We start from the raw sequence: 240,589 nt of genomic DNA on the forward strand, positions 1-240,589 counted from the left end.
TACATTTTGACTTGGGTGCCGTGGGAAAATCTTGAAACACTAAGGGTGACGTGAAACCAAAATGTATACAAATACTAAGAATTTTAAGTTGTTCAGAATATTTATAGATTTAACATGTAAATATTGCTTTAAAATATTCATTATTTTACACGAGTTAATCCTTCATTCACAAAATCTAATTCTCACAATATCATTGCAAAAATAATAAAACTTAATACAACCTTTATCAGAAAAGTTCCAGGACTGATTTTTTTATTCTTTACCTATGATATTGAAACACAAGAAATGGGTGTTATTCAGTTAAATGATGTGTTCTGAATAATCATGGCCTTGGAAGGGTTTCCATGTAAACTCACTAGGTGGCAGCGCTGTGCTTTGCAAGAAACTTTTCGGCTTGTCGGCACATTTAGTTGAAAGTTACTCGAGTGACGTGGATTCTGAGCAAAGAGTTAACATGAAGTTCTCTGTTAAGCTAGGAAAACCTCTAGTGAAACATGGAATATGATACAGAAAGTATATGTGACAAGGCATTATTGAGAAGCCGTGTCTTTGATTGGCACACAAGGTTTTTGGAAGGCAGAGATTCAGTGCAAGACTATCCACAGACAATGTTGATCACATTTTTTATGCTAAAAGTTTGATGCACCATGAATATCTGCCTGAAGCATAAATGATAAATCAAAACTTTTATATTGACGAGCTGAAACAGCTTTGTGAAGCAATTTGGTGATGCCATCTTGATTCGTCGGCATCTTGGCAGTGGTTCTTATTGCCTGACAATGCAAGGCCCCATATTGCTTTATAAGTCCAGGAAAATCTGGCCAAGCATCGTATCTCTGGTCTACCACATCACCATATTCACCCGAACTGTCGTCGTGTGTATTTTTTTGCTTCTCCACGTGAAAAAGCTGCTGAAAGGGAAGTATAATGAAGGTATTGCAGCAATCCAAACAATTTTGCTACAGATGTGGTGACAAGCATTCCAGATCAAGCTTTCTCTGCTTGCTTCCATGACCTACAGAAACAGTGGCAACTGTGCATAGGTAGCCGAGGGGACTATTTTGACAAGACCTAGGACCATTAGTTCGCAAGTTGAATAAATTATTTGTTACGAGCTGTCCTGGAACTTTTCTGACAAAGGTTGTAATTATTCCTGTGTTCGTTGTTCAACTTGAATTGATTGATTAATTGTTGTTTTAAGTCCACCTTATGTACAGAAAGACTAATCGGGACTGGACCTACAATTTAAAGTGGGATCCGAACCACTATGTGCCTCCACCTGGTATCAAAACAGGGACCCCTTAATTACAAGGCAAGGATGTGGTGTTCAACTATTCTGTTGGGAAGGTTACTGTCAAACATCACACATGATAGTAGTTGTGGCGTTAGCGAAACCCTCCCTTTTTTCTGGCACAAAGCTCTTTCACAGATGATATGAAAATCATTAGTGGATTACCATATTGTGCCATCATTAGTAGCAGAGTATTAGTGCTTGTATTTGCTGATCGTATACCATTACAGTTACTCTTTCAGATTCACAACAAGACAGATACTTGAAAATTGTAACAATCAAAGTAGTTCGGAGTATTTATAAATTTTCATATAGAAGTCCATGTTAGAGCAATCTATGAAAGTCATCTACAAATTATGTTCTGTATTTCAGCATTCCAAATGTAATTTGTTTTCAGACAAACAGTAACATTCATTATCAGAACAGTGACACACTACCATCTCAGCCCCAAATGTTGTAACCTTTGTAAACGAAGGGTGCTGTCCTCCGAAATTTGTCTGAAAACCAATTCAATTTACAATACGGAACATCACATGGACAATACTAAAACAAAGATTACCACACCCACCATGAATACAAGAATACTCTCAAATATTCATAACTTCACAGGGGATAATCCTCCAATCACAAAATCAATTTCTCCATGTAATGTGGTTGCAAAAATTACTATAAGAAAATAAAATAATTATTCTTGTGCTTGTACTTCTACTAGTCTGTGTAAGGATGGGACAGATTAATCAGTACTAATAAAAAGTTTGAATTTTGTATAATTTCTAGGATAATTAGACTCCGTGAAAGTGTCGCGTGGCATTTTTGCAAACCCCTTGAATGACCCAAAATGGCAGAAAAGTATCGGCTCGTTTCAGTACATGAATTCCAAAAGATTATTTCCAATACCACTGGTATCAGCCAATACAGATACATTGGCATTAGCTCAGCCCTAACATTAACACACACATAATTTCCAATCTCTACTTTTTTGGTTAAATGTCTAAATATGCAGCTTTTTCCATTGCAGTCAGTTGGTAACAAAAGATAGTCAATGATCCATTCAGGTACTTCAAGGACCATTTGGAGTTTTACATCAGATTGGTAGAATATTGGTTATTGGTAAATTTTATTTCTATACTTTATCAGTATCCACCAAAGATTTCACATCACTGTAATTCTGTTGAGAGGACTACTGTCAAATATCACACATTACAGTATTTGTGATGTTAGTGAAATCCTCCCATTTCTCTAGCACAGGCTCCTCCAAGGATAATATCAAAATTATCTGTGGCATAGATTGTGCTGTCAATTTACAAATATTAACAACATAGAATTAGTTCTTATTAGGGCTTAGACCATGGTTTTTATTTATTTATTTATTTATTTATTGAGAAAATTTCAGATACAGCACGTAGCCATTTTACACTGAAATCAGTAACAATGAAAATAACAAAAAAGAACAAAAATAAAAATAGCAAAATAAGACAAAATATTAATATAAATAAGTCAAGATAGCACAATTAAATATTATTTAGCAACATATCTTCTGATGGTTGACCGAAAGGCATATTCTGTGGAAAATACATCAGCACTTGATGGGAGGTCGTTATATTGAGTGGGAAGTCTGTGGAAGAGCGATCTTTTTTGAATTTCCAGTCTTGGCTTTTTTGTGTAAAATAGATTTGTGTTGCGTGTTGAGCGCATAGGCACTCGAAAGTGGAATTCCTGGAGGAGTGTGTTGCAACGGATTTTGCCATTGACAATTTTGTAAAGATACCTAAAATCGTTCAGTAAACGGCGCTGATAGGGAGTCTGTAGGTTTAGAAAGGCCAGGAGATGTGGTGTTGGAAAGTTGCGTAATGAGGGAACCCTGTAACGAACTATAGCCAGGAAAAAGTTAAGAACAGAATCAATTCTGGAGAGCTGAGTGGAACATGCCATGGACCAGACGGGAGAGCAGTATTCTATTATTGGGGAGATGAATGATTTATAGTACAAGCACACGGCCACATACGTCAGCTGTTACGAAGAACACGTTGGCGACATTTGGGTGGGCAGTGTTGGAACACCCACCGTATAGCCCTGATCTATTGCCATGTGACTTCCGTAACTTTGGTCCTTTGAAAAAGTCATTTCAACTCTGACAATGTTTGCTACTGGTTCCAGTCTCATCCAAAGGAGTTCTACGAGAAGGGGATTTACCGCTTGGTTAAACAGTGGGACATGTGCTTGCTTACATAACTTTGGGGATTACATTTGAAACAAACCTTGTTGATTTCATTTTGTGGCATCATTTCCGCCAAAGATTTAATTTCAGCCTAATTCTGTTGAGAGGACTACTGTCAAATATCACACATTAAAGTATTTGTGATGTTAGTGAACTCCTCCCATTTCTCTAGCACAGGCTCCTCCATGGATAATATCAAAATTATGTGTGGCATAGATTGTGCCGTCAATTTACAAATATTAACAACATAGAATTAGTTTTATTAGGGCTTGTTAGAAACAGTATTTGTTTTTTGTTTCTTTTTTGTGTTTGTGTATGATTCTGTATGCTTGGGTTTCTTCATGGTTCTGTGTAGTTTAAAAGAGCCAATAAGATTTGAACTTTAAGCCCTCTTTAAACTTTAAATGCGGTTGCAAAAATAACTAAGAAAAGAAAATAATTATTCTTGTTTTTCTTGTATGTGCGCATTGCTTGCATTGTAGAATTATTTTCCTGTAGTTTACGGTTATTACAAGCATAACAGTTTTTCTTTGTGACGTTTCAGGAGAACACACGCTCCTTTCATCAGACATTTATTTTCATTTTGACTTAAGATACAGTTATAAAAATGGTTAGCAATTTTTTAAACAAAAAGAATCCGTTATATAATGCATGTTGTCAATGTTACATTGTTGTAATATAGCAACTTAACTGTGAAAAGAAGCAGTAATCCCAAATATCGGATTGTTTTTGTTTAAAAAATTACTAACCATTGTTATAACTGTATCTTTAGTCAAAATGAAAATAAATGTCTGATGAAAGGAGCGTGTGTTCTCCTGAAACATCACAAAGAAAAACTGTTTTCTTATGCTTGTAATAACCGTAAACTACAGGAAAATAATTATTCTTGTGCTTGTACTTCCAACTATTCTCTGTAAGGATGGGACAGATTAATCAGTACTCTATCGGTATTGGCCGATATAAGCATATCAGTGTATCGGTAAAATTAGCAAAAATTTACCGATGTATCTACAAATATATTATAATTTAGTGCAATACTGTGCTCTTTTGTTATAATTTTTATGGATATTAACTAAAGTCCATTTTTTTCCACTACGAAGTGGATGTAAACAAAATCACACATGTTTTAGACAAAGCTAGGATAGCCCTATTGGTGGATTCTGGCAGTAGACCCTCCACAGACCTTTTGAACCCTGATAAGATAGTCCATTCAATGCAGTCTCAAAACTAGAGTTATACAGCATTGTATTCTGTTCAAAGCATTTACTAGCCTTATCCTTGCTTATGAATTCATAACCGTTTTTAGTAAAGATCCTACAGTGACATTCACTCATTGAAATTAACGAAATACCAGTTACTTGTCCGTCACTGTGTTTTGCAGTGTTACAAATTTGCAATATTAAGTAGAGTCTATAGTCTTGAAACACCAGACTAGACAGAATTAGAAAACATGACTTCGACTGACAGTGACTGACTGACCAATCTCTAGATTACACACACGTTGATGTATATACTACAAAGATGCACATACATACTTTCAACTTCATGCGTTTTATCTAGAACGGTAAAATCAACGCAGAAACCTTTGTGAAAGCCGAAGTGCTTGGCGCAAATACAACCTGTGATGCTTAAAATCGTACGGAATGTTACTTTAGCATTTATTAAATGATCCACCTACGCTTCCTTTCCATTACTTCCCGCATAAATTTCAGAGACCTTTATAGAAACATTGTTACCATTCGGTACTATTACAAAGCTGTTTTCATATCTAATTGCTATACAGCTAACTTCACAACAAAGTTTTATTAATGTTCCAACACGGGCGTACGTAATAAAATTTTCACATTTATTGTATCTAATTAAAAAGGAAAAAAATAACATAGTTGGAGACACTACTTCTAGGGGTCAAGAATCCTTCAAAACATTGTTACCCTCAAGCTTTCCTAGACCCCGGCAAAACCTGTCATATTATATTGCCATCCGTTGCCTTCAGGTGGTTCTCAAGATTTTGCGTAGTGTTTATATTAGCTATAAGTAGGGGCATGCATATTTCATTTTTGACGAAAAAACGAAATTTGAAAAAACACACTGTAGTGTTAATTTTTATGTTTTTGAAAGGTGTGAGATTCATTTTGTGACCATATTTTGTCACGAAATAATGCGAAATGAACTGCAAAAAGCGAAATTAACTCAAACACGAAATTCAGGGTTTATTCACCGACACGACACCTTCTGAGGTCTGAATTATCCTGAGAGTTATGCAATTCCCGGAAAATTGATTAATTCTGCTGTTAATATTGGAGAAGCAAAAATGGACTCCTTTACACCGGAATAATCTTAATACTCTGATAACTACATAAATGTGCTACTAGAAGTGAAATGTTAATTCTGTGGAATAAATGTAGTTTTTAAATCAAATTTAGGATTATATTCACAATTTTAAAACTAATGTGTCTTTTTATATACCACTTTTCATCCATTTTTTCACCGCTATAACACCGATATTTTATATTATTTACCACTTTTGAACCCGAAATTGACTCAGTTTTTGTACCGAAATTTTGCTTTTTTATTTACCAAAAATATGTGAGACTAGCTATAAGTATCGTTGAATGTTGATGTGGCTTCAACAGAAAGTGTTACAAAGCATGTACGTTTGAAACCTTTAACAACTGGTGATAACAAAATTGCTGTGAAGCCAGCGTGTTGTGTTGAATCGTTAACTTCTGAATGCACAGGTGTCTTGAAAACAAGCATTTATGCGACCTGCAAGGAAATTCAACCGAATGGTATGGTAGTTACTCCGAAACAAAAAACAGCCGAACAAAAACAAGGAATGGCACATTTTAGTAGATTTTGAACTTGCTGCCATCAACAGGAAAGTGGATGTTTTTTCTTCCTGGATATGAGTGTCTACGCTGGTTAAATTATTGCATGGTTTATTTTACTTCGCATTTCTGCCACACTTGGCTAATCGCAAAGATGAGGATGAGTGACGATATTGTGAAATTGATGAAGGAATACTCACAAAGAACCCCCATGCCAGGATTCAAACTAGCGCCCAGTAATAACCACACCACTACAACGGCCAGCTGTGTGAAGAAGGTGGGCACCGCGTGCAATAATACAAATTTCGGTAACTTATTGGCCACACCTACTTCGTTTTAAAGCTGGAAACGGTACAGTGCTGAGCCTATACCACTTTGAACCAATACAGACACTTTAAAATTGCAATAATTAAAATTTGATCAAAATATTGATCAATATCGGTGTGTAAATTTTCTTCTCTAATTATATGTATCAATTTACACAGAAATTTACTTTAGAATACTCAAGAATTTTATCACAGTATTAAAATAGATATTATGTAATCACAAAATATAGTTTTCCGTGCAAAATTTATAAAAAGTTTGAATTTTACATAATTTCTAGGATAATTGGACTCTGCGAAAGTGTCATGCTGCATTGATGCGAACTCCCTGAATGACCAAAATGCCGGAAAAGTATCGGCTTGTATCGGTAGATGAATTCCAACCGATACATCGGATTAGTAGAATATTGGTTGTTGTTAAATTTTATATCTATACTTTATCAGTATCCGCCAAAGATTTCATATCACCCTAATTCTGTTGAGAGGATTACTGTCAAATATCACACATTAAAGTATTTATGATGTTAGCGAAATCCTCCCATTTCTCTAGCACAAGCTCCTCCACAGATTATATCAAAATCATCTGTGGCATAGATTGTGCTGTCAATTTGTAAATATTATCAACAGAGTATTAATTTTTATTAGTCTTGAGTTGATACTGTTGCAGAAGCTCATGGATACAGAAAAGGTGTATAAAAATCATGATTTTCATTCAAAAAAAATAATATTTGTTGATCTTTTTTTTATTTAAATAAGATTTGTTTAAAACGCTTAAAATTGACTACACAAACATAGACATATGTTTCTTTATAGAAAGGCTTTTTCTAGGATACAGCCCTGTAAAATATTTGAACACTGATTAAAGGAAATAAAAAATTATATGTGAATATACATTTACCTGTTTCTGATACTGTGTATGAGAGTGTTAATGAAACTATAATAATTTCATTAACTTTTACATAAAATTGTAACTTACAATATTTTTATAGTCTTTGTAGGTGAATTTTTGGCACTCTTTTAAATGCTAGTTTGCAAAATATTAGTTACAGTAGTTAGATAAGTTTAAGTATGTTTACAGGTTACATTTCCTTTCGTATGAGCTTCACCCCATCAGTACATTATATTTTGTTCTTTCTTTTCCATTCATAGTGTCTAATAAACACCATTAAATGATTACGAGAGTAATGTACTTTCACCGAAAGTGATTCTGATATTTACAAAATCTTCATGTACATTATTCTATAAATTATTTATTTAAATCGATCCACCTTGAATACAGGCAATTGAAAATTCCAAGAATTTTTAAAGTAGTTCAGAAAATGTATAAATTCAGTATATATGTTTACATCACAGCAATCTTCCAAGTGTCTTGCTTTCAAATAATTTCACAAGAGATAAACCTCCAATCATGACACAGATTTCTACAACAATTTCTTGCAAATATAATTAGAAAATAATTATTCCTGTGCTTGTTTTTTAACTATTCTGTGGAGTGGACTACTGTCAAACATCACACATTAAAGTAGTTGTGGCGTTAGGGAAACAGTCCCATTTCTCTAGCACAAAGCTCTCCCACAGATGATATCAAAATCTGCATCTGCACAGGACAAAGTTTTTGTTAGGGCTAAGACGATACAACTCGTAACAGATATTGATACCATTCTCCATATTGTTACTTATTCCCACGGACCTTGAAAATTGTAGCAATTCTAAGTATTTCACAATATTTAAACAATTTAATATATACAGTGGAACCCTGATTTTACGTTTTTCAGAAACCTGTAAATTAAAAATGTAAAATACGGAAGCAAAAGGAACGAGGTGAAAGTCAAATGTAAGAAATGATTGTACAAAATAGACTTTCTAGAGTGAGTCACGTATAAAAACAAATTTATCGACAGGAAAAAATAATATCTATGTCCAAGGGTAAAAGCCAAAACATGTATCGGATTAACCACCCTCTCCTGGGTCGGCCCCTTCTTAGTTGCCGTCTGTTACGTTCAATGAAGGTTTACTGTTAAATATAGACATCTGAATGGGCAAGCCATCCATTTACTCTGTGTTAATTGCTCATGGTTGATAAGTTTCTCAAGTTTGTGTATGAGTAATCATTGTTAGACACTGGAGAGAGTGCTTTATCAATGGGTACTGTAATCGAAGTGTTCTGGATTCAATTCACAGTGGAGCTAATTGTACAATAGTTTGAATTCCACTTTATACTTACTGTATGTCAATTCCCAATTAGCAGAGGCATGCATATATTGCTTTTTTGACGAAAACACGAAATGTGAAATAAAACATTCTAATGTTCATTTTTTATGTTTCTGAAAGGTGTGAGGTGCATTTTCCTTCCTTGTTTTGTCACGAAATAATGCAAAATGAACTGCAAAATAGACTCAAACATGAAATTTAGAGTTTATTTACACACACTTCTGAAGTTTGAATTATCCTGAGAGTTATGCAATCCATAGAAAATGGATTAATTCTGCTATAAATATTTGAGAGGCAAAAATTTGACCCCTTTATACAGGAATAAACTCAATACTCTGGTAACTACATAAATGTGCTATTAGAAGGGATATGTTTATTTTGTAATAAGTGAAGTTTTTAAATCAAATTTAGGATCATATTCACAATTTTAAAACCAAAATGTCATCTTACATAGCACTTTTGATCTCATTTTTCACCACTATAACACCTAAAGTTTATTCTATTTACTGCTTTTGAACCCGAAATTGACTGTTTTTGTACCAAAATTATGCTTTTGTATTTACCAAAAATATGTGCCTCTAGCAATTAGCCTATCATAATAAAGCACAATCTATATCAAACTTTTGCATATTTTAATGTCAAAACTGGGATTATTATTATTATTTAACTCTTTTACATTAATCAATGAATAATTGTTCAATTTAGGCATCTGGGGGGATAATAATCACCTGTCCGCTCATGGTTCCTCTCTACATAATGAGATTTTCTTTCTTTTTTCAATTCAGTTTCTCTACTCTTTTCTACATTGAACCATGTAATTTTCCTCCAGCACTTGAATGGTTCTGGACAAAAGCAGAGATTATATTAATTTAACATTGCTGTGACGTCAAGATAATCTCAATAGTTTCATGACTACAAAGTCTACTAAACTACTGCAAATATCTAGAAAAAAGCAACCACATAAACATCACCTGAATGCTGTAGAAGGAATTCTAAGCATATGTATTTTTTTCAGATTTTGGAATATCATGGCTGTTTTTCGAAAGGATACAAACATTCTAAAACAGGTGGTTTTGTGTCATCCAGCCGAGCTTTAAACATAGTAAAATTTAAACCACCAAATTCTGATTTTAAGACAAGATATTTGGTTTTGTACCAAAAAATTACTTCAACAGAATTACCACAACACCCCAATAAAGAAACTCACCATAACTTAACCAAATATATTTCTGTACATTGCTTCTATTTTGCATACTTTGTCACTTTTGGCTAATTACAACAATGAGGATGAAAGATTTTTAAATTAAATGGATGGACTCTCACAAAAAAGCAAGCATAACTCGAATTTACAGCCTTAACCCATTAACGCCCACCATCCTCATAGGAGGACACTTACGTCAAAAATTTCTTGACAAATTTCTATGCTATTTTTTCCATAAATTTCTACCTTCTAATGTAAATTGTACTCTTAGTATAATGTACATATTTATTTTTCCTCTATTTCTAAATATTATTATATTTTATAAAACAAACTGAATGTGGCAACCCATCAATTTGCAAACTATTACATAATATTTCTTTACTCTGTCATGTAAATTCTGTTAATTGAAAAACTAACGGAATGAACCGAGAATAGCCTAAAATTTGCCTTAACTACATTTTCTAAAATGTGCAAAATATTTCTATATGATGTTAAAAATAAGTGTCCTCAAATGAGGACGCTGGGCGGAAAGGGTATAAAAATACACAAAAAAATTCCCTTCCATCCTCGTGTAGCATGACTTGTTTACTTCCATTGTTATCGTTCTTTTCTGTCTTTGTATTATTTTGCGGCACTACAAAGACACTACTTCAATTGTCATAAAGAATTGAAGTGGAAATAACAATGACTTTGTGTAATACACTGTTGCAATACTTGAGTTTGTTTCCTTGTGAAGTCATATTGTGCCAACATGTCGTGCAAGAAGATTCGTGCTCTAACGCTCGAGGAAATAGCAGATATATTAGAGAATCCTGGGTTTCAAAAAACTGTTTGTGATGAATATTGTGATAATATTGATGTAGTTTTGTGTCCACCTGACGTAGACAGTTTAACTGATGAGAAAGAAGGCCCAGATGAATGCTTCGTTGAAGTTGAAGTAAATGATGTTCCAGGATCATTAGAAATTCAATGTGTCATCAACTTCGAGGGATGAATATACAGAAGAGATTAGTAACCTTGCAGGAAATTCACAATCAACATCGCAGAATGTAGAAGAAACTCAATCTTCGGCTGTTGCTACGTTGAATCGCAAGAAGGCAGCTCAGGGTGAAAGAGGAAAGTTTGTGAAGAAAGCGGTAGTATTTATTTTGACAACTTCTTTGTAAGCTGTGATTTACTTCTGCATCTGAGAAATCTAGGGTACCGAGTAACAGGAACAGTTAGGGATAATAGATGTGGTGACTGTCCTCTAACACCAAGTAAAGAACACACTAAAGAAATAAGAGGAACTTTCGATTACAGATTGATACGTGTGGTGAACTTTTATTCGTGCGATGGAATGACAACAAATGTGTGACCATAGCCATTAACTGTGGCACAAGTGAACCTATTAGTGCTGCTTCAAGGTGGAACAGAGCCACAAGACAGAGAATCGGTATAACACAACGGAAGGTTCTGAAATCATACAACGCACACATGGGTGAAGTAGACCATCATGATTGGCTGGTGGGAAAGTACACAATAAGTATAAGAGGAAAGAAATGGTACTGGTGCCCTTTTACTAGACTGCTTGATGTGGGTTTAGTCAATGCCTGGATTTTTATATAAGACAGTTCATGGAAGAGAATCTACGGACATTTTGGAATTCAGACGAGCTGTAACGGTACCTTACCTAAAGTTGGGATATTCCTAGAGGCATGCAAATTTCGTTTTTGACGAAAACACAAAATATGAAATAACATGCTGTAATGTTCATTTTTAATGTTTCTGAAAGGTGTGAGGTGCATTTTTCTACCCTGTATTTTGTCACGAAATAATGCGAAATGAACTGCAAAATGTGAAATATACTCTTAAACACATGAAATTTACCATTTATATACTGACGTGACAATTTCTGAAGTATCCTGCGAGTTATGCAATTCACAGAAAATTAATTAATTCTGCTGTAAATATTTGAGAAGCAAAAATGGACCCCTTTACACAGGAATAGACTTAATACTCTGGTAACTACATAAATGTGATATTAGAAGGGATAAGTTAATTTTGTGTAATTAGGGCAGTTTTTAATCAAATTTAGGGTTATATTCATAATTTTAAAATGTGCCATTTTATATAGCACTTTTTATGTGATTATTCACTGCTATAACACCAACATTTTATTTTATTTACCACTTTTGAACCTGAAATTGACTCTGTTTTTGTGCCAAAAATTTTGATTTTTCATTTACCAAAAATATGTGGCTCTAGATATTCCTAAAGAGCACAATTTCATCCACCGTACGTGCTGTGATTCCAGACATAAGGCTAGATGGAATGCAACATTTAATCGCTCCTCGCAGCTAGCAAAGAAGATGTGTGAAGCAGGGTTGTATTGCGAAACCAAGTACATATTGTAAGAAGTGCAACATTATTCTGTGCATCAAGTGTTTGCTACCGTACCATTCAAAATAAACTTATAGTCTGAGGAAAAAGGAAGATAATACCTTAAAGATGTGAAACAAAATTTATGTAAACACTGCAATGTCTTTGCAAAATTCAATTAAAATAATTATTTACTTATAACTCATATTTTTAGAAAAATCTGCTAAATGACAATTTTATCTCTCATCTGCCCAGCATCCTCATTTGAGGACGGCACATTATGAGAAAACTGTGAATGCAAAAAATATTTTTTCATTGTAATATGTGTAATATGTTTATGTAAGTGTTTTTCAAGTGAATAAAACAATAAAATAGAAAAAATGAAAGAAAAAAATCATTTGGGTGTTAATGGGTTAAGTAATCACATATTACATTTGGTTAAAGTAGATAGCACATGAAAATATTGCAAGTTGAACATGAACAAAACCAGCAGACTGTATATGTTTTGCAATACATAAGAGTACTGAATTAAAAAAAAAAACTTCTGCAATTTTTAAATAATAAATAAATAATAATCCGTCGCGCAACAGCCCATGAAGGGCCTAGGCATACCTACCGACTGCCGGTCTCCCTCCCACGCTTTCCTTCGTCACCTCTAAGCGTGGAGATCTTCAACCAGTATTGGAATAGTCGAGGGGTCAGCCCGATGTATCCCCAGCCGTTATAGTAGGTCTTCTCGACCGGATTACGCTCACTCGTTCGGAGCTCCCCAATTTCCTCACGATGGTGGGTTGCCACCGGCCCTATACATAGGCCGAATAAATTCCGACCAGAGCCGGATTTGAACCTACGCCGTCCCGCAGCGAACAATCTCAAGACAAGTGAACGCCTTAACCTGCTCGGCTACATTTCTCTAATACGACTGTTGACGAAAATGAGAAAAAGATATGCAATGAATCTCACCTTGCATGGGACTGTGTGAGGCTTTCCTATTTTGTTACCCCAATATCCTCTGCGAACAGGGACAATGGACAACTTGGCCAGGATAATGGCTCCTCTAATTGCAGTTGCTACTTCTTTGGAACACTTCACGCCCAATCCTATGTGACCATTGGAGTCTCCAATTGCTGCAATCATAGTTTGAAGTTGCAATCAAAACAACTATGATAAATGTGACAAATACTAGCTTCAACTACAGACACATACACACATTAGGGATGCCCAAATCCACATAATTTTCTATCTGGATTTCAAATATCCAGATATTTGTATTATCCAAATTATCTGGAGCATACCAATGTCCAGATATTTAAATGTGTGCATTATCCAGACAGTTTTATAGTTATCCATATTATGGGCTATCCACACATTATTTTAGCCATAGTCTTCGTACTGTATGGATTTTCTACAAATTCTTCATCAAATTTGTTCTATACAATTTCCAAATTATCCATTGCATCCAAAATATACATCAGATAATTTCAAATCGAGATATCCATTATCCAGACATTGTGACCATCCCTAACACACATAAACAGACCTATTTAAAAATCTGCAGTGATATACAATTGAGTGCAAAGAAATAGACCCACCTCACACTTTTGACATAAAAGGTTTACTTGTTATTACTTTTTCTTCCAACCGTTTGGAGGCGCTAGTGAACTCTGCATTCGCCTATCCAAATGGAACAACATACTTCATAGTTCTTTTATTGTTTTATTTGCTTATTTCCTTTTCTTCTGAAAAACATTTTATGTCAAAAGTGTGGGGTGGGTCCATTTCTTTGCATGCAAGTGTAGTAGAGTCATCCATATACATTAATGTATTGCATAGTTATTTATGCTGTTGCCGGTACTTCTTTAGGAAGGCCACTTCGGTGCAAGAATTAATTACTCTTAATCCAATCTTGTCCTAATCAATAAATTAAATGTTTAAAATATCACATTTCAAAATTTGTAGCTTTATCTTAAAGGTATTTTCTGTTACGGCAGTAATAGTAATGCTGGCAAGGGAAGTGGGGATCGGGGAACCGACCAATCCAGCATGATAAGAAACGCTGCAGCCAGTCAAAAGAGGTTCACGTAGTACTTCTTCTCGCGACCGCTGTTGTCTGGTTGGTCTGCAGCATAATCCCCACTTCCCTTGTCAGAACTAGGCCCAGCTGCAATTAGAGTACAAAAACCTATACTTAGATTCAAGGATTTTTACACTGCATTAGAAGGAAAAAAAAAAGCTGGATCGTGAATTATTCTGTTTCGTCTACCTCTGACTATTATATCTGCCCATCCCATCAAAATTATCTGGCATCACTCCCGGAGACCAAAAATACCTAAATCTCTGAATCTTATGTTTACATGCTTTAAGTAGTAGTATCGGTAGAAGTGGACAGGTCAGTTATCAATGTTGTTAGGCAAGTAGCATCATGAATTGTACATTCTTCCAATAACACACTGACCGAACGCACATGATTCAAGGATCATATCAGGCTATGGATATATATATATATATATATATATATATATATATATATATATATATATATATATATATATATATATATATATATAAATTACTAGGTCAGAAACTAAGTGCGAAATGATTTAATTCACTCAGTATTGGAGTATCTTCCCAATTTAAATCGGAATCCGAATCACTATGTGGATCCACCAGGTAGTGAACCTAGGACCCTTTGATTACAATGCAACGACCTTACCACTATGCCATCAAGGAGGCCCAATTTGATTAATAGGACCCTCTGTATCATTCAGAAGGTTGATGTACTGACTCACCTACAAATGCTTTAAACCTTGTCCTTTGACCAGCTCGAGTCTGTTTCTGAACTGGCATAATCTTCAGGACCTCATCCTTCAGAGCAGATCCAATGAAGAAATCAATGATTTCAAACTCCTGGAAAGAAAAAATATAGTACATTGAAGATACTTATCAAGCACATCAATGAGTGGTACCCATGACCCTCTAATACCCCTTTGTGAAAGTGAAATATTTTGCATGTATTATAGAATTATATTGTTTATGAACATTTCAGTTGTTTTTAATTTGTAGAGATGTGTTATTGTGAAATAAAGTGCATCTATTGCATTAGTGTGTTACTTTACCGTGAAGCAAGAACAGCCTGAAGGCTTCGCGCAAGTGAATATAGCACCCAAAACAACATTCCACAACAGCAGCTACAATTTTACATTGTTAAGTTAGATGATACCAATTTCTGACGTGTTCTTTCACCATTTTAGTGTGCATACAAATTGTTTTTACTAATAAAATGTGGCACAAGTACTCATAGTGGCAGTTTTTTACTTATGAATGCCATATCTTGGGATCATATCTCCATTATATGTATCTTCCGTATGCTGGAACCAATTTTATATTACGTAAGATATCGAAATCTGTCTATTAAAACAAAATTCTTGAGGGGGTACAGTGGGTCAATATCCCTGAATGATTAAAATGAACTAATATAGAACACAGCATTCCCAGCAATGAATAAAAATAGGATACTTTGGAGAAATGCTACTATGCAGACTTTATTTGTACTAATAAAATGATGAATGGATAAGACAGCACAATAATGCAAACTGAATAATTATTTCAAAATATAAAGTGTAGATTAACTTAATATTGGGTTGGTGCGAATGAAATGTCCGCTTTGACGTCTGGTGGGAAACTCACCTCAACAACACAACACAGGGATTGACTGAGGTTACAGGTCTAACGTCATAAACTCTGTATACGTCCAGCAAACAGGCTGGATCACCCAGACAGTCAGGAGGCAGTGTGTTGCTGAACAGGGTCATCTGAAAGTGCACCATGGAGAACACACAATTGCGAGTGATTTGTCTTTACGAATTCAAACTGGGACATTCTGCTCAGCAAGCCGCCAAAAACACTAACAGTGCATTTGGGCCAGGAATGGTAAATGAACGCACCATTCGCCGCTGGTTTGTCAAATTTCGTTCCGGTGACACAGCATTGCAAAATGAACCCAGTGGCCATCGACCAACATCATGTTTGGATGAGCTCCTCAGGAACCCCGTGGAAGCGGACCCTCGGAAAAGTGTTCATGCCATTGCAGACGAGTTAGGCATACACCATACCACTGTCGTTTGGCGGCTCCGTGCGATCAGTAAAGTGAAAAAGTTGACTCATGGGTACCACATGATTTGACACCGGTCAACAAGACTCACCGTCTGGAGGTGTGCAGTTCTCTGAGTGAAAGGAATAACTGGGATGGTTTGCTGCATCGGATTGTCACTTCAGATGAAAAATGAATTTGCTATGACAATCATAAATGATCAGGACTATGGTTGGATCGTGATCAAAGTCCAGGGCAGTTTCAGAAACCACGTCTCCACCCACGGAAGGTGTTGTTGCTGGTATGGTGGTCTATGGTGGGTGTGATCCATCATGTCGTTCTCAGGCAAGGTGAAACCATCAATGCAAATTGTTACAGTGCTGAATTCCATGAAATGCACCACAAACTTCTCCACAAGCATCCAGCAATGGTCCACAGACATGGTGTCCTCATGTTGCACGACAATGCTTGCCCACATGTCCCGCAAAGGACGGTGCAGGCTCTCCATGAGTTGCAATATGAAACCCTTCCTCATCCAGCATATTCTCCCAACCTCTCTTCCAATGACTACCATCACTTCCGGCATCTCGATCACTTCCTGACGGGGAGACCTTCGCTGATGATCGGGCGGTGAAACATGCCGTTGAGGAGATCTTTGCGTCGCAGACTCCAGACTTCTTTCGCCATGGAATCCAATTGTTGGCTGAGCTATGACAAAAGTGTGTGGCTGCAGACGGCGACTATTTTGATTGACCAGGTATTGTAGTTTTGATTTTTTTGGCCTTTGGCAATGACACACCTGGGCCGGACATTTTATTCGCACCAACCCAATAGATCCATCCATTTAGTTCGCCCTCTCTTCGGACACAAGTGCGAAGTGTCAAAAAGTGTAACAAACCAGACAGGGCTAGAATCCCATTCACCAACTTAGCACACCGTAAGAACAACTTACATGCTGGACAAAGCAGCCATATAAATACAAAACTAGGCATTCATGGGAAGGTCAAAACACACTGTTCCCATCGAAGTGTGGCATGTACAAGTACTCCTATTTCAGAACTTGTCCCTGAAGAATTGAACTTTGTGAAATACAGGGTTACAAACCAAGGGTTTTTTTTTTTTATTATTATTATTAAGATCTTGGTATGTGGCAAGCCAAGCATATTTTAATGGCATGCCCAGGACAACTGTTCCAAGCTTTTAAGGTCACAATAAAAAAAATAACCTACACCACATGCTAACATTTACTGCTGATCAATATTGGCAACAACCAAGTAGATTCTCTGTTTCTCAATTGCAGCATCTTGAGAGAAGCAAATATAAGTAAAAGGGGAAATCACTTGTGTTTGGCACTGTCTTGAAGATTCAGGGGAAAATTGTGACTTTTCCTCTACTTCAGCTTCCCTTATGATAAACTTTTGATTGCAATTCTTAGTAAAAAAAAAAAACACTTGATGTCAGTGGCCTTCTGTGTAACCCTCATATGCTGAACTTTTTACAATATGTAATTTTAAACTGAGTACTACTTAAATCACATTTAATATTTGGGAAACTAATAATAATATAATTTCTGTACACAACGTATCTCAATTTGTTCTGTATAGATCAGGCTACAAGATCACTCATACAGGACATGTATATTCTAATAATTAAATGTTAACAACTACATTTCTTCGCCAAAAAAACAAACAAAACAAAAAATAATGTTACCTTGATTGGTAAAGAGAATAGATAGATCTCCTCAAGAGTTCGGATTTTCCCATCTCTCACAAGTCGGCCTAGTTTAGTAACTGGGATCCATTCCTTCTCAGCCTCCTTCCCCCTCCCTCGTCCACGTCCACGGCCTCTGCCTCGTGCACGTCCTCTACCCCTTGTGCCGAAGCCTCCCCTGAAACCACCTCGACCTCCTCCAGAATCTGCCATTCTGAAAATAACATGAAAAATCATTGAGAATATCACTATCATTTGTTGCCAAAGAACATGGATGTACATGAGGATCAAACGAAACAGAAATTTCTTGTATCTGATTAGTTACATCCATCTTGGGTTAGAAAAATCTAAAAAATCTGCCTGTAACCATTAATACATATGAATTTCCTTCCCTACTAACAAAATTTGTTGCTGTAATTTAATTTACAATCTAAGTGATACACAGGAGTAGACAAACATAGGGCACCCAGTCATCAGGTGGCTGCATTTTCCAATTCAGTTTATTTATTTTTTACTTTTTATAATTAAGAGTTCAGTTACAGAAATTTCCATTACTTTTTCTTTGTTCTTAAATAATAAGCACAGTATATTTTTTTTCTCCATGTGTGTGGGTTTTCTGTAACACGTGTACCATTACACCAGAATCATGAACATTCCATTATAAGTTTTTGAACTATGGAACACAAATTTTAAAATATTCAGCAATATCGTAATTGGCTATATATTAGAGTACAGTATAGTTGTTCACGCTGTTACTGGTAGAACCTTCTTTAGGAACACAACACCGGTGCAATAGTTAATTACTTTTAATCCAATCTTGTATTATTTAATAAATTAAAAGTTTTAAGGTCACATTTCAAAATATGGATTTCTTTGCCCATATTCGCAAAAAAATTAAGCTGTCTTCTGGGGGAAAAAAACTGGTTATGTCTGAATTATTTTTAGTTTTGTCTACCAGTCGCTAGCATTTGTTGCCCATGAACATGGGTGTGTATATATAAAGCGAATGAGTCTAACTTATATTTGATTAGTTAATCTTTCTAACACATAACAATCTATCTGCAACCTACCAAACGTCAGTTTCCTTCACTACTCATAAAATTTGTTTTTTTTTATGTCCTTACGACACAACAAAACATGAATATAATAACACTTGTTTTATGAAGAATACGAGCCTAGAACCATGTATTGTACTAGCCACTCCACCAGAGCACCAAGAAAAAATCCATTTACAAAACACAGGTCAATTTTAATTAATGTTGATTTATCATTTCTGCTTAACATCCGCTCACCCATCCATAGCCTCGAAAACAAGGGGAAAAAAATAAGGTAAACAATGCAAAAAATAATAGGGTAAACAATGCATTTTCTCTCCTTATTTAGTGTTGGAAATTATTTTACCTGTTCCTAAGAATTAAAATCATTTTTTCACAGTTCTTTACTCCTTATTGGAGATGTACATAACAAACACTTACACTAGTATGAAATATGTCCTCCTTTGGCTACTATTAGCTGCTTGATGAAGTTTGGCATTGATTCAACCAAATTTGAACACATAACTTTGATATCACTGTCATGAAACCACACGTGAATCACACTGGTAATGACCATTTGTTTCGTTGAACAGTCCATTTTTGCAACACGTTTCTTCACAATACCCCATAAGTTTTCAATGGGGTTAATATCTGGTGAATTCCCTGGCCAATCTAGAATCGTTAAATTGTTGTCAGAAGCAAATTTCCGTACAGACCTTGATGTGTGGCAAGGAGCAAGCTCATGCTGGAAAATTTATTGCCGTCGTTAGTAGATTTTGATTGTGTGTGAGAATTCTGCGCCTCAATATCTCAATGTATTTTGAGGAATTCATCATTCCATTCACTGGTACAAGACCTCCAGGTCCACTGCAAGTAAAGAATCCACAAAACATTTGCTTGGGGGTGGGGTGTTTGACTGTCTGAATGCAATGTTCAGGTCGTAAAGATTCACCTGGACTTCGTCGCACAACAGAAGCTTTGTAGCCATGCACTTCAAAGTGAGACTTATCTGAGAATATTACCTTTCTCCAATCAGCTACTGTCTATTTCTGGTATTTCCTAGCCCATTTTGGGTGTTCTGTCTTAATTTTAGCGGTCAACAATTGCTTTTTAACCGGTTTCCTGGATTTTTTTCCAACTTCAAGCAAGCGACGTCGAACAGTTGATGCATCAATACTGATCCCAGTAGAAAGCAAATCATGTTGCAGGTCCATATTTGTTTTGTATGGGTGAATTATACTGTTTCTTAGCAGTAACGTGTCAGTTCTAGGTGTTGTTTTACATTTTCTACCATACTTTCCTTTTCGTTTTGGAGAAAAACTACCAGTTGCCCTGTAGTTTCTAATAATTTTTGACACCGCTGATTTCACAACACCAGCCACTTCACCGATTTGTCGCACAGTCATGGATGTGTTCTCACTCAATGTAATAATTCTAGAACGTTTTCTGGGTGTTATACCCATACTGAAAACACGTAGGAACACTGAGCATAACAAATGCGTGTTTACTACAGCCAAGCACTCACAGAAGTCTGTTGGTTAACAATTGGCATTGCACCACAATGACAGTAATGAAACAACAAAAATGCTTCAAACCTTGCAATTGTTGTAAACATTATCAAGTACGCATCAAAAAGTTAGCTGATACTACTAGTATAAGTGTATGTTACATATTTATTCGATTATCTCACATAAAGAGTAAAAAACTGTAAAAAAAAGTTTTTTCTCTCTTTGTCCACATTAATTTGCACAGCACTGTATATATGTTTCTGTTAAATTTCAATAGCTATTTGTAATTTCACAGCAGCTTTCCTATATTCCATTGGTAAGTTTCTGGCAATGCTCAAACTTCATGATGTGAATTGTAAATCGCAACTTAAAATTACTGTTTTAAAGTTTACACCTGTACGAGTTATAACAATTATAATTTATTTACAATACAAATATATTGGATATTTATCCATACTCGTTTACATGTTTTCAAAGATAAATATTATTTTCAACTAGAATTTAGCAGTGTCTTAAGACTTCTTTCTTTTTGACTCGTCTACATTATCTTCTTTTTGACTCGTCTACATTATCTAAAGGTTTCAGCAACAAATTTTAAATGTCTATGTAAGTATAAGTCTGCTCATTTTGGTGATATAGTGTTTGAAAACATAAAACCTCCGCCTTGCAAGGCTTCGGGTGCTCAACAACTGTTTCCAATGGAGTTGTTCAGGAAGTTTGTGGCCTTTTTTTTGGCAAAATGAATTGGAAAGGGAATATGTTACACTAAAACATCGAAGATCTTAGGAATTAATATAACAATGCAAACAGTGATTGCTTGCATTATATCTTAACTACTGTTTACTTTTCTACAATACAGAAGCTAAACGAAAATAAAATACTTGGGAATAGCCAAAAAAAAAAAAAAAAAAAAAAAATGCCTCTGCCACTACCCACACATCTCCAACATTTAACAGTTGCTGCCATCTAGTGACAGTTCTTTCAGAAGGGGCATGTGCTCCGATTTCCAGTTTTCCCCTCTTGGTTTCTCTCGGCTTCTTCCGTAGAGCTAGAACACAGGAAGAATACAGCAGAGGGAGTTCGTAGCATCAAATGTGCACCGGGTTCTCGCTGCCTAATCCAGTGAGATTTTCTTGTCAACAATCGGAGGAAATTGGTAAATCTGAAGCATTGTGAAGACTTCATGAATGAAAGCTGCTTTGTAAAATAATTATCCTGAAATGTAGTGTTTCATAAAGCAGAAAAGATAACAAATTGAAGTTTTTCTGTTTTCAGTTGGAGATTAGTGAGCTCCGTGAACACCCTTCAAGCAACAGGGTATGGGATATTCAATCAGCTACTTCTTGTGTAATCTTGACCCTTCACTGCCAAAATGTACGGCATTCTTCCACGTATTGTCATTAATTTTTTTAAGTACCAAGTGTTTGCATCATCGTGAAGGATAAAACTGCACACAAGCAAAAGAGACGTAATATTTAACATTGTTGAATTTTTGAAACATAATCGGGGGGAGGGCCTATACATACATATGGAGAACACAAATAGGAATACTGGTATAGAGAAACCAAGGGGGAAAACTGAAAATCTGAGCACGTACACCTTCTGAAAGGACTGTCAACAGATGGCAGTATACTGTACTTTCAACATTTGATTCTCTGGAGTAATCAAATTTCGGGGACTATGTCTTCAGCTTTGATGCTTAAGTTGTCAGCATGAATTGCCGTGTCATTTCACACCTACAATGTAAGCATAAGGTAACGGTTCCAGTGTGTTACAGGATTTTTAGGCACTTTTAGCCATATGGAGTAGTAGGAAGTGCTTTAGAATACTGGAAACGATTGTGGGAATAAATTCGAAGCTTGGAGAAACTAAGTAGTACAGTTAAAAGTGTTACTAAGTACTGGTTACCGAAGAAATTATGATTTTAAATGTAGCTTGCATGAGCTGCCCTTCTTGGGTTTCCGGTTGGACACAAGTTTTTGAGGGCTAGACTTGAAGAGGATTTTCTTATCAGTTAGTAAATTTTAAAAATATATTTATTAGTAACAGGATTATCCAGTCAGTAGTGTGTCCAACTGCCAGGCAGGTTACAAAGTCCTACTTCCATGGTAGAAGTTTTCCCGTCAATGTCCCTCCATAATCGGTTTTGGGGCTTTACCAGACCAGGTGGCAGAGAATGGTGTTCACCATATCACATCGCATTGCAGAAATCGTAACCACTATGTGCCTCATGGTGAAATACTTTTCAAGATAATAAAGTTGTACATTAAACATCTCAAAACAGAAAAATTGACATGGATTACCACTGTAGATCGGCTTAACTAGCGTTATCAAGCATGTGAGATGTAGACTTTCAACTTACGGATAATGAAATATTACTTTAAAATTCGGGGCTTGATTTCGGTGTTGCACCAAAACCACAAGTTTCAATATAATACTTCATGAATTCGCTCCGATTATAACTTCTTCCTATTATTAAAGTTATTTAGATAAACACTACGTTCTGAACAGACATATGCATCGAGTTTTGCCGTGCATTTATAAGTTACAAGAACGAGAAAATACATAATTCTTCTCAACAATGTATCTAAACAACAAATACTTTGATTTTTAGCTCAAATATGATAGTAAAGTACAATTTTCACTTACGATTATTCTCGATACTAACAAATACTAAAATAATTTATTACAACTTACGCGTGGGACAATTTCCTACGTTCTTGAAAGAGGGCAGCACATGAAGTCAATGTTGCCAAACATCTCAGTCAAAACGTGCTGTATTTGTAATACAGTTTCATGCAAGGATACCATGCAAGTTGACTGCTTTGCTTTATGTAAAATTTAAATAAAACCAACATCACAAATCAACCGCTTCATTATAATCAGTACAGCTTCATTTCTTTGAAAAGTGCGTAGGTTGTAAGAAAAAAATTCTTAAGAAATGCAATTGTGGTGTAGCAAAAAAAAATATTGGAGTCTCCAGAAACACACAACATTGTAGTTGTGTTGAGTTTCTACATTTGTGTTTTGTGTTTCATGCTTCCGTAGGTTTCATGGCTGCTCCTGGACGCAGGATTACAGCGCTGTAGCAGGGTTGAAAGGTATCATCTTAACAATTGACAATCATCTCGCGTTTTTCACAGTGTACTCCAAACTTGGAAAGAAGGTTACGGAAAGGAAGAGCTAGAGCGCCTGTAAAACATACTAAGGCTCTGTCCGAAAGGTACAAAGTACATACTTGACGTACAGCGCCGTACTCGAAGTATGGTCTTAACGGAAGTGACGTCACTTAGTACAGTTCGAAAGCATCAAGTTCACGAGGAATCGAGACCACAGGGGAGATTAGAGCATTTACAAATGCTATGTGATTTCTGTGGTGAGAAACAAGTGTTTAAAACGTGGAAAACCAACGTGTCCTCGGTTATATCTACTGATCGTATTTGGCACTGCAGTCGAAGTGCAGTTCGAAAGATCTTCACTTCCAGTCCACGACTTCAAGACCGCACTGCGTGCGAGACCATTCTCGCAGTATGCTCGCTTCAAGTACAGTCTTGCACCTTTCTTACACGGCTTGTGAAGTTTTAGCAATTACTTACACAAAAATGTTTTAAGATTAAGTCCCTAAACCGAAATGCTCTCATAGGTTAGGTTCTGTTAGCATTAAAATAATATCCCAAAATGCTTTTCACAATAAAGAAAAGGGGGGTTCTAAATTACTTGTACATTCATTTCCACTAGTCATAAACTTGCACTTTTCTCGTCTTCATCTGTTCTTAACATTTGTAACATTCTCTTAGCAGATGAATTACGTGATAGGAGCAAATTTGACGGTTATTCTTACTGCTGTCATGCGCGTGGCAGCAGACTCGGCCTTTATTTTACGTGCCTCCTCTCCGTCATCTTGCAACTAGCAAGCGACTATCTTGACAGCAGGTGCTGTAGTAACACCTGCAACACTTCAACCATATGCTTCAACATAAAGGTAGCAATATCATATATCGCTTTGCTCCAATATTGAGCATTTCTGGAGGCGTCCATATATTTCCCATCATTCCGTAGCCGTCCGTACTCAAAGTGATCTGCTCAAATTTGAAGAATGGCGGATACCAAATATGTGCATACCAAGAAGTTACAAGTGTCATAAGAACTATTATGTTTTTATTGCAGAATGAAGTATTGTCATCATCATTCAATCAACATTTCGATGGATACAATATAAGACAGTCAGTCCTAAATTAAATAAGATAATTACTACTTCTAGAGAATATCTAACAAATAACCGAGGTAAGTAAGTAGAGTGCAACACACATATCTTTGCCGTTGCGCAGATATCAATTCTCGTTTCGTCTCCCTCTGTCTTAGCATCACGTGTTCTACGCTGCTCGCCAACCTTTGCCATATTGTCATTCCATTCCTGGACACACTCGCGCAAACACCATTGAAAACAATTGAATAGCGCTCCAGCTCGCGGTTCACACCGTTCGGCAGGGACGGTAATGTGGCAATATAGCATGGCGTAGTGGTTGCTTCTTTTATGCAGTGCATGTCCATTGGCTAGCTAGTGACTAGTGTTGCCAAATATAGATATGAAGCATTATTTCTGTTAAGGAAGGAGAAAGGCAAACTGACGTTGAGTTTTGTTGGATTGTAAACACCATATTTTTATTTTAAGTATTTGACTGGTTTGACATTGTGTGCGTGTTTTGCGTGTGTGAAAGTGCAGGTGTTTGGTTAGTGAACGTTAAATTTCATAATGCCTCCAGTACTATTGTTCATATTTCATCACTTTAGAATTGCTCAAAAGAAATAAATTAAGCCTATGTGGATGCATGAGCATTTCAAACCTCGTCTCCGGCACCAGCACGTGTTCTTGTAGGAATTGTATGATAGAAGCTGTTATTTTTTCTTCTTAATGCCATGCATGTTGGTTTTGTGTGTGTGTGTGTGTGTGTGTGTGTGTGTGTTAATATTGGCATGTTTTGATGGGTGACAAGTTCATAACAAAAGAAAAAGCCGCGCGGCTTATCGTCTGGTGCCAATATTAACATAGGCGTGTGCAAGGGGGGTGGAATTAGTCTTTCTTGCATTATATCTTCCAGACGGCCAGAAGCACCTGCAGAGGGCAATTGTCCCCTCGACTTCAAATATTATGCAGATAAAAATACATTTTGTAAAATGTTCTTGCTTGCTTCGCTCGCAATACTTCCTTTTCTTACAGACTAGCCAAGTTCAGGGTCGGATTAAGGTGGGTTCTATTGATGCTGCAGCATTAGGCCCATTCCTGAAATAGGCCCAGATGAAAACAGACGAGAATTTTCCGAAAGCTGAACAGTTTTCTCTTGCTATATTAACTTGAAAATAAATCTTAGAATGAAATTTGGAGCCCCAATTTCGGACACCTAGACACAGCGTTACTTATTAAACAGTTACTATTATTCTTTAATAATAATCCAATAGCGCAACAGCCCAATATCGGGCCAAGGCTTACCTACCGACTGCTGGCCTCCCTCCCACGCGAGCCACCAAGGGGGCGTGGAGATCTGCAGCCAGACTAGGGGGGCGGGTGGTCAGCCCGACCGACCCCCAGCCGTTGTAGGACTTCGCGACCGGATTACGCTCACTCACTCGGAGCTCCCCAATTTTCTCACGATGGTGGGTTGCCACCGGCCCTATACTACTATTATTCTTTGCTCTGACGTAACTATAACGTCGTTGTGTTTATTGTTCACCGAAGATTTCAAGCATCAGGACCAATTTCGTCTTAATCCGGCCCTGCTCAAGTTTAGAGCTGTCGGTCGCTAGGAGGCGGCGGGAGTTGCCCTGGGCGCCGAACAATCTGAATGAGAAAAATTCTAAAAGAGAATGCCATGGTGTCCCATGAATTCTTTTGCGCCCTATTAAATCAATACTGTTTTCAATTTGAAAAAAATTGGATCGAAAATTTTTCTTGCTCGTTTGGCTCGCAATTTGGTTTCTGTAATGCAATGTAAATTACCAGAGAAAAAAGTAAGGACAACTATAAGTACTTCAGGCAGTTGCTGCTATAACACTGGTTTGGAGGAAAAGGAGCGTGCACATTTCACAGACAATTTATATCATTTTTTCTGTTGGTTTGTTATGGGGAGGATGAATTAATTATGTAATGTATTTAAATAGTATATATACACATATTTGTGCGCACACACACAAATACCCATCAATGCAATAAAACTAAAACAGTAAAAAAATAAGGTTTTTCTTTCCTGACTGAACTTTCAGCTTTTGCCCCCGACCCCCTAATCAGAGGGTCTGCGCACACCTATGGCATATGTACTTCTTATTCTTGTTGCGGAAGCCGGCATCGTTTGTAAATGTACAACAAAGGCAGCCGACTGTCGGCCATCACAGAGAGGCAATAATACTGCTTAAGGAGGAGTGTTTGTGGTCCAATTGTCGCTGTCTAACACGTTCGCAAGTTACACTGTTCTACAAATTTTCACTTTTCTCTGTTACAGAAAGGAAAGTAACTCTTTTTTACTGAAATTGACCTCCTGAACAAGAATACGAATTTAATTTTCTAAGATTGGCTCTTAATTTGAGTTACGGCATAATTCATTTTACCCATAAGCAATGCGTTGACTCTTATTTTCAAGATAGCATACTTCATGTTACATAATAATTAATCATAATCAATGTTCTCGGGAGGCAGGATACACAATAAAATATTTCTCATATTTGAAGCTTTTCACTTAATTAAAACTATACTCGAAGACAAAAATGATAATCGGGGGTAATTTTGAAGGGGGTTTGCGTTTACACCTTTATTATTTTCGAGTTCTTAACTTATTTTCATTTGAAAATTTTCATTTTCTTAAAACTTCACGATTGGCTGTAGCCCCATCAGCTCCCCCTGCGTACACCAGTGATACGTATATATTAAAGAACACAGGACGTATCTAAAAAATCGTAACTTGTGAGAATAGCCTGAAAGTTAGTAAATTTTTTTTGGTCATCTTAGATTTTAAAAGCTTGAAAATAAAATCATAAACTATATGTATAAACACAGATGCTATTCACCGGATGTTTACGAGCTGTGACGTTATCAAGGGGGTGGGTCCTTTGGGCCAGTATTTCTAGGAAGGGAGAAAAAGGTGACAAAATGAGGACTGAGAAGTATACGTAATCTCCCCTTTCGAAAATCCTGGGCACGCCACTGAGTACGAGTACTCACTGCTAGCTGCAGGTTCGTTCAACTTCAGCAGATGTTCTAGCAAAATAGCACGGGGGAAAGCGAGTGATGCCAATTACAACGTAGGAGGAAAATCTTGCTGCCACATAATCAGTGCGTCGGCAGGAAAATTGTTTGGGTGGTTTATGTAATTTTTTTATGTTCTCGGCTTTAGTTGTTATGGTTGCTAAGTTGCAATTGTCCTGTGGTTGAAATTCAATTCTTGCCCTCCCCCTCTCCAAAGAAGAAATCTGCGGGCATCCTTGGGAGGTTTCCTGTGTTCCTTTTCGGACACTCGCACCCTCTGGAGTTCTCAACCCCCCACTCAGGTTTCTGCCCTCCCCTCTCTGGTTGATAATTTTCTGGCACTTGGGGGGGGGGGGGGCTATCCCCATATATAATTTAGGTAATATACAGATGCATATTATTTCACTGGAAATATTTCAAACACTCGCCCTAAGCCCCACAGCAAATGAAAATTATAAATTAATTATAATATAATAATTATTGCTTGTGCACTTTTATGACGACTTTATAGGACGCTGGTTCCTCTAATGAAGCAACTAATCTGATTCTTCCTGACTTCATGGATTGTTCTGACGTACTTATATATAATTTTCGAAACAAAATACTGTGTAAAGTCATGTTCAAATATTTCAATCTAAAATTGTTAACAGCTATGTTCTATTCCTTTAATTATAGAATGATATTATGAAGTGAAAATACTATTTTATATGAAACTGTAAATTCACTACAGCGTCAAAATTCAACTGAAAATAAACAGAAGAGAATTACGTTAGATAATGTTATTGGATTTGGATATAAATCAAAATTACACTTTGATAGGTAAAATAATAGTTTGATATGGAGCACATCCAGTTTTGTAATTAAATACAAATGTAAAAATATATAATGAACGTCTCACCAGTGGCGTATCGGAAATGAAAAGAAACACTTAATTTTCAACGTGTTCTGTTTATTGCTCTTGGGTAACAATATGTAATACATGTAATAATGTTTATATTGTAAATATATATGACGCCTGTAGCTATACTTCAGACTAAGGAACAAAAATTTTGATTGCAGACCCGCGTATATTGAATGTCCAAAGCCCACGTAGAAATATCTAACGATGAGAGATCATACATAAGCAAAAACGCAAAAACGCAAAAACACGTTAGTGAATATTCGTCCACTGTCCCATTACTTAACTTTTCGTCTTCGTTTTTACTTTACTTCTTGTTTTCCTCTTTTCATGCCACGCTTACAACTGGCAGAGCAGAAAGATTAGCGACCAGGGCACCGGAAATTGTAAATCACAGACGGCTTACTTCACTAATTGCTGCACCCACAGTTCACATATGCACATGCGTGCTATACATGGCCTGGCCGAACAGCAGCCCGTGAATATATTCTGATCAATTCTTTTATTGTAATAGTTCTTGGAGGAAGTAACCAGTTACTTTAACGCCATAATAAGTAAATTGCTTCTCAGTAAGAGCTTGACTAGGAGTTTATTTTAGGTTGATATATTCTTTTACGTGCATGTCAGTTGTGAAATTCGGAAACGTGAATTGAAATTGGACTCCCGAGCGGTAAGTCAGGTATTCGGAACACCCAGACTCGCCGCTAGTTACACCTACTATGGTTTTTATCACTTTCATTTGTCTTTGTGGCATATTTATTAAATATTATGAAATAAGAGAAGACGAGACTTCAGTGCCAGGATCAAAAATCAGAATAACCCTCTGTGTACAGTGTTGCCACAACTATATTTCTCTTCGCCATGTGCAAATTTCCTCCTTTTTATACAAATGGTGTCCCTTTATCTAGGAAAAATTGGAATTGCACCCTGTTTGTTCCAAAAACAAAAAAAAGTTTTGCACTCCTCCCACTTGACGGAGCTTCAAGTTACCACAAAAGCATAAGTGGACAAGTATAGAACTTAGTATATTTCCATTTCTTGTGAATCTACAGAGTTCATTTTGAAAAATCAGTTTTAGTATCAAACTTAGTTTTCAAAAAGTCGAAAATTTTACAATCATTGTTTCTATCATAACTCTGATTATGCTACTTGCCAGCCCATTGTTTACATTGAAACGCTGAGATAAATTTACAATTTTCTCCTAAACGAGTTTAGAGCAGTGGTTCCCAAAGTGTGCGCCGCGGCTAGCTTACAGGAGCCCCGCGAAATGTTCCAATATATATACTGAAATGATATGATTGTTCCAAATATATGCTTATTTAGTACTTTTTATACATAAAATGTTTCTGAATTTGAAATATGTGTTTATTTTCTAACTTAAGGTAAGCAAACTAACCGCACTAACTGAGCGTTGCAAGTGTTAGATAGGCCTACTTTCTGACTTGGGCGCCGCGGGAAAATCTTGAAACACTAAGGGCGCCGTGAAACGAAAAAGTTTATGAATCTCTGGTTTTGAACAATACGATTTCCGTAATCTCCGACATTTTGAAATATATATTTATATATCCAACATAACTCTCTTTCAGAACCTAAAGCGCTAAATTACACTCCTTATGCCTTGGCGAGTGTTCCTATTGTTCGATCTCTCCTAGAGATGGCTCTGTGTGCTATAATGATTTCTTAGTACGTCTACGTGTTTGGATCCAAAGTGTTCATCCAGTGACTCTGAACTTTCAAGATCATGTCCGTCAGTCTCTAGGACTAATTTGTCCGCAAGCACCATTGGCGTATGAATTTATTCACGGTTCACTGCCAAGTAAGTTCCGTAATTATTCTTCAGGGGGTAAAATGGACAAATCTTGTCAGCTGTTGCGGAACATTTAATGCACTTTAATAATAAGTGCTTCTTATGTGGTTTACAGTTATGTAAACAATTTTAGCAGTCCATGCATGCACTCCGGCACTTAAATCATCAGGATATTACAATCGAAAATACAATTATTTTTGTATTTTGAACTGCATTGCATAGTCAAACATGCCATATATATATATATAACATTGATCAATAAAGTGTAGTGTTGGCCAGGGCCTTCGAGATTCTCTGGGCCTCACACCAGCTTCCGAGACGTCATAGGACTTGTCCGCACTGCAAAAGTATAATATTTAAGTTTTCTGACTGAATCGTCCATTCTTATTCATTCAGAATGTTACCTTCACCTCCAATACAGTGCTCGAAGTGGGAATTCGAGTGTGAGGAAAGGTGTGCAAGCACTTGAAAGTGTAGGTATTGTCCGTATTAGCCTATCTGTGCATAAAGTGGACTTAAAACAGTTGAAACAAACACGTAGTACTACTCCGTGATCTATGCATATTAACGCGCACGGTTGTAAATAGGGATACCAGACAAGTAAAGGATGTTTATTATTTTCTTACGCCATTATTATATCTTTTCATTGTCGTAATAAATCTAATGATATAAAGAAACGACGAAAAGTGGGGAAACGAATAATTAAGGACCTTCCAAGGACCTAGAATCATGTCGTCCCGTAGAGATATTCATAAAGTATTCGGGCCCTTATTTTTTTTAATTTGAATTGCAGATTATTACCAGCCCATAAGATTATGTAATAATAATAGACATTCGGTATTACAATATTTACAAAATATCCATAATAACCATCCATAATGTTTTGCAACAAAAATATATAGGATAGCTTGCATATACAATACCGAGATACAAGCAAAATATATAATGCAATCTAGAAGCTAGTCTAGACATTTGGGAGGGGAACTCGCCCTCCCTAAAGACAAGCCGATATTTTCTGGAATGACGTGCATGGCTGGTAACTAAGATATTAAATTCCTCTGTTCTTTATTACATTTCTGGATTTCTCCCATGGCGTTTTATCGTTTCGTCTTGCATGTCTAAAGCACATAATTCGTGGTTATTGCGAATATGGAGCTGCATTCATTCCGGGTTGCAATTTGTTGATTAGGTTTGCTGGTTACATCCAATCCTCTAATGGAAGGATTCAAGGCAGAAAAGTAACGTTTTATTTGATATATGAGTGCTAAATGTATCAAGGGTGAATCCGTGGGTGTCGACCGTGGCGGAGTGGTTAGCACATCGCGTTACGATGCCAAGGCTCGTGGGTTCGAATCCTGGCCTGGGCATGGATGTTCTTTGTGAGTGTCCCTTCATCATATCATCATCATCGTAGCGATTAGCCAAAAGTGGCATAAAAAGCGACGCTAAATAACAAAAATAAAATAACATTTCTCCCTTTCTTCATTTTTAAATTTGGTTTGAATCTTCGTATGTTCCTTATTCCTTAATCTTCTCTGACAAGAACGCGCAAACCGAACAAAATACATTACATTGCTGACTTCTATATTTCAACGGTCTCATGTGCACGTACACACACACACACACACACACACACACACACTATCATGTCACAAACACGTGTTCTTTTTGCAAAGTAAGTTGAAACTGTTTACAACAATGGTTAATCGTTTCTCATGTCAGCAGTGCTGTCATCTCTACTTTGTAGTTGGCATTCTGGTAGTTATCTTCCTTCTATTGCAGTACTGGAAATATTATACATTAAATACTTTCGACTATATTTTGTGGTAATTTGAAATTTCGATCTTCTGGTATGTCTGCATGTTTAAGTTCCATATTTTGTGTAAGCAATTTTCGAAATTTCTGTCAAGAAGAGTAAAATTTACTTTCAAGTCCACTTTATTGATTGATTAATTAATTTGGTTTATTTACTTCGCTGTTATGCCACTTCTGGCTAATCGCGATGAGGATGAGTGATGACATGATGAAATCGAACCCGGGGCGGGGCACTGGCGTCCTAGCGCGCTGTGCTAACCACTCTGACACGGAGGTCGGAGAGGAGGTAAAGGTAAAGTTCCCTGTGCATATAGCACCGTGCCATGAAGGCACATTCAGGGGATGTGGAGGTAGAGCTCCACTCATTCTCGGCCACTTTGGAGTTGATATGATCCTCCTCTCCCCTCAGGGTTGCCCCCAGCGAGAAGGGCACTCATGGCAATATAATTGCAGCCAGTTGCACTGTGCAAACAGGAAGGTAGGCAACGCTCTTTCTTGATCCAATCTGACGGCCCTTACAGAACATTCATTGTCTGCGCCCCTTTATTTTCTTGATTGCGATCAAGACAGTTATCTCGCCAATTGCTCTGACCTTCCTCTTAGTTTTCCACCTGGTTTCAAATCTGGGTTCCACAACTCTCCTCCGTCAATCCATCTTGATAGATTGAGTTCAAAGCCATTTTCCTTAGAGTTGCGCCAATTTAAGCATGCCGTCACACAGTTACACGAGTTTAAATTAATCGCAATTTCTGATCCAAAGCATTTCAACACATCAGGTAAAAGCAGTGGCGGCGCATAATACATTACATAAAAATCGTGTTCATACAATTTCAATCAAAAATAGTTCATACACAATATTCCCTTGATTACAGAATGAAATTTGAAGTGAAAATATAATTTTGAATGAAACAAGGTAAATTCACTAGTGTCAAAAATTCAGAAGGGAAAGTAAACGGAGATTTATGATGGAGAACATAATGGAAACGATTAAGAATTGCCACTTTGATACGTAAGAATAGTTACATCCAGTTTTGTAGTTAAATATAATGAACGGTGCACCAATGGCACATAGGTAATGAAAATAAATACTAAATTAGAAATTTTTATTAGCGTCCCATTTCACTTTCATTATTGCCCTTAGACAATAATACGAAATATAGATAAATTAACTGTTCATTAATTGTAATATTATTTACATTGTGATTTTAGGACATCTGTACTTCAGATGAAGAAACAAAAATATCTGATTTTTTCAGACTTGTGAAAAATTTTGCTTATAGGCCCCGCCATAGGCGTGCGCACGAGGTGGGGGGGGGGGGCAATTTCCTCCCTAATCATGAACGTTCGCATTATTTTTCCACGTAGGGAAAAGCAAGGTATTTTTCCATGCGGTATATTACCCCGATAATAGTGTTGCCCCCTCAAAAAACACCACTTGAAATTGAAATTATCGCATTATTGTAAATTGCCATGACTGAAATCAAATTATACGTGTGAAATATATCGATTTCTAAGGTGGAGGTGTGGCCATCCTTGCTCCCCCTTCCAGACGTCTATGTCACTATATTATTAAACTTTCACCTAGAAATTTAGTGTAGAGGAATCTTATCGCCTTTATTAAACGATATTATACTCTTAAAGAAAATAAAGCATTTTCAATCCGATTAAAGTTCAAAGCAACTACGGGGGAAGGGGGTGCAGTGGCGCAACCACAGGAGGCAAGGGGTCCCAACCTTCCACGGAAATGAATTCTAGGGGTCAAGGGGTAAAACATTGAGGTAAAATAAAGCAAGACTAGAATCTAAGAGTAGCAGGACAAAGGATACTTAAGATGGAATTAGTTTTCGTGTTTCTTGCTTTATTTCTTCCAGACGGCCAAGTGCACCTGCAGGGAGGCATAAAGGGAAATTGCCCACCCATTAATATCAAATTCTATACAAATAAAAATATATTGTAATTTTTTTGATCCCTTCGCTCGTAGTATCTGCTTTTCTTAAAATCTTGACAAGTTCAGAGCCGTAGCTAGGGGGCGGTGGGAGTTGACCCCGCAGAACAATCTAAATGAAAAAAATTGTAAAAGAGAATGCCACGGTGCCTCATGATTTTTTTGTGCCATATTAACTCAATAGTGTTTTCAGTTTGAACAAAAATGGATCTAAAAATTTTCTTGCTCGCTTCGTTCGCAGTTCTTTTCTAAGACAATTTATTTATTTCTTATGGTGCCTCTATGTTGCTGCATTATACACACACACACACACACACACACACACACACACACACACACACACACACACACACACCACACACACACACACACACCCACACACGCACGCACATACATATACCCATCAATGCAATGAAATTAAAACAATGAGATAAAATGAGGTTTTTCTTTCCCGACTTAGCTTTCATCAAGCCTTTTGCCCCTCCTAATCAGAGGGTCTGCGCCCGCCTATGGGCCGGCCTTCTGTCATTATGAAAGGTCTAGTTTCTAATTTCGCAATTCGCGAAAACATAGCTTGAACTTTGAGTTCAAGCTATATTCTTTCAAAGAAAATTTGTGCTTCAAGATATCTGATAACAATGCTTGTCTTCACAGTGTACAATTAGCTTGACAAAGCCACGTCCTTTCTTTGTATTTATCGCATGAAGATGAGACTTTCACAATACAAAAACAAGACATCAGCACATTAAACATCACATGCACAAACAACACCGTGCCAGTGTGAAACGACATAAAAGCAGGATAAGAATGATATATGGGAAGTCGCAAAGAAAAATGGCGTAGTTAATTAGCATAAAATGGAGGAAAAAAAGAAAAGTAATTTATCGTGTGACACAGAAATAAGAAAATCAGCGGGATAGTGGTACTAAAGCGTTTCTCATGACCCACCTGCAAAATAGTCTTATCGGCGTTGTGTGCGTTTTTAGTTCATTATTCATTGTCTCACAGGGAGGCATGGATTTGGAACACTGTTTAGTGCAAGTAATTTGTATAGGTGCATAGACGCCCGCAGGCACTGAGTGGGGGAAACGTGGGATTATGCTATTCGCGATTTATATATATAAAAAAATTACTACCTGAGCGCTAGCGTCGCTTCGTATGTGGCCGCTGTATGTAGGATAGATCCCTTGTTTACATATTCAGTTAGTAGTAGGTAGTAGTAGCGTGTGGTCATCAGGGACGGCGTGACAGGTGGACTCGCGCCCACCCAAAGAGAATACGAATACTTCAATAAAAATAAATTATTGTCTTGACTCCAGTGCATATTTTTCTTACAAATATTGTCGATACGAGAAAGGCTCACAAATTAACATTATATGAAGTTTCGTTGCCTTTGGACTTACTTTAGTTTACCAAATATGATAGCGAAAATCGTAACCAAAAATACCTATTATTTATAATTAATTATTTCCCATTAATCATACAGGAACAATATCTAGAAAACCAAACAAATAAATAAAAACATCTTCACATTTTACTTCCATATAATGTGCAAAAGAACTTCGATTCATGACTAGGCAGGCTTCTTTCACCTAGCATTTTGGGTAATGGGTAGCTTTCTTCGCTCGTGTGGCAATTGTCAGGAATTGAAACTGTTTCAAAGAGTTTCAAAGCGTAATGAACAAGAGAAACTCCATTTGTATGAACAGGAGAATTGCCACATAGCTACAATGATCATTTTTTTCCTACTTAACTTACTTAAAAGTGTTTGTTTTCTCAATCTCTAGGCATATTTCTATTGAACCACATCTTTTTTTTCCTGCATCAGTCAGGTCACGATTTACTTCAGCAAGTGATGACATTTTTCGATGTTCATTTTGCATATATTCCTTTATTTTGACAATTTTTAGTTTTATTTTGTGTGAAAATTCACTTTTTTATACGAGGAAAGTTTAAAGCAGAATGAACAGAAGTACTTTAAAACTTTTCTAACATGCATTAATTAAATACAAAGATTCATGCAGGCGGCTACACGTATCAAATTTGGAACACCCCTATGAGCCAAGTAAAAGGATCATTCATTAAACCTGACCGAAAAAACAGTGCCCTTTTCAGATAAGAACTCATTATTAAAATGACATTCAAAATCATTCATTTAAATTATGGGCATAAACCAAAGAGTATTTCTTCACTATTGTTGTGGTTAATCATACTTTTTGTCATCTTCCTTGAATGTTTAATGTGGGGCATACAACACTGTATCGCAAGAAAAAAACAAGTTATTTCATTTTGGAAAGTACGTCAAGTAGTAGCAAATAAAGGCGGACGGTTGAAACTTGCGGAGCTGTAAATGTCGAATTTTGGCATAACTTGCTTTCCGAATCTAAAACTCAAAAATTACATTTCAAATAGTTTTGCTGTTAAGTTGCTTCACTCCATGAAGCATTACGCCTTGTTCCTCTCCAAGGGAGGGCTCTAGTTTCTCACATACAAATACTTCTTGTTGCTTTCGAGGCCTCTTGCATTTGTAAAGAATTCGTTCTATATTTTTCATATTTGTCGCATGAATTAAGCAATATACTCTAATCTGCCACCTATACTCTGTCCCGTTTATCTCTGGAGCAAGCGAACGAAAACAAGTCTCTGCGCAAGTAGTGACGCGAAAGGGAATGGGATTGCGTGGAGGGGTAAGCGACTTCCGTTATCAGACTTCGCAGCAGCGTTTACTGCTTCGCTCTGACCAATCGATCACCCCATTCTCTGCCGCTATTCGCAGCCTTTCTCCAGAGATAGCCTGAACAAAGTATAAATAACAACCGTCTTTCACGTTACACTGTGGACTGTATTTTGCAGACTAACGAGGCTCTGGCATCTGTATACTCACATCCAGTATAGTCCTCTATGAACCTTGGTTTATGATCCGCCCATATGTGTTTGTGGCTGTAATTTCATCTATTTCATTTTATCACAATTCATCATTATCTTTGCGATTATCCAAAAGTGGAAGAAAACTGAAGTCAAATAAAACAAATCAATTAATCTAATCTGCCTCGTTCAGCTAATTAAGTATAGTCTATCTTAAATTCCTTCTTAATTGAAAGGGATAAGACCAAAGCAGTTGAAAGTCATGAGCAGGAAGACACAATGAAGGGAAGGTCAAAGAAATAAGGAATGTTATATCACGATTCGCACAGGGAAGATAGTAATAATAGCGAAGCGGCTTTACAACAGGTGACGACATGGAGGCACTTCCTACTCTTTCCTAGATTGGAGTATATTGAGGGAAATTGAATCAGAAGATTTGGCGGACCGTTTATCCGTGCGTGATCATGTATGTGTGTGTAAGCTAAGGGGGTGGGGATAATGCAAGCAGAGGAAGATAGCAGAAAAATATAAATAAGACATACAACAGCAAAGAGAAAAGGCGAGAGAAATAGAAAGGAATGGAGGAGAGGGTGAGAGAATACGTGTTTGTGAAAATCATACATTTTATATCTGCCCACCCTAATTTATCAATATTTGGCTTCTGCCCACCCAATCAAAATTTTCTTGCGCCGCCCCTGGCAGGGACGGCGACAGGGGTGGGCACGGGTGGGCAAGCGCCCACCCAAAAATTCCTGTGCCCACCCGATTGCCCACCCAATCAAATTCAATAAGTACATATACTTGGAGATAGCTATATTAATGATTCGATAAATAAGTGTATTCTGGTGTTCATAACATGTATATTTTACTTGTGAATATTATGTATGTTAGAAATGTTCACATATTATCATCTCATAAAAAGCCAATTTTGTCATTAGGAAGTGAAAGTAATTACTAGAGCTATTGAAACAAAAATTATGATCAAATGAATACTTCCATTATTAAAAGCAGTTAGTAGGCTTAGGAGGCTCAAAATTATGCAGGGTATGATCAAGATTAGATCAAAATTTAGGGTGAAACTTTAGGACTGCAGCTCCGAGCCTCCACATACGTATATAAATCCCGGCCTGGGTATGGTTAAAATAATGGTAAACATTTACTATCCGTCTGACACCTACAACTTCTTCGTTTCGTCAATTTTTGACATTCGTACTTACCTATCTGCTTCGCGGAACATTACTTAAGGAGTATTGACTTTTTTTGATCAAAGTAATTGGAATTTTTCACATTATGAGTACTTCTTTCTCGTAGTCTTTTCGCTTGCCTGAGACACAATATGGCGCGTACACCTTCCTACATAATCGCGCGTCGTTTATTTATATAAATGCTAACACAAATCGCAGGCAAATATTAGTTTTACTTTTTTGTTCTTGCTACAATATTTTACTTTTTAAATTTAATTTTGCAATAATAAATAAACACATAGTACGCCGTGCTTTAACAATAATGCCTTTGATCATAGCCGTTCCCGGTTTCGCAATACAAACTTTTCATAAGCTTTCCTTGCTTACTTTACTGCAAGCCAGTGTTAAATGAACTCAAAGACTTTAGAATTATTTTCACCTTATTCTTTGGACTAGAGGAAGAGATTTCGGGATAACTAAATATCGTACATATCAATATTGCCTGAATGTCGTGTTTACGACCTCAAATTGTTTAGAATTCACTAAACAACATACTGGTACAATTGTCATATCACCTCGTTATTTTGAAACTCTTTTTAGTAAAAATGTTAAAAATATTCATAATTATATACTTAGTATATAGTAAAAAGTCATGTGTTTTGCTGTCTCCGTTCATAGCCCCCCCCCCCCCAAGTTGATGGTTTTGCGGTCTCAGCCCCCAAATTTGATGGTCTAGAACATTTCAAATGTATATTTAAAGTTAAGTTCATGTTGCACAATTCAGAGTAAACTTTACAAGAGAAGCAAAATAATACATTAGATAATCTTAAGCAAAATTATTTGAGGGGCTCTGCCCCCACATCATTAACATTGGGGGGGGGGGCTCGAGCCCCCCAAGCCCCATGGAGTCGGCGCCTGTGCACATCACGCAAAACACCTTCCAGATGTTAGACAATGCTACAGGAAGTTATTACCGTAAGTAGTTTCTTGTGTAAAACTGAAGAAATCTGTCCGATGTATAGTAAATTAGTACCAAGAATAGTTTACAGGATTCTTTGTTGGGAAACCTGATGGTAAGAGACCAGTGGGAAGGCCAAGAGGAGGATGGAGGGATAACGTTGAGAAGGACCTAAAAGAAATCTGCAAGGATGGGAAAGATTGGATTGAACTTGCCCCAAATAGGGACAGATGGAATGCTTGTGTTGCTGCAGCCCAAAAACCTTCGGGTTTAAGTATGCTAGAGAGTATAATATACTTTTAATTAGCTCTGCATTGAAATTCCAGAAGTGTCCCTTTTTAATTTCATTACAATTTTTATATACCTATTATCTTGAAATATCAATATGGTATGCGAAATATCAACTTTATATTCATTCTACTAATAAGAAGGAATCACAATAATCACTACAATACTGAAGTGAATAAATTTTAATAAACCAGTTATGTATGAAAAAAGCTACAGAATTATTAAATTTCTAATGAGTGGCTTATCCTATTTAGAAATCCTCGTCCCACACATAAATTTTGCCACATTAATCAACGGAAAATATCAACAGAATCTGTAGATGCAATTGAGAAAAAAGTTATGTCACGAAGTATCCAGAAGACGACTTTGTTAGTTTGTTTTTAGGCCCACTTTTATGCTCAGATAGGCTAATCGGAACTAAACATACAGTTTAACGTGTAGTCCGAATCCGTGTGCATTGTGCTCCCACCAGAGGAGGGAGGAGTCGAGCACAGGACCTCTTCATTATAATGCGACAGCGTTATGCCATTGGCGAAAAATATACAGAAAGAACTCGCACCAAACGTGGCATTTTATCACCACAGAAGATGCGTCCATTTTAAGAGGGTGATGCCTGAGACAAATATTTGAGATTTTCGGAAAACAACGTCATTGTTCACGGAATTAGCTGCATTGATCCCCTAATGAAACGCTGTGCAATTGAAACTACCACCTCAACTTTCTAAGAGCTATGGACTAATGAAACTCAATTTTTGGTAGAGTAAGTTGTGGTTGATTTGTTTTATTTAAAGTCATTTTTCTGCTAATTTTGATAATGACGACGATAAGGTTCAATGGTGATTAGATGAAAGTGACGAAGGAGCGAAAACAAACACATGCTGACACTCAAAATACAAACTCTCATAAATTATTACTTTGACAGTGGTTCCAAGCGCCAGGGACTCGTTGCCCTGAAAGAATAAAGTTTCCAGGGTATGATGCACAGGATAGAGGTTGACATTCTAGTATGTTCGAAATGGTCACACCATACAACCCAAGTCATCTATGAAAAATAGATGAATTATTACTGGCACGGTGATCAACTTCGATGAATTCCTTGTGTCCTAAATCATTTTGTTACGTCAAAAAATATGTTCATGTAACCATACGTGTATTGCTTCTCCCGAATTAGTAACATGACAGTTCAGAAAACGAATAGCAACTTAGCTAATAATCTCTTCAATTCTGAACAGATTTTCAATCTTACTTGTTTATTACTTACGAGTGATATTTTGCATTTCATTAGCCTAGGAATACTTCCATGGACAGACAATAGATTAGAAAAGATAAAGAGGAAAACAAGAAAAGGAAAAGAAGTAAGAGGGAAATCGGGAGTGTAAGAGAGAGTGGGATACATACGTCTTACATACACATATATACTATATATGGTCTTACATTTATACTGCCGACCCTAATTTATCAATAAGGAGCTTCTGCACACCCGGTCGAAAATTTCTGGCGCCGCCCCTGTAGAACAGTGTCGCATAAATAGAAATGGTATGGAGACGAAACATTGAATTGTCTCGAGTTGTAAATGTCTGTCTCGTTATCGGTCTCGTCTCGAATTAACAGCGGTTTGTCTCACTCTCGACTCGATTTTTACAGGGTCCATCCTATAGAGATACGCCCTGGCATACTCAGGATTGTTCCTTTTGGGAGGGGGGCTTGAATTATAAAGGTGAATATTATATAGCTGTGTTAGATTAATTACCACTTAAAACATACGTTTTAGAAGTTGTTTATATCCATAAATGTAACCGGGGGACATTTTAGGGGAAGTTTGCATTTGCATCTTTGGTTTTACCCAAGATCTCTTTCTTTTGAATATTTTGCCTTTCTCAAAATTTCGAGAGGGCTGCAGCCCAGCTCCCCCTTCCCTGCGTTGCTAGTGCATATATGGTTCGGCTTTCACATACAATGGAAGATTCTTATAAAAAGAATTTAAGGGTCTGGCGGAAAGACTCTCCGGGAAAGAAGGGGTGGGGGTGGGAGGCACGAAAACCATCCGTTTAGTTCATTGATGATTTACTGGCATGAGGACTGTACCAAGGACGAAACTGTTGAAGGCTAAGGAATTGAGTTTTCAATTATTTTTTGGATGAAGGGAAGAATGGATATATTGATAATAGCCAAACTTTTTTTTTATTTAACGTGGAGGGTAACTGCTTTTCAAAGGTTGTGCCCACCCTGTCCCCTCTGTACCATTGGCGCTGAGAGCCTTTAATGTTACCACAAGGCGACCACGTTAAGTTAACATGGAGTGTAAAATCGAACATCATATATGTTGCACTGAGTTATAAGGGCGTTTACGCTCACCCTTTTCTATTACATTATGAGACAGTTCTTGACGTAGTCATATTTTGTATTTTTTGTTATTTAACGTTGCATTTCTTCCATTTATGGCTAATCGCGACAATGAGGATGAAATTGATGTTTATTTGTAAAAAGGACCGATTTGTGGCAAATTGCTGAATTTATTACATGATGGGAAAGTCTGTATAAACTGCAAGTGGGAGGGAACCCCCATATCCCTATTTGAGTACGCCATGCTACAAACAAATCTCTTCTCGTGCTTTTTCACCCCTCTTGAACAAACACATTAGTTAATAAAGGAAGAAAACACCATTATTAGCTTACAACGAGTCTCGCGCGCCTGTAATAAGTGGATCCGAAATTACTTCTACACTTACGAAGCAAGTTGAGGGTTTTCTTTGAATGGGCGAATTGTACGTGACGTCACGATCACGGCAGTCTCGGATTGGTTCGCAGGAACGTCATCGTCCTGCCGGCGTTTTCGTTGTGCGAGCAGCCGGCCAAGCGAGCGAGACAAACAGTCGTGTTGAGGTGTGGTTTAGTGACGGACGGACCGTTGTTCGATTGTTAGCAAGGAGAAAACTACAAGTTATTATACACAAATACAAAGAACAAGCCAGGGCTTGAATTAACTTCACCGGAAAATTAATATTCTGCTTCAGGGAAGCACGCGAAACAGGTAAGAATTTGATGTTTTTGATTTAATTTCGGTCTGACATTGAATTTTCTTTCGTGACTCCATGCTTGTTGTGTGTAGTGTTTCGATGCAGCGAGGTTAATGTGCTGCTGACAAAGAAAGTTAAGCCTAATACGCATAAAATAGCTGGAGCACGAAGTCTTCCTTATAAACAAAGTAAACATTTTGTCTGTTCCGTACCCATCAATAATCAAATAACAAAGGTAAGTTTCATTGTCATTACAATTGCAGTTTTAGCATTGGAGTGTGGTGGGTTGTTGTTGCAGCTTGACAGCCTAGCTGTTCTACAGCAGTTTGCACAATACAATATCATCCATGCAATAGTTTTATATACCGTGTAGTGCAAATATTTCACGGGTTTTGTAGTGAATGCCTAAAGAACTTTTATTTCGTAAATTATGTATGTTTTTATGCAAACCGATAAGATTCTCCAGTGCAAATGTTTTGGAATATTTGTCTAATAAACACTGGCTGATACGTTGAGGGTGATTTTAGTGTCACAGTGTATAATCTTTATATGCGAGAACTGACATGGTTTCTCACTGTTTGTGGTATTGTTCATTAGATGGTCTCATTCGATTTTACATTGTGTGATCGTTGTCAGTGTACAGAATGTACATTAATTCTTGTGAGAATTCTGAAGGTGATTGAAAATGACAGGCTACAAAGAGGTCAGCCAATAATGGAATTTCGTTTTGACATTTGCATTTGTCATGAGCTCTACTTTTAAATAAGTGAGGAATCATGAAAGTATCGAGTGAACAAATTACTTACAAATTCTGTTGTGAGCCAGTTCGATATACCCGTGGAGGTGCATAGTGGTTCGGTTTTGATTTGATTTTGATATGGGTCGGTTCCGGCTTTAAACTGTAGGTCCAGTCCCGAGTAGCCCATCTGTACATAAAGTGCTCTTAAACAATCAAACATATTCGATTTCCGGGTTTATTTATGAATGGTGGCATATGATGCTAATTTGAAATTATTCACAGTAGAGTAAACACTCAGTAGTATACCTAGAAATATATTAAATTGTGGAGAGGGGAGAAGTTAAGTTTCTAGTTTGTTGTCACTTTTTTGGTAATTGTTTTCCCTGATACTAGAAAGATGGCGTACCCAGGAATTTCGTAGGGGGAGGATATGGTTGGGTTATAGTCCCCATCAGACGTCTGGCCACGACACTGAGAACGTTATTTAGAGGCCTCCCCGATGGCGCAGTGGTAGTGTCGCCTTGTAATCGAGTGGTCCCGGGTTGGATACCCGGTGAGGGACATAGTGGTTCGGATCTCACTTTAAACTGTGTTCAGTCCCTATTAGCCTTACTGTGCATAAAGCGGACTTATAAAAAAAAAAAAACTCAACGTTATTTGGACAACTGTGGCCACTGTTTCTGTAAAGAAAAAACATATAATTTCCGTACGTATTTACAAGGTAAACTATACTGTTATGACCAGCCTTGAAGTAAGTTTTCTGGGGGGGGGAGATAAATTTTCTGTATGATTAGCGTCACTAAGATCATCTACTAAACAGATAGATGATTTAGAGAAGTCACTCTTTACACTGTATTTCTCATATCTAATAAAATTTTAACAAGGTATAAATGAGTGTGAACATTGTGGGGAAGGGAGTACGGGTGCAAGCGAGTATTCATCTACACTTGCGGCAGAAAGTGCCTTGCCCTCTCAAAGTCATTAGGTATAGGGAGATAGTTTTCAGTTCTTAATTCTGATCTCGCCAGGGGTTCCGGGTTCGAATTCCGCCTTGGACATGTATTTTCATTGTGAGCAACCCTTCATTATGTTAGTACTCATCGTCCCGATTAGTCAAAAGTGGCAGGAAAGCGACCCGAAATAACTGAAATGAAATAAAATTAATTCTGATTTGTATAATTTTTGTCGGACAACAGCAATAGAACGAAAGCCAACGGCTGTGTTTTCGTGTAGTATTTGGAGGTGGCATACTGATTCTGTCGTCACCTTGTAATCAAGGGATCCCCAAGCTACCATGTCTATTTGTCTAGGTACAAAGTGTACCTAGACAAAGTTCGTACCTCACTGAACTGTAGGTCCCTTCCCGAACTCCGGATTATCCTATCTGAGCATAGAGTGTGCTTAAAAACAAACTTTCCTTAAAATAGTACACCTGATTATGGGGACCAAACATTTGCTTTGGGAACAAGAATGACTTCTCTCAGTCTTGCAGTGTGATCATCGTAATAATCCTTTCATATCAAGTACAAAATATTACGTAATACAGCGAGATGATTTGGTTCAACTTTAATTTATATAATAGCCTATACTGGAAGTGCGCCATCTTCAGGGTCAACTACATTGTTTTTTTTACGGAAAGAAAAATCTAGGAATGTTGTTTCAGTATCATTGAGCCATAATAACGCTGTTTTGTTGTTAAATACTGTCGTGGTGGATGGAATGTCGTGAAGGACGTTATTTCACTTTTCCGGTAATTGAACTTAGTGTGTTGTTCTTACTTAAGCAGTCATGCATGCGTACATTCGTATCATAAAAATAAATAAACTTGCTTGTTTGTAGAAGTTCTGGTGCGTTTACTTTCAAAACAGTCAGGAAAGGAAAGCATGATAAGTTTAATGACAGGGGTTTCAGTTGAAAACCATTAGTTTCTTGCAATGTGTAGGTTGTCAAGTTAGTAAGGCGTCGGTCACCAACTACGTATTTAGGGGATCCAGGGAGCCTGACCCCCTCCCCAAAGTCCAAAATTAAATAAGCAAAATACTTTTTCGTGTTGCATAATACGAAGTTGATTTATTTCCGCTTAACGTACACAAACGTAAGGATTAGCCTGTGAATATACAGCTTTGCGTTAACAATGCCTGTGATAATTTGTGTACCACTATTAATAATACTACGTAAAAATGATGCTCAGAGGCTCTATTCTTAATCAGCTGGGCCTAACAACCTTTTTGCTTATCATATCCATTAAAACTTTTTGACATTCATTTCTTAGAACAGGCGTTTTTATGCAAATGTTAGTGATCAGTTAGCCAGATAATGAATACACGCTATTTTTTTCATGCAATAATAACATTTATTACCTATTTTATTATTACTTGTCAGGAATGTCTCTATTAATATATCCTTGCCATGGACGTCGGTAGGATTTTTTCCAGGGAGGGTCAAGCAAGGTATTTTTTTTGCAAGGGGACCAAAGGAGGCATATTTTCCCCCATAATAGAGATGCCCCTTAAAAAAATACTGCTACAGTCTGCCTATTATGTTCCTTCAACATCCTTATAATAATTAACATAAATTACTATGACAAATGCAATTATGTGTGAAATATAATACTTTTTAGGTGCGCATTCTGGCTGGACATCCATGATCCTTGCATAAGCAGGATTTGAGAATTCAACTTGCAAGTTATGTTACAAGTGGGAAGACTGGGTTAATGTAGACTTGAACAATCATACGAAGTAACATTTTTGTGGAAATCCATTGTGCTTGTGCAAGAAAAATGCCCTTGTACAGTGTCTCTCAAAAGTTTTAGGACAACGACATTTTAAACTAGGCAACCCAATTTACACAAGGCGTTGGTGGGTTGCGTGTAGAGCTAGGCTTAATTTCATGGTTGCCACATGCACAATAGATATTTATAAAATACGCGAAAGAAATAAAAACAAGTATTATTGTATAAAGTATTAAAAATATCACTATAATATCTCGTGTGACGAAATTCCTTCGCAAATAAAAAAAAAAAAATAGGTTTTCTAGTATTTCATCGCTGATGATATATTCAGAAAGGAAAAGAAATGAGAGAAAACGAGAGGTGACAAAGGACAGGAGAAAGAGAAAGCGAAAGGAGAAGACGAAAAGTAGAGGAGAGAAGAAAGAGAGGATAGACGAGGAGAGGAGATGTAGTGAGGAGAATGGAAAAAGATTCTAGGAGAGATGAACAAAGAAGAATAAAGAGAAGAAAACGAGATGAGAGAAGAGGAGACGAGAAGAGGGGAGTGGAGAGTAGAGTAAAGGAGAGAGAAAGAGAAGAACGAAAAGAGGAGGAGAAAAGTGCAGTCGAGTCGGAAATCTAAGACAGGAGAGGAGATACGAGGAGTGGAGATGAGTGGGATGGAGATAAGATGCGAGAAAAGTAGGGAAGGCGATATGTGATAAAAGCAGAGCAGAAGGAGAAGGAGAAGAGAAGAACAGAAGAAACTGAAGAGAAGAGGTAGTTGCAGAAAAAATCGTCTCAGCGTCAAGAATTGATGCATTGGTCAAATTGTCGACATGAAACATTCAATAACATTTTGAAATGTATTGGAGAATGTATTAGATCGGTGCGAAATACCCTTTGGCTTAGTTCAGAGCAAGATAAAATCTTCCAAGTAAGATCTTTGATTTTACCTGCGATTATACCACTAAAAGCATGAATGTAATTTTAATATTTATAAGAATTATCCAATTTTTGTCCACTTCTCGGTTCGTTGAAATGGAGATTTTGTAATTTAATATTTCCCCTCCCCCCATCGTTAATTCCAAACTGAATTATTCCGTTTCACACGGCGTGGACAATGAACACAATGGGATAGGTCTAAAACTTACGAAAATTTTCTGCCAACGGAAGGGTTTGAACCTACGACCATCAGATTGACAGTCCTACACTACCCTACAAGCTTTCGCTCCTGAAAGTAAGTAGAAGGAGCTGACCAATGTGAAATGTAGATGCAACTCTCCTCCTACATGTAATGTGCAAACAGTACTTGTTTGTAACAAAGAAAACGAAGGTAGTACGACTCGGCGAAAACATTTAATGGAGAATTTCACATGATGAGAACTTTTCATTCGATGTTTGCCGTTGTATCCTTGCATTGAACTCGAGTGGGAAAAGGGGTAAAATTAGTACGTCCTGTAGGCACAAATATAAATAGTTATTTCATTAATATTTTTCAATGTCTTTGAAGCAGTACACAGTTATCGTTAGAGTATCATAATTCACGATCTTATACATGAAAATATCGCTTTGAACGTGTCAAATCATTTATTTGTTTATTTTTTATAAATTCCTTATGCAGAACAATGTAGCCACTATACACTGCTATTACAAATAATGTTACCATGCTCTTGTTTGTAATAAAAGGAGAATTAAAAAAAGAACACCTCCTAAGGGGATTAAAAAAAAAGAAAAAGAACACCTAGCATGGAGGATCGAACCTGGGACCGCAATCAATGCTTTCAAGAACTCTAACCTATACACTACGTCCTTTGCTTCCCTTGGAGAAACAGTTCTTAATTATTCTGTCGCGTCAATATTGTAAACGTTGTCCTGCAAAAAGAAGTTCAATACTCTGATATAGCTCTGTACTTCTAGAATTACTCTATACACATGCATTTGAAAATTAACTCTGAATTTATTTCTTCGTTGTTAGTATATCTAAGCTTGTGAATATATTTTATTTGTAATTTTATAACGGTTACATGAACATCTAGGAAATAGTTCCTTATAATAACCTCAGGTTGACCAAGTTGCCAATACAAACAAATGAAATACAGATTGTCTTCGAGCTTACATTGTTAAAAAGGAGCGGGTACGCGTATTACTATCCCAATACTTATTCAATAAGGTTTCTTAGTTGTCAGAAATTATCACTTAAACTATTGCATGTTGAGCTAGTGCCCACCTAGCCGCCTCTGATGAAATCTATCATTCTTCAGATTCTCTTTAAAATTCGACTCTGGTCACTCGTAACTTGCTGGGTGCATCGACGGACAATGTTTTGCGATAAGAAGCGGCCTTGAATAGCGTGAGTGAGTCACTTTGAACGCGAGCAAACTACGCTACCAAGGTTGTCTGCCTTTGAAAACCAAGTCATTTTTTTTTTCACCGTTTCCGAACGCGATTGCTATTGTAGAAGTATATATTCTCACAAAAGAGCAAGAAAGAAAATTAGGCCAATGTTCTCCCTTCGTTTAAAACCAAATATTATCTATTAAACAAAAAGTTCACGATTGTCAATAAACCTATCTGAGCATTAGGATGTAAATAATAAATTTAATAGAAAGATTCTCCAAAATTTCTCTCCCACTGTCTACGTCACTAACGTCAGGCCAGTATCCATGTGGGTAATGGGGCCATGCCCCCTCGAACCCTGAAATATTTAAATGTGAACCTATCAATAACTACGAAAATAACATCGTCGATTTTAGAAATGTGTAAACATTTCAATTTTGTTCTTACATAAATGAATCTGTTTCTTGCGCAAAAGTCTTCAGGCTGCATATTGGATGGTTTTAGTTTTATAATGCAAGGCTAGCAGACGTTCCATTCACCGATTTAGTCAGGACAGTGCTCTACTTTCAATCCCTGAGCCGACTTTTTCGAACTGCAATCGTGATGCGAGAATGTCTCTTTGTTATTGTTGTTTTCTTAACTCACAATTAGACATGTTCTTTATTGTAATAATAATTCCTAGTACGCAACATTTAATTTATAAATATATTATTTTCTAAACATAGAATTATCATGACTTTTGAATCGCGCTCGCACTATTTGAACTATTTTGTAATATCTGTCTCTCTCTCTCTCTCTTATACACACACACACACACACACACACACACACACACACACACACACACACACACACACACACACACACACACACACACACACACATTAGGGTCTGGCCACTCCCTCAAAGAAATTCTGCGCACTGGCCTGGTCTACGTCAATGACATAAATGCAAGCAATACTTTTATTTATATTTAACCCAATGAAAGGAATGTGGAAGAATTTAAAAGAAAGAAGAAAGAGCGCTCTACTATAAAAATTGTTGTCCTTCGAGGAAGAAAAATAAGAAGGATTTACTCCAGCACCTTAACACAGTGTCCCACGAGTTTCTCTTGACTAATACTGTCAAGTGTGGAGAATAAAATTTTCCACCTGTTTAACAGTTGGGCTGAAAAGTTCGTAGGCTAACAGTAAAAAATATTTTTTTGACAAAATTCGATTTTATTATTCAATATAGTTGCCTTTGAGGGCGATAGAACGATTATAGCGGTCATACAATTTTTCGATGCCATTTTTATAGTACGATTTCTCTTTAGCCTCAAAATAGGCCTCAGTTTCGGCGTTTACCTCTTCATCAGTGCTAAATTTCTTTCCAGCGAGCATTCTTTTAAGGTCTGCAAACAGGAAAAAGTCACTGGGGGCCAGATCTGGAGAATATGGTGGATGGGGAAGCAATTCGTAGTCTAATTCATATAATTTTGCCATCGTTTTCATTGATTTGTGACACGGTGCATTGATCGATTGTGAGCACGCGCGGCACCCATTTTGCACACAGCTTTCGCATGTTCAAATATTCATGCACAATATGTCCAACACGTTCCTTTGATATTTTTAAAGTCTCAGCTATCTCGATCAACTTCATTTGTGGACTTTTTTGATGTTTTCGTCGGTAATAGCCTCTTTGGGGCGTCCACTGCGTGCATCGTCTTCGATGCTCATTTCGCCTCGTTTAAATTTAGCAAACCACTTCTCAACGGTTGATTTTCCTGGTGCAGAGTCCGAATAATGTTTATCAAGCCAAGCCTTGGCTTCAACAGTATTTTTTTTCGCCAAAAAGCAATGCTTTATTAACACACGAAATTCTTTTTTATCCATTTTTTCACAATAACAAAAGCTTCTTCACTCACAATGCTATATCTCACGAACTAATTATCCGGCAGCTGTGAAATTTATACACGTATCTTTTGAAGGTTAGTACTAAGTAAAAATCACATGGATTTAATTCTAGTAACGCCATCTATGAGTCAGCCTATGAACTTTTCAGTCCAACTGTTACGTCTAACGTTGCGCAGATTTGGTAGTTCGCAAACGGTGTAATTATTTCGTGTTACTTTACGCAACAGCAAATACATTTCATAAGACTGTTCTGAACACCAGACTTGCGTCAGTAAACAAGCATTTCGTCTGTTGCAGTATCACAGAAAAAGAACATCATCCTGCAATGTTCAAGCCTCTAGATATTTTTCATTAATAATGTCTAATCACAATAATAAGTTAGAAGTAATAACTCGCATTTTACAACTACCAATATTCTCGTTTTTCTTCATCACTTCGAAAATTATTTCTCGAAGATATGTGCTATACTACAAGAATGCAATTCAAAATCAAAGTAAAAGTTCAACTACATGTATACCCAACGACATTTACAATATTGGAGGGACAGAATACTTAAAAACTGTTGTTTCAATCGAAGGTAAGGGCGTGGTGTAGTGGTGAGAGTTGTCAACTGGGTTGCTAGCGGTCCCACGTTCGATCCTCCTTGGGAGGTATTTTCTTTTTAATTCTCCTTTTATTATAAACAAGAGCATGGTAACATTATTTGTAATAGCAGTGTATAGTGGCTACATTGTTCTGCATATGGAATTTATAAAAAAATAAACAAATAAATGATTTGACACGTTCAAAGCGATATTTTCATGTATAAGATCGTGAATTATGATACTCTAACGATAACTGTGTACTGCTTCAAAGACATTGAAAAATATTAATGAAATAACTATTTATATTTGTGCCTACAGGACGTACTAATTTTACCCCTTTTCCCACTCGAGTTCAATGCAAGGATACAACGGCAAACATCGAATGAAAAGTTCTCATCATGTGAAATTCTCCATTAAATGTTTTCGCCGAGTCGTACTACCTTCGTTTTCTTTGTTACAAACAAGTACTGTTTGCACATTACATGTAGGAGGAGAGTTGCATCTACATTTCACATTGGTCAGCTCCTTCTACTTACTTTCAGGAGCGAAAGCTTGTAGGGTAGTGTAGGACTGTCAATCTGATGGTCGTAGGTTCAAACCCTTCCGTTGGCAGAAAATTTTCGTAAGTTTTAGACCTATCCCATTGTGTTCATTGTCCACGCCGTGTGAAACGGAATAATTCAGTTTGGAATTAACGATGGGGGGAGGGGAAATATTAAATTACAAAATCTCCATTTCAACGAACCGAGAAGTGGACAAAAATTGGATAATTCTTATAAATATTAAAATTACATTCATGCTTTTAGTGGTATAATCGCAGGTAAAATCAAAGATCTTACTTGGAAGATTTTATCTTGCTCTGAACTAAGCCAAAGGGTATTTCGCACCGATCTAATACATTCTCCAATACATTTCAAAATGTTATTGAATGTTTCATGTCGACAATTTGACCAATGCATCAATTCTTGACGCTGAGACGATTTTTTCTGCAACTACCTCTTCTCTTCAGTTTCTTCTGTTCTTCTCTTCTCCTTCTCCTTCTGCTCTGCTTTTATCACATATCGCCTTCCCTACTTTTCTCGCATCTTATCTCCATCCCACTCATCTCCACTCCTCGTATCTCCTCTCCTGTCTTAGATTTCCGACTCGACTGCACTTTTCTCCTCCTCTTTTCGTTCTTCTCTTTCTCTCTCCTTTACTCTACTCTCCACTCCCCTCTTCTCGTCTCCTCTTCTCTCATCTCGTTTTCTTCTCTTTATTCTTCTTTGTTCATCTCTCCTAGAATCTTTTTCCATTCTCCTCACTACATCTCCTCTCCTCGTCTATCCTCTCTTTCTTCTCTCCTCTACTTTTCGTCTTCTCCTTTCGCTTTCTCTTTCTCCTGTCCTTTGCCACCTCTCGTTTTCTCTCACTTCTTTTCCTTTCTGAATATATCATCAGCTATGAAATACTAGAAAACCTATTTTTTTTTTATTTGCGAAGGAATTTCGTCACACGAGATATTATAGTGACATTTTTAATACTTTATACAATAATACTTGTTTTTATTTCTTTCGCGTATTTTATAAATATCTATTGTGCATGTGGCAACCATGAAATTAAGCCTAGCTCTACACGCAACCCACCAACGCCTTGTGTAAATTGGGTTGCCTAGTTTAAAATGTCGTTGTCCTAAAACTTTTGAGAGACACTGTACATCTGCTTTTCAGTTCTTTTACGCAGTTGTATTTATTTCTGTGATGCGTTAGCCCTCAGAATGGAACACACAATCACCACATCCATAAACATATGGACAATCATTCCAACCACATTATATACGTACAAGTTTCCAGACTGATGCTAGCACAAATATTTCTCACGGATTACGCGAACCTTGCAAACGGAAGAACAAAATTCAAGGTCAACCGTGAGTACACACAGGTTTGATGTTTGAATATCAGAATGATCACGAATTGCTCATGTAGCATATTTGTCGTAGAGCACCGATCAAGAAACATGGAAAGTACCTCTTATGTAAGACTCGGTAGTGCCTTCCCGTACAATTACCGATATTTCAGGAACTCGGATAGCTACCCAAGTACCATTTAGTGCTTAGAAAGGCATGCTAAATACCAGCTTCTTGTTGTAATATAAACCACCATCGCTGGCCTGTCTCCATGCTAGAGTTGTTAATACTAATAAGCAGAGCCTGGAAGTTGATAATCATCTTTTTCATCCGAAACATGAGCACGATGATAAAAGTAATGGTAGATACTTTCTCTTCAGTTAGAATAAGAAAACGTTGCTTTCATTTGGCATTTTTTGCCCTTGTTGGGATTAGTGGTAATTTTTATGTATATTTGCAAACGTTTATTACATTTTAATGTATCTTTATATTTAGGTTTTTTAACTGCATTTTGTTCCTTCGCATTTGTTTATTGCGTTTTAATACAAACCCTTTCCCATTTGCTTAGCGAAGACATTTACGACAGGCAGGGAGTTACATGGTATTATCGAAGATGTAAACATACCGGTCTTGTCTGTGTAACGTTAACATTCTCATTTTGTTGAGGTAGGTTCGATTTAGGGTTACCAGACGTCCGGTTTTTTCCGGACATGTCCTACATTTTATCATTGTCTGGCGTCCGGGAGGAATTTGAAAAATATCATAAATGTCCTACATTTTGAGCGTCACATAATATTAATTAAGAAAATACGTAACAGAAAAAAAGTCATGCAAATTACAAGTCTATGGACTGCGCTTCCAAACTCAATAGTGAAATTTATTTTGATTCAGTCATTGCCCAAAAATAAAATAAAAGTTGTCCTACTAGAGAACCTGAGAGTACCTGAGCGGAATATCTTGCCTTCGGGTTTATACTGATGGAACAAGGTGTTTCCCATTTTCATTCAATATTTTGATTGTAAAGCCGGGGGGGGGGGGGGCAGTATAGAGAACAAAGTTATTGAGGGTGTCTACTAGTCCTGAAAGTCAAGAGAAAGTAAAGAAATCAACAAGTAGGGCTTGAAGTCAATAAAAAGTCGAGAAATTATTCTTGTGGTCAACAATTTTTGCTAATACATTTGCTATTTGATTTGGTTTATTTTACTTCACTTCTTCTCTCACCTTTTGGCTAATCTCGAAGATGAAGATGAATTATGGTAAGATAAGATGGATGAAGGGACAATCACAAACATATAGGGACGACCCCCCCCCCCCCACAAATCAAGCCTCACGTAAGAGTCCAAACGCCAGAGCCTCGCTAGTTTGTCAAATGCAGTCCACTTAATTACTAATTTCCAACTTTACCTAATTACTAATTTCCAACTTTACCTAATTACTAATTTCCAACTTTACCTAAGTAGGGGTTGATTAAATAAACGTTAAGAAAAACGAAGAAAAAGTTAAGAAAAGCCCTGAAAAAGTCTAGAATTTTGGGTAGAAATCCTGTTGTTTAACTAAAAACTGCCCAAGATGAAACTTTTGGAACCATTTCAAATTACGGTAATTTCTGAATATTTGTTTGCCATTGCAGGTCATAATGTAAATGTTGAGAGATAACTTTCATTCCATCAGTACAACGATCTCATGAAAAAAAAAATAATTTATAAATTCTGTAAAATGTTTCGGACTGGTCCCTATAATTTCAAAGAGTTTGACTGTCCATTCTAACATTAATTATATTTTGACTAAACCTGAAATTTTGAGAAAAATTGGCTTCTCTGAGAAGTACCAGTTAGAACATGTAGCGAGATGCATTGTTTAGTATGATTACAAGTTTTGAAATTTTGCATTTAAAATTTCATTAAGAATTAATTTTTTAAACTGAGAAGAAAGTGCGATTTTTAAATTACTTTCTAACGTGTTCTATAGAAATAAGTATTATTTATTGCGAATGTTTTGTGTCCTACATTTTGGGACAGCATGTCCTACATTTCCCTTGTAGCGATCTGGTAACCCTAGTTCGGTTCGGTTATGTAATTATGTTAGGTTTACATATTTGCCAACCCCACGGGATGTAAGTGGTGACCTTCGTTGAAGGACCCAAATGTCAACTTCGCTTCCACGTAGTACACCGCGCTAAATGCAATATTGCAGACAGACGGCTCTGACGCCTGGACCTGCAGTCAGTATAATCCTCTGCAGGTTGTTGTGTCCATACACAGGGTGTGACATTTTTGTTTTCGTTGGGAGCAGGCACGTATCTAGAAATATGTTTGGGGGGGTGTCCGAACCAAGTGTCTCAGGGATAATAATAGACCTATTATTATTAATAAAAATAATAATGTTTATATTAAAATAATTATAAATCAAATTAATACTAATTACAATACATAAATTCATATTATATTATTATTACACGATTAGGTAAAAAGACTGTATAAGAATAGAGATGTAAGAGTGCATATTCATTACGTAGCTAATCTGTAGTTAAGATCGGAATAATTTACATAAAAACAAGGGCCCTGGCAAATGAAATTAATGTCTAATAGATGAATAATTGAATATTTATCGAATAACAAAAATGATGTTACATGTAGTTGGAGAAAAGTAAGTTTCTGATTAAAATTTTATGCATATTATTTTGAGTAGTAGTATACATAAATCTTCTGTGTAATGTCATTCAAAGCCGAATGATTCCAATATAATCCTTGCCTTGTAAAAAGTTCTGAGGAAATTAATAACCATCGATTATGCAACAAATGCTAATATTTTCATTACTTAATTTTAGTACTTGGTGAGTCTTTCTGGGGGGTCCGGACCCCCTAAATACGTCCTTCGTGTCCTTCAAAGACCTCTGATTCCAATATAATCCTTGTCTTCCAATAAGTTCAGAGGAAATTATACAACAGCGGCTAAACGAATATATTTTTCATTATTTAATTTTAGTACTTGATAAACCTTTCGGGGGTGGTCCGGACCCCTCCCCCCTAAATACGTCCTTGGTTGGGAGAGTTTCTGTAATAGTGTTAGCAACACTTACAGATTGTCATTTGCATCACCAATGTACGCCGTTTACAGACATGGATAGCTGAAGCGGAGCTCAATGTGGCTGTGAGGGCGTTCTATAAAAATGGCCACTATGTTGCCGCTGCAAAACGAGAACATTGACGTTATTTTAATCTTGCGAGACATGGTCTTATTCCATCGACCAATGAAATCAGGATGTAGGTGAAGAACTTTGAAGCTACAGAAAATGCATTGAAGCAGAAACTGAGAGTTTCAGATATTCGAACGTGCCATGGACGATTTGCATCACAGATTGTCAGAGTGTCAACGACGAAATGGTGGTCAGCTACAGAACTAAATTTTCAAAATATGAACGCAACTGTGCATATTTAGCAAATGGCAATGTGTAAGGATGTAGTTGATGTGATTGTATTTTTTTAAAAAATAAAACGTAGTATTGGTTTCGTTGTATTTTTTTAAAGCCCATTTTTATGCCACGCCCTGTATGTGTGTCATTGTCCATTCATCCATCTCATCATATTCAACATCACTATTCATCCTCATCTTCGCGATTGGCCAAAAGTGGCACAAACTTGAAGTATAATAAACCAAATCAATCCAGTTGCCAACCCCACATATTTGCTCTGACTGTTATTGATGTTCGATTTGAATTTAAAACACCAAATCTCTGATAGTGTCGTGTACTTTTACAAGTACGTGATTATTTTGCTGTTTATGACAATTTCAAGTGTAGATTTTATTTTTCACGCCCGAGTACCGTTGATCCACATAATAGTTTTGTGGCGTTGCTCTACTGAGTATCACGCCAGCTTCAGAATGTTCTCAGATTACATTACGTGTGTAATATCACCCATAAGGTACATAACCCTAATCACCGAATTGTGTGAATGCTCTAGGCAGGGTGATTAAGTACATGGAACGGCCAAACAAATAATGTGTAAATGTTGGACGTTTAGGTTCCTGATTGAATGAGTAAGCTTTCGTGCAAGGGGACATCGTGCATCGCAGTAAATAAAATTTTGCAACTCTTTAAGGTCCATTATGTTTGTTAAATATTTGCTTACCTTTCATGGTTTAAGGGACAGGGAGGGGAGTCATCTGGCGTCACATCTCTATTGTTCCACGATGTTTGCTTTCGCCTTCATTGTGTGTTAGTGACCTTGTTAAAAATTCGTTTGTTGCAGTTGAGTGCAACAATGGATTCACAACAAACAATTCAGCAACCCATGTGGACTTGGATTTAGCACCTGCGCCCTTGTACAATCGTTTTTTTTCACAACCAAGCCTGTTTTCCAGAAGGGGTCTTTGCTGTACGAACGCTGGAAACATTTTGAAGGGGAGGGGAAGAGTAAGGGGGAACGATCATTCTCAGAAGTTCTAAGTTGATGCAAAATATTGTATTATGGTAATAATATCCCATAATTCCGTGGTCCACCCTGTCTGTGTCCTCTTTAGCATATCCACCAAGACCTTGCATCAGAATGCTGGCGAGTTATATTTTTCATATAGTAGTTTTTCAGATGGAAGAAATAAGCTGTGGTTGCCAACTCTGTGGACACTTTGATTGGTCCATTCACGTTTCGGGTTCGAGTCCCGACTTTGGCTTGGACGTTTCTTTGCGCGTGTCCCTCATGGGTGCGATTAGAGTATTAGATAAAAGTGACGTAAGATAAGAGAATTCAAAGACATAAGTTACATATATTTTTTATAAGTGCAAAGTTACATATATTTTTTATAAGTGCAAAGTATGATTTAGGACAGTGGTTCTCAACCATCCTTGGACTACTGCCCGTTAAATTATTTTCAAGAAGTCAATGCCGGATCCCAACTATTTTACACACATTAATTAACATGTACCCATGCAATTAAATATTACTGAATAAATTATGGCATAATCATAAAGAGTAACAATTCGATTATGTTGTTGGCAAATATAAAATTAGGTTTAATTCAGTTGTCAACCACTGGATCTAATGAAATCTTGTTGTTTCCTTAGTCAACGTCATCCCGGGTTCGAGTCCCGTCCTGAGCATGTTTGTTTTTTGTGAGTGTCCCTCCATCAATTTCAACAAATCATCACTCATTCTCACCGTCGAGATTAGGCAAAAGTGGAAGAAAAGCGACGCTAAATAACAAAATTACAAAGTACATATTAAGTGGTATTTTACACTGGTTTCTTAGTTGAATATTAATATGTATTCCTTTTATTGCAAGCAAATTTAAGTCTCCCAGATCATTTAGTGGCTGACGTTGTTATCAGTGGGTCCAGGGGTAGATTCCCAGTGATAGCACATGAGCAATGGTTTGGATCCTATTTTTAAACTGTAGGTCCAGTCCTGATTAACATCTTGGGTGTATCAAGTGGACTTAAAAGCGAACTTTAGTTTTGCAATTGAAGTTAGTAATGTAACGCTATGGGGGCAAATTCGCGCTACTGGAAGAAATAATTAAAATGCACTCACTGAATTAATGACATATTTATTATGTCTAAGTTTGGTTAACAAGAATATTATACTTAGCTATACTTAACCTACCTAATCTATCAATGACCTGATCTTAGTCTACATAATAGAAAGACATATTCGTGGGTAAACTTGTACTTAAGAATTGAGGTCTTACCCTCTAAGACACGAGTTGGGCTGTAGGATAGCCTCAGAGCGTTCGGTAACTTTTCTAAAAGCTAACAAGGAGTGAATTGTTAACATTAATCCTTTTACCAACGTATTGGTATTTTTAATTCGGTTATTTAATGTTTTAGCTTAATTCCAACGATGAGGATGAATGATTAAAAGGTGGACCAGGACTGGAACTCAGAACTCTGAGATTCCTTGAAGTTTTCGTTCAGTCATTGTTTCTGATGCAGCTCACCGTTCTCAGAGCCACTCCTTTGACAAAGGAATTCTGGAGTTTCCCCAACTCGGCTGCAGAAACGGTACTCCAGGGTGCGCTCTCGAGGTAGGCAAACAGTGGCAACGTTCTTGTGAGAATACGAGAATAAACTGCTTCCAGCACTAATAAGGACCACGCCTACCGGAGCTCGTAACGAAGCTTCAAGTTCAAGGGAAGGGACTTGGCGTGTTTTTCTGGGTCACAGTCTTCTGCGATAAAAAGTAGGAAGAAGCAAGACTGTGTGCATATGGTTTCCGTGCCAGCCAAGTATTGTCGCTACCGAGGGTCAGTTCATCGGTACTAAAACTCTCTAAATTTGGCATTAAAACAGGAAAAGTCGGAACTTAAAAATTAAACCAGGTTAACAGAATAAGTAATTTAAATAATTTTCAAGTATTTGGAAACTGAATAATCAAAGCAAACACAATATCGGATTTGTAAAGATATGACCAAGATGTTGCAAGTCAGGAAATGACAAGAAAAAATAGACGAACAAAAGCAAAAGTAGATGCTATTACCCAGATAAAGGTTTGGAAATGCTTAATGTGAAATATTTTCATGATCCATGTCCCCATAAAATGTTACAAAGATACTTTAACGTAAACCTAAGAGCACTGCAATATCTTCGTACTTGTAAATGGAGAAGCAAATAATGCTTATGTGGCCTATAAAATTGTTCTTTGTTGACCAACTGCTACCCTTCTGCTGTGTCATTTGGCCATACCATGTCTGTGTTTCTGAAGTTGGACAGTATGTGCATTATTTGAAATTGGCGGTGAGGGTCACGAAGAAGAGGGAAGCATTATTTGAACCTCTAGCGTTACGAATATATATGGGAAAAACTGCTTAAAGCAGTAATCCCAAATAAAAGTAAATAAAAAAATAAATAGCGTTACGAATTTTCTCAGCTTCGTAAAAGGCAAGTAAGTGGCGACATGGCGGCAAAGAACCAAAGTAGTTCCTGTTCACTTTGAGAGGAGGTCTTCAGTAATACAAGTCGGCCCAGGTCTAAAATTGCTTGAACTATTTATAATTTTACGTGGTACAATTCTCGAGCTTTCAGTTTGATTCTTCAGTTTGCGATCTCGTTTTTCTGTTTTTTTCCTACCCTTACTAGCTTTATAATTCATTTTTTACTTGTAATACGCTGTGTATGTTTTGTTCGTTTTCTCACCTTACCGACTGTATTTTTTTCAACACAAACCTGCTTTCATTTCATCGCCTCGCTCTCACAGGTAACTGTCATTCTCAACGCGTACAAGATAAGGCAGTGTTAAAAAAATCTTGAGTGCTGTTCATCTACCTGGATCCATAATTAATTCCGTAATTTATTTTGTGATTTATTGTATAAGTGTTAATGTTACGTGATGTAAGTTTTACCAAAGTGTGACCTCCGTACTTTATCCCCCCTCCCCCAATCCTATAGAAGGTGAAGCCTAGCGCGTGTAAGAATGTTCCATCCACCTGAAGTCTGTTTGTGGGTGCAATTCTAAAAAGTCATCGCGCCATACGTCATCTTGTAGAGCAAAGGAATGTGTCCGTTATTCCTTCCCTTTTTTTTTCTTTTAGTTCCGTTAACTCTGTTGTTAACATAGTTTAGTACCCGTTTACAACATCTGTCTAGAGTTCTGTTTTTCAAAAGGCATGTTCCACCATGGATTCGTACAAAGAAGCTCTTCAGCGTGTGCGAGATTTAACTGTTATTTTTTGTTCTGTTCTGCAACAAACACGATATCTCTGAAGCTACTTCAAGAGTGCACGAATCATTATCGATATTTTTTTCTGTTTGCGCATGTACACACTAATTACATGTCTGCTGCCTTAGGCAGAGCTCCAATTTATTTGTTGTTTGGACTTCATCACCAGAACTCTTCTGTTGAAATTTTCATTAATTTCCTGCAAAATGTAACCTTTGGGTGCTGTACCATTTAATACACAAAAAGTACACGAATTCACAAACCTACAGTGACTGCTACTGATAACAACACTATCGACAAATATAGAACTTTGGAAATCAACATTCCTACATACGTATGTAAAGGCCTCCCGATGGCTTAGTGTTAATCAAAGGATCCGGGTTTGACCCTCGGTGGAGGCACATTGCACAGTGGTCGGATCCCACTTTAAACTGTAGGTCCAGCACCGATTAGCCTATCTGATCATAAAGTGTACTTCAAACAAACTTTTGATGTAAATATGTTATCCGATTAAAGCTTTCACAACGATACTTTCATTGCTAAATTACAAATTACAATGTATTTGTAATATGAAATACGGGATGACATATATGAAATAGGAATACACACATACTATGACCTTTCTGAAACAATCCAGTTTCATAAAAATATATGAACAGTGAGTTTCTACGGTACATTTCGTTCTTTTAACACCTGATCATTATGATATCAGGGATCACTCGTTCCACGGACTTAATATTTTGCCCAGGCTTTTCACTGTGCATGTCGCTTATATCCAGATTTCATGAGAAATTATTAAATTTAATGACAGTGCGCACGCACACAGAGAGGCAGTATTCTCGAAGATTGATCTTGGCGAGGAGAGAAGTTTCTCGACAAGTGTGTATGATACCACGTGTCCCATTACAGTGTCGCATCAAACATCCCCCTTTTAGTTAGGAAATTTCACACAGATCGAATTTCAAATCTTAATCAGGTAGAATTTGGCAAGAAAATATGTTTCCATTGGATTAAATAGAGATTAATCTTACTGTTGAAGAGTTAGTCGCCCTTTGTGCAGGAGCTTAGTCGCCCTTTGTGCAGGAGCTTAGTCGCCCTTTGTGCAGGAGCTTAGTCGCCCTTTGTGCAGGAGCTTAGTCGCCCTTTGTTCAGGAGCTTAGTCGCCCTTTCTTCAGGAGCTTAGTCGCACTTTGTTCAGGAGCTTAGTCGCCCTTTGTTCAGGAGCTTAGTCTTCCATGGTCATTTTTCAATCATGGCAACGACTAATAAATGTTGTTAATCGTAAGAATATATATTGTGGTAAACAAAAAAAAAATCACGAAATTTTACTCTTCTGAAAAGACATGTAAGAAACGAATTCGAAATCAAAACCAGATCTATTTTTTGCTTGTGTAGCAGAACTATACTGAGAAAGTGCGAACACTGACTTACAAAACCAACATTTGGGCAAAGCCTCATACCTTCAGCTCTGATCTATAAATAATAATGTAAAACCTACGTGCAAGAAACAATATGATTGCTTAGTACTTGTGTGAATATGTCTTATAGAGGTGCGTGGGAAAATGGTTTACTGTTTATCACTGGCGACAAAATGGAGGCGTGTTCGCATCCACACCTCATAAATCTTGGGTGTATGGCTTGGGAAATTTGTTGACTATTTTTTCTTGGAAGGGAGGGAGGAATGAGATTGTTGTTTTTCTCACCTGCAACAGGCCCATTGTTAATTATACCTTCTTGTTTTTCCCACAATGTTGTATCTGTGCTCATAATTGTACAGTAATTTATTCCCCGCCCCCAATAGCGCCCTAAAATGTTTACCTAGTTTGATTATTTTCGTTCTATATTTACATTGACATTTAAAATCGTCCTTACATTCCGCTCCTAGATTGGAAACCCTGGACATACCCTTACGATTATTAACTTGAAATGGAAAATTGTTAGTTTAGGTCTGTTGGTATTGGCACTTACACTAAATATTGGTAATCGGCAAGACTGCAGAATATGGGCTGCTTAGGAGGAACGCGGTTCATAATTTTTTGGTAATGTTTTGTAGTTAGTAATCGGGAAAAGTAAGTTTGAAGGTGCAGAATTGTTTTTTTCTTTAAAAATAACGAGAAATAGGTATCCAGGTTGGGCGCTCTTGGAAGGAAAAGTGACATGGTGGTGCACATTCCTCCACAAATCTACTGAAAGCAAAAAATGCCTACGTTGTTATGTAGCTAGGTTAGTTCTCTTAGCCTGAAATAATTTGTCGTTGTATTTATGCTAATGAAACCTAACCTAACAGGCCTAACCTAACCTTGTAGGCATTCCTCGTCGAAATAATTAAAGTAACTGTGCGTAAACAATATGGACGCGAACGAATAGAGAAATGCATTGCTTTTAGTAGCAGGAAAAACATTTTTCATTGTATTTATGCTATTGGAACCCAACCTAACAGGCGTAACCTAACCTTGTAAGCATCCCTCGTCAGAAATAATGAAAGAAACTGTGCGTGTGTGGGTGGAATCCGGAGCGACAAATCAACTCTATAATTCAGCGAAACTAAGGGTCTCACTTATCGCACAACACTTGAGCAACCGTGTGTTATGACGTCACGGGAAAAGGCATTTTTATTTTAGGCTAGCTTGGTTTAGTTCTCTTAGCCCAAATAATAATTTTTCATTGTATTTATGCTAATGAAACCTAACCTGGTAGGCATTCCTCGCCTGACGTCGGAACACAAGGTAGTAAAACTCTTGTGCGGAGAGGACGACCCTGAAACAAATGACAGCAACTGTGCGTAAACTATATGGACGCGAACGAATGGAGAAATGCATTGCTTTTAGCAGCAGGAAAACATTTTTTACGAGCAATAATATAATAGTAATGGGAAAAGTAACACCGGAAAATGGAAGTAGAAGGTACGTACTTTCAGGGGATATAAATTTTGTTCGTCTATTTACAGGAAGAAAGCAGCCCATGATCTGCAGTGAGACCCGGTAATATGGCAAGGCCGCGCATAAGGGCTGAGAATGGGAGAAAGCGAGTGTGTGAGCAAAGCAGTGACCGCTGCTGCAGTCGCGTTTCCCCCTCCATGCACTTACTTCTCTCACGCGTTCATTGGTCGAGTCCTCTCGAATCGCTACTTGCACAGTGGACTTGTTTTCGTTCGCTGCTCCAGAGAATCCCGGTTAAGAGTGTAGTGGCATTTTGTGCAAGGGCCTAGTCACATGTAATATTTGGAACTTTAAATACCTTTTTTTTGAGCAGGCCTCATCTCCAAGAAGGCATGAACTCTGAGCAAGCCCCGTCACCTACCGACCTGTTGGGCGAGATTCAGTCAAGGAAAGGACTTTTCCTCGCCGCAACCGAATTGCGCACACTTTAGATCCAGGATTGCGCACAAATCTCACTGACCTGTTTTGCGCACAGATTTTGATCGGACGTTGCCACTTTGATAGCTTTAAAGTCTGTGCGCAAAACTTTTTTTTCTTTAGACAAGAAGAGAGAGATAAATTAGAAATAAAATAGTAAATGTCTTAAGGATTAAATAAAAATATAATTTGACCAGTAAATGTAGCAAGTCAAGATAGGTTAGGTTAGGCAAAACACAGCAAAAACACGTGTAGGTCCACACACAAACAAACACAACAGAAGTGAGAAGGGCTTGAGAACATTTTACATCTGACAACATCGCCTCATTTTTTTGTGCGCAATCCTGTACATTGTGACAGCTTGTCAACGGCTTATCAGATACCACTGATAAAACCGGAAAAGTGTGCGCAATCCGGCTGTAGCCTTTTCCTGCTCCCCCCAAAATATACAATAGTTGGATGAACTGATCGATCTCTGACCAGTTGTTTTCAGAAACAGCTAAAAAAAATTGAGCAGATTTTACCTCTGATTTCAGGAGAAAAAAAACTTGTAAATTACCACTTTTTTTACATTCTAACCACTCGTATTAAGATCAATTTCTGTAATGTATATTCAGTTAAGTTACCAGTGTCGGCGAATAGAGAAGGCACTGTGCTAAACCTTATCTAACAAGAGAAAATAAACTGTCCTTGCCCCCCCCCCTCAAATTTAGCACCTTGCTTCCCCTAGTTTTGGAACCAAATCACCGCCACTGACAGCTACAATAACACCTTTGGAGTTCGGACAAGGGGTCAAGTTGCCCCTTTCGTCCCTATCAAATCCAGTCTTTGTTTGTGTACAGTGTTTATCGAGGAAATAGTAGCCAGACATGGTTTTTCTAGGAACATGTGTGTTTTTATAAAAGATCCACTCTTTTCCCCAGCAGAAGACAGAACTTCACTGTTCTCCCCTTCCCCAGCCCCAAAAAAGCAGGGTGCAGCGTCCATGACCCTGGCCTCAGTGCCGCCACTCTCACTTTCGGAACCTTGGGTCTTTGACATTTGGTTTTGGGGGAGGTGGGGGGGTTCCCTCTTTGTCTGCCTTCCTCCATCCACCTAGCGGCTTCCGAATATCGACCCAGTCGGGGTTTCCGAGTCTCCCCTAGCTGAAAACCCACGTGACGTAGCACGATCGATGCGTGCGCGGTTGCCATATCTTTTTTTCCCACCCTAAACAACAGGCTTTCCACGTTGGGTGTGGCAGTGTGCGTGAAGTAGTTTTTGTTTTTTATTTCTGGTACACTGTTATAAATTCTCTTCCTCGAACCGTTGCTAAATTTGGATTGTTGGGAAGTGTAACGCGTAAAATCTTTGTTGATGGCGTTTCATACGCAATGTGTTACATTTCCGAGCTCTGTGTATTTACAGGCTTACCTGCTTGGAAATCACGTGTCTCATATTTCAGACATAACAGTTAGGAGAAAACAGCTGCTGTTAGTATCTTGTTGAAAATAACTCGCCGAAACCTTGCTGCATGTATATTGCTTCTTGATTTATTTATAACATTAGCTGCTTTTTTCTTTTGACAAAAAAGAAATATGAATTCTCCGGATTCGTTGTGTGGTACCGATTCCATAACAACGTGAATTTTTCCCTAACTGCGAACATAGGCCCAGTGGCGTGCACAGTGTTTTCGAAAGGGGGTTAAGTATACTTTTTTTTTAGCAGTCTGTCCTCATTTTGCCATGTTTTCCTGTATTTGACGTTCTTTGTTTTAGGAATACTGGGCCGAAGGGGGGTATGACCCGCCCCCTTGGGCACGCCACTGCATTGAGATCTAACTTTGGGAGGCCAGAACCGAACTTGGAACTTAATTTGGCGGGGGTATCAATAGTTTTCAAGCCCATAAAAATATCATCTAGAACTATTCTGATAACTGTTAAATTTGCAAATTCATAAAAATTATTCCTTGTTTTGCTTCTCAGGTTCCAGGAGCTTAACAAGAAAATTGGGGTGGGGGCACATGCTGTGACTACAACAACTTGAAAGGTTCCACTTCACGTTCATCCAGTGTCACAAATTCAGAGGGAGGGCCATAGGGACGATCACCCCTTCCAACTGCTAGTTTTTCGATATATTATTATGCATAATATTTTTTGAAGATTCAAATGGTTTGTTTGGTCTGATCACAAAGCGTATTTCGAGTTAATTCAATATGAACGTGTATTGGGATGCCTTCGTGGGCACGGTAGACCGCGTGTCAGAAAATTTGTATAGTTTAAATATGCAGTTTTTGGTACAGGATGTCTACTTTTGTGATTTAATATGGTTTAGATAATGTAATTTAAATAATTAATATAGAAATGGTTTAGAAATGTTTTAACACCAAATCTTTAAAGACTGATTGATATTGAAAATTTTGATGGTCAACACTTAGGCTCAGGGGCGCCGACTTGTCAAAATTATTCGGGGGCTCTGATCACTGAAACAAATTAATGAATGACTCACTCCCTCCCTTTTTTAAGTTTTGGCCTCAGTGTTCGGAATCTCGTAAAAGCCCATGAATTCCTCAAAAATATTAAATTAAAATTTTCATTTACAGTTCGAATGCAAAATGTCAATTGTTCAGGAATGGATATGTCACAAGTTTCGTCAACCATAATAGCAAAATATTCCCGACTTTTAATATCTGCTACCACAGAGCGCAAAACAGATCTCCCTAATATATATCAATGATCTCGTTCTGAATGTCATGTGAGAGCCATTTGTAGCCCGATCGTCCCATCCACTCTCCTAGTTCATGCACATCTTCTTTTGAAACTCTTTTTAGTAAAAATGTTACCAATGCTGATAATTATATGCTTAGTATCGGGTGTCCCACTTAAAAGTGGTACGACTCACTGACTGCTTTTCATACTAGTTGAATTGTTTTTTCATATGTAAATACTGCAGAGTTTCAAGACATGTGTCATCATATAATTACATTTTCACATCTTATGTTAGGTTAGGTACACTTACTGTGTAAAACTGTAAAACTGTCTGGTTTATAACAAATGCTGAAAGTGCCATCCACCAGCATCCAGGCATCGCTGCGCTCGCAGTAGAATGTTCTGAGAAACACGTCGTAATTCTTCAGGGGAGATGTTATTTGTTTGTGATGTTCTCTTTCAGTTGGTCTATCGTATGAGGGTTATTAGCATACACTTTTCCTTTCAGAGCTCCCCATGAATAAAAATCACAAGATATTAAGTCCGGCGATCGCGGAGGCCAAAGGTTTTTGCTGACAAGCCTGTTTTCGGGAAACACTTCACTTATACGGGTCATACTCTGGTTGGAGGTGTGGGCAGTGGCACCATCTTGTTGAAAGACGCCGTGTCTTTTTTCATTTTCTGTTAACTGTGCATAGAACGACTCAAATATCTGCAGATATCTTTCGCTGTACCTCTTCAAAGAAAATTGGTCCGATAATGCGTGTTCCCGACACTGCACACCAAACGCCTATCTTCTCTGATTGAAGAGGTTCCTCATGCACGACGTGTGGGTTATTCTGTGACCAATATCTACAATTCTGTGAGTTGATGTAACCAGAAAGATGAAACCAAGCTTCATCTGTCATGAAGAAGAGCATAGGATCCAAGTAACCATCAGCAATCGAAGATAAAATCCAGTTGCAATAAGTAACTCGTTTAGCTTTGTCTGGTTCTTTCAATTCATGCACTACGGTCACACGAAATGGTCGGAAATGGAGCTCTTTTAGTACACGATGGCATGTTGTGCGGGATACACCAACTTGTTGAGATAATCTTCGTATAGATTTCTTGGGGCTTCTCAATATATTACTGCGAATTCTGTCCATTACCACCGGGGTCTTCACTGTGGGACGCTTCTTCTTCAAAACATTACTAACGGATCCTGTAGTCCTCCATTTGTTATACATCTTTTGAATTGCATTGGTTGTGGGAGGCTTCATTTCGCCACAAACATTTCTTTAGTCTCTTTAATGGACCCTGTCTTTATGTAAAATTCAACAATATCTATCCGGTGTTCAATTGCAAACTGCATCATTTCTCCGCAAACTTTTGCACAACAATCTCCGCAAACAATCACTTTTAAACTGTAGAACGCAACTCAACAATTACGTGTGACTTCAAGTAATGCGATATTTCAGTGTAGGCAACTACATTAATCTGATTCCACCCATTTATTTGTGAACGCCAGAATGAATGTTAGGCGTACCACTTTTAAGTGGGACACCTAGTATATAGTAATAAGTCATGTGTTTTGCTGTCTCTGGTCATAGCCCCCCAAAGTTCATGGTTTAGCGGTCTCAGCCCCCAAAGTTGATGGTCTAGAACATTTCAAATGTGTATTTAAAGTTAAGTTCATGTGGCACAATCCAGAGTAAACTTTACAAGAGAAGCAAAATAATACATTAGATTCTCTTAAGCAAAATTATTTGGGGGGCTCTGCACCCACATCGATAACATTGGGGGCTCGAGCCCCCCCAAAGCCCCATGGAGTCGGCGCCTATGCTTAGGCTATTTGCACTCATCTCAAGCCAAGCGCTTTATCTCCTTGCCTAGGGTAAAAGCTAAAGGCATAGCACATACAAGGACAACGCCACAGAGGATTATACTGGCTGTAGGTCCAGACAGTGGCGTACCCAGGATTTTGGAAAGGGAGGGGTTACGTACACTTTTTTTTAGTAGCCAGCTCTCATTTTTCAATCTTTTTGTGCCTTTGACGTTATTTTTTTGGGAATACTAGGCCAAAGGGGGGTGTTATGACCCCCCACCAACCCCTCCTTGAGCACGCCACTGAGTCCAGATAGAATTTCGGTGACGTGGAACATTTCAGTTACCGGTGTGTAGTGCATCACACATAAATTTGCCGTTGCGTAGAAACGAATTTTCGTTTCGTCTCCCTCTCTCTTAGCATCACGTGTTCTACCCTGCTCGAAAACCTTCGCTATTGTTGCCATATTGTCATTCCATTCCTGGACACACTCGCGCAAACGTCATTGAAAACAATTGAATAGCGCTCCAGCTCGCGGTTCCCACCGTTCGGCAGGGACGGTAATGTGGCAATATAGCACGGCGTAGTGGTTGCTTCTTTTATGCAGTGCATGTTCATTGGCTAGCTAGTAACTAGTGTTGCCAACTGTAATAATGAAGCACTATTTCTGTCACGGAAGGGGAAAGTCAGGTAAAGTGGCGGTGAGTTTTGTTGGATTGGAAACACCATATTTTTATTTTTTATACTAAGTATTTGACCGGTTTGACGTTGTGTGCGTGTATTGCGTGTGTGTATGTAAAAGTGTGTGTTTGCTAATGAACGTTAAATTCCATAATGCCTCCAGTTCTGTCGAAGTTGAAATCAAAAACCTTGCATTACCAAGCTCGGGAAATTCTAAGCAACGTGCACGAGTTCATGAAGGAGGAAGCCAGTCATGGTGTTAGCATCCCAATAAAGCATTTTGGCAAGAGAGCAGCGAACAGCAGCAACAAATTGTTCATATTTCATAATTTTGGAATTATTCAAAATAAATAAATTATGTGACTCCAACATCATTTCAACTCTGGCTCCGGCACGTGTTCTTGTAGAAATTGCATAGATGAGGCTGTTATTTTTGCTGCTTAATGCGATACATATTGTTTTCTGTGTTAAAATTGCCATGCTTTGATGGGTGACCAAGTTCATAGCAGGGCCGGCGGAAGGGGAGGGCGAACCGTGCCATCGCCCAGAGCGGCAAAATTTGAAGAGAAGAAAAAAATAAGCCTATTGAAAACTGTGATCGAGCGAGATATTCTTTTGCGCTGAATAGTATTGAAATAACATAAGAAGTCTCATTATTTATTTTATATTTTGATGTTTTAGTTAGGAATATATTGATTTTCAATTTTCCGTTGCTGCGTAATGACCGGGGGTCGAAATAGAGCGGCATCTGCCGCCACCTCCCAGGGAGGCAAAATGACTAGCGCCGGCCCTGGTTCATAACAAAAGAAAAAGCCGCGCAGCTTATCGTCTAGTGGCAGTATATGTACTTGTTATTGTTGTGGAAGCCGGCATCCTTTGTAAATGTACAACAAAGGCAACCGACTGTCGCCGATCTCAGAGAGGAAATAATAATACTGCTTGAGGAGGAGTGTTATGGTGCAATTGTAGCGGTTTAACACGTTGGCATGTTATTATCTGCCGTTGCAGTTCCATACCAGTGTATACGGGTTTTGGGAGTGAAAAGTTAGAACGCCACCAGTGCATTAATGCAATGTAAAATAATATATATTTTTTTTATTTTGTTTAAAATCACTCAAATAAGGAATCGTATGAAGAAGTCTTCTTTGCAGCATTTTTGGTAATTTTACTTATGTGTTAGTTCATATTTTGCGAATTTTTAGTCCATATGTATGTAGCTACATACAAAGCCACTTGTTAGTACATATTAATCCTAGTCCTGGTATAATGCATGACGTTTAAAACTCAACGTTAGACAGACCTGAATTCTCTAATTTTATTGTTGTACGTAATTTGGGTTACGTTACACCATTAAAAAAAAAAAAAAACTAAAAAAAAAAAAAAACTGGGTGGGGGTGGAGGGGTGCCTCTACTACGTGGGTGACGCATGGTTAGATCACCATCGTCTGTTTTCTCTAGCTTTTGACACCAGAGCCTGCAACCATTGCGGAGCTCCCTGCGGGCATCCTCTTGCACAAATGGAGAGAACTCTAACCGTTCAGTTACGCGGGATGTATATTTATACGAAATTGGGAAACATATAAGATCAAACAAAAACTGAAGTAAACAATTCTCCCACATGTGATGCTATTTCTTTAGCCACAGTGGTTCAAGATATGACCTTGTAAGCAGAGCTTTCTGGGTTTCTATCCCGGTGGAAACATATTTTAGTGGTTCGTGCCCACGTTAAAACTGTAGGTTTGATTTTGATTTGATTTAGTTTATTTTACTTCGCGTTTTGTGCCTCTTGGCTAATTTGCGAAGATGGGGATGAGTGATGAAATGATGAAATTGATGAATGGACATTCACAAACAACCAAGCCCGACCAGGATTCGAACCCGGGACCCTTGGCGTCGCAGCGCGATGTGCTAACCACTCGGCCACAGGGTCGGGCGTTAAAACTGTAGGCCCAATAACCATTAGGTATCTGTGCATAAAGTGGACTTTCTACAAATTTGACCACGCACTTTTTTGTTATGCCATTCTTGTTATCGTGGAGTAGCTCTAAACTTTTATCACTGTCTCGTTAATAGGCAGGAAAACAAAACGCTGTGCTTGTGAACTTTGTTACTCCATCTTCAGTAGCCATGTAGGTGTTTGCAAACACATTTTGTTTGTAATTGTTCAAGAATTCACACACTTTCGCGCTAAGAAGAATAAGGCTGTGTGTGACCTTTGCAAGTACAACTTCATTGCAATAAATTTTTACTACATTTATATTCCGCGAGTCATACATTTCTTATTCTTTGAATGTAGTCCATTTCGTGGACTAAAAAAGAAATATGTGAAAAAAGAATAAGGATAATTGAGATATTTTAAGGTTTTGCATGCAAAGGAGTGGCTCGCATTCTCTCACGAAAGTTAAGCTGCAGAACTAGCTCAGTTCTTTAAACTGGGACAATTTACCTCACGAAGCAAGTGCACCGGGGAAGGGAGTGGGAAAAGTCTCGTCACCTTTCATGAATGGAAAAGTCTCGGTCTTGTCTCGATATTTAAGTTCTACTCATAATATCGATCTCGTCCCGATGTGTAAACTCCAGTATCGATCTGGTCCCGATGTGTAAACTCCAGTATCGATCTCTTCCCGATGTGTAACTCCAGTATAGATCTCCTCCCGATGTGTAACCCGATGTGTAAACTCCAGTATCGATTTCTTCCCGATGTGTAAACTCCAGTATCGATATCTTCCCGATGTGTAAACTCCAGTATCGATACCTTCCCGATGTGTAAACTCCAGTATCGATATCTTTCCGAAGTGTAAACTCCAGTACCGATATCTTCTCGATGTGTAAACTCGATCTCTTATCGATGCGTAAACTCCAGTATCGATTTCTTCCCGATGTGTAAACTCCAGTACCGGTCTCGTCTCGATGTGTAAACTCCAGTACCGGTCTCGTATCGATCTGTAAACTCTAGTACCGGTCTCGTCTCGATGTGTAAACTCCAGTACCGGTCTCGTATCGATCTGTAAACTCTAGTACCGGTCTCGTCTCGATCTGTAAACTCTAGTAACGGTCTCGTCTCGATCTGTAAACTCTAGTACCGGTCTCGTATCGATCTGTAAACTCTAGTACCGGTCTCGTCTCGATCTGTAAACTCTAGTACCGGTCTCGTCTCGATCTGTAAACTCCAGTATCCGTCTCGGTCTCGTCTCGATCTGTAAACTCCAGTATCCGTCTCGGCCCGAAGCGTAAACTCCAGAATCGAATGGAACGTTCCGAATCTATAAATAAGGTTAATAAATGCTTAATTGAAACTAATATTATACGTTTTTCACGTTAGAGAAAGCACATTGACGATTTCTGAATAATCATAGAATTTGTTGAATAAGTAGCATAACCTTGTCGGGAGGCTCCCAAATGTTAACTGTCTTTCACGAAATGCAGAAAATTGTATTTTTGCAGGCAAACGAGGCTATTATATTGATGGATGCCCAATATGATCTGTGGATTTCGTGGGCAGTGTCCTGTCCTGTCAGTTTCAGAAAGTTATTCAAAAGCATCAGTTATAATTACATTCAAAGATTGGAACATGGTTGTCAGACACGGATGTCGCGACGTCAGCTGTCAGCTAGGGATGGCCAAACGGATCCGGATCCGAAAAATCTGGATCCATTCGGATCCGGATCCAAAAGTTACGGATCTGGATCCGGATCCGAAAATTCCGGATCCGGATCTGAAAATTTCGGATCTGGATCCGGATCCGAAAGTTCCGGATCCGAGAGTTCCGGATCCGAAAATTTCGGATCCGGATTCGGGTCCGAAAGATTCGGATCTGGATCTGGATCCGAAAATCCGGATCCGGATCCGAGAGTTTCGTATCTCAATCCCATTATAATATTACCACACCTTAAAAGATATTATGATCTTCGATTACAAAGAAATTTTTCGTTAGTCCTACAAGAATTTTTTCAAGTGTTGTTCCTAAAATACTTTGCTACGCATCGGCTAACACACTCGTGCACACATGTCAGAGGTGATTTTGTAAATGCCATTGAAACGAATATGTATTCATTCGAATGTATTGGAAATGAAAACACAAATAAATGTGAGACATTCCATTCCAGGATGAAACCTTTAACACATATAACAAGATAGAAATGTTATACAAAAATTATACAATTGTTCTACTGTTACAGTTCTACAAATTAAAATAAAACATTATAATATATGCAGTGTTAAATAATTACAAAGTGTAAGACTAACAAGGGAGGTTACCTAAGTATCCCCCTCCGATTTCCATGAAACTTGGCAGTATAGTGGGACCCAAAGGAAGAATTACGTGTTTTTTTGTTTCAGCTAAAAAACGGTTTTAGGGGGCAAAACCCCCTATAATGTCAAGATGAAGACAAATTGAAGTGAGGATCTGACCCCTGTGTCCCCCTTCCGATTTCCATGATACTTGGCAGGTGTATAGTGGGACCCAATGGAAGAAATACGTGTTTTTTTGTTTCAGCTAAAAAACAGTTTTAGGGGGCAAAACCCCCTCAAATGTCAAGATGAGGACAAATTGAAGTGAGGATCTGACCCCTGTGTCCCTCCGATTTCCATAAAACTTGGTAGGTGTATAGTGGGGCCCAATGGAAGAAATGCGTGTTTTCTTTGTTTCAGCTAAAAAACGGCTTTAGGGGGCAAAATCCCCTCAAATGTCAAGATGAGGACAAATTGAAGTGAGGATCTGACCCATTTGTCCCTCCGATTTCCATAAAACTTGGCAGGTGTATAGTGGGGCCCAATGGAAGAAATGCGTGTTTTTTTGTTTCAGCTAAAAAACTGGTTTAGGGGGCAAAACCCCCTCAAATGTCAAGATGAAGACAAATTGAAGTGAGGATCTGACCCCTGTGTCCCCCTCCGATTTCCATGATACTTGGCAGGTGTATAGTGGGGCCCAATGGAAGAAATACGTGTTTTTTTGTTTCAGCTAAAAACCAGTTTTAGGGGGCAAAACCCCCTCAAATGTCAAGATGAGGACAAATTGAAGAGTGAGGATCTGACCCCTGTGTCCCCCTCCGATTTCCATGATACTTGGCAGGTGTATGTATAAACGGGCCCAAATGAAAAAATACGTGTTTTTTTTTTGTTTCAGCTAAAAAACTGTTTTAGGGAGCAGAACCCCCTCAAATGTCAAGATGAGGACAAATTGAAGTGAGGATCTGACCCCTGTGTCCCTCCGATTTCCATAAAACTTGGCAGGTGTATAGTGGGGCCCAATGGAAGAAATGCGTGTTTTTTTTGTTTCAGCTAAAAACTGTTTTAGGGGGCAAAATTCCTTCAAATGTCAAGATGAGGACAAATTGAAGTAAGGATCTGACCCCTGTGTCCCCCTCCGATTCTCATGAAATTTGACAGGTGTATAGAGACGCCCTATCCCCCCTGTTTCTTCCTATGCCATATTTACGTGGTTTCGGGGTCAGATCCCTACTTCAATTTCTCCTCATCTTGACATTTGAGGGGGGGAATGAAAACACACATAAATGTGAGACATTCCATTCCAGGATGAAACCTTTAACACATATAACAAGATAGAAATGTTATACAAAAATTGTACAATTGTTCTACAGTTACAGTTCTACAAATTAAAATAAAAAAGTTCTGGATCTGGATTTCGGATCCGCTAGGATCCGGATCTGGCCATCCCTACTATACACCTGCCACGTTTCATGGAAATCGGAGGGGAACACAGCGGTCAGATCTCCTCTTCAATTTGTCCTCATCTTGACATTTGATAGGTGGTTGCCCCCTAGAACAAATTTTTTGCCGAAACAAAAAAACACGTATTTCTTCATTTGGGCCCTGCAAGTTTCATGGAAATCGGAGGGGGAGACTTAGACCTCCCTTGTAAGTGTATTAATTAATTACAAATCGCGCACGCGCGCACACACACACTATATATATATATGTGTGTGTGTGTGTGTGTGTATGTATATTATATATATACGTATATTAGCAGGTAACAATATGTTATAAGCACATTCTTACTTTCCAAAGAAGCGCATGTGGGATGGCAAAACGGATCCGGATCCGAAAATTCCGGATCCGGATCCAAAAGTACCGGATCCGAAAAATTTTAGGATCCGGAACCAATCGGATCCGGATCTGGCCATCCCTACTGTCAGCGACTCAAGTCTGGTCAGTAATGAAGTTAGCACCGACTTCGGCGCGAAATTGATAGATAATGGGTCTTGTCAAGAAAGTAATTCAATTTTTTTCCCATAAGAAAAGGTCTGAGAGTGCAGGCTGTTCGTTTTTCGTGAAGTGCTACGACATACTACTGTTCCTTGGCAAAATTTGATAGAAACTAGTTATATTTGAAGCTGTGAATAAAATCGTTCAATTCAGCAATAAGGTGATGGTGTTTCTGGAGTTAGCAACCTGATTTCGTAGGAGTTGGCAACCTGACCAAGGAGATTTCAACGAACGAGGGCGAGTAGCGTGGTTTCATGCACTACAGGGGCACGCGTTCGATCGGCACAATGCCCAAAATGAAGGCACTGGAGAATTGTTTCATTCATAAAGTATGAATGGCGTACAGAAACACTAGGCATGAAAAAATTAAAATCGAAATGTAAATTTCAGTGAAAACAATGCAACAAGAATGTTTTGGTCTTCTCACAAGTATTTCTAAATTGTAAACAATTAATATCGTTAATTTATGCACGATAGGAAATCAACTGGTGCATGCCTCGAGCTAAACCTTTTCTGCTGGAACTGAAAAGGAAGAGATGGCTACTGCTGCATCCAGTTGGCGTTCCAGTTGACTGAATACCAGTATTTTGGTTCAGAGTCATCTACTTACGCAAGCCTTAAAGTGAATGGTCATTATACCATGCTGACAAAAACTGGTTGAGGGGGTGTTGACGTGTTGAGTTATATCCTGTAGTTTTGAAATGGAATCGTTTTTAGGAACGCCAAGCCTATATCCATATAAATGCAAAACATGACAAAAAAAAGTGATCGGAATTTCAATACAACATCCTTTTATGAACCCTTGAGGCCAAAAGTGTTGCAATTTCATAATTTTCTCAAATTACATTTGATTACCTTACCTATCAGGTTTCTACTGAACATCTTTTTTTCCTCGAAAAGATACCACAAGAAGTCAAACTATAGAACCACGGGCTGGTCTCTATTGTTCAATGGTTTATTTTTTTTTGATTGAAGGAAAATTTCTTTTGCATGAATTTTCGAATCGTGGTGGTCTTTTGAAGATGTTCTTGACACGATCGGCTTTATAATACTGCCGATGTTTCTGACTTTCATGTTTGCTATAGGCTTCGTTTGAACAGCACGTGTCAGCTGTTGATGTGCACGATATTGCTTCTAAAAGTATAACTTCATGGGCTGCATGCCTTGGTTGATTCATGCGTTGCCACAAGTGCGTAACTATAAGGCACAAGATCGTAGTAAGCCGACCTCCGTGGAGGTGTGGTTAGCACAACGCATTACGACGCCAGGGGTCCTGCGTTTGAATCCCGACCTGAACATCGTCTTTGTGAGTGTCTCTCAATTTGATCATATCCTGAATCTTAACGATTAGCCAAAAGTGACAGAAAAGCGAAGTAAAATAAAATAAACAAAATCAAGATTGGCTACTTCCATCATTTACTACGGAAATTAGCAGAGAAAATAGGACACAAGCTAGTTGACAAAACTAGTTGGCCAGTTAGTTGAAAATCGGGCAGTGAGAATGTTCCTAGTTTGAGACACAGTTTACAGGCCAGTAAGCAATGTGATGAAGTGGATTAAGTAACTTTTGCGAGTCGTGCTCCCTCTTCGGGTGCCGCAACCACAGCTCTTCCTTTGCTATAGGTTTTTTTCTACTCTTACGGCGGCCGGTCCTAGTTCCGGCAAGGGAAGTGAGGAGGGGAATTACGCCGCAAACCAACCAGACAACAGGGGTGGCGCCGATAGTTACGACGTGACGGTAGGAAGCACTACGTGCACCTCGTTCTACAGGCTGCTGCGTTTCTTATAGTGCTGGATTGGTCGCTTCCTCGCTCCCCACTTCCCTTGCCAGCATGAGGATCGGCCGCCGTAACAGTAGAAAAATACCTTTAGTAACAAGGCTGAGAAATGCAGTATTCACAAGTTGAGCTTCAGTACTAATTATCAGATTCAACAAAATTCTATAAAAAATCAATTTGCAACTTATAAAAGGTTAATATTTTTCTCGGAACATTTTGCTAATGTTACATGTAACATCTACTAAGCACAATATTTTGTTACCATTGTTACATAATTAGGTTTTGCATCATGTTAGTACTTTACGGATTTAGCGGAGATAAACCAACTGCTGAATTACGTTTGAGATCGAGTTTTGCTATTTCTAAAAGAAAACGCTGACATGGCAACCCAGTCCTACCAGATGTCTGACGACTGCTTTTCTTCCGTCCTAATTGAGAAGAAAATTGAGGCTTGTAGTCAACATTGTAATGGTGTCTTTTCATTAAAGGGACAGTCAAAACAACAAACAATTACGCTGTAATTGAAGACTATCCCTATTTACACCTCGTTAACTCGTTGAATGACAGAATGTGGGGGCACACTAGTATAATGGCTGCTCTTCTCGCAAAGAGTTAGCTAACGAGATATCCTTGTAATCGGAGGGTTCTGGGTTCGATTCCAGGTGGAGGAATATTGTGCAGTGGTTCGGATCTCACTTCAAACTGTAGGTCCATTCCTTGTTAGTCCATCTTAGCAGTGGATTCAGCACAAACTTTGACAAATAATCGCCAACCGAGAATTTGTCACTATTCAGCACTCAGGGTATTTGTTTTCGTACATTCATCCTTGCAATTTTTGCTGTGCATATAACTATGAATGATACAACTTCAAACTAATGCAGCTGACTTCGTTTCAGGGGGTCTTATGAACTTTTCTCTCCGCCCTAAACATAGAAATTATTTACGTTGGATTTCTGATCTTTCCTACCAGAATGAGATAAATATGCGCCTTCCTTTTCCAAGGAAGTAGCTAATTCTCGAAGGAAATTTGGATTGTGAATAATAAGATTTATCCTAGTAACATTTAAATAACACGTTGAAAGATTAATATCATCGCTGTACATTTGATAACATAATAACATTCAATGTATCTTCTCAATCTGTTATACTTCACGACAGGCCCGTACCCAGGATTTTTTTGAGGGAGTGGCTAGATCCGAAAATGTGTTTATATATATAATTTTAAAACATAATTTTTGATGATTTTTTTAAAATTTATATCTGGTTTTTGTGATTTGAATTGATTTTTTTGATTTTTTTAAAAAGCACGCTTAAAATTTGTTGTATATTTGTTGGCACCGTACGTGTGTGTGTGGGGTGTGTGTGTGTGTGTGTGTGTGTGTTTATAGATATGCTTTTTTCTGGTAAACGGCCCTGTAAAATATTTGAACAGTTTAATTAAACCAAATAAAACAATACATGTAGATATACATTTTTCTCTTTCTGATACTGTACATATGAACTTACTACGTATAAATGTTTGTTGAGTGAGTGTGTTAATGACAAACACATTCATTTATGCAAGAACAAAATTGATATATTTACAAATTTGAAAAATCGTCTGATATTTTCGTAGTTTTTTATAGGTTCACATTCAAATATTTCATAGATCGAGAGGGGGGGGGCATGGCCCCTCCTCTTGGTACGGGCCTGTTTCACGAGTAACTTGTCAATTTATGGTTTCCTCACAATGTACATTTTTAACGTATTCGAAATATGTATTCTAAAAGGCATTTAGGAGAAATATAGAATTTTTAGAACACATTTTGAGCAAATGGATCCTTCATCTAAATTAACTTTATGGATGGAGAACATTGCTGAGTGCAGGCTCTGAGTTTTCGAAAATTCCTCTTCTTTAGAAAAAACGCTTTGATATTCCAAACAGCCAACCTCCGTCACTTAATGATTAGCACAACGCGCTACGACACCAGGGTTCTAATCCCGGATTGGGCATGGGTTGTTCTTTGTGAGTGTCCCTTTATCATATCACTCATCCTCATCGTCGCGATTAGCCAAAAGTGGCAACTTTTGAAAAATTACATCTGCTTACAATTCCTTCTAGAGCAATAATAGCGTAGTCTATTAAACTATTGCGAATACCTATGAAAGCAAACCAGACGAAAGGTTCACGTGAATGTCGAGGGTCCCGGGTTCGAATCCTGGCCTGGGCATGGATGTTTGTGAGTGTCCATTCATCAATTTCATCATATCATCACTCATCCCCATCTTCGCAAATTAGCCAAAAGTGGCACAAAAACGAAGTAAAATAAAGCAAACCAATCAATCAATCTCCCTCAGGGTGCCTGGACATAAAACCTGTAGCAAGGAAACTTTCTACACTGCAACTCCCAGACTCTCACTCACGTTCATTATTTGATAGGTTACCTAATAAGTTTAATAACATCTCAAACCACATAGATAAATTCAACTGTTATTCGTCTTTTTATCACCACCCTACAAAAAAGTGTACATAAGTAATGTGAAACTGAGCTCTGTTTATCTTGGGATACTGTTTTGTTTTGTTTTATTATTATTATTCTTGTTTATTTCCGGTTTAAAATGGCTTATGCTGTACCGCAAATTTCACTAAATAAATAAATATATAACTGTTTTTCGAAAGGAGGCGAATTTTCGAAAAATGATTGGCTGGCGTCGAACAAAGATTTCCCCATACTCCACTGGATTATACAGAAGCTACCTTATTTACAGCTTATGTCGTAAGGACAGAGATTAAACTTACGACGAAAGAAACGTTTCAATAAAGCACACAGACTCCAAGAGGTAAGTGCACTCTTTCGTGTAGTGGTCGTCACAGGAGGCAACCATGCATTATGCATGTGCTGAGGCAAAAAGCACAGGAGTGGGGGAGGGCGGAAGAACCAAGATAACATCTTCCAGCGAGAAGATAATGAACTGACGTGGAAATGCAACGGTGGAGAGTGGTAATATTCCGCCACGACAATCTCTACAGTGAATTCCAACGAAAATTGAAAATTTTGAAATGTTATATTTGAAATTTCTGCCTTGTGCTTGTAGTGAAAATTTCAAGCTAATGCCAGTGGAATTGATAAATGAAGGGCTCTGGTGTAAAACATGGTAAGTGACATTTTGGTTATTTTTTAGTTACAAAGTAAAATGTGCCATCCTTCAATTTTTGAGTGAAATTGCCAGGTCATGCAATTTGCATTGGACTCGGTGAAGCCTTCTGAAATTGGTAAACACAACACGAAAACAATTTATCTGCAGTATAGCTTCATTAAAAAGAAACAAAAAACAAAGAAACGGGGTATTTAGAACTCAGAAATTACCAAAATGTCAACCATGGTTTGTTTACACCCGAGTCCTTCATATGAGAAGCTGAGTTTAGGAACCAGTCTTTTAAAATAGTTTATGACCAGTTTATGTGCATGCAGAGTAATCGGGTACGACTGTCTTGGCCACTGGCGTACGCAAGGGGATCTGATGGGGCTATATCCCTTACCAAATGGCCTGCGATGAATTTCCGCTCCTCACACACCTTCAGACCAGAGAAATCTGATCACTGATCTACGATCTTTCTTGGTGCACACGGCCAGTGGAGTGCCCATGTTTACTCTGTAACAAAATAAAGAAAAATGGAGCGATTAAGATCAAACCTCGGCCACATTACCACAAAAGTACCACCTTTCAGCACACGAGCGCTGAAGGCAGCGAGGCCAACCTTAAAAAAGTTATCGCGAAAGTGCGGAAATTTTTAACTTACCCTCGTATATTCATTAGAAAAATAACACTAGAATTGAGACATGGGAAGGAACTATTTCTAAAAAGTCACGTGGTTTTGTTTACGTTAGCTTCGTTCTTGCGATGGCTGGAGAATAGTCAAGGTTCAACCTTATCGACGCAATTTCTTTAATAATAGAAAAAAGGAGGACTTCTAATAATAAAAATGCATCGATCCCGGGAGTTCAGCATAACTGACTTAAAGAAGATGGTAGAAAAGTGACGTAAAACAACAATACAATAATGTTGGTTGTAAAGGGCAACCTTTTGAAATGGCACCAAAATGTCAACACACTTCCACATGGTACTCCCTGATAATTGAAGTATTACAGATACGGATAGGGACTGAACCTCGTATAATGTGACTGGTGCATATAGCCTCAGTGCTGACACACCAATCAATCAGTAAATCAACAAAATAAAGCCAGAGTGAAAAAATATGATCCAAGAGTTCAAAGTTTCTTAGCAAGTGTCAAACAGCTTTTTATAAAGTGACTTGAACAGGATGCATTGTCCAGTGTCAAAATCCTACACAGACATTAATTAATTAGTTGTTTCCCCTGAAGCGGACCACGTGCTGGAATTGAGTGTCCAGACAGCTCGTGTGTGTGCAACGGAAAACAGCATAATAAAGGAAGAGAACAGGCACAAGAGTGGGGAAATATGGGTTGCTTGCTCTCATACGTCACATCCTGTCTCTCCCGTACCAACACCGCTTTTGGACTTGGCGCTGGACAGGAGACAGGATATGAAGAAATCATGGTATGAGGCTCGCTTTTTTTGTAAATACTTTGTGAACTGACCAGTCAGTCGTTATACAGGGTAATTCAAAATGAATGATGCAACTTTACACAGTTATTATGACGTTACTATTTATGATAGAAAATCAGAGAAAATCAGACAAGGCATCAATATAAAGAAAAACTCTGGAAGTTTTATTCCCACTTAGAGGGCTTATTCTGCTTACCCGATGCTCCACCAGGATCGCCAGTGTCGCAAAATGGCTAATGAACAGTAGAAGGCGTATTGTGTGTTTTGGAGAAATCGAGAACTGATTCAATCACAATGGTGCAAAGACATTTCCGCATGCTTTTCGGTAGTAATGCATATGTTTCACCCTTCTGAAAGATTTGACAAAGTTACAACTGCGAATTATTAGTGCCTTCGAAACAGTTGTCTCGTGCATATCAAGTATATACTTGATTATCGTTTGGACCTTTTCCGCGGTACACGTGGTTCCCATGTTGAATCTTTATAATATGAGTAATGTGAGTAAAACTTCCAGTTCTTTATATTGATGCCATGACTGATTTTGTATCATAAATAGTAACGTCATAATAACTGTGTAAAGTAGCACCATTGATTTTGAATTACCCTGTATTTCAAGTAGCGGAAGTCTTTGTGGCGTGTCCATGAATTTCTTAAGGGAATCGTGGATTATGTCTTCTTTTTTAGTATAAGATCTTCCACTAAACTACACACATGAAATCATTAAACACATACATCTCGGCAGTCTGTGGAGGAAGGCCGGTGCGTATCGGCCGAGAAGGGGAGAAGTCGAGTGGGCTGAGGAAAGCAGTGTGCTGATAGCTGCAGCCGCGTTTTTTTTTCATGCACTCATTTCCCCCTCTCACGCGTTCATTGGTCGAGTTCTCTCGAGTTCTACTTGCGCAGAGGACTTATTTTCGTTCGCTTGTTCCAGAGATTCCCGGGACAGTGTAGTGTGTCATGGAATTCGTGGCAACTGTTTTCCCCTTCCAAACAATTGGCAACACTGCAATGTCAGATTACTTGTCTGAAAGCCGGCCTGAGCGTGAGTATTATTTTTGAGTATCCCTTCGTGAATTTCATCACATCACCACTCATCATCATCGTCGCGATTAGCCAAAAGTGGCATTAAAGCGACGCTAAATAACAAAACTAAATCAATCCAAACTCCCCACCTAGAACATGTTATCTGTGCAAGTGAGATTTGGGCTAAAACTGCCAAAAGAACCATTCTCAAACAACCTCGTTATTTTTGACTTGTCTGCGTTAGAGACACATTTCACGAAATATCTCCTAATGATTAGGAGTTTTCTCCGTCTTTTCTCTCGATTATAAACGGCATTACCGTACCTGGCCTCGTTTTCGAGATTCATATAAGCCCTGTCAAGACTCATCGCTTGTAAATTCAAGTTTAATAACCAGTGGACCCAGACCGCCGCAGAGACTCCTTATTTTCATACGTCATCACCGGTAGGTCATCGATTGAAACACACAGTCGCAAATGTGTGTTGAATTGGCGGAAAAATTGATACAGATGGAACGTAATATTCCTAGTGTGTTTGTTGATGGAGTGTACTAATTGTAATATGATGATAACGTGTGATTGTAATACTCACATAATGTTACGACCCATATCCTACTAGTGATGACGTTACATGTAAACAGTTCCTGCACAGGCCTCCTTATAAGAAGGCATTGGCCCACTAGACTATCCTAAAAAATGAACTTCAGATGCATAAAAAGTGAAATTTACTTTATTTAATTACTGCCCTCAACAGAGCTAAAACCTCCAATTAGAGAAGTCAGATAAGCATATGCATATATTGGTTTATGCACAAAAAATACAAACAGAACCAATACAGTTAACATATACAGACATATACATAGATCGATAATTCGAGTAAGGATTAACCACAAATCAACCCAATCGGGATCTTCCACTTGCCTTTCTCCATATAAGAACAAAGACTATTGAATACATACAACATGTATATTTGTAGAATATACTAAAATGTATTGGTAGATATTGCAATTGTATGATATTGGTACCAAGATGAGTACAATGTATTTGAAATTATAATTCTGATTCTCAATTTTTTAAATAAAGTTTTGTGTCGCCCCAGTCGAATCTGGTCATGCTTCCATTTGAAAATAGGGAGTACAACATCTTCACGTGCATAAAATATCTGTGACTTGCACGAGATTCGAATGTTCGGGAATTAATTTACATTTCTTAAAGACAACAAAATTAATAATTATGTAAACGTTTTTGGCATTGGAAAAATATTTTAGAAAGGTATGTTATTTACAACTTTGATTATTTTATGTAAATATTGTAAAAGTCTAAATTGCGTGATGTAATTATGGAAACGTGTAAATATCGACCAAGTTTCCTTGGTATTTTGTAAACAACCATTTAGTATAAAAAAAGGGAACTAGATTTCTGTATATTTGGGCTATCTTACCCGATTGCTGGTATCACACGTCTACCTCGTAAGGAGAACTGCCCGGTCCTTTGTGGACGCTGCAATTTGCTTGGGTTAGTTTCTCATAAACCTGCTGCTTTGGCTCTGGGTTCTTGCGATACCAAAAAGCAACCGTGAGTAATCTTGGAAGGGTTGCCCGTTACAGATTTGCACTCAGATCTGCATCAGTTAACTTGAATGCAAGATGGCCAGTGGATAAGTGTTATTGTATACTGTGCATAAACTACAATAAACCAGATTTTATTGGAAGAAAGTTGCATACTCTTTCATTTCTAACTTAAGAAAGGTATCAAATCCGACACCAGTGACCAAGTCAGGGCCTGCAATTTAGTTACTCCAATAGCTAACTGAAAAGTCTGATCAAGGGTAACTTAGCAACCTTTTCTAGGCCCTAGAGGACCAGTGTAGGTGCGTGTCAGTTTGAATGGCAGTGATAAATCTAAATCCTAGTTATTAATTTTAAGTTCATTATACAAATCACACATTCTACTCTACTCAATGGACTAAATGGACTACTGAGTTTTAGGTACTTCGGCCACGCAAGTTATTTTTCCTCGTATTGACTTAAAGAAAGTCATGCCCCCAAGAAATTCCTCGGGTACCACTGTGTTCATTAATCAACTCGCATTAACTCACACTCGGAAACTTTAATAGTGGACAGGATTTGACCCTTCTGGGTGACTTTTTAGAGGAATGAAGTTTACCTCCGCCGTGTGAACGTGTTACGTTTCTTCCGGGTATAGGTGCGTTGCGTGTAAGTCTGTAAAAAACAAGTTGATGGATTCGTTTGTTTGTCAGTGACAGATTCCTCATCTCCGTCAGTGACAGATTCCTCCTCTCCCATAATAAATATTTAAAAAGTCACTGACGGCAATGTGTCTGGAGTCTTTTGTCTCAGAAATGTTGCCGTGACGCAATATGCAGTTCGTTGGCTGCAACTGCAAAACCTCTTGCATTCAGTGCATCTACGGAATTTCCTTTGCTTTATTCAGATGTTTAGCTTATACCGTGTATGAGTTATGGCGAAGGTCAAACCATTTGTGATGCTTTTTTGTCTCCGTTTTGAGGCTTGATGGAAGCTATTAGCAATGATAAGTTTCACTTTTGCAGTATCCGACGTCAAGCGGATCTCCGTGGCGGAGCGGTTAGCACAGCGCGCTACGACGTCAGGGGTCCTGGGTTCGAATCCCGACATGGGTGCTCTTTGTGAGTGTCGCTTCATCAATGTTATCGCATCACTCATCCTCATTTTCGCGATTAGCCAAAAGTGGAAGCAAAGCCAAATAAAATACACCAAATTAATCAATGCTTCTGACCTCAATGTTTTGTCTGATGGCTGTTTTAGAGAAATAGTTCTGCTCAGCAAACTACAGAATTACATACAAGGAATTATACGCGAATTTTGATGGAAGGAGGGATGAAATCATAATTTAAATATGTAACAATAATGGATAATATGTACCTAAATATGTATTATCAAAAGGATATGTAGCTAAATATGTAGTATGAAAGAATATGTAATATTAATAATAATCGAGTATCCAAGCAATTTCAAGAATTCTGCTAGATATTTATTTTATTTGAACATATTCAACGTAATTTAAAGACTTAAGTTGTTCAAATTAAAATTTGTATCAAATTTATAAACTCAAAAAAGCACAGTAACGTGCACAGATTTAAGAAACCAATTTTGTCAACTATTAATTACTTTTTACATCACAAATTATTGTAGAATACGTAAATATGTAAGAGAGCTCTTCGTAACTTTCGAAACAAATTTAAAAAAAGCGTCTACAGAAAGAACAATCGAATAAAAATACATAGCTACTTTTGTACTTTTTGATTAGAAAATATGACATCACATGTCATATTTTCTAATCACATGATATACAAATTTTCTTCGTGTTTTAGGGATTGAAAATATAGGAAAAAGGATCAAAATAGGAAAAAATTACCGAAATATGTTGTTTTATGTAAAATAAATTAGCAAAGATGTAAAATTTGGAATATCCTGGCAAATATGTAAAAATATGTAACAAAACTTATGCAAAATGGTGTCAGTTACATAATTCGTTACCATTTTCCTGTTCAAGGTAATAGAATATGTAATTACGTACAAATCCGAGCTCTAGGCATGACCTCTGTAATGTAGGTTCTTTCTGAGCTCCCATAATGGAATCGAACCCGAGATCACTAGCGTGAGAGGCGAGAGGGTTAACCAATCGGCTGCTAGTGAGCGGAAAACTGTGACACACAGAACTCAAAATGCATCAAACGAAGGTTGAAATTTGACTTCTTTGAAATGATCCTGTGTGATCTTCAAAACTCATTTTAATGCATCACACGGGACAGCAACTGATAAAGTACCCTCTCATGCATTTCTGTCAATACTTTGATACACCAAAAGTGCATCATTTGCAGTTTATGCAATTCAGTGTATTACTAGAGTAAAAATATTTGCGACAATTGACACATTTTGGGGTCTTCTGTAGGAACCCCCCAAAAGTTTAGTCGTCTCCCTGAAATTTTGTGCGAAGAACAACTTTAGGAATTTCTGCTGTCAAAAGATGATTTTCTTTACAGTGAATCATTGAGCGATTTTGAACTTACGCCTACAAAAATGTCAGACGAGAATATCTTTTCTACTCCAGAGTTATTGGGAGAGAAATTCATAATCATCGAGACGTGATTCTTGTTCAACCCGCCTTGAAAGCGATTGAAGCATTTCCGAGACCAATAGAGATTCGTCATAATCGATCGATATCGATGGTCACCCAAGTGTAAAAGGCGGTTTCAGCCCATGGCCGGCACGTAGCCATCGGATGGGAACGACTTGAGGTCCCTCTCACGTCTCTTCGGGCAACCCCCTTTCACCTCTCCCCTCAATTGCCGGACGTGGGAATTTCGCAATTAAAAAAAGAGCAGAGAAAATGTACCTCTATTATTTTTCCTTTATATCCTCGCCGTGCTATTTTCCCGCACTTTCTTCGAACGTGCAGTGCTACTAAACAGTTCTTAACAATGAAGAAACTACGATTATCGTATCAGACAGAGCACTCGATCTCAGTGTCTTGTCTCGATTTCGTACTATGTTTTCAAGAATTATTCACTTTTTGTTTCGGCTTTGTAAGGTGATTTCATGCCCTACTAAGGATCAAGTCAGATAGCTCTTGAGTTTGAGATTTTGTTTAAGTCCATTTTATGCTCGGAGCATAATCGTAACTGGATCAGCAGTTCAAAGTGAGATCCAAACACGTATGCCTCCACCTGGGATCGAACCCGAGACCCCTTGATTACAAGGCAATCGCCTGAGGGGAGGCTCAAGTAGGTTAGCGGACGTAAAGAAGAGTTTTGATATCGTCGTTGCCTTGTAATCAAAGGGTCCTGAGTTCAATACCCGGTGGAGGCGCATTGCACAGTGGTTGATCCTCACTTGAAACTGTAGGCCTGTTCCAGATTAGCCTTTCTGTGCATAGTGGACTTAAACAAACTTTCTTTGGTGGAATAATTAGAAAAAAACCTGATAGTCTAACATCAAGGTAGAGTTCTCACTCTCACACACACACAACATGGCGCTACGACGTCAGTAATCCGGGGTTCGTATCCCGGCGTGTGCACTCTTTGTGAGTGTCCCTTCATCAATTTGATCATATCATAACTCATCTTCGCGATTAGCCAAAAATTCAAGAAGAGCGAAGCAAATCAACCAACACACACAACACGATTTACACCAGGCGTATGAGCGCTTTGGCTTCACAGCAATACAAAATTTGACACCGCCTTACGCAAAAATCGCATCGAGTATGAACGGTCTCAAAGCAGGGTTGTTATTGTTAAAGGTCCAGGAACTCATAAGTTCTATTGGGTTCCGCTGCAGGACCGGAACCTTTTTTTCTCGCACAATTTAAATTCGGTCCAAGTTGCTTATTGTTCGATTGAAAAAAAGGTTTCTGAACCGTATTTAAATTGAGCCGGAATAAAGGTTCGTGGACCATATTTAAATTGAGCCTGAAAAAATGTTCCTGGACCGAATTGAAATACTTTACAGATAAAAAAGGTTCTTTACGGTTCAGAACCCATTTACGCTTGCTGTTTTTCTCTCCTGGACCGGAATTGAATTTATTTAAAATTCCTAGACATAAAACAACACTGGCTCAAAGCACAGCCTTTGGGTTAACGAAACCGGTATTGAGACACGTGGGAGCTCTGTACCGTTGTCGCGCGAATGAAAAAAACTCGCGTGTACTCCTTCTAACTTCCAGTGCATCAAAATATATGGAGTTCAATTACTGACCACGTGATCCCTCCAGGAGCATCCCTGCAGATGAGGAAACCTGATGGAAAGGGCCCTACTGACCGGGAATTTTTCGCATGCATCCTTTTACTTTAATTATACCGTATGGGTTCCTGTTAAGGGGGCATTGGATACAGTTTCGTGCAAAGTGCACACTTTTTCCATTTTGTTGAAATTCTCTCGAATGTTGAACATAGCCTCAAATGTATTCTATTTGTATTTTTATTTAGCGTCGCTTTTCTGCCATTTTTGGCTAACCGAGACGATGAGCTTGAGTGGTGATATGGTGAAGAGGCCGTGCAGCATCGGAAGTACAGTACAAAGATTCCTTGAAAAAAGTGTAACGTGGTTAGGTCTAGAAAGCTTTATAACAGCGACGATGGGATTTGATGCGCTATCGCCAATGAAATACAGTTGTCGAATCAGTAGAAAAGGAATGTAAATGGATTATCTCAATTTCTGCACTAATTTTCGTCGTGTTCATTGGCGTGCCTAAGGGGAGTTGATCGGGGTCATAACCGCACCCTTGGCCCAGTTTCCCTTAAGAAATGAACGTCAAAGGCAGGAAGAGATGGCACGCCACTGGTCGTGTTATTTTAAGGAATGGTAATCTCTTGGAATGAATTTCACCAAGTGATTTGAAAGACAAGAGAAACGTGGGCTATGGTAAGTGGAAACATTTTTATAGTGAACTCGGGATTACAACAAGCTCGTGACACCTTTTGATCGTTGCAGTTACTAAGAATGGTAGAAAGCGGCGTTAAATAATCCAAACGATTTATTTATTTATTTATTTAGCAAAAGATCCTTAACAGAACCAATAGTTCCAATTACAAAGAATCTTATTAAAAATATTTATAATAAAGATTAAATATACATTTTAAAAATTACAAAAATACAAAACTACAAAACAACAGAATTACAATATTACAAAATACAAAGGAAAAGATAAAAAAAGATAAAAGATAAAAATGGCAGTAGGTATGTTACACAAAGTAACAGAACAAAATACAAACACAATTTAGTACAATCACAACAGAGTACTGCTAAATACTTTCAGATACAAACATATTATACATCGCACAATAGACGATGAACACTAAGATTAATTACACAATTTGTACAAATATCAAATCCATATGATAGTGAATAGGGTATGACTTTAAATACATAGTATCAATAAAAATAATGTAATATAAACACAGCTTCAATCAAATTTACTGAGAATTTAAATGATTAGGCAATGACAATATATGTCTTTTTATTATTGAGCTATATGTTATAAAAGGAAGCGCGAAGTCTACTTTAATTCCCTTTTGAACAAGGTTGTTATAATTTGTGCATAGTCTGATAACAACTGAAGATTTATGTATATTGTTTCTCGATTTATCAATACACACATAAAAGAAAAAAAACCTTGTTTTCGTGCGAATATATGCCTGATGTAGCAATCTGACGAAATTTAACAACAGCCAGAGTCAGATTACTTTCGCGACATCTGCTAACTGAGCGAGTCCAGTTGGCGAGCCTACCAATAGAGTAGAGCGTGAGTAAGAGGGTTAGCGATTCGTTGTGGGTCGAGTTGACGTCAGCGGCGGTTCGCTTGTTGATTGGAGTTATAACTCGCTCCCAAGTTGCAAGTACATATCAGCCGAGGGATGTTATAAAAATAATTTTGCTCTACAAAATATGAGTAGACTCGTAAAACCTACAACTAACAATAGCCTAATTACTTTTTACTTCAAGATGCACAACTTGTTGGCAGGAGTTACGAACTAGCAACATCACTTTGAAGCTTCGCTTCATAAGTTTACACGCACGTGTACACCTCTCAGCGGTAAGACCATAGCTTCATATCATTTATGACTCTTGCTTAACCAGTCCTGTCATCTTCGATAGCGAGTAACGGGTCCATGCTGAGTAAAATGGCCCGCATAATTTTGACGTAAATTGCCAAAGAAAAGAATTCCGAGAAGGATTCGTAATTGGAAGACCTGCTAGCTTTTGAGATAATTAACGCACACAGTATATTAGACTTCCCGTTAATTCTAAATTTACTTAACTGTATACCAAGGACGCGGGTTGTGTATTCATCTTGTCTTGAGGTATTTGACCGGTGATAGAGCACACATGCTCTTACACTCGGTGGCTTTCCCAGGCATTACAAAAAGGGGTTACCGAGACAGCCTTTAGAAATCGAGACGAGACTTTGTGTCCGAGACAGTGGCGTGCTCAGGATTTTCGAAAGGGGGGGGTTACGTATTTTATTTTAGTAATCTGTCCTCATTTTGCCATATTTCTCTGCCTTTGACTTTGTTTTTTCTCTCTTTTTTTTTTTTTTTTTTTTTTTTTACGAATACTGGGCCAAAAGCGGGGTTATGACCTTCACCCTCGCTTGGGCACGCCACTGGCCTGAGAGACTAGGTTTCGTTCAAGATTGTCTCTTATCCTGCCCCCCCCAGATGAGTTCAGCAGTGTTTTTTTATAATAATAATAATAATAATAATAATATAACAGGGTGAGTCAAAAGTCAGGTTACATAGGAACTTTTCCTTGTCGCGTTAATTGTTCGTGAATGGTTGAATGTCCCGTTTCCTGGTGCATGGATCGTTCGCCGTTGAGTGGCCATCACGGTCTCCAGACCAATGGATTTTGTTTTTGGGGTCATATAAAGGCGCTTGCCTACTCATTTAAGATTCTGATCATCCAGCATCTGAAGGAACACATTGTGTGATGTGCAGACATAATTAAGCCGGACGTTCTGCAAAAGGTTCTGGAGAACTGAAAACGTCGCGTGCACAAATGCATTGATGTTCAAGGTGGACACATTGAAGATATAGTATTAATCCCTATGTAACCTGACTTTTGACTCACCCTGTGTATTCATGTGTTGCACTATATGTACAGTCACTGATAATAAAAATGGGGCACCTATCTCCTGAAATACTCGCTTCCCTGCAAGGCGTTATGTGTGTTGCATAACTCTACGGCTATGGTAGAAGTTTCCATTAACCACATATTGCCGCATAATGCATTGCGGGGTAGACGCGTTTTGTGTGTTGGGATATGCAAGAACCCTGTTCGCACTGACTGCAGCGACGATTTCGAGCAAAATTTCCCGCTATCACTGTCCGCGTGTGGGTCGAACTACAATATCTGTTAGATATCTACCGCATCAGCAAGGGTGAACTTATAGGGCATTTGTAAAGCATGTACAAAACACTTGGGGAGTATGTCGTTCTAGCGGCATGAGAATTAAAACTGCCAGTTGTAACGAGTGCACTCCCGGTCCCCGAAATGACGTGTCAATCATACCCCGGCACGGGGCCAAACGTCGTTATGTGTATGGGAAACCGGTCGCGACTCACGGTCCAGTTATCAAGTTCGGTACTGAGACGGGCGTTTATTGTCATACTATTGCGAGGCGGAGATTAATACCTTGAAATGTTACACTGTTTGTTTACCTTTGATATGTAGATTCGAACAATCATAAAACACTAATAGCATAATATCTGGTACCTGAAAAACGTCAAATAACAACACTGACGAACGGTAAAAAGTGAATATATATTGTAACAACAAAAAAATATTGCAATCAACAACTGTTTACAAAGCCTCCACAAACGCTCTCTCATTCATTCTGTCTCTCTTTCACACACATGAGGTATTTTTACATGTGAAGTATGGATACAAATCATGGATCTCATTAACATAACATTCCTTTTAATTTTTAAACCTTGATGTGAATTTAGGGCATGTGTCTGCCAGCTCCTGTGCTCTTTTAAATTAACTTAAGTGCCAGCCCTCGGAAAGCGGTTAACTAAGACAATGGGTCGGCGTGGTTAAATCTTTCGTCCTAATGAACGAATGCATCCAGTCGTAAGCACGACTTTATACTAGTTTCCCGGACGGGGGTATTACGCATCAGCCTCTCTCGTCCAATGAGAACAACTACTCAATTACATAGTGATGCAAAAACTTAATTGGCTCCAGCTGCCGGAATACACTAATCAATCGTCGGCGCGAGCAAAAATTACCTTAAAAACCACTATGCAACAAATAATACTATTTCACGCACACGACCTTGCAATAAAAACAACTACGCTTTCCACAATTAAAAGGACTCATCAGTCAAGTATTGACAAATTAAATGGCGCGACGGGGCGGTCGGTTACACAAGAAATGGAGCACACTTTGACAATTTATACTAAATATTAAAGAAATGAAATGGAGCTTCTAACGCTGAATGCAGACAATTAAATTAGAACATCTGAACATGAAATTACTCTTTTTATAACAATACCAAAACAATTTTTAGACGCGGAAGTTAGGTTTGGGTTTTCCTGAGTGATTTTGCTAATAAGTGAGACTTCGGCGTTAACTGTACGGTGTTGATACTAACGACGCACGTTTACATGTACATGAGACCCTCTGAAGTATACTGTACCAGACTCTGCTACATGGCGTGGTCATTCATTTCTCCTGGACGCGGGACTTGCACACGGTTCCTTTGTGGCGAAATTGTCCTCCAAGGTCGATCGCGACGAAGAATAATTGCGACGATCTGTTGTACTTGCACCTCCTTAGTACTTCGGGCTTTCCTCTTGTCACTAGCGTCGGGTGTAGGTGGTCACGCGCCGGTCGAGATATCTCTAGTGTCTTGCATCGATTCGGCGTCGTTCTGGAAGCGTCGTTCTGGAGTCGTCCTTCAAGCTCTCCCTCTGGCTTCGATCGGCGTCGTCTGGAGTCGTCCTTCAATCTCTCTCTCTGGTGGCGAGCTTCGATTGGCGTCGTTCTGAAGACGTCCTTCGGGCTTTGGGCAGTGTTCGGCTTTGATGTCGTCTTTGGCGTTGGCTGACTGGCTTCATCGGAAGATGGCGATGCATCGTTGCGGGCGTCAGGGGAAGCGACGTCCCCCCTTCTCTATCTTCTCTAGCCCTCCATCCTTATGTAGTCCACGCTTGGCAAAAACAAATCACCGCGTAATCTTCACCAAAATAAGGCGCACACTGGTAACTCTATCTGCAATTCGCTCACGATACGTAAGGAAACAAAGTCCACGGACACAAAACAATGATCACGCGAGAGTGTAGCGCGGAGATGCTCTCTCTGTGAAATCCGGGTAAAAACTGTGTCTGGGATGGTAGCACCGTATATTTATAAGAGAATCAAATTTGTCCGTTGAAACCCACGCTCAGGTAGCTTGGCTTCGCTTTTGGAGGGGACGCGAATGACCTGTGTCCATTGTCTTGAAACTCGGTCACCGAGGCGTCTTCGATCCTTGCAGGCTTGGGCTCTAGCTGGTCATCCGTGAACATGGGTTAGCCCGCCCGCTGCGACTCAAGCCCGGTAGCGGCGAAAATAATCTTTCCTTATCTCCGTGTCGGTGCAAATATGTCATGTCCTGAGCCGAAAGACAGTTCCGCTGTCACTCAGGAAAAACCCCATCTCCCAACGTCTGGCTCGGATACAAATTTATCCACAAAATAAAATACCTCACACTTTTATATTTGAACATAAATGAATCAATAAACAAAAATAATTTTTATCGAACTGTGTTTCACCTGTCACTAGATACCGTGACATCTCGCCCTCCTTCCGATCAAAAAATTCTGTAGGCGAATAAAATTTTTCACTACTCAGGGGCACAAAATTTTGACTACAAATTTTTTAACACCCTGTACAAGAAAAGTAAACCAGTTCGATAACACAAAACACATGATATAAATGATACCTCCAATTTACATGATAAATATACATTTTATACACTCTGGGTATGGCGCAATGTTATCTTACTAAAATGGCGCGATGTCGCTTAACCATGTTTCGCCATCCCATTCCTCCCTTCGGCGCTGACGACCTGACGGGCCCGGCTGTGGAGATGTGTTGCTGGGATTCGGACCGTTCGCGTTTCGCGTCGGGCTCCTTTGAACCCTCGGCGGGCTGCGCCTTGTGTTCTCGTTGTCCGAACGCGGGCTCTCCGGTCTACTGTTGGGATGACGTTGATAATAACCATTGTTCACTCGACCGTTGTAAAAGTTGCTGTCGCCGCTGTTGCCATGGTGACCCGGCGAACCGCGAGTCTGACCACCTCGACGTCTCTGTCCCCGATACTGGCGTCTCTGTCGTGGCGAAGGCGGATCATCTCGAAACTGGCGAACTTCGGCTCCTGGAGCGCGTTGCTGTCCATCGTACCTCCTCTGAACGAAATGGACGCGTGGATGCTTGTTTCCCCGGTTTCCTTCATCCTCCGGTCGCCTTCTTTTGTTCCATCTTTCGTTTCGCGTCCTCTCGCGTTCCTCTTCGCACTGGTTTAGGTTCTCTAGAGTGAGCGACATGGCTTCTGCATCGTAAACGCACGCCCCGTTGAGATGCCGTCTTATCTCTTGCGGGTAATGATAAATTAGGGCCGCAATTATCTCCGACGTGGTCATCTGTGGCTGGAGAGCTTGGAACTCATTGAACTTACGCCAGAAATATTGCGAAAAAGTAAGTCCCCCGTTCCTGTCGTACCTCTCGTTCCTCAGTTGGATAAGCATCCTTTCCACTTGCATGGGGCGCTGAAAGTGTGTCAAGAACGCTTCCCTAAACGCCGAGTATGAATGAAAGTGTCTTTCATTCCGATCCAGCCAGTTCTTTGCCCGATCTTGCATTAGGCCTTTCAGCACGAGTAATCGCTCCCCATCCGCAAGTCCTAACTCCCGGGCTGTTGCTTCGAATTCCTCGATGAAGGCAGACGGCAATATCCTGTCGGCCCCGGAGAACTTCTTGAAATGTTTCTTATATTCCGGCGGGAACAGAGCTCTTCTCGTTGGTGCTGGTTCAGACCGTATATCTTCCCGGGATGAAGTTTGGGCTTCGAACGGTCGCGGCGATGGAGGATGTAGTCCAGGTTCCACTTCGCTTCCTCCGTTGACAAGCGTAGTCGGTCTTGCGTCACTCGCGCGCCTTGAAGACGAGGGGACCGCATCTGGCTGCGATGACGTCATGGCTGCCGGCTCTCGCGATGATCCGGGAACGTCGGCTACGTTCAGTCGCTGCAGTTTCTCTTCTATTTCCTTTATCTTTTCGGAATTCCCTTCCGCTAGACTCGCTGCTCGCCGTGCCTGTCGCTCGAGGGCATCGTTGCTCCGATTACAGGCTGACTCCAGCTGTGCACATTGTTGGCCGATGTGTTGCAAAGCTCCTTCCTGCTCACTTACGCTCTGCGCCAGTGTTGCCACCTTGGCTTCCTGTTCATTGACGCGAGCGTCGGTCCTGGCGATCCTGGATTCGATTCGAGCCTCGGATTCTTGGATCGTCTGAAGGAGTTGTTGCTTTATTTCTTCTCCGGAGGCGCGAACCGTCCCTTGGAGGCGTTCTTCCATCCCTCGTACGTCGGTCTGCATCCCTTGCACCTCAGCCTGCAATCCCTGGATGTTGGTCTGGACCCCTTGCATTTCAGCCTGCAACCCCTGGATGTTCGTCTGGACCTCGGTCTGCAATCTGGTTTCCATTTCTTGCATGTTGGCTTGCAACCTCTCGGAGTCGGTACGCATCCCTTGGAGCATCTGGAGGATAAGCTGGAATTGGTTGGCACCACTGCCACTTCCTACGTCATCTTGTTCCTTGCTGTGGTCGCTGTCCGCACGTGACGATGTACCCCCTTGGGCACTTGGTATCTCCCTTTCCATTTCCAACGGGCTCTTGCACTGGAGACAAACCGGTCCGGAATCTCCCTCGCTGTCGACTTTGGAGTCAGAAAATTCCTGTCCACAAGCCTCGCAAACCATCGTGACGTCACTCTTGTTCAAACAGTCTATACGGCGATTTCTTAATCTCATGAAGGTCTTTCCTTAATTATCTGCTCAATCTTATGTCGCACTTAGGGACAGTTACGCAAACTTACGCGAGCTCACACAAAATGTGAATTACAAATCGATACATAAAAAGAAAAAGGAGGTCCGTCGGGAATCCCTTATCCCGCAACTCAGCCTGATGCCATAAATTATGCCAATAACCAAAAAAGTACACAAAAAGTACATAAAAATGCCCTATGCAGCTGCCCTTGCTGCTTTCGCCGAAAAAAAAATATCTGCCCTATTGTTACCAATTACGCCCGAAAACGTGTCCTTACACGTGAACATACGACAAATACATGAAAATAACCCTCGAAATACAAAACGAAAAACACACAAATAACCAGGAACCTAACACAAGAATTTTATGCATGACGTATACAACAATGAAATTTCTACCGCTCTCGCAACCTGGCTTTCCTGGAAAGACATGACAAAGGTTGCCGTCCCATGTTCGCGGCGCCAAATGTAACGAGTGCACTCCCGGTCCCCGAAATGACGTGTCAATCATACCCCGGCACGGGGCCAAACGTCGTTATGTGTATGGGAAACCGGTCGCGACTCACGGTCCAGTTATCAAGTTCGGTACTGAGACGGGCGTTTATTGTCATACTATTGCGAGGCGGAGATTAATACCTTGAAATGTTACACTGTTTGTTTACCTTTGATATGTAGATTCGAACAATCATAAAACACTAATAGCATAATATCTGGTACCTGAAAAACGTCAAATAACAACACTGACGAACGGTAAAAAGTGAATATATATTGTAACAACAAAAAAATATTGCAATCAACAACTGTTTACAAAGCCTCCACAAACGCTCTCTCATTCATTCTGTCTCTCTTTCACACACATGAGGTATTTTTACATGTGAAGTATGGATACAAATCATGGATCTCATTAACATAACATTCCTTTTAATTTTTAAACCTTGATGTGAATTTAGGGCATGTGTCTGCCAGCTCCTGTGCTCTTTTAAATTAACTTAAGTGCCAGCCCTCGGAAAGCGGTTAACTAAGACAATGGGTCGGCGTGGTTAAATCTTTCGTCCTAATGAACGAATGCATCCAGTCGTAAGCACGACTTTATACTAGTTTCCCGGACGGGGGTATTACGCATCAGCCTCTCTCGTCCAATGAGAACAACTACTCAATTACATAGTGATGCAAAAACTTAATTGGCTCCAGCTGCCGGAATACACTAATCAATCGTCGGCGCGAGCAAAAATTACCTTAAAAACCACTATGCAACAAATAATACTATTTCACGCACACGACCTTGCAATAAAAACAACTACGCTTTCCACAATTAAAAGGACTCATCAGTCAAGTATTGACAAATTAAATGGCGCGACGGGGCGGTCGGTTACACAAGAAATGGAGCACACTTTGACAATTTATACTAAATATTAAAGAAATGAAATGGAGCTTCTAACGCTGAATGCAGACAATTAAATTAGAACATCTGAACATGAAATTACTCTTTTTATAACAATACCAAAACAATTTTTAGACGCGGAAGTTAGGTTTGGGTTTTCCTGAGTGATTTTGCTAATAAGTGAGACTTCGGCGTTAACTGTACGGTGTTGATACTAACGACGCACGTTTACATGTACATGAGACCCTCTGAAGTATACTGTACCAGACTCTGCTACATGGCGTGGTCATTCATTTCTCCTGGACGCGGGACTTGCACACGGTTCCTTTGTGGCGAAATTGTCCTCCAAGGTCGATCGCGACGAAGAATAATTGCGACGATCTGTTGTACTTGCACCTCCTTAGTACTTCGGGCTTTCCTCTTGTCACTAGCGTCGGGTGTAGGTGGTCACGCGCCGGTCGAGATATCTCTAGTGTCTTGCATCGATTCGGCGTCGTTCTGGAAGCGTCGTTCTGGAGTCGTCCTTCAAGCTCTCCCTCTGGCTTCGATCGGCGTCGTCTGGAGTCGTCCTTCAATCTCTCTCTCTGGTGGCGAGCTTCGATTGGCGTCGTTCTGAAGACGTCCTTCGGGCTTTGGGCAGTGTTCGGCTTTGATGTCGTCTTTGGCGTTGGCTGACTGGCTTCATCGGAAGATGGCGATGCATCGTTGCGGGCGTCAGGGGAAGCGACGTCCCCCCTTCTCTATCTTCTCTAGCCCTCCATCCTTATGTAGTCCACGCTTGGCAAAAACAAATCACCGCGTAATCTTCATCAAAATAAGGCGCACACTGGTAACTCTATCTGCAATTCGCTCACGATACGTAAGGAAACAAAGTCCACGGACACAAAACAATGATCACGCGAGAGTGTAGCGCGGAGATGCTCTCTCTGTGAAATCCGGGTAAAAACTGTGTCTGGGATGGTAGCACCGTATATTTATAAGAGAATCAAATTTGTCCGTTGAAACCCACGCTCAGGTAGCTTGGCTTCGCTTTTGGAGGGGACGCGAATGACCTGTGTCCATTGTCTTGAAACTCGGTCACCGAGGCGTCTTCGATCCTTGCAGGCTTGGGCTCTAGCTGGTCATCCGTGAACATGGGTTAGCCCGCCCGCTGCGACTCAAGCCCGGTAGCGGCGAAAATAATCTTTCCTTATCTCCGTGTCGGTGCAAATATGTCATGTCCTGAGCCGAAAGACAGTTCCGCTGTCACTCAGGAAAAACCCCATCTCCCAACGTCTGGCTCGGATACAAATTTATCCACAAAATAAAATACCTCACACTTTTATATTTGAACATAAATGAATCAATAAACAAAAATAATTTTTATCGAACTGTGTTTCACCTGTCACTAGATACCGTGACACAGTTTTTATTGTTTATCTGTTGTAAATTTCTAAAATGTTTCACAGACTTATGAATCACCCTGTATCTCCCGTCCTACATCAGGCGAGTAGATCCCCCACCCAATGGCTTGCCCAATATTTTCGAAAGGGAGGGGGGTATGTATACTTTTTTCAGTAGGCCAGTTCTCATTTTGCTATCTTTTCCTGCCTTTGACGGTCTTTTTAGGAATACTGGACCAAAGTTGACTGTTATGACCCCAACCAACCCTCCCTGGATCACGCCAATGCCCCCAGGTCCATCTCAAAGTTGTCCCTCCATCTTCGTCTTGGCCTTCCTACAGGTCTCTTACCATCAGGTTTCCCAACAAAAATCCTGTAAACTCTTCTTTTCTCTCTCCCATTCGTGCCACATGGCCTGCCCATCGAAGTCTTCTTGATTTAATTATTCTAATAATATCTGGACATGAATACAAATCATGCAGTTTTCTACTGACATTATATTTTGAAAACTTTAGAGAAGTTATGCAAAGATCTTAGCTTACGACATTGAAGAGAAAGCTAGTGCAAAGGAATCCTGAAGTTGGAAATGTCCGCAGTTATCACGAAACCATCTTTATAGCTGAACCGCAGAGTGCGTGCCTCATAATATTCCATCATGGTAGGTTATGAAGGGTGGAATCGTGCGTGCCTGTGCGTTCGAGGGTTGATTTTTCATCTGTTTGTGGCTGTTCCTTCCACCCTCTTGTGCACGCACTCAAGACAGTGTTGCAACACTTCAATTCTTCTCGCTTTCAGACATGTTTTCAGCAACTGGTAAGAATTTAATCAATCTGAGATTAGAATGCAAGGTAAACGTTTAATCGTAGGAACGCCATATGGAATTCCAAACACAGTAACTGAATCAGTGGCACTTTAAAAGCAACCATAATATATCTCTTCGAGAGAAGGGAAATTTTCCCTTTTGGCTTAATAATCTGTCTAAATTTTCCTAAACCAAAAGGGAAAATTCGATTAAAAATACTAATATTTCAGGGATATTTGAAGACTCAGTATTAGCAAAATTTATAATAGGTTCCAATTTCGTATCCATTATTGTTTGCTCTTCCTTCGAGTATAAACCTATTATCTATTTATATTTTCATGCCTGAGCAGGGAAACCTGAGACATCTGGCCCATGCGATTAATTCTTTTTAACATTTTTCATATATGAAGCATGGTCCAACTAAAATACTAGAACTACTGCTACTACTACTACTTATTATTATTATATTATTTTTTATTATCATTTTTTATGGTCTAGAGCCACATATGTATGGTGAATAAAAAAATCAAGATTTCGGTACAAAAACAGCATATTTCGGGATCAAAAGCGGTATATAAAATGGCATTTCGGTGTTGAAATGGTGAATAAACACCTTAATTTGATTAAAAGAAACTATACTTATTACACAAAATTAACATTTCACTTCTAATAGCACATTTATATAGCTGTCAGAGTATTCATTTTATTCCTATGGAAAAGAGTTCATTTTTGGTTCTCAAATATTTACAGCAGAAGAAGAATTTGCCATTTGCATAACTTGCAGGATATGCCCTTAATGATGTCTTATATGAAAGGGAAAATTGGGCGAGAAAGGGATATTTTGTGCCTTCCAAATGAAAATTATACCCTCAGATTGTGGCAACACTGACTCAAGAAAGGGAGAAGCAAAAGGGGAAAACGAAGCCTTAACAGGCAGCCCAGAGCAGAAGAAAACAGGAGAACTTTTGTAAATAATGCATGAATCGGAACGACCCTTTCAGAGGCTGCAACTGCTGGATTTCGTGCGGAGAGAGGGACAAGCATAAGTCAAGCGAGAGTGTTTGTGAAGAAAGGAGTCTTGAGTAAACATTATATTTTGCACGGAAAATTCCTTCTGAAGTGTCGGATAAAATTTTGTGGAGCCAAACTTGAAAGAACCAAGTGCTCCGTGATATGCTCCGGGTTAACCCACGGTTGTTTACTATGCAGTGCCGTATTACGGAGAGCCTTATGGTGCAATCGTAACCATGGTTACGGACAAAATATGGACAACGATTTCAAGTCATCCGATACTCGTTTCGGATGCAACGGATAATCCGAATATGCTGAGAAATTCGGATAATCCGAACAATTGGAGATCCAGATAGGAAGGAGAGATTTAGATTTGATGGATTTATAGAAAATCCATACAGTGAAATACCAAAATGACAAATAAGAGAATATGTGGATAGCCCGTAAAACTGATAATAACCTGCAACTGTCCGGATAATGCATACATTCAGATAGAAAATTATTCGATATCCGGATAGAAAATTATTCGATATCCGGATAGAAAATTATTCGATATCCGGATAGAAAATTATCCGATATCCAGATAGAAAATTATCCGATATCCGGACATTTGAAAACCGGATAGGTAATTATCCCATATCCGGATATTTGAAATCCGGATAGATAATTATCCGATATCCGGATAGAAAATTTTCCGATATCCTGATAATTGAAATCCGGATAGAAAATTATCCGGATATTTGAAATCCCGATAGAAAATTGTGTGATATCCGGATAAAATTTTATCCGGGTTTGGTCATTCCTACATAATATGCATTGACCTCGAGGTAGGGAACTGAAGCCGTTCCAGCAGCCGACCTCCATGACGGAGTGGTTAGCATAGGGTGCTACGACGCCAGGGATTCCGGGTAAATCCCGGCCTTCATCACTCATCCTCATCTTCGCGATTAGCCAAGAGTGTCAGAAAAGCAAAGTAAAATTAATCAAGTCACTCAAGCCGGTGTTGCGCATGCTTCACACGCTGCAAATGAACAGATACTGAGAGCTGAAATTTCCATAGCATCTACATATTTCGAATTATTGATCCGGAATAACATGTGAACGAAATAGATGTGCTGCAGTATGGCTTGTAACAAACTTTGAGGCGGTTGATCAACGCATTAGATGTTAATGGGGATGGATTGAAAGTGGAACGCATTGTCAACGTTTTTTGTCGCAAAAGAACTACAGTTATCTCGCCTACAGTATTTTCTGCAGAGAGCCGCGGTAGCTCAGTCGTTGTCGACCTCCGTGGCGCAGTGGTTAGCACAGCGCGCTACGACGCCAGGTGTTGAGGGTTCGAGTCCCGGGTATTTGTGTTTGTCCAAATGATAAAAACTGAAAGTTGAGAAAAACTGGGAATACTACCGCTTAGGGTTATTCCTTTATAAAAAAAGGAAAAAGTCGTTAGGGCGTCTGACTGCCATGTGAGAGACCCGGGTTCGATTCCCGGCATGGGGAAGAACCGGGATTTTTTCCACCTGTTCAAGCGGCTCCGGCGCCCACCCAGCGTCGTATAAAGTTGGTACCTGGAGGAAACTCCAGGAGGTAAAGGCGGCCAGGGGCGTGATGCTGATCACATCACCCCACCTTCGGCCGTGATGAAGAAAGTGTGATGCCTTATTTCCACACCTCCTATACGCCTTAATGGCGTGGTGCGAGAGCACAGGGGAGCACTTTTTTTTTACAGTATTTTCTGTAAATAGACAACTTATTGGACAAGTTCACTCTGCCAGACACACCCATAAAATGCCAAGACTGCAATGAGTATAGCACCGTCAACTACACTTCTTCAGAAATCTCATTATTTCTTCCTTTGCACACTCATCTATTCCCTGCGACAGTTGCAGGGGCTGACAAACAACCGTAGAAATACCGACAAGACAATGACAAAAGGACCAATCACAATTCAAGGACATAGCCCAAAAGACTGAAACTTCAAAAATAAAACCCTACATATAATCTGACTGAGATTGTTGTGCGTAGATATCTGGCTAGCTGAGTCTTTTTTCCTGTTGTTTTTTGGATCTGTTGTTTCTTATGCTTGTAATTGTTGTCAAGTCCAGAAGGTATATGTTGGGTATGTTCATCTTAATTTTGTCACACCAGTTTGCTTAATACGTAGCTATGTAAAATATATTTGAAAATGTATTTGAACATAGTATACCCCACCGTTCCAACACCTATAACACGAGTGCAATCTACATTTCAAAATTTATTTTGTTCTTGGCTGTATCAGAGAAAGTAGGTTTCGCGGCGGGTGGTACGAAGGTTAACTGCTGATAAACAAAAGGAAAACGAAGCACCGTTATGGCTAATAAGATAAGTTAGACTCAGAACTGTAAATTACACGCTCAAATAGAGCAACTGCCGTTTCTTATTCTTATCGTTCTGACCTTTCGAATATTCTCCAAGATCCTTTTCTCTTGTCAGTTGACCTAGTACAACATTTTATTTCTTTGTGATGACAGGTTCAGCGCCTAATGTTATCCTTTGTTTCTTCATACTTCGCTTTTTTGTCCTAACACTGTTATCGGTTAGTTGAGCTGAATACTATAAGGTAATTTTTGGGAGGAGTGATCCAAGTTGATAGTTTCTTTTCTACAGATTATTTACGTACGTATATGTCAAACTAGAAATTCCAAAATCTAGAAATTGAAAGTGGATTCAGGATCTGCAAGCTATGCCTATGGCTAAATATCTGCAGAATTTGACTTCAATAACCTGTCTCGAAAACTCAAAAACAGCAACGACGGGACTCGACAACACGCCATAATTGGAACAGCCACTTGACGGGCCCTGCTCCTCAGAGGGCTTTGATATGGAGTATGGACTTGAATAAACTTGAATAAATTATTTGAATATTGAATTTATTCAAATTGTATAGTTTTCAAGTATTTAATTCTTATGATATGAGCGGAAAACTTTCTCTGATGGTTACAAGGATACATGGACATCCCCTGTGTTTTTTCCTGTAAAGTATACAACCGACCTCCGTGTCGGAGTGGTTATTACAGCCTATTATGGTGGCAGGGATTTCGACTTCGAATCCAAGATGGGACCTGGGTGTTCTTTGTGAGTGTCCCTCATCAATTTTATCATCACTCATCCTCATCGTCGCGATTAGTCAGAAGTGAAAGGAAAGCGAAGTTAAACAAACCAATTGAAATCAAATCAAAATCTTTCTGTATACACAGTATTTACAAACATGAAATTCATGCATTAATCAATTGTCTGTAAAGCGTATTTTATACAGTGGTATTTTTTATTATTAGAAATTGGTAAATTCGAATTACTCGGTAATTTAAACAGAAGTTTATTCCCCTTGAAACCATCTTTAACGACGTGATTTTTTTTGTTAATTCGAATTTTGGACAATTAATTCGAACTTTTTTCGTGTTCCATTGGAGTTCGAATTAATAAGAGTCCACTGTATTTCTTTCACGGAGCCTGTAATGTATTCTTCAAAAATCATTTTATGCGAGTTCATAGATGTTAAAATTATAACTACATGTTGTTAAACAATCGCTTAATTTATAAAATAATCATTTCGTACCACTGTACAACATTGCTTCACTACAACATGACATCAAAGTCACAGAATATAAACTGTTAAGTTAAATCTGACCTTGAATGAATATTTAGCCATCTTATACCTACCTACTCTTACTCTTAACAATAGAGAGCTTGAAAAAAGGTGAATAATTACGTTTTGTAAATGACACGCCAATGACAACATTGACAAACAATTAACTCTCTATATCTGTGCGCTTCCTGCCAGCCCCCGTGGCGGATAGGTTAGCACATCGCGCTACGACACCACGGGTCCCAGATTCGAATCCTGGCCTAGGCATGTATGTTTGTGAGTGTCCATTCATCAATTTCATCATATCATCACTCATCCCCATCTTCGCAAATTAGCCAAAAGTGGCACAAAAGGCGAAGTAAAATGAATCAAATCAACCAATGAACAGTGTGCGCTTCCTCGTTGGCGTATTGGCAACGTTGTCGCCTTGTAATCAAGGGGTCCCAGGTTCGAAACCTGGTGGAGGCACATAGTGGTTCGGTTCCAACTTTAGACTCTAGCTAGGTTCAGTCCCGATTAGGCTTACTGTGTATAGAGTGGATTTATAAACAAACTCTCTGTGTAGCTATGAACATAATTTTGAACTAGGAAAGCCGAAATTATAACTCGACTCAGGGATTATCTAACCTGCTTTTCATAAGTGCAATCATGTTTCATCTTTAACTGGGGCCTTTGCAAGCGTTGTGAACTACAAAATCAAAGTTGCTGCCTTCATTACCACAGATTTATGATACGTGTCTAGTATCTCCCCCTCCCCCCACCCCTGTCGGCAGATAAAGAAAGATTAGCCTGTGCAGGATCACTGACAACTTGCGTGTTCTTGTCATCGATTTTTTTCCACCCACATCTGCGAGAAGTTCCCTCTGAGTCAGCGACTGGCAGACATCTGCAATGGATTTTTCCCTTCTGCAGTTTTGCTTCTTCCTCGAATCTCTTTGTCGACGAATTTGTCTCGGGGAAGCAGTGATGACTGGGGCTTTATTGCATTGTCCGAGTCGGAGAAAGGCTTTGTGCCAAGTTTCCGGACCTTACTCGAACCGTTGAAGTTGCTTTCATTTGTCTGTGTTTGTGCAAACGTTGTTGCCTCCATTTGCGATCCAGTAATATAACATGCTGCGATGCTAAACGCACGGCCATGAATTGCGCTAGTGCCACATATGAGAAAAGCAAAGCGAGAGCGGGACAAAAGTCGCTGCTTCCCGCGCACTGTGTGGCAACGTCAACCGGGCTACGTTGCCTAGTTCGAGCGTCAGACCAACCTCTCTCCGGGACACTATCTATAGTGCGCGTCAAATCTCCTGCATATGGCGATAGCCAATAGCAGCGCACTGCAGCGGTGCCATGTCGAAATCTCACACGGAAAAGAGACAGCGTGGTTGAGCGAAACGCCTTGTCACGGAGAGCACGGAACATTAGATAATATAACATATAATAAACTTAATGGAAGAATAGAACATACCTGATTGTGCCAGAGGGACTGCATAATTGTTTCAATATTCTCAAAGTGGAAGTTGTACAGCCTTTGTAAGATATTTTGCCCCGTAAAGAGTACGTTATCCTTTTGGCAGTAGAAAATTCGCCACAATCGTAAATTTCAAAGACGGTTCTACGAACTACGTCTTTTTCAAAGTTATCTAAGTTTGTCGTTCTTTTTTGGTACGTTAATGTGCTTTCTAGGTGATTGAAACATTGGAGCAGGCCTCGATCCACATTGTTTTGCCCCCGAACATATCCGAGAAATGGTAGCTTGATTCACACCACACGCTTGAGCTGTTAGAGCCTGGCACTTCTTAAAGTCAATCTTACTGCTCTCTTCTTCACTCGAACATTTTTTTTAAAAAAAATTGTACACCTGAAAAATCACCCGTCGTGCCTGGCTTCGTACGACACTGTATTGTTCTCTCTTCTCTCGCTATCACTACCACTTGGTTTACTCAACGACATGCTGCACACACACACACACACACACACACACACACACACACACACACACACACACACACACACACACACACACACACACACACACACACACACACACACACACACACACACACACACACACACACACTAAAAACGTGGGAAAAACGAACAGTGACGGTATCCTCTTCGTCAATTTCTCCTTCTACCATCACTGGGAACGAACCTGCCCTGTTCCCTTCGCTAATCGGAAAGTTTCGGAATGCAACAGGAACGAAGGGAGAACAAAAACGATACAATGCAAATACGTTTATAATGACATTGCTTCTACAGAGGGAACGGTATAAGCTACAATCACGCTTGTTTTTCGTACATACTCGCAAATTCATTATCTTTCCATCTGTTGAACTACTGACACTTGAAATAATATATTTATATCCGAGCGCCAGGTACACGATTTAGTAGCGAGGTGAAACAGGTTCTGAACTAGGCAACGCCGCACGTCTGCGATTCGCTGGTGCTGTTCAGCAGTTCAAGGCCATATGCAGGAGATTTGACGCGCACTCTAGTCCCATTCGATACAGAGCTGGTAATCCTGTGAATTGAAAGTTCGTTACAGGCCCCAGAAATGGAGTCCCATATCTACACGTCGGACTGCTCTTAAACCTCCGAACACACGTGATTTTGTTCCGACGTGACAACATCGCGAACTTCTGCCACCCGGCTAATTCCACGGCCGTGCGTATAGGTATTTAAAACCCAATGTGTTTTTTTTTTGTTTTTTTTTGTCCATGGTCGGCTTATAATCTTGTCGCATAACGTTCTGGGTTCGAGCCATTGCCGTAACGTGACGCCTATTTTCTTTTGCGGAGTGGGGGGGGGGGCGGGGGGGGATCAAAAAGTTTTCCATTTCATAAAAATAGCTTCCAGGAATATGTTGCCAAGTAACTGTTACATTTGCGAAATAATAAAAAATACTTTTCATTACTTTGCTCCTCAGGCTCCACGAGTAATAAAAGTATCCTTAACTTGCAAATTTTGATTAACCTGAAAATTTAATATACTGAATCCTTCCCCCCCCCCCCCCCGAGCAAAGTTACGCCTATGGTTAAATCACTGTCAGGACTCGGATATACAATTGGGTTATTACTAAGGCTGGATATTTGTATGTAATTGCATATTTTTTGTTTTACATGTAGGCAAGCAGAAATAATAAATGTCGACAAATTATAACGATGTAAAATGTATATCTAGGGGCGCAATGCATTTTTAGTTTAGAACACACGTTTTTACAAAAAGAAAATACGGTATATGTGCCATTTCTCTAATTTACATTGAATAATGAAGATATATTTGTGGGACAAATAATCAAAGTATATATTTCGGCAATATTTATCTGATTTTGACATAAGCCTCTCTCTGGGCACGATCCCTATATAACATTATAAACTACAAACATGTTGAATATATTATCGTACAAAGTTACGATAAAATTCCATTCCATATGGCTAAACTACTATAAATGCTCTCTGTACTGTCCATTAGAATCAAGGCATTCCTTGAGATTCCTATCTACGTTAAGGCGTAACTTAGCAACAAGAGAATCGTCGCCATCGATTTCGGCGTGAGTCTAGTGGGTTGATTGATTGATTTGGTTTATTTTACTTCGCTTTTCTACCACTTTTGGCTAATCGCGAAGATAATTGAGTGATGATGCGATGACATTGATAGAGCGACACACAAAGAACATCCATGGATAGACTGCTACTCGAACGGGTCCCCTGGCGTTGTGACGCCCGGAGGTCGGCTCTAGTGTGTTAGAGAAGGTAGGCTTCCATTACTTATTTTGTACTCTATTTACAGTAGTTTTAGTTTGTTTATTGTGCCGCTCAAACGCGTGCCCGTGTAGCGGATGAAATCACGCCGCTTGTCGGCGAAATTGCTTCGGAGAGCTTTCTTTCCAGTTTGCCTGGTCAGTAACGCGAGAGAATTTCCTTGTCTCCACGGAAGCTCGAAGGCGTGTTTTAATGTATGTTGTCTTTCTTTCAGACGGCGCCATGAACGGAGTGAACGGAATAAACGGCCATGGTGACATGAACGGCACGTCCGACCAGAAGGGCTGCTGGACAATCGGCTTAATCAACTCCAAGTTCCGCTACCTGACTGCCGAGGCGTTCGGCTTCAAGATCAACGCGAACGGAGCTTCGTTGAAGAAGAAGCAGATCTGGACGCTTGAGCCGTCAGGGGACGGAGAGACCATCTGCCTGAGGTCGCATCTGGAGAAGTACCTCGCCGTGGACTCCTTCGGGAACGTCACCTGCGAGGGGGAGAAGGAACCGGGTGCCCGCTTCGAGATCTCCGTCGCGGACGACCGCACCGGGCGCTGGGCCCTGAGGAACGTCACCAGGGGCTACTACATCGGGGCGAGCGCGGACAAGCTCACCTGCACCGCCAAGGTCCCGGGGCCCGCGGAGTTGTGGTACGTCCACCTTGCCGCACGTCCGCAGGTCAATATCCGTTCCCTCGGCCGTAAGCGGTTCGCTCACTTATCCGAGAACCAGGACGAGATCCACGTCGATGCCAACATCCCTTGGGGGGAGGACACCCTCTTCACCCTCGAGTTCAGGGACGAGAAGTACGCCATCCACTCTTGCAACAACAAGTATCTTCAGAGGGAAGGGAAGCTCGTGGACAACTGCACCAAGGATTGCCTCTATTCTGCCGAATATCACAATGGAAGCCTCGCCCTGCGCGACTGTGGGGGCCTCTACCTGTCGCCCATAGGATCCAAAGCCGTTCTGAAGACAAGGTCGCACAATGTAACCAAGGATGAGCTCTTCTCGCTTGAGGACTCCCTGCCACAAGCCAGCTTCATCGCCGCCCTCAACAGTAGATACGTTTCTGTGAAGCAAGGTAAGTGTACTACGCAATTTTCTTTCTGTTGTGGTGTATCCTCTTTTTTTTCAGGTTCCTGGTAGCATTTATTATGTTCACTCTCCACTCTTTCATAGGACTGTATATCCTAGGCGTGAATGCGTGAGTAAAGTGTTCCTGTATATTGCCGTAATCTCCTTGGCTTTACACAGAGCGTGAAATCATTGAGGACTGGTAGGTGGAGGAAGGTCTTAATTTACACACACACACACACACACACACACACACACACACAACAAATATATACATATTTATTATGTTATTACATATAAAGTAAAATTACTACATGTAAATTAGCAAACAAATTCCTTTACCATCTGGTTAAAAATGTTAATACATTATCAAAAATTTGTTGAAATTGTTTTACTATGTACACGTCTCTGTGTGCATGAGTGTTGGATGCTCGCTCTCTCTCTCTCTCTCTCTCTCTCTCTCTCTCTCTCTCTCTATATATATATATATATATATATATATATATATATATATACACACACACACACACACACACATATAGGCCTCTACGATAGCGCAGTGGTAGCGTCGTCGCCTTGTAATCAAGGGGTCCTGGGTTCGATACCCGGTGGAGGCACATAGTGGTTCGGATCCCACTTTAAACTGTAGGTCCAGTCCAGATTAGCCTTACTGTGCATAACGTGGAATGAAAACACCAAATCAATCCATCAATATATGTATCTGTCTATCTTTCTTTTTCAAGAAAACATTAATAGATCTACACCAATAACAATAAATCCACAATAAAAGTAAAACAAGAATGTAAGACAAATATAAGAATGAAATCTAATTGATTTATATTATTAGAGAGCAAAATCTAAATAAAAACTTACGTTAAAACTCATTTCAACTATTTTGTAATATATTGGAATTTTTAATCAGTTAGTGAAGGAATTAGTTTACTACTTTTTAAATATCTGATATACAAGTAACAAATGAATTCCTTTTATATATTTAATAGTGTACATATTTTTAAACATTTAGTAATTTTCTTTTTTATGTTATGTTATGTTAAATATGTACATAATTATTCATGTTTGTATATGTGTGTAAAATTATAAACTTTCCCCGTGGCGTGTTTCAATGTGCAGTATGAGACTTACTTTTACCTTTTAGTTATAGAATTACATTTCGCCATGCGTATAAATGTAGGCAATTACATTATTTGAACTATGAATTGCAGTAAATGTGATAATCATGGGTATCGGAGAATTAATAGATCAGACATGAAAAGTTCTTCCTTGGTCATGGATGGAAATCGACATAAGAGTATGTTTCGGTACATAATCAGCGAAGCGTTCTTGCACAAACATATTATGCAATGTACCTGCTTCTAAACTTTTTTGTAAATGCAAGGATATTGGAATAGTAATCTGTGTGCATTCTCAAACGTCACGGTGCCATCTGAAACGAGTCTGTGTGAACAATTTATCAAAGCGTGTTAAATGTTTGTTCAGCTCTGAGTCAGGCGTTGGAAATGTGTCTGACATCTCCGTACGAACCGGAATCCCTTGCTTAGCAACAAGATAGTCACGCGAAGAACTGCAAGTCGATAGTTTGATTTGCATAATGCAGTTATATGCGCCTTAAATCGGAGAGCATCTAACGATCCAGTATGTATGATTTGGTTATGGTAACAACAGGTTATTCATTTTCCATACCTACCCTCGAAGTCTGGGAAATAGCACACCACTTGCTTCATTACGTCCCACTATAGGTCCAGTTTCGAATAGCCCCATCAGTGCACTCGTTTGACAACCAGTTGGGAATATATTGTGAAACCACGGTATACTTAGTGCTGCCTCCAGTGGCGATTCCTCCATGTAGGAAGTGAGGAACTTCCTACAGTTTCATTTATACTTATTTCCAATTTTCTACTTTTTAAGAGTTTAATGAGCGTTATAAAATTTTGAGCGCAATCAAGGTTCGCTACTCGACTGTCAAGAGTCAATGTGCTAGCTATCACCCGCTCGTTCCAGACCTGTTGCCCAAAGACTTTGTTGCCGTCTTTGCCTGCTGCTGAGGAACCTTTCTCGTCATCCTAGAGACAGATGGGTGAGGGGTAGGCGGGGGTACGTGGGTGGTTGCCCAGTTATACGGTCCGCGAGGAAGGTCCCGTGGGTTCCTCAGCAGTGATGCCAACTCTAGCATAATGGTTCTAAACCTAGCAAAATTTGAATTTCGTTGGCACCTAGTACTCTGTGTTTGGCATAATGGAAAATCCAGCATCATCTTAAAAACGGGCGTCCCTGGGAAACAGAGAAATTAAATTCTAATGAAGATATTTTGAGGAAATATTTATTTTTAAGAAAATCTCCAGATCTTGTTTGTACTTCTCTAGCGGACTTGATTCAAACAAAAGGAAGTATGCCGACCAAAGGACAAGCTTTTACAGGTCCTGATCCATCCTCTTGTTTTCATCTTTTCTTTATCCTCCCCGATTTAACAAGGGAGCAAATCGGTAGAAAGAGTTCGAGGTCATAAATAAAACAAACTGACGACGTTACCAATCATGGAATTTTCTTCAACTTTTTTCAAGCACTATGCTAAATCCATTTTATTGAATGGTCGAAATTCCTAATGTTGCTTAACTACAATAAATAATCAATAACGCAGTTCACAACTCCAAAATAGCAAAATAAAATTGAACATAAAACTACTAGTCATCAGAAAATGATGATAATAAATTAATAATAATTATATAATAATAATAATAATAAACCCTAGCATAATTTTATCACATTTAGAGTAATTTATGAGTTGAAACAGCACCTTTTCTTATCAGGAGGTTGGTATTGGCAAAGCTGTTCTTAATCCACACATGACAGGCATGGAGGGCCTGCAGCTAATATTACAAATCCAATGGCTAATCCAAGGTACAGGCGATACATGTCACTGTGTAATTGATCGCATTTTCGAAAACTTTCCTCGGTCTGTTTACCATAACTTCCTCTATCCAAAAAATTCCACGAGTCGCCACTGGATGCCTCTGGTGACCTTCAGTGACCAAGGACGCATTTAGAGGGGGCATCCAGTGGGTACTGACCCCCCTGAATGACTTACCAATTACAGTAAAACCTCGTTAATCCGGACTAATGGGGGTGATAAGTTGACCGGTTTAACGAAAGTTCGGATTAACTGAAATAATCTAAAAGAACAGTAGAAAGTCCATTAAAACTTCGTTTATAGCAACAAAACACGTTTATTATGTGTATTTAAAGGGAATAGGCCTAAATACACTATACAGTACAGTAAAATGTAAAGCAATACTGTACATACAATGCAGTACGTACATACGCGATTCCCTTATTATGATGATGTGCCCGACGGGTGTTTTTGCCTTTTGTCTGTCCAGATTAACGAGGTTTTACTGTACTAAAATGAAATATATTCAAAATATACTTCTTTAGCATTTCTTCTAAAATCGAGAGCTATTTATTTCCGCCGAACTTACACGAAGACAAGGATTACATTGGGATCATACGGTTTGAATGATAGTACCAAATATGATTTATGCATACTACTGCTTATAACAAGGCGCATGGAATATTAACCTGGAACTTTACTTTTCATGAACTGAACCTAACATCCTTTTTTGGTATTAATTTTTAAAAAGTGACATTTATTTCCACAAATGCTATCGATCTTAACTACACGTAAGCTAGATAATGAATAGGTGCTGTTGTATTATCTCTATTCTTATGTCTTTTTACCTATTCATGTAACAACAACAATATTAATTATTTTACATATTTTAATAATAATTACTGGGAATAGACCTACAGATTATATCAACTTATTAATTACAAACATTTATTTGATTTGATTTTTATTTAGCGTCGCTTTTCTGCCACTTTTGGCTAATCGCAACGATGAGGATTAGTGATGGTATGAAATTTATGAATGGCCACTCACAAAGAACACCCATGCCCAGTCTGCGATTCGAACCCGGGACCTCTGCGTCGTGGCGCGCTCTGATAACCACTCCGTCACGTAGGTCGACTACGAACATTATATTATTGTTATTATTTCTGAGACGCTTGGTTCGGACCCACCCTGAAATATACAGGGTAATTCAAAATGAATGGTGCAACTTTACACAGTTATTATGACGTTACTATTTATGATAGAAAATCAGTCATGGCATCAATATAAGGAAAAACTCTGGAAGTTTTCTTCTCACTAAGTGGACTTATGCTGCTTTGCCGCTGTTCCACCAGGATCGCCAGTGCTGCAAAATGGCTAGTGACCAGTAGAAGGTGTATGTATTGTGCGTTGGAGCTATCAAGAACGGATTCACTCACAATGGTGCAAGGACATTTCCACATGCGTTTTGGTAGTAATGAACATGTTTCACCCTTCCGAAAGATTTGCCAAAGTTACAACTGTGAATGTCTTCGAAACCATGGACAATGACTTGCTGTCTCGTGCATAGCATGTACTTGATTATCGTTTGTATGTTTACCGCATTACACGTGATTCCCATGTTGAATCTTTATAATGTGAGTCATGGGAGTAAAACTTCCACAGTTTGTCTTCATGTTGATTGCCTTGTCTGATTTTCTATCATAAATAGTAACGTCATAATAACTGTGTTAGGTTGCACCATTCATTATGAATTACCCTGTATTTCTAGATAATGCCTTTCAGTCGGGTACTTCACCTCACTGAGAATTAATTCTAACCTACACTTGCACCGTTTTCATATAAACAATATATAATACTGTAAAAAGGAACCAATCTGACTTACAAGTCCTAGAAGATTAGCGTAATTCCAGGGCTGGAATAGATTGTTATTGTGTGTGTTATCATAATTCCTCCCATTGCCACGGTAAACTGAACGATCAGATGAGGAGATTAAACGAAGAAACCTCTCAAGAGGTCACGGGTTCAATCCCCTTTTGAGGCATATTGCACAGTGGTTGGGGATCAAATTTAAACTGTAGATTCAGTTCCAATCAGTCTCTCATGAACATAAAGTGGACTTTAACCAAAATTAAAAAAAAGTATATATATTCTCAAGCCTATTCATCTCTGTGATAAAAGACAGAACGCTTGAGTCTTCAAAAATGTTAGGCATAGTAATGTATCCAAATCGTGACATTGGAAGGGGCAATCGCTCCTATGACCCTCCCTTGGATCCGCGCATGCCTCGAAATGGAAAATTCGGTATAAAACCCCAACTTATATATACCCATTCTGCATTTTCTATTGGGGATGAACCAAGATGAGTTGCTTTTCGTAGAATCGCACGCTTAGTGGGGAAAAGTGGCAACGCAGCAACTCACTCGACTGGATATTGTGAAGGAAGAAAGAAAGGAAACAGGAAGTGATGGAAAAAGGAAAGAGGGGAAAAAAATCCAGAGGTGATATACCTGCACAGACGCGGTGCTGTCATGTGGAAACAAAGGAAGAAGAAGACAAAAGCAGTGTTATCGTCGGGAACATAAAAACCGCTCGTAAAGTTACATGTCCCTAAATGGAGGAAGATTATGCCAAAGAACTGATCTTCGCTCTTCTCTTGGTATCTTGCTACCAAACGGTCCAAACAAGGCGACAGTCACTGCTATGCAGTGTCGTAGCGCAGTTTCCTGGAGCCCCCTAGAACTAAAATATTGGGGCCCCCCTTAGTAAAAGAATATCGAAAAATATCATCGATGACGTCAGAGGGTAACGAACGTACAAGAGTTAGCTAACCCCCTTTGAAGTGTTGAACAATTAAAAGAAAATGGAACTACCTTGTCACACTATAGCTAAAAATCGAAAATAACCTGTAACACTTAACAGGTGTGGACTATGGGAAATTTCTATCTCAATAGAAAATATTTGGTGGGAAGTTAAATTTTAAATACCACACATAAAACTAACATTAGTGGTAAAAGTTCATAAATTACCAAGTTTTCTTGTTTGTGTGGCAATAAAAGACAGACTGTCCGAGCAAATGAATCTTCCTACTGGATTCATAACTGCAGACAATTTATACTCTAAAAGATTCCGACAAACTGTATATCCATAAAGGTATGAAATGAGGGATTTTTCTCCAATTTTAGGCGATCTGGGAGCAAGTAAATTAATACGGCATTTCTGAGGACCGACAGGTTAAGTTGCCAGTACGCCCCTGCTTATTACCGCAGGCATGGCCTTATGTTACTGTGAACCCACTTGACCACCTTCTACATGAAAATAAATAAATAAATAAATAAAGCAGTCGTGAAGTTGTTGGTGGTGTTCACAGACTCGTAAATTAGATACTCTGTTGATACTTATTCTAAGTTCACCAATTGGGCGTTTCTATTTAGCGCTCACCTCAGTGAATTACGGGTTCAAATTTTGTCATTGTTGACCTACATTTTGTCTATTTCGTATTTTTAAAAAATAACCGACACTATGTGTTGAATTTCAGAAATTATGTACAATTTCAGGAGCGCCGAGAAAACATTGCGTGGCCCCTTCAGCTCGCCCATCCCGCATTGCGGGTGCGGCCGCTGCACCACTGCTGCTATGTGATTAGAATTAATCATATTAACATGAAGTATGTAGTTTTTTCTTTAATTTTACACTAAACCTTTGTGGTGAAGTGGCTACTTCTTCACGAAACCGACACTCTTGGATAATATTGCTTCATCTATTTCATGAAGTGATCTTCACCGTGGCGGAGGTCAGGGGCTCTGGGTTCGAATCCCAGCCTGGGGGTTCTTTGTGAGTGTCTCTTCATCAATTTCATCATATCATCAATTATTCTTATCGTTGCGATTAGACAAAACTGGCAGAAAAGCGAAGTAGCATGAACGAAATCAACTAACTCATTGTAGAGATTGGAGTATAAAGAATGAATATACCAACATGTCAACAAGCTTCCACGTAGTATACCCTGGATTACATTTTGCAGACTAACGAGGCTCTGGCGTCAAGACACCGCCAGTGTGGGGGTCGTCTTATGTCCTGTCCATGTGGGTTTGTGATCGTTCCTTCATCAATTTCATCTCATCATTCATCCACGTTTAGCCGAAGATGACAGAAAAGCGACGTGAAATAACCATATTGAATCAATGAAAGTTGAAAGCTCACGTAAAGATAATCAAGACCACTAAACTTAATTTTGTGTTTTTCTTATATTTGACGTCGCTTTTCTACCATTTTGGCTAATCGCGACGGTGAAGGGATACCACCGGCCACTCCGGGACAAAAAAATTGAGAGGACTTTTTTCAAGTTTTGGTAATTTCGTGGTGGGTGCAGTGTGTTCCTACAATTTAAAAAAATAACACCAAGTTTCACAAATTCCCTTATTGTATTATTATTTTGCAATCACTACTTCATAAAGTCACTCATCCTCATCTCGAGTCCCGGAATAGAACCCGGTGGAGTGTCATAGTGGTTCGGTCCCATCTTTAAACTGTAGGTCCAGTCCCGATAAAGTGGACTCAAATAAAAAACAACTCATCGTCGATATTATCCAGAAGTGGCAGGAGAGCAACGCTAATAAATAAAATTAAATAATTCCTCGAAGGGATTTCACTCTTAGACTTTAATAGCGCAATGGAATGAACATGTTAAAATCGTAGTCTGTAGAAGGGAAATCCTATGGATATTTTGAACATGCTAAAGTTTGAGGTCAGCACTTCTGCTGAACATGAGCTGAACAGTTAGCAGCTGGTGGTCTCTTGAGAAAATGCAGACCACGTGATTCTTCGGCTGCATTTACAACGGCGCTGAATCCGCAAGTAGGTCTTATAGGGAACGTGTTGCAGCGAACGGTTAATGCTATGCATAATATGAAGGTTAGTGGTCTTTTGTTTTAGCTGAATGCAATTAGCAGGGTTCTGAGAACAGCTGCTGCAGTAGAGTTCATGCTATTCCCGTGGAAAGTCTAAACGCTCAAGTCCCACCGATAGTATCAGGTTAGGTTTCCCGCAATGTTCTCGTCATTAAAGGGTTAACAGTTTATATGAGGAGGCGTGACGTCGTGCTGAAGTTGTCTGCCTCTGTGGCAGTCCTACACCAAGAGATTTTTACCTCAGGTACACAAACCACCCATCTCTAGGAACGGTCTAGTATGTGAGGTGGTGTGTGGTTAAGACGGGCAGAGCGTGGTGCTGATCACGTCACCACAAATAGCTGAGATTGTGAATGTGGGGGACCCTACCTTCACACACCCATATGCCTCCATGGTATATGTTGCAATGTCCAGGGACAGCTTTACAGTATCATTTTAAAAACTTGTAATGTAAAAAAAAATCACGTAGAAATGAATATAATCAAACAACTTTCCAAGATTTTATGTGTGCCTCATGTTGCTCATAACGCATCACCTACATCAATTTATTGCTGTTTCCTCCAACAAACAAGTCACGGAATATCTATTTTCTCCAACAACCAAGCCACAGAATATCAAACTATTTCGTCCAAGAAAAAAGTCACAGAATATGAGCTTCCTCCAACAACGAAGTCACAAAGTAATATATATTTCCTCGAACAACCAAGTCACAGAATATCAGCATGTGAGACGTTGCGGATACGGGAAACTCGCAAAATACAAGTTGCGGGAATGAACAGTTTTCCAAACGTCTGTCCTATTCTAAAGCTCGTACACTGTTATATAAAGCAAATTTCAGAGTACAGTAAAACCTCGTTAATCCGGATCCCGATAAACCGGACTTCGCTTAATACGGGCAGGCAAAAATAAAAAAAAATAAAAAAAAAAGAATGCAAGGTGTTAAATGTAAGTCAACAAGAGAACTTCCTAAAGAAAAGGCAGTCAACCACTGATGAAATTCTGTTTCCCGCAGACTTTGTACTGTACTGTATAGTATATTTAGGCCTATGCCCTTTAAATACACAATAGTTAACGTGTTTTGTTGCTATAAACGGAGTTTTAGTGCACTTTTTACTGTTTTTTTTTTTTAGGTTATTGCAGTTAATCCTGACTTTCGTTAAACCGGTCAACTTATCCCCCCCCATTAGTCCGGATTAACGAGGTTTTACTGTGTTAAAGGCGAGGTAGACTACTGTCAGATATTTCATGAGTTCCTACAGTCTTCAATGTATACGATACAACAATAATATAAAAATCTACCTTTGTCAACTTTGCTCCTAATATCAGTAACGCCTCATATTTCTCCAACAATCAAATAACATAATATATTCTGGCCTCGCTTCTTAAAATATTCAGCCATCTTACAAGAAAATAACAATACATCTAAAATTCCGGAAAAAAAATCAGTGAATTTGATTTTGTAAAATGAATCAACTATCTCTAGTACTTTCAGGACATGGGACCGAGAAAAAGACACGAGAACGAGAGATTTCACTCAGTCTCGGCTCAGTACAGCGTCATTGCAGCATGTCAATCGGGGTAAAAAAGAATCGAAATGCAGCGAAACACCGGTTACGTAAGTCATCCTACACACACGCGTATTAGGAACGGCCGAGATACGAATCAACACAGTTTCCGGACGCTCCCCCCTCCCACCCCGTGTGCAACCAAGGTCCTCGGCAAAACCATTGTTTCGTAAATTTACCACGGCACCCCGAACTTTCCCAGAATGTCTGCGTGATACCGGAAGTGACGCAACGAGCTGCACCGTGTATTTCACCCCCAGCTGTTTTTTTTTTTTTTAAAAAAAATTAAAATTATAATCCTATGGATGCACAGAGCGTACAGTTAACGGGAGACGAAACAAGATTTCGTTCAAGATAATTCCTTCTTCTTCCTTAAGTGCCGGGTGAGTTACTCATGGACCGTATCGACTCCCCTTCTCTTAATTTTGAATAAAACACGAAGAGCGCCTGCTTCCAGTTCATTCATATCAATTTGTATCGAAATTCTAGTTTCGCCATCTCGGTAGCCAAGCGTGTTGAGTTGTAGACTCACGAACTCGCAAGCACCTATTTAGGGGGAACCTAAGGAGTCCACACCCCCCGAAAGACTTACCAAGTATTAAATTTAAATAATGAAACTATATTAAATTTTTTTAGCATTTGTAGTATAATCGAGGGTAATTTATTTCCACCGAACTTGACACCAAGGTAAGAATTAGATTTGGATCATACTGCTTTGAATTAACAATACCTAAGAAAATTGATGCTATTGCTTATAAAATAATATGCATAAAATAGTAATCAGGAACTTTACTTTTCGTCAACTGGATTTAACATCCTTTTTGTGTTATTAAATAAATATTTATCTGTTTGACATTAATTTCCTTGGCAGGACAGTTGTTTGTATACCAATTTTAGCGATCTTAATTACACGTGAGCTAGATAAGAATCCGTGTTGTTGTGGCTCTATTCTTAAGTCTTTTTTACCTCTTTTAACCACGTAGCTGATAATAGCAATACAATATTCATTTACATATTTTAATGATTATTATTTTAATCAAATATAATTATTATTTTAATCTAAACTTTTATATTATTGTTATTTTTGGTTCGGACCCCTCCCCCCGAAATATATTTCTAGATACGTGCCTGAGAAATTGCTATCGAAGGTTCCGCGTTCAAATTCCGGCCTGTGCATCGGTGCATCCTCATCTACTTTAGATAATCATCATTCATCTGCATCTTCGCGATTAACCTAAACAGACAGAAGAAAACTAATACAAGACAATTACACATACATACATATTCACCTTATAATTTCGCTGAAATTCCATTCATTTTGTCCTTCCAACAAAATGCTCTGTCATCCTCATCAGCTTTAAAGTAATACAGAATGTTTCAAAAGTTTCCCAACCCAAACTTTAAATCAGTATTTATACCGGGTTTTCTACATTATAAACCCTCATTCATTGAGATACTTTTAGAACCTAATATTACCAGGAAATTTTATTAAGTAAACAACGGCGGAAGTCGGCGTTTTTTCCCCCAGAATGCCACTTTTCGGTGATAAGAATTCATAACGTTCTGTAAGGAACGTGGGATCGACATTGGCTGTCCCGATTGGTAGATGTAGCTCAATGTTCATTCATCCTCTATATTGAGCGACTCGCTATTCATGGTAGCTTGATGGTGAGAAGCGAGAGGTAATAATTACACACATATGAATGGCAAAACACAACACTTGAGTTTTAAACCCCTACAGACGGGATCAGCATGGCGTATGGAAATACCTGTGTCTCACCTGTGTGGAGATGCTCCTTCGAGGTGTCGAACCCCGGACTTGGTTAAACGAAGTGCCCGTTTGTAGTGCAAATGTGGAAGCCCAGACTTCACTCCCTTCTCCTAGACGTTGCTCGTACTTCTGCTCCTCTTGACTAATAGTTTAGAATTGACCACTGACCTCCGTTCTCCCAGAAATTTATTCCGCTCGAATTTACTCAATAATGCCGACTCAGTTACCTGAGTCTCTTCCTTGATTGCGATAGTTTACACCTGTTTGCAACGATGGCAGCTCAAAGATGCTCGGTAATGTCTGATAAGACATTAGTAAGAAAATATATAGACGGGTCACAAAGATGACTTGTACCATGTTAATCTGCCATATGCGTGATGTAATGGTAGAACAAGTACATGATCCTTTTCTTTATTAAATGTTTGATGTTCATTAATATTATTTTTATGGATTGGTGAAGGTAATATTTGTTATTCAGTTTCTAATGTAACCTGCTACAGAGCTGGCCTACGTGTCTGGAAAAGCCAGTTGCTCAGAAAGCGGCTAGTTTAAAAACTTGTCCTTTCAAAAACCCGAAGGGAGAAAAAAGAAGTCGTTTACTGGCTTTTTTCGAATCGCCTATATAAGGGATTATATTGAGTAGCGGGGTTTGGCATTTTTTCGTTGCTTGAGCAAGAGGAGAGAGAGACCTTGGCAGTTCTCTCGATGCTGGTAGTGGCTGTGGCTAGTCTAAGAGGACTAGCGGTCATCACGAGTCAACCATTCTCGTGAAGATAGTACTGATGGTCTAGGCCAACGTACAAATCTAGTTTGCACCCAAGTTTTACTTTAAAGAAACGGCGTTTTTTGTAGTGGCTGTGGCTAGTCTAAGAGGGCTAGCGGTCACGGGGTAACCATATTTAAATAGAGATAGTTCTGATGGTCTAGGCCAACGAACGAAAATACAAGGTAGAATCAAAAAGTAAGGTAACAAGTTTTTTCCCCACAGAAACCTTTATGTCGTGGTTGCCTAAACTGTGATAGGGTATACATGACACTGCACACTAATATTCCACATAGTCACCATATTTGTCTAAGCACGTGTTCCAGCGGGTGACCAATGCATCAATGCCACGAGTGAAGAAATCAGTGTCAAGGCTGTCCAACCATGTTTTCACTGCATCCTGTGCCTCTTGCACTGTGTTGAAGCGTCGTCCTCGAAGATGCTTCTTCATTGGTCCGAACAGATGGAAATCGCTGGGTGCAAGATCAGGGCTGTATGCGGGGTGTTCCAAAACCTCCCAGTGGAAACGTGTGACATGGTCACGGGTGAGCTGCGCTGTGTGAGGTCGAGCGTTGTCGTGTAACAACAATACACCCTCCCTGAGTGCTCCAGGTCGCTTCCGACGTATGGCCTCTCTCAATATGTCCAATGTCTGGCAGTAGGTCACAGCATTGACAGTGGTGCCACGTGGAAGGAATTCCAGGTGAATCACACCAAGGTGGTCCCAAAAGATCGTGGCCATTGTTTTCCTTACACATGTTACTGCATGTTACTTGCGGTAGCCAAGCGTGTTGTGCACAATACTGTGCACAGAACCATACGAAATGTTCAGTGCATCGGCAATGTGTGACAGTGTGATTCGCCTATCCTCCCTAATCATTCCCTCCACCTGACAAATGTTCTGGTCGGTAGCTGAAGTTGACGGTCTGCCACTTCGCTGATCATCATTAATGTCAGTCCTACCATTTTCAAACCCCTTACACCAACACCACACTTGTTTCCTGGATAACACGTTGTTTCCATACACCTCCACAAGTTCCCGATGGATCTCGGCTGGTTTCTTCCCCTTCGCATGCAAAAACCTGATCACACTTCGCACTTCTACATTTGACCATGTTTCCAGTAATCCTGCCATCTTCGAACTGCGATTCTCTGCAACTGTGTCACCGTGCTGCTCTCTAGCGGTCACCAGGGATACTATCCATCAATACCTACAACAGACACATACACAAAAAAACAGTTACTAGCATATCGTTGTACATTTTCAGGGCACTTGTTACCTTACTTTTTGATTCTACCTTGTATATATATATATATAAATATCAGAGATATGTCATTTCAACTAATTTGGATCATGTGGGGGTTATTGCCTTTGTAATTCATCTGTACATATTTAAACAAGAAATAAATAGTCTTTTTTATATATTTTTAATCTGAACGTCCGCACTTTCATTAATGAGAAAAGAAAACAGTTTCCCTTGTATCCATGGTACAGAAAAATAACATGAAATTGTATGGTAGTTATTCTAAGATATTTTATTGTTAGTTTATTATGTTTTTGCATCTTATTCACCTGTGGCAGTAACGTAACAAGTAACAGGTAGAGCCAGCCAAGGCAGGTTACTGTCAAACAGAGGAAAAATACACAAAACAGTGACATGTGCAGCATTTGATGGGTTTTGGACTCGCTGTGATATGGGTTAATTGGCAACACTAGAAGTTGTAATGACCCCGAGTTAGCCATTACTTCGTGGTTTTATATTATTATTATTATTATTATATTTTATATTATTATTATTAGTATTATACAGTTGATGATTCATATATATATTCATAAATATATCAACCAATTTTCTAATATGGCCGCCTTTATAATCAAAATTATACACATATCTACAAGTATGAATAGCGGCAAATTTAAGCAATTTACATAGTTTCAACATTAAAACTCTTGTGGTGTGAGAAGATCACGTGCTTTTCATTGCATTGTTGCCACCACATACCTAAATTCACTGTGCCAGATTACTGTACATTTCTAATATATTACTGTTGGCTTTTATCAAACTACCTAGTATTAAAAGGTTATTGTGTCTGGTAACACTTTGTAACTGAGGAGGTGTTTCCGCCTTCCAGGAAAACGGTTAGGAGTCGCGCGGAGAGATTTGAAGTAGCCAGAGGTGCTTCGCGTTACGGGAAAGATAGGCTTACGCATCTCGTGCTGTACCGTTCAAAAGTATTTGAATTGTAATTTTTAGTCTTACATGATATACGTGCGTGTCTATAAAAAACGTAAAATTGAACATATTGCGGGTTTTCTTTATTTCGAAAGTGTATTTCGTACTTGTGGATACCTGCATCAGGAGGACAACCTCGTGGGTTGTCATTGGACTTCACCTGTGGATCCAAGGGGAAGGAACGCAGTATCTCAACCCGATCCCTGGGATTATCCAGCATGCTCTGCTGAGCTTATTAGGTAAGTGTACTTGGGAAGTGCACCGCTACGCGGGACGTAGCAAAGTCCAAGGTTTTTTCAGCAGGCTCAGGGTTTTTATTATATTTTGTCACTTTTTACTTTTAAACACCACGATTGAAACGCAAGATTTCGGAGAAATCGTAGAAAATTTATGGAAATTGGCCTATGAGCCGGGAAAATTGATTGACTTTTATGCAGGCCTGTATTTGGGAATGTAAATAAATTCCATTTTTTTTTAACCAGTATCTTTATGCAAGAGTGTTGAATAAGCTTTATTTTCTCGAAGAGCAAATTGAGTATAATACTTAAAACTTGTTTATAAGGATGTGAAATCAACATAGAATAGCTTGGAAATTTATTTTAAATTTGCCTGGAAAAGTCCCAAAATGAATGGAAGCCTGCAACGGACAACCAATTTGGAACATTTACACGGTAACAAACACAAGGAAACATCCTGAAATCACCCAGGATTCGAGCCCGTTGCCTGCGGTTAAGCATTAACTTACGAAACTCCTAATTTTTTTGCAGGCCTACATTTGGCCTAACTTTTTTGTGACACCCTGTTTCGTTTTGAGCTCAAAGAAGTTTCTTCCTATTCGGAAAGTTCAACATCATCTGAATATAATACCTGGATTTGCAAAATTTAAAAAATAAACTGGGAAGTAAGAAAGTATTTTCTTGTTAAAGAAAGGGGGGGGGGGAGTGAAAGAACTGAAGAAAAAGTGCAACTCTCTGTTGAAGCCGCTTCTATACACTGTTATTTACAGAAAACGAAAAGCGGGTAAGCCGAAGACAAAAGAAGGATGAAACGACAACTTTCTCTCAATTTAAAACTCTTCTGCTTTTTCTTTTCGAAAACCCGTGTTTCCTTCACCAAGCACGGAGCACGAAATGCAGAAATTGCAAAATTGACCTATTCCGCTCTGGCCGGGTCGTGATTAGACGAGGAAAGCAAGCTCAGGGAAATAAAATTTGAAAAAAAAAATTAAAAAAAATCGGCAGGCAATGATGGAGTGTAAATGCAGGAATCCAGAATTACGTTTCGTGCCAGCGTTTAGTGTGGTGTTGTGTCTAAAACAACAGCGAAATCTGCAATGTTAAATCCTGCTTATAGAGAGGGTGTGAAATAAGTGTGTTTCTTCTTCGCATATACTTATTCGCAACTTATGGAATTGATGTTAATGATAAACGGATAGGAAGGAAATTCGTGTCTTGATCCGTGATTCCAACCGATAATTTCTCGTTGGTTATTGTGTTACGAACGCGGTAAAAGAAAAATACAAATACATCAATTGCATTAAAGAAATGCACACTCCCATCATATGGCGTTACCTTTTGACATTACCAACTACAAATTACACAAAAATGCATCAAACTGTAAACCTGATTCTTGACAATGGCCAAAAACACACTTTAGTACATGTTGCGTTTGCGACCCTGATTGTCTCCCTGGAATGGATTGTATCACTATAGAACTGAGTTCACCGCGATCTTCTTAAGGTGTAAAGAAAATGAAGGCACTTACTAAAACCATAACGTTATATTAATAATAAATATGTACACATAACACGTAATTTCACTATCCTGCACTCCTGCCTCAGTAAACTGTGTATATGAAATTGGAAGCCGGTTTTACAATAACACGTCACTAGTTCTTCACTGAATGATATCATCAAGGTAATGTTCCTGTGATACTGAACTACATATCACTGCACTTCACTGATATGCCGAATGAAACGTAGCCACGTTAGGCTTCGTTTTTTGATGAATATCCGCAACGCGGTGACTTTCGGCTGCTGCCGGAGTGACTTCTGCACGAACACTGGCGGAAGTAAGCTACCGCGCAAAGATGGCCGCAACTAGGCACCGCACCCGATATGAAGTGACCAATGGGAGTGCAGGTTTCTTAAAGCACTGGATATACACAAAATAAGCAATTGGTTATATAGAAACAAATGCATAGCAAAAAGAGCAAGAGAAAAGTTCTGTTATATGCAAATACAAGAATATATAAAGAGATATATCGTGGTTAGTTTTTAGAGATAATTCTCCAACAATACATCAGTCGATCCGTTTATGATTCATCAAATGATTTGATCCTTTGTTTTCTGTGTGCATTACATAGCATAAACAGAAGCATTTTGTAAAAAATAAAAATATCGCTAGCTCTTAAATATGATTTGCATGTACAGTCACCGCCAATAAAAATGGGACACCAAGATCTTGAAATATTAGCTTTCCTTCAAGGGAACGTATTGCCTAACTCTACGCAGTTTGTGGAAGTTGCCATTGAAAATTTGTTGAAATCCACTTATGGCCGTAAGGTTAGACAACACTCATAACGTCTTGCAGGTGTCGCGATTTATTGCAGGTGACTGTACGTAATATTGCAAAAGACTACAAACAAAAGAACCTTGGACGAAAAGTCTCCGCGCACCTCCGCCTTCTTCCGTTCAACTCGGGGCCATAAGGAAGCATGCTCCACTCTCCTCCTCTCCTCCTGCGGGTCTGCGCAGGCTTTTTTGCTTGTGGTTCCACTATAGCTTAATATTTAACTAGCGTTGTCGAAAGTTTGGTAAGGGTGAGTAGAGAGTTAATTATTATTATTATTTTTGGTGAGTGCTGTAAAGTTAAAGACAAACTTAAAGAAAATTAATATTTATCTTATAATACGAGGGCAATTCGGAAGAAAAAAACTCCGTTTGGGCATGTGCGAGAAGTAGCCGGGGATAGCGACGTCAGTCCTGTGGCGCTGTGCGCAGTAGTTCAGTAGGCAGTGGAAGGAGAAGGTTGTGTTGTAGTTGATTCGTCCGCTACAGCAATTGAAAATGAACGCTCCAATAGAAAATCCCGCCAAATGTAAAGTGCGTGTAGTAATACGATTTCTCTGTGCAAAAAAACTTTCGGCAGTTGCGATTCATCGCGAACTGTGTAATGTTTACGGACCAAACGTGATGAGTGAAGGTGTCGTACGTGAATGGTGTCAGATGTTTAAAGATGGACGAACTGACGTGCACGATGCGGCAAGAAGTGGGCGCCCATCTGTAGTCAGCAATGAACTCGTGCAGGAAATTGACAAAACTGTCCGTAAAGTCCGTCGGTTCACGATATCTCAACTTTTGTTTGCTTTCCCCAAATTTCTCGGACTGTTTTGTATGAGGTGGTGACAGAAAAGTTGAGATGCCACAAGTTCTGTGCTCGTTGTGCTCCAAAACTCCTTTCTGAGGAGCACAAAAAACACTGAATGGGTTCTGCTTTGGACTCTCTCTCGCGTTATGCCGAGGAAGGAGAACAATTTCTTAACAGAATTGTGACCGGCGATGAGACCACCGCTGTACGCACTCGAACAACTTTTGGAGCAGTTCCGTTGGGATGTTTTTGAATATCCACCCTATAGCCCAGATTTGGCGCCGAGCGACTACCACCTCGGTGGCTTGCATCGCACTGCTTCGACAATGACAATGCGCTTCACGATGCTGTTAGAGGGTGGCTTCGTTCCCAGGCGGGAGATTTTTTTGCAGAAGGAATTTCAAACCTTGTAAAACGTTATTGCCTCAATTTGAATGGTGATTATGTCGAAAAGTAATGTAATGTACTTTTCTAATGTGTATAATAAATGTTCTGTATCTACGAGTATCTGTCATTGTTAACCAAAAGGCGTTTTTTTTTCCGAATTGCCCTCGTACCTTGACGTCGAGATTGTGAGGAGGATAAGACCCGACTTTCTTTAAGTATGTCGTCGTCGCATTGTAATCAAGGGGTCCCGGGTTCAATACCCGGTGGAGGCACAAGTGGTTCGGATCCCACTTTAAACTCTATGTCCAGTCCCGATTAGCCTTCCTGTTCATAAAGTGGACTTAAAACAACATATCAATCAATCAATCTTTAAGTATGTCCGGAACTGTATTCTGCTACGTTTTCACGTATTCGACATTCATTTTTTAGGGAAATTGAAGGAAGGGGGAACTATAACTTGCATTCGCCCCCATTTGGTTCGCCACTGATTTTATTAGTACTTGGTAAATAAATTAAAGAGCCTGCCCAGTAGCACGCTGACACAGTCGACTGGTAATCTAAGGGTCCTGCGTTTTTCCAGTGGACTCTCTGGAGCTACGCAAGTAGGGCTCGACCAATGAACGCATGAGAGGGGAAGTGAGTGTAAGGAGGGGAAAACGCGGCTGCAGCTACCAGTCGTTCGCTCCGCCTACTCGCTTTCTCCCCTTCTCTACCGTTATGCACGGCCTTGCACCACAAATTCCAAAGACAGAGTGTAGGATCTCACTTTCCAGTTATAAAGCAAAAACTTTCGTTTGCAAGTATATTTGAAACAGAGTTGTGACGTCACGGGAAAACTATCCATAAATCTGTCATGGCGCCCTTGTGGCTTGTTGCTTAAAATGAGGAGACAGGCAACCTTTTTCTCCCCAGCGCACAATTAAAAAGTATATGTTTTGTTTCAGGTCCTGTAAAAACACCAAAGAATCGACAGACTGAAGAAAAAATAAACGGGCATTGCCAGTCGTCGGGGAGGGTTGTACGAGGGGGGCGCAAGGGTAAAAAGGCAGAGGACTTTTGGAGACTTTTTGTCTCCACCTGATGTTTATTGGTCGTAAAAGGGGGAATGGAGTTCTGCATGGACTGAAAATGGTTTTGATCTTCGGTCACAAAAATGTTTTTTAAAAAAATAAAGTCCCGTTGTGCGGGAACATAAAAATCTTACAAAGTCTGTTTCCGCTCGAATGGAAACGTCGTCACCGTGGCTGTGGCTAACAGATGTTTTAGTCATTTCTTCGAGTTGCAAAGAAAGAACGTAGCATTTGGCGCTAGTTTTCATCCTATCGTCGCCCATCTATTGGCAGGGACCTCTAGGTCACGAAATGTAGCTGTTCCAGTATAGGAGTGTGCTTCGGTGATCTAATTGGTAATTTCTCTTTCTCTCCCCAGTGAGTATGTCTGCAGAATTGGATAGTTTAATATATTTGGTTTCGTTTCTTTGAAATCGGTAATTAATTTGTCATCGTTTAACACCTAAGTGATTGTAAATTTTATAGTATAGTATAGTTATAGACAAGTCGTTTCTTCCGCCAACCTCTGCGGCGGAGTGGTTCGCCAGGAGCTCCGGGTTCGAATCGCGGCACGGGTGTTTCTTGTGTCATCACATCGTCTTCGCAATTAGTCAAACGTGGTAGAAAGGCGAAGTAAAATAAACCAAATCAATCTCTCTCCCTTTTTATTGTTCCTCTTTCTCGTTGTCTATCACTTTCGTTCTTTATACGTCTTTTTCGATCTCTTTCGGTTTTTCTTCTACCCTTTAGTTTCTCGTTTCTCTTTTTCTTTATCAGCTTTTCTCTCCATTTTCCTGTTTTTTTCAGCTTTATTCCCCTCTCTTCATTATTAATTTTCTTTCATTTCCCTTTTTCTGGTCTTTTCTTTCTTCCCTTGTCTCCCCCCTCTCTGTCTGTGTGTGTGTCTTCCAACTAGTGAGTGCAAAATAGTAATGAGAATTTGTGAAACTCAGTGTTATATGTTTGCCAAAATTCAACGCCCATCCACGTACACTGGAGAAGCGGGGCAAAGTGGAAGTTAATGATAAAAGATGGAAAACAGAGAAAGAAGCAAGGAAAGAAAATAAGAAAGCAAGACTGAGAAGTGGCAAAAGGGTTCTGTGTTGGCGCAAAAAAATTGAAGAGATTAAGGGAAATCCAAAATAATAGGGTGTATTATAATAGAGAAAATAGCAAGAGGTAGATAAAGATAAATGGAAACAGGAAGAGCAAATAAGGAAGACAAAGACAGAGGAAATAGCAAATGTTCGAAAAATTAGAAATGGAAGAGAATTTCTGGGAGCGTTGGACTTTTATTATGGAGTTTGTCTGTCGTAAACTTGTATGACCTGGAACTAACTCTATTTGACGGCCTTAACATAATCAACACTTTGGTTCTTCAATTTAGAAGAGGTAATCATCAGATGCATGGGTCTTCCGTGCCCCACAACAGTTTTGCTACCTTGTATTCTGACGTCAGACGAGGAATGCCTACGAGGTTAGGTTAGACCTGTCAGGTTAGGTTCCATTAGCACAAATGCAATGAAAAATTATTATTTAGGCTAAAAGAACTAAACATAGCTAGCCTAACCTAACAACGTAGGCACTTAGCCTAAAATTAAAAAGCTGTCTCCCGTTACGCCAGAACACAAGGTTGCTCAAGTGTTGTGCCATAAGTGAGACCCCCATGGAGATATTCTTTGGCGCATTGTCTGTATTCCAAATTGTCTATGTTCATTAATTTTTCTCTAACATCCTGTGTGTTTTTAAGCGATAGATATTTATGTATGCTGGTGCAGAAGTTGTTAACAGCTTGTTTTGAGTTTTATTTTAATTCTTGAAGCTCTAATTGGATCAAATAAAGTGCACGAACATGGTGATGGACAATTTGCACGGCAATACTCATGGATCCTACTGTACCATACAAGAGTACGATGTTATTCGTGTAAAATTATCCACCGGAAGTGTGTGTTCGCTGTTTCAACAGATTACACAAACAAGATGTTCTTGTTGATGCAAAAAGTTTGCAATTTAAACAATCATGCGACAGGCGTGGACAACTTGAGCTGTCCCGCTGAGAGTCTGCAACATATCACCCACCAGAGAATTTTTTTTGCTCATTTTTTTTCCTCCAGGGGAAGGGTTGAAAAAGTGACATGCGATATACCAGCACGCGTAGGCTGCATTCACTGTTGTGCTGATTTTTTTTCAGCGTCAAACGAGCGGGTTCAGTCGACGGGACCACCTCCGAGAATTTGAAATTAGCTTTCGTTTGGACGAGCAAATACAGAACGTGTACACAGCCAGCAGTATGCTCTTTGTACCTTCCTCATTACTCCATTCTTTTTTCCTTACTCGTTAATATTATTGTTTATTGTTTTTGCTTGATTTTACTTCGCCTTTTGTGCCACTTTTGGCTAATTTGCGAAGATGGGGATGAGTGATGATATGATGAAATTGATGCATGGACACTCACAAACATCCATGCCCAGGCCAGGATTCGAACCCAGGACCCCTGGCGTCGTAGCGCGATTTGATAACCACTCCTCCACGGGGCCGGTTACTCGTTAATATTGCATATGTTATGTTTTACTTTGCATTAACGGTGAAGGTTTCCGATTTCAACCTAGTTGGCACGATATCTCAGTTCGGAGTCTCCCGCATTTTTGTATCTTTTCGATACGAGACCGAAATAGGGATTTGAAACTAGACCAGACTGAGACCAAGACAGCAGTAGTGTCGCCAGACCAGTGAGCTCATGAGTGAACGGAACGGCCGGACCCTGTAGCCGAGTGGTTAGCACATCGCGCTGCGACGCCAAGGGTCCCGGGTTCGACTCCCGCTTGGGCTTGGTTGTTTGTGAATGTCCATTCATCAATTTTCATAATTTCATCACTCATCCAAGCCAAGAGGCACAAAACGCGAAGTAAAATAAACTAAATCAATCAGCCAATCAATCATGAGTGAACGGGATATTTCCAAACGAGCTGTGCTTCGGTCGTGATGGCAATTTCTCCTTTCTTCACCTTTTCTTTCTTGGTTTCTCTATATTTCTCTCTTCATTTTCCGCTGCTCTTTTTCTGTTTATCACTTCTATTTCACTTTCTTTCCCTGTTTCTCTATCTTCCCTCCCTTCCTTCCTTCTTGTTTCCCTGCTCTTCTTCCTCGATTTCTGTATCATTGTCTCTCAACACCCCCTCTCTCTCCTTTTTTCCTTATTTCGTTTTTGTTCCTAGGTTTTTCTATCCCTTTCCTTCTTTCTTACTTCTTCCACTGTATATTTTTCTCACTGGTCTCTCTCTCTCTCTCTCTCTCTCTCTCTCTCTCTCTCTCTCTCTCTCTCTCTCTCTCTCTCTCTCTCTCTCTCTCTCTCTCTGTCTGTCTGTGCCCTTCCCTGTATCTTTATTCGTCTTTCCCAGGTGCCGATAAGATCTCTTCGAACGCAGGAGAGTACCCGAATCAAATCGACATGGCGCTCAGCAATTTTTTGCGAAGGAAGTTCTAACGGTATTATCTCACTTGCTTGAGAAATATGATTTCATCGAGAGAAGGCGTATTTGAGGCAGTGGAGAGGACCGTTACCCTATAATCTAGTCGTTCTTCGCAGGAACCCATAGGTGACGATGATGGCATTCTTGTACGTGCTAGGAATGGAATCCAGTTTTTCGCCAGACCTTGGCTCGCGATTGGAATCTAGGCATCAACTTGGAGGAAGAAGACGCGTCATAATTCCATCTGTCCCACTATTTTCATTACGTTCGTCATGAAAGGAATGTGAAAATAGGACATTTCACTTTATTCCCGTTGGTTTTCTAGAGGATGCCGTGGGTTTTTTTTCCTTGAGGTTCTAGGGCCTATTCAGCTTCTCAAAAGATACATTAGATGTTATTATTACAGCTGGCAACAGTATATCAGGATGGGGCACGGTGGAGGGCGTACGGGAAAGTAATATAAAAGCGGGTCCGCCCAAAAGTGTAAAGGGCGAGTTTGCATTTTAACTTGCTTGTGATCCCGTTGGTTTATTTCACTTCGCTTTTCTGTCACTTTGGCTAATTGCGAAGATGAGGAGGAGTGATGACATTGAGGAACGGACACTCACAAAGAGCACACATCCCGAGGCCGGGATTCGAACCCGTAGTGTGCTGTGCTAACCACTCCGCCACGGAGGTCTGCTACTTCGGATCGAAACTACAGCTTCAGACATAGCTGCGATAGACCGAATTGTTTGCAGTGAGACATGGTTCTTATTACAAACCTTTTTCAATAACGGAGGTACTAATTACAGGAGTCCCAGGTTCGAATCCCGGCCTGGGCATGGGTGTCCTTTGTGAATGTCCCTTCATCCATTTGTTATCCTCATCACTCATTCTCTTCTTCGCGATTAGTCAAAAGTTTCAGAAAGGCGAAGAACCTAGAACATTTTCATACTTCCTTATCCTTCGCCTTGTCGAACATTTGTAAAACCACATCCTACATGCATCTCTATGAGGCACGTATCCAGGGGGTGGGCTAAGGCGTCTGAGCCCCTCCCGAAATCCTACAAATATCTAATTTAAATAGTGTAGCTATAGTGGTAATTAATTTTACTTCCTTAGCAGGATTAAACATTAGATCGAAAGAAGTTTATTATAGAGGAACCAAGCTATATTTGTATATTCTACCATTTAATCCAAAGAATAAATGGATCCACAGCTCTCAAAATGTATAGTTTTCTTTGTGACAGGTCACACAATATAACCTTTATGAGTAAAATTTGGCTCCAACTTTTGAAGCCTTTTTTTTTTTTAACGGAATGTGTAAAAGTTAATAACAAAATACAATAACTATGCATTTCAGTACACTAACTGTACACAATGTAATTAAAATGAATAACACTTCTGTTGGATATTCGCTCATACGGTGGATCGAGTAGCAACATCTCTCCATTTATATAATAATAATAAACAACAATAACAACAGGATTCGTTGGTTAAATTGGTTCATTTTTAATAACTTAATAGTTATTATTGTAAAATGACAATTATAACCATGGTAATAATCAGAGGCGAAGATATAGTACAAGCAATGCAAGCACTGCTTGCATTATTCGAATATCATTTAATGTACTTAATGTTTTAGCCTTATTTCGTTTCCATCGCACTCGATTTCGCGAAAAAATACGGCCACAAACTCCCTCAGCAGCTCTGTAGCAAGCACCAGCCTCAATGCTTGCGGCTGCTCTACGGGAAAATAACGCACCCGAAGGAGTCACATGGCGAAGCATGAAATTCGAGTGGAACCCGTCCACAACGCTTACACCAAAAGCTCTGCTTGCTGAGCTTGCGTTATTCCCGAAAATAGCCGAGCTCAACCGAAAGCAGAAGGATATATTGCCACCAAAAACTACGAGTAAAGAATATTTGTCTTCATGAACACGTAAACAAGATCGCGAATATAAAAATAATTCTTAGTCATAAAATAACTAAAATAAGTTATTATCATTGTTTTAAATTCCATATATATATATATATATATATATATATATATATATATAATTTTATATTACAATTTATTTTAGAATTCGCGAATTGTAAAACGCGTAAAAAAAATGGATATTGGTAGTTCGGGCGAGATGGTAAAGGGCGGGGGTTTGTGTTTCCAGTAAGTGAAATGTCTGCACCCCCGTGAAGAGTTTCCCCAGGGAGGGAGGGAAGATTCTACGGACCTTGGTCTGCACCCTGTGTCCAGCTCGGTCCAGCTCAAATTACGTCAAAAGTGTTGACCGCACCAGTGTTTGCAACTGCCAAATTATTTACACAGTAATTCAAGTGAGCTGTTTCACAAATTTTACAACTACATTCAATAAATTGACTGCTTTTGAATAAAACTTGGGGTGAAAATAAAGCTATCTAAAAAGAACTCTCTACTGATATTTACACAGCACAATTAAATCGTATACATTGTACATATTATGAACACAAGAACATGTTTTAAGTTTTATTATTATGAGACAAGTGGTGCTCCCAGGATTTTTTGTAGTAGTCTCCTCATTTTGTCATCTTTTTTTCCTGCCTTTGACTTTCCTTTCCATAGGAATACTGGGCCAAAGGGGGGGCCAACCCTCCCCCGGCCCCGGACACGCCCCTGTATTTCACTTTATTACTTAAATATTATGTATATACTCTTTCTGCTGTAATGATTCTGATTCCATCGCTTAATTTCTATCTCCAAACTGATATATCTTTCCTTCCCATGATGAATAAAATTAAGGAAATAGGTTGGTATCACTTTCGGTCGTTTCAGAGATTTCCAAAGTGATCTTGCGTGGATGCTTTCCAGTTGTGGAAAGAGCGTGGGAGTGTCTTCACGTTTTGAGAACCTTGAGGACCTAAGATTTGTTGAATTGTTCAATAGCGGGAAATTTCCTATATATGCAAAGGAATTTGGAATTTATTGTGGTGAGTACATCGTCTATGCATGTGTTTCTTTGGTTTGAAATGGTTTCCAGTTTGTGTTTAACTTTTTATTTTAATGTTTGACTCCGAATGCGATTTTTAGGGTGCCCACAAATCCTAAATTACAATCACGCAGTGTAAATTAAATAAATGAGTTATTTTACCTAAATCCGTTTGGTCACCGTTTGCCCACATTAAAAAATAATGAACAAATAAAAGTACTAATAAATAAATAAGAAATTACGTACCCCTTTAGTCGTATGCGGAAAGTTCGCATATGTAAGACGTTTACTACCATACGAATAACGTTACCTGGAATTTCGAAAGTAAATGTGACGTTTGAGGATCATATGGTTTATTTTTAGAACCGTCATTTTATTATGATATTTTGACAAATCCAGCGACCGGGCCAATGAGGCTATAAACCTTTAATCCCCCTCTTGGCGTGCCATTGTACTACATGTTTTGTTGTACTGAAACATTGCTTGCCTCCTTCGTAAGACTACGCTTCGCTACTGGTAATAATAATTATTATCATTATTATTTCTACTAATCAAGTTTTGTCAGTGGCCTGCCTCCCTCTACAAATATTTCTGGCCACGCCTGTGCCGATAAGGGACGACCCCCCCTCCCCCCGAAATAAAATCCTGGCTACGGGTCTGGTCTCTATGCTGCTAGGGTTGCAGCCGAGTCCCGAAATGACGAAATACTTCCTTGAGGGTCGGAAGTTCGCAGTTGCTCCCCCGCGTCGCTTCTTGTTGCCAATATGGACGACAATGACCTCGAATGCGGCCGTTCGCGTAGATTGCTATTTCCGGCGAGTGACCCTGGAAAGAAGTAATGTAGTGCCTTAATATTTACTGATAGCGAAGCGCCTCCGATGTGTTTACATGCTTGGAAGGCAAGCCCCGTCTACAGGAAGTGGGTTGTATAAAGTTGCTGTGTAATGCTCTCTTTGGGTTTGTTGTTAAAGTTTGGGTTAGCTCGATGACTAATGAGGGCGCTGCGAGATATCAGACCACCCCCACCCCCTCATTCCAACTCTGGAGATAGATTTGTGATACTTGATGTATACTTGCATTCTTTGCGATTTCGCCAAGTCTAGTCTATGTATCCAGAATTCGTACAAGTAATATATTTAGTAAGGGTCATGTCCTCTGCCTTACCTTGTACAGTCATGGACACTTCTGGGCTGCAACAATCCCATTAATTTTCAATGGAATCGTTACAACCCAGAAGTGTCCGTGTCTGGAGCTACGTCTCTCTCAGCCGGCTCGGTGGCGGAGTGGTTAGCACAGCGCGCTACAATGTCAGTGGTCCCGGGTACGAATCCCGATCTGGGCATGGATGTTTGGGTTTGCCCTGAACGAGGAAATACAGAATTGCGTAACTCTGATGTAAGAAAACGGAGAAAGAGAATGACAGGGTAAACTGCCGCTTAGAGGGTTCGAGTCCCGATACGAGTGTTCCCTTCATCAATTTCATACAATCATCACTCAACCTCGCCGCCGTGATTAGCCAAAAGGGGAAGAAAAGCTATGTAAAATAACGAAAATGTCCCTCTCCGCATGTATTTGGATGAACGCATTGGGTGGCCAATTCAGAAAGTCACCTTCGAAAATCCCCGGTTCAATACTCAGCTCGTGTGATCGTTTTTGTATGTCTCTAAATAAATTTCATCAAATTATCATTCATCCTCATTGCCGCGATTAGCCAGAAGTGGCAGAACAGCGACGTAAAGAAGGAAAATTAATATTCGAAACACCGTGAGAATTCATTTTTTGGTACACCAATTAAGGCGTTCCTAATAACCCGGACGTATTATAATTTCCAGGCTCTTCTCATGCTTCACTTAACGCGTCCAGATTACAAGTCACGTGTCAGTCCATATGTTGATTTTTCTCTATTTTTTTCTAAAAGAGGTCAAGCACCTTCTGTGCACCGCACATCGCTGAGGTATCTTTGAGGGAGACCGCCATCACAACTGGACAGCTCGAGCGGTTTTGTGGTTTTGCTGGCGGGTGTTCTATGTGCCATGGAAGATCTTGATCTACGCTCAACTGCCGGCTATTGCCCGTGGTTGTTGGTGCATACCAACAGCGACCTCTGTGGTGTAATAAAGGCAAACGTGTTCTTTGATTAACGTTTTTCTCTCTTGCTGAAAAATTGGTTCAGAATCTGGAAAGGGGGAGGCTCATCTTGGTTAATTTTGCACAGGTTCACAACCTTTATTATTATTATTATTTATAAAATATTTATTGGTTGTGGACAAAATTCATCCACCAGTTAACAATTTATAGATTTGTAATATATACATGCATGCATATAATATTTACACAAAATTATTCCTTTCATAATAAATAATTAAATAATTTCATTACATATTTACAGCATTATTTTCGACTTGTTAAAATATTTTGTAAGAATATTGATTACCGAGGATGAAGGAGAAGTTAGTAAGCAAGGCAGTGTCAGTGGCGCTAGATGTCCACTCTTGTACAAGTCTTGTAAAAAATGTTCTCTGTGTGTTTTATAAAGTTTGCACTGAAATATAATATGATTCGGAGTTGCAGTATATTCATTGGCCGAGTCTGCTGCCACGCACGTGTCAGCAGTAAGAATAAGCTTTAAATTTGCTCCTGCCACGTAATTCGTCTGCTAAGAGGATGGTACAAATCTTAAGAACAGATTGAGACGAGAGAAATGCAAGTTTATGATTAGTGGGAATGAATGTACAGGTAATTTAGAACCTTTTTCTTTAGAAAGCATTTAGCGATATTATTTTAATGCTAAGAGAACCTAACCTATCCACGAGAGCAATTAGATTTATTATTAGAAGAATGCTAAGGGACTTAATGTTAAAACATTTTTGTGAAAGTAATCGCTACAACTTCACAGTATGTGTTACAGACGTAATTGCATACATAGCATGATGAAATCACGATAAGACAAAGACAGAGTATGCTGCCACGCGCATCTTTGTTGAGGTTCCAGCAGAAAAAGAACGTGGCAGCAGACACTACCATATTCATTACACAAACAGACTGGTAGGGCCTCCTCGATGGCGCAGGGGTAGCGTCGTCGCCTTGTAATCAAAGGGGTCTCGGGTTCGATACCCGGTGGAGGCACATTGCACAGTGGTTCGGATCCCACTTTAAACTGTAGGTTCAGTCCCAATTAGCCTTACTGTGCACAAAGTGGACTTAAAACACCAAATCAATCAATCAATCAAACAGTCTGGTGAAGGCACTAAGTTCTTCTTATAAAGGTGAACTGGAGCGATAGTGTGATTTAACCTGCAGCGCATTATAGTTCTGAGGGAACTCCGGGAGAGTCGTATATGTTTGAACCTGCATTCCTTTGGAACTATTTCTTGTATAGAATAGTACATCTTACCGCATAGAGTACCAGTATTCGTCCTCAGTAAGTAATATTTTTTTAACGTGTGATTCCAAAACTACAGACAGAAACTTGAATGCATAAGAAACGGTGCTGTGGAGGTTGCGAACTAGCGTTCGCTATCACTTTTCGCACATGCGCAAAACAGTAAAAAGCAACAAGTGGGCGGAGCTTTGCAGCGTCACGTGCTAGATTCGCTTGGAGCGTGCGTGTAAGATTTGGCCACGGAAACTTAATATTTTCATCTCAAAAAATTGAAGACTAAAATTGGTAAACGCTGTAAGTGCCACAAGAATTGAAACACCGTTTTCCACGTGAAACTGTGAAATGTGCCATGCTTTATAATGTGGTAAACGTGAAAAGTGACTGGTAGCCCTCTAAGTAGTTCGAAGGGCGTGTAAAGAGGTCACTAGTGTGAACGTTCTTACTGGCTGATGTGCGGAACGATGCGATTTCCCAACACTTTCGCTTTTGGCACTTACATCGTTTACCACTTTTAGTCCTCAATTATCATGTGTGCTTGATCCCATGGTAGTTTTATGGCTGTTTATTTCAACACTTCAGAAAAGCTTTTCACAACCAACACATACATAAACTAATTCAACATTGTATCTGGTGATTTAAATTTATAAATTTCTACGGTTGGATGTGTTTTGCGCAGTGTGTTTTGAAATCTTAAAAACTTAACAACACGAGAAAGACCAACGCAGACCATGTTAGTTATGCTGCTGGGCGACACTCGTCACTTGGAAACATTTAGAAATAAATGCAACCTTTTTATGTGAGCTTACGTTTCTGTGCAGTCGGACATTAGTATCATAGACTTAGAAAGGTTTCTATTCTAATTTTGGGTTCAATGAACTTCACTGTTGACGTTATTTTAAAAGGTGGTAGGGATAGGTAATAGTCATCCAGCGGCGGTGCCAAGATTACTCATCTAGGGATGCTGAGAGGGTGCGATGTTGAAAATAGAAAGTATTAAACATTCGCTATACTTTAGCCACTACATTAAACACCATTCAACTTTTAGTAAGATTTTATGAAAATATTCCAATAAAACTGGAAGACTTCATATATTCAAAATATCTTTCATATTTCAAGTAGAAAGCAAAAATCATATCTCGATGTCGAATTATTTGTCTTTTTTCAACGAAGTTAAGTTTTTAAATGTCTAGTGTCGATGAACATTGAGAGGAAAACTGTATTTAGTTTATCTGTACATAGAATTCAACCCTATACTCCCAGATTACAAGACAGCGATCATAAGTATTGATTTCAGGTCACTCAAGGGCCTAGAGTCCAGTTTTAAAATGTGACTCCCCCCATCCTCTCCTGGCAGTTTTTATCTGGAGTTACAGAATGTTGCGAAAATGGATGCGAGTTTTAGAAGTAATGTGGCCCTCATTTTTGCTGTTTCTGCCCAAGTGTGTGCACGGGCGTAAGCAAGATTATCACTGGGGGACCAAAAGAAAAAGAAAGGAACACTGCTTCAGTTCAAAGTTATCGTGTCTATCGTGAAGTATCTAATTCTGGATTCTTCAGTTAAAAGCACTTACGTCAAAAAAATGCAGTTTTACAGCAGACAGCTTTTTATGTTTATTATTTCAATAGCAAACATTACAGACATGATACCCATATTAGATTGTCACTGTTTAGCATACTTACACATGCCCAATATAAATTTATACTTATATTTTCTTTAATCGATTCAGATTGGCTTAGATGAAAGCAACAGAGAATCACAGTTTGTGAGTTATGTGCCTTTTCCCGAACACCCTAGAATTTTAAAACTGATTTTCTAGATAGGCAACGCCCTCTTGCCCCCTCCGGACACATACAGAGTGTCCGAAAATAGTGTTTACACTCTTTGAATGTTAATAACAGAGAAACTATTAAAGGTAACTTGCCTGAACTTTTTGTATTTGAAGCTGCAATATCTACATCGAGTGTGTGTGTGAGCGTGTGTAGGCATTCTGTTGTTTTTAGTTCCATCCATTAGTGTACCCACACCCAAAGTGGCAGAGGTGAGCAATTTTTCTTTTGAACAACGTCAGAAGTGTCAAATAACCACCCAGATTACCAAATTTAACACCGTTAGTTTTCTACATCTGGGAAACTAAGGACGATGTGTACCCTACAAAACCCATGGCCACTGGATGACATGAAACATGTCATTGACCATAGGCGTGCGCAGACCCTCTGATTGGGGGAGGGGGCAAAAGCCTCGATGAAAGTTCAGTCGGGAAAGAAAAACCTAATTTTATCTCACTATTTTAGTTTCATTGAATTAATGGGTATATGCATGTATATACATGTACACACACACACACACACACACACACACACACACACACACACACATATCATAACGAATAAATAAATTGCCGAGCAAGAAAATTTTTAGATCCAAACTTTTGCAAACTGAAAACTATTGATTTAATATGGCACCAAAAATGCTCAGAACTTGGCAAGACTGTAAGGATAACAGATATTGCGAGAGATTTTATTGTATAAAATTTGATATCGAGGATGGCAATTGCCCCTTTGTGCCCCCCTGCAGGTGCTCTTGTCCATCTGGAAGAAATAATGCAAGTAAGACATGAAAACTAATTCCATCTTGAGTATCCTTTGGTCCTGCTACTACTCTTAGATTCTACTAGTCTTGCTCTCTTTTACCTCAACGTTTGCCCCCCTGCCCCACTAGAATTGATTTCCGTCCAAGGTTGGGGATGCTGTGGAAACCATACCTGCTGTTTGTTGATTTGTCGACCTGTTCTATAGCATTGCAGAAAAAATGCTGCCAACGAACATCTATTAACTTATGTGACACGCAAGACAGTTCATACTTGCTGTTATTAGTTTTCCCATTATTAACGTTCAAAGAGTGTATTCATTATTTTTGGGACACTCTATATAAGGAAACTGCTGCTGAAAGCGAAACTTTAGAAGGTTGCATTTATATAGCAGTTTCGTCAAACGATTTGGAAGGTCTGTGGCACAGTACTACTCAATAGTCTGGTCTTTGAGGTAGACAAAGACGATAAAACACTGCACACGATTAAAAACAACGGCGTCTTGCTTGAAGAACCACTCTGTATGTTAAACATCTCTTTCAGACATGGGTGTTGCCGCATCTAAAGTCCTCCGGAGTTGTGGTCCCTGCCCCCATCTCTGGTTTGTATTTCTGATGTCCGTCAGGCCGGAAGCTCGCACGTGACAGTTTTACTCAATTGCGCATTACTTGTCGTCCCGGTTTTATTATGGCAAATGCTTTGTATTAGTCACTTCCACATAATGATCATTTTGAAATTCACCCGTAGTAACGCAGAGATCGAAAATAGCGTGTTGCTGGCAAAACAACGACTCCATATTATACTCTTAAGCGGCTCATTCGAAGTCAGTTTCTTCAACAACCAACAGGATACATTGCACCGAATTTCTTTTTAGAAGTTTGTCCAGTTTTAAGGCGTGACCTTCTGTGAGAGCACCCAATTGTCAACCTTACTTCTACGTAGTAACTGCAGTCTTTAGGCCAATGAGGCTCTGGCGCCTAGATCTACAGTCAGTAGGACTGTGTTGTCCTGTGTTTGTCCATATATGTGCTGAGTGCCTCTTTAGTTTAGAGCCTCAGCTTTTAACTACATAAGAATATTTTAGTCATCAGAGAATAGAGAGAGACGTTGATCTTAGCTACGGCAAGGGCTGAACCCAGGCCCCCGAGATTTCTGGAAATAGTTAATATAATTCGAATGCTGAAATTGTAGAGATATTTTATAACACAAAGTATTGTTTTCTGTGACTTACAGGCCGTAAGTTACAGGAATTATTATTATTACATTTAAGTTTACAGTCTGTTTTACCCTGAATTATCTAACTATAAAAAACAGCTTTTTGTCCTACATGATTTAATATTAAGTATACAGTTATGCAAATTGTATATAGATATAAAGAATATGGAAATTACAAATTATGTAATTTAAAAAAAAACATTAGTAGTAGTAATATAATAATAACAAAAATAAAAACAATAATAATAGCAGTATTAATAATAATAATAATTATTATTATTATTAATGTTTCTGTGACTGCCCCTCTGAGAAAAAACCCGTTGACAAGTTCAAATAGCCTAACTGCTGACGCACCCACAATTTTCGTTTCACTCAATCAAGTCAAGCCTCAGTTTTGGGTCTAGTGGAGAAATTTACTTTGAAAATATTGCTTTGCTCCACCCACTCGCTTTCTCCTCTTCTCTGCCGTTATACGTGGCTCTGCTCTATCTATTCCCGATACAGAGTAGAAATAGCTAACGGCAAAATTATACCTATATGTGATTTAAGGGGAGCATTAGAAAAGTTTAAATTTTATATATGTTGGTTTTCTTCAGAAAAATGACAAAGATTTGAAGAGAGCGGCTGGGGACTTCTGTATTTCTGCAGCAGACATGGCAAAAATTTCTAGTTATTGGAAGTAACTGCACGTTCTTTTTTGCAGTGAAAAATTCTTGAGGTAATGTGCTTGGCCTTTCATAACAGTTGTTTTAAGAAACATAAATTCAACATCTCAAGTTGAGAAGTATACAAATTTACTTTTGTCGTTGCTTTTGGATCATGCATGATTTAAAAATATGTAGATCATAATATTAACGTGAAAGTAGGCTTCATTACTGCACAACGTTTGTGTACATCAGTTCCAGTTGGCATGAGAGGAAAATCTTATGCTCGTGGACGTACCTGAAGCCAAAACAGAGAAAGCATTTTACTTCCTGCCACTGAGTTCCTTGCATCAGATTTGCCCGTAAGAAAATACTTTGACACCAGCATACATACATTATTCTCATTTGAAATATGTTCATGCGAGTTCTCTCCAATAGCGCAGTGGAAACAGCGTCGCCTTGTAGTCAATGGGGGTCCCGGATTCGAGCACATTCAAAACTAAACAGAAGGCCCAGTACGAATTTTCTTATCTGAGCATAAGTGGACTTAAAATATACCTTAATTTTGCCTATACGAAGGTACTAGGATCGAGTCCTGGTCACAATGTTCATCTTCATTAATTTTACCTAATCAGCATTTATCCCCTTCGTCGCGATTAGCCTAAAAGGCTGAAAAGGTCCGTAAAGAAAAGAAATATATTACTGTTTAGTGCTCGTGGAGTTGTCCTCCGTGACCGCGCGGTCTAAAGCGCTGTGCTTTGGATTCCGACTGCGGGACGGCATGGGTTCAGTCCGTGGGTTCTCGGCCAGTGTATAGGACAAGTGGCAACCCACCATCGTGAGGAAATTGGGGAGCTACGAGTGAGTAGCGTAATCCGGTCTGGGAAATCTCCCATAACGGCTGAGGGTTCGATGTACTGACCCACGTCACCCCATTACCGGTTGAAGATCTCCACACCTCTGGATGTGGGTGGGAGAGAGACTGGCAATCGGGAGATAAGCCAAGACCCTTCCAGGGCTGTACAGCCACGAGTTATAGAGCTTACCATGAAGTGATCACGAGAGCACCAAATTTGCCTACCTGTCTTTTTTTTTTAAAATTCCTTGATTGATTTTGGGCCTCCCCATGGCGCAGTGGTACGTCATTGCCTTGTAATCAAGGGGTCCCGGGTTCGATACCCGGTGGAGGCACAAGTGGTTCGGATCCCACTTTAAACTGTAGGTCCAGTCCCGATTAGCCTTACTGTGCATAAAGTGGACTTAAAACAGCAACTCAAACCAAATTCCTTGATTGATTGGTTGGTTTATTTTACTTCGCTTTCTTCCACTTTTTGCTATTCGCGAAGATGAGGATGAGTGATGGGATAAAATTAATGATGAGCCACAAAGAATACCTACGCCTAGAACCCTTGGCGTCGTAGCGCGCTGTGATTATGGCGTTTCTAAACTTACTATTAATGCTTCAACTATTGTCCAGTTAACGTCCTGCGAAGAAGTAACTATTCCACAAAAGAAATATTTTTAACAGGCACATAAACAGTTCAGTATGTAGAGTTATATGTATGTGTGTGTGTGTGTGTGTGTGTGTATATATATATATATATATATATATATATATATATATATATATATATATATATATATATATATATATATATTATATATATATATATATATATAGGGATCAAAACTGTAATACCTGCTCCAGTGTATTTTCATCATGTTGACGCTTAAATACGACCCTAGAAATGAACGTGATGCAATCGAAGTTTGTTCTCACTCTTAAGTAGCTCGAATCGTTTACCATCTTTCCCGAATAATTTGTGTCAAGCTTCGTTCCTGTTCCGCTCAATGACTCTTATGGAAAAAAAAATCATGTCATCGACCGCTGTATGAGTTCTCCATCCCTTCCTCTCCTCTTCTCACCCACTTTATCCCGCATCTGTCTCTCCCTCGAACGCAAGAAATCTGGGCCGCGTTCGCACTCAAAGCAAATAACCGTAAAGCGGTAGACAATGCCGATGTGCAGCTTCAGCCACTAGGTGAGATTTTCGCTAAACTGAAAAAAGGAGGAGGAATACATTACGTTGACCAGGAAGCGCTGTGTGCAAGAGCTCCCGTTCGCAGCGAATCGAATCGTTAATTATTCCTTTGCAGCGTGAAGTTCCTGTTCGAGAATGCGTACAGGTGCCAATTATGTTTTGTCGCCGTGTCCTTGTGTTGTAATTTGACACCCTTTGTGTACAAAAAGAGCGTTCTAGTGTTATCAGCTGAGACCACTGTAATATAAAGCTCGGAGCTGGTTCGGTCGTAGTACAGGATGATTCTTATGGAACGGGTCTAACAAAATGAACTGTAATATAAAATATACCATATAGTTTTTAACGTAATTTTGTGCATGACGTAACTTGGATAATAGTGTGCCGTTCATTGCGATCAAAGCATGTGTTGAAACTTGAAAGAGTCCGCCGTGTTTCTCCGGTGAAGTTCCTGATTTCTCGTTTCGCGCTGCGACGCCAGGCGTCCCGGGTTCGAATCCCGCTCGGGCATGGTTGTTTGTGAATGTCCATTCATCAATTTCATAATTTCATCACTCATCCCAATCTTCGCACATTAGCCAAGAGACACAAACGCGAAGTAAAATTAAATCAACCACTCAATCAATCCTGATTTCAGCAGAAATGTTGAAAGCTTGTAACGTACGCGGATTGTTTGCATACACCCTCTCCTTCAATAAACACCACGTACGCCACAAGCTTTAAAGGACAACATTTCTGCTGAAATCAGGAACTTCACTGGCGAGTCAAGTTTTAACACGCTCTGATCACAATCAACGGCACACTATTATCCAAGGTACGTCATGCATAATTACGTTAAAAACTATATGGTATATTTTATATTACAGATCATTTTGTCGGGCCGGCTCTATAAAAATCACCCTGTATTTCGTTGGTTTAACTTATCTCACAGACTTAACTAACCTCCACGCTTTTCGCCTTCTCTGCACTTTTTCGGGGCTTGACCAACGATGTATTATTTATGCTAAGAGAACTAAACCTAACAAGAGGCGTAACCTAACAACGAAGGCATTTTAGCAACAATAGTGATCTCATCAACCATAATACTGAAAGCATTTCCTTTTTGTAAAACCTCTGCACCGAACGATAGTGTAGACAAGTAAACAATGAATGGCCTATTAAAAAAAAATAGAACTTCAGGAATGAACTAGGATGCCATTGATTTAAATGATAATAAACTGTTTGCAGAATATTTTTTCCAATTGTGTGTAAGAAATGATATACCACAAGCTTTCAATGGAATTTTCTTTGAGGGGGATGAAAATGTTTGGGGGCAGGGGGCAGAATTCCCGTAATCCCCCGCCCCTCGTTAATACTTACACTGTAGAAGTGTACTTTTTGGCATATCCGTTCTCTGATTTTTTTTCTTCTATTTTTTCTCCTAGATCACTATCCAACATTTGATATATCCTCATATTTCGTACTTTTCCACTATCAACTGAACTACTAACAATAGTTCGGGAGCTCCACCCTTTTCTTGTGTCTCTGATTATTATAATGCATGGTGAGATTTCCAATGCTTCTCGCTATGAAATCATAAGTGCAAAAGAGGTCGTAGATTCTTTCATTCCTCGCGCTAATTCTTTAAGTTCGCCCGTCAACCCAGGTGACTTCTTTCTCTGTAATGCGAGGAGATAAGCATGCATCAGCTATTCACACGAGATGGATACCGCGATAGAAGCGTCAAAGCTGGAAAGGGAGGAGGTTCAAGTTCCAAGCCCTGGGCTCCAGAAGCGCTTCCTAATTGCTCAGGCTGTTAAGATAAGGAAAGAGTCAGGAAATGGCGTGACGATGTGGTTTCATGGTTAATATTTAGAACGAGATTTGAGACGCACAAAACCGTGTAAGCATTTCCTAAAGGTCGGCAGGACCTCCCCCACGCCCCTTACTCAGGGTGCGAAATCATTGAAGACTGGTAGGGGAGGAAGATCTTAATTTACACACACACACACACACACACACACACACACACACACACACGCACGCACGCATAATGATGTTGCACATAAAAGTAAAGTACTAACTATTTAAATATATATAATTAAATATATAGAAAGGAACTGAGTGATTGATTTGGTTTATTTTACTTCACTTTTCTGCCGCTTGTGGCTCATCGCGAAGATGAAGATGAGTGATGATATGACGAAATTGATGAAGGGACACTCACAAAGAAGACCTATACCTAGGCCGGGATTCGAATCCACGACCTATATATGAATTCATTTGTTTTATATATATATATATATATATATATATATATATATATGCTCGAAAAATGTTCTTCAAAGCTAGGCGCCAGCTCTGAAAATCAGGCGCCAGGAAACCACCTACTAGCAATTGTGCATACTACAGTATGTTTCAAAAGTCGCGCAATCCAAACTTTGAAAATGTATATCATGAAAATCGTAAGAGACAGTTACACCGGGTTTTCTGCACTAAACTAATCCTTTACGCTAACACTGGGTTCATAAATTATGTTAGCATTTATCTAAATAAAAGCAATTACATTATTTTAAGAACATTGTTAATTTGCTGAAAACATCTGAGAACTGATTTCCAACAATAAATACCAACAATTTGTGGGATCATTTGTTGGTGTTTGACTGGTTGTAAAACAGTTGCTTTGTGAGGTACAGCAGAAGCAGGGAATTTTTATTAAAAAACCTCTTGCACATGAGTGTAAGAATGAGTACTAAAATACTCTTCAGCAATGAACACGCGCTGCTCAAATGAATACGCCATGCTGAATCAATTTAGAAAAAGGCACAGTAGCAGCGAAAGTGAGCGAAGAGAATTCAATGTAACCAGGGACAGGCTAGGATTCTCTCAAGAGTCCAATTTCTGCACAAAATCTTGATTTTTCACGCAAATGCATAGCCAATACTTACACATGTTGCATGAGACTGTTGGCAATATTTCGACCTGCTAGTGTTGCCATATACGGATATATGTACCAGGAATGGAACTTTTCACGCAACCCATAAAATCGCCAGTCAAAAATTCATCAAATGTTGCACATGACCAATATTGGTCGCAAATGACAGACTGACATGGCATCAGTCATCAAATATCTAATTATGACCCTTCGATAATTTCTTACATACTTTTCTTACTCAGAAGTTCATTTCTGGGAAAAATTAAATGGTGCTTTCCGTCAGTTATTAATTTATATAATTTTCTGTAATGGAGTGAACTGATAATTTTAAGCATTGAAAAATATCTCAATGGATGAGGCTTTATAATGCAGAAAACCCGGTCTAAATATCTCTTACGGTTTTCATGATATGCATTTCCAAAGTTTGGGTTGTGCAACTTTTGAAACACTCTGTATAAGATGCTGACCATCACGGTATTCAAAACATCGCTAAATTATTTGATAAAGCAGGAAATGGGGTGTTGGGGGACAAAGGGTAAGGAATTGTTACTGACTCTATGGAATGTTCACAACATCAAAATTTCGTACATATTACAGCAAAAGATCCCAGTCGCCAGGCTAAAATTTTTAGTCGCCATAGCGACCTGGCGACCGGGAATTTTCGAGCCCTGTATGTATATATATATATATTATAAAGTAGCAAACTAATACCTTTACCAACTAGTTCAAAATGTAGATAAATTGTTTTATTATATTTTCGTTTATTTCTTGATTTATTAATATGAATCAATTAGATTTCACACTTATATTCTTAATGTGTTGTTTTACTATCTTGTGCATATTTTGTCATTGATTGTTATAGGCATGGTAATGGTCTCTTGAGAAAGATATATATATATATAGAGAGAGAGAGATAGATAGATAGATTATTTTTCGTAGTAAAATATATTTAAAGTTAAAACTAATTGCTTATCTTCGTTCTTATAACAAAAACTCTCCTCCCCGGAAATTTTTGTTGGGGGAATTTCTTAGGAGATTGTTGGTGGGGGAAATCCCCCGTTAGTGTTGCCCACGAGACGAGACTATGGCCTGTCTCGTCTCGAAAATATTCGTTTGTCTTATGACACATGGTCAATCTCGTCTCGTCTCGAATTTTTAAAAGCCTGTCCCGTCTCGTCCCGTGGGCAACACTATCCCCCGTGTCCCACCAGAATTTCGGACCCTGCCCTCACTTTCTTTTTTAAAGAAATGCGCTACAAATAGTGCCGAGAGTAAGAAAAATGCATTATTTTGTGACGGGAACCAGGATAAAATTAACTTTTACAAAGCGACATGTTTTCACGACGAAATCGTTTCCACCCATCCAAGTCAGTGCTGTGTCTACATCCCCAACTCCATATTTAGGTGCTTTTACATATTAATCCCATATGTATTGATGTATGATAAAAATTGTCATATTTTGTACAATGTAAAAAAATTGAAAAATATGTAGCATTAATTGTAATTTCTTTCTTTACAGGTAAGTGTTACTTAATTGGAAGAGCAGAGATTTGAAGAGGACGTTAGAAGTAAGTTAGCATGAGCAGTTATCTTATTTTGAATTTCTTTGTTATGAATTAGTTTCCATTGTTCATTTAAGCATTCAATTTCCCCTCAGCAGTCCTGGTATTAGCAAACAGAAATGCGTTGTTTGAAACGTAGTATGTATGTTTTGAAAATATAAAATTATTTTTCAGATTAAGAAACAGTAGAATTTGTGAAACATGCACACATACTTTTCTTTCAAGACGCTAAGATGCGTGACTATTTGACTTGCTGCATTCTCGTTACAAAAATATCCATCTCTTCCGCTAGCTGACATTCTTATATGAATATATTTCTGAACCTCTTCGCCAAATTTCGATGCTATTTCTGTAAAATGTTTATCGAATGGTAACAGCTTCACATGGATTTTTGTTATTTACAATCTCTTGTCTGCCACCTTTGGGTAATGGCGACGATAAGGATGAGAGGTGATTGGTTGAAAGTGACGAATGGACGGACAATGACAAAGAACGTCCATGCCCAGGCCGAGATACGAACCCTGAGATGGAAAGACGACCACTCGCGCTCGGCCTTAGAACCAGCATAGTTTCATTTGAAAGTAAGGAAATTTATATTGGCGTGCCAGCTGAATTTATTCGATCATCTCACGGGATATGAGTGTATAGAACATTTACTTCAGGCTCCCAATAGAATTTGAGGTTGTTTGCATTCATTTCTTTTTGAAAAATTGATTTGTACACTCCTTTCACATAAAGTTGCACATTTTATAAGGTTGGGCAGTTGAAGCATGTGCGACTTTATCTAAACAGGAGTCTACACTGTACTAAACTATTCAAAAATCAATTCAGGAAATTTCGAGAGGCAAATATGAATTCAAGATAATGTATTTGTTCGCTTTGGTTGAATTGAGGACAATTACATTGCAGTTTACCTGTATATGGCGCCGGCGGTATAGGTAGTATACCCTCTGGTTAAACACTCATTAGCGTGTACCTTCTGCTTTTAGTGTTATTAGCAATATTATTAAAGTTATTACCAGAATACGAAACAATATCAGCAAGAAAATACATAAAATACAATAACATGCCTATGCAGCCGTTATGTTTCAATGCGAACATTAATGTACGCGTTTCAGATTTTTTATTTAAAAAATACCTTCTCTATCGTAATGTGCCTTTTTTATGACAATTATGAGTATGTCATCATCATCATCAGTATTCTACAATCAATGGCATTTTTTGTATAAGTTAAATGCTTTCATTCATATATTTAATGGAAACGTGGTCTCCACGTAAGGTTTCACGAAATTTCACATATACCCTGTAAAAATTTTGGGACTAGAACACTACCTGTCAGCTTATGAATTAAAGGAAACAGATATTCTTCGGTTGTGCTCAGAGCCACATCGGTGGTGGAGCATATTTGATTTGATTTATGTTATTTCACGTCGCGTTTCTGCCACTTTTGGCTCATCGCGACTACGAGGATGATTGATATGATACAATTGGTGAAGAAACACTTCCAAAGAATCCAGGCCCGGATTCGTACCCAGGACCCTTGGCGGCGAGTATCTTGAGCGCTGACCTCACCACCAAAGTTCCCGTGTTCGAATCCCTGGTTAGGCTCGCGTATTTATTTTTGTACGAGTGTACCTTCCATCAGTTTCACCCAATCAGCATTCATCCTCATTTGCCAAAAGCGGCAAGAAATCGGCGTAAATTGAGACAAATACAGTTGTATCCAGATCAATTATTTCAGTTAGGTTCAGGGAAATAGTTCAACGAACGTCATGGAAGTTAGGGTGATTTTTACAAGCGCTAGCAGCAAACCCATTTCAGCCGGCGCCAGCGTTTTCTCACCAGCAACATCAACCACAAGGCTTGCGAACATGTCCTTCTGTTGTAAATGCCACAGCCGAGTTACATGACCTTGATCCGCACATTCAAGCATTGTCAAACACATGTTATCTGTCCAGTGGTACACGCTTCCCATCCCATTGAAAGGGAGGAAGAACAAGGCAGCATTTTTGTACTGCGTAGGAGTCCTCTATAATTGCTGCAAAAAACCTTTCCAGGCGCGTCGGACTGGAATTTGCCATCAGCGTGGACCCCTCTGAGATGATTCTTTGTGCTGGACTCCAGACACTGGAGTACAAGAAGTAGTCAAGGGCATCTTGTGCTAATTTAGGTACAGGGCGTGCTTGTGTTTATTACGGCATTGCTTGGACCATTAGTGTAATACTTTTACGCGAAGGGGATCGTCGGGTTAAGTCAGTCCAAGGCGTTCGCACAGTAAACGCAAAATCGTGATTGCAGCATCTCAAATGAAAGTACTTTAATGTATATCATTATATATAGGCAACCAAACTTACACTCTGGATATACTATATAGTTGCATGAGGTTCAAGGATGAAATTCCTTATAGGACAAATGGTGGGAGTAGTCAGATAATATGGTTCCTAATTAATATCTAATATTATGTTCACCAATGTAGTGGTCATTTGAATATGTATTTTTCAAGATTCAAGCATAGCTGACATTGGAAAACCCTGCCATCTACCAATAAAAATCTAGTTTCATCTCAGCGAAAAAGTAGCTCGACTGGAAGAGAACATTAGATATTAATTAGGGAGCCTTACTTTCTGACTTCCCCTCGTATTAACCTACGCTAAATATATAGACTATCGGAGGTATTGCTTGGTTATTTCTGCCGTGAAGTTAATCGCAAAGTGAGGTTAGATGATGTAGTGTGGATGTAGAAGGCCAAGGAAAGGGAAGGGAGCGTCCAGCAGTCACTTGGAGTAACTGATAAGAGATCGCAAGGGAAGGGGGGGGGGGACCTTGGGATGGCGGCTGTAGGATATGAACCTGCTGTTCGCGATAGCGTTGCTCACCAGACGAGACAGACCAAAGTCTCGTCTCGTCTAGTGGGCAACACTAGTTCCCGAAAACGCCTTGTCGAAGCTTGAAATGTTGGTGGCCCGTTACGTTATATTACGTAGCTTGAAGGACCAGACACACAAAAACTTCAATGCTCCTGCCCGCAAACAGCACGAGATCGGTTCTCGCTGTATTCCTGTAGAAGCCGCCGACCTCCGCAGCGGAGTGGTTAGCATAACGCACGATACGACCCGAGAGGCTTCGGATCCCGGCCTGGCCATGGGTATTCTTTGTGCCCCTTCCATCCGTTTCATCGTATCATCTTCATCGTAGCGATTAGCCAAAAGTGACGGAAAGGCGAAGTAAAATGAACTACGTCACACTCCTGTAGCAGCCTGCTTAACCTTTACAGCTTATCCCTGTAACTTCCTTCCAGATCTTAGCTCTAATTGACCTTTACAACATAACGTACGATATCCCTCACCTCATGCTGAAAAACAAAGCAGGGACATTTGGTTGAAAAAGTTATTATTTCCATGTAGGAAAGAAACAAGGTTCAACCAGCACGAGTGTTTAATGTTTCAACTTCAAGGTTTGTGTTGGCACCTGTCCTACATTCACAATGTCGTGCACATTGTTACACCCAGGAAATTCCTTTGGAATTTGCAAGAAGTGATGACATTGCTGCTTGAAATCACCCTGTGAATAAGTTGCTTCTAATATACACACAATTTATTGGGGTATTTAAATGTCTCACTAATAATTTTACCGTCATCGTGAACAATGGAAGAATTAATGTCAGTTATAATATAGTATTGTTCTCAAGGACAAAAGTGTTTTCGCTAAATTGTATGAACAATGTTGAGCTTTTTGTGAGTATGTTTGATGGCTATTCAATAATAATTATGTGTCCTTTTGAAAGAAGCTTTCACTCGACTCGTCAAACAATAGTGTTCGATCTGGCAACAGTGTATCAGTCGTATTACAAAGTAATGTTAATAATTGTTCTTTAGGGAATATCAAACTTCTGATGGCGTAGAAAAACACACGAAAGAATAGGAAATACAGGGTGATTCATGAGTCCGTGAAACATTTTAGAAATTTACTATAGATATAAACCATAAAACTGATAATTCTGATACTGACAGAACAACAAACTCTTCCGAGTTTTGTACACATCTCACATGTGTCCACCTTTTCTGATGCGGCAGATATCTAACCGATACTGCTATTTCGTCCCACACGCGTGTTTGCATTTCACGAACAGCGCTTTCATCTCGGAATTTCTCAACCACTTCTTGATACTGTTGCACGCAGTTTGTTCCTAATTCTGCTCGAAATTGTTGTTGCACTGTCACAGAGGAAAAGGGTCTTGCGTATTCCAAGATAGGTTTTTGATTGATTGAATTGTTGTTTTAAGTCCAATTTGTGCACAGAAAGGCTAATTGGAATTGGACCTACAGTTTATAGTGGGATCCGAACCACTATGTGCCTCCACCGGGTATCGAACCCGGGACCCCTTGATTACAAGGCGACGACGCTAACACTGTGCAATCGGGGAGGCCTGTATTCCAAGATAGGAAACGCCTTCTCACGTTTAAGGCGAAGAGTGACATTGATTGATTGATTAGCTTTATTTTACTTCGCTTTTGTTGTGCCACTTTTGGCTGATTTGCGAAGATGGGGATGAGTGATGATATGATGAAATTGATCAATGAACATTCACAAACATCCATATCTAGGCCGGGATTCGAATCACACCAGGTGTACATTTTTTTCATTATCGTCAGAATAGGCAATGCTACTAAAACTAAGCCCGACTATACGAGAAAGTATGCATTTCCCCCCTGTTGCAATTGGAAGCGATTTCTCAAGTCGATTATTTAGCTAGACACGATGTTTTAAAAATATAATGAATAAGTATTTCTAAAATCCCATGCATTCTTTATGGAGAATCGACTTCAACTTCCAGCTAATCAAATGGGAGTTTCGACTTTTCCGACAACAAATAAGATCTACAACGTACCCTCTTTCCGTTCATGTGTTTTTCTACGCCATCAGAAGTTTGACATTCCCTAAAGAACAAGTAAAACAATACTCCCATAAGTAATAATGCTAGGTTTTCTCCACCTTCTAAAACCACCCAGCGCACAGACCTCTCTCCAGCTCGCCGCCGGAAAAGATCGGTGTGGGAGGGACGTTTATGGTATTTCCACTGAAGCTGTTCCTCTTGGCCTTAATTAACGCCATATTTGCTGCTACTGCTACCTCCTAGCGGCAAGCCATGCTAACAAACTTGAACTTTGTCCTTCTGTCGACAAAATAGTTACTACTCTTAGTTGCATAGTTTATCTTTGAATTTCTAAAATGTATCATTGACTTATAAATCACCCTGTATAGCAATTGAGTTGTTGCAAATATCTTGCATAAGGAAACAAAATGAGGCGAGTTTACTGCCTTCGAACGGTTTCCTAGCTGTAAGGCACAGTAGCAGCTGGCTGCCGAACCTAGGTCCGTTATCTGTACTCCCTGTTGCAAATCACGATTTTAGGAGTGCACTTCAGCCGTGCATGTTAACCTGCATAAACAAACAGCTCCATTGCACTCAAATGCAATCAGACGCGCTTAGGTAAGAGCACTTGGTGTACCGGAACCAAGATTAAATCTGTAGCGAATCGTTGTGTGGATGTGACCTTCTGCTTGCTTATCCAGAATTCATGTTTTTTTGGTCTTTGTTATTAGTGCCGTGAAGTGAGGTCAGATTTTAACTAAGTGGAAAAAAGGCAAGAGCAAGTATTTTGGCAGAAATGTTCCACTAGTCTACTCGATTAATAAAATTTCTATGCTGTGGTCGTATATTTCGAAAATGATGGCCGACGCTAGCGTGTGCAGGGGATAGTTGATGGGGCTACAGCCCCTCCCGAAATTTTGAGAAAAATGGACGATGCCAGGAGGGCCTCCAAGGTGGTGCAGTGGTAACGCCGTCGCCTTGTAATCAAGGGGCCCCGGGTTCGATACAAGGTGACGCGCCCATTGTGGTTCGAATCCGATATTAAACTAAGGGTCCAGTCCTGATTAGCCTGTCTGTGCATAAAGTGGACTTAAAACATCAACAACGACGCCAGGGGTTTATTATTTCAGGGATAAGATCGCAGGCGGTTAATCTGGCGTTTAACAAAATTACACAACTTAATTTATTTTAAGATAAATGCTCTTAAAATAGGCCGAGAATCGAAACAGAAACCTCTTTAGTATAAAGGAGAAAGACTGTTGTTATCGGGGAAGCCCTGTACGTGGTAACAAATGGGCGGCTGGCACAAACTTTGTGCATGGCGTTTGACGGGGCTTCAAGAATCAACATACTTGTGTGAAAAGGAGACGCAATAGCCGCCAGCTTAGGTGCCTGTGCGTATCTCTTCACATGTGAACACCGAACGCAACCACACCCACTCCCACAACTCACGATGAGTAGTTGTTTATGCAAATGTCAAGTACGCCAGAACAGTTACCCAGTTGAACACGAGAGCGTTGTTTCGTTTCTTGATTGGTAAGTGGCTGTTCTCGCATACACCCATGGCCCGGAGGGTGGGTTTAGGTTAGGATTGTGCTTTCACCGTAGCACAAGATTCTACAGGCTAAGTAAGAAACGAAGCCATTCGCAGCCGTTCAGTGGCTGCCAACTGTATGCAACACTTGTTTTCGTTGGGGTGACTCACCTTTTGCTGCATTATGTGCAGACTAACAAGGCTATGGCGCATGGATCCACAGCCAGTATAATTCTTTGTGGCAGGGTGCGAAATCCTGGGGGGACGGGGGGATTTCCCCCAACAATCTTGGCCTCAAAAATCCCCACCACCAAAAATTTCCGGGGGGAAGAGTTTTTGTTATAATAAACAAAAGATAAGCAATTACCGTTAATTTCAAATATACTTTACTAAGAATAATTTCCAAAAAAACATAAATTTGTGTAGTTGTGAGTATTGAATGCTTTCTCTCTCATGATATCATTTAACAAATTACTACATCAATAGACACAATAAAAGTAAAACAAGAATGCAAAAAAATAATAACTATGAATCTAATTCATTTATATTCACATATACACAAAGTAAACAAATCTTACACAAAATAAAACTACTTCAACTATTTCATAAGGCATATTTCAAATTCCTCTCCCCTGACGAACTGAAAATGAACGGTGCTATAGCATCCGTGATGCACATGAATTACGTATATGGTTGTTTATTATTATTATTATCGAAATATCGCACAGCCATGGAAAACGACTGATGAACGACTTAAGGAATCCCACAAACTGCTGAATGCGCTTGTTTCTTTGTGCTGTTCAAAGGCAGCAAGTTCCCAAACGGATGTATAAGATTCTTCGGACGAGCCTATCGCATGGCATTCACTGTGTTAACCGCAATTTGTTCGGAGGGAAACTAGTTTTTGTGCCTTTGATAAACGATCGCGGTGGAATACTGGCCGAACGTGTTCTTCTTATGCCTTCTGTTATAAGAGGCCACCGTATTTCAGTTTATGGCCGTCCCGTGTCGCACAATCCATCAGTACAGGATAAACAGTAATTGTGCGCGCGCGTCGTTCGTGTCGTTGGTAATTGTTGCCTAAAGAATGAATGCTCCATCTCGTGTTATAGTTGTTTGTTGTTAATGTGCACTAAAGCCTCTTTCACACTCGACAGTGTGACATCCACTGCATTCCAAACTTCTTGTTCTTAAATTATATCCCCGCAGAGATGATTAATTCGCTTGTGGTTTCAAATAGTTTCGATTTTTGTTATTTAGCGTCGCTTGTCTTCCACTTTAACCAATCGCGACGATGAGATTTAGTGATGATATGATGAAGCAGATGTAGAAAGGGGGAACCCCCGAAGAATGGTGCAACTTTACACAGTTATTCTGACGTTACTATTTGATAGAAAATCAGACAAGGCATCAACATTTACTCCCATTTTAAAGACATGGGAACCACGTGTAACGTGGAAAAGGTCCAAACGATAATCAAGTACTTGCTATGCACGAGACAGCAAGTCGTTGTCAACGGTTTCGAAGGCACTAACAATTATTCGCAGTTGTAACTTTGGCAAATCTTTGGGAAGGGTGAAACATGTGCATTACTACCGAAAAGCATGCGGAAATGTCTGCACCATTGTGATTGAATCAGTTCTCGATTTCTCCAACACACAATACACCTTCTACTGGGCATTAGCCATTTTGCGACACTGGCGATCCTGGTGGAGCATCGGGTAAGCAGAATAAGCCCGCTAAGTGGAAATACATCTTCCAGAGTTCTTCTTTATATTGATGCCTTGTTTGATTTTCTATCATGAATAGTAACGTCATAATAACTGTTTAAAGTTGCACCATTCATTTTGAATTACCCTGTATTTCTGAGGCCATCGATAATATCAGCATCTTCGACGTCGATAATATCGAGTCCGATAATACTCTTTTCACTGCAAGGCGTTGTGTGTGTTGCCTAACTCAACGGCGCTGGTGGAAGTTGCTATTGAAAAATTTGCTATTAAAATCCACAAATTTACAGGGAAGCAAGTATTTCAGAATCTTTGTGTCCCATTTTATTTTATTGCCGGTGACTACAACGCAAGACTAGGAGAAAGGCATCTAGTAGCACAGTAGCCGTTGGGTACAAATAATTCCGTATTCTCTCAACGTGGAGTTTTTAGGAAGTCATTCTGCTCGGTCCATTTCTTACGGCCTTAATGGAAGTAGGTGAAGAGCCTCTTGATGGCCAAGGTAGCGCCTGCCTTCCGCCATTCCGTGGTTGGGGGTCATTGTTAACCTGCATGGGCTTATGCCCCACGAACAGATTGCTTTCGTCACCGGCGTTTAAGTCATCGCCTCATTAGCAGAAGCTGCAGTACTGCAGTAACATCAATTTGTTACGTGTTTGCGCTGTTGCCAACGTGACGATTTTGGAACCAAACGTAGTCCCCCTTTTACTCGGTGAGTGGTCGTCCACTCTCCCTGTCTTTCTCTGACGTCATCACTGCATTCGTCTATTTCTTCATTCTTCTTCATCATATTTATAGTATGGAGAGTTTTTTCTTCAAGATTTGTAACAACAATGAGTTTAATTCACACTCTTACTATTAAAATTGCATTAAAAAAATATTACAGAGTTCATATATTTCACGACAGTAGTTGATTCACCTCCCCGATGGCGCAGTGGTAGCGTCGTCGCCTTGTAATCAAGGGGTCCCAGGTTCGATACCCGGTGGAGGCACATATTGGTTAGGATCCCACTTTAAACTGTAGGTTCAGTCCCGATTAGCCTTATTGTGCATAAAGTGGACTTAATACACCAACTCAAACAAACAAACAAGAAGGTTCTCTCGTATGTTCAGGGTCGAATGATCTGTCAACATATACTTTCCAGTTAAAAGAGCAATCAAATATTTCGTGGCTCACCTCAGTTCATTTATATTAATTAATTTGTAAAATTTCATGACAAATAAGCCAGGTTTTTTTTTTTTTTTTTTTTAATCTCATCCGCCCGTGTTCAGTGTACATCATTTAGTTTTTTCCCCACCTTAAATTTTTCAGTAGTGTAAGGAGATTCTATATTCGAATGTTAGTCTCACTTTCACGTACAGAGTCAACGAAGTTAGTAGTAATAAGTTGTGTTTTATACAACACTTGTAGATTGAATTGTATATTTTGCAAATATGCTGTATAAGGAAACAAGTTGCCGGAGTACTAATTGAGGCGAGTGTACTACATGCACCCTGGAAACCACAATCTTGCATATAAACATGGTTCTGTCGCCTGGACCAACGTGGACCAGTGTGGGATTTGTGTCCTGCCGATGTGCGTTTGAGATTGACCATACACCCAATTCATCGTTATCGTCGCAATCAACTATGTTAAACTGTAGGCCCAGTCCCGATTAGCAATTCTGTACGTAAAGTGAGCTTATACGCAAACTCAAAAAACCTCAGTCATGTTACATTAAAATTTTTCTTACTGTTAAGAGTAAGCACCTTCAAGCTGTCGGCATATTCACAAGTATTTAGCTAATTTCTTCATGCGTTGGAAACACTTTATTGTTCTGATTCTGATTCGTGGAACTACATGAACAACAGTTCGTGACACTTTCTGTGAACACCGGACCCTTGTTTATACCTGGCCATACGCCGAACAGCCCACGCTTTTTTAATCTCACTGCATTTCCTCGATTTCTGCGTTCTGTTTGTTCAGACCAGAATCCGGTTCAAGCAGTTTCCACCGATAACAATCTCTGTATTTGCATACAAGGAATATTCTAGAAAAAAGCAAGATTTATGACGTATTATTAGTCTGAACTTACGTTTAGCCTACTATTTTTGGCTCCTATGATACAGACGTAATTAGCGGCGGGTGGAAGTTTTTCGGAAGCGACATCCAAGTTCATTGAACATTCTTCAAGGCAAACAGATCCACACCGCTTCGATCTGCCATGCATGAATAACTTACGGGGTGCAGGTTGCCTATAAATAGTTGACTGATAAAATGACTAAGTTGATTTGATTTGATTGAATGACTACCTCTCGCCATTTTGTTTACATAGATTACTGTCTATATGAAACTGGAATCATGCTGCAATAATGTGTTTTAAATTCCAACAATCGAGCATCAAAGAACAGCGCCAGGGTCTTGAGATGCCCGAAATTAGTCGCTGGAGCGAAGTATGAAGGTAGACGAGGGATGATTTTTCACGATACAACAGATTTGGTGGTTTATTAACGGTCCGTTCCAGGATTCGGCCAGGGAAGCTAGGGGGATTTATGAGCCAAGAGCTCGACCTAACGTTACCTGGTCTTGTTTACCCGTTGCAGTTACCAATGATCAGATATTAATTTCTAAACCCTGCAGATAAGGGAAACAAACATAGATTTTTACATGTTTAATTAATAAAGACATAAACCTAACATACTTACACAAGAAAAAGGATACACTTGTTACACATGATTGGCACTTATCGCCACACACGATTGTACACTTATAACACAATACTGTCCCGGGTTCGAACTCTTATGCACACACTCTACCGTGTAAGTTACTCTATTCCAAGTCTCGTCACGCACTTTGGAGGATAATGTTCCTTTTCGAGCCTAGTCGCACACTGTTGGCGGGTACTCTGTATTTCCAGTCTCGTCACACACTGTTGGCGGGTACCTTGTATTTCCAGTCTCGTCCCACACTGTGGAGGATAATGTTCCTTTTCGAGCCTAGTCGCACACTGTCCTCTCTTCAAAACTGTTTTCCAAAAAACTGTAGCTTTTGGTTGATCACGTGTCCCCCTGGCCCAATGAAATCGTTCGGCGTTGTTTTGACCAAACCGTGAGAACAGCATCTCCTGGTCATTCCCTGGATCCTACAGTTTCTGCCACATGTTACATAAATTAGTTCGGCGACGATGGACCGTGTCCAGTCGAAGGGATACAGGGCTGGCTCATTTGTCACTCCTCCCATTCCTTCGTCCTGGTCCCTCCCTGGCTGGGAAGAGAAGAGCCCACACAGGAAGAAACTTGGTTCCCAACTTTCCGAAGGAAAGTATTCTCAACTTTGAGCAACATAGAATTGCTATATATTCCCGTTCCCCCGGGGAAAAATTTCTGAACTTGTGAAGAAATTTTTCATCATTTGTCCTTCACTAGTGGAACACCCTGTATATGATGAGATGAAACTGTCTTTCACTAGTCGAACACCCTGTATATAATCACACTAAACTTTGTTCATTCACTTGGTGGACACCCTGTATATAGTTCAGCTGGACTTTTGTCCATTAAGTTCTGTAACACCATGACATCTTCTTCTTTCTTCATTAGGTTAGGTAAATTTAACTTAATAAGGTTGAAGGGTATATTTGTCTTCTCGGTTAACAAGGATTAATAACTGCCGATGTCTTCGCAAGTCGTTGGGATGGGAAGGAAAGAAGGATGGGTTATTCTCTCTTCTTTCTATCTGGAATGCCAAACGTCACTGGGTTTGGGCTTCATAAAGTTTTGGTGTTCTCAGGTGTCTACAAAGGAAACAACTCTTTTGTCACTTTGAGTCTATGGGGAACTTCTGGAAGCTTTTCACAAATTACACCACGGCATGTCGATTAACTGGATGTGTGGGTAAGGGACACGTGATTTCTTTCGCACCACTGATGAGAGTTCATCTCCTTGGCGAAATGTTCAGATTGTCTCCGATGAAATGTTCTATCACCATCACTTCACTTAGTGTTTGTTTAGAAAGCGCTTAATCACATGTTATTTAATGTCAATAATTGTCTATCCTAAATACTTCATCACTATGCATTACGAATATACTCGTTTTCATTTACTTCATTTTTCCAAAAATTGCAGGATATATTATACACATACATCTTACTTCTACCGTTCACACATAGAGAGATAATGTTATTACACGTATCATGATTACACTTAGTAGAGAATTATCCACTCGAATATATTTATTGAAAATCAAAATATGAATGATATGACCATATCAAGTATATTAATAATATGATAATGTGAACTCTAATAACACTATATTAAATTTTCTTACTTTCTAATGGTCATTTTGGAACCTGAAAAGTACATGAATAAATGCTGAATAAAAGAAGCAACGTGAATACCAATTGTATACAGTTAATTATAATTATCCTTCTCCTCAGCAATTACCTGACCATTACGATGATAAAATAGCGACATTTTCATAATTCTTTTTACAATAACCTCATACACGTAAACATAAAAAATGATCAATAAAATACACTAATAAGCAAATGAAATTTCAACATTTTCCTAACATCAGTAAATTCTAAGCATAACATATGGGACACTTGAATATCACTAAAATGAAATTAAAACATTTTGAACTCAATCACCTCATGAACACACAGGTGTTGAATCTCATGCACATACACCTATTTGAAAATAAACAACCTTCTTCTTAAGTTTCATTTTCAAAACTACCAGATAACACACTTATTTTGAAATTGATTAAAACTATGATATTGATCATAATAAACAGACAAGAGTTCAAGATGTCATTTTTCCATGAGTTAAAAGTTGACATAATACTCATATTTTCAAGACATAATCTATCAGTAAAATACTTTTTTTTTTTTCTATCTGTTAATTAGATTTTTATACGATTCTGCACGAAACTTAAGAACAAAATGCCAAAACATGACAATATGTAAATACTTTTTGCCCTAGAATATCATCAGTATAAAATAGATTTATAAAGTATAAATGTGCCAATGGCATGACCTCATATTGGCCTATCAACATGCTAATAGTGATTAGCTCACTTTTATTCAATAAGTTTGCGATCATCACTTCTATATGTATAGTTTTTCTTTTATAATAAACAAATAATATACGTTAAAGACAAGTTTGGTCTTTGCAAATTTACCGTGACCATCATTAATAATTTTTCTTTCTAATTACATTTATTTCAGCATATACTTAACCCTTTACCTTCACTGTCATTTCAAAGTTATTACACTACTACTGAAAAACATAAAAGGTGCTAATGGTAGAATAGGTACATATTACCACACAGATAAAATCTCAAATATCATAATCGTACTGAAACAATTGTAATATTTCTCAGGCAATAACCCAAAATCACACCTTAATATTATGTTGTTCACAAGTTTATCAAGAGTATTGGAAAAAAGTATACATAACTTAGAACTAAAAACCTCTTTCTACCATCTATTAGTTTAAAGACAATACCTATATATATTTATAAATTGACACATAACTAAATTTTCATAGATACGAGTACAATAGTATCTCTTAGAAAAATGTGAGTACACCTCACTCAGAATATTTTTTCAGTACTTATAACTTAGAATCCGTACTTCATTAGTTTGCAAATAATAACGTATATGTGCATTTATTAATCAATAAAAGTTACGTAAATCATCTTACGGACTAAATTTCATAACATCCTCACACAAATTAAGTGTTATAAATATCAAGTGTAAACATACATCAACTCACTTTCTTATATATAAGAAATGGTACTTTGAAATGAATATGGAAACTAATATGCTAACTTCATTGTCATAAAACTCTATAAAATTCTCTTGATCATTTGATCATTCTATCATTCGACCTAAGAATAAATTTATCTTTCTTACTTCACCTTCTCTCTCTCACCAATTAGTAATTAATGACGTGCAGCTCATGCTTTAAGAAATGTGTTAGAAAGTGGATGCTCACTTGCAGCATAGGCAAAGTTAGTTTGAATACAAATGTCTAACATAATCTTATGATCAATTCCTATAATTACTTATACTTAATAACTTGTAGCAAATGCAATGAATACAAGAGACATTCCTATAAAGATATGAACTAATACACAAGCAATAATAATACGCTAAGCAATCCCAATCGATATGAAATACATTCTTCTAGCTACTACTAACTATTTTCTAGAATAACCCTTATTATTTATTTCCAAATCAAAATACTAAATTAATATGATTACATACAAAATTAAATTACCTTCTATCTGGAATCTCCTCTCTCTCTTTTACTGACCGACTTACTGATTACCTTCTTTCCTATTTTACAAATTTATAGAATAAAATAGCCTGGTCGCCAGTGAAAAACCTGTACCTTTCACAACTCCTAGAAAATCGATCTGAATTATAAACAAAAACAAATGACACTTGTTGCAACCCTAAGTATAGTTAACTAGATCAGAAGAGATGTTCTCACATAATTCCTTAAAATTAAAAATCTAAATATGAATATCCTTATATTGAAAAATTAAAATAATATGACACTTAAAATATACTTTGATTATATTTAACTATGACACTTGGAACAAGAATGCTATCCTTCGAGCCAGATGTGCTCTTCAAGGAAACTGTGTCACTAGGGTAGACATCCCTTTTTTTTTCGTCGCTGTGACCTTCACTCCGGCCACCCCCAGCTGACTGACCATTCCTACCCTTCGGGGGGAGGGGTAGTTACTAAACGGGACACGTCTCCTCTTTTGCCTGAAAAGCCATAAACCTGGCCTCCCAGGACCGTCCTATTTCCTTACACAATAATAATAAAAATCACAAACATAAAAGAAAGTAACTAATTATCTGATAACTTCAAATATTTACTAGCGATATAGTACGTACCAACTGCGTTACATATATTTTTAACAACTAATAATCATTTTCCTTTCATGTGCTGTGAGTACGAGTGCGTTGTGAGAGAAAGAAAACATTGACCTGCGAGGGATGGTAGCTAAAAGACCCTCTCTAATTCCATTCCTTTTCTTACCAATTTATCCAACACCTTTCTTCTCCCGAATCTTTAAATAAATGAAACCTTTGTAACCACTGACAAATTTATTGGTGTACCCTTGACCTTTTTAATCTATTTTTTTTTTTTTTTTACGTAAGTTTCCATATTAAATTTGCATTAACTGACGCTGCATATAAGTAACTATAAAATACTTTCAACTTTTAATTTTCACTGCCGAGCATACCCCAAGCAAAGTAAAACAAATTACATTTATCTTATGACCTTGTGCACTGTTCAAATTGACTAATAATATAATTTTCCATTTGTGACATTAACATCGAAGCAGATTTCAGCATGTAACTCATTCATCCTGAAACAAAAATCGTCGTATGTCCCCCCTACTCTAGTAAAATATCCCTTCTACTTAGCATCGTTCCTACCAGCGGAACTCCAACACAAAATAAACCCCATCGCCTTCCTGGCGGACACAATAAAATAATCCTTCGCTCTCTGGCGGACACAATAATAAAATTCTTCGCTCTCTGGCGGACACAATAATAATAATTACTCGCACTCTGGCGGTACTAATAAAACCAACTTCATCGCTCATTGGCGGACACAATAATAAAATTCTTCGCTCTCTGGCGGACACAATAATAATAATTACTCGCACTCTGGCGGTACTAATAAAACCAACTTCATCGCTCATTGGCGGACACAATAATAAAATTCTTCGCTCTCTGGCGGACACAATAATAATAATTACTCGCACTCTGGCGGTACTAATAAAACCAACTTCATCGCTCATTGGCGGACACAATAATAAAATTCTTCGCTTCTTAACTATGTCACATCACGTCGTCTCAGTTTAAACTTAAATTTCACTTGAATGTCACAGCACAAAATTTTTCACATTACTTGAGCTTTAAAAAATGAAAATGTGCATACATTTCTTAAATTTTAATCGAAGTTCATTTATTATGTACTGAATATTTCCTTTTCACAGCATTTAATTATCAGACTGTTGGATGACGGGTCAACACTTTAATAGACTGTTATACGAATTTCTTTAGTATTAAATAAATCTTCACTCATCGTATAAACTGACGTATTTTAGATAATTTTTACTCATTCAACACATTACGACACTCTCACGTACACTCATTATCAATTGAACAAAGCACACTAATCACTCGCTTAATATCACTTTAACGGAACACATTAAGCACTTAATTAATTTCACTGATGAAATAACGCAATTGGTACATTAAAAAAAACATTCTATACTAAGCTTAACTAACACTTCATGAATTATTTACAATATTTGTGTTGGCTCCTCCATTATGACTGAAATGGACGGTTCCCTTGGTAGTTTAAAGGGCCATTTCCGGTAGAATCTGATCATGGACTGGCCCACCCGATGCGTTTTCTGATATGGGCGGTTTCTTAGGTGCACTCACTGTGGTTTGCCTATAGTTATAGCCACAACCGCGATCAGCCTCGTGATTTCTTTGTGGAGGGATGGGTCGCCGTTCTCTTGGGAGACCCTCATACCAATGCAAATCGTCCCATCTCCTTATCCTAGTCCACCTGTTATGTCCATCGGTTCCTTTGATATTGCTCAAATAATACTTCCTTTGCCCAATTGAACAATTCTGAATCTTCATATGACTGACATGTTGATTGACACCAACTTTACCTATCTCGCAGTCGAGTAATGCAAACGTATTTGGGGTTTCTTCCTGCAAGCAATAGGAAGGGTATTCGTAGGTATCACAATATCTTTTGGTTCTTTGATCTAGCAAGTTACTCAAGTAATGAGTCTGCGAGAAAGCCAGAGCAAGCTCTTGCATCTCAGGTCTGTAAGACCACGCTTGGCTTTGTTTTGCTTTTCTTTTCTCCTCTTGACACTCATTATTAGTCTTCGTTAGTCCCATCTTTATTTCCCTCACAGAATTATCACTATCATCAAGCTTTTCATTCAAACCTGGACTCTCATCTTTTCCTGTGAAATTACCATGCATATCATTTAACTTTATTTCAATTTCTTTGGTGTTTTTCTCTTGAGTGTCAAGTTGCTCTTCTAGCTTGTTTTCCAATGCTCGAAGTTTTTCATTCTGTTGCCGAATTATTTCATTCTGTTGCCGAATTTTTTCTTTAAGAGGGGAGATGGCTGCTTCAATTTGCTCCCTGATAAGTTTCGCAAGATCGGCGTCCATGGTGCGAGTTCTGGTCATAACTAATTAATCATCAAAAATTAAGTCGTCTTTAAGAGCAACCGTAAAAAAAATCTCCTTTTAGTTAAACTTAAAACTTTACCACATTTCGCGAATTATTAATATTTAGAAATTTAGAAATTCCAATAGATATTGGGTCACTCCCTACTCTCATTTATTATTTATCTATCGCCTGTTTTATTCCTCCACATGCTGCGAGGATGACGCGCATGCAACACTCCCGAACAGACGGCGAATTAAGACCTGATCATGATGAATGCAACGGTCGAATTTTGATTAATTTAGGTCCCTGTTCGGGCGCCATATACAACAGATTTGGTGGTTTATTAACGGTCCGTTCCAGGATTCGGCCAGGGAAGCTAGGGGGATTTATGAGCCAAGAGCTCGACCTAACGTTACCTGGTCTTGTTTACCCGTTGCAGTTACCAATGATCAGATATTAATTTCTAAACCCTGCAGATAAGGGAAACAAACATAGATTTTTACATGTTTAATTAATAAAGACATAAACCTAACATACTTACACAAGAAAAAGGATACACTTGTTACACATGATTGGCACTTATCGCCACACACGATTGTACACTTATAACACAATACTGTCCCGGGTTCGAACTCTTATGCACACACTCTACCGTGTAAGTTACTCTATTCCAAGTCTCGTCACGCACTTTGGAGGATAATGTTCCTTTTCGAGCCTAGTCGCACACTGTTGGCGGGTACTCTGTATTTCCAGTCTCGTCACACACTGTTGGCGGGTACCTTGTATTTCCAGTCTCGTCCCACACTGTGGAGGATAATGTTCCTTTTCGAGCCTAGTCGCACACTGTCCTCTCTTCAAAACTGTTTTCCAAAAAACTGTAGCTTTTGGTTGATCACGTGTCCCCCTGGCCCAATGAAATCGTTCGGCGTTGTTTTGACCAAACCGTGAGAACAGCATCTCCTGGTCATTCCCTGGATCCTACAGTTTCTGCCACATGTTACATAAATTAGTTCGGCGACGTTGGACCGTGTCCAGTCGAAGGGATACAGGGCTGGCTCATTTGTCACTCCTCCCATTCCTTCGTCCTGGTCCCTCCCTGGCTGGGAAGAGAAGAGCCCACACAGGAAGAAACTTGGTTCCCAACTTTCCGAAGGAAAGTATTCTCAACTTTGAGCAACATAGAATTGCTATAACGAATAGCCCTGGTGCTCCGCGGAGCACACTTTGAAAATCGCTGTTGTAATAGCCAGACTTAAATTTTAACGGGATATCGTAAACTTTTTAGGTAACTTCTGTGTAACTAATGCCTAAAAGGTACAGCTAAAATAAAGAAAGGTCTTCCCTTTACGGACGACGGGACAAGGTCTTTCTTTCCCTTTGGATCTGGATGAATCTTAAGGTAGAACTACCGACCTCCGTGGCATACTGGTTAGCACAGCTCACAACGACGCCAGAGATCCTTGGTTCGAATCCCGGCCTGGTGGCTGTTTTCTTTGTGTCCCTTCATCCATTTCATCGTATTACCTATCACATATCCTCATCGTCACGATTAGCCAAAAGTGGCAGAAAAGCGAAGTAAAATATACCAATTAATCAGTTTAAGGTGGAATTTACATATTTTGCCCGTACCCAGACTTGGACAGTCTTCGTTAGAAATATCTGTTGGTGGCTTCAAGGGTGTTTATCTTGCAACGAGAAATCTTGAAGAGAAGGGGACACGTTGCTGGCCCACCCCCACACTCTTTTCTTGTCGTTTTATGTCTTGGGGTTCGGACATTGATCGACGCTGAACAGATAACGGCTGCAGCATGGCGCCACTGACACTTCAAACAAACAAAACACCCCCTTTTTATTGCTTGGTAGGGAGGTCCCGTAGGGAAATGGAAAAATGCAGCCAACTGTTTGAAGTGACGCGCTCAACTTTTAATTAAACCTTAATTACTGTGGTGAAACTCTCATTACGTGGCCGCTGGGGTGAACCAACTGCATTTAAGTAATCAGATGTTGACATTTTGAAATTGGTTAACGTCATGTTCAGTGAATGTTTGGTATTTTTGTAAGAAACTAAAACTTATTCCATACTGGTTTGCTCGTGGGTAAAAGCTTATTAACCAACATAGCCCTTTCGTTATATAAATGGACCAGTTTTATAGTTTTCCCCTAATGACTTATCAGCACCAGTCAATCAGATCTGACAGCTGTCCGCCGCTTTAGGAGATATCCCGTTTCGCCTAAAACGGTTGGAAGGGAATTAAGTATTGCAAGTGAGGGAAATTATGACGGTGATCAACGTGAACACCAAACAATTCGGAACATGTGCCCATGCTAACAACAAATAGTCAGGTGTTTGTTTCCTGATCGAACGGTCATTTCCCAACCGCCACAAGCTTTCCTCAACATTCTCTTTCGTTCGTGTTGCATTAACCCCTAAACGCTATGTTTTCATTCACATCGCTCGAATATTGTCCTTACCCCGTTCTCTAGATTGAAGGTTGTTGATAAACTCAATAAGATCAGATAAGAATCACTCAAATGTCGACGCTGGAAGACAAAATAGTGAACAAACTGCACAGATTTTCTCCAAATCGAAGCTTGTGACAATTGGCACAAATACGCACACGTACATCAACAGTGACCAGTGGGTTTCTGGTTCGAATACCGGAGGAGGCACTTTTCATATATGCGGATCCCGTTTGAACCATAGTTCCAGTACGGATTAACGTGTCTACGCATTAAATAGCGTGATGGGCATGAGGAACAGTTTGTGTCCAGCCAGACGCGAGGATCCTAAACTGCTCCTCCCTCACCGACCTTTTCCCGCGGCGAACTGGGGGAAGAGAGGTCTGTGCGAGAAAAACACATGAACGGAACGAGGGCAGGTTAAATATTTGAGTGGCAGCAGAAGTCGAAATTTCCATTTGATTACCCGTAACTTGAAGTTGTTTCTTTTTTTTTAACTATAAGGAATACAGTAGCCACGGTGGTCTAGTTGGCTTCGTGGCGGAGTGGTCAGCGCAGCGCGCTACGAAGCCCGGGGTCCCAGGTTCGAATCCCGGCTCGGACATGGATCTTTGTATTCGTCTTCTCTGAAAGAAATGAAATAGGGAATTGAGTGAAAAGTGATGTGAGTGAATGAAGTGTGATGGGCAAAGCTGCCGCTTAGGGGTTTTCCTTTTAATAATAATAATAATAATAATAATGTCGTTAGAACGTGTGACTGTCACGAGGGAGGCCCTAGTTCGATTCCAGTGCTGGGTGATCTAAAGTCGGAATTTTTCTGGCCTTGTCTGAACTTTACCTTCACCACAAGGAATACATGGGATTCTGAAAATTGTTATTTATATTTAACAAACATCGTATCTAGCTTAATAATAAACTTTAAAAAATGCTTCTACATGCAACACGGAGAGAAATTAATATTCTCTTGTTAACCCGGGATTTTTTTTATTAGCAGTGCCCATTCCGATGATATTGAAATACCGTAAATGCACATCTGATGCGAAAGTGTCACTCTTCGCCTTAGCCAACTTTTCATCTTAACAAAAAAAGAATGAAAAGATTGCTACACTGGTATTGGAAGTCTGATAGAACTGCATAATGGCGAGTTCTTGAATGTCGAGCAGAGAGACAGCATGCATGGAAGCGTGCGGTTGTCGTGACAGAACCGAGAGTTGCCACCCCACACGCAGAGGCGATGGAGGTGCCCTTGACCTCTTTGGTGGCGCCACACATGGATTCTTGGCATTCGTGACGTGTTGGTGAACGGGTTCATTCACGCAGCCGGGATCATTCGCCACAAATGAGGCGCTTCCGTTTTTTATTTTATTTTCGATTTCATTGCCGTCATTTGTCATCCAACTTCCGCAGGCTGCTGCGTAACGATTTAGGCAACGGTGCTTTTTTACCAGTAACCTTCCAGATTCAGAGAAGATTAGAATAACGTGGAAGTTCTGTATTATATGCAGTGACCTATTGAGACTCAGTACAGGGTGGCACAAAAGTTTTGGAACGTTTCATGGCAAAGTGTGAACCTGCGCTCAGGGACGCGAGATTAGGGGACTGAAATAGTTTTCGCTGTTGCCACATTGTGTCAGTTGATCTTCTAAAACTGGCTTTGAAGAGGTTTACAACAATTTGTACTCCTTGGATCTGCTGTTATTTGCCGGTCTTATAACGTGGATCCAGCCTACTCCTTCTGCATTGCCAGATAAGAATATTTCTTGATGTGTATATACTCTCCGATATATCGTATCCATAAATAAAAAAGTCACAATATATGGGTACTTTAAATTATTTTTTATACGTATCTTAAGTCCTCATATGGAGTGGATTCTACCGATCACCTGTGTGATAGGGCGCTTTCACTACGAACTGACCGTCGACATCCGTGTTTAGCACACCGCGGTATGACGCCTTGGGGTCCCGGGTTCGAATCTCGGCCTTGGCATGGGTTTTCTTTGTGAGTGTACCTTAGTTATCGCTCATTCTCATCTTCGTAATTAGCCAACAGTGGCAGAAGAGCGAAGTAAAAGAAACGAAATAAATCAAACTACCAACTGACCACATGCCGTCTGAAACCTAGCCATTCAAATGAAGGCTTACTTATTCAACTTTTCATTTCGCTGCAGTGTGAATAATCACGCCGTATTGGTTTGTTTTCAAACAGCCAATGTTGCTTTACGTTTCCGGTATGAAGACAGTTATTTTAGCCAAATTAAGAATTCTCAATTCTGATTTATATCCCATTCCAATGAGAAATACTGACACTATATCGAGACACTTTAATGATCCATCATCATGTACACATCTGGATATCGTTCAAGTCGATATGAAATTGATTGATTGATTTGGTGTTTTAAGTCCACTTTATGCACAGTAAGGCTAATCGGGACTGGACCTACAGTTTAAAGTGGGATCCAAACCACTATGTGCCTTCCCTCCACCGGGTATCGAACCCGGGAACCCTTGATCACAAGGCAACGACGCTTACCACTGCGCTATCGGGGAGGCCCAATATGAAATTAAGAATGTGCTACTGAAATGAGTGTATGAAAAATACATGAAATGCCAGCCAGTGTGGAGTGAACCGGATTTTGATTGGTTTAGAAGAACCAATACTACCGGAATGGCCACTATCATCTTAGTTTATAACAATTAGGGATTGTGAACGTGTATTCAGGCACGTATCTAGAAATATATTTCGGGGAGTCCGAACCAAGTGTCTCAATAATAATAATAACACTAATATAAATGTTAAAATTACAATAAGTTTCAATTAAATATCAATTAGAATATGTAAATTTATTAATATTGCATATTTATTATTTCATGAATACGTAACAATATGGTATAAAAATAAAGATATAACATCATATATTTATTATCTAGCTTGCGTGTACTTAAGATCGCCAAAATTTGTAAAAAGACAAGGAAATTAGATAAGAATTGAATATGTATCGAATAATAAAGAGAGGATGTTAGATCCAGTTGACGAGAAGTAAAGTTCCTGATTAATATTTTGTGCATACTATCATGATATATCTTCTTATGTACCGTCCTTCAAAGCAATATGATCCAAATATAAATATAATAATAATATAATAATAAACCTTGCCTTCCAATTTCATGGGAAATAAATAACCCAATTACAGTATTATTCTGAAAAGTATATTTTCATTCTTTTATGTTAGTACTTGTTAAGTCTTTTGGGGGTCCGGTCCCCCTGGACCCCCCCCCCCAAATACTTCCTTGTCTGTGTTCCTTCGTAGAACGTTCATTGCATATGCTCATTTTTCCAAAAGTATTTTTCCCCGTGCCCCCTATGACGTGTGCAGTTCGCAGAGGTTATGATATATAGAAAATACGAATGTCACCTCTAAATTAGGTTTCGGGTTAACGGTGCCGAATGACGAACGAAAGTAGACCCCTCTCGTTTAGCATCGGCAATAGATTTACAGATGCTGCAACATAATTGACAGCAGCGGGTTCAATCAAGATGGTGTTGCTTCAATGCGTAAGGAACAGGTGGCGACTGGGACGCCATCTGCTCTGCGAGCTGAGGAAGCAGCAGATGTGTTCACTCTTGCGTTACCTCGCCCAGACAGGAACTGAATAGGTATGTCGCCAGAGATTCGTGCATAAATGCAACAAGCAACAGACTCTGGACCCTTTAGGCTTTAGGGGTTACAGTTCCTCGTCTCTTGCCGAAAAGGACAATGAAAGCAATCGGAAAATATTAATTGGCTACTGAAACTCAACTCAACTAAGATTTATTGGACTTACAGCTTACAGGTGGCTGTTTATGCCCAGCATACATTATAAGTACATAAGATACATTTTTAATATAAATTTTACACACAAAGTTCATAAACGCTCTTAAACACAATTTTATATAACTACATTAACTCATTCAGTAACAAAAATATATTATAATTTTATATCAGCTTTTCTCAAAAAAGCAAGTATAACATATCCAATTCTAATATCTGGAGCATACAACATTGAAGTCATATTAATAGGGAAAGGAACATTAATTTTTGACAAAGTTTTGTATAAAGTCTTTCTTCTCTCTGAGTGAATTGGACATTCCAAAATAATATGATGAGCATCACCCCTTAAATCACCACAGTCACAATTCGGAGATTTTAAAATGTGTATTTTAAATAAATGATGATATGTTCTCGCGTGACCACTTCTTAGTCTATTTATTAAAACAATTGCATTTCTTGAACCTTTACAATTATAAAACCAAGGTTTTTTCCTAGTGTAATCAACATAAGGACGATAACTTTCACCAACGCTTTCTAATGCATTATTACACCATAAGTTCCATTCTTCAAAAATTTTCTTCTTAACCCTCGGCAGAAGATCTGTGTAATGCAATGGTAACTGGATTGTTTCATTCATCTGAGCAGCTTGTTTTGCATATCTGTCTGCTTGTTCATTTCCGTAAATATTAATGTGTGATTTTACCCACACATAATGAACTACCTTTCCATTGCTAATTAAGCTATTAGTTGCACGAATACAATTGATGACATATGGTGATATTTTAAATAAATTTTTATAATTTGATTGTATTGCTTGTAAAACACTTTGCGAATCAACCAGTATTAGAAATTTCTGTTCAGGAACTGTACCAATATAAATCAAAGCTTGATATACCGCATATATTTCTGCTGTAAATATGGATGCCTCCACTGGTAACCTAAACATTTTTGATATATTTCTTTCAGTATCATAAAGAGCTGCTCCTACTCCACTTTCAGTTTTAGACCCATCTGTATATATATGATAAAAGTCTTCCCAAGATTCTCTAAACTCAGCTGAATGATTATATTTCGGGAAATATATATTTTGAATTGGTTGTGTGGGAAATTCTAACGAGTACACTGGCAATGTTCTTGCTATGAGTACTTGACTACATTCATGATGATATTTACTAAATAGTTGTACCCAAAGCGTAGCTGATTTATCATTGGTTATTCCTGAATCATGCAGCTCTAAAAGATTTAATAAAACATCATTGAAAGGATGCCATGGTGAATGTTGAATTTTAAATAACATTTTTATAGCAATTAACTTTATCCTCACAGAAACCGAACATTCTACTGACTCCATATATACCACTACATTAGGAGTACTGTTCATTAATCCCAAACATCTTTTTAGAATTTTTCGTTGCTGGACTTCTAGTGGAGAAAGTTTTGTTACTGGAAGATTACACAAGACCATTAATCCATAATCTATTACTGCTCGATAATAATTCTTATAAAACTTAAGCATGCTGGTAGGATGTGCTCCCCATTTGGTATTCGCCATAGCTTTAAATAAATGAAAAATTTTATCGGATCTATTTTTCATCATATTTATTTGATACTGCCATGATAATGAAGCATCAAAGTATACACCTAGATATTTTACTTGTGAAACAATTGGAATTTGTAATCTCCTAGGAATAATGTTGAAAATATTTTGAAGACCCTTATGCTTAAATACTACTATTTTTGACTTTTCTAAAGATATTGATAATTTTTTCTGCTTTAACCATTCATTAAATTCTATTAATTTATATTCAAACATTGAAAAATCTTTTAAGTGATTGTTTGAGTCTAAATATATACATACATCATCAGCATATTGTAGAAACTGAAATGGGGAATCTATTATTGTTTTAATATCTGATAAATAAACATTAAATAATAATGGGCTAAGAGGACTTCCCTGTGGTAGTCCTTGTCCAATATATATTGGACCTACCATTTCTGAACCAAAATGAAAATAAAGTTGTCTTTTAGATAACAATTTCCATGTCATTATGAGTATACAATGTGGCACTTTTAGTAATTGTAGTTGTCTCAATAGAACAGTAATATCTACGTTGTCATATGCACTTTGAATATCAATAAAGGCTGAAAGTACTGATTGGTTTCTTTTAATAACGCTATAAATATGAGAAGATAATGTTACTAATGCATCCTGGGTTCCATAACCTTTACGAAATCCCATTTGTCTGGGCGAAAATACCTTTTGACCTTCCATAAACCACTCTAATCTTTTTAATAAAAGCTTCTCGAAAATTTTTGCCAGTACGGAACTTAGAGCTATTGGGCGATATGACTGACCCAACGAAGGGTTTTTCCCTGATTTTAGAATTGGTATAATAATTTGAGAGGTCCATGCAACGGGAATTTTACCCGATAGGAATATTTGATTGAAAATTTTACATAACATGCTTAGTGCATTCTGTGGAAGATTTCGTACCATAGAATACGTAATTCCATCAATGCCAGGAGCAGAATCTTTAGATCCTTGAAGAATTTCATGAATTTCATTTACAGTGATAGAGGATGTGAACCCCATTGAGTATTTTGATGTAGATGAGAACGTGTAGAATATATTAGGAGGTTCACAGGCTGATGTAAAGGGTGTAGGAATGACTTTATTAATAAAATCGGTTTTCCATTCAGTGGACAAAGGTAAAGTCCGACTTACATGTGCTTTTCTAAGTGATCTGAACTTGCGCCATATGACGTCTAATTTTGTGTTAGGGTTAATTTCTTCGCAATATTTTTGCCATGAAAATCTCTTAGCCTTTATATATACTTTTCTAGATTTTGCAGTAGTTCGTTTCAAATTTATCAAAGTTGCAGGTGAAGGAGCACTTACAAATTGTTTCAATGCTTGTATTCGCTTCCTTTTTGCTTGAAAACACTCTTCATTCCACCAATCTATTTTAGGAAAATTTCGATCATATTGCGGTTTTAGTCGGGGACAGGCATAATCCATAACTTGAGTTATTATATCCACAAATTTTTCATATTGTACAGTATATTGGTTTTGATATTCTTTAGCTGAAAATTTTAAGTCTAAAACTGAATTATATTTCATCCAATCTGCCCTCTTTACGCTCCACTTACGAATTGTTTTTTGTTTTATTAATTTTGGAAATTTTTGAGATAATGTTAGCGTGATGAAACATGGAAAATGATCACTAGTTCGTAAATCAAAGTCTATTTCCCACACAAAATCAAAACACTGATTATCAGATATTAAAGTTAGATCAATAGAGGACATATTATTTCCATTTGGTGGAACATGTGTTGGAGATCCATCATTTATAACTGTCAAGTTATTATAATCCATCCAATCTTCAACTGTCTTTCCCAAAGTATCAATTCTATGATCACCCCACAATGTATTATGACAATTAAAATCTCCTGTTATGATAAAGGGATGTTGAAAGCCAGATATAAGAGAATTTAGATGAGAGCTCTGTATTTGTTGCGAAGTATAATGAGATGGAATATACAAGCTAATAATATTATAAAGTAAGTTGTTTAACTGAATTTTTATACCGACCACTTCTACATTATATTTGGAAAATAAATCATGTGTTGAATTAAACTGAATTTGTTGAAATGGTACACTTTCATGAACAAAAATTCCCACACCCTTATTTCGCACATTATAATCATTTAATATACTATGATAGTGAGCAATATGAATATTATCTGATTTTAAACCCCATACCTCACTAACGCAAATAATTAACGGGTGACACTCATCTATTAATTTAATTAATTGAAGTTTCCTTGCAGAGAAGGATCTTAAATTCCATTGTATTATTAATGGCAAGTATTTTCTTTGCTGGTAACACATTGTTGTTTTAAATTAAGGGGTGTCCCCGAAATCTTGTAAGTCTTGAATTAGTTTTAAAATTTGTGCAGAAATTTCATTACATTTTAAGATTATTTTCCTAATATATAATAAATCATCACTCACTGAAATTGTTGTGGTAAGTTCAGCTATTAGATGTAGCAGATTTACTAGCGATTCTTTCTGAGAAGGACTCTCCGCTGTTGTCCGTCGTCCAATCGAATCTGATTTTCTATCCTGTTCCTTAGAGGAACACGTTGTGCTCACAGGTTCACTTGTATTAGCCACTGCTGATGATGTTGACGCAATTTGTGGATCCTTGTGTTTATTTTTGTCCTTTATCAAAACAGGTTTAATTGTTTTCCTCAATTGTGAAGCAGAATGCAGTCTAAAATTTTCCCCGTGTTGTTTTTTAAAACTTTCATAAGACCGGTCAGATTCTGGTGGCACTTTCTTCCAACAGAGGTTACTCAGATATGTGTCATTTCTTCTATTTTCCCAATCTGTAACAGAATTTAATCTGATCGTAGTAGGACTTTCTGATGTGCAAGGGCTTTCCTTGTTTATTGATTCCTTTCTTATCTCTAGCAATTTAGGAAAGTCTTTAGCAGAGGTCGCATATGTTCGCTGTTCATTTCGTGGATCAATTCCAAAAAGTACTTGTTTCCTTGCATCTTGATAGGAGATGTTGTTATAAGCAATCAGCCTTTGTATTTCTCTCTCTTGCTCCCATCTTACACATGACTTATCGGTAGATAAGTGGTTTCCTTTGCAATTAATACATTTAGGACTGGCATTGCAGATTCCATGTTCCGCTTGACCGCATCTATAACACACGGGAGAGGATTTACACTGTGTTTGTGTGTGTGAGAAACGGAAACATTTCTTGCATAAAATCACAGATCTTACTTTTGGCTTCACTTCAAATATTTGTCTCCACAACTTCACTTCTTTTGGTAACTGTTGAGATTGAAATGTTACACTAATCAGTTTAGTAGGTTCTTGCCTTACTTCCCCCTCTTCATTGAAAAAAGTTTTCTTCATCCTTATTACATCTATTATTGGAACTTCAGCTCTAATGTCTTCGATTATCTCGTCTACTGGGATGTCGGTAGGTACACCATATATTAATCCTTCTCTCACTAAAATACCTTTAGGAATTCTGGCTTCTAAATGGTATTTTTCCTTGATGAATTCATTTTTAGCAAATTTATTTGCATCATATGCTGTGCGAAATGTCAATTTTGCCTGCTTCAAACCACTTTGTTTAACGAATTCAACATCAACCTTCTCCTTACACAAATTATAACCTAATTTTACCGTATTCAAGCTCTGTGATCCAGGTAATGTACTGTCCACCAACACGATATATGGGCCTTGATGTCCCTCATAATATAAAGACATATCATATGCCTCATTTCTATATTTAGCAACACCAACCTTTGTACTTGCACTTACTTTCGGATTTTTTGGGTTTTTCTCTACTTCAGGTTCCGTGCATTCTTCATTAGATCGACCTCTTTTGAAAGAAGTCTTATCACTAACTTCCATTTCCGCTAACTGTTCAGGTACAATCACATTCATATCACTCTGGATAGCTTGCATTAAATTTTCCTCATTAATCTTCACATCCTGAGCCATCTTGGGAAATCACAAGCGTTTTTATTTCGCTTTTCTCTTTCACATATCAAATGTAAAATGTATAGAGAGATTTAATCTTGTAACTCTAGAACTATTATTCTCAAATCAAACTTCAATTAATTAGATCTCAAACTAGAAAAACAAACAATTCAACACGCTATTCACACAGAATCCAAACGATACCACCATGAAAATTCACTTCCCGTTGCTTATCTTGGCTACTGAAAGTCACGTCCAGGGCTCTGAGATGGTCAATATTTCAAGTTCAGGGTGTTTTAATAACAATTAGATGCGCAGTGATTGGTTTGTGCGTTTTGGCTGTTTTTGTTGTTGCAAACAGTTTTTTTTTTAATCCGAGGTTCTTTTCTTGTGTAATTGGGGCATTAGTCTTTTGCTGTTTTAAGTAAACCTTTAAATTTGTGTCCTGTGAAATCACTTATGCGATGGCGTGTTTACAAGCATGCAGTGTTGCCTTTTTCAAATGAACTATACTTCCGGACAAACTTAAAGACACTCGGACCTTATCTTCCTTTAATCTTAACTATGTGCGTGTGGCCACCACATGCATTTGGCGTGTTCAAAGGGGGTTGTGGGGTTATAACCCCCCTTTGGCCCAGTATTTGTAAAAATGTGCCCGTTCAAGAATTGGCAACATAAGGGATATCGTGGCCACACCTCTCTCTCCACGCCTTGTCGAGATTGTGAGGTAGATGAGGGAATAGTTTCTTTAATCTTTAAGTTTGTCCTAAACTATGTACTCTTGTTTCTACATCCTCCATAGTAGTTTAAGTAATGAGATTATAATTGTCTTTCATGTTCGTTTTTCGTAAGCATAGGCTTTTATTGAAAGAGGAAATTATATATTCTTGGCTATTATGGTGGTGAAAATTTTAACATTTTTTTATGTCAGCATTTGCTTTCCCATAGGCTCTATCAAGTTTCACTGCAATCCGGTGCTTTGAAGAGGGCTCTGAGAAGAGGAATTTGAAATATAAACCCCTGGTACATCTTTCTTGTTGCCTTGTGTCGGTTATCATGTGCATTATGGGTCATTCATAGTTTGGTTATTGGCACATACATATATTCAGATTTCCGATACGTTTCTTTGTTTGCGGACTCCCCCCTCTTCCCTCCCTCCCTCCCCCTCTCTCTCTCTCTCTCTCTCTCTCTCTCTCTCTCTCACACACACACACACACACACACACACATGCTCATATTACTCATACATTAAAAACCTGACCTTGGTTTACCGGAAAGGGTTTGCGTGAACGGAAAACATATGAGGGCGTCTTGGTTTCTTCGAACACCGTCCCTGGGAGGCATAACGGGGACATTCGCCCCAGGTCAGTTGCAAAAAAGATGAAATATTTTAGTGCAGTTTTAGCGATTTAGATTCGGAAAGAAAGTCACGTAGACACTAGAAGTGTCGGGTATGGTTTAAATCACATTCTAAACCACACTAAAGAGTATGTTAATACTTATATATCACTCAACAGTAGAAGTATTTTTGAAAACTAGAGAAATTGCACGTAAACCACAAGAATTGTGATAGAAATAGTGGTTGATTAGTATTTAAAATTTCCACTATGATAGGCAAAATAATGAAATTTGTCAATTTTTGGGTCATAAATAAAATGCAAATGGCATGATATGATATGCCAGAGGCCCGGGTTCGAGCCCTAGTCGAGCCTACATTTTCTCTCAAATCAGAACTATATTTCGGGAAGGGTCTGAACGAAGTAATAATAATACATTGATGAATTAATAGTCTATTAGTAATAATATAAAAATGTTAATTGATAATAATGATGATTATTATTACATGAACAGGTTAAAATATGATATAATAATAGAGTAACAGCACGTATTCATTACCAAGTTTATGTCTAGTTAAGATCACTAAAGTTTGTATAAAGAAATTAATGTGAAGGAATGTTTAAATGGATTATTTGTTGAACACCAAAAATGTTGTTAGGTTGAGCTGATGAAAATAAAGTCTGATCATTATTTTTATCGTAAATAGCATTATGCATAAATAAATTTTCGTAGGCACTGTCAACGCAAAGCGAACCTCTGAAATGTGTACTCTACAATGTTTGTTTGCGTCTGTGGGTGGTTCTGACAAGGGAAATAGAAACTATTTGAGAAATTGTACTATTTGAGAAATTGTTAAAGCGCTCATTGATCCAATTTACGGTCCCCAGTCATTACTCCAATATATCATAATGACTTCATACTTTTTGGTCACCCTGTACTAAATAATCTTAAAAATGACGATACCGTTAGCGCCGGGGAAATTGGTGGAGGAAGATCGCACTAGGCGAAGGAAGATAAGGAAAAGGAAAAATAAATCTGCTCCGTTTTCTTGATTCTCAACCGCCGGAGGGGGGAGGGAGTCTCCCCATCATTTCTTTTGAGAATTGCCAGCATGTGGCACGGACCCAGACCGGTTCGGAAAGCACGTGACCAATCGAACAGCTTTCAGCCAGTCTTCGGGCCTTGCGACAGGGGGAGGTAAATGGCAGAAACACTTTTTTTTTTCGCCAGGAAATTCCTCCCATTTCCTTCATTTCTCTCCCCCCCCCCCTTCCCCCGTTATCTGAATTCTCGCGTCACGAGAAAGAAAACACAATGGATCTTTTCGTGATAAAACGGTGCCATTACAAGTGATGGATAAAAACTGCTAGCAAGCTGAAAATGTTAGTGTGCTACACAGGCACGTATCTAGAAATACATGTCGGGGGAAAAGGGGGGGGGGGTTTCCGAACCAGAAATTAATATTAATAATAATATGAAAGTTTAAATTCAGCACGACCAACCCGCAATGGTGGTAGTAGTAGGTTTCCATTGCCGGGTTACGCTACTCATTCGTAGCTCCCCAATATCCTCATGATGTTGGGTGGCCACCGGTCCCATACACAGGCCGAAATCTGAGAGAAAAGTTGTAACGCTTTCCCCCAGCAGACTCGAACCAGCGCGCATCCCGTAGCCCGAACCCGAAGCAGGAACGGCGCTACAGGGGGCTAGGAGAGGGGCTGAACCCCCCAAACAGGTTCAGCCCCCTCCCCCCCTCCCCCCGGTGGTCCTTCGAGATTTTTACAGTACGTTAGACGTATTACGACCAAAAATGTTTAACAAGTGGAAGTTTACCGCAAAACCATTACAACGTTCAGGTACATTTCCTACTTCAGTCAGATCGCAAGATTATTTTATTACGATGGGTTCTAAAACCAAAAGGAAGTAGCTACAGATCTCACTAGATAGCAATAGCCACCGATTATTTGATACTAAGTAATTGGTCAATCATGCACTCGCAAAACTTTGTACGAAATTGACATGATACTTCTGCTGCCCGTCTGGTAGGTGGATGTATTGAGTGGCTGTGAGATTGTTCTTTGGTTGTTCGAGGTTCAAACGGTCATGTGCATACACAGTTAAATGTGTAAATTGTATCACTATATTTAGGAATAGGTCTAACAGATGTGACAAATGAATTTTTATAAGTAGAACGACTCTCAAAAATTAGAAAACCGTCATGTTTCTTTTCTGTTTGTTATTTCCTCATTCGAGTACTGACAATTGGATAAGTGTAAGCGATGTTTGTTCATGGGTTACATCGTTATATTTATCCTTATCGTTGCAATATTCGAGAAGGAGAAATAATGTACACAAACTACTTAATTCTTAAATAATAAGAATTGGGCTCCCAGCCCTGATAGTCTAGTGGTAAGGCCGCTGCCTCGACATCAAGGGGTCCCGATTTCGATCTCCGGTGGACGTAACATTTCATTAAGTGATTAAGAAATCTGCAGTCGTACTCGTTGACAGCACCAGTCTTGTAACTTTTGAAACGGCCCTTGGAAAAGCCGAACTTCCCAATTCTTTCAGCTGACCAGTAAACGAAGTGTGTGCTCAACTTATCTTCCCCCGAGAATGTAAGCTGTTTTTCTTTGAATATCATGTGACTTATGTAGACCAGGTGCATCGTGCAAAGGAAGAAGATATTGGTCATTTTTATTTTTATTGCAAAGGCTCGATGACCTTGCAAAGTTTTAAGGATGCTTCACTCCTTATCCAGAGGCAAGAAAAATAATTCCTGGGTATCTTCACATCCTTGATTAACGGTGCTTCGTTTGAGTGCAATCTCAAAAGTGCATTTGCAGCTGGCGTGAAGAGGTACCGTTGCAAATATATAGCTTCTTTCTCTTCTGTGACTTAATTTTGTACATGCGCGTTGAAGGATAGTTCTGCACATACATTACATTTGTATCAATAGTATAAAGAGGTTAGGAAATACAGATGTAGCTCTTTTGCAGATATGATGGGGAATACACGTAACGGAAACGTATGTTTTTAAGAATATGAAAACACATCGAAACGGGCAGCTTGAAGCAAACACCAAAACTAAATGCTAAGAGGTCTAAAGTGCCCTCCTAACCTAACCCCATATTCATTATTAAACCTAAGTGGAATTGTTAAATTAGGAGGGCCACGTTTAGAGTTCTTGGCATTTAGTTTTGGCGTTTGTTGCAAGTTGGATGTGCCCTTCCCTAGCAGAGGTGGTCGGTCACCTTCCGGAGGGCAGACCTCACCCTTCGAAGACTTGTGAGGGTGAGGGCGAAGTCGATCCATGAGGGTGAGGGCATGTAAGGGTGAGGGCGAAAGGCGGGCGAGTCGTGAGGGTGAGGGCAATAAGCGAGTCGCAAGGGTGAGGGTGAGGGTGAGGGAGGTTGAATGAAAATGACCGCCTCTGCTCACCAGACCCATCGTAACAGAAAGATGGGGTGACTAGACCCATAGTCAGTGGGTGCTTGTGGTTTGCTTTTGATGGTTGATTTGGTTTATTTTACCACTTTTTAACTAATCGCGAAGATGAGGATGAGTGGTGGATGATATGATGAAACTTATGAAGACACACTATGAGAGAACAGCAATGCCCAGGCTGGAGTTCGAACCCGGGACCACTGGCGTTGTAGCGGGCTGTGCTAACCACTCCGCCACGGTGGCCGGCATGTGGTTTAGAAAAAGTGTACTTCCAGGTAACCGGGGAAGACGAAACTTGGGATTCCGGTAAAGTCTACGTATACTTGTGATTGTCCCCTCATCATCCATTTCATATGAACACCATTCGTCCACATCCCTACCATTAGTCAAAAGTGACAGAAAAGCGACACGAGAAATCAATCCGAAAGAAAACCCTTTTCCATCACGAGAGAAAGCAGTTAGTGGTGATGAAGTAGCGGAAGCTCGACTGATAACTCTGCTGCCAGTATCAGCCGAAGAGCTCAAGGTCATAAGTCAGTCGTCGCACGTCTTTTGTCAACGAGGGAACTGGAACTGTTGAAGCGTCTGGGCTGGGCCATGACTTTGTTGGCCTGTAGACTCGTCAATTTTGATGTCTGCTGCTGGGAAACGATCTTGTTAATTAGGGAGTTAATTAGCAGAATGCTGGTCTTTCTGGAAGACGGAAGAAAGGACGGTATTGTTTTGTTAGTATCTGAACTTCATTAGCCGTTCTTCGACAAATGAATAAAAAACAAAAACAAATCAAAGGATATTCCGTAAGACAGTATTTCTGAAACGCCGGAACCGGCAGTGGTGGATCCAGAAGTTACAGTTGAGAGGGGCGAAGGCAGTCTGGTACCTCACCTCATCGATTCTAACTAGTGTTGGGCGATATATCGTCCAGACGATATATCGCGATATTGAAAAAAAATCTCGTCCAGGCGATATCTACTAGAGACTAGACGATATTTTGGCGATATATCGTCACGATATTTGGCGATATATGTAGTGTTGGCGATATATCGTCACGATATTTGGCGATATATATCGTCACGATATTTTAGCGATACATATCATGTTCGGCGATATATCGTCACGATATTTTAGCGATACATATCATGTCGGCGATATATCGTGACGATATTTGGCGATATATATCGTGGACACGATATATCGCCGATATCACGATACGGGAAAAAATATCGTAGCGTCTGTGACGATATTTTCTTGACGATATATCGTGATATCAAATTTCCGATATCGTCCACTCTAATTCTAACCAACACTTGCACTGTTTTACAATATACAGTTCTATGAACAGAAACGAAGCTGATTTCCATGATCTGAAAATAAGAGTAGCTATTGTTTTACATAAATAGGAGTTCAGGGCTGGAATAGATGGTTGTTATTGAATGTAGTTGTTATAATTCCTCCCACTGCTACGGTAAGACGAACAATCCGATACAAGGAGTAAAGTGAATAATAAACAAAGGGGAAAAAACTGTTTTTAGGGGTTTTCGCGTTCGATTTCCTTTGGAGACATCTTGTACAGTGGTTCGGACGCAAATTTAAACTGTAGGCCCAGTTCCGATTAGCCTGTGTTATGAGTATATTTTTGTAAAGAAAATTCTCAATCCTGTTAAACAAAAGGAGTTGAAAAATAATAGTCATAATAATATGTCTAAAAACCTGGCAGTTGGTAGGGGCGATCGCCCCTATCGCCCTCCCCGTGGATCCGCGCCTGGGTACCAGGGCCTGGCATCAATTATACCGGTCCACGAGAGGTTCTCCTGAAGTTTGCGACTTGCAGCCCGACCTGGCAACTACCTGGAAAGATGGCCTTTCGTTCGGGGTTCACCAGCGATAAGAGGAAATTCCTTCTCGTCAGCGCTGGTGAGAAATCAAAGCCGTTGAGAGGGGACTGTCACCCGTGCAGCCTCCAAATTTCATTTACAACCGTTCTCGAACTAGGCCCGGAAGGGTGAAGCGACTTGCAGCCCGAGCTGGCAACCACCTTTATCTTCATTAACAGATATACTGAAGTGGAAATATTCTGATTAATTGGATTTTTTAGGTGTCCGAAAGGGAACATGCCAATGAAAGTCAATACTTACTAAATAAATTTAATAACCTTGGTCAGAGGAAACTAAAAGATTCCACCAGATCCAGTCGTTATCGACTAATTTAAACTCAGACATATAATTGAATTAATGCATGTATTTTCTATGATTATGCCATATTTTATTTATTAATATTAAATTTGAAAATTTGGAAGATACATCAAAATGGCGTCATCTCACATCGAATACCCTAATCGACCAACCTGTATGTATCTAACTTGGTTATATTTACGCGGAGATCGGGAAAGATGGCACCCGGTTGCCATGACAAATGGTGCTGCCATTTGTTATCGAAAAGTAACAGCAAAGTCGACTTTAGTTCTCCCTTAACGTGTAAAGTTAAAAAATATATTTACGACTAAAATAGTTGCGATCAGGGTATCGATTTTTAAAAAATTAATTCACCGGGGTGCGGGTTCACGAACGTTGAGAACCTCTGCCCTAAGACTGTAGCATGCTGTCTGGCGAATTTAGAAGGTTTGCCTATTTTCCTCAAGCTCTTTGTCCTCTGTATTTGTCTTTGCAGTTATCAACCACTTCCTTCCGCCCGTTTATACTTCACTTCCCTCATGCGAGGAAGTCTGCTGAGGAAGTTTTCTATTTGCAACTGCTTCTAGGTTTACTTTTGGAGAATATGATAAGAACATGTGTAACAACCACTGTACAATTTAAGCTTTTTGCTTGAGGAGGCGTGGTATGCAAATTTGTATGTATGTTACCAGTCAGTAAGTAAAATAAACTATTGCCTTGCGGTTGTAAGTTCCTTAGAACATTGGTTTTAACCTTGGTCATTAAATCTTATGATAACATATAGGAATTTAGAAACAATATTTACATTCTAACAAAACCCAAGCTCATACAGAAAAAGATCTGTCGTACTAATATCAGCGAAAACGTGACTAAATTTCTATTGTCGAGTTCAAATTTAACTTCCTTATAACCAGTGGCGCAACCATAGGGGGGCATTGTCCCCCCAACCTTGGACTGAAATGAGTTCTAGGGGGGGCAAGGGGGGCAAACATTGACGGCCAAGTGTACCTGCAGGGGGCAATTACCGCCCACAATTTCAAATTTTATGCAAATAAAGATACTTTTCGTAAAATTTTCTAGCTCGCTTCGCTCGCAATACCTGCTTTCCTTGGTCTTATCAAGTTCAGAACCGTAGCTAGGGGGCGGCGGGAGTCGGCCCTGGTCGCCGAACTAAATAAAAATAAGTTGTAAGATTGATGGATTGATTTTAAGTCCACTTTACGCACAGAAAGGCTAATCGGGACTGGACATACAGTTTAAAGTGGGATCTGAACCACTGTGCTATGCATGTGCCTCCATCGGGTATCGAACCCAGGACCCCTTGATCACAAACTGACGATGTTACCATTACACCGTTGGGGAGGCACAAAAGTTGTAAAAGAGAAAATTCATTGGCGTCCTGTGAAATTATTTGCGCCCTATTAACTAAATATTGATTACAGCCTGCAAAAAAATTGGATCCGAAAATTTTCTTGCTCGTTTCGCTCGCAGTATATCTTTGTAATAGTGTTGATCCCGGGTTCGAATCTTTGGCATGGATGTTTGTGAGTGTCCATTCCATTAATCAATCCATCATATCATCACTCATCCCCATCTTCGCAAATAAGCCAAAAGTGTCACAAGAGGCGAAGTAAAATAAAGCAAATCAATAATAATAATAATAATAATTATTATTATTATTATTGTTATTATTATTGGTACGTTTATCCTGGTACTTGCCCCCCCCCTGACAAAAATTCGTGGTTGCGCCTCTGCTTATAACCTAAGTTTCTTGTGAACACTTCCATACATGCCAGATATCAGCACTATGCCATGAGAACTTAAGTGGAAAACAGCTTGCTGTTGGCACAGTGGGGTTGGTCAGTTGCAGAATGGTGTTATTCTTTAATCCACAGGGCTGCATATTTTTCGGCAGGGAAATATTTGACGCCTGGACCATTAATGGTCACGAATTATTTTTCAATTGTGTTTGTTACGTAGTTAAGTTTCAATTCCCATTCTCTTTGAGGGGGACAAAAACATCTCTGTTAAATAGTTTTCTTTTGCTGGTGACAATTTTTGTGGAAGGGAAATCACCGGCACCCCCCCCCCCGTAAATTCGCACTCTGATAACAAGTCAAGAATATTTTAAAAAGGCAGTTTGGGAGTAATGGTTAGAGTTTGTGATATTTAGGCCTACAGGTAACTGTTACTATACCTTCTTACTTTTTAAAAAGCAACAAGTGTTACTTTCCTTAATTCAGAACTGGATTGGAACTTAAAGCAATATTCTACCGTTAAAATTTAAGTCTATCAATTTATGAAAACCGAAGCCAACCTTTTTTTAAAATTTGAATTCGCATATTTAATCGTTCATAATGATAGCGTTAAGTGGTCGACTTCGTCACCGAAGTTTCCCGGTTCGAGTCCCTGCCTGAATGTTCTTTGAGAGTGTCCCTTCATCAATTTCATCCGATCATCACTCATCCTCATCTTCGCGATTAGCTAAAAGTGGCAGAAAAGCGAAGTAAAATAAACCAAATCATCGATACCTGCTTGGTGTTTGACAGCCAACTGTGTAACAAGAGACCTAAGATTGTGCTGAAAAACTTAATTTGTATATGGACACCAAAAAGAGCGTTCTGTTACATCAGTCTGTGTATGTATTTCCAAGACCAAGCTTGGTGTAACACCAACACTATGTTTTATACCGCGTACGATGTTCGTGTTATTAGAGTAACGCTAAAACCTTGTAACTGTGGCTATTTCTTTTAAAAGAATTGTTACAGTGCAAACAATAACACAAGAAAGAAGGTAATTTCAGAAAAGAAACACAGATGGCAGCACAAGGTGAAATAATATAAATAAATTGTTGGAGGATAAGCATTAATTTAGTGAAAGTAAAAGTGTAATAGAAATATGTAGAAAAATTGAAAGCGATGTATAGAAAATAGATGGAAGAGAATGTGGAAGTGGTTTTCTCATTCAACAAGTTCGAAACTGTAGAAGCACAGCTCAATATAACGTTTGTTTTCATTGCTACCATCCCTCAAAGGAAGAAATATTTGAACTTCGTGCTACATATAATACATGCATTGCAAATCATGGAGCAATTTAAGCTAAGACATTATTACTCTTAATTTGATATCATTATGTAGGTATTACATAAATGTAATAGTCGTATGCTATACTTAAAGTAAAAATAAAGCTATTATTTTTCTTATTTAAAACCATAACATGGTCAATTTTTAATTGGGAGTGCAAGGTAGGGAGGTCAGGGTTTAAAGCTAGGGATGGCAGGATGAAAAGGATGGGGGTCTCATTATCGCACAACGCGATTTCAACCTTGCGTTCTGACGTCACCGGTGAATGCTTTCATTGTTAGGCTAAATTATGAGTTGTTACGGTTAGGTTTAGTTCTCTTAGCATAAACAATATACTTATTTGCAGTGTATTTATGTTAAGAGAAAAAAAAATGAAAGCCGGACCCTGTGGCCGAGTGGTTAGCACATCGCGCTGCGACTCCAAGGGTCTCGGGTTCGAATCCCGCTCGGGCATGGTTGTTTGAGAATGCCCATTCATCAATTTCATCATTTCATCACTCATCCCCATCTTCACAAATTAGCCAAGAGGCACAAAACGCGAAGCAAAATAAACTAAATCAATCAATCAAAAAAAAAATGAAAGTATGGGGGCGCCAAATCTCCACCTCGCCCGGGTGAAATTTTTATCTTGAACCTCCCCCTGGTGTTGAGGAATTCAGAAATTTCTGACGGCTGAGCGAGACTTTTCCACTGCCCCCCAGCTCGCTACGAAATGCTACGCGGCGGTCTACGTAGGGAAAGGGTTAACGGTTCTTTTGGCGTGGGCGTCCGGGAATCGATTCCGAGTCTGCGCGCTCAACACCCCGGCCGTTGAACCGAAAGTTCATCGTACGATCAGGGGCTGGGAGAAGTTCACGGGCAGCTAGCTCGATTCGCAGGCATTTTGTTACGCCCGGGTCTTCAAAGGGTTGGACGTGACGCCTGCACACACCCCCACTGCATTCCCCCCTGAATGTCTGGTGCCGTGAATCCAGGCGCAGCCAGTAGTAAATTGCCGTTGCTAGGGAAACGCGCTATAATCTCTGCAACTTGCACCCTATTCTGAGAAACATCTTGATTCTTACCATTCCTGGGCTTATCTGCCAAAGGAACACTGATTTTTCTTTGGTGTGCATACCTTACTTTGTTGCGTCAGTTTGTGATTTGTTCCTGTAGAGATGATAGAAATAACATGGTAAAAGGAAGGCATTCCACAAAAAGTAGCCCTACTCCATGTAATTAAAAAAAATGAATCAATCTGGAAATTATTACCGTTTTCAATATTGCATTAAGGTTTAAGAGTTTGTGAATCATGTAATTTGCATATTTCACAAATAGAAATTATTACCTTCTGTAGCCTATATGCTCCAGACAAATGAAGTCAAACTTTGCTACAGTTTTGAAGCGCCACGCACGTAACACATTTTTGTCAATGCTTTTCGTGCATTTTCTCTTTCTGAAGTTTTTAACATCACACGTTTCACGAGATCCTTCTCAATACAAGAGCCTCTCAGATGTCGTAGTGGTAGCGAATTCGTCTTGTAATCAAGGGGTCCCAGGTTCGATACCCGGCGGAGACACACATCGGTTCGGATCCCACTTTAAACCGTAAGTCCAGTCCCGATTACTGTTGGTTTGTGTGGTTTGGATTTGACACGTTCTTTTAGTCAAAGAACATGATTTAACTAAAACACTAAAAAAATGATCACAGATACCTCTCAGGGTATGGGTAATATCGTCGTCGTTATTTGTCAAAATAAAATCAAAGTCTAGTTTACACAAAGAAAGAAAAGTATATTTTAGTTCTTAGCAAAATAAAAATACTTTTGTGCGTAGGTCCATTGGAATTTCAAAGAAATAACAGCATCTTACAAATCAGCTTGACCACACTTTTAAAACTCAAAGCCCGAACTAAAGACAAAACACAGTCGTAATTCCCATGGCAACAGCTCTTACAAGATATGTATATACAGGTCAGTCACTATCCTGACATTATCAGTAATAGGTTTAAATATTAAATACCACAAGAATCGCATTCTAAATAACAGAGATTAAGATTAATAACAATACAAGAGGAAAGGACGTGTCAGATTAATCTTCAAGAAGTGTAGAATTTATTCCATTTACATAATATGCTCTGGTGAACCGTGTTCGTTTCATTTGTGCTACTTTAAAACCTTCAGCTGATTATCATGCCTGTACATTGTAGTGCAGCTACCCTTTGAAACCTTACTCAATCTTACTTTCCATGCGAAAGGTCGTTTGCAAGTTCTCTCCGCACCCGAATCATATGGTCGCCTCGCAGGGCCCAAGGGAACCGACAACCTAAAGCGCATGTTTTTGCGTATCGATTCTCTCCAGCATCCTCGTCACGTGACTGTCCCTGGAAAGGTTAAGGTGAACGACATTGCACTAGCCAAAATCCCCCACATGGAGCCAGAAACATCGATTCTGATTTTAGTAGCCTCTCTCACTGGCGTACGCAGGGGGAGGTGATGGGGCTCCCGAAATTTTGAGAAAATTAAAATTTTCGAATGAAAGCAGTAAAGAATTCGGGAGAAACCAAAGTGGTAACTCATCCCCAGGGTTCGAAATCCTGAGGGGACGGGGAGGATTTCCCATCACCAACAATCTTGGCCCAAAAATCCCCCACCACAAATTTCCGGGGGGAGAGTTTTTGTTACAACAAACAAAAGATAAGCAATTACTTTTAATTTCAAATATACTGTACTAAGAATATCATCGAAAAGATACACAAATTAGTGTAGTTGTGAGTGTTCAATGCTTTTACTCTCTCAAGAGATCGTTAACAAATCTACACCAATACGCACAATAAAAGTAGAACAAGAATGTAAAACAATAATTACTATGAAATCTAATTGATTTATATTAACATAAAGCAAAAACTAAATAAAAACTTACACATGATAAAACCACTTCAACTATTTCATAATTTATTAACATCTTTAACCAGTTAGTAAAGGACGTAGTTTGCTACTTTATAATATCTGATATATATAAAAGTAACAAATTTATTTCTTTGTGTGTAATTAATAAAAATAATACTAATTTTAATTACTAATTTAGTAATTTATTTTTACTTTTAAAACAACTTGAACAACTTTTAACCGTTGGATTTTATTTGCCAGATACCTTTCCGGCATGTTAGTCTGTAAAAATGCACCGAAGTACTTTCGCCGAGTTTAATTATCCAAAATCCAAGTTTCCGTTAATTTTGCACTAATCTTGTGTAAAAACAACTGTATTTTGTGATTACATGAGAGGTATTTTACTATTCTGATGTAATTCTTGCATGTTTTAAAGCAAAACTCTAATAAAATGATGCACATCATTGGAAATAGTTACTTAGACACTAATATTAGTAGTTTGAACAACTTTTAATTATTACAGCTGGGCCTCCCCGATGGCGCAGTGGTAGCGTCGTCGCCTTGTAATCAAGGTGTCCCGGGTTCGATACCCGGTGGAGGCACAAGTGGTTCGGATCCCACTTTAAACTGTAGGTCCAGTCCCGATTAGCCTTACTGTGCATAAAGTGGACTTACAACAACAAATCAATCAATTATTACAGATTTCAAGCATCGGTGTCGGTGAGAATCCGGAAAGGTATCGGTTTGGATATCGGCTCGAAGTGATATCGACCCAATCGTAATAATTATGAAATATTTTATGGCGTATCCCCCCCTGAAGAATACAGATATGTAATATGTAGGTCCGGATTTTTATGTTGGAAAAACATGCGAAATATGCATATAAATATGCAGAAAAAAGCTGAAATATATAAAAATATGTATTAAAATATCTAATATGCGTATCCGTTCTCATTTCTGTGCTGCTTTTAGGGTCCTGGCAGTAAAAAAATATAATTATATTAAATTATCAGTATTATTATATTGTAAAAAGTTATATTGAAATAATGAAATTGTAATGTGTTAAATTACATTGAAAAATCAGATAACTGATAACGTGAATAACAACGGTTTTGAGTACAGTGTGGTCTATTTTTTACCGCGAGAGATGCATTCAAATTTCTGCAACGTAGAAGAATATTCTCATTGAATGAACAAAATGGTTTGTCAGGCAAAAAGTAAAATGTACATTTAATGTAACAATACATTATATATTTAAGAAATAAAAAGTGCTTCTGTTTCAGTACAGTGGGATCCATGAGTATTATCGTGCAAATTGTCCATCACCATGTTCGTGCACTTTATTTTACCCAATAAGAGCTTCAAGAATTAAAATAAAACTCAAGACAAGCTGTTGACAACATCTGCACCATCATACATAAAAAATCATCGCTTTCAAACACATAGGATGTGAGAGAAAAATTAATGAAAATAGTCATGGACAATTTGCACGGTAATACTCATGGATCCCACTGTACATGCCATGTCGATGTGATCCGCTAAACACATTTTGATAGCTTTTTAATATTTTTTTAGTTTTTGGATAAACCAAAGCTTGAATTATAGCACTTTACTCAACGTAGAAGCAGCCAAATACCACATTTTATGTAAAAATACGTAATGTAAACGGGAAATATGTAGTCAACCTCAAAATATGTAAAAATATGTAACATGTATATGGTTCTTAACATCGTCATTCATCGACATTTGCAATTTTTCCTTGGCTACATGCAATGGGGAAAAAAAATGTGTGATTACCAGGGCCCGGATTTTGATGACCTAAAAATATCTGAAAAATGAATCTATAAAATGACCTAAAAATATTAATAAAATAACATAAAAATTACTTTGGCTAGACTGCACAATCGACCCTTGTGTTTTACCGATTGAAAGTAAAAAAAATATTGTGCGTTAATAGTACGTATTTAACACTTCGAATTGCCACTGTGCATTTCTAAATTTGAAGTTACATTTCTATGAAATAATAATAAAAAAATTACTACTACATTACTTGCCATAGCTGGTTTCCTTGAACCTAATCCATGTTGTAAACACACAGTATTGCCAGGTCGAGCTTTGGTTTTCAACGTGAATATATATGCGAATTTCCACTAGGATTCAACTTTTTTTTAAATCATATTTTCATTCCTATTTTTTTTCATGTTTTTCCGGGTAGTCGGAGCGTAGCGTAGCGGAGGCGGGTCCGCGGTAGCGGTAGGGGGCGGTTGGTCAATTACCCCAAGCATATTTCTATTAAGAAGGGTCGGGCCTCTCCGATGGCGCAGTGGTAGCGTCTTCGCCTTGTAATCAAAGGGTCCCGGGTTCGATACCCGGTGGAGGCACATAGTGGCTCGGATCCCACTTTAAACTGTAGGTCCAGTCCCGATTAGCCTTACTGTGCATAAAGTGGACTTAAAACACCAAATCAATCCAATCCAATATTAAGAAGGGTCGATTCGACATCCTTACCATGACGTTAAAATAAATGTTGTCTTTATTTCAGGATATGGCAGTTAGTACCGCACAATTCTCCTGTAATGTTAGAACTTAAATTACAAGGTGCATGTGAATTTCAGGTATAAAAATCTTAGGTACCTTATTCAGAATTATTGCAGTAAATATAATTATTGTTTTCATTGTTACCGACATGAAAGCGATAAATGTCAGTTCGTGGCTGAAACGTGAGTGAAACGTGATGCAATTGCATTACTTTTTTTTCTTAAAAAAAAAAAAAGAAAAACCAGAAAAGGACGTTAAACGCGAAAATTGACCATAAAGTGACGTAGAACTTGAAAAAATGACCTAAAACCTAAAAATAGAAAATGTGACGAAAAAATGCACAATAAAATTCACATCTTTATAACCAAAGATTCGTATTCAGGATTTTAATACTTAAGAGCAATGCATACTACATAAGGAAAAAAAAAGATGACATGTCATCAAAATCCGGACTCGATATACAATTCCAGTCACCTCCGAAATAAAATCCTCCATAGGCCAATGGTCTCTCTGGCGAAGTATTTTTTTCCCTAGGGAAGGGCTACCAATCCCCAGTAATTTCAAGCCCCTTTACAGGAGGAACGAGTTCCTGTGCATCCTGAGATTAGTCCCGTACCAGACGCCTTCACGGCTCCGATGCAGCAATCATTTACCTTGGCTTCAGAGTTCCCTCAGGAGCTCAACGGTTAAATGCACTTCCGTCAGGGTCGAATGACTGGCCCCTTTTGCAAATACTGCAATTCACGATTGCTGTCCATCCGTGTCGGAATTCCTTGGATATCTTTAAGGAAATGACCTGGGAAATCCGGACCATGCAGGCAGATCTGGGATGGGGCGGGGTCCACAACGTATTGTAACTATACTCTGTCCCTGGTATGTCTGGAGTAAGCGAACGAAAACAAGTCTCTGCGCAAGTAGTGACGCGAAACTGCTCTACCAATGAACACTTGAGAGAAAACGGGATTGCGTGGATGCGGTTAAAGCGACTTCAGTTTCGTCCCGTCCCTCCCGCCGAGAAGAAGTCATCTTAACCTCACTCCGCATCGGACACAGCCGTCTCACACATCACCATTTGCTGCAAGGAATGGACCCTTCGATGTGCCGTACTTGACATGTTGTTTTAAGTCTTCGGCCGTGCCGATTATGATTACCTCAGAGAGAGTTTTAAACCTTCTCAGCGACTTGTCATCTATGTCTGGAGACGATGATAGTATTATATCCAATTTTTTTTATCTTTTTGAGAAGAGCAGGGCTGTTTCACTGTTTCTGAGGTAGTTTTTAACTATCATTACCTTTTTTTAATATGTCGTGTTTGTCCTATGCATGTCCATTTATAGTCGACGCGCTAGCTACGTTAACGACCGGCTGGCTTTGAAGTCCACGTAGCGCGCCCAGCAGCTGCAACATACACTCTCAACCCACAGTGTTGCCACACATCTACTCTACGCCACCTTGTCCCTCCGCCTTCCCACTGTCTCCACATTGAAGTTGCAAAGTACGGCAACAGCGTATCCACAGTCATGTGACTGAGACTCCACGTGGAGTAGACGAGCAGAATGACAGCTGCGCCCATTGGCTGAAGGTTGATTGTGATTGGACGAAAACAACTCGCCTGCTGTTTATCACCACCCACGTTCGTGGCGGCAGCTCTCTTCAGATCTTGGACGTTAACCAAGTAAACGCATTGACTATACAACCTGCATTTTTAACCTTTCCCAAGGGGCTTTTTTCACCCCTTTTTTAAGTTTGAGGTAAGGGTTTTAGATAAGGGGATCTTCCCCGCATACACTGAAGGGTGGAAGATGGTCATGCGTGCCGACGCACCCAAAAATTTTTAATCAATCAATCAGCATTCGCAGCAACGCATACTGCTTCGCTCTGCCCACTTGATCCCCCCCCCCCTCTTCTCTGTTGCTATGCGTGACCTTGATCCATAAATTTCTGCATATGGACAGGGCCGTTTTTTTTTTTGTTAATTTTTAAAAAATTCATGAAAAATATATAAAATATCGTGTTTATAGTTAAAAATATGGCAGTAATTTTGTGAAAATTTCGTGGTAATTTTTAATGCCATGCACTTATAACAAAGAGAAGATAATTTTACAATTATCTTCTCTGTGCTTAGACATAATGTTACTAAGTAAAATCAATGAATGATTTTATACAAGGCATAATATTTTCAACATTTATGGGAAAGTAATCTTAAAAATAGTAAATAGTAAATTTCCCCTTCTGAAAATCACCTTTACTCTTCTCAGTTATATTTTACAAAAAGGGGAATGTAACTTTCGGGTTACTGTGCCTTTCCAAATGATTTCTCATTCCTTTGCAGCCAACATCTTCAAGTCGAATATATTTCTTAAAAATAAATTTGTAAAATATGCAATTTTTTTCGTTTTTATCGTAAAAATGAAAATGTTTGCAGAAACAGTCAATTTTCGCGAAAATTCGCAACAAAATTACAGCCGTAAATCGGTTACATTTGTGATAAATCGTGCATCTCTCCGTTACATTTCGCGTTTATCGCTAATAACAAAAAACCCGGCCCTGCACATGGAGTATAAGAGGTGACCTCATAAGCACTCAAGTCTTCCTCACTTCCACCCTGGACTGCATTTGCTGACTACAGGCTCTGGCGTCTGGATTCACAAATACTATAATCATCTGTGTGGCTTGGTTGTGGCGTCCATATATGTTTGTGGTTGTCCATTCATCACCATTCATTCTCATCTTCGCGATTAGCCACATACCCGGTGGTTCGGATCCTACTTTGAACTGTAGGCCCAGTCCCTATTAGCCTATCTCTGCATAAAGTGGAAAAAACTAGAGGTCATATGTTTTATTTTTTTACACCTTAATATTTCTGCTCTAACAATGATTTTCAGAAAGTGTAATGTAAAGTACTAATTGTAGTTTGTATTTGTTGTAAAAACATAGTCCGTAAAGTCGAAATAAAGGTGATTCTGTTTTATTCATTTATTTATCTTAATGAAAACCTTGAATTGAAGTTTTGATCATTCCACATGCTATTTTAGTGGAGTTTATCAATACAATTGTTCGAGCGCTTACATTAAGCATGAACAGTTGCCAGGAACTTTCGGTAATCCTCCAACTGCGGTTGACAGGAATAATTTCCCGTAACTGGCAACAGTGTCGCAGGGTTAACTTTTTTCTTTTGTAGCCGAGCGCATCAGTTAATTGGTTTTCGAGTCACCGTCCACGTTGCTGTCATGATTTAGTGCAATGAACACGTCCCTTGCAAGGAAAGCATCTATCACTGTTGAAGTAGAGGAAGTCTTGCCTGCTCCTTCAATTACGGGCGAGAAGGCGGCAGCCATATTGGATCCACGTTATTGCGGCAGCGCTTTTGAAGCGTGTTCGGCTTGAGGTAACTGGATCCTTTGTGTGCAAAAATCTGACAGGGAGCCAGGAACAGTGGCGGCGATTGGGTTCCAAAACTGGGGGGCAAGGACAGTTTATTTTCCTTTGGTACATAATGTTTAGCATAGTGTGAGGTCAAAAGTGACAAATAGTGGGGGCAACTGCCCCCCCCCTCGCGCCTTCCTAATCACCGCCACTGATCAGGAAGCAATAGCAGATGGAATTAGAGGTGTTAATATTTTTTTCTTTTCTCCCCCCCTCCTCTCTCTCCCTACAAGAGTAGGTTTGTTAAAGCTTTTCATTTTAAACTTAACCTCTTTCCTTGGTTAAAAATCTGTCCATAAAGTTAACTAAGATAGCTCTCGGACCGAAGCGACAACAGACACGTGTCTTTTGGAAACCAACCTTCGAAAATAAATACCATTACTCGAACCGAAGCGACACAAGCTGCACTTCAAACTGGGCTTTTTCTCAATACCGTTCATCGTGTCGCATGCGCGGTAAATGCGTGCTTATAGACTGAAGGGACCCGTCTCGCTTGTCGTTTAGTTCTAAAATGGGAGTTCTTAGACCCAGGCGACAAGTGACACTGGGGTTTCGCAACGGCCTGAAAGTTGCCTTGTTTCTTGGAAGCGAACCCTCAGTAATCAATGCAATCTTTCGAACCGAAGCGACACAAGCCGCACGTGTGGCTAAAACTGGTCCGTTTTCTTAGTGGTGTGCATCGTGTCGTCTCGGTCTGTTGTTCGCGCATACGCAGTGAATTCTTGCTTATGGACTGAAGAAGCTCTTGTAGCGTATTGCTTCGGTCTGAATTCAACGTAAAATTCACTAGCTACAATGTTGGCAACATGGCTTCCATTTCTAAACCAGATGTGATAAAAAAAAAGTTATCATTTTGAGTGAGTAGTGCTGGACCCTTTTTTTTGAGTTGCCTCATACTGTTTCTCTTAGATTTATAGGGATTTCCTTACCTGAGACAACTCGAAGGTGATGTTACTTTGCAAACACCCTGTAGTGTCCTTCCTCAAGACACTTCCTGAGAAACGAGAAAGGTTCACAGAAAACGAATCAACGGACAGGAGGAAGTAATATAGGAGGGCGTGTCTGACATTGTCACGAAACTCGTAATCGGAAGAACAATGGAGCATCAGAAGAGCGTATCGCTTCGCTTTGTCTACATGTCTCTGATACGTATGAAACAGCTCTGCCGTCAAATGAAATTGCATGACGCTAGTTGGGAGACATCTACAGGCATAGAATGGCTGGCTAACCCTGTGTCATACGGTTGAGTGAGGAGTAAGGAATTAAGAATGTGGTTTACAACGAAATACTTACAGATTGATCTAAGTTGCGTTCCAAAAGTTCTGAGACTTGCGATACTGAAATTCTACGGTGCCCTTATGAAAAGGCGCTTGAGGATGTTCTTTAATTAACGCACTCATTCTCGCAGTGCTTTATTATGTGTAATCTAATTCACCAACTTGTCTTTGCAACCTTGTCTCCCCTCTTTCTTACTGTGTGTCACTGATTCCAATAATAGTGCGTTTCATGGGTAGCACTTCAAATCTAGTTTAATAGCTTCGTACTAACATCCAGGGAAAAGAGAGAGAGAGAGAGAGAGAGAGAGAGAGAGAGAGAGATGGACTTCGAACATTCTAATATGTTATATATACAGGGTGTCATTTTAATGGCGCCCACGGACCACGGAAACGTATAGAGGACATCAAAACAAACAACTTTTCTCAGTAACATTTTTCTCGTTGGTGCGTCGTTTCGGCGCTACAGTCCTTCAAAAAAGCCCGTTTTGCCGCCTGAATGCTGGCAACCACACACAACATTTGATTGCATTTGTGACGTCATATCCCGTCGTGAAGCGATGCGTTCCAGGGTTGCCAGGAACACGCATATTCTGTGAAAAATGACATAGCTACAATCAGCCACATTATGTACCGTAACACAAAACGAGAAAACACGTTCTGTAACCTAACAGGAAGTAAACAAACGATACGAAAAATAGTAGAAAGAAAATAGAATTCAAGTGGAAGTGGTCATATCGAATTTTGTCTCAGCTTACATGTCAAATATTTGCAAATCTAGTTACCAAGTTGGCATCTACAATTTAGTCTATCCACTTCGTTCTTCTGATAATAGTTGTCTGTGACACTCTGAACAGATAACAAAATAGAAATGAAAGAACTCAAAATTCCAAAGGTAAGCAACAGATAATATAATGTATATTCATAGCATTATGAGGTAAGTAGCAAAATGATTGAAAATACAGGGATATAAGTAGTAGTAATACAAGCTCTAAGACGACTTTGTGTTTACCTATGCACCGGATACACATGTGATAGTTTGCAAATGTGAACAGGGCAGTATATTCGGTACTGATTCATAATTAGATTGTTACTGTGGTTGTACTTGTTTTAGCCGTAATGTAACAACGTGAACCTCGGATACTTCGTTATCAGAGCAAAAGTACCGCATGGCATCTGGATACAAACCTGTAGATATCAACCTTGCAACGAGATTTGCAAATATTTGACATGTAGTTGGGCGTAAACAGCCACGTGTAAGCTGTAAGTCCAATAAAATTTATTGATGTTGATATTTCAGATGTAGGCTGAGACAAAATCCAACATTGCCATTTCATTTTGAATACGTTTTTTACCATTTCTCATATCGTTGGTTCACTTCCCCGTTCCCCTAAGATGACTGCTGATCTTCTGGCTGGTAGGCTATGATGTTCTGTCTGCTGCACGTGTTTCTCGCTTCGTTTTACAGATAATAATGTGGTTGGTAGTTTGTCATTTTTCACAAAATTTATGTGTTCCTTGCAACCCTACCGTACGCTGTTTCGCCGCAGGATATGACGTCACAGGTACGATCAAATGTTGGGTTGAGTTGCCAGCATCCAGGCGGCAAAACGGTCTCTTTTGAACGCCTGTAGCGTCGAATCGACGCACCAACGAGAAAAATGTTACTGGGAAAAGTTGTTTGTTTTGATGTCCTCTATACGAATCTGTGGTCTGTGGGCGCCATTAAAATGACACCCTGTATATATATATATATACATACATTAAATAACATGGAACATGGTGTGTTCGGTTCGAGAAGGTGGTAGCACCTACATAGATAAATGTTTTAAGTGGAATGCTGCTCAGTAAGAACTGTTTTATCAGAATTTGAGCGGAAAACCGAGCTATTTAACGGTAATGGAAAATTTTTACCTGATTTATATTTTTGAAGTTTCGGTCGAGACGAAATGGTAGGCTTTCCGTATTGGCTAACACTATTATGTCGTAATGCAAAGGCTATAAGTTCCATTCTCAGTCCTCACAGTGGTTCGGTTTAAACTTGGCTGTAGGCCCAGTACCGATTATTCCATCTGAGCATAAAGTGGTCTTGCGGCAAACGTTTCAGACAAAATAATATAGTCTCATGTGTGTACCGCAGTGCTTTTACTGTTCTCTGACTGTTTAAATGCCTTAAGCCTTGTTTACATTGGTCGAGTAGACGTAGCGAGCTGGAGCGAGTAGGGTAAAGCGAGCTACTCTCACCGTGTAAACAACTGGGGAGAGTACTGGAGCCAGTAATCGTTCCAGTAGTCAGGACAGTCGAGTGGCTGTCCACGGAGGACAGCGACTCGACCGAGTTGCTTCCTCTCCCATCGATTTTTATACTCGCGCGTAAACTCGACAGACCACTCGGTCAATGTAAACGCTTTCTGAGGAGAGAGTGGAGTCTGTGCGGTGGTAAAGTGTTGTGATTTTGCACATTAATTGTAATTGTAATTGTATTTTATTTTTTTAAAAAAAAATCAACCATGAATAGGAGGTGATCCAAGTCCGACAACATAAAGTTTGTAGAGGCGTAGGAGAAGTAAAATTGAAAATAAAGAATTTACGTTCTACGTACAATAAAGAACATTTGAAAATAGAACAATCAAGGAAGTTAGTTTTCTTTCTAGACTTGTTCTCGTGCATTATTGAATTCATTTATCGTAAAAAAGAGTGTGTGAACTGTTTTAGAGCTTTTTTTAAAAAGAAAAATCGCCAACGACGTCGGCGTGTTCATATTGTCAAAAGAGCACCAAACGGCCACTGTCCTACTTTGCTAGAAAGTGTGTAAACAGCTACTCGCCACATAATGGTCGAGTCGAGCAGACAAGCCAGTAACTCATCCCAGTAACTCTCCCGCTTACTCGACCAATGTAAACCAGCCTTTACACATCAGTAGAACAAAGGCCGACCTCCGTGGCGAGTGGTTTAGCACAGTGCTATGAAGCCAGGGGTCCCGGGTTTGAATCCTTTCCTGAGCATGAGTGTTCTTTGTGAGCGTCCTTTCATCAATTTCACCATATCATCACGATTAGCCAAAAAGGCAGAAATCGACGTAAAATAAAGCAAATCAGTCAGGCAGTCAATCAGTAAGAAAAGACGTTTTCAATGCCTGTTCCAGTCGTGGAAAATAAGGAAAAATGATTCCATAGTGAGAGAATATGGCAGAGATGTTCAGCCTTGAGGCTCAGCCTCCAGGAGCATTGCGAGGCCGAGGCCGTGTGAGGCCTGAGGCTGAGATGGAGTCCGGAGGATGAGGCCGTGTGAGGCCGGAGGCTGAGATGGAGTCCGGAGGATGAGATGGAGTCCGGAGGATGAGGCCATGTGAGGCCGGAGGCTGAGATGGAGTCCGGAGGATGAGGCCGTGTGAGGCCGGAGGCTGAGATGGAGTCCGGAGGATGAGGCCGTGTGAGGCCGGAGGCTGAGATGAAGTCCGGAGGATGAGGCCGTGTGAGGCCGGAGGCTGAGATGAAGTCCGAAGGCTGCAGCTGTGTGAGGCTGGAGGCCGAGATGGAGTTCGGAGGTTGAGGCCGTGTGTAGTGTTGCCCACGAGACGAGACTTTGGCCTGTCTCGTCTCGTGGAAGTCTCGTGGAAATGATGTCTCGTCTCGAAAATATTATATTGTCTCGGGGCACATGGTCAATCTCGTATCGTCTCGAATTTTTAAAAGCCTATTCCGTCTCGTCCCGTGGACAACACTAGCCTTGTGAGGCCGGAGGCCGACCTTAAGCTTGGAGGCTGAGGCCGGGCCACGCGAGGCCGAAGTCAAATGGCCATCTCTGGCAATAGGGCATATACTGTATATCCAGTACAACAAGTTGGCAAGTATGTATTTTACGGCTTGCGTTATGTTCAGTGATTTGTACACACCTAAATTTTTCACGAAGGAACAATTTATTCTCATTTTGGCTCTAAATTTAACCTTACATCCCACTAAATTCGAACTTAAGCCCCCAAGATAGCAAATTCTGGATAAATACTTTATTATATTAACCACGAGGACACAATTAAATGGTCTAGGATGGTGAGTTAAATAAAAGGGACAAGCACGAAATTCCATTCAATCTAGAATTCGAACTTCAAGCTCCCAGTTCGTCATGGCATAAGTTGTTTGGATGTACGGAAGGTCTGATACGAGTGGTAGGAGAACTTCGAACAAACCGAAATCGTTTCGAATACAGTTAAAGATCAAGGCCTGTACAATCTGTAATTATCTCAGGAAACGCTAATGGAACCTTTGAATCCTCAATGGACAAGCTAATAACTACATGCAACGCCAACCTTGTGTAAAACATGGTAGGAAAGGTGCAGCATCACTCTATATGATATGTACTTGACTCTTGAAGGTCAGTTCTAATTGGGAAAGGTGTTTTGTGTCAAGTGTATAATGATAATAGTAGCGTTTCAAGATCTGAACCATCTTTCTTTGGAAAAAAGACAAAAAAAAAAACAACAACAACAGGATATAACGAAACAACATTATGGAAATCGCAAAATCTTGGAGAGGCGCTGAAGAGAGATCCTACTGCACAAGGAAACTCAGTGCTACGTTCTGAATTCAGTAGCAGTCACAAAATAAACGTGTTATTTTTAGAACATGCCATGATCCCATAATTAGGAGTACACACACTAATTTACGTATTTGGGGGTGCCTTATCTGGATATTTTTAGCCTAATTGTCTTAAATTCATGTTTCTTTTGCACAGAAACTATTAGGTATATGAAATTAAATTTAACTTATTCGTTATCACTTTAGCACAGGTTTTCCTATCTTTGTGAGGATATTTATCTTATTTAGAAAATGAAAGTAAACAATTGAAAATCAATATTGGTCCAGAATAACAAACTCTAACAAATGCACAATACAATAATACAATACATTGTTAATACAAGGCTATATCTCTACAGGTAATATCAGTCGAATCCCTCTAATTAAATAATTAAACCAGTATTATTAGTGGTTTCGATTGCTACTGCAATCTTCTTTTTATGCATAAATGAAAATAAGCCTTGCGAGTTGAAGAAGTTTACAATAGATAGCAATGGAGGTTGTGCTCGGGAGAAGCAGATTTTTGGGGGAGCTCTGTGCGATTTATAAAGTGAAAAACATGTTCTTTATTATGTGATTGGTTGATTTGCTTTATTTTACTTCGCGTTTTGTGCCACTTTTAGCTAATTTGCGAAGATGGGGATGAGAGATGTGATGAAATTGATGAACATCCATGTCCAGGCCGGGATCCGAACCCGGGACCCCTGGCGTCGTAGCGCGATGTATATTAGTATTATTACAGTAACGAATATCACATTATTTTGGGAGAGAGAGAGAGGAAGGCGCATCTTAAATAAAACGAAATGCCTTACCTTTCTTAACAAGGATATTATATTCATTATTTTAATGTTAATTACTATTTTTTTATTATATTTTTTTGAGGATATATTAAGAGGTACTCAGGCACCAGTGCGCACGCCTATGCATAGTCCATAAGTCACCGTTCCAATTACAAGTCAGGCCTCCCCGATGGCGCAGTGGTAGCGTCGTCGCCTTGTAACCAAGGGGTCCCGGGTTCGATTCCTGGTGGTTCGGATCCCACTTTAAACTGTAGGTCCAGTCCCGATTAGCCTTACTGTGCATAAAGTGGACTTAAAACAAAAAATCAATCCAATCCAATTACAAGTCGTGCAACTATGGAAGTATATCAGTGGCGGATCCAGAAGTTATAGTTGGTACGGACGAATTTACTCGAGGGTTTCACCTCATCGAGAATCGTTCCTACACTGTTATATAGAAACAATATATCGTACTGTAAGCAGGAACCAAGTTGACTTCCATGTTCTATAGATTCTATTGCTTTTCGAAAGTAGGGGTATGTTGTTATAATTCCTCCCGTTGCCATGGTAAACTGAACGATCAGATATGAGGAGTAAAGTGAATATACAAAGAAGACAAAAATCTATTCTTCCAAGGGGTCTCGGGCTCGATCACCTATTGAGCCACATTGCATAGTGGTTCGGATCCAAATTTAAACTGTAGGTCCAGTTCCGATTAACCTAGCTGAATATAAAGTAGACTTAAATGAAATTGTAAACATTATTCTCGAACCTATTACACTTGGTGATACACTTGTCTTTAAAAATATTAGGGATAATAATATATCCAAAAACCTGTCAGTTGGGAGGGGCGATCGCCTCTATAATACCCTCCCCGTGGGTCCGCCCCTGAAGTACCTATAAAGGAGAAACAAAAAGAGCTCTTGAAAAAAACGAGTGAGGGAACACAAAACATGCGAACATGCTTGGGAAAGTTAGGACAAGATTTCGTGGGAGTAAAGTACCTTACAGGGAATAACAATTACAACGAACCCTTTGTGTGCAGATGTATACATGCTTCGTTACTTTCATTGCTTGTAGCAGCGGTTTCAAACAACTGGATTTTTTTTTAAAATTCATTTGTTCGACTTTTAAATTATTTTTTTGAATGTACTGATGCCTTATTCTTTCAGAAGACGTTCTGATCGTCATAGCAAAGTTATTTGCCAAGAATGCCGTAACCATTTTCGTATCGTTTCTTATTTCGCATCTAGAAATCCATGAAATGACTCATACTAGCTACAGAACGAACTATGTATAGGTTTTCCCTTCACCCTGTAAATATCCTTATACAGAGTCATTCAAAATTATTGTCAGGGTTTGAGGTTTTTTTATTATTATTATTATTATTATAAATTGTCATATATAATCGTATCAATTGATGGAGACACTCTCAAAGTGGCCTTTCATAATAGGCAGTGTCCTGTAGTTACGCATTTGACCGCTTTGAGGCAGGTTTTGGAAGATGGCAGGCCACGGCAGTGAGAAAGCGTTTTGTGCTCGAATTTCATCATCCTCAGTTACCATTGTTCAATGACAAATTACATTCATCGGTGGCACGCACAGTTTCAGAAAACAGGGTACCTTCATTAAGGGAAAACCAGAAGCACAAGTGGGCCATGCTAGGCAGTCCCGTAGCCAGAATTGATCTCCAAAGGGGGAGGGGGCTCATGGGTTATCAGGGGGGGTTGTAAATCAAGTCCATTTTTCAAAAGTTTAACAATGTTAAATGAAGGTAAATTATGTGGGGGGTCATTAAGTTACATAAAGTTTAGAAGTAACACACAAATACTACATTTTTCTCTCTCCATACTACGTTTGATGATACAGATATTTATATCACCCAAGAACAAATGGACAATATTCAATCATAGTGCCTAGCGTACATTCCACTCCCCGGCCGAAACAATAAAACTCTCCTTCGTTCCCAAGACTTGGGAGCTGTTAACCTTTGACGCAGATGAGGAGGAAATTTGCATAATGACACAGATTTCTGTATAAACGGAAGGTCGCAACATGCGTAGCGACGGTACGGATAAAGAAGCTCCCCTGTGAAAGAACTTTCTAGAGAAGAGAATCTCCTAAATACTTGCCGCTACTTACACTTCTTCTTATAAATAAGATAAACGAATGGAATAGTGATATGTTCAATGATTCTATTATTAAAACGTATTATTATTAGATTTGTTACTATGTCGTTGTAGTATTCTTATTATTAATAACTCAGTAATACTCAGCGATGAACGATGAGACTCGGCGAAGTACACAGACTCCTCTCAGGTACAGGGATAATGTTAGGCAAAGACAATGCTTCACAGCACAGAGGAATAAAACCACATTATTGCAGTAGATATAATGAAAGGTTTTATTCTTTATTTATTGTGATTATAATGCAAACAGGCTTAGTACGAAGGTGAGGATTTCGCTTTGTCGATGAATTGACTCAACTAAAACGCATAAACTCAATGCGTGGCTATCGGCAAGCCTATGATCACATGGACCTAGCTTGCGCCCCGAACTACCACACCAAGAGACATGCAATAATAACTGAGCCAATTTTTGCTCTTTAGACTTTTATCACAAATTAATCCTTAGGCTAGCTTTATTTCTTAACGTAGAATGGTTGCAGTATTGTGCATAGTATCAATGCATGGCCATCGGCATACCTATGGTCACATAGGCTTAGCTTGCGCCCCGAACTACCATATCAAGATGTATGCACAACACCGAGGAGTTATTTTTAGTTTTAAATCCTCGACGATCCGTGGCGAATGTGTGTTATTTCTTACGCGATATCCTAGCTTTTATACTATTTTTGAGAACACAGATTCAAGTACAGATGAATCACTCACTATCTACAAAAGGATGCTATCAATAAAACTGACATCTGTACATGTTTAGAAATACACATAGTACACTCTCGCAAATCTAAAGATACATTGAACTACTCATAATAGAGCATAAAATACAATAAATATTAAACAAAAGATATACATTACAAACAAGGTGCAATATTACATATAATAACACGGAAATTACGCTTTCTTTTCTCAAAATAAATATATTAGTGACATTTTAAAGTTGTGACGTTACATAAAAATATGGATCATATGAATAGCTCCTGTTCATGCTCCATGAATTTATCCTTCACCAAAGTTGAGCAAAATAATATCTGCTGTCTACATTTTCACTCTTCACTGCAAACAAATTACACAAAGTAGTTTTACCTAATGTCAAGGGTGCTGACCTCAGTGCCAGGGGGCTGACGGTAGTTCCAGGGGGGCTCAGCTCCCCCTGGCCCTGCCTGGCTACGGGCCTGATGCTAGGGAGGCTTTTCAACTGAGTCCTAGAAAATCAGCGGGAACTCGGCATACCACAACCGACAGTCGGGCGTATTTTTGGGAAACCACATGCTGCTTGGAGCCTGAAATATTGGATTATCGCTACGGAAGGAAGAATTTCTGAGAAGTGTATTAGACAATGGTAAATGACTGACTGATAAAAATCGAGCACAAAAAAATGTTTCTCAGAGCCGTGACTCGCCATCTTGCAAAGCCTGCATTCTAACGACCAAATGCATCTGTCTGTAACGAAATAAAACTTTGAGAGTGTCTCCACGAATTTACTTGGTTATAAATTCCATTTGTTTCATGAGCTGCAAGAAAAAAATTATTTGAAACCCCGACAATCATTTTGAATGTGAATTGTTATGATTTAAAAGTAGCGAAAAAAAAGTGTGGGCGGAGAAAACTGATTGCGGTGAACTCTCAAATGATTGAAAAATTCAAGAAATCACCGACAGGGAACTGCTGGGTAAGGATTTTCAGGAATTTCGCACATGACTGTTCCCCCCACAAGTTTTACAAATTCTCAATGACATTGATGAATGCATCATATCTTTTAGTTACCCCATAGCCCCAGGACTACTCTTGGTGTTCCAAAATGCTTGTACCTACCAATACACACTTAATCAACTTGACAGCCAACAACCGCCAAGATGTACCCAGAAATTCTGCTACATCTGCTCGAACCACTCATCACTCTTCATGCGCTTCTGGTTTCGATGCGAATGTGGAATGCGGCAGTCATTTTCCTGTCTGCCTTTAACCGAACGTTGTCCTCAGTGCTGGAACTGTTTCTTAGCGAGATCTTTCCACTGCGATAACAGAAAATACTTCCGTGACATTGATAGTTGGCGATCTAACAGGGGGGAGCGTTGTTTCCCGCCTCCAAATTCGGAGGTTGATAGAGGGGGACCACGGTCAATTTAGTTTCCGCAGCAATTTTTATTAACAAATATATTGAAATGGAAATATTATGTTTAATTCAAATCATTGGAACATGCCAATGAAAATCGGCACTTACCTTTTTTTCTCTCCAGAAATGAATTTAAAATCTTGGGTGCGTCACGTTATACGGGGTCCAGCCCCTTACCATAACAAATAACATAACTGTAATGACGCATAACTAAAATCTTAAAATATTCTGACAGGTTAAAAGCTGAGGCTGTAAAGGGGCACTCAGCACACACAAGGACAAAAAAAAAACAGGACAACACACAGAATTATACTGGCCATAGGGCCAGTCGCCGGAGCCTCGTTAGTCTACAAAAAGCAGTCCAGCGTGTACTACGTGGAAGGTCACCCCTTACACCCCACCAAATGAATTGAATGATGTTGGCCAGAGGAGCTAAAATATTCCATTATAGATCCAGTCATCGTTAAACTAATTTAAACCAAATCTTCAAAAGCTTAGACATAATCGAACTAATACTCTCCATGGTTATGCCATAATTTATTTACTAATATTAAATTTCTTGGGTATAAAGTTAAAAAAGAATTAGAAAGCTATTTACGAGTAAAATTGTTGAGATCGGAGCATTGACTTTTAAAACCGTGGACTCAGGAAGATTCAGATCCACTGCTCTAGACATAAGATTGGAAAACGTCAAGAGTGCGCTCTCATTCTCTCGATGCTCCAACATTTTTTCACCTCAAGAATCGGCAGTTGCTTTTGACGTCACGTATTACAACAGATGCTCTGCATCATGCTGGACAGAGCTAATACTGTGGCAGATGGTAACGTTATTAATGCAAATGCAACCAAGCGAATACAGCAATTTCTTTTTATTATTATAGGGCAGCGTCGGATTAATCGAACACAGAATACTACAATTAAACAGGGAAACTTCTCGGTATCCTTTTCAAGTTTTATTTAAAAATATAAATAGGGAAATGTCTGTACATATTTGCAGGTAAATTTGATAATTTTTATAATTTCAGTTATGTGAAAAATTAATGGAAGGGTGACACCCCTCTGTACGCCGTGTCATAAAGTATCAATGTTGGTGTTGTAATTTTTACCCAATTTTAGTTCCGATGTTTTAGGTATATTTCTACACGCACATTTAATCATTAGCATGTGTGAAACTGCCCATTGCTTATAGTCTGTGTCTACAGCGTGAGAAGGTCTGGTTCATGGACTTCAGCCAGTCTCGTACGGTACTTCTGTACGTCATCAGTTCTGGAAGGCAGCAAAGGGGGTTCTTAAAAATTCAGTCTCAGAAATAGCTGTGCAACCACGATATATCACTTCACATGTTGAAATTCTAATTCCGGTAATAGTTGAAGAAAAGGGAAAATAATGTTTTCTCGAACAAAGAATAAAATAATAATACTGGCACTCTGACTGTTGAAAATGTAGCATGTTTCCAGTAGTAGTGAGTATATAACAAATTTTATTTCAAGTTGATACACCTCTTTATAGACATACTAGAGGTCTCAGTGCGGTTTTGAAACTTATTCCCCAATATGAACTTACAAAATAAACAACTACATTAACAATGTTCAAAATACGAAACTGTCAAAACTGAAGCTTATCATAACAATACTATAATATTTATAAGTATGTATGTTTTTTGTATATATATATGTGTGTGTGTGTTTGTGTGTACTTCTATGTGCTATATACACAGCACAGCTTATATCACAGATTATATGTGTGACTTCAGTTCAAAATATTCGTATGCTACTGTGAAAATAAAATAGAAAATAAAATATCATTATAACAGTAGGAAATTGACACGTGGACTGTTCATGTACAAAAAAATAATTGGCAGACGCTTCATTCAATACGTAAAATGTTCGTAAAAAATATTCTGCCTTGAATATGTCTTGCGTTTCTTCCCGTCTTCAGTTTGGACAATGCGCTGCTCAATTATGATCGTTAGTTGAATTGGCGTGATAATTTTAGAGATTTTTTCTAATAATTCTGTCTCGAACTGAGGACAGGAAAGCTCTCGCACATTCCGAAGTAAGCAAGCTGAAAGGTTATGAGAACGAAAGTAAATACCGTGTGAAAGTGGCTTATAATAGTTGATCCACTCCCTCCCGTAGGCACTTTCTGCAACAAAAATATCTTAAGGCCCGATTGTATAAAGCAGTTGATCCTCGATTACCCAGTAAAATTGATCTGCAGTCACGCTGAACTCTGATTTTGTGTTGTATAAATGTTGAACTCAGATTAAGTCCATGCGATCTGCTGTCAAAGTTGACCCGCGATTTTTCTCCGATCAGCAGACATTGACCGTAGTTCAGCTGTTGTAACATGGCTGAACTAACGAATATTTGCTTGTAAAATGTGTTGCAAGTAAACGTATGCGGCAAGACGGGAGAATCAATTCATAAAATCCTGTTTCCATAATAATAAAGAAGAAGCATGTGCAACGAGGTGAACACATATTTCTTCCATTTTTCTTTCTTTCCATATATCGTGTGTCATGTTATTTGCTGTTTGAAATACAATGTATTTTTTTTTTTCTTGAAATTTGCCTTAAATGACTGCAAGAGCATATTGCAACATTGTTTGATTTCACGATCAGAGAATGGTAACTTGAGAACAATCAAGTGTTGATTGATACAAACAGAAAATATGACCCGCTTACGTTTTCTTGTTGATGTCATTGTAAAACTTGCGTTGGGATGAAGAGGGGGCCAGGTTCATGGACGTTAAAAATATTACAATTTCGCTGTACTGCATCCAGCCAAGTGTCATTGCAATTCAATTTTGTCCGCAGAATGGAACAGAGCATGCAACTTTGGCTGTAGTGTATATATCTACTGCTTTATGAACCGAGCACGTTGCATTTTAGTTGGTAAAGCTTTCTCTCCCCCTCATATATAAATAACATATCTTATTTTATTTCGAATATTATTTGTTTTGGGCATAATTTACATTCGAGAGGACAAACGCCATTGTTGTTTCAATATTTATTTCCATTCGGGAAAACGCAAACACATTTTACATTTCACAAGTCACAACGTAGGTTATTCAATGATATTAAGTGCAAGGAAAATTCCGTATGCTACTTACAGGAACTAATGATCCACCTGTAACACGTTATCGTGTAATCACAAAATAAATATAATATACATCTCCTCACATGAACAATAGCTTCAAATCCGAGTATAAGAAAGTTGTTATATCTCTTTTTAGCATTAAAAAGAAATACAGATTTTTTTAAAAAAAATCCATTTATGCAAGCATATTTTCTCCTCTTCGCAACCGAGAACCTATAGTTGCTTTCGTTGTCAATGACAAATCATCCACGTGGAACTCACACAAGCAATAAATGGCCGTCTAGTATCTAATTTACGTGATTTAACTAAATTTGCAACATGTTCGAATATTTACTACGTCCAGCACCACAGATTTATTCTTTATTCAAATATTAACCGACTTTAAAATGTTTGCTGTTCAGTGTTGGACAATTGACTATCACAGGCACACTAGCGACATGTCTGGATTTGCCACGTTGCCAAACGTATTTCTTTGACCCAAGATCAGGATTTGATCTAAGATCGACAAATCGACAGTTAGCTTTATACAACATGATAGAAGCTTGAACTTAGTTCATTCCCGGATCGTAGGTCAAATCTGATCTCCAGTTAGTGATGTTTATACAACCGGCCCTAAGAGTCTCAAGAAGTGGGTTCCCAGAACGATTATTCTGTTAGAATATGAATATTTGAAAACCTTGAAATGTTTCCAATAAGAGTTGTTTGAAATTAATAGACCTGTCAAACGAGATGTCACTTGACCTTGTCACCTCCTCTTTACCATTTCAAATTTGCGAGGTAGCTCCTGGTACAGACGGGATCAAATGAAATGTACTTCCGTTCTCCTACCAACTCAGAAGCGAGTTGGAAACACTTCATTGCTCCTGTATAGATAAGAAAGTGGGGGAGGGCAGTAGCAGACAAGGCCATCACGCAAACTTGTTTCCGGCAAGCTTTCTGTTGGAGTCTTGGCAGTTTGTGGAAGGATTTTGTGTTCCTACCACCCCCCCCTCTCCGCCTCTCTCTCTCTCTCTCTCTCTCTCTCTCTCTCTCTCTCTCTCCCCCCCCTTGTCTTTGTGTGTGTGTGCGCGTGCACGACACCTGTTTCATTTTAAGTTTGACTTATTTGTATTGCATTGACTAATTGATGGGCCGACTGGGAATGAACCAGGTTAGCAATGGAGACATAATGAAGGATCAATAAGGTAAGGTAAAGTTCGTTCGTATAGAACCGTGCCATGGAGGAACATTTAGGGGATGTGGCAGTAGGGAGCCGTATATTGTCGAATCCGGCCATTTTGGAGGTCATATGATCAGCACCATGCTCCAGCCGTCTTTACTCCCCAGGGATGTAGTAGAAACGATTTTGATTTGATTCTTTATTTTATTTCGCTTTTTGTGCCACTTTTGGCTAATTTGCGAAGATGGGAATGAAGAATGATATGACGAAATTGATGAATGGACACTCAGAAACATCCATGCCCAGGCCAGGATTCGAACCCGGGACCCTAGCGTCGTAGCGCGATATGCTAACCACTCCGCCACAGGGGCCGGCTAGTAGAAACGAGAAAATAAAAAAACAAAACATTCTGCGTATGTGACAGTATTGTTTTGGATATTGTCTTGGAAGTATCTGTTTACATCCTAACCTGCAATTTTGTTTAAGGATAAAACTAGTTGAAGGCCGCGAGTGTTCCTGAGAAGTAATGAACATATCACATAGATTAATGCGAAATAGTTTAGCTCGAAAAAAACAAGGAAGGATATACAAATCAATTCTACGAATGCTTACGTCATTGTGACCATGGAGTGCATTTTGCACACTAACGAGGATCTGGCGTCTAGACACAAGGCCCGTATAATGGTCTGTGGGGTTTGGACTGTGTCCTATCCATCTACGTTTGTAGTTGTTCTTTCACAAATTTCATCATAACACACCTTTCATCCTCATCCTTGTGATTACCCAAAAGTGGAAGAAAAGTGAAATAAAATAAATCAATCGATCTGTTATTGTGTCCCTGCGTTTTTCAATTTTTCTTCATGACCGAAAATTAATGTTTCTCTGATGCAATGCATCATTATAATCATGTGAATTATTTTCCGTCATCATCGTGTGCTTAATCATTCCTTAAAGCATAGACTCTAACGCTGTTGTCCTTAGTGTAATTGATATTATTGTGTGGAAGTTTTGATGTAGGCTTGATTGATTGATTTAGTTTATTTTACTTCGCGTTTTGTGCCTCTAGGCTAATTTGCGAAGATGGGGATGAGTGATGAAATTGATGAATGGACATTCACAAACAACCAAGCCCGACCGGGATTCGAACCCGGGACCCTTGGCGTCGCAGCGCGATGTGCTAACCACTCGGCCACAGTGGCAAAACAATGGTTAAGAATAAATCTCAATTGATTGTTCTAAATTTAAAATATAATAACTCCGACGTGACGAATATTAACTGTTCTTAGATCGATGTCAAAAAACGATTTCTCCTAATTAAAAGGATTCCGGCCTCCGTGGTAGAGTGGTTAGCACAGCTTGCTTAATCACCGGCCTTGACATTGTGTTCATTCGGTGTTCACTGTGAATGTCCCTTCATTCATTTCATCATTTATTCGACCATCCTCATCGTCGCGTTTAGCCAAAAGTGACACAAGAAGCGAATTAAAATAAAGCAAATCAATCAATCAATAGAACATAGGGTCTCCAGTTTCATAGAGCAGTATGCAAAGCACTCGGTCATGGAGGCCCTCAAAATTGAAATAATAATTGCAACAGAAAACCTGATATTAGAGTATTTAAGAGTTTAGGCATATTAACAATTCACGTCAACCAACAACACTTTCACCTGTATTGTGTGATATATGGTTCTGCCCTAACACTTCATTGATTAATTTGCTTTTATTTTACTTAGCTTTTTGTGCTACTTTTGGGTTATTTGCGAAGATGGGGATGAGTGATGATATGATGAAACTGATAAATGGACACTCACAAACATCCATGCCCAGGTCGGGATTCGAACCCGGAACACCTGGTCCTGAGATTTCGGCCTGTGTATGGAACCGCTGGCCATCCACAGTCGTGAGGAAATTGGGGAGCTAAAAACAGAAAGCTTGCCGGAAACACGTTTGCGTGATGGCCTTGTCTGCTACTGCCCTCCCCAACTTTCTTATCTATACAGGAGCAATGCAGGGTTTCCAACTCGCTTCTGAGTTGGTAGGAAAAGGGAAGTACATTTCATTTGATTCCGTCTGTACATCATCCGACCCCCTTATCACATACGTTGAAAATGAAATTTCGTTGATAGTTTGCCCAATTTATTGCCAATTTCCAAACTATGAATCTACAGGCACCGCTGTATACATACGATATTTGAAGTCTGCGCCATTCCACTGCGGAATTCACTATGTAATTGGTGTCTGAGGATATCGAACCAAAGATCGTTGACAGCGGGATTGAATTATTAAGTTATTAGGTAAACCAACCAGGAAAGATTTCCTCCATGATAACTCTTCTTGATGTAGCTTCCCCCAGTCCACGACGTGCCGTTCCTGTTCGAAGCATTATTATTTCAGGCTTGTTTAAGATAGTAGAAGATTTTTAAAGCGACGAGGTTGTGGCAGAACGGATTGGGGAACGCGGTGAATGGCAGCGAGCCAAGTTCATCAGTCGTTCTTTCCGGAAAGTCAATGGCCTCCCAACGTCCTTGACGGTGTCCGTGACTTTGTTCAGCTGCACAGTGGTGCCTCAGCGAACCCCCCCAGTTCCACTTCGGAGAGCACTGGATTGCACACTTCATTTTCGTACCCTCCGGCAGAGGGCAGCTGTGAGCCTCGACGACGTTCAGTTATTGCTCGTTGAAGTTTTCAAGTCAATTATCCATTTTTTCCCCCACTTGTAGACATAACTGTCGCCCTGTTTAAATTTGCATTCTCAAGAGATTCCAGTCACTGCAACAGAACACTAACCGAAATTAATACTTTTATAAATTTATGCTATTAAAGCCGTGTATTAATCAAAATAATTGGGTAAATGTCTGTTATACCGGAGACACATTTCTTCATTTTTACAGAAGAAACTACTTACGGAAATGAGTTTCTGTAGTATTTTGAAAGTTCTTAGAGGTATTTTCTCACCGTAGAATGCTGCACAACAAGAAATAAGCACTTTTGATATAATAAACTTGCATTTTGTGCAAAGCGATAACATTATGCCATTGTTTCCATTATGTAATTGCAGATGGCGCGAGCGTCGAAAGTCATTCGGTCTCGCCAGTGTTTCCAGACGTGCCTTTTTTTTTACCAGAATTTTATTTATTTTATTTTTTAACTATGCTTACCTATCCTAACCCAACCTAACCTAACCTAACCTTGCCGGAAATGGTTCGTGGGGCTATCGTGAATGGTTTTTGGGGCTATCCGTCAATGGTTTGTGGGGGCTATCGTGAATGGTTTTTGGGGCTATCGGGAATGGTTTTTGGGGCTATCCGTCAATGGTTTGTGATGACATAATGAACACAAAAGTAGATATTTTTCGGTTAAGAAGGTTGAAACACTGCATACCCCACTCCAAATCGACAAAACACAAGCACGACGTGCGATGATCCACAGCTGTGCGCGCCATATTGTATGTTCCGAAACGGAAGAAAGAACCCAAAAGAATTACTTGTAATGTGAAAAATCGAAGTTATTTTCGTGTAAAAAGCATAATGGCACCTTGAACTATGTTCCGCAATACACAATTGGTAAGTACGAACCATTTAAAACTGAAAATATTCGATAGAAATGTGTCTCCGATATAACAGACAATTACCAATAATTGTTCTATCTTTCCAGTTGATTAGTACTGACTTTTCATGTCTACTAAAAACGACATGGTTGTGTTTAATGTGTTTTTGTATCGTGACATACGAACGCCTTGAAGCAAAGCAGCTTTCATTGTAGTTGTGAGATCAACATTATTTAAGTTTTCCAATAGTTGTATAAAAGTGCGGACACCTTTCACAGATTTCCTCGTCTGACTGGCTGTTCCATCCATCTGCTTTTACAGTTGTAAAAGACACTTCCAAAGGAAAATTATGTTTCTGTCGTCTAGAATCACGCTTCACAAAAAAGACACCATCTCAGCACCTTATTTAAAAGGAACCCTTCTCCTTCCGAAGGCAAAAAAGGCATGCTACTTCCGCATAGTCACGATAAGCAGGTCTCTTTCATGCATTCGAAAAAAATATTATGGATAAAAGTAATGAAGAAGAACTGCATTGAGATATTTACAACAGTAGTATTGTAATGTTTCTGCTGATAGAGTTGTTAGAGGAGAGAAAATTCAATTATTATAAGTCACAGGTTCAAATTAAGAGTTGCCCATCCTGGAAGGTTTTTTTTTTCTGTTGCACATAGCTGTAGCAGTAGATAGTATTTGAATTACAAATTTAGAAGAAGATAAAACGCCGACAGCTAACACTCTCTCTCTCTCTCTCTCCCTTTTCTTTCTTTATTCTTCTTTTTCAACCATCAGGCTTATAGGTCAGGTACCTTGATTACTTGGCAACGTGTTTTTAATGTTAAATGAAATCTATATAGCATGATGCATGAATTCATATATAATCAAGAAACTGTACGTTCTAAGTTGAAATGAATACATTCTACACACGTCGGCTAACTGGGGTGGGAATTATCTCTAGAACGCGAAAACCACATGCTTTTACTGAAATCATTGCATTTCCAAGAGAGTTATACCATACAGTATCCTATGGTTATACTCCCTTCTTTTTTGGCCCAGTAAGTCTCTCGTACATGAAAACGTGGAAAAATTGTAGTTTACAAAAGGTCCCTGCATTTCTGGTCACGTCATGCTGAAATCGAATACATAATTGCACTAACTACACTGCGACATATAGCTTTTGTTAATGTTATGTTATTTATGTATCGTATCGACTTGGAAGAAATATTCCTGTAATTATACTGGCTGTATAATAAATTGTGAAAGACAAAGTGTTTATTTTAGTTACTTTGGAATTGTGATGCAAAAAGGAAGACACGAATACCCTGTAACTCAGTCGTTCTTTCTTTTCTGTGATTACGTTGGTTCGATGGCAAAAGGATTGTTTCGAGTCGAGAGTCATACGAGGACTAGTGTTGTTAATAAACCATTAAAATATATATCTTTAATAGTGTAGTTCCTGCTCAGAGATTTGTGCCTGCACTTTTTTTTAATGTGATTGAATTGTGAAAATTACGTACACAAAGTTACAAGAGTTTGATCATTGTAACAACATAATGGATTTTGATAGTTTATATTAACATCAGATTTACACTGGTATTTTTTTGGAACACACAATTTCAACATGACGAATAAGGACTTTTCTTGAATACAATAAAAGTACCAACACAATTGGCCATGAAAATATTTTCTGGCATTCTTTCCATTAAACAGGAGGCCTCCCCGATGGCGCAGTGGTAGCGTCGTCGCCTTGTAATCAAGGTGTCCCGGGTTCGATACCCGGTGGAGGCACATAGTGGTTCGTATCTCACTTTGAAACTGTAGGTCCAGTCCCGATTAGGGCTCCGTGGTCACATCCTCCACCTTCGATTTCGTGCACATTTCAAAATATTTTCGTCCAAAATGAAGTTTCTTCTAAGAAAGGGAGTTCCAAACAAGCGCGGAAGGTTATTTTTAGAGTTCTACGTGCTACGAAACTTACATTTTTATAACATTAAAATTCGTTACCTACGTAACGTCAATACGGTTTTTCAGGGCTTCCATCATGGATTCATGTCACAGGCGCACGACCCGCTATTCGTTCAGTGCCTTGCCTTGGGATAAAGAGGTAAGTTACCTTCTGAGGTTTAATTTTTTGGTACCTTCCTAATGTTTCAGTGCGGAAAATGTGTTGGGCAGGTGTGGCTCCGGGCAGTTTCCAACATGCCTTCCAAAGGGACTCTATGGAAAAAGGCGGGGCCGCGATAGCGGTAGGTTAATTACCCTAGGGGCGGAGCCCGGAATCGGCGGGAAATTTTTGACAGCAATTTTCATGACATTTCTTGGGGTATAGCCCTGAAAAACAGACTTTTACATACATACATCCATCGGTACGGGTGCTACGAAACTAACATGGCCGCAAGTAGAGTACGGGTGCTACGAAACTAACATGGCCGCAGGTAGGCTTCCACCTCGCAACTTCAAACGGCTACATCTCAACTTTAAACGTCTCTACAGTCGTAAATACTTCTTTCCGCGCTCCAGAATTTTGTTCTTCACAATTTGCAACACATAATCTTCATAAAAAAAAAAAAATCCTTGCGAAATCGACGGTGGGTGATGGTGACCGCGGACCCCAAGCACTTGTGCCACAAATAGTTGCTCTTATGATCAGAGTTGACAAGTCATGTCAACTTTCTCAGCTCTGCAGCACGAAAAAAAACAACCCAGAGCGAAGGAAGAAACACAACCCCATTAACAAACTCGTTCGCTTCTTCTTCATCAGACTCCACTGTCTATCAGTCTTTTTTGAGTGCATCAATCTTCCCTGGAGGAAGAGGATTAAAGCAAGAACCTCGTTAGAATGCTGTTTGCTTCTTACCCTTTTCATTGGAAAGAATGCAGCACCCTTTTGTTGTATCATGGTTGCCAGTGGCTTACAACTGTCTTCTCGCCTTCTGGTATGAGATTTTTTTCACCGTTTACTGATTTATTAACCAATCAATTATTGCATCTGCCGGCCTCCGTGGTGGAGTGGGTAGCACGGCACGCTGCCACGCCAGAGGTCCCGGGTTCGAATCCAGGCCTTGGCATGGGTGTTGTTTGTCATTGTCCCTTCATCAATTTCATCATACATCATTGATCCTCATCTTGGCGATTGGCCGGGGGTGGCGGAGAGGCGAAGAAAAATAAATCAATCAACCAACCAGCTCTTGCATCACCAAACCTTGAGAGAATCGACACAGGCGGTTCCATCTGTCCCTATCCTCGGCAGAATTAATCCAATCTTGTTTCCTCCAGGTCTATCTCAATATTTACGGCTTGGCTTCGCTATAGGTATCTCGCCATCAAGTTTCCGAACAAGGGTCATGAACAAATGAGAAATGGGAATAATTACTGATATTTTTCAAATACACACAAGTAATTACAGGATACGAATTACTAAATAATGTGTGACTGGTAATCGAGTGAAAGTCTTACAAGTAATTGTGAATGTATCTCGGTTCTGATTTCTAATACAGCTACAAATCTCATCATTTCAATATCACGTAAAGATTTAGGGCTACATCCGGATCTGGTCATAATTAGTCTTGAAACATTATGCAGGCTCGAAAACCAACTCTGTGATAATTGTCAGGTCCGTTGATGTCAACTATCGGTGTTTTTGAAAGATTGGTTGGGTCTGTTTAATACAATGACAACAAAATTTGATCTACAAATGCATCTCAGAAACTTGAACTGTCAGTAAAGAAAAGTCCATGTTTACATTATATACATTAATATGATCTTTGTACCTGGCTTTATCGATTTTACGTAAATAGTATTTCAGTGTAACGTGCAGGCTCAACCAGGACTCGAACTCCGGGTCTCGGGCATATCGTTCCATTACTCTACGAACAGGGCAACCGAGCCACCCCTGGTTTCGCCTGAATTTTCGCTTCCACTGCTTTGGCCTGTGTTGAATTGTATCTTGTCAGTACTGTACTAAGGGTTTTCGCCTGTCAACAACTTGCCGTTGCATTGAACCATCTTTTGTGGAACCAGGACTACTAAAATGGTCCAAACTTACGTGACATTTTCCTGCGTAAAACTATTGTAATGGAATTGTTTTTATTTACTGGTCCGTAGTACGAAGTACGTGTTGTAGTGTGACAACGGCACTATCAGACCCCCCCCCTCCTTTCCCCCTTCCTACAAAGGAATTCTGGCGCAAAGGATGAATAATGGTGTGTGGAAGTGACAAGCATAGATCGGAACTCGTACACAATGGATAACGTGTAGTTTGGTTTTTATATGAAAAACGCAAATTGGACCCCTTGAGCGTAACAGACGTGAATACATTTATATGTAGGCCTATTCCTGTTAGTTTTTGTGTGCGCATGTTTTTATTTATTTACTCCACTTTTCTCTCAGGGGGGTGAGTTAGAAGCCAGAAGGACACTCAAATTTATTATACATTTAGATGTCTACCGATGAACCTTGGACTGGGTATTTCCTTTGTCTATCTGGATGTCCTTAAACATAAACAAGAAAAAAATTCTGTACATGATCGTTCAGTATGGGAAAAAAAGGTGAAAAAAAGTTTTTTGTACGAATTAAAAATAAACTGGGAAAAGGTGATCGCTTGCGGTAATTGTCGATGTGTATCGATGGTTTCTGTGGGTATTTATCGATCTGATAAAAGAACGATAAATTTTTACGCATTTTATGCATTACAGACGATTTGTGGTGATAAAAAAAGTTTATTTTTCCTTCGAAATTACCAGGTTTACTGGCAACATTGGACGTGTCAGAGGACAGCACTCCCTCTGACCTCTGGCTATGTGAGTCAATCAGTGCCCAGATGAAGGAAAATATGTGAAATTTATCGAACAAATAACTAACCTACTGAATTTACCTATCTTTTTTTGTCCTCACTGCAATTCTGGCGTTACCTTTATTGTGCAATGAATTTATTTCTATTGGATGTCTATGCTACATTTTATCCTGCATATAGAGAAACAAATAATTTCTACGCGTTTTTTTAATGTACGCACATAATGTCTTTGTGCCGTAGAATTTCATTGTGTATGAATAAATCCTAAGGTGGTTGTTGATAGGGTGTACAGGTTTTATTAAACTAAATATGTTAACACTATTTTTACATAGGTAGTTCTTTGTTTAGAATGTAATTATAGTTATTTTCAAGTAGGCCCTGTCAAAACAATCCGTGAAGTCCGCAAAAATCAGATTATTTGCTAATTTGAAGCACCAGCGTCCTACTACAAACTCATCGATATTTATAGCGAGCACTGCGTTAAATTGTAGCTGCCTGCAAACCCTTATTCCTACCTGATCCCCTCGCTTTTCAGACTAATGGACCGGAAGTCGAGACACTGGGACGATGGGATGGGACGAAAGTGACAGGGAACAGGAAAGACGGAAGCGTGGCTCATTAGCAAACATTGTCATCTAGCATCCCAACTATGAATCACGCAGATGTTTGTGTTCTGAGGGCAAGGATGACCCAACCATTAGAAGTCAAACGAAATGTTGATTCAAATGCACGAAATGCAGTTTGTGCTCGTGATCTAAAGGAAGCCTTGGAGTTATTTTCTAGTTTTGCTATTAGTTTCCAACAGCAATTATAAAATTAATAACAATAGTATATAGTTGCCATACATTTGTCTTTTACTACCTTAAAGTTGAGATGAATAGATTCGACGACGAGACAAACATAATGGCACATTCATATTTTTTCCACCATTTAATTTCGTGGCGCATACACTAACCACTCCGCCAAAGAGAGTGGTATGTATCCTCTACGTTTCTCTTTTTCAATATAAAAAAGATCGAAACAAGAAAAAACAAGTAAACGCGTACTCGCACACACAAGCATTCCATTAAAGATACCAATAAAGTGGTTAAAGTTTTCAAGTTTTGAGGAGATTAGGTCGTAGGCGTGCGTACGGGAGGACAAGGAGGCAGTTGCCCCCTTATTATTTTCACTTTGAAATGTAGATAATATTATCGACGTTAATGAACAATATTATTCTCAACAAATAGTAAAGCTGTTTTAATATATTCAATATAAACAAATATTTAAATTATAATTTAACCCACGCGCTAAAATTGTCAAGCACTTCAGCAGTTGTTCTCACTTTTCTTTTCAGATACACATAAGCATACGCTGAAGCTGGCCCGCTAAATAAAGATATATTATTATTAGGCACAATACTGTTACCAATACTGTTTTAAAGTCTATAACTTGTGTTATTGCAGCTTGGTTATAGATTAATAAGAAATATCATCAAACCATGAAATAACAGTTGAAATCACGGTTTTGAATGGCGGATTTTCGTCCGTGCAAGATAAACGCTTTAAACAATGTTGGAAGATAAATGTTTCCTGTTCTTTGTATTCGCTCCGTTCTGATAAAGAACTCATTCGTCTTCTACCTTAGATTCTGATCCATTCAATCTCGCTCTACTGAATTCTTCAACCCAATTTCCTTAGGGCTTGAATTTCCGTAGGGGGGAGTAGGGAAAGTAGAAAGCATTCATATTGGCTTTCATAAATCATCTTGAGATTTTATTTTTCCGTTGTTAATCTGTTTCTGGGTCAAATTCATGGTTTCGGAATCCAGTAACAATGGCGAAAAAATAATGAAGAATGATTCCGAAAACATACCAACAAGTTTCCCACAAAACGTCATTTACAATGTTTTCTTTCCATTTTTGTCTTCATGGTTCCCATCCACTTTAAGTCTCTCAACTGAAACAAATGATTTATTTAGCATAGAATATATATTGGCAGAGGAATGGATGCATTTCAATTGCAGATACACATGGGATACACTTGACTGTAAACTATTCCTGAAGCTGATCTTCACATGTGAAAGTTCTGCCAACGAACCTGTTTGACTTAGTTTTCGGTTTTGTTGATTCACCTATCTGAGCAGAAAGTAAATTGCACGAAGAAAAAATGAAGATAACTTTATTTTATTTCCACCTTCACTCGCATTGTTGTTAGAGCATCCTCATTAAGCACAATGGTACATCCATATTTTATCCAGTATTCTAACATACGGACCCCTCCCCCACTCGAACACAAGCGTTCTCGTATCTTCATACCAATATTGGCTCAACAACTTGACAATTGATAAAATACAGAATAATGAATTATTCACTTCATCTGTATTTGTGTAATGTGTATGGTTTTGTTTAAGTTCAGATAGGCTAATCAGGACTGGATCTACAGTTTGAAATAGGATCCAAACCACTGAGCAATGTCCCTCCACTGGAGATTGAACGTAGGACCACATGATTACAAGTAGGAAACATTAGCACTACACCATAGGGGAGGCCCCCATGTGCAATTTTGTGTGTGTGTGTACTTTATCAAGAATTTGTCAAGTTTAGTTAGGTGTGAGCAGTGTGGTATTTAAGAAATTTCCAGTGAAGGGGGATTCTACTGACTGTCTAGAGACAGCAGACAATGATTTTATGCAACCTATCTGTTTCTCCCTCCCCCTATATATAATGTATTTATAATATATATGTATATATAATGTGTGTGTGAGAGAGAGAGAAAGAGTCACATGACAACTCATTTGCAACTTTACCATTCCCATTGGGGTGCCATTTTCTGGCCAAATTCCGTGGACAAAGAAAAAGGGGGAGGAAGGGGGAGGGATCATTTTGACCTTGGTCACTTGTTTGATAGTTCCAGGAATAGAGTATAGCTTCAGGCCACATTTGTGTTCACCAAATGCAGCTTCCATTTGTCTGACAGAAAAGTGTTGCAGATGAATGGCGAAGTGCGAAAATGTAACTAAATCGCCAGTAAATTGTTGTTCCCCCACAAATATCATTCCCCTCCAGGGATAAAATTTATCAAGTAGAAGAGGGGACACACGTATCCAGAGGGGACGAATTTCCCTACAAATACCACCCTAGGTGTGAGTGTATTGAGGTGTCCATATTCTATAGTTCAGAGTGATGATGGTTCAAGGTTTGAGTTTAACCTATGGACATTGCGAATGTCACTTCACATATTTCATCTAATTTATCTAAAAGAGTTTGAAGAACTGTGTAAACTAAGAAAAAAAATCCCCAACATTACAAAACACATTTCTTAATTCAGTCACTTGGTTTTTCAAGTAAGTCCAATAAATTTGAAGACATTTGAATATATTAAAAGATGAGAGATAAGATAACTTTTATTAATTTGTACCTTTTAATTCGTATTGTAATATTGCATTTGCATTTTTGCTTTTATCTACATGGAACTTAATCATATTTTGCCATTTTGTTTTTACAGGAGTAGATGTCACTGCAAACCAAGATGAAATATCCGATCATGAGACATTCCAACTTGAATTTGACCAATCAACGAAGCGCTGGTACATCCGGACCATGCAGGATAAATACTGGACCCTAGAGACTGCTGGAGGAATACAGGCTGTGGGTGATAAAAGGTGAGGTATACATACAGGCTCCAAGATGAATTAGAAATTTTAAATGACATTATGAGTAAAAACCTTTTCTGCACAAATTTGACATATATGAAAATAGTTTATCACATTCATCATGCTACATAAATTTGTATGCATGTGTAATTTGGGAAAAAATTAATCAATACAATAGTCACTCACTACACACATGATCTTTTGGTTATATATATTTTAAAGGTTGTCATTTTATCCATATCTATTCTTTTGGTTAATTTTACAATGTAGATTATAGGCAGCATGAAATTATAACTTTTTAAATATAATTTTCTAATTTTAATTCCACTATATAAGAATTATTCTGTCTATTTGCATTAAAGCATTTAAAAGAGTTGTGAGTTGTCCAAAGTTCTACTAACTTAGAACTTGTCAAGCCTTTGCCCAAGACATGGGACTTGAAGCGTACACTTGTCAGTTGGTCATCCTACAATCTTTACAGGATTGTTTAAGCATTGTAACACATGCATAGGTCCTGTGTGTACACTTAATTATTCTTTTTATTTCATAATATTATTTTTTTAAACATTTGTTTCAATTTTGTAGGTCTTCAAATGCTTTATTTGACCTTGTGTGGCAGAGTGATGGAGCTGTAGCTTTCCGAGCCAACAATGGAAAATACATTGGAACCAAACGATCTGGCCATTTGTATGCTAATTGTGATGCCGTGGAGGATAATTGCAAATATTACTTCTATCTTATTAATAGGTAATGATAATGCATAGTTTGTTTTTGTTGTGCTACACTTTTTGGTATAGACATTGGGAGGAGATAATGTATAGTACACCATTATCAAATCAACCCCATACATATATGCTAAATATGTTTATTAATCATTTGTAGTGATGTGGCCCTGCTTCTGGTGCCATGTTTTTTTATATCAAACTCATGGGATGGAGACTTATTAGGGTTTATGAAACAACTTATTTAATAAGTTTCTCCTTCACTAGTGGTGAATGCTCCTTGTTTGGTATTGAACATTTTTGTCAACATATGCATAGTGAGTGTAAAAAGAAAGATAAAATTGTCATACATACATACATACTTGAAGTATGAAGTAATGGGTCATTGTTTTGTACCAGCTGCTACCTCTCTTTAGAATGGATGGTTTATCACTGCTCCTGCACTATTTCATTCTGTTTAACCTATTGTATGAGTAACCTCATTGAGATTATCCAAGATGTTTTAAAGAGAGAGAGCTTGCCAATGTTTTTTTGATATGTATTCCATTCTCTTTGTCAGTCTAAAAAATCTTAACTGAGAGTGAATATTCGGGGGCGTGCATGAAAATAGTGAATTTTTTGACATTGCATAATTAATATTTAATACTGATAATGAAATAGGTCTAATCAAGGCTGCCTGCAGGATTTTTTATGGGTGGGGGGAGCATGGGGGATACTATTCCAAAAGTTAACAAATTTCTCATAAAGTATCCCCTGCTAGGGTAATTTGTGTAGGCATGCTCCCCCACTGTATTTTCTCCATGTTGATCCATACAAACATTCCCTCACCTTTCCCCAAATGTGAGCAAAGCAGTCCCCAGCTAGGAATTTAGACTTTGAGCACTGAAGACAGAGTAAGATTTCATATCTTGCCCTTTAGTTAAAAAAAAAAACCCTCATATTTTACAGTTTATTATTATTGTTGTTGTTGTTGTTGTTCATATCATAAAATAGAAATTTAATTTAAAATACCTTGACATTGTTGTCAAGTTCAGACTTGAGTCCACTATTTATGTAGAAACTGGATTCGACTCGCCTCCTTTCCATAAAACTTACATCACTTTGTTGATGAATACTTCTTTGACGTTTTGTACTTTTTCACAATACACAGAGACCATGATGCACTTATTGTGCTGTCTTTCGTGGCATCCGTCGAATTATATGAAGTTTTCCTGATATCTCAGGGTGCGGAGTGTCCTCCTCTGTGGTCACACTTGGGACTAATGCAAGATCATTAACGATCATTGCAAGAATGTCAGAATTTCAAATTTAGGCAGAGATAGGGAGGAAAATTATCTTCTTTGTACCTTCTTGGCAGATGGGGGATAGTTACTGCTATGTTTGCTTATATTCTTGTAGAAAGCCTGGGTCTGGGTATTTGCTTGTGTTTCAGCAAGGAGCAAAGAAATGTGTTGATTGAGCAAGAGGTGAAGCTTCAGCTTCAGTTCCTTATTTCTTAGTGTGAGGGGATATTTGTACAAGAAAATATTATTAATAGCAATGACTGGAAGAAAAATTTTAAAAAAATGCATACATTCAATGCCTCACGTGAATATCTTTTCCAAGTATTCATGAATTATAATTCTTGTATTATTGCATTTTGCAACATATACACTATTGTTCTAATTCTCATTCTGCAGAAAACTATTTTTTTTTAGAATTCCAGTATTTAAAATAAATTAATATACGTACAGTGGCGTGCAAAACTTCATCAACATGTTTTTTTTTGCGATAACTTTTTCAAACTTCATGGATTCAAGTGGAATTTTTACATGTTGGGCAGCAAGGTGGTAGATCATTTTGGGCTGTTTACAAAATTATTAAATATGTTTATTCGATTTTTTAACCTGGCAAGAAAATGACACTCTTTTTCTTATCACTGTAATACATGAATGCTTTGAAAACAATCACCAAACTAGTCATTGGTATCAACCCACTCTAGTACTTGGTTTCAAAGCCCTTGGCATCGATCCCGCTCTGGCACCTGCGTGGCATGGAGTCTAATACCGACTGAGGGATCGTGCCCTATTCTTCATGGCATTGTCAAGGTGCCAAACCCAGGCGACCATGTGTGACTGATTCCCTATACGATTGTAGCAGTCTGCATGCTGCTCATGCCGAGTCCCATCTGTCTTCCAGATACATTACTCTGGAAATAATGACACTGAGAGTAAAGCCACTGTCCATGGGTGCTGTGAAGAGGCAGCTGAGGAGAGGGAAACTATTCAGATGTTGGTCTGTGAAGAAAAAAACCCCACTGATCTCCCTCAAGAGCAGGAAGGAGCACCTGATATGGATATGGAGGCAGTGGAACAGCGCACTGTGGACCAATGAGAGCAAGTACATTCTTTTTGAAAAAGCCATTGGAGAGTAGGTACGACATCCCAAAGTCAAAAGGTACACCCAGTACCAACTGCCAACCATGAAGCATGGTGGTAGGAATGTAATGGTGTGAGAGTGCTTCTCTGCACTTGGGATGGGTCCACCCCACCATATAAAGGACAACATGGACCTGTACATGCATACAGACATTCTCGCAAATGCCATGTGTCCATTCGCTCATCATCACTTCGGACGCAACTTCATCCTGCAGGACGACGGGGTCACACAGGAGTGTATCGACAACCATCACATGACTCGCATGGAGTGGTCAAGCCAGATTCCGGACTTGAATAACATCGAGCACATGTGGGATGAGCTGGAGTGAGGCCTCAATCACAAGACAGCCAAGAATGCCAGTGAGAAGTTCACCCAGCTGAAGGAAGAATAGGGCAAGATCCTTCAGTAAGTGATCGACACATTGATTGACTTCATGCCATGCAGGTGTTAGGTTGTAACTGATTCTAAGGGCTTTGAAACAAAGTACTAGAATGTGTTTAAAGCCATTAGTGGTTTGGTGATTGTTGCTTAAAGCGTTCATGTATTATGGTGATAAAACTAACTTTTTTGCCAGGTTGAAAAATCGAATAAAGATTTATAATAATTTTGTAAATAGTTTGAATTGATCTACCACCTGTTTATACAGATGCACCTAACTTGCTTCCCAACATATAATTTCACTTGAATCTATGGTTTGAAAAAGTTATTGGAGAAAAACATGACGTTGACAAATTTTTGCATGGCTCTATAGGATTTATGAAAATATATTAAGTACGTAAGTAAGGATTAATGCTGTCTGAATTTTTGGCATTAAATTTATTGTATATTCTCTTCCTCTAATCAACAGTAACAAATACTTTGATTTCACTGATGACATTTGAAAGCATGACACAATCCTTTTATCATGGACAAGTTTTCATTTAAAAAAAAATAATGAAAATATTCCAGTTACAGCACTAAATATGATATTGTTATGGGGCAGGCTTCAAAATGCTTCTTTGTTGCTGGGATTACTTAAGTCTAGTGGAGAAACATTCTGGCATCCTGCATTAGTTCACAGCCTGATTTTCATAATTGTGATTTTGCAAGTTAGCACATTATCCCTTCATTGTGTATCTAACCATTATTTATTTGCCATAACAACACTAAGTCCTTGCATGCTGTTGTTACTTGATTCTGGTTACGAGCAGCATGGAGTGCATTGTTTATATAAGAATAGTAGTTTTACCATATTTTACAAAATTTTTTTAGCTGTGAAATTAATAAATGTCATTTTTTTATTGACCCAGATTCCATTTTAATAGTCACGATATTGATGTTTTCACAGCATTCTGCTTTTTTCCCTTTATTTTACCTATTTGTTCTAATTAAACAGTGTATTATAAAAATATTTTTAATATGCATATGTAAGACTGCAATTCAAAACTAATATTTATAAACAGTTTGCAGCCACAATTGTGTTGAGACACATGTACAAAAATAGGTAGCTAAAATTACAATGTAATTAGAGTCCACAATGCAAATTAAAGGGCATGCGGAACAGTTTCGGCCAGGCTCTTCCCTCCAAGTGAGTGTTGCAAACTCAGCTCTTTTGGAGCCAGATCTGGCTCTTTTGTGCACTCGTTTGGCTATGAACTGGGGCACCCACCCCCATGTTCCACTATGATGCCATCACTGACTCTGGCCCACATAGACCAATTTTTGTCATGAGTATATATTTTGCACATGACATGATATTGTTTTATTGACTGCATCGCCCCACCCCCTGTTACCTTCCCAGCTACTTTTTATAGTGCCATGGAGATGACATAATATTGTTATCTGGGAATCCTTTATATTCAATTTCCTATGACCATCGGTGGATTATTGAGATGGGTGATGTCGCTGGAAAACTTAGAATAAATTGTCATTACTTTAAAGTTAACGGTAAAAGCACCCCTTTGACACCTACAATTAAAATTACCCTACGAGGCACTTTATCCAGCCTTCATAAATGTAGCTTCTTGAAAGTCGATTTTAATTCAATTTAATCTGAAATTTAGCTCTTTTATGAGCATCAGGTTTGGCAACACTGCCAGGATGGCCATATGAGGCAAGGAGAAATGCATTGCACTTATGAGAGTATTATTAGATTTATTCTATTGGGAATATCAAACTTCCGATGGCATAGGAAAATACGAGGCGTATTTTTTAAGTAAGTACCGTTTTGATATGTACAAAAAACAAGTAAACTTTTTGTAACAATTTTATTGTTACATGAAAGACCACTTTTATCTACTTTTCCACATAATTGCCACCAATATTAAGGCACTTATCATATCGAACAACACGCTTTTGTATTCAGTCGTCATAGAAGTTTGCTGCCTGAGTTAACATTTTTGGTACCCAAAAATTTTCGATAGTTTAAGCATTCGGTAACAATTTCGTAGATAACACTTCTTGAAACTTCAGGGAACTCCTCTGATAACGAAGAAATCGTGAAGTGCCTGTTCTCTTTCACTTTTTCGTCGACGTTCTGCACCAAATCGACAGTGATCACTGAGGGTCGCCCACTCCGTTCCTTGTCATGAACATTCTTTCAGCCATCTTTGAAAGCTCTTACCCATTTGCGTACCATTCCATCACTCATAATGTTTTGTCCGTACACTTCACAAATCTGACGGTGAATTTCAACTGCTTTCACGCCTTTAGCACTAAGAAAACAAATAACAGCGCATATTTCACAGTCAGCGGGATTCTCAATCGGTGGAGGCATTTTAAATAAGCAAAAGCAAATGTATACACGATCGATTGTTGCCGAAATGGCGTCTGTGGCTTGCCAACAGATGTAGGTACACAGTGATCATGCACAGGACACCGACCGCAGCGCTGCAGCGACAGAATTTCAAAATGGTACTTACTTTAAAAATACGCCTCGTATATCGATGGAAAGAGGGCAGTTTGATGAAGCTTTTGACCAGCGGAAAAGTCTAAACTTTCATTTGATTAGCTGAAACTTGAAGTTGAAGTTGTTGAGTTTTTTTATCTCCATAAGGCATACATGGGATTCTGAAAATTCTCACTCATCATATTTTTCAAGTATCGTGTCTAGCTTAATAATTGACATAAAAAAAAAGAAAAACGCTTCCACTTGCAACATGGGAAGAAATTCATACTCTTGCTTACGTCCAGATTTTTTTTAGTAGCTTTCTGACAATATTGAAAGTAATGCACACATGGTGCGTAACTGTAACTCCTCACCTTAAAACGTGAAAGAGAGTAAAAACTTTATTTTTTACTTTAAAAACCTTACATCCTTTCATCAGTGTGTCATGATGCACTGAAATGGCTGTTTTGCAGTGCCACTCCTGGAAAAACATTAAGAAGAATTAATCATACAGCTACAACATCAAATGATTTGCATGTGTTCCATTGAGAGTGAATGTGTTTACAGCACTACAAACGAAAGGGAGAAGAGTAAGATATTTATACAGGGTGTCTCAATCGCTCTCGGCCGCAGATTTTTGCATATAGAAATCAAAGTAATGGTTGTAATGTAATAAAATTTGCTACGGACATACCTTGTATTCTGTGAAGTGTGGTGATATCAAAGAAAATGTTGGAAGTGATTGCTTTGAGCATCAAGGCATGTCTGCACACGTCTCACGTCTCTCCATGTTATTGAAGACTGCCGCGAACATATCGGGAGGCACAGCATCAATTTCCTACCGAATGTTGTCTTTCAGTTGCATAAGAGTCTGCGGCTTGTTGCAATACACTTTTCCTTTCAGCATGCCCCATGAGAAGTAGTCTGGTGGGTTAAGATCGGGCAATCTTGGTGGCCAAAGTCCCTTTGAAATGACGCGATTTTCAAATGAAGACTCAATTTTGTTCATGCTGATGTTGGAAGTGTGACAACTGGCACCATCCTTCTGAAAATAGCCAGTACGAAGTTCATAGTCATCCAACTGGTTTACAAACTAAGTGAACACAACTGTAGAACAGCATCAAGCACACATCCGTAAGACCGCATCAAATGGCCAACTCGCGTATACGCATGCCTAGAACAACTGTGGCACTCATTCTCATGATTTCATCATGCTTCTCGCACAACAAGGTATGTCCTTAGCAAATGTTATTAAATTACAACAATTACTTTGATTTATATAAGCGAAAATCTGGGGCCTAGAGCGAGTGAAACACCCGTTATTATGTAACTAGTTGTCAAGTCCCGCACCATGGCTGTTTAGTCTTAAGGAGTCAGGCTTTGGGCTCGATCTAAGGGATGCGCTCTAGTTTGGCTCTCCTTGGGGAAGTGTAACAAATTTTCTCTGAGATTTGGCTGTGTATGGGGCTGGTGGCCATTCACAATCATGAGGAAATTGGGGAGGTACAAATGAGTAGCATAACCCGGTCATGGAAACCTACAGCAACGACTGGGAGTTTGTTCTGCTGACCACACGTCACCTCGTAACCTGGTTGGATGATCTTCCACCTCTGCTGAAGCATATGGGAGTGGGACCAATAGTCGGTAGGAAAGCCCTGGCCCTCACAGACTAGGGGAAATTGTCCCTCCTCGCCTTAACCAGCTGTTTATAAATAGTGTTTGACAATCATAGTATGGAGTTACATCAAAACATTTATATATTTCATTCACTCCAAATATATATGTACACAAAAGTTAACAAATCAACTGAATCATCCTTGCATTATTTTTTATTTGTTTTATAAAATAATTATGTATGCTTATAAAATTGTGCTAGATGACTTTCTTTCCAAAATATTTATCATGAAACCTTAAAAATACATGATAACCATTGTACATTGATTCCCGTCGTAGCTTTTCATCATATATACAAGTAAAATTTATTTTTTTGCAGGCCAATCCTTGTATTAAAATGTGAGCAAGGATTTGTTGGCTACAAGAGTGGCTCTTCAAACAAACTGGAATGCAACAAAGCCACATACGAGACCATCCAGGTGGAGAGAAGTGACAAAGGAGTAGTTTTCTTCAAAGGTATGGTTACAATCAGTATACACTAGTAGTTAAAATAGGGTTGCTATATTTCATAAGTGAAAATCCGGGACACTGCTGACCGGAAGCTTGTTGGGGAGTGGGCTTGACCCGACAAAGTACTATGTGTACAGCATAATTATTATGTACAGTCCCATTATCATATTCTTTACACTTCTTAATAAAAACAAATTCACTTCGAAGTCTTATTAAATTTGCAATTCCTTTTCGGTACCACGAACTAAGCTGCTATGAAGGAAGGAAGAGACAAGGGAGGGGGAAAAAGAGTGAAGGGGAAGAGAGAGAGAGAGATAAAGGACCAAAGAGGTGAAGACAGGAGGAAAGAGATGAGAGAAGAGGAGGTTTGAGAGGAGAGGAGGAAACAAGAAGAGGAGACGAGAAGAGGGGAGTTGAGAGTAGAGTAAAAGAGAGAACATGAGAAGAATGAAAAGAAGAGGAAAAATAAAGCGAGAGAGAAAGATAGAGACACAGACAGAGATAAAGAAAGATAGAGATAGAGAGTGAGAGAGGCAGGGGGGAGAAGAAGAATAAAAAAGAAGATCTCTCTCTCTCTCTTTCTCTGCAAAAAAAAACTGTGAAGCATTGACTCTTTACAGTAAGCAGCTTACTATACAATAGAAGAGAATCTTAACTGAAATTCAGCACTGTGGCACCATCGTGAAGTCAAAGATCTTTGCAGCAGCTTCTTGTAACTTGTATTATCGAGATGTACAGTTACATTGTTTTGTAAAATGAATATTTTAAAAATACCCTGTCTTTGATGAATCCCCACGAAAAGAAGTCATATGGTGTAAGGTCCGATGATCTTGGGGACCAAAACATTGCACAAAACACTGTGAGTGATATGATCGATGTGGCTGATTTGAGTGCCACCTAGTGAGAGGGATGTGAACCCTCAGCTTAACAAAACATACACGCACAAACCGTTTGCATGCCTAGTTCGTTCTGGACTGGTTTCATTAAGGTAAGTTCAATAGTTTACTTGCAATAAATTTTTGTAACCCCCTCAGTTATTAATGAAACACCCGGTATTTAGAGCATATGATGTGCAGTCTCATTATGCTTCCAGGCAATGGTACCAACTTATATGGACATGTGGGACTAGGGCCCACGCAATAATTTGTCTGTTGTTATAAATTTAGAGAAAAAGTCCCCATAGTTTAAAAAAAAAGTTTCTTCATTATACGCTTAAAGAATTCTCACAAATTAATTACTGATTGAGTGTTACCAAAATATTTTATAATAATTTGTTACATCCCCAATATGATACTAGTCAATGGCCTACATTATTTAGGTCACATCGTCACACTATTAAAGTGGCAAATAGTTAAGAATCAAACTTTTAGATTTGTTAATTTACCACTTTATGACAAGAAATAACCTGTATTATTCTGTATGTTATAACTCAAAATAGATGCAATTACAGTATTTTAATAATCATATGACATGTTATCTACATCTGATTTGCAAGTAATTCTCAGTTATACATATTATTTTCTATTCACCTTGACATATGTATAATTCACATTCAACTGTATATTGTTGCATAAAATAAATATCAAGAGTCCAGCCCACCCAAAGTTAGCACCACTGTTTCCAAAGTATTGATACATAACAGTTTGAAAAATCGGTGGTGGTCTTGGCCATCACCACCATGCATTATGTCTATGGACAACCCCTACACCATAATTTATATTTTCAAAATGATTTTAAAATATTATAGTGATTTGATCAAATGCTGATTTGATTATTCAATTAATGCAAAATGTTTATTAAACCAATGTGAAGGGTTTGGACCCGTTAAACTCTCCCCTTATAAATGGTCATGTGCATTCCCAGACCTTTTACAATGTTAATTTAAATTATTGAGTGTTGGTGTATTGTTTCATCTTCACATTTAACGACAATCTTGCTTTTGATAGAACAATAAGTTTCCAAACTAAGCATTAATTTTCCTATAATTTCCAACCATATGACGAGACATGTTTCTTTTTCTTAAAGAAACCAAACATATTGATTAGGTAAAATTTCCATTAACAGTCTCAGTAGAATGTCAGATGTTCCATTCCACCAAATTCTGGACTAAAATAATGTCTTCTTCACAATAAATGACAAAAATGAAAAATCTTCTATTATGAGTGGAGAAATAGAATTTGTACAGGGTCCGTTCTGAAAGTATCCGAACTGTCTGCAGCGTGGTGCGAGAATCGGTCGGGGGTTCGGGTAAGCTGCGCCAGGTGGCAGTGGGGTTAACCTACAAAACAAGGCCTCGCTCAGTTGCCTGCAAGCAGTGGTTGAGGTGCAATCACTCGTGTTGTGTACACGGAAAAAACGTAACGTCGAGAATTTGCAGTTGGTGGATTTGGTGAAAATGAAGCACACTTTGGAACAGTGCTACGCTATGAAATTTTGTGTTAAATTGAAAAAAAAAAAACTTTACGGAGACTTTAACCATGCTACTGGAGGCTTACGACCCCGAAAGCAAGTTACAAAGTTCAGAATGGCACACCCCCGCATCCCCTCGTCAAAAGCAGGCCCGGATGTCAAAATCAAAGGTGAAAACAATGCTCCTTGTCTTTTTCGACGCGAAGGGGATCGTGCACAAAGAATTTGTACCTGCTGGGACCACCGTGAATGCAGCTTACTACAAAACAGTGCTTCAGCGTCTCCGACAGAGGGTCCAGTTTGTCCGGTCTGACACAGCGCTGTTGGTAGGAGAGTTTTTGGCCAACGTACACGTGGCAATGCTGCCTCATTCCCCTTACAGCCTGGACTTGGCACCGGCAGACTTCTTTTTGTTTCCCAAGGTCAAAAGGGTGCTCAAGGAGAAGCGTTTTGCATCAATTTAAGAGGTTCAAGCTGCCACGACCGCAGCATTAAAGAGGGTGTCAGTCAAGGACTTCCAGGACAGCTGTGAACAGTGGAAAAGTCGCTATACTCGCTGTATTGAGGCTGAAGACATTGAAGAATATTGACAGCAGTTGTAATTGTCATCAATAAATTGTTTGCAAACAAATAAGTTCGGATACTTTCAGAACGGACCCTGTATACTATATATCTCACATATACATACTATAGAAAATGTTGCTGGTGATCATCAGTGCTCGAAGTGAGTGATCTCCTAGCTCTCCCATTGTCACTGTGTTAAACCATAGGAGCATCCCCCCAGCTAACCCCAAGGCTCGACCAAACATTTCGGCATCTACATTTACCAATCCAATCAGAAAATAAAGATTGAAGTTCTTCTTCACCATCATTGGTTGGTTGTACTGAAGTATGGTCATGAAGTTCTCACACATGTGTGAGCTGGCCTCTGTACCAGAGTTGTTAGCTATGATGCCAGAGGTTCCGTTTCAATCCTGGCCTGTGTGTACCGTCGTCATGTCATCACTCATCCTCATCTTCGCTTTTAGTCGAATGAAAGTTTCAGAAATGTGAAATAAAATAAACCAAATCAATCACATATGTGTAAGACTGCATTTTGTGTTATTTTAGTACACTGAAAACTTGTCTGAGATTCTGATCGTATCCCGTTATATTTCTTCTTTAGGTCAAAATGGAAAGTATTGGCACGTGTATGGAGAAGGAGTAACAGCAGATTCAGATGTGCCAGAGGGATTTTTCTTAGAACTTCGTGAACCAACAAGAATTTGCATCAAGAGCACTAGCGGAGAATATCTTGTTGCTAATAAGAATGGCATGTTTCGATTGGGAGACACCGACTATGAGAGTGCCACCAAATGGGAGTATTAAGAAGAACAATGCTTCCAACTTAGATGTGTTTGTGTGAGTGGTGTTGACACAAAAACACTGATATGTATACAAAGAAATAAAGAAATAGATATTATATATACATATATAATATAAGAATGAAAATAATTACAAGATATGAAGTATATGTGTAAACAAGAAAGAATAGGCCATAGTTAATCTATTGGTTGTGTCTGGTTATTGAAGATGTTACTGCTTTTTGTGGAAGAAAAGTAATTTCGATATGTTTGCCAGTCTACCAAACTGTGCTTCACTTTTAAGTTGTAAGTGCGCACTGTGACCACGACATGTGTATGTATGATATGCTTTTCGTGTGTGTGTGTGTGTGTGTACTGATTTCGAGTCTTCTCTTGTCGTTTTCTCTTCCAGCTAACTATGAGCATAATACTGCCATGATCTTAATGTCTGTGAACTCTTGATGGAAAATTTACGTGAAAGAAAAATCACTCTCCATTGCACGAGATGTGAACATTTTTTCCTCACTATGGATTCGGTTATTCTTTATCTTTCAAGATGGTAACATGTTTTATTTTTTGATGGATATACATTATCATACTTGCCTTTGTACTTATGTGTGTCTGGTTTTTACCAACTTGTGAGAATTTGTTCATTGTATTACACACAGAAAAGCAATAGGTATAGATGTCAATCTGTTAGAATCCCCCCTACTAAGCCTGCACATATGAAACAGTTGCGTGTATGTATATATTTATATATAATATATATGTCGAGTGTATGTTGGAAGACAAGAAAACGTGATTTTTTAAACAGATCTTGAAATTCTGATATTTATTTCCTTGTCCTATTGTTAAGCAGTGTCTACAATGGTAATACTTCTTTGAGAGAATATGATTGTGTAACAGTATTATTAAACCAACAACAAAAGAAAGAAAAAGTTCCAATTTCTGTTTGGGATATGAGTGGCAGGATATATAAGATCTACTATTTATACTGAATGTAGAGTTTGAGAAAAGTGAAGATATTTTAAAGTTTAAGCACTTGAATGGTGTGTAGTTGAAAAACTGCACTCACTCAGCTTTATACTTATACATGTATTATTACTATTGCTGGTTGTTTTTATTAGTAGTACTTTTTTTTAATGAAGACGTAGAAGGCGGGAGGGAAATTGAATTTTACCAGATACTGCATTTACTCTTTCTGGGCGTGTGGAATGTACACTGTCCACACGTCAACTGTTTTTTCATGTCTTGTCTGAGCATTCGATGCAAGAGAGTTGTGTTTTTTACAATTTCAATTTTTTAAAGAAATGGTACATGTAATTTACGCATATACATATTTACTAGTGAAGCTCAAAAGAAAATGGGTATGTGTATTTTAAGTACAGGCTTTCAAACTGTCCTTGGTGCTTTCTTATTGAACATATATAAATATATATATATATATATAAATATTAAATAATCTTGCTTTTTTATATTGATATGGTCTGAGTGATTTTTTAAATAAATGGAATGAACATGCGAAAAGACTTCATATAATAATGTTGTTATATATAATTTCATCTTTTTTTTAAAAAAATGAAAAAGTAGGTTCAAGTGTTCCTTTTTATTATTATTTATATTCCATATTCATGGTAACTTTTTTAAATCCAAAAAAAATCATCTATCTATATATATATGGAATAATAGTTGCTGTTGTAAAAAGATATTATTGCTGATTCATCACTTTGTATAATATTTGTAGTATGAAATATTGGATATTAATAAATATTGTGTAAAAAATGTTTCTAATCTTTACAACTCTAATCTAAGGTGTCCAGACCTTAGATTAAAATGTGTACATATTTGCCGGCACAGTCCCTTTTTTTGAGTCTGTCCCGATTTTTTTGGAATGTAAAGCTGTGGATTGACTGAACCCAGGTGGACTTGAACCCATGCCTTCCTGCAGTCGGAGTCCAAAGCACAGCACCTTAGACTGCACAGCCATGGAGGAGGACAACTTAGGAAGATATGTTGACTAATAAAGTGCACTTCAATCACATGTATGTAAACTTTTAGAAAATGTCATTTGAAAAGAAGGATGTAGTGATGAAGATTCATTCATGAACAAAATATCAATCAATTATTCTGCTTCTAAAGGACTGCTTGGTTGGAGTGCTGTGCACCATATTATTTTCAGTTATTTACATAGTACGCATTTATTTAATTAGTTTTTAAACTAGGTATTTGTGATGAAACCGTTTTTATTAAAATGTGTACATTTTGCAGTCCCGCTTTGGCCTTTTTTCCTTCAGGAAATTATTAAAAGTATCATATTTTGTTGTTTTAAAAATCAGGTCACCTTACAGTAATCCCTTTTAATAATTTTATGAGGAGCATGCTTGATAGCTACTGAGGACAGGCATATGGCTATGTAATTTCCCGCACTTGATTGTACTACCCTTCTGTAAATTGGTATTATTATATTTTTCTCCCAGTCTGTTGGTATGTTGTTGTTCCCCCATGCTTCTGTACATATTCTCCACATCCACCGTATAACCTCCTTTCCTCCATATTTGATAAACTCTGGGAATATTTCATCTGCACCTGCTGATTTTCCAAGCTTTACCTTTTCTATTGCCAACTCTACTTCAAACAATTTTATTCCATTTCTACCTTGGCGCTCACCCTGTACTCTCTTCAGCATTACCTCTCTCTTCCATTTCTTGATTCTGTTTGAACATTTCTCCATAATATTCACTCCATACTTTTAGTACTTCCCCTTTTTCTGTGTTGATGTTCTCTTCTCTATCTTCTACGTTCCTTATTCTCTTTCCATATTTCCCTTTAAGGTTTTTGACTGTTTGCCAGAATTGTTTAACATTTCTTTGATAGTTCTCTTCAGTTTCTCTTCCAAAATCTTCCCAAGCTTCCAACTTTGTTTGTTTTACTGCCTGCTTGGCACTATTTCTTTTTTGTACATATTCATTCCAGTTATTTTCTGATTTATTTAGCTACGAAGATCCTTACAAGAATTTTGGAAATTAAATTACAAAACGAAGTGGAAAATAGACTAGAAGAAGAGCAAGCTGCATTTAGAAAGAATCGTCAGACACAGGATCATATATTTACACTGCGGCAAGTCATTGAGAAGGCATTAAATAAGGAAAGAGAATCTGTGTGGCCTTCCTGGATCTGAGAGCAGCTTTCGATATGGTACCAAGAAAAAAACTGTGGGGTGCACTGGTGAAAATTGGAACATCTCCTGCACTGGTACACAGAATACAAAGTGTATACAAAAGAGTGAAAGGAACAGTCAGATTAGCAGAGAAATGCTCAGATGAATTTAAGATAGAAATAGGAGTAAAACAGGGCGACAGCCTGAGCCCTCTTCTGTTTATTATCCTAATGAACCAGATTATCAAACAATGTAAACTAAGAACTGGGAGATACAAAGTAGGAAACCGAAAGATGAGACCAGTACAAGTACAATCATTTGTATATGCTGACGACATTGCCCTGGTGGCTAGGAATATAGAGGAGTTACAGAAGGCGGTAATTGAATGGGCAAGTACAATAGAAGACAAAGGAATGAGCATGAACATAGATAAGAGTAAAGTGATGGTGGTGACAAAAGAAAGAGAAACTGCACCCCTAAATATACAGTGGAAGGAGAAGCAGCTGGAACAAGTAAACAGATACACATACCTAAGAACAATCATAACGCCAGATGGAAGAATGGATGAAGAAGTTAATAACAGGGGTACAAAAGGCAAACCAAGTGTACTATCAACTCAACAACATTTTAATTGGTAAACCGGAAATAAGTGAACAACCGAAGATGATGATTTACAAGACAATCTACATTGCTGTATGGAACAAAGAGCTTAACATTATTACCAAAACAGAATAGCAGATTTCAAGCAGCAGAGATGAGATACCTACAAAAAGTAGTAGGAAAGACTAGAAGAGAGAGGATTAGAAATACCACCATTAGAGACCAGTTACAGCAAAAACCACTATTGGAAACAATAGAGAGAAAAGCACTGCAATGGTTTGGACATGTTACGAGAATGGAGGAGGATCGCAAGCCTAGACAGGTGCTGGAGGCCAGACCAGAAGGCAAGAGGGGAAGAGGACGACCAAGAGTTCAATGGGAAGAGTATGTGGAAAAGATAGGAAAGAAGAAAGGGAAAACAATGCCGGAAGACTGAAAACTAGCCTTGGACCGAAAAATGTACAGGAAGTGGATGATGGAACCCGATGCTTAATGGCAGAAGGGGATGGAAAAGAAGAAGAAGCATTCAAGTAAAACAAAGACTTTTACATGCACATTTCACACATTTCAGTTGAAACCATATTTATTTCTCAATGCAATTCTCTAAATTATGTGCATGTTCAAGTTATCAAAATGTCTGGAAATTATTTGCAGAGAAAGATTTGTCACTATGCCATAGCTAGAATGGGACAGCCTATATACGAGGCTTGTCCGGAAAGTAAAGTTACAAACCAAAAATAAGATA

General features: G+C 38.9%; 2 protein-coding genes across 3 annotated transcripts in view; one reads left to right on the forward strand and one right to left on the reverse strand.

The window, feature by feature from the left end:
• RpS2 (ribosomal protein S2) overlaps positions 1-23,574 on the reverse strand; it is a 35,725-nt gene extending 12,151 nt beyond the window's left edge. The window contains exons 1-4 of one of the 2 annotated variants that reach the window (XM_083125401.1): positions 23,473-23,574; positions 18,234-18,447; positions 15,223-15,340; positions 13,397-13,560 (exon numbers count right to left, since the gene is read on the reverse strand). In XM_083125401.1, coding sequence (XP_082981527.1) covers positions 13,397-13,560; positions 15,223-15,340; positions 18,234-18,446 — 495 coding nt within the window. In that variant the 5' untranslated portion in view covers position 18,447; positions 23,473-23,574. Of the gene's footprint in view, positions 1-13,396; positions 13,561-15,222; positions 15,341-18,233; positions 18,448-23,424; positions 23,443-23,472 lie in introns of those variants that run through there. The other variant, XM_083125402.1, reaches the window with a different exon arrangement.
• Positions 23,575-42,631: 19,057 nt separating this feature from the next.
• Positions 42,632-237,871, forward strand: sn (fascin domain-containing protein singed). The gene is made up of 6 exons (XM_083125403.1): positions 42,632-42,800; positions 108,480-109,343; positions 224,058-224,214; positions 224,791-224,952; positions 232,205-232,341; positions 235,910-237,871. The coding sequence occupies exons 2-6, from the start codon at positions 108,488-108,490 to the stop codon at positions 236,110-236,112; spliced, it is 1,515 nt and encodes a 504-aa protein (XP_082981529.1). The 5' UTR covers positions 42,632-42,800; positions 108,480-108,487; the 3' UTR covers positions 236,113-237,871.
• The last annotated feature ends 2,718 nt before the right edge of the window (positions 237,872-240,589 follow it).

Source organism: Lepisma saccharinum, chromosome 7 (genome assembly GCF_977018435.1).
Source record: "Lepisma saccharinum chromosome 7, izLepSacc3.1, whole genome shotgun sequence".
Taxonomy (NCBI): domain Eukaryota; kingdom Metazoa; phylum Arthropoda; class Insecta; order Zygentoma; family Lepismatidae; genus Lepisma; species Lepisma saccharinum.

What these genes read in the sequence shown, in the direction of transcription:
- sn (XM_083125403.1), top strand. Translation starts at nt 108,488, where the DNA reads ATGAACGGAGTGAACGGAATAAACGGCCATGGTGACATGAACGGCACG. An exon ending in TACTTCTATCTTATTAATAG is followed by an intron (nt 224,953 to 232,204) that starts GTAATGATAATG and finishes ATTTTTTTGCAG; the next exon opens with GCCAATCCTTGTATTAAAAT. An exon ending in AGGAGTAGTTTTCTTCAAAG is followed by an intron (nt 232,342 to 235,909) that starts GTATGGTTACAA and finishes TTTCTTCTTTAG; the next exon opens with GTCAAAATGGAAAGTATTGG.